At 37.6% G+C, this 219,672-nt stretch overlaps 4 protein-coding genes across 17 annotated transcripts; 1 reads left to right on the forward strand and 3 right to left on the reverse strand.

Annotated features, from left to right (window-relative positions):
- Positions 1 to 717: 717 nt before the first annotated feature.
- Positions 718 to 17,245, reverse strand: OCIAD1 (OCIA domain containing 1). 3 transcript variants are annotated; one of them, XM_064511171.1, is made up of 9 exons: positions 17,079 to 17,244; positions 16,309 to 16,393; positions 12,541 to 12,594; positions 12,068 to 12,115; positions 10,349 to 10,402; positions 7,958 to 8,087; positions 5,576 to 5,784; positions 4,025 to 4,174; positions 718 to 1,166 (listed from the first exon to the last, which is right to left on the reverse strand). In XM_064511171.1, exons 1-9 carry the CDS (start codon positions 17,127 to 17,129, stop codon positions 1,129 to 1,131), a joined length of 819 nt encoding a protein of 272 aa, XP_064367241.1. In that variant the 5' UTR covers positions 17,130 to 17,244; the 3' UTR covers positions 718 to 1,128. The 3 variants fall into 3 exon arrangements, 2 of the variants coding, with proteins under 2 accessions (XP_064367241.1, XP_064367242.1); XR_010389073.1 differs by lacking the exon at positions 718 to 1,166 and adding an exon at positions 4,865 to 5,025 and having other exon boundaries at positions 4,046 to 4,174; positions 17,079 to 17,245; XM_064511172.1 differs by lacking the exon at positions 10,349 to 10,402 and having other exon boundaries at positions 17,079 to 17,243.
- A 5,110-nt stretch (positions 17,246 to 22,355) lies between these two features.
- Positions 22,356 to 205,760, forward strand: FRYL (FRY like transcription coactivator). Of its 12 annotated transcripts, XM_064511175.1 has the most exons (65): positions 22,356 to 22,647; positions 34,606 to 34,811; positions 89,163 to 89,226; positions 97,604 to 97,803; positions 105,305 to 105,358; positions 112,057 to 112,196; positions 112,721 to 112,817; positions 115,817 to 115,896; positions 116,377 to 116,457; positions 116,937 to 117,105; positions 118,168 to 118,260; positions 120,074 to 120,172; positions 121,717 to 121,818; positions 124,735 to 124,779; positions 128,084 to 128,187; positions 128,841 to 128,949; positions 131,416 to 131,502; positions 132,106 to 132,277; positions 132,982 to 133,114; positions 133,377 to 133,484; positions 134,972 to 135,209; positions 135,838 to 136,023; positions 136,120 to 136,206; positions 138,072 to 138,340; positions 138,747 to 138,942; positions 141,358 to 141,482; positions 144,331 to 144,388; positions 145,352 to 145,443; positions 147,078 to 147,250; positions 147,721 to 147,881; positions 148,418 to 148,528; positions 149,443 to 149,597; positions 149,803 to 149,902; positions 150,836 to 151,004; positions 152,322 to 152,581; positions 153,433 to 153,573; positions 155,173 to 155,341; positions 156,666 to 156,750; positions 158,477 to 158,589; positions 159,830 to 159,980; positions 160,316 to 160,419; positions 161,167 to 161,352; positions 163,032 to 163,236; positions 164,148 to 164,269; positions 164,730 to 164,920; positions 165,781 to 165,875; positions 166,852 to 167,459; positions 168,111 to 168,208; positions 170,459 to 170,629; positions 171,675 to 171,815; positions 174,181 to 174,378; positions 175,611 to 175,772; positions 176,065 to 176,139; positions 177,674 to 177,850; positions 180,529 to 180,732; positions 181,657 to 181,827; positions 183,980 to 184,233; positions 186,363 to 186,570; positions 188,575 to 188,724; positions 192,075 to 192,173; positions 197,270 to 197,338; positions 200,658 to 200,675; positions 201,591 to 201,701; positions 203,109 to 203,305; positions 203,676 to 205,760. In XM_064511175.1, exons 3-65 carry the CDS (start codon positions 89,208 to 89,210, stop codon positions 203,932 to 203,934), a joined length of 9,204 nt encoding a protein of 3,067 aa, XP_064367245.1. In that variant the 5' UTR covers positions 22,356 to 22,647; positions 34,606 to 34,811; positions 89,163 to 89,207; the 3' UTR covers positions 203,935 to 205,760. The 12 variants fall into 12 exon arrangements, with proteins under 12 accessions (XP_064367245.1, XP_064367246.1, XP_025949514.2 ...); XM_064511176.1 differs by lacking the exon at positions 89,163 to 89,226; XM_064511173.1 differs by lacking the exons at positions 22,356 to 22,647; positions 34,606 to 34,811 and adding an exon at positions 57,845 to 58,021.
- Positions 205,761 to 210,749: 4,989 nt separating this feature from the next.
- Positions 210,750 to 212,367, reverse strand: ZAR1 (zygote arrest 1). Its single transcript, XM_064511183.1, has 4 exons — positions 211,419 to 212,367; positions 211,251 to 211,343; positions 211,088 to 211,162; positions 210,750 to 211,019 (listed from the first exon to the last, which is right to left on the reverse strand). The coding sequence occupies exons 1-4, from the start codon at positions 212,247 to 212,249 to the stop codon at positions 210,876 to 210,878; spliced, it is 1,143 nt and encodes a 380-aa protein (XP_064367253.1). The 5' UTR covers positions 212,250 to 212,367; the 3' UTR covers positions 210,750 to 210,875.
- A 25-nt stretch (positions 212,368 to 212,392) lies between these two features.
- SLC10A4 (solute carrier family 10 member 4) lies at positions 212,393 to 215,192 on the reverse strand. Its single transcript, XM_064511184.1, has 3 exons — positions 214,690 to 215,192; positions 214,202 to 214,412; positions 212,393 to 213,367 (listed from the first exon to the last, which is right to left on the reverse strand). The coding sequence occupies exons 1-3, from the start codon at positions 215,055 to 215,057 to the stop codon at positions 212,852 to 212,854; spliced, it is 1,095 nt and encodes a 364-aa protein (XP_064367254.1). The 5' UTR covers positions 215,058 to 215,192; the 3' UTR covers positions 212,393 to 212,851.
- Between the last annotated feature and the right edge of the window lie 4,480 nt (positions 215,193 to 219,672).

Below are 219,672 nucleotides of genomic sequence, written 5' to 3' on the forward strand. Positions count from 1 at the left end.
ATCAATATGATCTGCAAGAATTTTCTTCTTGGTAGATTAAGTTATTTTTCATCTCTAATAAAGATGCTATTAACTTCCATCATTTTTCACTCACTTATAGCCAAAAAGCCAAAATAAATACAATGCTGTGAGATCAAACAGCAGCTCAGAATTTTAGCTGGAAGATTAGAATACCTCTGTATTAACGGAAGAAAATACAGTATTATTTTGATCAGGATAGATTATGCAAACATTATAAAAACTTCAGTACAATGTTGCCAATGTAACTCTTTTCTGATAAGCAAACCTAATGCAATATTCCATTGACCAGGATCTTCTCCCACAGAAACAGTCTCAAACCCATCTTTTTTGTCATGACATGCACAAACTGAGAAATAAGGCTAATCCCACAATGATTAAGTCAAGATGCCAAAGTCTTGTCAAAGTTTGACAGGCTTAACCTTCTGCGCTTAAATGGATGTATTTTAAATATGTGCTTTTTCATGAATTCAATTAGTTTCTTCTTAAATGACTGTCTTAGGAGATCCAGTGCAGGCAAGTCAGAATATTCATCTAAAAATATAGCTGCCACCCTGAAACATTTCCACTTATGTGTTTTGCTAGGTTCCTCAACCCTTTTGCCCTGAGTAAATTCAATACTATTCCAAATTTTACTAACTATAATATTCCAAATTGAGATTTCCAACACATCACTTTCAGACAAAACAAAGTGAGAGATTAGTTCTACAGGTAACTTTTAATGCAAGCCTTGAAAATTTGAGAAGATTCTGATATTTTCCCTCCCTAGTACATCTCTGGTTGCATTTATTTACATACATTTTATCTTTCTCTATACAATTATAACATTAGTTATTGCTAGTTACCCTTCTCATTCTTCTTAAGCAACAGCACAAACAGTTTAAAACCATGACACTTCACATTAGCCTGGCTTCCCCCTTATGCAAAATTACACAATATTAAACCTAAATACATCTTTTTTAATCTTCCAACAAGTCAGGATTTTCTTCTCATTTATTAAAACTGTAACTGTGTTTGGCAGAACACACCAGAAGTGCAGATATTTGGGACTAACATAGATGAAGCTCAAGTTAGCTGACAGATGATTTTCTTCAGTTCTTTGTTCAGTTCTTACTCATCCCAGGTATCTCCATATTTATTTACTTTAACTAGAGAAAAGAAAAAACAGCAGTTGCAGATGAAATAGTTTAAATGCAAAAGTTTTTTTTTAATACAGCACTGAAAACTACAATGAAATGCATTATCATTTAAAGCAGCAAGTGGGGAGACTGTCAGTCACAGCACAATACACATCTAATTAAAGCTACTTTCAATAAATGGGGAATGGAATGAGCTTGTTATTCATTATTCTTTATTGAATTAGTATTCACTCAAAAGGCCTACAGTGCTAATTCCTGCCCTACAGAATTTGTAATTACTTTGAAATAAACGCAACACGTGGATGAAACAGACAATTGGAGGAAACAGGCAAAGAATGTTACGATAAATATGTGACTACATAATCTAGTTACGTGCACAATTGGATGGATTCAGAATAGTTAAAAACGCATTCAAACACAAACAAAAAAATCAGTAGTCCCTACAAGGAAACTTCTCAGCCACTATTATTTGGCAGCTTCCTTTAGTATAGGAGTGAGTCAGAGAAGAAAAAAACAGGGTATTGGTCTTATTGACTTATTCAGAAGCATGTCACATTTAATTCAACAATGACCAGACAGTGAAAAGATGCTTACTTGAAAGTGAAATGGAAAGTAGACTATAAGTGACTGCCATCCCTAACAGTAGAGAATGGATCTGTATGACACAGCAAAAATGCTTGCACTAGTCAGCCACCCTTTTACAAATCTAATTGCAGTTTAAATTATTAATAAACCCAACTCTTCATTATCTACCTACAGCAGAACCAGTGGAATGGAACAGAATGTATGGTTCTTGTTTCAGTGAGATGTCAACAAACTCAGCTTAATGCACTGAAGAATCTATTTTAAGCTGGTTGATGTTGCAGTGAAGCACCATGAGAAGCTCTCTCAAAGTATGACTTGACTTGCATTTCCATCAACAGTGGCAGCTTAGCAGGCTGTACTACCTGCAGTCATTCCCTGAGAAATGGTTATGTTTTGGAAATTCCAGTTCACTATGCAGATGCACAAACTTGTACTGTCACAATGGAGGGAATCAGGCATGTGCAGCTAGAAGTCAGGGACTGCTTAAAACTGGCTTAAACAGTTAGATTGGGTTAGTTCTCCCTTACTCCCTTGCAATGGAGGACAGAAACCACCATCTCCTATTTGCTAGTCATGTTCCTACGACAGACAGATGAAGGGTGAACAAAGAGGTAAGGATTCATTTTCTGTGTACAGGTTTATAAAAGCTATCATGTCCAATATGGACAGGAAGCTAGATTAGAAATTATCAGGCAGCATCAGTAGAATCCCTTAACTGCAAATTTAAAAAAATGCATTTCTGAATTATTGTATTCCATTGTTCTTTTTCTCCTAAAAGTAAAACCAACTACTCTTAAAAATTCGTTTTACAAAACTCAGTGCACTATTTAATACACTTTTATCTTCAAAGTCTGACTAGAACCAAACAGCACACAGGAACATAATAGAGAGAATGTAACATTTAATTATATTTACTATAAAAGACTTCAAATATCTAAAAATTAAATAATGAATGCATGCTCTCATTTCATAGCCACAACATTTGCCATGGAATTTGGCAAGGAATGCAGAATGATGCTTTAGAGTAAGATTTCTGTGTTTGGTTTTCAAGTAGCATTTCTAGGCTTTCTATTTGTGAAGACATATTCAAAAAGAAAATGCTGTGCAAATTAATGAAGCATCAGCTGACTGAATCTAGAAACAACCTGAAGCTACAGCTTCAATAATTTCTGAATGTCTCATTTACTATACTGACACAATAGAAAAGAAAGTCTTCTATTCTTGAAAAAACAGATTTAAGTCATTACCCAAAAATTGCTCATACTTTTTATTTCAAGACCATGTAGATGTGTCCAAAGACAGATGATCCAGAAGAAGTATTTCTCAGGGATGGAATAGATTTGCATTCGTAAGCAACGCTGTTCCAAAGTTCACCACTGCTGCTTCAGACCTTTTTGTTTTTTATATAATTGTTTATATTAACATGTCTAATAGAAAACCTCATCTATTGCTATAAATCTTGTTGCATTGTGAGTAGATCGGGCACTAAATACAAACCCCAACAATTCAACTGACTAGTCCAGTAGTGTGTCAAACAGTAATACAGTCCTCTTAATAGTAAGTTTTTCATAGGTGTCACACTAAATACAACAGTTCTAGAAAAAATAATTATGAATTGCTATTAGGACTTCTTTTTAAGCACTTTTTCAAAAAGGTGGCTGAATGGCACCTTATTCTTCAGAACAGTGCATTCTTATTTTGCTGTGCAAAGTTTTGTTTTTCCATTGTAAAAACAAATCTCCATATTACTGCCAATCCTGTTTCCTTCCTTCGAGTTTTAATGTAGGATAATGAACTTCTGCAAACAATGCCACTATAGAAATCCCCTAATTCCACATGAAACAATTCTTAAGAATAAATAACGCCCCTTTCAAAACCATCAACTATGTATTCTATTTTGAGAGAACAATGCTATCTAAAACATACAGCCCCTTCCACAGCTAAAACTCTTCAGGAGAGCTCTGAGCTCAGAGTTCTTTGTTAGAAGAGGTTGCTCGGTATATTCACAAATTAAGAATCATGAGATTTTTAGAGTTTGGCACCGAGCTATGTGGCTGTAGAAGAGGAACTGTAATTTACTACCAGAAGATCAATGTTTCTGAAAAAGAAAATTAATTTGAAATATGAAACTATAAACCATATCGCATATCAGCTACTTGCTGATGCCATAACGATAAACTGGCTAAAGGGTAAGCAAGATCAAGTGTAAGAGTTATAATCTATTTTTAGCATTACTACTAATATTTGAATTTACTATATATTGCAGTAAATCAGCACATTACCTTCCTTAACTGGCTTTTCCTGTGAAAACTTGCTTGGAGTTTCTGCCTTTGGTGGTAACATTACCTCATATGTCTCTCTGTGTTTATTTCTTAATTCTTCATATGAGATGCCCTTTTTTTTACGGTTTTCTTCTGGAATTGGAGCAGGATCTGAAAACAAAAAATACACTAAGATACCAGAAAGGGCATCACACACCAAAACTTGATTATAACATCAGGTTGCCATACTTTTTCTAGAATGTCAATTAATTATAGCTCAATGCAAAAAAAAAAAAAAAAAAAAAAGGAGCACGACAGACACACGCCTAAATAGCAACTGAGAATGTATGTGGCTTTTAATTCGTCCACCCCTTTCATCCTTCTCATTTTGTCAAACTGCTTTAGAAGATGAGCAGTGAAATCCTTTTCCTGATTTCACCCAGTAGGGAGTCTAACAATAACATGGTAGTAACTGCTGGATAAAATAGTTCTGGGTATTTGAGTAAAATTAGTGACACATACATTTGATATATTTATAATTTCTGAAAAGAAATTTACCTAAATCTCAAGGGTCTGCATGCAAGCTGTAAGTTCTGCAATCAGAGAACAATTAGGACTACATCTGTCATGTGATAAACATTTATGCTTCTATTTGAGTTGATAACGCAGAATCTTCATTCTATAATTAAGGCTGTACCAACTATTGTGATGAAGCATAACCACACTTTCCTTGACACATTTTTATCTGATACTTTAAACAACTAAAAACAAGTTGAGTGAATAGGCTTTTTTTGAAATTAAAATGCTTTCCACAGAGGAGTTAAAAAAAAAAAAAGATCAAACAAATCCAAAATACGTAACTCTGCATTTAACAGTAACTTCCTCCTTTGGGTACCATACAAGATCTGAATTCAGGATCAAGTGTTTCCACTGTAATAGCTGAAGATAGAGTTCATATGGGAGTGGAACAGCTGCACAGAACAGTACTTTAAAAACAGTTCAGTTCTCAGTGAGATAATCAGCTGTTGCAGGAGAGAACACAATATACATTCAGTTCTCAGAAGATGTAAACATTTGTTATGTTATAAAAAAACATTTAATGTCATTGAATTAAAGTAGCATACAGTTACAGCATCACCACTGGTAAAAATGAAATAATCTCTGAAATGATAGTAGACAAAAAATAGAGACTATGGTTTATTTAGTAGTGAGAAGGATGACCTATTCACCTTCATTTCAAACAAAAAGAACTTGAAGTCAAGGTGAATTCTTTTGTAGGTTTAATTTCAAAACAGATTAAACCTTGCTAATTTATAATCTTTACTTGCAATTAGAGCTACAAAAACAAGAGAGAAAAAATGCATTTAATTTAGGCGTTAGAACAGAAAATAATGCAGACATTTACCTTCTGTGTCAATACAGTTCTGGGAACTTCGAGTGTTTCATTCCAAACAACTATAGTGTACAAAGCTTGTTTGCAAGGGTTGCAAATATGTATTTTAAAGAGATGCATCTGAGAAAAAGGCAAGAATTACTACACTACAAACTGCTAAATATTAAGCCAAACCACACCTTGAACAGTGTAATCAGTAATTCCTGTAGGTGAAGATTCATTCAGGGAAGCACTGAATGGAACAGGTTCATAACTAGAGAGAGCTCTATCTGTTGAACTGTAATCATCTGAATAGCTAGAAGAAAGTGGAGACCCAGGTCTTTGAGAAGAAGATTCAGTAAATGACTGAGAAGGTATGTCTGAAAACTCAGATTTCCGACTAGAACGGCTGAAAAAAGAAAAAACATAAAATATTAAATATAGAAATACTAAAGTTAAACATGGAACTATAAGAATAGTATCGTGTCCAGTTCAAGAATGTATTCTTTTTAACAGTTTAATTCTATTAGTTTCCAACAATATGAATTGACTTTTTTACATTGCAGAGATTTGTATAGTACCTTCCCCAGAACTCTTTCCTTCCTCCCAAAAGCTTAACTCATACCTGAAAACCTCCAGGACAAAAGACAAAGTATTTTGCACATTACAAGACAAAAATGACAATCCCCTCCCCCAGGGATTCTTCACATAGACAAAACACACCAGATAAATAGTACAGGGTGTGTCCATATAACTACTGGTAGCACGAAAAATTTTTCTGAAGGCCTTCTAATGAAGGGTTATAAATTGCAACTTCTTCCAAAGAAGCTGCTGTGACTGATCAACACCAAAACAGGAGGGAAGGAGAGAGAGAGCAAAGACCTATACTAAGGAAATTAAATTATGAACGTTTCTTGAGCTGTTGAATTACTTTTTCCATCAGAAACATTAATGAGTTTTCTCTTGAGAGAGAAAGATAAGATCATACAAAGAATACTATGGAAACAGATAAAACAATCACTACATACTTGGAAGGGCCCTGCAAACTACTACATAAGAAAATGTCTGTCTCTTAATCAGCCCCAAGAATGCTATCCACTTAGTGCCTTTGGAATGCCTCTAGCATCTTTTTTCATTTTTCACTTTAAATTTCTGCTTCCCTGTACTTTATTTAGCTTTGTAAGAAAAACATTTGGCATTACTCTTTAGTTTTATCTGTTTTAATGTACTCAATAAATAAGCCATTTTGTTGCCTCAATTATATTTTTAAAGTACATGCAAACATATTTTTAATGACTATCTAATCCTTTAGCTCCCTATTTTCAACTGCAAACCAGAGTTACCAAAACATATTAATTAGCAGGTGTATAATGATCATGAAAATGTAACGACTTCTATTGCTGGCTTAAAAGGGTAGCACATATGGACAATAATGCAATTTGAACAAATTTGAATTAATCAGTCAACCAGAACAAAAAACAATGTCATTTAGAAAATAAAATATATTTTGCAGATACAAAAGAATGAGCCATCAAAACTTGGAGGGACTTAATGGTGTAGCAGATGATTGCATTTAAATAGGTTATCACCTAAAGTCAACACAGGTAATGATCACAAGAAGTTCTTACTAAAAACTGAGGGGAGGGAGAGACATGTCCACCTTCAAATCCACTGAGTTTATACACTAAGCATATAAAGTAGTAGTTATTAAAATTGTTTGGCGCTATAAAAATTCAAATATTGTAGTATAAAGGTGAACCTGCATACAGAACTTTTTTAAGTCCCAATTTATAAAGTAATGAAGAATGTAATCAAGTTCTGCATAAATATTTAATAAATTTTAGCACATATACAGCAGGACTACTACTCAGTACCCAAAGACTATTCTACCAGTTGTGAATCAAGGGTTTAAGTCAGAGATATTCCAAAGTAATTCACAATTAAAAACCACTCCTAAGTAGAAAACATTCTGGAACAAAACAGGAAATAGTTTTAAGAACTTGATGAGTTTCTCATATGTACAGCATAATGCCATTACAGATGTAAAGGATTTAAACAAACAGCAGTAAGTTTGACCACCATGCTTCTTCCTGCACTGATATTGTTTACTGAGTTCTTTCCTTTGATAAACACTGAAATCATTTCCACCCTCTTCCTACTGCAATCAAACAAAGCTATGGGAAAAACTTCCAGAAAGTAACTCTATTTTATTTCAGTTAACTTAGTTTACTTTTAAACTGAAGAGGCTACCTCTGATGTCACATTATTGTAAGCACATTCCACATGAAATTAACATCTTAATTTACACGTGACACATTTTCGTGAGTAAAATGCTTCTTGTTCTACTCAACAAAATAAACAGTTGTATGTAAAGAGCTCAAGATATGTATTTTGTAGCCAGTCAATTGATAAAGACAAGACACCTTCTGAAAGTGGTATGTCTGGGGGAGGTAGGGGGAAGCGGGAAGGGGCAGCTCTCAAGACCTTTGAAAGCTGCATATGTAGCCTTGATCTCTGTTAGTGTCTTTAAAATGTCTTATTCTAGAAGTTTTTTCAAATTTAAAAGAGGATTAAATTCTTACTTATGCGAACTATGTCTCTGAGCTTGTCGTAGAACATCTCCTATTGGGGAATCTTTCAGTTTCTTAAATTTCTCACTACAGATTGGCAAGTAGGATATCTTTCCAGCCAGGTATCCACACGTTCCAGCAACTTTTTTAAAAGAAAGAAAAGATTATTTTATATGCTGCATCGTAACATTCAACATAGTTTTAAAATCATAACTTTAAATATATTATATAATATCGTGAACAAAAGAAAAAATCAGTTTAAAACAAAAATGCAGCAATGTTCTCTTTGCTGCTTTTGCTCACAAAGGGTACTAAGAATAAATGTAACAGTTGAAGAAGACATACTGCAGTGATTTAGACATGACATGAGCATCATATGATATCAACTATTACTTGATGAACCAAAAGTGACAAAAAAATTCCAACTAATTTCCCCCAAGATCCAGAAATAATGAACAATTTACTATCAGAGAAGATAAAATGGTTGGGAATAAACATAGGATGGAAATTCTGAGATACTAATTCATCAGAATAGTCAGATTCTGAAAAGGCTTTCACTAGTGGGAAGAGAAGCCTAAATAATTTTAAGATTAGGCCCAGTATCTTCTGAGAATATATGATATGATATGTGATATGATATGGCTGTCTGTTCAACTGAATTTGCTCAACCCCTGCAGTCTTAAGTGCTTTCAATTAGTGGATGAAATATTTTGGTCTGCTAGGCAGGACATTAAACTAAATGGGTTCTTTCTGCACTTAAAGCTGATGATGTCCATCACTTGGCTCCTTAATTTTTTAATGGGCCTAACTGAGTATGAAGGAGCACAAAGGATTCAATGGCAATCAACAGAAGTTTTGTTGTTGACTTTATAGGAAAAAGAACTTGATCCTTATTCCACATGCAAGGAGTATTTTTTAAAAATAAAGATTCTCAATCATTTTTTAGCCAGGAAAGAGTTAGTTACCACTAACATTAATTCTCTGAGATCTTCACACTGTAGATGGCATCATGGACCACTGTACCAATGAGACTGATACTGGAATAGTGATTCCTGTTCTAACATCCTTATTTTCAAAAGGATGTTAAAAATCCTTTTCCAAGGGAAAGGAAAAGAACAGCGACAAGTTTAGAAGTGAGAAATGTAAGGGTATAGTTGTTTAGTAGATCAAAAAAATTGAGATACCTTGGAGTGTATAAACACCTGCAGATAGAAAAACTATACACCCCTGAAAGGCTAAAGAGAAAAAAAGCCCAACAAGAATTCAAATGACATATCTAGCAAAAAAGTTAAGCAGTGAAGGTCATAACCATTGGTATAAATCACAAAGAGAAGGTCTCCTTCTCTTGAGATCTCCCAGTCAAGACATGTGGAAGCATCTCTCTGGAAGATGTTTGAAGATGTTTCAACCAAAGTAAGCACTAAGCAGTTATTGACTAAATTACTTGGTTTCCCTTATTACGGAAGTAACAGCCAGGTAACACAAATTTTCCAGGTTAGTATGGTAAATTATGGTATCATTGCTTTCATCTTCTGTATTTACTGTGGTAAGACTTTAGAGAAACTAATGAGAGGGAGACAAAGGAGGCTAACATAAAGTAGGCCATACAGATCTTATGCTTCTTTGGCAAGATGGATGGAGATCCAACAGCTCAATTGCTATGTTGAACGGGATGCCATCAGCATAGTAAATCATTCACAGGCTAACTAGAGGTTCTGTCAGTGCCTAGGAGACTATGGAGAAAAAGTCATTAATAATTTCAACAGGCACAAGAACACCCTGGAACCTGAAAACTACCCAGAAAATGAACCACCTGCCAACTTCTTCCAGATATAGCCAAAAGGGGAAAAGTAGAGAAAGATGCAAGATAGAGACTATAAAAACAAAAACACCAACAAAACCTGACTCAGCTACAGTTGTTAGATATAAAAGACCTATCACTGTAATCGGGCATGGATATTATTCAGAATAAGTGCATCTGCCAACACCAAGAGACACACGCCATTATCAAAGGCAGACTATTGTAATCGATGGATGCAGCAGAAATATGCTCAGATCAGTGACACCAGAAAAGCAAGAACTGACTCAAAAATAAGACTTCTGTTCTTGTTTAACATTATCTAAGTATGAACTTGCAGCAGTACCTGGAACTGGATATGCTCTTCTTTCAGAACTTCGCGGGGGGCAGGGTGCGTGGGGAAATGCCCTTCCTTTAAAAGCACACTTTCCCGCAGCGGGAATGTGCGATTAAATTATGAGACATGATTTGGACCTGTAAACTATGCTCCTGACAATACTTTTCAGGAAGATACTTCAGACAGTCACTGCATCTGACCTAAACAATATGAGGATGAAACTAAAACTGCTTAACTCAGGTCTTTTAGACTCCATTTTAAAACTTACGTCCCAGAAAAATTCCAGTATTGAAATGGTTCATAAATAACATGAAGTTACCTACTGAAAAAGAACCAAAACAAAAACACTTTAGGGAAAGCTCTTTTAGTACAAAATCAAAGTCCAGATGCCCACCAGTATACATTGAAAGAGTGAAACCAGAAGTGATTGGGATTATACTGTTTATAACCCTAACATCAAGAATAGTGTGTCTCATCCAATTGGCAATTATTTTTTCCCTTGGTTTCAAAACGTAGTTGTATTAAGTAGGGGCAATGTGGCCCTTAAATAGAAATGCGCAGATGTGAAAGAAATAGCAATTCTATTACTTATTATAATGTTTTCTGTGATAATATTGTTCTGTGTTCAAAAAGAAAAAAAACAAGTAGAATTTACCATAAACGAAAGGCAGTCTTAGCCTCTCTCATTCATTTATCTGCTTAAACAGTACTTCCTTCACCACAAATCATGCATTTTGCCCTCCTCCCACTGAAGCAAACTGTAACAGTAATTGGCTCCATCTGCACAGATTGGCAAGATGGCAACTTCCCGTTTTACTATCATGTATTACATTGGACAGGTTAATTTATTAATTTGTTTTTTTGATTACACTGAATCCAAAATCCTTCACATGAAATTACAGTTTTCCTATAATTGTGCATGCACAGTATCCAGGAAAAAAAAAAGATATTAAAATAGCCTGAATGGGACAAGACACATGAATAATGACCTTCAAATTAGGAAGGGAGGGGTGGGTGTACTCTGGCAAAGTCCTTTAGGCAGACTTCACTGCAGCAGCAGTATGCTGTTCTAGTATTTTAGGAGATATCATTTAGACTTACGAACTTTTAAAGAACATTGAGTAATTATATAAGCCAGACCAAGCAGAAATATTAAACAGATATTACCAACTGAAAAATATAATCACTTTCAAAGAAAAGTTAGTTTCAGACAGCAGCATCACAAGTCACTAATGTTTATAGTTCAGGAACTACTGAGAAAAAAAGAAAACATCATAATAAGTGTTTGTTTCTTCCCTCCTACAGCACAAGTTTTACACAGCAGAGGATAATAGAGAAGATATATTAAAGAAGCATTTTCCTTTACCCATTTTCAGTTATAACGAACTGAGGAAATGCTTTAATACCAATAGGTTACAACATTCCTAATGAGTGTGATTTTATTTCTGACAATGCTTAGTTTCACCTTTAAGCTCTGTCACACAGAAACAGTTATCCCTGACAGACTGTTACGAAATGGAAAAAAAATTAAAGCAAACTTTCACAGTACCTATTTATAATGCTCTTATCGTAAATACCTACGTTATGGTTGTCGAGAGTATTTCAAATCTTACAATTTTATACAAAGCCTACGAACAAAACTTGTGCAAAATCTCCTGCAAAATTTGAAGATAAATAACATGCTCTACCTCTTGATATCGCGTAAGTTCTTGCAATATGAGATGTGGTAGTTAATACTCATAGATAAAGAAGAAGTTGCTGACTATCAGAGTTAATCCTATTTAGAGAGAATCAACATCAGGAAGCTGAAATTTATTCTGAATATATCAGATCATACAGTTCTACCTTCAAGTACAGTTGCAGCAATATAAGGATATGTGATCCCAGTGTTATTAGCCAATTAGTTTCATGGGAATTATATCTGTGTAATAGATTCCACAGCCTAAATCATAAATGCAAGATGAACTAATACATAGCTTTTACTTACATGCAACTTTAGTAAGAGAACCAAATCTTGAATTATCTCTTAGAACACCTGAAAATGAGGAATCAAAGTAATTAGTAGTAAGTTATTAACAATGAAGCTGAAAGAACATTAACTTTTCATATGAATGTCAGTTATTTTTTGCAAAACACTGAGGTAATAGCTTACTGTTTTACACTTTACAGCAAATTCAAGAAAACTGATCATCTAAATTTTTCTAATTTTATGGGAAAATTAAGGATTACTAAGATCTTTAGTCATGTAAGATCTTTAATCATAACACACAGTATGAATATCACATACTGTAGAATAATTGTTTCATAATCTCTGAGATATTGTATTTGTCAAATAATATAAAATGACCAAGAATTTCAATTTTAAGTTAAAGTTTTACTCTTCCCTTAGTTTCAGGAATTACAAAGTCAGGTAAATGAAGTCTGAATTTCCAAATAAACCCAAGTATGTTTACACTTTACCTTTCCTAATTAAGAGACTAGTGGCAAGCATGCTCACTGCAGCCAAAGGAAAAGCTGTGAAGAAGAAAAAAAAAGTAGCTTAAAAATAAAATTTTCAGTATTTTCAACTCTATTTAACTAAACACAAAATTAAATTTGAGAGTTGCTAGGTCTTATGAAGACCATTTGTACAAGTATGCGTATGTATAATAAGCTGCATAAATTATGAAACACTCTCAATTTCAGCTTTTGAGATCTACTATGCATTACGCAGTACTGGCTGACGAGTCTTCCAGTCTTCATTAGACTTCATGCTTCCTAGAATAGGAAAGCCAACAGCAGACGAGATAAAGCTCTACCAATAAGATTCCGGGTGAAGTTGACTTCTAGCTACAACTACTACAGCATAAAGATAAAGAACATCAAACCTGAGAATCATACACATTTATTCAGGACAGAAGATGCTAATGTAGAAGACAGATTAAAACAAAATCAAGCCTTTTGTTTATCAAAAATTTTTAGAGTCACTAAGAACTTTTGAATCATTCTAAGTCTTAAAAAGATAATAAATAAATTGATTAAAATTAGGTAACCTGATCAGCTTTATCTACCAGTGAAATACAGAGCAGGGCAGGTTTTTCTATAGCTTATGGACCAAACTGTACAAATTGGGGGGTAAGGAATTGGGAGGAAAATACAAGCATGAACAAAGTTACTGCCTATCACAATTTGCTTAACTGTTTGGGTCAATTTTTATCATATTGAATGACTTCAGATGGCAGGAAACATTTGAAAAGACAGCAGGAAGCATATGGGATGCTTACTTCAAGCAATGGTAATTATGGTATCAGGAAGATTAACTTTCTTTGAAACTATTCATAAGACTACCATGCCTATATGAGATAAGGAAACTGCAGTAAAGAACATGACAGTAGACTAAAATTAAAGACTTAAACATGTCATAATTAAATTACTTTTTAAGCAGGACTGAAAACGTATATTTTACAAAAAGGCTCAATGACTTTATTAACTTTACTTATGGAGAACATTTTGTGAACAGCACTAGATGCTTATAGTGTTTTGATGCCCATGATCTGCTAGATTAAGTCCATATTTTAGGCCAAATGGTATTTTTAGAATTTCTGCAACACACAGTATTAAAATATACTTCACAAACTAACAAGCTAGTTTTTTTCTTCCACAAATTCTGATGGGACTAAACCAGATTAGGAGTCCAGCTGCTGCATATTAAGGCAAACATGACTGCATGCTACTTTCAAGAAAAAGTATTGGCTCCTCAGTTCATAACCAAGATCACAGTAATTCTTCAAAATAGCTTCCAATCTATTAAAGACTAAAACCTAGATAGGTTTAGGGATTCTAGACCTAGATTTTCTGAGATACGGAATGGCACTGTTTAGATTCAAATACACAGTGCCATTCCGTATCTCAGAAAGTGTAAGCTATTCCAAAAACATCCCAAATAACTTACTGCAGAGGACTTCAAACTTTACACTGCAAGTTACATGCAAGCAATAACATTAATATTCTCTTCTAAAACCTCTGAGGTTAAAAATGATTTATAGGCCCAGCATAAATATTCTGGACATCCAAGACAGGTTACACACTGTAGTGGAAACAGATGATACAATGTGGGCATAAGAGTTACATTAAATGGTAATTAGAAATTAAAAAAAGCAATAGGAAAATGAAGATTGATCACTATAAATAATTATGAAGCATAGAAAATGGACAAAAGCACCTTAAGAAATCAGGGAATATTAATGCTTTCACTGCTACAGGTGAAAGGGACATTTGCTGCTTTAGGAAAAATAATGGAAGGCTCATAATTAAGGATTGGAATGTAATTAATTCTAGCTAACATGGTTTTATGGGGAAAAAGTCATACCAGTGCAACTTGATTTTACTTGCTAATGAGATTACAAGTGTGATAAAATTAAATTAAGTGTAACTCATGTTTTTAAGGTATTAGAATTTACATTATACAATAATGTGCTTAAAAATAGCAATACCAATAAAGCATATATTAAAATCAATTATGAAACAACTAGCCAGAATTTCTGAAATGAGAGTTGTCAATAGAAAGCCATCACAAAACAGCGAGGGTTTGCAAGAACAAATTGGCAACAACCTGAAATTTGAATAAACAAGCTGAAAACACACAAAATTGTAATAATACCTGTGAATAACAAAAATTGGCACAGTAAGAACTAGTGGTGTCAGGGCAGCCACACAGGGAGCCTATAGTGCTTTGGAAGAAGAGTTTAAACGATATGTATTTAATACAGCTAATACAACAGTATAGGTGCACGTAATGCAAAACCACGGAACAAAGACAGGAGGCCTAGAAAGCAGTGAAGGGCCTTAGGCTCTATCAGTGAGATAACAGCATAGTGAGATAACAGTACAGTACACAGCTCTTGGAAAAAAAAAAATCTTGTTGTAGCTCCCTAAAATGAAATTCGAGTGAAATTACTGAGGAAACTAATTTGGGGCTTCTAAACAAGAATACTTTCATGGTGTTTCTTCAGTCTCTGTACAAAGATGAACACCACAGTAAGTTTCCTTGGCGATCAAGGATTCACAGCAAAACACCTCAAGAAAAACAAACAACTCCCTCTTCCTGTCCTCTGTAAAGGAGATTACTCTTAAACCATAACCAATTGTAGTCTTACTGTTAACAATCCTGATTCTCTTCACTTCAGAAAATGAGGAACACAGCTAGATTTTGCCAAACAAGCTAAAGGCTTCCAAGTATTCCAGAATAAAAGTGGCAGAGAACGCAGTAGTAGAAAAGGTCAAAGATAAAGCAGACACTGGCCAACTTTGAACTGTTAGCTCAAAATCACAATGCCTTAAAAGTTGCCTCATAAACTACTGGTTGCCAGTAGAAATCAGAGTCCCCTTGTGCTAAATTTAGCAAATGAGCTGCCAAATTCTTCATCTGTTCCAAATTCTGCTGAGCCACCTATCAGCATCAGGAATAATCTACCAGCACGTGCTAAAATAGTGGATAGCAATCACATCAGAAAGCTTGAACAAGCCTTGCAACCAGGTGTATACAGAACATACATGTCTTGAACTTTTCGATTACGGAAACAAATAGTGTAATCAATTCTCAACATTTTGTACAAAAGACTATAATCTTGATATTTAAAATAAATGAAGCTGAGACACACAATATGCTATAAAAACAATTCATGTTTATTATCCTTGTATATTTAGCTGTAGTACAGAAATCATTACTGACTGCAGAATCATGTCTGGAGGATCTTGTCTGTTATTTAGAACAAAATCCCAAATGTCTGGCTATTCATGGATGCATAGATTTTCCTCTAAAAGGTGAGCTGAGTGAGTACCTGATACAGTGTTCCCTTCACAAGTTTCCAGAAATAAAGGAAACCAAATGTTAAGATATAGTAAATAATTACATTGTTAAATTATGTTATTATAACTACATTAATTATACCTATTTTCAGCTTGTTAGTAAACACAGTAGTTCAAAACATGAAGGGGTCTTGCTATAAAGCATAAGCCTTACAAAACACACTGTACTTTTTACACGATTCACATCCTGCAAACTTACAATAAACATAAATTCAACATAGATCAACAAGTAGTGGGATGCAACTTAAGAGACCATGTGATGCTCCTTAATGAACTGTCCTGATACATTGACCTGGGCCTGCCTTCTTCAATCCCTCAGATAACAACAAAAAGTAAGGGTAGAAGAAAGGCAAAATAAGTTTACCAGCAAACCAAACTTACCTCTATAGCGGGCACTCTCTTCGCCACATTCCTTGAGGAGTCGTCTTTCCTCCTCTGTTGGCACATAGGGCTTAGGTACTGAATTCTTTTATCAGGGAAATCAATAAAAAAAGAATGAGGAAAGGGAAGGTTTGGGGGGATTTTTCAATGACAAGCTTACAACTTTTGCACATCATAGTGCCTGAAGTTTCACACAGTTATATTTAAAAAGAATGGTGCCTTTTTGCCTCTAAATGTCACATGAAACACGTTGTTAGGAAAAAACTAACACTTTTTCAAAACCAACAAAAGGAGGAGAGTGGAAAAGATATCTCAAGTAAGCACAGATTCCGACTCACTCCTCTCCCCTTTCCTCAGGGAAGCCTGATGTGGGCCTTGCAACCTGCCTCCAAAAATTAACTAACTCCGACAGCTCATTAAATCCCTAGGTATTAAAGCTGCTTCCCGGTTTTAACGACGCTAAATGCTTTGTCCAGTGCTGCCCCGCCACCCCAGGAGACGCTACCGCCGGGGCGCCCGACCCCCCTACACAGCGCAGGGGAGCGTCGCGGCGATGCTACCAAATCGCCGCCCGCGGCGCCGGCCCCGAGAGGGCCCCTAGCAACGGGAAAGACCGCTCCTGCCGGAGCGCCAGGCCGAGCGCGGCAGCGAGGCCCCAAGGGCCCCGGGGCGAGGGGAGCGGAGCGGAGCGGAGCGGGCCGGGCTTCGGCCTCCCCCTCGGCAGCAACGACGCGACTTGCGCGGGCGGTGCCGCCAGCGGGCGACAGTACCTCGGCCGGGTCGCCGACCTCCCTGCCGCCGGGGCCCTGCCCGGCCTCCATGGCGGGGGCGGCAAAGCCGGGGCCGCGCCGCTCGCCGCGGCTCACCAGGACACCGGAACCTCCCGCGCCACCTTGGCCCGCCGACCCGGAAGGAGACGCGCGCCGTGCGCATGCGCGGAGCCGGCGGGGCGCTGCCGGGGGGTGAGGAGCCGCAGGGGGGGAGGGGCCACGCGAGGGGGAAATGGCGGTTGTGGCGCGGCCTCCCTTTGGCGGGATGCTGTGTGGCGTCGGCGCCACCCCTGCGCACACAGCCCCAAGCAGCCCTTCGGGTGCCAGTCCGTGCTCCTCGGCGGTGAAACGCTGCTGCCGGCGCAGCCGGCGCTGGGGCTGAGGGCTGGGTTTGCCCGTTTCCAGCCGTTTCAGCGGCCTCGCTGTTCCCTGGGTGCGAAAGTCAGACGAGGGCAATGCGACTGGCTCGAGTTAGCAGTCGGGATTCAGGGCATTAATTTCGGTAGAGAGAGTTTCCTTCCTGTGCTTTATCTGGTTTCCTGCCTACTCAAAGAGTGCCGCCCTCTAACAAGGTTGCAAGCAGGCACAGCCTTGAGCTGGGGAATCCTTCAGAGGTCATTTCTGCGTGTTTCTCTGCAAAATATTAGTAGCTGTGTTTTTGGTAACGGGTTCTTAGCGTTGTAGCAGACTCGCAATAGGGTATCACTGAGACCCTAATGTTTTTTTGTAGGTGGTAAGAAAAAGGTTTTATTTCTCCCTTGTGTAGCTTGAGCACTAGGTGTGTTACTAATAAACACCTGGGTGTTAAAGGTACATTGCCAGGATTGACCGAAGAGAAACGATGCCTATTACCCAGGCACAAATCTTAAAAGAGTTTATTTAAATTAAGAGCAAGCGAGACCCTGGGAAGCAACGCGACGAGCCTGGAAACGATGACGATTTGGTGCCTAGGATTGTGTTGGAGTGCAAGCTCCAACGCCTCCGGCTAACGCTGTTGAAATGGCAATGTTAGTGGATGACTACAGTTCATCAGAGATCAGGAAAGTCTGAGGAAAGATGTTTTTGGTTGTGTGTTGTGTGCTGCAGAGCTGTGCTGTAGGCATGCAGTGCTGCTGCTCGAGTTCAGCACACCCTGCTCTGCCTGGGCTTGCCTGGAACGCTCCGCTCCCTGACAGCTGCTCCTGCCGCAGGCTGCTGCCTCCTCACGCTGCCGTTCGTGTGAAGAGACTTAAATTGCTACTGTCTGATGACTGTACAGAAGCCTGTGCCTGAAGATAGGAAATGAAAGGTTTTAGAGGTTGAAGGTGTCTGAAATTAGTGGAGAGTGTGCCTGTGAAATGAGCACTGGGAGCACACGACGAACCTAGGGCTAAGGAGTGTGTGTGAATGAATAGGTTTGGCCGCCTAGATGGTTGGGATGCACCAGCAAGAAAGCTGTAGAGGAGTGGTGTTTTTGCATATTGGATTCTTGAAAGGAGCAGGGAGGATAGAATCAGAAATTATGTTTTTAGGGTTGAGATTTCATGTCTTTCATCGTATGATAAAAAGTAAATTTCTGATTTGCGTGAGATCACTCTGCCTTATAACACAAATTACTTCCAACCTTCATCCCTGCCTATCACCCAGACCTACCCTAGTGGATCACTCTCCAATGCCTGAACATCAGTTATGCATCTTTTTAATAACATAACTGAAGATACTGGCCTCATCAACTAGCCATAGTTATTCATGTGACCATAGCACACTTATTTAAGCCAATTAATATCATGCTTCTTCTCAGTTGTCTTTCAGTATGTTCTAGGCGAAGATGTACAATGTTTTTTTAAAACCCGACTTTTTGTAGGGGAGGACATTTTTATGAACTCTGCACATTCCGTAAACCTGGAACTTAAGTGAAACAGGTGTCAGCCTCTCTTATTACAGAAAGTAATGATACTGAGCGATTGTTTTGCCTCTTCTCTATTCTAAAATATGCATTATGCATTAATTTTTCCTACTTCACTACCCTCAAAGCCCTTTAAACTTCTGACGGGGAAAAATAATTCAAAACACGCACCAAACAGGTGAGTTCACCTTCCTTTTAAAAATCTTACTTAGTATAGTCTGCTTCTGAGATACTTAGAGGTACTTAAAGCTTCTCTTGTTTACATATGACCATTTTTGGATAAGGACTGTAGTTGCAGGACCATATTCAGCATAGATGATAGAGCATATCAACGTCTTTGACACTTCGTTCTCTGTCTTCAAGGCTTTTTGAAGTTCACATACAGAAATAAATTTTAACAAGGACCGCTTTTCAACACCTGGTCTATTAGTACCACTTCTTTAATACTCCCTTCATCCTTCTTGCAACTGTTCAGAACTTCAGTTTAGAATTGTTCATGGCAAGGTCCTCCTCATGCATTACATAAAATCTTATCCTTGGGCAAACTTTAAGGCTAGCTTTATAACTCCTCTCTATAAATCTAATCTCTTATTGTATATTTTGTATCTCCCCACCTTTTGCTTTCACAGTAATTCCGGGTGCCATTATCCAAGAAGTTGGTAGGTGTGAAAATCAGATGTTCTCATTCACAGTCCTTTGTGAAACAAAGTGAGTGGTGAGCATTCAGAGTGCTTGAAGCTCAGGACAGTCTATGGAGAACTCACCCTATTAATTCGAGTGGTTTAAAAAATCATCTCTCAGATAAATTCTGCTCCATCACCTTGTTCAAGAGTTAGTGACAGGCTTCATACAGATCTTTCGCAAAAGACAGAATTGGCTTAACAAATAACTTTATTTTAAGAATATTACATAAGACATAACTGAAACAAGTAGATGTGTGAGAGACTTGGACTATATGCTGATCTGGTAAGGAAAGGTGGCAAAACAAGTAGTGGAAGCTTATGTGCTCTAGTACATAGCTGGAATGGTGTGGGCTTTCGGCAGGGAGGTTGTTTGTTTGTTTTTGGCCCTCTGGACAAAAGAGTAAAATATCTTTTATCTGAGCTTCTGATTCCTCAGTTGCTACCAAGAGTTAACAGGACTGCATTTGGAAAAATCACTGTCTCCCTGATGGAGGAATAACAGCGCTTCATACAAAAAAAGAGCATTGTTATAACTACTATAACTGGTGGCAAACAAACAATCAGCTATTTGCTAGAGGCATTATGGCACATCAGCAAGAACCAAGAGTGGGTGTCTTTGTAGAGCTGATAGTCAAAGCCTCAGTTAGTGAGGACTTTACCCACATTGATAACAATTGCTATTAACAATAACTGGCACTGTAATGTATTTTGTAAAGTACTTTACATACTAACTGATCCTCAGGGCTATTTTCTAAAGCAAGCAGGTAACAGTGAGGAGGAGACTCTGTTTTCCAAAGATGGTATGACTATGCATCCTGTAAGGCTCTGGTACTCAAGGTTATACCACAGCAATGGTTAGATTTTTGTTGGCAGTGAGGTTCAGCAGCTTTCATTTCAATTAAGTTTATGTACGTACATTTATTGGGAAGATCAAGCTGAGCTCCTGACTTTGAATAACTTCAAAGTCAGAAGCAACTTCTGGCATACTTTGGTGCAACAAATTGCCTAAAATTCTGTGCAAAATGTCAGTAGCAATGAATCCTACTATTCTTGTTCTATTGCCTAAGCGTTCAGAGTGTAATATAATTGTTGTAATAGAATTCACCAAATTTTTAAATCTGAAACCTCAGTTCACCGAATTTTTAATTCTACAGGAAAGAGTTAACCTGAAATATTCCTTTCAGCTACCAGTATTTCATTGTGTTCCTTTCCTGCTTTCCTGTTCCTACCAGTTTCTGCAAGTCGATGTACATTATTTATCTCAAGGGTGTGGAAACTGCAGAACACGTGAACACCAGTAGCTGGGCATGAAGGACCTTCCACCCTGCGTAATTAGGCCAGGATCGTGCGAAGGGTGTGACAGAATCTGAGCTCCTCCTAGCAGATGTTGGCGACTGCTGCACAGCACATTTGTTGCTTGCAGAAAGCGTACTACTTAATCCCGTCTGTTGTTGGATATGTTCATTATAGCACAGTACTTGCAAGACAGGCCTATATCATTTGACAGTGGAAAAAGATGATGACTTTAGGGTGATAATGGTTTGTAGTTTTTCTGTTATTTTACCATGCTTGACATGGATTTTCTTTTTAACCCTGCAGGCTCGAGGCCCTTCAGCAAAAAGTGTAGTCACTATTTTCTAGCTGCTTAAAAGTGTTAACGTTGGTACTACTTCTGTTTATGAAACTTTTGAGTTTTTATAAATACATTGTTACATTCTGCCACCTGGCCTATCACAATATCCGCGGAATTATCGGAGGTGATTATTGTGAACTCTCTCACTACCTTGCCTTTCAGGCCACGTCCCTTTTCTTATGAGAGCTCTCGTGGATTTGTGACTGTGAGAACTATGTGAAATAGAAAGTTAACTTCCAGTGGGAAAAGCAGCCAAACTGTTTGGTCTTTTCTGCGGTTGCTGGGGCAGAAGCAGAGATAGGAACCTCGCTGCGGGCCCCGTGCCCGTCCCTGTGGCGCCTGTCGGAGCCAGGGCAGCTCTGTGCAGGAAGTCCAGCGGTTTGCTTTGGTGAAACAATGTGAATAATTTCTGGCAGAAAGACAGTATGTGTGCATTTGACATGAAGCTGGCCAAGACACAAATATTTGCCCTTATTCCTTTAGGGAAAGGAAATATTTTCTGATTTTTTTCCTGTGGGTGAAATTGACACTCTAAGCAACGTCTAATTTGTTGCTTTGCAGAAATGGGGATTGCACAGCATGTTACCGCGACTTTTGCACGGTTTTAATCTTCTCAGCCTCCGTGCACCTTTCTCGGTGCTCCCCAGTCATAGCTCTGCACGGCCAGGACGTAATTTCGTTAGTTTTTGTCTTGGTGACACCGGCATTTTATTGCCTTTAAAGACAGAAATCGCTTCCCGGGGGCGGTGGGGGGCCCAGCCGCTTGCGGGCGGCGCGCCCCCGGCAGTACGTGCGCGCTCCCGGCCACTGCCAGCGCCTTAAAGCGGCAGGCGCCTCTTCTGCCCCCAGCGGCCGGCGCGGCGCGGCCCGCGGGACCTCGAGGCGCCCCGGCTGACGGGCTGGTCGCGCCGCGGAACTGGCTCCCGCCCGCCCGGGCCTATCCGTGCCGCAGGAAGCCCGCGAGCCCAGCCAATCGGGGGCTCGCGCCCCTCCTTTGCGCTCTGATTGGTGGCGGCGTGAGGCGGCCCCAGGGGCGGGGCGGGGCGGGGCCGGCAGCGCGGAGCCAACGGCGGCGCGGCGGCGGGGCGGGCGCGCGTGAGTGCCGCGGCTGAGCCCCAGTGAGCGCCAGCCGCTGCCGGGGAGCCGCGTGCCAATGGGGAGGCGGCGGGGGCGGGCGGAGCCAGCCGCACCGTCGAGTGCTCGGGGGGGCAGAGGCGCGACCGGGATAAAGCCGGAGGGGAATGTCCGCGGCTGCCTGAGTCCTTAACCGGTCCTGAGCGGCGCCGGCTGGAGGGGGCCGCGGCGGCAGTATCAGAACAGCGCGGGGAGCCCGCGGCGGCGGCAGGAGCGGCTTCGCGGTTGGGATAGGTGAGTCGGCGGGGGCGGGTCACGTTCCTCGCCGGGGGGGAGGGGAGGGGGCCGCCCGCCGCCGCTTCCCTCCCCCACCCCCCTCCCAACGGAAGCGGGGCGCCGGGGGCGGTTGCGGCCTGGCCCTGGCCCGCGCCGCTTTGTTTACAGTGGGGGGGGGGGGGCGGCAGCGCGGGCAGGTGGGGTGTGTGTCCCCCTCCCGCCCGGCTCCCCGGCCCCGCCGGGCGCGGCGCCCCCGGCCTGCCCCGGCCTCCGCGTGAGGCAGGGCGCCCTGCCTCCTCCCTTCCTTCTTCCGCCCCTTCCTCCGCTTCCCCCCGCCCGAGCGGATCCGGCCCGCTGGCCGCGACAGCGGGTCTTCCCCGCCCCGGCCGGCCCCACTCGGCGCCGGCGGCGGCCCCGCGCTGCCCCTCGCAGGCCGAGCGGGAAGCGGGCACCGGCGGGCGCCTCCCGCCCCCAGCCGTCCCGGGGCAGTGGCGGCGGGCGGCCGCCGGGGTGCCGTGTTCACCCCTCGGGAGCCGCTCTGCCCGCCGCGGCTGGTGCCGGGCTGCCCGGGGGGGGGCGGCGCGGCGCGGGCTTTGTTCGTGGCCCCGCCCCGCCGCGGCCGCTGCGCACGCACGGGGCTTCCGCGGGCTGCGCGGCCGCGGAGCGGGGCGGCCTGAGCGCGGGCAGCGCCGTTGCGCGCTGCTCCTGATGCAATCGCTGTCACGGCGGGGGCGGCAGCAGCAGCTCCGTCGGGGAGAGACCCATGCTACAGCCGCGGGGACGCGGGCGGCGCAGCTGGGTGTCGCCGAGCTCGTTACCCTCCGCTCGCACCGGCGCGGCTCGGCCCGCGCGTGCGCATCTAAATGGAGCTCGGTTCGAGGTCTTGGTGTGCAGGATAGGTATACGCTGCTCATGTAGTGCGTGGTGCTTCTTCACAGAAGTCACTTTAAAGTGCTGTCAGCACTGAACTTGAGTGTTTTACTTTGTGACATTCACTTTTACGGTCTGCCATAGATGCTACCAATGGGGCTATAACTGTTCTAGGTGACTTATTATTACTTTCCTGCGCAACTTGCAAACATTTCTTATTTTTTTGGTTACTTGATAAGTTTATCGACTGTAGTAGCTCTCAGCTACTCAGTGAACAATTGAATTTGTATGCTAGCCAGAAATCACTGGTCCAATGAGCAGGATAGCTTGAGCTAAAACCTCCTGAAGGTTCAGAGGGAGAAGATAATTTACTAATTGTAAGTTGAGCAAAAAGTGAAATTAACTATAGCTATTTAAGAAGTATTTCCCTAATATGCTGTTTCCTCAGTATACTGTTTTGATGCGTTTGCTTCTGTGTGATTGCTGTAGTACTGAGGATATGTCCTGAATACTGCAGAATATCTGTGGAAGATGGTTGAGCAAGCACTAGGAAACCACACGCTGATTCTTATCTTGTGACACTATCACAGGAAGGAAACAAACCACTTGGTAAAAATTGCATTGCAGGTTTAGTAAGTGAAGTATTTAAAGATGAGAGCAAGGTTTCTCTTTGCCAAGTTTCCTTTATCTGTGGCTTATAGAGACCAATAGTTAGTGGTACTTGATGGCTGCTGTTTTCAGTAGACAAGTGACTACCCTGGGCAAATTGCTACTATGAATGGCTTCCTTTTTTATACTCCAAAATAGATTTGGTTAAAGTCTGTACTGATTTCTGGCTGGAAGTGGTTTCCTTGGAGCAGAGTAGTGGTATGTTGCAGAAAACTGTTGCTGGGCTTAATTTTGGAGGAAAAATTGTATAATTTTTGTGTAGGATTAATCTAACATAAAAGTGAAATATTAAGCTGGTTTTATCAGCACTTCGTTTGACCAAGCTGAACCAAAGCATAGTGATAGCTGATTATCCATGTAGTACAGTATCTTTGAGGAGGGAAGTTTGAGGGTTGTAGGGCTGTCAGGTAATGCTTGAAATTGTCTTGCCCCTAGTTTTTCATGTTATTGTACTAGCATTTTCCAGTGTCATCCTCCTAGGCCTAAACACCCCAACAGTGGTTCCCAAATGTTTTTCCACTGTGTTTTTAACCTTTTGGGGGTAAAATTAATTGATATGCTGAAAGCTTTTGCTAATACAATTGAGAACTCATTGTCTGTATTTATTCTTTCTAAGAACTGAGGAAGATTATAATTAACCCCCCTTTCCCCCCAGGAGCAGGGGTTTAATTATATTATTTTCTTTCTTCAAGGAAAACGACTTGGAAAACAGGATATTCCACACTAGGAAATACTTATTTTATTTGTAGTTATATATTTCAGGGAGTTCTTATCTTGGCCTTTTTGTCTAATCACAGATATTTCATTATTGCATGGACTAAATGACTTCCCCCCCCCCCCCCCCCCCCCCAAAGTTGCTCAAGAGGCATGCAGGCAAACTTCACACTTCAGTGGGCTTGTATAATGCAGATCATGGGTATAATGTGCTTTCTCTGGCTTAGAAAACCAAAAGCTTTTTAGCAATTCCTGTCTATTTTTAAGCCGTATTCTAACAGAAACCATAGGTGTAATGCTCAAGCAATATTGTGAGAGAAAGGTAGGAAAGTATATGGGCGCATGAGTTATGTGAATTACTGTGGGATAAATTAGGTTAATAGTTTATGGTCTGTGACTACATAACTGTAGTTTTGGGCCTCTTACCAGTAGGAAATGCAAGATGGCTTATCCATCAATGGCAGAGCAGCTGACCCACTGCACGGTCTCACTGTGGTTTACCGCTTTGTCTACTTCTGCACACTTGCACTGAAACAACTTTGTGATCCTTTATGATTTTTGTATCTACAGTAATCCTCCCAAGAATAATTATGGGATGGAGAAGAGGAGTTGCAACATCTGGAATTTTTGGGTTTCACTGTTGTTCTTGTCCAGTCTCACTCCAAATCCCAGTGAATCCAAGTAATATATGTTAGCCAGATGTATTCATGTAGGGTTGGTTCTGCCTTTTTTTATTGATTAAAATGAGTTGTTCTTTCTTTCTAGTATTTAGCTCACTTACTGAAAAAATTAACTGACAAACATTAAAAATATCTATGTTGTATTATATAAACCAGCATCTTAAAAGACAGAACTATATGTTGTATTGTCCTGTCCTTCCCTTCCCTCCCCCAAATCTGTTATAATCCCTAATTCCCTCTGTCATGACCGCCTCCCAGCAAGAATGACAGAATGTGGTTTTAGGTAGATTCCAGTGACAGTGTTGGACACTTCCTGTCAAAAAGGAATAAAATAACTCAAACAAATCAAACAATAATATCTGTTCTTGATGTGGCTTGGTTTTGAGGGGACTTTTATATTCATCCCTACTTCTTGAAAATGATTTATTTTTTGCAGGCAAAAATGAAAGATGAACAAATATTTAAAAATGGATTTTAAGTTTGAGGTTTGCTTAAATGTCTAAATATTTGGTCTGATACAGTGGCCTAGTGCCCAGAAGCTCTTAGTGTAAGTTTCTGGGTTTTAATGACTTGTTCTTCCATAAGTATTCTTGCCCTTGTCAATATGAACAATGTAAGTTGCTTTTTACAGTTCATGATGATAGATAAAGTTAATCTCCTGCTTGGAATTTGCACAGATCTCCACTACTGGAGTATCTTTCTTCCAGCATTCCAGTGCCTTGACAGATGATCTGTAAGAATGTAAATGAACCATACTCTTTTTCGGAGCTGGGGCTAGATTAATCTCAAATAGTTGGCTTTTGGGTAGAATTTGTAGTAGGAGACTTCTTGAAACTTTTGACATGCACACTCTTGTGCTACTGCTGGCAGTCTTCGCTGTGGAGTCAGCACAGTGACCTGTTTTCTTCTTTCCTCTTCCCCTTCAGAAAATGGGAAAGGACTCTTGACTCAGTGTGTGTTCTTTCTCATGTAGTCTCTATTTTTATTTTTTACTGAAGTTTCGTGAGATGACAAGATACACGAAGCTTGTTTTGTTATCTTACTGTTGGAAGACTGCTTCAGACTAAAATTACTGTGATGCTTAGGAGTATTTGTAATTTTCAGATTGTATGTTAATAGCAGTTTGTGTCACTTGATATTACCAACATTATTCTTCAGCTTAAATAGTGATTCTTCTTCCTTTCTAGTGTTCGCTTATCCTCAATATATTTCTAGAGAATAATAATATGATTTTGGTAAACCAGACTCCCTTAGATGAGATGCTTTCTATTTCCTTGATCATCCTAGAGTGCCATCTTTGCCTTTTTTCTTATATGGACTAGTGTTTTTAGCATGTATGGCCAGAATTGTATTAAAGCATTCCAGAGACGGTTTCAGTGGGCTTTTCTGGAGGTCTGCTAATACTTTTAACAGAAATATTAACAGAAATATGATCCTAAGATATTTTCTTTTCCTCAGTCCTCCCAGAGTTTCTCAGGTCTGTCTTCATAAGCTGCAATTTATAACAAAAAATACTGCTTAAGTATGTTGCATCTAGTTAAATGGAACAAGAAGATACAGATCAAACACAGCATTATTTGCTGAATACAGCACCAGTGTTGCCACCAGTCCTTGTGCCTGCCAAGGTTTAGATTATGGGGGGAGAGGTGTTAGTGATATTCATGCAGAAAGTATTTGAGGAGCTAAAAGATTCTACTGGCAATGTGTGAATATGCAGGGGAGAAAAATGGAAAGCAAGATCAGACACCATTTTTTAGAGGCCAGACAGTACTAAAAAGATCTCTGTGAGAACCAGACAAGACCTGCTCTGCAATATTCAATCCCTCTTGTGTAGCCTTTCACAGGAGACTTACTGCTCTGTCTGTGTGTGTATTTTTTTTGCCACTCGTTTTTGTAGTAAGCAATGATTGTGTGCTTCTTGGGAGTCCTATTCAGTTAAGATTGTTTGGAGTAATGAAATATAATGTTGGGTATGTTTATAAAATAAGAGCTGGGGAGTGGTGAAAACTACAAATACAGATGGCTTGTTGTATTTGATTCAAAATATAGGGCTCTGGTGATTCAAGGTGCGAGATTGGAAATGAGTCCTAAAACAGAATAAAAGGAGCACAATTTTTAAAGAATTCGGTATGGGAATATTTACAGCATAAGGCTAGAGAATGTTAAGACAAAACCAGTCCTCTGGAACTTGTATTTGCAGTTGCTATTTAAATTATAATTTCATTTCTCCAGTAATGCTACACTGCAAAATGAAGAGACATCTATGTTTGTAAACACCATGCCTTAAAGGAGACTTGTGCTTAACAGTATACCTGTGCAGAGAGAGACTCACCAGACCTACCTTTTTGTGAAGAAGTTAACCATGAAAGATAGGGAGAAGTGTTCCCATTTATTTTTATCTGTCTTGCATAAGAATGGACCTTATCAACAACACTTCTGGTTTTGTGCTAAATCAAGAACTGTTATGATTCTGGCTATGACAGCTGAGCATATTAAGATCCTGCAAATTCTGTCCAATCTCAAACTAATGTAATCTTCTGGCCGACGCTGGTGAGGTTAATAGAGTGCTTTAAAACAAAAGTGGTAAGACTTCTGCCTCTGTAGGCATCATCCAAGAAAAGATGTCATCCAAAAAGCTTGAACTGCAGTTTTGTGCACCATGACTACTGCCTGGTTTATTCTCTTGAGTGGGCAGATGAGCTGGTCCTGCGATGGCCAGTGCTGTTGCAGTGACTCTCGGAGAACTTCTGGATACCCCAACTCATCCCTAGATGGAGATGGGAATGAGTCTCAGGAGAAGTGGCACTAAGGTAGAGCTTGCTGACATCTTTGCCCTGATATTGCAACTCTTCTCCTTCACTTACTGTATATGCAGAGGTCCTGCTACCCTTCTGCCTGTTCCTTCAGTTTCTGTGTACATATACCCCATGCTGATGATCCATTCATTCCACCTCTGCTTTCTCTTCTCTTTGCATATTACAGTTCTCATTTCTGCCTCCGCAGTATTTTTTTTTTCCATTTGAACCTACATGGTGGTGTCTCTTGCATATAAAACTAGAGGTAAAAGATCTTCGTTCAGATGGAGTTGATGTGTCTGTTTGGTATGTATATGCAGGTGTACGTGTGCCTACCTGCAGAATTAATAGATGAGTAACTATAGAATGAGCTGGTAAAGGTGAGAAGTAGTGGAAAGCAAGCCTGGGAACAGAAAGCTAGGTGGTTATAAGCACAGAATGAATAGAATTGACTTGGGGATGGAATTTGATAGTCTTAACCTACTGTTATGCAGATGTATTTAATTAGTGCTTTTGTATAATACTTTTGGACCTCTGCTTTGCCAGGAAAAAAAGAACCTTATTTTAAAACACTTGAGAACACTTTTCTTACTGTACCTCATGATCAAACTTTGGCATTATAGCATGTTATTCAAAATCTGTGAATGGGCCATCAGACAGGCACTGTTTATGCTTGTATTTTTGTGGTGGTAGGGCTAAATTTCAGGCCTCTTTGCCTGCACTGCACATTTATGAAAGTTCTTGATGGTTTTTTCATTGCTGAGACTTTTTTACTGTAGATGTGGTAAGTGATGATGTTTAGAGCAATGGCTGTGAGAGCTTTAGTAGGAGAGACTACGGTGTAAGAATCTAGGTGCATTATTTTAATGTTGTAGGTAGCAATACATCTGAGGGAGATGATGACTGCCATTGGTTATGGTCTGCCACTTCTCCCTAGTGCATACTAAATACAAAGAAAAAATGACCATAAATCTCAAGGTGGAGTAAGATTAGGCAAGTTGGAGTTGTACTTATTTCTTCCCTCTGAAATGTTGGTCTGTAAAGTTTATAAAGTAGTGCTGGCACGGACTTAATTTTAGGTTTTTTTCCCCCTGGGGAAGCAACAACTATTTGAGGTAGTCTTAGTATACAGGTTGCTTGTGACCTGTGGCACTAACAGAAGAGAGCTATAATTTCTCTTAATCTGTAATTCTGTGCAGATCACTTGCAGATTGGACAGTCTTGCTTTGCAGTTTCTTGAAAAACAGCCCAGAAATACTTGTTTTCCTTTGCAGAGATTTAGACCCAGTATTGTCTTAATGTCCCTTTGCAATAGCTGTTATAATGCAGCATAACTAAGGTCACTTTTTTTATTGGGCCCAAGATCAGTTCAATCTTCAGTTCTGTTACAACTGAAGAAACACTCTTCTAAACCCTGCCACCATTAGAAAAGAGGAGGGATAGGGATGGGAGGCAGAGTACATTAACACCAAGGGGAGGTATAGCTGAGAAAGTTCTGTATCACTCTGGTTTCTGAAGGCGCTGGTGTGGCATTAGTAAATTAAGTTTTTAAGAGGATTATTTGAGAGGCTTGAAGGCTCTTATGGCTTGTTGGAAATATCCACTATGCTATGACAAACACAATTTTGGTTTTCACACCTTTCTAATAGGCTGAAATGAGATTCCAAGAGAGAACAAGTTACCACCAGAATTTAAAGAATAGACAGGTTATTTGGTACTGTTCCAGCAGAGGTAATTCATGATTCACATACTTCTCATGGTCCCTTTTCCTGCTAACTAAGCAAAGGAAAGTGCAAGAATACTTATGTATTATATTTGAGTTATGGTCAAGTTACCATCAAAGCTGACTTCCAACCATCCTCTAAAGGTTTTTTTAAATCCCTCTCAACTACCAATTAGGATTATATCAGAGTCTTTTCAATTGAAGTCTGTAGGTTTATAAATGGAGAGCTATTTATAAGTCTCATGAAGGGAAATTGTTGGACCAGCATAACAAATGTTGTTCTCAGGTGCAGATGTTTGGCTGTGCTCTGAAGTGTTTGTATGACTGAGATGTATCCTTCCCTTCCTCCCCTCACCCCCAGTGGTTCACCTTAGATCTTCTTAATCCAAGATCTTCTGCCTTACTAGTGCTATATTTCATTTCCACATCTGTAATATACAAGCTGAACCTAACTCAATTTCTTGCCTCTGATCTATGTCATTTAACATCCTGTAGTTGCAGTGTCAGGTTTTAATGGAGGTTGGCAAAAAATAGGGCTTGCTCTTTTCAATGAGGGTGCTAGCTTCTCTTCTGTTTTGTGACTTCCATGCTAGACATAGTTAACTGACCTGCAGTCACCCAGCCTCACTGGTTGTGTGGGACCATGGAGCAGAAACAAAGCCGTGGCTCAGTAAGGATGTTGCAGGTGAAATCAAAAAAGTGTACTGCATGGCCTCAACTTAAATATGTGTGATCAGTAACTGTAAACTGGAACATCACCATGCACAGTTCTCGACAGCATTTAATAACATTCAGTTCATCATGTAACCATTTTTTGTTTGTGTTATAGCATATTGTTGTTATATATCTGTTAAATTATTAGTATACCTAAAACTGTTACAATGATCAAAAAGAACAAAAGACCCTTCTGTTAACTGTGTGCTGAGTTTTCATAAAGAAAGGAGACAGACCTGAATATTGGCAACCTGGAAAACTTCACTCTGGGAAGCTTCATTTCCCCCCTTCTTGTTCTTTTAAGGTCCAGTTTTATGGCATGACTAGCTTAGAATTGGTTTCTCAAATTCAAAATTGTTGTTCTTGGAGATGCCTCAAAGTTATTTTTTTTGTCACTACTAATATCCCTTGTTGGAAAGAAAAGCAATCACTGAGCTAGCTAGAATGTGGCCAAACATGCTATTGCAGAAGAAGGGGGTCGGAGGAATGGGGCAGCCCCTAAAAATAAGTAAATAAAAAAATAAAAAACCCCACAACTTTCAGTTTGTTGGTAGCATCCCTAATATAGGGGAAGAGTTGCTTACTTGATCTTGAATGTGGTCAATGTATTGTATGATAAAACTGGGGTGTGGCTATAGTGGGTTTTTGTCCCTTTTTTAAGGGATGGTAGTCACGAGCCTTGAGCTGGAATCTGGGTGTACCTTGCCCTGCTCTTCTGCCGTATAGCCTGATGGGTTTCTCCAGTGCATGGACTCTTACAGCATATACTGTAACTTCAGGGGTGGGGATGGGGGAGAAGTGACAGAGGACCAGGGATCACGAGGAGTAGTGTGTGATGTTAGGAGTGTAAGGATACTGAGTTATTCAGCCAAGCACTTCAGCAAAATGCTGAAGGTACAGGTCAGCCAAATATTTAAGCAACTATGAAGCCATTCTGTAAGTGTCTGCTGCTAAGCTGGTTGTTCAGTTATTTATCATTGTTTTTATTACTGTCTTTAAAAACTAGTATCATTCATTTTTGCCTTTCTTCTACTTCTCCAAAAGCAAATACAGTGTATTGAAGCTTGCATAGAGGCTAAAGCATGGAATACACTACTTCTAGCAATTGGGTAATAACATTAGTGTTTCTCTTATGAGGTATCATGCTGTTAAGTCTTTTGGATCTGTACCTATAAAAGACCCTGATTTGGTGTGTTATACATATCTTCTTATACCTAGGTATTGGCACTTTGTTTTTCTGTAATGTTGTTGTTAATCCCATTTCCTGAAGTTAGAGGAAATGGTCTTCTGTACTAACATCTCCTTGACTTAGCAGTGGCAAAACTGTGCTTTTGTGGGAAATCTAGCTGCTGCTCAAAAGGTAAAGTTCAGTTTTGCACTATAGCCAGCATTATACCACCAACTTGAAAATAACTTTGTGATAGAAGAAACTTGAGGCTTGTGTAAATTTTTTTTATTGTTCAACATAACAAAAATTGTGTATTATTTAACAGCTAGGGCAGGTTTGAGGTTAGCTGGACTTTTACCTGTTTTCCATATCTTTAAGAAGCAATTCTAGGATGTTAAAGCAATCTTGAATTTTTTAGGTATGAAACCTTGGGGCTAGCAGCACTGTCCTTTGAATTTTGTTAAACCTTATGATTGCTAGCCTCTTATACTTTGAACTGTAACTCTGTTATGTAGTTTTGTGGTATTCTTCACAGCTTTTCATAAATAAGCCTTTCATAGGGGTGAACCTCAAACACTTTCTCTTGAATGTTGCCTTTGACTTCCAAATCTGATAAAGAACAGTTACATTTTAACTTAGAAGTTGTAATCTCCATTTAGGAAATGAAGCCAAATGAACTTCCCTCTAGTGATATGCTGTAGTTACTGTAAGCTTCATTCACAATTGCTGGAGACTTTCAACCTTCCTGCTACCTTTACCAATGCCTTTTTTCCTTGGTTGGACTTTTCTGGACTGGTTCATTCTGTAGGAGACCTTATAGCTTCTAATCCTAATGATCAATGAAGTACTTGATGTAAAACTTCGTTTTGCTTTTGTCAGTAAGGACTTTTGCTGTGCCTGAAGTTCTAGACAGCACTTGCAATTTGATTATTGCTCCGTATGTACAGCAGAATAAACTTGAACACCAAGTGAGTTTTTGTATGCCTTTCTCTCTCCCCAGGTCTTTCCAAACATTCTGTCAACTGAACTGAAATTTCAGTGTCCTGTCCTAATGCTCTGACACATTTGCTTGCCTAGTTAGTTTTCAGTTCAATTTTTTTCTTCCATTGAGCAGCTGGGCTATTGGGTAGTGTGATGGAAAATATTGAATGAACAATGGTGAAGAATGAGGATGTGTGAGAAGCATAGGCTATTTCTGTATGCGTTTGCTCCAGACACAATGAGAAAAGAAATCTCTAGACTGGAAGAATGGAGGAGGTATCTATGAATGTACATTTTACTTGAGAAAGTGGACTAAAATATTGGCATAAGTCATGGTAAATGTCTGTTTGTTGCTTTTAATAAAACTGAAAGAATATTCATGCCACATTTCAATTTCCTTAAAATACTGTTCACCTGCTCATTTCCAGACTGGAGTGGATGTAAGCTTTTGCAAGAGTTGCATTAAATGTGTGAGGGTTTTTTGTCTTGTTCCCCATTTCTTCTTTTTTAAAGAACAGTGCAGTTTATTAATGTAGTCAGGATGAAAGGGCCATACATTTGTGCTGCATAGAAAACATGTTGCAGTATCTTGGCCTAATTTGTCTGAAGAAGAAAAGTGATGCTTATCTGATGCACCGTACTGTGGACTTAAACACTTTCATTAGACTTGGAATTTAGCATGTCTTTAAATGTTTTACTTTATAACTAGCTACCCCTTTAAAAATCTTGACTTCCACTTCCACAGAATTATATTGTATGTTACCAATATAGATAACCTGTCAGCTTGCTTCCAGTGTTACAAAACTTACCCCCCCCCCCCCCGAAAACTAGTACATTCTTGTTATGTCACAGCACTGATAGTCATGCTCTGTGTACAGGTCTGTTTGTGTCCGCAATCTTTCAGGCCATGATTTAAAGAAATATACATTTTCATAGAAGCTAAATGATCAAGTGTTGTGGATTGCTGCTTCACGTTGAGACTTGAATTGTTAAAAGCAGTTAAAAATGCTTGATCTGCCTCTGGGGTACAATTAAGAAAAATACTAAAGTGCTTTTGCTGTTGTTTGGTATAGGAGAACAAAAAGAAATTTCACAGCTTAGGCAAGTTGCGACAAGTATGCAACTTGCATACAAACTTCTGTTGTTGTAAAGGAATCTCCAGAAGCTCTGAGGCTGAAGTTTGGGGCTTTGTTAAGGAGGCACAGTTGAAGTACTGCTTGCTTCTTTTTCTGATCACATCCTAGTGCCAGCCGGGTAATTAAGTGTTGTTTTTGACAAAAATCAGAAAAGAAGGAAAAGGACTAACGTCAAGAATATTGATTCAGAGAGTTTTGTGTTTGGGAGAGATTGTATTTATGATTAACAAAGTATGTTCATAACTATAGTTAAAACCCTGTACATAAAGGATGAACGTACATAAAGTGCACAATATGCTTGTGAGAAGCTAGTTTCTACTTCATTGTCAATTCCAATCTCCTTTTCTTGAAGAAAACTTGAATTACTAACCTGAGTAAAATAACAATTTTGAAGACTTTATAATCTAATTTTTTATTGTTTATGTCTTCTCAATTAAAAGATTTAGAGTATTAAAATGGAAAATGTTGACTTTCCAGTGAGTATATGTTTAATGTTTGACTATGTTTTTCTCCTTTTTCCTTTCAGCCTTTTATACTTCACTCGTCAGTACCGTGTTTGGAGATCTTTTTCTGGTATTTGGCTCCATACCAACTGAATCGTAGCTGTTTACATCTTTGTCTACTCTCGCATCTCAAAGCACAAGTTGGACTCTGTGTGGAAAATGTCTTGATGGACCCATCCTAAGTGCAGTATGCTAACAGCTCATGGTGGTTAACAATGGCTTCTAAGTGGTAAGACTCTTAAGAATTTTTCAGAATAAAACAAATTATATTTTCATTTATTCAAGTGACTGTTTTTGCTTAGGTAACTTTCATCTGTAGTGTAGTGTTAACACGCATGCACTTTGGGACTACTTCTTCAGATATCCATTATCTGAATGGAAGTGAGTCTCTACTGTGTTAAATCAAATATTCTTATGTCTTTGTATAGTATCTGGAAGTGGCCAAAAGTGAATGCTTAAGAAAGAGCATAAGAATAGGGAAAGTGGTCTCCCAACTTCAGTCATGTGTGACTTGGGGTCTTTGCAAGCCAGATGCCATTCCTGTATGTTTAGTAATTCTCAAAGGATTTCTCTTCCATGAACTTGTGTGCTCAATGGAAATCAGACTTCTTCATGCTAATAGTGTTTTCTTACAATGCATGGGCAGGTGTCTGTGCTCTGTCCTCTTGTGGATGAAGCCAGGTACTGCAGCTAATTTTGCAAAGGCAGCACAGCTCCTTAGGCAGATTCCTTTTCTTTTATTGCCTTTCACATAAGGATTCTGTCTGAATCAGATTGAGCTGTATTGATGTCAAGCACAGGGAAATTGTTATGGATAAAGTACTTTTGATTTGAAGTGGATAGATCTAACTAATTCAATATCTAAACTCTCCTTTTAAAATAATGCAATGTATTGCTTTTCCCTGTAGTCAAGTAGTAAAACTGTTAGACTGTGTTTTCTTTTGTCCTTTGAGAACAGAAAGCATATTGGCATGACAGGAAAAAAAATCCTTGAAGTGCAGCTGTTTCTACAGTATTTGTTCAATGGACTTGCATATTCAGGCCATTAAATAGTCTATAATGTTTCTCAGCATCGCTCTCACTTCCTTTATTATACTGTTTTATGTATTATTTAGAAGAGAAGTATGAAATCTTGAATATATTGCCTTTTTGATGATCTCCAGTGTCACACCCCTGCTGCTTGCCTCTGTCACTCATTTGTTTCTAGTCAGATAATAACATGCCCACTTACTTCACTTTCTTCTGTTAGAATTTTGTACTGTAATTATTTCCGGAGCTACATCTTCCTCTTAAAAGATAACAAAGTTGTTGCTACAGAGATTAAATGAAGCCTATCTTGAGCATCTTTATCTTTGATGCTTAAGGAGGGCAAAAGTACACTTCTATTCATTGAAGCGGGAATTCCAGATCAGTCTTAAGTGTTCTTCTTAAAACAAACAAACAAAACCCCCAAAAAACCAAAGATGGGGTGGGGACTTGAGGACATTAGTATCATTTTTACTGTAACTTGTTCTCTGGTGGTATTTATCTTCGCTTGGAAAACTTGGATTAATTTTGATTTATCCTGGAGAAATTATTCATTTGTCTTATCTAAAGATTTATAAGGAAGATAATATAAGAAAAAGGCATTATGGGGAACTTATGGAAATTCCTTTAATACCAGTTATTCTCATTAAGCAAATGTGAACTGAGGTGCTGTGTCTTAGAACAACAGTTTTTTGAGCATGGATCTACAGTCTTTCAATGAGACAAATCTCAGGTTGTAGTACTCTGACCTTTTAGAAATTAACATCAGAAGGGTGTGAATTCTTCCTTAATAGTAAGTACTTAGAAAAAACATTGTTCTGGTGTAGAGCAGCAGAGAAGAGGGGTTGGTGAGTTTTATTTACCTGCCATGTTATGTTTACCACTTCCATTAAAAAGAGAAGCTTACTTTATTTAGCTCATGCTATTTTTGAATTAAGTACAAAGGTTATTACTTACATCATCTTTGAGACCAGCTTCACATATAGCACAATCTATATGACTTCCCTAAATGCCCTCATATTTAGATATATCTAAAGCATATCTTCTAGGGGAAAAATCATCTTGATGTAAAAAGAGTAACTTCTTCAGTTATTAAAATTACTGTCTGCTGCTAAAACTGAAAGGATATTCAGTATTACTTTAGCTGATGGGGCCATTCAGTTCTGGAATCACAAAGTAGTACACTTGCAACTTATTATGCTGATGTTTGACTAGGGTATTTGTACATGAGCAGGTAATTTCCCCCCTCCATAGCTATTCACTTGAACTGTATCACTTGTTAAGAGTTGAGTAGCAAAATTTTTAGACTATTTTTTTTAAGTAAACAGTTCTTTATTCCATTTTCTGTGGGTTTTTTTTTTTAAACAAAACATTCACATTTATTATCGACTGATATTCTTTGTTAGCAAGTTACTACATTTTAAAGAAGTTATGTTAGATGTGAAGAGTTTCGGCTTACTAGCTAAATAGAGCATCTGGAAACTATGTTTTAGTCCAGCATCCGCAGCAGGTACAGGCAGGCTAGTTTTAAACTACAGGAATGTTGACTTCAGTCTGGCCATGATGCTGTGAGGTTTCAGTTTGGGACTGGCAGTTAATCCAGGTAAGTATGCTTGGAGTGAGTCCTACTTTGTTAGCACATAATGGTGCAAAAGTTAGCTCGGATATGTGTATCTGAGCTGTGGTTGTCTTCTGGATTGTCAGATGGACAGAATTTATGATATGTTTTGAAGTATTAAATGTTTTAAAAGGCAGCATCTTTCCTGTGTTCTGTGGGGGTGAGGCTGCATTTCATAGGGCACAGCCAGTCTTGGCAGCGTGCTTCAGCTGCATCCAGGGCTGTGACTTGGAACTCCATCCTCAGGTCTTGTGAGGTGTTGACTGGGCTGCAAAGCTGTACCAGTCATATGCTTAGATGAATAGAGCAGTGCTCAGATTACTGTTTGTCAGCACTTACCTAATAGTACTCTTTGTAAGGTTATCACAAGACTTCTGGAAGTATAAGGTATGCCTGCACAAAAAACCTAAGCTACATTTAGCTATGCTGTCCATTTAATACTTTTCATTTGGTACTGTTAACTCAAGTTCTCATCTTTCTCAGATGCTTAAATTGTTTTTGACCTTAAAAATGGAGGAACTAAAACCATTAAAGTATGTTTCTGTCCTGCTGAATAGCATGGGAAAATATTCAGGACACAGATATGGTCCCAACTTTTTTTTTTTTTTTTTTTTTTTTTTATTCTAATGTGTTTTGGGTCTATTTTCAAAAAAGCAAAGTCTGTTACTTTTTATCATTTTGATACGTGGTTTCTGTAGAAATGTTAAGCTTGCAGTTCAGTTAGTTGTGCTGTATAGTGAGTTCAGATGATGTGCATGGGGAAAAAATAAAAAAACCTTTTAAAGAAAAAAAAAATTGTTGTGCTAGTTCAGATACACTAATCCAGAACTGAAGAATATTTTTTTGGTCTTCTGGTAAAGAAGTGTTTGAATTTTAATAATAAAGACTTTTTGCCTGAAACATTCTTTAACTCTCTTTATTCTGGATGTGTCAATTGGGTTGTGATTCCTATTCAGCCATGGCTGAACTGGGGTAGCTAATGAATATTGGGCTAATTGGAGTTAATTGGTGTGCTGAACATATGTACTTACACCTGTAATATGAAAAACATTAATGGTATATGTATGAATGGGTATTGGAGTATTATAAGTATAGAATCATAGGAAAATCCAGGTTGGAAGGGACCTTGAGAGGTTTCTAGTCCAACCCCAGCTCAAGCAGGGCCAGCTGTGAGATCAGACTGAGTTGCTCAGGACTCTATCCAGTCAGATCTTGAAAACCTCCAAGGATGACAGCTGCTCTAGGCAACCTGCTCCAGTACTTGACTGCCCTCATAGCAGGGAAGGGGGTTCCTCCCTTATATTCAGTTGGAACCTTTCTTGTTTCAATTTATGGCTATTGTCTCTTGTTCTTCCACCATGTGCCACTGTGAAGAGCCTATAGCTCTGTCATCTTTGTAACATCCTCATGGGTACTAGACCACTGCCATTTGATCCCCTGAAACTCTCTCTTCAAGCTGAAAAAACCTGGTTCTCTCAAGCTTCTCATAGGACAAGTACTCCAGCCCCTCACCATCTTAGTGGCTCTCTGGTCACCTGACTCCACTGATCAACAGCTTTATTGTATTTGGGGATTCCAAAACTGGATGCAATATTTTAGGTATGGTCTAATAAGTCCCTTGATAGTTTCTGCTGGCTATGCTCCTGTTAATACAGCCCAGGATGTCACTGATCTTGTTTGCTGCCAGGGTAACACTGCTGACTCATGTTCATCATTCTGTCTACCCAGTCCTTCATGTCTCTTTCAACAGAGCTGCTCCCAGGCCTTTATTATTGCAAGGGGTTCTTCCTTCCCAAGTACAGGACTTTGTATTTGGCCTTGTTGAATTTCATAAGGTTCCTATCAGTCCATTCCTCCAGCCTGTCTAGGTTCCTCTGGCAGTCAAGCCCTTGAGTGTATTGACTGATTCCCCCCATTCCCCAGTTTGTCATCTGAAAACTTCGCAAAAGTGCACTTAGTTGCTAATTCCAGATCACTGATAAATATGTTGTACTGGGCAGTTCCCAGTATGTATACCAGCCTACTCTATTTCTTTCCAGCCCCTAGGTAGAGCAGGACACATCAACCATTAAAGGCTACCCTGTGAACATAACCATCCAATCATTTTTTTTAATGCCGCCAGTGGTCTGCTTGTTCAGACTGTAATGTACTAATCTGCATACAAGAATATTGTGGGAGACAGTTTTGAAAGCCTTGCTAAAGGTGAGGTAAATAACATCCACTGTGTTCCTATTTTCTGCAAATCCAGTCATTTTTTTCCACAGAAAGCAATCAAATCCTGTCATCTTTTAAATCACCCTTAATTAACTCCCAATCACCTTCTCCTTCATATGCTCAGAAAGGTGTTTCAAGAGGACCCACTTTTTTTTGTTTTCCTGGGTACCAAAGTGAGGCTGACCAGCTTTTAGTTTACTGAATTGTCATTTGGGCCTTTTTCTTGAAGATGGGTACAACATTTGCATTTCTCCAGGTTTTGGGGAGCTCCCTTGGTCTCTATGACCTGTCAAAGATGATAGAGTGGCCTTGCAGTGTCATCAGCCAGCTCCATCAGCACCCTGTAACCCATCTGGTCCCAGCAATGTCTATGGGTCAGGTTGTCACAAGCAGTCCCTGACTCGATCTACATCCACTGCTGGTAGTTCTTCCACTCACTGAACCCTGTGTCTAAGCACGGAGGCCTGGGAGACAAAAAGGCCTGAGGTGAAGAGACCAAGTATCTTGGCCTTGTTCCTGTCTGCTGTCACTGAGTCACCAGCCTCATTCAGCAATAGGCCCACATTTTCCTTATTTGCCCCTTACTACTAATGTGGGAGTAGAAAGTGCGCCTCTTGCCCTTTTTGTTCCTTGCAAATGTCAACTTTAATTGTGCTTTGGTTTTCTGAACATCATCCCTACATGCCTGGGTAATGGTTCTAAATACTTCCTTTGTAGTCTGTCCCTGCTTCCATCTCCTGTACACCACCTTTTTACAGTGTGTATGTATATACCTATTTGCATATATGTATGATTCTAAATGCATGATCCAATCTGTGTTACATATCAATAGTATCTAGCTTACTCCAGTAGTATACAGTTTAGTTACACTTGGTTTAATCTAAATTAAATTGGCATCTATGCACAAAAAAAATGGTTTCCTTTTAACATGCTGGCTGTCATTTCCCAGCAACTGTGATCATTAGGAATGTTTTACCAAACTTCTTTCTTGGGCATTTGTCTTTCTGGCTGAGTGAACACTACACACTAGTCTGCAAATAGTGGTCAAGTAGAAGTTCCCACAACTTTCTCTGGTGCTAAGGCAACTATATTACATACATCTGTTCCATGTAGATGCACGTCGTCTAAACCCAACTGAGTAACGTAAATTTGCTTGCTTCTTGTGTACTATAACACTGTTAGAAATTAAAGAGGAAAGTCTGGTGAAATACTCCTGCCTTCTAAGCTAATAAGGTTTTTTTTTTTTTTTTTTTTTTTTTTTTGGACTTACTCTGTAGAAGAACTATTTTTATTTGTGTTAGTGTTCATTGTGGTACTACAAAATGACTGAGCTGTTTTGGAATGTTAATTTTTTGTATGTGTGTGGGTCTGAAACTATGTACTTGACTGAACTGGTGAGCAAAACAGTATGTAATATCTGAATAGGCTGATCACTTAGCTCTGAGATTTTTTTCAGAGCTAGATTTTATTAGAAATCTGAGCAGGACAGCTTATACTAAACTCAACCAGAGATCATGCAAAGATATTCTGGAATACACTTCTGGCCCAGCAACAGGACAAGAAGCAACGGGCACAAACTGAAACACAGGCAGTTCCATCTGAATATGAGGAAAAACTTATTTACTGTGAGGGTGACAGAGCACTGGAACAGGTTACCCAGAGAGGTTGTGGAGCCTCCTTCTCTGGAGATATTCACAGCCCGCCTGGATGTGATCCTGTGGAATGTGCTGTGCTCTAGGTGACCCTGCTTGAGCAGGGGGGTTGGACTAGATGGTCTCCAGAGGTCCCTTCCAACCTCAACCATTCTGTGATTCTGTGGAGTTACAGAACTGTTAAAAGATTGTCTGGAAAAAACCTAGGTTCTGAATTGACAAAAGGAGTCTTGAGACCCAAGGGTTTTCAGTGTATGTGATTGCAGTGATTACATGACTATGTCTTGGGATAAGAGGAAATCAGTAGTGACTAATAGAAAAACTATATCTTGTATTTTTTTAAGTGTGAGAACTATTCTGTTCTTTTCTGTGTTCTGTATATCAGTACTGTGGTCCTGAAAATCATGAATAAAAGATCTGGATGTAAATAACCCTTAATTTAAATAAATACTGTCTCTAATCTGAGAAGTGATTACTTAGAATAGGCTGCTGTGGTTTCATGATACTCTTTTTATCCCTGAACTGATTTCCTGGTGAAATGACAACAGAAGGTCTGCAAATGAACTTCCTCTCATTCCTCTAAAATTGTCTGGGACATCAGTTAGGACAAAAAGCCTATTCCTGTGTGTAAATGCTATTGCTAAGTATTATTCAGAACAATTAATGTACCTGTTTATGTATTAGAAGTGTTTTTGCAGATGTTACACTTAAGTTTGGCTAGACTTTTTTTTTTTTTTTCCTTTTTTCTTCTTCTGTTATAACTAAGGAAGTACAGGACCATCAAGATGAAGAAAAATTTAGAACAACGCTTGGTTTTGTAATGCTCTTCTCAACAATTTCATTAGTTGCGTCTATAAAATTTTAAGGTGCATATTGGGGAAACAAAAACATTTACATTCTATTTTATATTACAAAATTCTTGCTAAGATGTATTTTGTATTCGATGTGGTTTAGTGGTCTTCACCCACTTTTGCTTTTTTTGTTTGGGTTTTTTTTCCTCTTGCATTCAAGTATTAGTTCTTACTCTGCTGCCTCGCTACCGATACGTTTTTTTTTCCTGCTGCAGAGCTTTGTAGAACAGCTTACTTGCAATAACAAATGACTCTCAGAATGCCTAACACTTGATGCCTCATGTTGTTCAAATAATGTGGAACATCCGATTTGCATCTGCAAGAAAACAGAAGATGATAATGCTAATAGGGACACAGAAGAGCTGCTCAGTCTTCAGAGTGGGAAAGCTCTGTGTGTGCGTGTGTGGGACTAGAAAGAAAAACTGTCAAAACTGTCTCACAGCTTTGCAGTTCAACAGGATTCTGTGGTTTGGGGTTTTTTTTTGTGCTGCTGAGAAGACTAGAATGTTAGAGTTCTTCTGTAGCAGTATCCAAAAGTCATTCCCCATTTTCCAACTTTTTGTAAATCTTTTTCCTTTGGAATGTATTTTATGTCCTGGAGCTATGCATCTTTGTCATGAATGATGATTTTGGAGTTTCATAAAGATTTCTTTATGATGATATATTTGTTTAAATAATCCCCTTGCATATTAAATTAATAGTGTAGAACACTATCAGCAGTGTGTGTTAATACCGAAAATGAAATACATCTGGCTTTCAAAACTGCTTGAACAATTGTGGATTTCTTCTAGAGACAAGTCTGCTGGAAAGACTGCATCAGTGAGAAGATAGTGGAGAAAGAAGCTGTCTTCTAACTCTGTAGTCCTTGCAGCTCTGAAATTCATGCTACGTATCATATGCAGCTTAAAATCTTATTTTTAATACAAGTTTTGGTCAAATGATGATTTTGTTATTGGTTATGGAGATGCTGCTGTTCTTCTTATGAAGCCAGCAATTGTTCTTAAAAAGAGTTATCTTGGAGAGATGCTTAATTCAAAAGAAACAGTAACTTCTTTATCAGGAAGTAGGCTAACTGCTTAGTTTATAAGTTTTAAGGAAGAAGAACTTTGTTACAGTTAAAATCTTTGATAATGTGCATCTGTATAAAGGAAACAAAACAGAAATCTCCAGGGAACTGGAAAATGCCTATCCCTTGGCTAGTAGCCAACTCATACATATGGTATGCCTTTATACCAAACAAATACTTTACCCTGAAGACGGGGAGACAACGATAGACACTTTGTCAGAGGTTTGGGAAAAGCACAAGTGCTGCAGCTGCCTCTGATACTTCCTACTCAGTTGTATAGCTTTCCCGTGGAAACATTTGTTCTTCTCGGCTGTGCTCCTGCACAGCGTGGTGTGAAACATCTTGCCTTTCTTTGCCTAGAGGCACTTCACATTTACGGTGCACTGTTGGCCTTGGTGGAGTTCTCAGCTCTGCTATCTGCCTCAACTTTTTCTAGTTAATATTTCTGGCTTGGAAATGGCACCTTTTACCAAGTGCAGTAGCTCTGCCTCTGATGCAGGCAATACAGTAACAAACTGGGACATAGTGTCCCCTCACGTGATTCTTTGATTTGAGGCATGCTATAAAGGGCGCAGGGACTCGGGCTAAAATGTACAGCAGCATCACGGAAGGAATAACAGCTTTGCGAGAGAAAAGGGCCCCTTTGTGTTTATGGTTTACTTAGCTACTATTCATAACTTTAACCACCTTTAATCAGCTCTTCTGTGCAAATTGATGTAAGATAAATCCTAGCAGACAAAAGGACAGGCTTGACTTCTGTGTTTGTATCCATTTGTACATAGGCAGCTGACTTAAAACAGTCACTATACTACAAGCTGACCTGTGCATGTTTAAAAAAAAAAAAAAAAAAGTGTATATGTTGAACCATCTTTAGAGAATTTTGTTTAATGCAGCAGATTAATTTGAAAAGAATGGATATATTTGAAAATGAGCTATTAAGAAATGGAAGGCTGTAAATTTGTTTAGCAGTATCTTCCTTAAGAAGGAAATAATTCTTTTTTTTTTTTTTTAAAAGAGCCCTCCTGTCTTTCACTATGAAAATTGAAAGTCTTTTACTGTTATTCCATTTAGAAGGCTATGGGTAAGCAAAGAAAGCTGTTTTTCTTTATTTTTTCTACTCTAATCAGATGACTGGAATGTCAGTTTTCCTTTAAATAAAGGAATTGTAGCCTACTCTGATGATCGTGCTCAGCCGATATATCCTTTGAGTCAAATGTCTGCCTGTTTGCCTTTTTTCTGTTCTTCAGACTGATTTTTTATGCTTCCTGTAGAAACAGGCTTATTCTCACCTTCAGATAGGTGTAATAGACCAATTATCTTTCCAATCCAGAAAAAGAAAAATTTCCCAAATTCTTTCATAATATGAGCTAGTCTGATATATATATATATTTTTTTCTTGGTATTAGAAATGAGAATTCCCCTGCTGAATCTGAGGATGTGTTTTAGTTAAATGTACACTATCATTGTTATTATATAATCTTTTTTTTTTTTCCAAGTTGTCATCCATGATATGTCCATCTGTTCTAGAGATGTGTTTTGATTTGTGGTATGTGGAAAGAGCTAATATTTCGAGGTGCTCCCTGAGCCTTTCTGTTGCCCCTGGTCATTGCCAGAATGTCTGAGTAGTGGAGTTTCTGTGAAGGAGCAATACCTTTGCCTCAAAGGCTGCCTTTAAGGTCTGTTCACCCTGCTTCTGAGGCCACACAGTTAGTGTGTTGTGTATTGTTTCTTTATTATTATTATTCTTTTAACTTTTGCATGGTCCTATTTTTTATTGTCCTACAAATTTCTAAACTTTACTTTGATAATACAGCTGATTTTAGCAAACAAAACCTGCATGGCTATGCACTTAAATGTGCTGTATATGATAAAAATGGAAACTTTCTCTTGGGTGGCTCAAAAATTTGTTTTAGGTTCCTTCTTTTTTCCCCACATGTTTGTTTACTTAGTGACTTTAGTGTACTGAGGATATTCTAGCAGTGCTTTTAGCAACTGTATTTGTTTATTTGCTAGTAATCCAATATTGATAGATTTTTGTTAAGCTTCTCTTTTTCTTCCTGCCTATTAGAAACAATTTTAGACTGTAATTTAGTGCCTACGTTATAGCAGAATCTCTCTTCCTCTTAGTTCTCTGGTAGGTTTCCATATAGGCAAAGTAAATGAGATTTCACCCAACATATACTTCAAGTTAATATTTCATCCCCTGTACTCAAAACCTAAAACAAAACCTAACCAAATGAATCTATATTATATTTATTCTCATTCCTCTTCAGAAAATAGTGCAAATGCTTTGCTTTTTTTTTTTTTTTTTTTAAGAAATGAATACAGTCCCATAAACTACTTTAATGATATCTAAACATATATAGGATTCAAAGGATATCTATTTTCTCTTAAGCATGAATGACAGCTTACAGATGTTTATGTACTCAATTCAAAATATGGTGTTCCCATAAACTCACAGGGAGCTCTGCCGGGAGTGTCCTCTGATGCTGCATCTGGTGGTCTGATTTGGGTTTTTTTGTTTTGCTTTTCCTTCAAGATAGGAGACAATCAGATGTTAGTTTAAAAAAAATACAAGCCTTTAAGTGGAAGAATTACCATTAGCATTCTGTGTTTGCAGTACAGAAAAACCTTTACTTTCTTTTTGGGTTATAGCATTTATATTAAATACTTGCCATAAATTGATGACTGGTACTATAGTAAATTGTACTCAGATGACCTGTTATCTGATGAGTAGATTCCATATGTGTTTACTTTTCCACTGCCTTGATTTTCATATAATCTTTACATGTCTGTAATAGGTAAGGAAGGCATCTTGAACTGAGCAGTAATGCATTTGTATTCCCTTAATACAGGTGCCAGTCTGTCTTTAAGCCATGAAATGTCAGACTTCAGCCCAGCACACCTGTTGCAACTACATTCATTGTGGGCGGGGGAACACCTGAAATTGGGCTGTCTTCTATTTAAACCAAATTGCATAGTTCTGGTGGCAGTGTTTATTCCTTCTAGTTATGTTCAGGTTATCGAGTGAAAAGAATGGGTAAAGACTTCTATCTTTAGAGAATATGAGTTATATTTAGAGTATATAAGAACTAGAGAACAACTGCAAATGCTGTTGCTTTACACTGAAGGTAGTTTTTCATTTACGATTTGAAGAGGAAACTACTGCTATTTTAAAATCTAAGCTTGTTACAAGATTTTTTCCAGTGGAATTACATAACACTTTATAGGTGGTTATTTCCATCTTTCAGATAAAGGAGAGGAAAAGGGAAAAGCTTTGAAGTTATTGTCCCAAAATATTTGTGGGCAACCATATCGAAAAACTCATGTATTTTGGTTAACATTTTGTTAGGAGAACAGAAACTTAGCTACATTTATCATATGCCTAGGAGTAACCTTTTGAAGTCCCACAGGTAACAACTCTTTGAGAAATAACTTGTATACACAGACTTGGTTCAGGTACACTTATTGCTGAACAAAAAGTTCTGAAGACTTAAAGTGAAGTTCTAGAATTTCTCTGTGAATGTAATTTGAATATTCACATGTGGATCTTGATCTCCAGTTGTATATATTTTTCTGGTATGGTATGGTTTTAAAATTACATTTTTAAAAAAAACCCTAGGCTCTTGAGGACTTTATACTGCAGTGAAACATACCTTCTTATTTTCTGATCTGGCATGTCACATATAATCCCACTTTTTTTAACTATTTCTCTAATTATATTTTCTGGTTTCAATGTATTTGCTTCATTTTAATCTAACATTTTTTCCTTTTATTGCAATTCCATTTTCCTTTTACTGATCCTTCTTTCAGATACTTGCTTTTTAGCCAGAAAAAAATGAGTAGCTTCCCTTTTTTTTTTTTTTGGCTCCTAGAATAGGTGATTCACACATCATATTTTACACAGTTGATTTGCTTGGAAAAAGTTGTCATTTGGACTTCTCCAGTAGATGAACTTTCTAAGCATAGCTCCTATGTCTGAGATGGAGAGACTAGCTTGCTTGCTTGTTTGCCTTTTTAAAAATAGCTTTAGTGAAATAAAGGAATATGTTTGCTGTAGAGAACTATGTTATATATCATATTACCTTAACTATTTGCCTATAAGAAAATAGTATAATAGTTTAACCATTAATCAGTTCATTCAACAGAGATAAAACAGGTAAGTTAAAATCTTAAATAAGAGTTGGATGTCAATGTAATCCTTTCTTGAAAAGACCAGTGTAAATACCAACTTATTACTTTTGCATCTCTGATTACTAATCTATTTACAATTTTATAAAATGAAGTAATGCATGGTAGTCATGCTTTATTATATATTGTTCATAAAAGCTGCAATGGAAGGGAACACTCAGGTAGATAATTTTTGTTTTGAAGATCTTTGTATTAAAATGTTGAGCACTCCACTACTTGTGGAAGTAAATTGGAGCAGCTGGAGGTTGCATTTTGATATCAATTTATAGATTTTTTTTTATTAACCTTGACTCTTTGCTATGCGTACATAATTCCAGAGTATTTTCAGTGGCCAGACACATTGTATTTAAATTTCTCTGAAAAACACCTTTGTATTTCTTATCCTATTTATTTTTCTGTCATGAATAGTCAGCATTAGAATAAATGTGTGTCCAAAAGATTTGCATGGCAAACTTGCAGAGTGCGTTCAGTACGTCTAGCATCCTGAGCATAGCTGCAGTACTTGCTTAAAAACATATTATCAGCACGGTGTTGATAAATACCTACATATAGAGAACATTGCTTTATCAGCACAAAGATACAGATTTTTGCAGGTGAAAACTTGATTGGCAATGTTACTACAGCTCAATACCATTTATAAAGCTGTTCTTAACAGATGGCATACTGTAATCTGTAACTACAGTCATCAGCATAACATATCTTCCAGCTCTCTAAGTTTGAGGACAAGGTTGGAAAGAATTAATGGTTTATAATGGGAGATAGTTAAAAAAAAAAAAACAAAAAAAAAACAAAAAAACCCAGACAATTTTAGCAGTGTCAGATGTAGTGGAAATGTAGCAGAAAGTTTTATACTGGATATTTAAAAAACAAAATCAATATTGAACAATACAAATTCACACAAACTGAAGACTTGATACAAATAAGCTCTTTTCTTTGGGGCATTCCTCTTGTGTTTAATTACTTAGAATGGTGGGATTCTGGTTGAAAGCCAGAATTGCGTTAATACACAATTAATGTAGGCTTTGTTGTTAAAATATTTGGAGATAATAAGCTAAACTTTGGTTTAAAAAGTAATGTAGTTTTTGTAAAGAACAAGACTTAATCCAGATGCTGCTTTAAGAATAACTGAAACACAAGTCTTTTGTGTGAGGAATTTATTTTGAGCAGAGTCCAGAGGAGAGCAGTGAGAATTACCAGAGGTTTAGAAAAGATGAGTGATAAGAAAAGATTTAAAAAGTTGTTAGTGTGAAAGAGAGAAGACAAGAAAGGGAGGTAAGGTCAGTTTTCAAATATGCAGGAGACTGCTGAAATGAAGAAAGGCATCACTGGCTATCAATGTCTGTGCTCAATAGGGCAATAGCAAATGAGCTGAAATTACAGTGGGGAAAAAAAAAAAGGGTAAGATGTTAAGGAAGTGTTAACAGTAATGAAGCAAAAAATAGATTACCTGGAAAGACTGTGAAGTCTTCAGTGCTACTGGTGAAAATCTGTGAAACCTATGCATGTGAGTGACCTGCCCTTGCAGGGATGGGATGATGGACTGGATTGCCTCTTGAAATCCTTTCAGTACAGTATTTTTTTTTCATCCGTAATTAGATGTCCTTTTGCTGCTAGTACTTACTCTGATTGTTTAGCACAACTGAAAGACAATATAGATCATTAGACGCGTGATTGTAATGACTGAATGTAAGCTCTTTTAAATTTTATAAAGCATTCAAGCATTTATGTCCTGAATATTGATGTAGTTTCTAGCCTTTTCAAATTTTTTTGAGAGCTTTAGACACCTCCTCCCTTCAAATCTGTGTCCTCTTCTAAATGACACTCGTGTGTTTGTATGCCTTTGGCAAGACTGTGGCTTATCCTGACATGCAGTCTCCTTCTGCCTCCTACAGTAAATATGGTCACCAATCTCATCTGTCAACAGCAAAAGAAAGGGTAGTATGTGCTTTTTGGGGCTATGGGGTGAGTTATTGATTCCTCTGGGTTGCCATAATGTAATTAGTGCCCCCATCTCCATTCAGCCGCTAAGATTTTAGCGTGGTCATCTTACAACAAGTAGCTGTCCTTCTGTCTCACTTCAGTTGTGATTTTTGGCTGTATGTAGCCCCATCTGTAGCATTTTGATAGCTGGATTGTAAATTACTTATTTCTGATCTGCGAGTATGATCAGCAGCTAGCTTTGGAGAGGTGGATATAGTCTTAAAAGTACTGTATAATTTTTTATGAGAACAGAGATCATGTCCTGCATATTACAGAGTTATGAAAATCAGTGTCTGTACAAGGAGATTCTGCTCTATTCTGTACATAGGCTTCTTATATAGGAAGTGATATCCTTCTCCAAGCTTGCTTATTGCCTCAAAACCACACTTTTTTTACTTTTGTAATTTACTTCTGTAGCAATTTGCAGTAGGGGTACTTAGGAATGCTACACAATGCTACTGACTGCATAATGGTTTTTTAGTAAGCTGAACTATATATGTATATTATATCATAGGTATATACTTTTATTTCAAAGATTTGAATTTAAAGTCATTTAAGAACCAGTAGGGGGAGGGAGGACAAAAGAAAGTGAAGCTGTTGAGCTTTCCTAATTACCACGGGCTCAGGTATGCTATTGGAGACTAAAGGAGCACACTTGCGCTCGCACTCCAGAGAAGGGACTATTCCTTAACCAATAAGGATATTGAATGTGTTGCTTTATAGCTGGGTTTATGTTCAACTGAATGAACAAAAGCTCTTCATTGGACTGATATTTGTGTTTTTCTAAGCAATGAGTGGGGGTCGCCTTTAATTACCAATAGTAGTTTCCTTGCATTTTCTGAACAAGATCCCTTCTAAGACTCTCCCTATTGAGACTGTGATTTCCTCTCACCCTTTAAGTATACAGCTGAAGCAAACATGTTGATTCTCTAAACTATCTCCATCATCAGAAGTACAAAAAATATCCTTCTTCATTGCACTCATCTGCAAATTACTGGCTGAAGTGTGTTACTGTTTTTACCAATGTAATGACCTAATCAATAAGTAAATTCTCAACATGGCACCAATTCTCAAAAGATTGTGTTAGCAAACAATGTATCATGGCTGCAAGAATTGCCAAGAGGGAGGATGGGAACAGAAAGAAGACGACATAACAGCTTAAATCTAATGTTATAGACTTGTGGAACAGATCAAGAAAATTGGCAGATTTGTGCGATCACTAATGCTCTGGTCTGTGAAATGTTGGCTAGTTTGGGTAGATTTTCTCTCTTTCCGTGTATCTGTATGTTTCTGATTTCTAAGTTGACTGTATCAGCCCTCTCAAACTGGACTATTTACAGGCAAATGTACGTTACAACAGCATGTTGTAATATGAAATAGGAAAGGAGATAAATCTGGGAAATAGTCACTATCAAAATGTGAAACAAGCTGTGAAAGAATCTAGAACCACTTGTGTCTCTTGTTAAGGGATCTTGCATGAAAGAGTAATACAAAAGCATAAAGAAAAAATATTTGATTATAGGGATTAAATGGAAGGATATAAATACTTTTTTTTTTTTTAAACCTCATGTTTGAGTTCTGTTTATAGGGTCTCTGTAAGAGCACAGTGGAGGTGTACCTAAATTAGTAGAGAGTAAGCCAGTAATTCTGTGTGAATAGACTCATGAATTTACTCACTCTTTTTTTGGTAGGTTGGGTGTTAATTTTTACTCTGTTCTGCAGTGTAGATGTACTTTTTGTGACCTTGTTTCAAATATTCTGTCCATTTTCCATGTTCTTCAAAGAAAGAGATAAATTAGAAAAAGTGTATGAATGCTATGTAAATCAAGACAGAACCTATATTTTATCTAGATGTCTAGAAGACTTCCACTGGTATTGGAAACTGAGCTTGTCCTATACATAACTCTCTGAACTGAGTAAGCCTGCTCTAATTAAAGGACGCTATGAAGAAGAGTCACAGTGAGAAAAGGATAATGATAATTTGCAGAGGTCAGTAAGGTTTTAAACATGCCTTCCTTGTATAAAATTTTAAAAGTAAATTAAGATTAGGTCAGGTTTCTAAGGGAAGCAAGGTAATTGCACTGGTGTGGTACGCACCTTAGAGACTGGAATTAAGATTATTTTGAACAATAGATTCTTTCCCTAACCATTAGATTTTTGTTTTGGGCGTAATTTTGAAAGTCGGCTCTTTGAACAGGAGGGAACAGAGATGTTTATTTCATGCAGTGTTAGAAAAATTCTGATAGAAAAACAGTTATGATCGCAGTGCAAATGTGTGTGTAGAATACTTGTGTAAGAAATGTATGTTGCACCATTTTGATTTATACTCTTATACTTAATTAGGCTTTAATGTCAATTTGGAGATGTATAATAATATATATAAGTGCTCAGTCTCTGGCTTACTGCTTAACGTCTCTGTTCTGGCTTTTCTGTAGATAAACCTACATTAAAGGCTGGTAACCCTGTCCCTTGCATATTTCTGTTAAGCGTTTAAAAGTATTTCGGTAATGGTTTTCAGCTCTTAATTCCTCAGAGACCCGATTTCCTAGCAGCGTTGCCATGTTTGTTCCGAGCGGTTGCTTCATGGAACCTTTGTTTTTAAATGTTCTTTTTCTTACTGCCTTTGCATAGAAATATCAACATTATGCTTGTTGTCATTAATTTTGATTGATAGCATAAAAGAACATGGCTTCCCTTTCAGTGTTTTATAGAGAGAAAGATTTAGCCGCTTCTACTGTGTAATGGTTTAATGATATCTCTTTCTGGATGAAGTAGTGTGGTGTTCCTACTTGCATCCCAATACAATTCAGAGTATGTACTGTGCTGAGATTTGCTTTTAAAATCAAGTTCTTTGAAGAAACTCTGGCAGGGGAAGAAACGCATAGGCTTGGGAGATTCTGTACCGTGTCAGTACTTAAAACAAGGAGGAGGTTAGTGACAGGAAGCCTACAACATTATCCTGACTAAGGACTGCAGAAGCTGCAGAATAGACAAAAACCTTAAGCTTCTCAGGAATGTCTAATGAATTCAGGAAAACATTGTATTATTGCATGCAACTTCAAGATAAGAACAACTATTGCCCAATATATAAACATGAAAAATTTGGGGGCTTTTTTTATTAAGCAGGATATATTGTGTTCAGTAAATTACCATACAGTTATGTTCAGGTCCTAACTGATTTGTCTTTTCCAGATTTTTTTTTTTTTAACTTCTGGATGTATTCACTTCTTCCAATGCTGAGATATCAGCATTGTAGATGAGAATCACTGAGATGAGACAAATTCTAACAAATTAGGCTACTTTTCTGAGGTACCAGAAGGGAAAACTTCCAGTACTCCCTTTTTTGTTAAATAGATGGGTGCTATAGTAGTTGTGCTACTTCCTCAGCAGATTTACTCCCTCTTGAAGAAGTCAGGTTTGAGTTAACAAGTCAGGGAAAATAGTATGGGGCAAATAAGTATCATTACTAATGCTGTGATGCAATATGGGATCAAGAGTCCATAGTTAAAACCCTCCAGCTAAGTAAGGGATATTAATGCTCCCTGGAGACCTACAAGTGAAGCTGGAGACCATTGGGTATGTTCCACTTTGCACAAACTGGATGTGTTACTTTTTCAAGAGGCAGAAGGTACACTTTTTCTGTACTACAGCATCTTTGCTGGTAAAGCTGTTTTGGCATAACCTGCAGCATTAGTGTCCTAACAGAGGGGATTGTTTTGCTTTGGTTGCTCTCTTTTTTTCTTTTTTTTTCCTTTGTCCTGTCGACATAGCTCCGTTGCTGAGGAGCTGGGCTAAAGCAAGCCAGCGGGATTCTGAGTGCCCCAGAGATGTGCCAGCACTACAAGTGCCACCGTAGCAGTGCCTTTTAAAGGGAAGGGCATATTTTAATGGTACAGTATTTGCAGTATGTGCCTGCAACTTGCTGGCACAGGAGTGCCTCTCGGTATCTCACCTGCAGTTTTGGTTCTACTACTCAACCATTTTGCCAGCATAGTTAAGGCTAAGAGTTTGGAAAACCCTTTTACTGTCATGCCAACATAGCTACCTTGGACTGTTTGGTTTCTGCCTGAATGGGAGGGTCCTGTTAAGCCAGGACTGCTGCTGAAGGAGGCAGTCCTGCTTTCTCCTCGCCCTCGGACCATGTGCTGTTCCCTTCGTCCGTGTGGCAGGGCTGCTTGTGCAGGGACCTGAAGTGGCACATGCATCCAGGGTGAAACCAATTCCGTCTCCAAGTTAGCCGTTTCAGCCCACCAGGCTTAGTGCAGCTCGCGGTGCAGCTGTGCCAGAAGAGCCCGGGGCGGCACGTGAGTGTAGGGCATGACGGGGAGACCGCTCTGCCGTGCAGCGGGCCAGGGCCGCCGCCGCTGCCCCGCCCGGGGGCGCTGCTCGCCCGCGGGCCGGGGCCGGGGCCGGGGCCGGGGCCGGGGCCGGGGCCGGGGCCGAGGCGCCGCGCGGGGAGTCGCCTGTTCGTGTGATGCTGCCTCCGGAGCTACGAGGGGAAGGCCATCCAAGAGGGAACTTGTAGGCCTTTCAGACAAAGGAAAGATGGTTTTTGGTTGTGAGGCAGTTCTGCGTTTTCCTGCTTTGAAGCATGAGCTATTGCTGTGTCCTGCTGGTGTGGTTATTTCTGAGCTCTGATCTCATTCCCTTCAAGGTATTTTTTTCTTAAAAAGAAAAAAAAGTATATATATACACACACACACATGTTAATTATATAAATTTCCTACCACTACTCTTACCATACACAAAAAGGTAGTGCTGCTCCCTGAAACTTATATGCTCCTCATTGAACATATTAGAGTATCACTGATTTGCTTGTAAACTTGGTGCTTTATATGTGGTTTCATTCTGCACCTGAGGGCTTGCCTTGTTGAGGTCGAAGGACAGCACTTCCTCATCCCTGCCTCTGGGAAAAACAAGAACCTTTCTTGGCAGATTAAATGTTTGTTATAAAGGAAGTCCCGTGTCCTCTGAGACAGCAGCTAGGACTGTGATGGGATTGGTCTAGCTAGGTGGGGTAGTTTCAAAAACATCACCAGCTGTCCTTGCTGTAAACTAAAGGTGTATAATGCATGCTTAGCTGTAGAAAGAGACAGCAAACAGACTTGCTTGCATGTTTATGGTAGGCTATAGGCCATCTCTTCTGAAATTTTACTTCCCAGGATGTTGTCTATTTTATACTTGTCTTAAACTAAAAAGTTTTAGTAGCTCTTACTTTAGAGAATTTTCAGAATTGGCAATAACTATGTGAGTTTAAGATACTTGTAAGTAGCCTTGTCTTATACACATCTTCCTTTTGTTGTTCAGTGTCCTGTTTTCTCAGCGTTTCTCATTGTTAGTGTTCCTGCATCAGCGGGCCCACCAGCTCCAGCAGGACTCCTGTGTAGCTGCTCTTTCCCCCCACGTCCCATGCACCCCTGTCAATAGCTCTACTGTTTGGGTGCTGTGAAAGGTCTGATACAACTGGACAAGTGCTCCAAGAAATGTTACTGTTTCCTAATCGGTAACTAGTTCTTTAAGAGATGGTATTTCCGTACGTTTCAGGATCTGTTCTTACCCCTTCCTAATGCAAAGTCCTGTTGATGTGGGCTCCTTGTAGTGAGGGAAGCTAAGCTTGGATGCTATTTTCTCGCTGTTTTACCACTAGCGGTAGAAATGCTAGAGGTCAAGCCCAGTACTTGAGAGACCTCAGCAGACACATTGGTGCAAAACCAAAATCTTTTTTGAAAACAACAAATACATATATATGATACATATATAATACATACAGTAAGTCCTTTGATGTCTTCCTGTAATGCAAATAATAGTTCTATATAAACCTGAGTGTCTCATTCTTTCCTCAGATGTAGAGGTTCTAGAATAAGAAACTGCTAAAATTATCAAGTGAGGCTTTTTCTAGCCTATCTTGTTTGCTTGCAAAGATGAATTCGATTGGAACAACTGGAAGAATTGTTATGTATTTCCTCTAAGAATTCATAATTATTTGTAAAGCTTGCTGCTTGGAATGTATAAAAACCACAATTGTACATCGTGCTCTTGCCTTCTTTCTTAAACAGTAAGTGTGAGTAGGAGAGAGGAGTGTATGTGAACTGACATAGCCAGAAGCTTAAGCTTTCTCTCTTAGCTTTGTTATTTATAAAATGCTGCTTTAATGAAAGGTAATTAACTATCGATATAGATGTCCTAGAGTTAACCGCCATCCATACATAGCCATGTATGTATAGCCCCAACTGTCTTCTACAGACAACTTGTCAATGTTCTTTTCCTAAAAAGTTATACAAAAGCCATCTGAGTGAAAAACCAGCCATAAACGGTTAGCTACAACTGTGTTATATAATCTCATTAATTTATCAAGTTTAATCTTGAAACAAGATAGTGTATATGGTGGGGTCCTTTTTTCTTGTTCATGTTTTGTTTTTAAATCCTACTCCTTGGAAGACTGTTCTGTAAACTCCATTTTCTGGAGAAAAACTCTATTTCAACCCAAATTTTTTTGAATCCGTAGCCAATTCATGAACACCACATGGTATAGAAAGTCACACCATAAGTGTTTGCCTTAGGTGGTGCAGTGGGCACTTGCACTTAATCTTTCATCTCCGCCCAGTGTCCATGTACTTTATAAAATGTCCAGAGTGTGGTTTAGTGCACTTTGGTGTCCTGTTTAGGACCATAGCTAAGGAAACTTGGAGGGGGTAGTAAGGTTAGATACAGTTCAAAATATCTAAATATCCTTTTCTTTGCAAAGTGAAGTTTGGAAGGTGGGTGTTTGGGAGCATTCTCAGTCTAACAGAAGTGTCTGAATTTCTCTTTTATCCTGAAGTGCTAGAAACTGAAAATTATATTCACAGCATTATATTCTATAGAAATTCATTTTTGGCCTCTGGATTCTTGCTGTTATGAATAAAAGTATGTTTGAATTTGTAATGACTCCTGATGTTTCTCTACTCCTGTAAAAGAAAGTCGTAATCACAAATTAACTGTTCTGGAAACACATAAAACACTTCTGAAACATATTCTGCATAATTTTTTAATAAAAAAATATTGTAAATGAAATTGTTATAAAGACAATACTTTGTCATATATCCCACATCTTTCGCTACAGGAAACTGTATCCTAACAGTGTGCCCTTTATGATAAGAGCAGGCCTCTTAGAGTTTTATATTTGCTTACAAGGGAAATACAGATGAACTTGAATGTTTTGGGATTTTAATGGAAAGTTTAATACTAAAGGTATCACACATTTCCAGTCTATATAGAGTCTGAAAAATTGTCTTAGGTGGTAACTTTAATGAATTTGTGCTATACTTGTCAGGTTGTGGCCTTATTAATTGGATATAATACTCCCGAAGTGTGACAGCGTAGCTGGTCAGCAAAGGACTGATAGCTTAATCTAGTTGAGCCGTCCCTCATCAACATTGAAATACTGCATCTCTATGACCTGAAACAGACTACTCGTATGTATGTTTCAGAATTTTTGGAGTTTTCTGGGGTTTGTCTTGCTGTAGTGTTTGGTTTGTTTTGTTTTTTAGATAGGGCGATGAATTTGACATGAAATACCTTCTTTAAAGGAACACATGGTAGTGCAGTATACTTTACACTTAGCTTGGATAACTTTGTGTTGAACGTATTGAAAAATGGCTTGGATACTGAGCTTTTTTCACAGGAAATAATGCACAAAAGCGTGCAGGCTGCCACTAATAGATGTTCAGATTGAATATTTGTGGATTTCCCCTGGGTGACATGTATAATCTTAAGTGACAAATGAGATGAGAAAATCGCTTAGTAATATGTCTATGGAGATCCATCAAAAAAACTTTCTAATCTCTTTTTTTTCCTCTTCTGAGCATTCTGCTCCAACTGCAAGGCATCTTTTCGTAATGGCTTCTCTAAGTGAAATCTAGAACAATATTTAAACTTCCCCCAAATAAAAATGGAAAAACTCAGTTAAACCAAGCACTCAGTTCCGTATGGACAAGTAGCCCTGGGGATAAAATGAAAATTTGGACAAAATGAGACAGATTATTATTTTCAGTACTTGGGGTTCTTCTGGAAGGTATTTTTGGATTCTCAGTGGTAAACATAGTATCAGGACCTCTGTAAAACAGAACCTAACATTTGATAGATGTTAGTATAGTTACAACTGCGTGAGAATGCAAATAGTTGAAGTTCTGGTGGTGTTTGACACTTTGTTTATAAAGCTGGTGCATAGACTTTTAAATGATAAGTGTTATCTTTCAAATGCAGATGAACGCTTCTCTCCCCATGCACTTCATGAAAATTAAGAGCTATTGAACTGTCAGCTATGAGTTTGAAAATATGCTGTGCGTTTTATTAGCATTTCAAATCGTTGTGGTGCAAAGTGGCATTTTATATAAGAGCAGAGTTTAATGTGTATAGGTTAAAACAAAAGCTTGTTGTCGTTTGGTTTTCTTATCAGTCTGTACAGTTAGACGTCTTTAAAATCTGCCTTGGAGCAGCTGGCAGCTGACGTGCTGCTGCTGGCGCCACCCAGGTTTGATATGACATCACTAGGAGAAGGAGCGCGCCTAGTCCACCTCGGCGCTTGGGGAGGTTAGCGTGGGAGCCTGGCTCTCTAACGTGCACCTGAACTGCCAACTTTGGTACATGCTGAGAATACGGAAGAACGCAGAAGGCACGTAAAAATGGAATTCCTGAAAAAGATTGTCCCTACTGCCGTTTCTGGCGATGTGGTTCTGGATGTCGGAAGTGCTGCCCGTGAAAGCTCCCCGAGGCTACTAAAGATGAGACGCGTCAGCCTGCTTTCGTTAGGACAGACAATAGATGAAGACGAGGAGACACGTGTTTTACAGCCTATTTACAGTATGTATCCATGTTTCGTTAAAAAAAAGAAAGAAAAAGCTGATTTCTAAACTTTTTTGGGGGATCACAATTATTTTGATAAATTGACTTTCAATAATAAAAGGCTTTTTTTCAGAAAGTCGCTATGATAATGGTTTCTCTCATTTTAGAACTATTTTCTTGATGAGTGTGTTATGATCTAATGGAAAGCAACTCTCTAAAGCAGGTTTTCTCATGTGCTCCGTGTCTGTGCATGCCCACGTGATTTTTTTTTTTGAAATAAATATCTCTATTTCAAAACAAGTTTTAAAATCACAATGTTGCTATGATTAGGTACTAAATTATCTATACAGATCTGTGTGCTGCAGAGAGCTCTGTTGACTGCAGTGCAGAATTCAGGTTTTATGTCACCTTTTCTCTCCCTGTTTTCCCTTTGAAATCCCCAAAGTTTCCTAATGTGCTCCTTTGAAGAGGTTTTTCACTTCAAGAATGTTTATGCTTTACTTGTTCAGTGTTTGGAAGACTTGCAGAATTTTTACAAACATAATATGGAAAGTTGTCAAGTGAAAATACAACCATTGCATATAGTATATAGAATTTTCGACTTAAGACTTTGGGCAGTTTTGCTTGCCTTAAGCTATTTTTTCTTCCACCTGTTAATATACAAATATTACAGTACATTGTGTTACTAAAAACAGATGGAATGATTCAATGTTCCCTTTTCTGACAGTTTAGCTGGGTGGCAGTGGAAAATCCAGTTTTACTTTCTTTTGTCTTTGACTAAAATATTAACTTCTTGAGACTTTATGGTCTTGGCTCCTGATGGCTATCAAATGCACAGTTTTTCGTCTTTGCTAGGTGATGGCCATTTTCATCTATTGGTGTGTGACCTGGATTTTTTACCCTTAAGTGTCTAACTGCAAAGATGAGAAATGGCAGCATCCGCCTCATTGGGTGGTGGCCTTGTAGCCTTACCCATGGAATTAATTTTATGAGGGGAAGGGAAAGGGATTTCCACAGTGCGACTTTTGTTTAGCCTTTCTGGTTATAGTATAAAATACTGGAGTACAGGTTTAAAAAAATTTTTTTTTTTATTTTTTTTAAATATGTCAGGTTGCTTGGTAGTGGTAGTTGGGGAAAGCAGGGACAGTTCTGTTTTGTTAGCCAAATTGTTCCTGTGTACAACAAACTAGAACACGTTAATGTGGTAATGATGTTGGCTATTGAAGACTTGCAACTGTTTTGTTAAGAATATTATTGCCCACGTGTTTGAAAACTCTGGTCAGAAATCTGATCTTTCTGAATGGGTGATGCTCTTTTAGCCAGGTTTATGTCCTCATTTAACTGTGAATATTCTAGAGCCTGAAATTTATACTTGGGTATCACAGTGAAGTGCACAACTTCAGTGTCTTGATGGGCACATCTCATCAGTTTCTCTCTTAAGCTATGCTGTGCTTTTCTTTATAGCTCAAACTAACATTTTTAAACAACATTGTTTTTCAAATGCTATAACTTCAGAGTTACGGTTGAAGAACAAATAGCCTTACCTTTGTACCAAGAGAAAATGCTGCAATTTGGAGTTTATATTAAAAACAGAGACCTTCATTTAACCTTGTTTGATGATTTATAGATAGTTGAGCAGATGAGGATAATAGACATTAGAATACCCTGATCCTACTGTTGAAGATTAATTCTCCTTTTCACCCATTAAGTATTTGTCAAATGGTGAATATTACTTCTAATTTCCACAAATCAGTATTGCCTGACTAATATCACCTAATAATGTGAGGTCATCATTTACGAAATGCAGACTTAGGGTCTGTTCTGGGATCATGCTTTTACGATAGCAGATAGCAGCTGAATCCTCTTTAAATTATCTGCTTATTTCTATTTTTGTATCTTGGTAATGGAATGAACTGCTATTTTGGAGTAGAGCAAAGAACTACTGTGTTTACCGGTTGTACATGCTGTAGAAGGCAGGTGCCAACAAAACAGGTAATAAACCAATAGAATAATAAGAATTTTTGCAAATGTTTACTTAATGTCAGCAGATGCGGCATGTTATCAGAACTTAGTATAATGAAATTGTTCAAGGACTCAATTGCTTTGAAAGCTAAGGTTGTTTATCCTGTTGATACGCTTTTAGATATTTCTGGATTTGAAACTTTTTTTCCTTCTCATTTCTGGTCTTTAGGAAGATTTTTATATTAATGAGCATCTGGGTAAAATGTTGGGTCTGGCAACTGTTCCAAAGCATAAAAGTATTTTAGAAAGTATTAAAAAAATATTCAAAGCTTCTGAAGTGTAAAAGTATTTTTTTTTTTTGATAATACCAGTCTGAGTTTGCATATATCTAATCTAAATATTTTGTGTTAGGTTAACGGAATTTGAGTGATGAGATGTCCTTTTTTAGGATTAGAGCGTGTTTAACAGTATTGCCTTTCAAAATGTTAACCAAATTACTTTGTACTTTATTTTGAAACAGAAAAAAAGCCTTAGAAAAATATGTGGTGATATATATTAAATATATGTGGCATCCGTGGAAAATACTTTCCAAGAAAATTTTAGAAATCTTTCATAGCTGTCCTTAGATTTCTAAGGTTATTAGAACTCTAGAAGACACATTTCACTTGTTAGAAACGCAAATAGGCAGTTCTTTTAGATTTGTTACAGCATTTAAGAATTGAAACATTCTATCACAGCAGCCTGTCTCAAAAGAACTACAGTCAGAATCAAACAGATGAGTTGGAAAACCCAGAGAAGGTATTTTCAAATAGATAATTACAAAAAAAGTGTATACATCTATAAACTATTCTCGTTTCTTCTATTTGCAGTGTTAAAGAAGGTGAGTGCCAAGAGTGCTCTGTGTAAGCTTGCAAATTACAAAGTACCTGTAGTGTGCGAAATATGCACTTTTATTGGCAGATCTATGCTTAAGTTATGTTGTAAGGTGGGGTAATTAATATTATGGAACAGTCTTAATGGAAAATGTATAAATCAAATCTGCGATAACTGTACGAGAGGCTTTAAATTTATCAGCAATGTGAGTATTCTCATTACTCATCATGTGCACGTTATTTCTCTGCATGGAAAATGTCTCCTTTCGTGAGCATTAATAGCATTTCCCTTCAAGTGCCTCTGCTGGGAGAGCAGAAATAAGCTGCCACAAATGTGTGCTTTGGTGCTAAGGCACCGAGTTGTAGAACTGGAGTTGCCTCAGGTGGCTGGCAGCAGGGTCTGGACATACGTTAAGTGCCCCTGAGCACGGAGCCCCTGTGACACCAGGAGCTCTGCAGGTCATGTTCATCTCTGCCCCCATCATAGCCTTGCGCGGCAGGGGGGTCTGGGAGGCCCCGCATCCGTCCACAGTAAAAGCCAGACTCCTACCCAAGTTCTGAATTGCAGTTAGAGAAGACTGATGGGACTAGCGGGCAAGTAAATACCATTGATATTTTCCCCCTGGACTCTTGTTTGCTGCTTGTTTACATCCAGAGACTGTTCTGTAATACTCTTTGGGATCCAGAAAGCTATTTGCATAAAAATCTCCAAGCCTCTTTCCTGTTTTCTTATCACAGTAGATAGCATTGTTTCGCGTGAGTAATACCTCAGCAAATTCTTCCACCTATATTTTCCATAGGAAGTAATAAGGAGTCTTTCTTAAGTGCCTTTGAAACCTGTTCTTGAAGGTACTTGTGAGAGAAGATGGGGGAAGGGGATTTTGTATGGATTTCTGAGGGTGCAGTGTTACCAGCTGAGCAGGCTGATCTAACAGTTTGCTGCTGCTGAAAAGGGCCATCTCCCTCCCAGCTGTGCAGCCCTGCTCCTCTCTGGTGCTTGTGCGACCTTTCACAGAGCTGATTCATTTCACCAAACCAGCAGAAAACTCCCACCCCAAAAACATGAGAACGTTTTCTGCTGAATTGGTGAGGTGAATCAACTCATTGAGAGGGCCTTTTTGGTTGGTAGTGAAGCAGCATTAGATGACTTACCGTCACCAAAAGTAGCGGTCACCTTCTGGATATCCACTGTTCCAAAGGTATTGATTTGTGGAAAAAGAACTCTTTAATATTTTAGATAAATGGAAACATAAGCATCTCTCCAGAGTTTTACTTTAAGTGCAGTGATGATATGTTTTTTCATTACTGCTTATAAGCAGATACAAATTACTCCATAATTCTGACTATAGGATAAATGTTTTTGTAAGACATTTACGTAAGATAAAGTCAATAATGAACTGAAATGAATTCCAGGTTTATACAGCAAGTCTTTTAAAAAGTAAGTGCAAGTGCAAAGGGAATACGTTTTTAGCTGACTTGTTCATTTTGCCATTAATATGGAAAATCTAGTACTGTTGATATATTTGTTTAAAAAAAAAAGGTACTATGACTAAGTTCTGGGGGGCAATATCTCAAATATGATTTTTAGTCCTATTTTTCAGGCCTCATTTTCATCTTATCACATACTTGGCTGTGTGCCTAATACACTTTTACTGTAATAATCTGAGGCTTTCACCTAAAGAATAAGCATGAATAGATTCACAACAGATACTTTCCTCTTTTACTTTGTTTGTGATAGTGGTCATGGTGTTATTTTTATTTTTTCCCTTGAACTTACCGAATTCTGTATATCATCCCAAAGAGTGGCAAAGTAATTGTGACTTAGCGCTTCTTTCAAAGCGAGAGTGTCAGTACAACAAAAAAGTACAGCTAGAAGGGCCTTTTCTCCATATGCTACAGCTACTCTCATCTGTTTCATGAGGAGGTAACTTGCTAGTTTTCTCTGAGATACAGTGAACAGAGAGCTTCCAAGTCTTTCTTGTTTTATGCTATTATTCACTTAATAGTTCTGCATCAGACTTACTGTTCACAAATATAAATAAAAAATACTTTGCACTGACTTAATATATTGTCTTCTGGTCTATAAGCACTTAAAGGGTTTCCTGAGGCTTAAATAGCTTAGTATAATGGCTCGCTGCTAAGAAAAGGTGATAGTGTCCCTTCACCTGGTACAGTCTTGTTGTATATTCATCTGTGCTTGTCTTGGTGCCAGTCTGTTTCTCTTGGTGGGACAGTTCAACATGCTAAAGCAAAAGGAAGCTCCCCCACCCTCCCGGCGCCAGTCGGTGGGCACTGGATTGGAACGCTGCGAGAATGACTCAACAGCAAATTTGGAAAGTGAATGCCACTAATCCTGGTGCTTTCTGCTCTGTCCTGCAGATCGTAACTTTTTAAGCTGAAAAGTCAGACGTAATGAGAATACTTGTCTGATAAAGTGGAGACTGGAGGTGAAATCAGGCCGTGCCGAGCTGCAAATATTCTTTAAAACATTCTCTTTAGACTAATTCTTCAAGATAATGCAGTTCAAAGCTTGAGGGGGGGGTAAATAAAGCAAATATCTTTCCCTGCCAAATCCAATGCTACCTTTCAATAAGATAGCTGGAAAAAGGATGAAAATATGTATATACACATAGGATATGGTTTTATATATTATATACATGCACATTATTATATGTTTATATATATTTATACGTGTGCATGTATATGTGTGTATATATATGAAATATACAGCAATCTGTAGTCCAGGGCAGAGTGTGTAACAGGATGGACAGCATATGAAATCAAAATCTTAGCTTATTTTTAAGGAGCTATCTTCTTTTATATATAAAGCTGTTTTCCTTTAAAACAGCCTCAAATCAATTGCTAGGCCAAAAAGTCCAAAACAACAGCCCACAACTCCAAATAAGTGTTTTTAAGACCAATAATATATTTACCAGCAGGGTTAAATCAGCAGTTGCATATAAAGGTGCTCTAGTGACTTCGGTTATTAAGATTTAAGCTAGACAAATACTACACTTTGAAGAGTTTTTTGAACATATAATTCTTCAGTTTTTAGTTAAAGGAAAAAAGTCTGTTTTTAATGCAAAAGTTTTAGTTGATGGATAATTTAACATGTTTTAATCCCGTCTAAGGGTTTTTTTCAGTTTCTAATGAAAATGTGATTTATAAATGGAAGATACAGATATAATGTTTTTCAGTAATTCGTGATACTTCTGATGGCTTTTGGCTGTACTTCTATTAGCTGTTTTATGTCTCGGTTTGTAGACTTCCACATTTCTAGTTTCTTTTAAGATGTTAAATAAGAAAGTGCTTCTAGTGCTTCTTATCCTGTGAGTGCTAACTTAATATATATTCCTTCTGAGAGGTATTAGATGGATCCAAACCGAGGGGAAAAACTATATTCACCTATTTCATCTTAATAAGGGACAGCTTTGGAAAGACTTTCCTTTGTTTATAAATGGCATTCTTTTATGTATGACTTAGCACTGGATACCCTTTCGTTTCCCTTCCAGCACGAAAATGCTGCATCGCTTTCAGTTGGGAATATGTTTTTTTTAAGTACTAAGCGTTGTTGAAGAACACCTGTGATTTGGGAAGTAGTGTTTGTCGTCTCAGCTGTTATACTCAAAATGCATCTTCTTGCCAACCAGCCAAGCTCTAAGGAGTCTTTTAACCAGCGGCCCTTCCCTAGCAGAGAATTCCCAGACTCCTGTCGTGGGTTCACTTGATCTTATTCTAAGGCTTTTAGTGTTCACCTTTATTTATAAAGGAAAGATACTGTAAAGACAAGTCTGAACTACTGATTTGAAAACAGAGGGATGAAACTTTTAGAAAGGCAGATCACTTTAGCAATGGTACCCTCTAAAGCGATTGAGTTCCTGTCTGTAGCAGTTGTTCATAAGACACTGTAAATGTTCAGGACTCAAAATACCCTCATTTTATAAGATATGGGATACTCCTTATAGAGGTACTATGTGAATAATCAGTATTCTTTAGTTGTACCATTTAGGTCTGTACTGGCATGCGCCTGGGCTGCACCCTGGCTGCCTGGGAGGCCCTTCTAGTGCTCATTGACAAAACCAGTATGGCAATTTTAGCCTAAGAAACTTTGTTTTCACTGTCGCTTTGCTGATGCATGGTTGTATCAGATACTGACGCCAAACTGTTTCTGATGTCTCATTAAGGCTCACTGGGGTGAGCCTCTTCTCAGTTTTTTCTTTGCGAAGGTGACTGGATGAGGGAAGAATTTTTTAATTTTTAAAAATATTTTATAACTTGAAAACAGGAGAAACAGGAAGTAAAGCACATAAAAGTAGCTCACATCTTGTATTAAAATACTATATTTCTTTAGCGTGTTATTTTCTGTTGATTAGAGATAGTTTAAAAATATTTTTCTCATTCTTTGAGGTTTCCATAGAGCTGTTATTTTGTGAGAGGAGGAATGTAGAATTGATTAGCTTAATTCTCCCAGTACTTGATAAAGTTATATGAGATATGTTTATAGGTAGATTGTACATTTGGAAAGTTAACATGTGCTTGTTAATTACTGAGAGAAATAAACAGTATTCTAGTGCTCTGTCAAGAAATAACCTGACTGGCAAAGAAGAACAGAATGAATAGAAGAAGCCTAAGCATATTCTCCATTTTACCTGAAAACATTCCTACTACGTAATTTCAGTTCCGCGTTTTTCTTTAGTTAGTAGATACTGCAGTGGAGTGATCTTTTCCCTTTTCCTTTGGTCTGCTGTGCCAGAGGCAGGTGAGTGAGCAGGGGGCACAGAGCCCCAGCTGAGGTGGTGCAGCTCGGGGGTCTCGCCCAGCCCTGGGCACAGCTGCAAGACACACCTGCTTACAGAGGCTGTGTTTTAGCCTGCCAGCTGGGGCCTTTCAGAGGACTTTGTGCTATGGCCTCTATGTAGATCACAACCTGAGAGCTCCCAGATAAATGCAGCCTTTGTTGTAAACTTCTGGTGTTTGCTGAGTGTTTAGTCTCCAACTGTTGCATTCGGTTACTTTTGGGTTTGTCAGTTTTCCCCATTTTCTCTATTTCTAATTTTTGTATTGCTTTTTCTCACTTTTTTCTTCAATGCAGCAGCACACTTGCTAAGGATAAAGGTTCAGAAGTGATACCTTATACAAATTCTCTTAAATCTGATTCGCAAATCAATGTATATGTATACAATGTATATGTATACGTTATTTTAGCTAAAAAACATTTCTGTCTTTTACTCCTGCACCCAATTCCTACAAGACTATCTGTTTCAGAGATGAGAATGTTGAATTTTACAACATTAAAAGCACTTAATTGTTTAAATCCTGGTAAAAGAAACACACTGTAATTATACGGTGGTGCTGGCTACAGAGTGAGGAAATATGCCAGTTTAGTTCAACGAAGAAGAATGCCATGTTAGTGTCATTATTTATATTGGGCAATAGAGTGCCTTGTGCTCCTGCTGTGTGCGATTGAAACATCAGGCAGGGTGACTGCAGGCGGTGGGAACCTTAAGGGAAAATTACCTGTCCATGCTTTGCTCCTGCTGGCTCTCCCTCTCCTCCCTGTAACTACAGCTTTCACAGTCCTTATACTGCAAATAAAGAGATTCTAAGACTGTTCTGCCAGCTACACACACCATAGCGATTTCAGCTACAGTGAAATAAGTGAGCTGTGCTTGTTAGTAGGTTTAGCTGGGACAGCTGAGCTTCTTCCCATTTGCCACTGTTACTGTGATTCCCCATCCCCCTGCCCGACAGTGCTGCTGTTGTAGAGACGGCTGAACCAGACATGTGTCTGCATTACACTGGGCTGTAAAGTGCATTAATATATAAACAGAAATTGGCTGCGCTTGGTAAACTGCAGTGACTCGGGAGCAAACGTTCAGCCCTCTCTACAGCCGAGGAAGAAGGCAGAAATCTGTCTTCTGGTGTGCAGGGCAAGGCAGTTGTGTGTGTCTGCTGCTAAGTCTAATGACAGTCTGCATCTGAGACCATTTTGCACCCAAGTACTATTGCACTCATGGGGCTTAATAGACTTGAACTTCTGTACTGAGTTTACCCCTGTAGCTAGTTCACCTTCGCTATTTTAAAGCTCCCCTGGATAAGCCTTACATTTCTGGTATCTTTTTCAATACTCAGTAGGACTAGATCCTCACATAATGCAAATATGATGTTTCCCATAAAAATGGCACAGACATTTAGCAGCTTGGGAGGAATGACAAAAATAGAAACATAACTGGTTTGCAACAGTCATCTTAATGCCTTGTAGGGTAACAAAGTTAAGCCTTTCCTTACTCTATCCATTTAAATGTTCTGCAACTAAGCTGGGATTTTCAGCATAGCTACATAACTGTTTTCAGGTTCCATTCAAAATGTTGATGAAAACTGAAATGCTAGCTTTCTAAAAACAATATGTTGATATATTATTGCTGAAGCACAATAATGACACTGCCATGTTGCAGAATCCAGCAGCTCTTAGGGCAGTTATTTCAAGTTGTTTGACACAGATAGGGCCATAGTAACTGGAGTTACTTCCTATCTTTAAGTCTTATTTGCAGACATGAAAGCTTGAAATGGAGTATTTGAGAGGGAGCAAACCACTGGTGTTGTGTAGAATTTAACTATTGGGGTGCCTATGCAAATCAAAATAGTCAGATTTATCAGGCTCACAAAATATGGTAACAGCCCTGGTTTTGAATATTGCTTTACTTTATTTCCTTTTTGAAAGAGATTGGTCAGGTCATCTGAGAACTTCCTGCTAGGCTGTTTGAAAAGTTTCATCTTGTATTACTGATTAGTTTCCTTGTGATCCAGGGCTGTTTGCTGTTCTGGAAAGCTGGGTTTTCAGGAAAGGCCAGACTGAAATCTACTTAATGTAAATCTTGATAAAGTTAGTAAGTTGTTCTGTGTTAGTTAAGCTGCCTTGAAAGCTATTTGATTTTTAGGGATTTTGTTAATTCTTTTAGTTTTTTTTCTTTTTTCTTTTCTTTTTTTTTTTTTTTTTTTTTTTTTGAGATAGGATTACTGTTCCATCAAGATAACGCTAATTTACTGGAAAAGTTAAATATTAACAGTATCCTCCTCTTTGATCTTATTCAAAGACCATGTTCCATAAGAAGGCTGTGTATCTTCAGTGTCCTTTCAATACTAGTTGGAAAGTTCATAGTTATGTTTGGCCTGAAATGGGAAGTATTACTTGCAGTTCTTTGCCTGAATGCATTTTTTTTGTCAATTTGTGTCATCCTGAAGATGAATGTAGCAAGGCTGGAAACCTCATGGGAACTTTTGAAAGTAACAGTGACTGCAAATATACTACGTAGCTTAAAAGGATGGCTTTAATTGTGTGGGTTTTAAAATGGAATATTTATGCTGGAATGGCTAACACATTATTTTTTATAAGGTGGATGAGACAAAGAGGTAGAAAATTGTATTCTCTTATCTCAGCTGTTGCAGTAGAAAATGGCAAGAACTGTATTATGAGGGGGGGGGAAAAAGTAATATATGATATGATATACTTCTAGAGAAATAAAACTATTTAAAAATAAGCCTGGAATTAACACTTCAAGTAAAAAGAAAATGGAGACATTCTTAAGGCTAAAATCTGAAATGCAGTCTGTGAAACATAAATGACAAATATTATTTCTTTTTGTCATTCAAAAGCAAACATTGAAAAGTTAAATAATGTCTATTCATTTATTTCTTTTAAGATAACTTATTCAGGACTATCTTTAGGCATGGAAATGCCATTAGAAAAGGAAGATCCCACAACCTTTCCAACCTTGCAGGGCTGGCACTGAAACATCACTGTGTAAACCACATTATTTATTTATTTATTTATTTACTTACTTACTTATTTATTTATTTTTGATCTCCTGACTTAGTCCTTGCTGAAGCAGAGGCCAGAGGTCTGACAGTTACAGAAACAGCAGTTGTTTTACACTGTGCTTGTTTTCTGTACAATGTTCAAAGTATTGCTACTAATGTTTCTGGGCAGCTCAGACAAAATGGCATAATACTGTTTATTATAGAAAAGCCTTATAAACAACTATTGCATATTCATTTGTAGCAAATGAATTGATCCTAGTAAGTATATTGACCCTTTTAGAAATGTTTTCACTAAATTGTGAATTAAAAAAATACATAAAGAAATGGAGAGTTCAGTGTAATCTACTTCAGTGCAACAGTGCGTAGTCTTTCAAATTGCTTGGGCCCTATAGCTTCTTCTAGCATCCAGCACAGCTCTTCCCTATCTGTCATATGACTGAGCTTACTGTACAGGTACTGTTTTGTTGATCTGAATGCCAGAGCTGTAATGTATACATTCTTGAAGTGATGAATTGACTTTGCTTTATAGGTCAAGTGTGCTACGTGTGACTAGTACCATGAATGAACCTTCTAATACTTCCTAGCTGGGCTCACTGTGCATGGATCTTGTAACGCAGAGGTCTAGTTCCAGCCTGATGTTGCTGCAGGCTTATGTTGCTGAAGCAACTCAAGTTGCTTGTAGCCATCCTCCTCCTTAAAAGGGGTTCATATCTGGGCAGAAAGCAAGGTGTGAACTGGACGCTTGCATTAATTATTCTAGTAGACCGCAAACAGCCTGTGGTTGCTGACTGGGCACTTCTGCTTTAGCACATCTACAGTCTTGCCTTGTTCTTTTCCACGCTGTCGGTATCACTGTGCTCGTTCACTGGCATGCCTCACCTTGACTCTTGAGAAAGCAGCCAAAACCTTCCTTGACCTTATAGCGGTCTGCCCTCTTTAATAATGAAATATGTAACCTGTATCCAAAGGCTTGTGAATGCTGGAATTGGTATATAAACTACATATTTCTTGGAACTGTGTGAGTTGTTGCCTTGTGAAGAACTACTTTTCTAAGTCCAGTCAAGTAATACACATATGTACAAATTCTCATTTTGTTGAGGTTTTTTGGTTTGTTTTTCTTGCATAAAACAAAGCTCTAGTTCAAAACTATTGACTTATAGTTAAATGTAAGTGCTTTCTTTTCCATCTTCTCTCTAGGTAATAAGACAGTGCACCAAGTATCTTATGAAAGATTTCCCATATATATTCTCCAAAGTGTTATGTATTTTTAGACTCTTTCATGGTGGACATACTTGTTGTTTTTAATTTTAAACATCATGTACTTTCTTCACCAGAAGTCTGTTTCATTTTTCCTCTCTGAAAATGAGTAACTTAGAAGAATCCTTGCTATAAATTACATTTATCATACACAGTTTTAGAAATACATGATGATGTCTTTTAGCTGCTCCAGACTGAGTTTTGCTGGGCTCTGCTTAGTGAATTAGCCTGCTCTGCACTTGGCAACGTTCAGAGGCGTGTAATGCATGTTTTTTCTTTCCTGCTTCTACTGTTTCTGTTTTTGTTAAAAATAAAATGTTACATTATAAACATTGTGGTTTATCCTCAAATCTTCTGTTATCCTGGTATCTAGTAGCATGTTAACTCAATGAATTATCAAAACAAAGCCAAAAAACCTCCAAATTTGCAATAATTGTCATCTCTACATCTTTGACTATAAAAGCATGTATGTTAGATTTGTGAGGAAAAAGAAATGTTAGAAGACTTGCACACAGTCATATAAGATAATGCTTTGTCCATTGAATCAGACTTCCTGTGTGTGCATATCTATATATGAAAATACACTTCTTATGTATATGTATATTCATATGATATTAAAAGAAGATTTTTATCTTCTTCAAAATAGTTTCTTCCTAATATAAGTATTCCTAGTGTTCAGTATTTCTACTGAAATCTCAGCTGGGAAAAGCTTGTACTGTTTTGTACAGTTCTCAAAATATTCTTAACGTCTTAGAAGTTCTTAATGGACTGATATTGTCTATTCAGCTAACTGCATCCAAAAGTAATCGTTTGTTTGGTTGAAGAAGCCTGCCAAAGGTGATTGATTGTTAATATTATGAACAAATAATACTGCAGCACACTTTCAGATGCCATGGGGAAAGCCATGTAACTTTGGCCAAACACATCATTATCGGAAGTAAATAACAGTTTTAAAAAATATTTCCTAACATTCATTAACCTTTAAAACATTGATATAAATAAATATTGGCAGTTCCTCCATTTGTTGAAACTCTTCTTAATGTGACTTCAGGAGATTAGTACTTCTGTGTTCCTGGGGTTTTTGACTGATTGTTTTTAATAAGTTTCTGGCTCTAATGGTTTAAAGAGTAAAAGGGGGGGGGGGGGAGAGGGAAGGGCAGCTACAAAGAACCCAAAGTGTATTTTAAAAAGTCATTATTTGGAGGTGCTGGGAGAGCTGGCTCATGATTTTGGAATGCGTGCCCTTAACAAGGATCCCTTTGAAGAACTCTCTGTAGCCCAGTGTTAAAGGCAGTCAGAGACCAACCATAATTAATACAGTCTTTCAAATTAGTGCTGAAATTCATCAGCCAGCTCTAAAATCTGACCCTTATATCTGCTTATAACAAAATACAATCTCTGTTTTTTCTTACTTAGTAAAAGGGAAAAAAAAAGTCTTGAAATATAACTTTGAATGTGTTAATATACAAAGTGACAAAACCATGAGTATGAGGTAATTGGAGGCATTCATATACAATGTTACCTGAAACAGGCTTATGAAAGAAAATGAGATGCAATATCCCAAAGAGTTATTCAGTGTGTACACAGGTCCTTTTCCCTGTCTGAGTAGAAAAATAGCTAGGCTGATATACATAGCAATTTCATATAGTATTGTAGGAAAATACTTTTGCACAAGGAAATTATTGTTTTAATTATTTTTAATGCATGACAACTGAGGTATGATAACACTACAGTCTTTTTTTTTTTCTTTTTTTTTTTTAAGAAAGCTGTTTATCTCCTGTTTGGATGTCAGACAGCAACTTGTCTTCATGGTTGAATAGGCTAGATCAGCAGCACTCTTTTCTCCCACTCTTTTTTCTGCAGTATTCTTCTATTTATATCTTGAAACTATTGTTTAGATCTGTCTAGTTGGACACTGACAGGTCTGTGTTATCCCTCTTGTTAAATGGACCTGCAGTGATATTTATTTTTTTTCTCTCTCTTGTTAAATACTTGATGATGTAAATATAAATCCTATGTATGTGAATCCTGTAAATGAATTAGCTGGACTGTTTATCTGAGAGAGAGAGACATCTCTCTCAGATAACATCTATGCCATCCCCCTCATGGCTGGTTTATTCCTAGCACAGCATGAGGGGCAGTTCTGAAACTAAGTGTGTGTAGATTTTATATACTTTAGGTCAGATTAAGTTAATCAGTACATCTTGGACCCACACGAATCATGGTGTAGTTAAAGTTGCAGTTGTAAATCCATCTAATTAAACGAGTGTTAGCAGCTGGTGTTCCAGTAATCTCAGTATCCAGTGGAGTAGCCTCTCAATTTTCTATATTTGACCCAAGTTTAATATTATTTCTTATGCGGGGTTTGATGGCAGTTATATAAACAAACATTATCTTTCCGTATCATTTGAGCTGTCAGTACTGGGAAACTTTTCTGAATTTTTCTTCTACATTTAGATTTGTTCATTAAAATCTTGGGATGTTTTCCAGTGTGTTCTTGTGGTTGGTTTGGTTTTGGGCTAGGTAAAGGTAACAGCTCAAGCTGGCAGGAGGGTTATCAGCATTGGTAGTAGCTGATAATGTGGGCAGAGTGAAAGAGGTTTATCTTGAACTGCTTTGCCCTGTACTGAAATGGACCGAGAATATTCATGTAGTAACTCCCTTTATCCCAGATGAATGGTGGTAAATGCTGAGCTTTATCTATGTTGGACTGCAGCCGTAGGAATCCAGAAACTTCAAATCTAAGTTAATAAAAGCTAGTTTCCATCATGGCCTCTGAGATGACAGTAAATGTTCCCACTAAGTAATCATTAGAAATGTCAAAATTAAGTGGAGTTACATACTTTAGAAGATTAGAAATCTTACTTTTTTTCCTAATTTTTCTCATTTTGAAATTGAACTACAAATATCGACAAGTGTGTAAGCTGAAGGACCAATAATACTGTTTTTGTCTTCCACTCTTGGCATACTGTTTAGTATGTTGCTGCCTTCCAAAGTCAGACTAACTGTTTTTCATGGTGCGGATTTTTTTCTTTCATTTTGTGTATCTGTATTGCAAAACAATTGCCATGCTTTTGGCACTGTACAAAATAATACTGGGCAGTTTAATTTACTATAAGTTTAGCAGTTCAACTGGAAGTTTATTTGAAAACCAGCAAATTGTAAACAGGTCTTTATGGTCCATCTTGTTTATAATTGTAAGTATTTGTATTTGTGTGCAAATGGCTCTCCCATATTCTTAATCGGAAAGTCTCTCAAAACACCTCGCAGCGTTAGTCCTTTAAAGAATTGCAAAGAATTCTGGTGCCAAGAATGTTGCAAACCATTTTTTTTAAGATCTCTTTTTCAAGTTGCTTTTCAAGCCTGGACTTAGAGCATCAGCTTTTGCCTTGTTCTTCATTAACTAAGTAACTTTAAGTCAATTTTATCTGTTTTGAAAATCGAGAAATAAATGACAAAATAATGCTTCATTTATGTTGTTGCTTTAAATAAGAGTACAGAGAATATAAAGCTATTAAAAATTGAAGCATTTTTCTTCAAGTAAAGTTTTTAACACGAAGTATTCCTGGAGCTGCCTCTAGCTGCGTCCTTATCGCTGTGAAGCACTTGCAGTCCAGAGTACCTCCAGTTTCGCAAAAGCCTTTTTGTGCGTTTTTATTGCTCGTCTCTGGTTATTGGAGGCTGTAGACTTTATTTGGTAGATGAATGGATTTTTGTTTGTTTGTATCGTTCCGCATCTACTGGGAAAATTATGGCAACAGGGAAAGGAAAAAAAAAGAAAAAGGCCCAGTGCTCCGGAGCCCTTTGCCTGCGCCTCTGCTTGCTTCCAAGGCCCCGCTCGGTCGCAGCGCGGCTCCCTTCCGGCGCGGGCTCCGCGTTAGGCAGTGCGGCGTTAGGCATCCTCGCTCGAAAGGCAGGAAGAAACTTCGCAGCTCTGGCGAGCGGAGCGGCGCCCCGGCCCCGGCCCCAGGCCCCGCGGCGGCTCTCGAGCGCGGCGAGCGGGGGGGCTGCGGGGCCGGGCGCGGGCGCGGCGCGGCGCGGCCGGGGGAGGTGGGGGGAGCGCGGGGCGGCGGGCACCGCTCCCCCGCCCGCCGGCCCCGCTCCGCCCCGCCCCGCCCCGCGCCCTGCGGCACCGGGAGGCCGCGCGGCGGCGGCGCGGGCAGCGGCACGGCGGGGCCGCCCGGGCGCAGCGCTGTCCCCCGGCGGCGGCGGCGGCGGCGGCGCGGCGCGATGCTCAGCCTGCAGGATTCCGTGTTCTTCGAAATCAACATAAAGTCCCTGCTGAAGTCCTGGAGCGGCAGCTGTAAGTATGTCGCTTTCGCCCGGAGCTACCGCGTCCTAGCGGGGTGGGTTTGTGCGTGCTGCTGCGTAAAATTACGCTTTATAGACAGGATTTCTTTAGTCACCCTGCTTGTTGGTACAACTTGGTGTATGCAGTGTGAGCGACAAGCAAAGTGCGCTACCGCTTCCCAGTTCTCCCGTAAGAAATAATAAGCGTTTATATGTTTTCTTGGGTTGTAGTTGTTTCACTCTGATAAAGTTGTGTGCACGCTTTGCTGGCTGCCTGAGAGAGATGGCAAGCAGCTGCCAGTCCCTGCAGTGGTGTCTGACGCTGCAAAGCACAAAATGTCCCTTTGAAGCAAAAGCAATTATCTGCAGACTGAGTGTTTTAGAGTGGGAATTATTTTTGTACCTTAAGTGCATCAGTGCAAACCCATTATTTTATCTGAAAATGGTGTCCTCTTTGATCTTCTAAATGGCCCAAACATAGGATTTCTGTTAGGGTTTCTTGTTTGAACTGAAGCAACGAAAGCGAGGATGCTCTTCCTCGTAAAGACAGCCCCTGTGTCCTCACATCACCCCCTCGCACATGCTTCAGTGCAGGGTCTCGGCCCGGGAGCTGCCCTGCGCTGCGTGGCAGGCTCTGCTCCTGGGAGCACAGCAGATTAATGAGAGGATGTCAGGCGATGCCAGAGCTGATGTAGTTGTACATCAACTAAGATCCTACATATTTTATGCATTGTAAGTGTTTTATATTCATAAAGATTAAAAAACCTTAAGTAGGAGGAGGTATCTGGCATCTCAGCTTCAAGTTACATTTCATTAATTGTTTGAGGTGTACTGAGATGCACAGTTTCCCTCACCAAACACTTCATCAAGATACCTCTGTTGGGATTTTTACCCTGATCTAGCATTTTTTGTGTGATGATTCACATGTTTCTGGTTTGAGATAATTAGTAATGCGTTATGGCACAATGTGTTTATTAATCAGTGGTAGAGAGTAATCAGTAGGAGAGTATGCAGAGTAGATACTGAGCGTGCCTTAATAGCTTATTCAGACATAAGGGTTTTTTTCTTTGCATTAATTGCTTTAATTCATGTTTTGGACTAGTAACTTTTAGACTTCTGATTTTAATTTAAAGTAATGGATGTCTCTAACAGGCATATTTATAGGTTTTGCTTTTCTTTTTTTTGGTGTTTTAGAATTTAACTGTAGCTGTTCCAAATGATACTGTGTATTAGTACTTTATAGTTGCTAATGTTCTTGCTGAAATAAAAGTAATCAAAAGGGAATTTTAAAAAATATTTTGCAGTAAAAGGTTCAGGTGCCTCATAAAAATGATTAAGAATCCTTAAAGTTGGTTTTATTAACGTATATTGTTTCCAAACTGAAATAAACTGTAGGACATATTCAGATAAATTCAGTATACAGTTAGATAAAGTAAATGCTGTATAAATAAGATGAATTGCAGAGCCTAGATTAGGTGATTGTGTGTCAGCTATAATAAAATAAGGGCTAATAAAAAGACTAAAATAAGGAGTATCTGAGAAAAGGTTCTGTATGATGCTATGTCTTCTCCTTTATGTCCTCAGTTATGTAAGCACAACGGGGAAAGATGTTTCTGCCTCTTTCTTAACCAAGTGGTACTTAGGTTCTGGATGATCTGTTAACGAACGAGTTTTTTTCTATTAACTAATTAGATTTCTATTTTACCTTTTCCCCAGTTTTCACTTTTGGGGGATTTGGCGTCTTTTTGATATAACTGCATGCCTAGTCTTTCAGGGTATGCAAGTCACAGTCTGATGTGTCTCTACTGTGCAGAGCAGCTATGAGCAGCCCTTTAGATGAAGTTGTAATGCTTGCATTGAAGTACTGTAATTCGTGCTGATAGCTTAGTGAGCTGAGTTGAGTGGGTGAGCTAGTCACTTTTCTTTTAATACGTTTTCTAGGCAAGTGATGCAGTATGTGCCGAATAAAGAATTATGCAATATATACATTGATGTTTGAAAGTTCCATAAACTCGCATATGCTGAGAAATTGCATAAGATTTTTTTCTCCTGTGTTTCTATGCAATTTTTACATGTGTATGCTACTTTTTTATGGGCTACTAGATAGACTTAGAATTTTGTATACTAAAGAGCATTGAAAGAGGAGTGCATATACTTCTGTGCATTTGTATATACATAAAAATAGACATCTGTAAAGAATGTTTGAATGTGTAACAGAAACTCAGCAGAGCTCCATGGGTCTGGTTTAAGGGCTTGCTTAGCTGGCATAATGTTGTTGCAGTGCTGGCTAAGGTTTTATTATAGTTGATCTTTTTTCTTTCAGTAACAACAATGGAGTGACATTTGTATAGCCTAGTTTCAAAATGCTGTCTCTGTGCCAACAATTTTAGGCATTACTTCTTTTAAAGTAGTCGGGAATGTTCTCTTTAACCAACTGTGCAGTAAGGATGTTTAAGAATGGCTTTGCTTACTGAACTTATGGATGTAATGGAGCTTTTGTGTTGGCTGTTTTCTAGGTTGCACAGTTCCATAGTATGTGAGGAATCTTAGACATGATGATGAAACTCAGTTCTAAAGAAAAAAAAAAGCATATCCTTAAAGCTGTCTATTCTGGTGTTTAGTTCAGTGTGATTTGAATATGAGGTCTATTTAATGATTCTTCTGAAGTTTTTGGTTTTGTAGCAAAATATCTGTTTTAACTGTTGTTTATGTCAGTGTAAGAAAGCTGTCAGTTTTTGTAAACAATAACTTTGATAAAAGGAGCTCTAGATGCCATCAAAATTATATATTAGTAATACAATTTACGTGCTCAAAAACCAAGTGTGGTGCGTCTTACAGAGAAAAGCATTATGTAGTGGAAACCTTTCTTTAAGATATAACATGTATTTTAAGGAAAACTATGCATGGGTTTTTTTTGAGGCTTATGGTCTGTAGGCAAGAATCAACTGCTTTTCAGTAAACAGGACTATGACCTGTTGCTGCCTTTTAAAAGGCCTTCTGTGTTTCTAATACTGACTGTATTAGTCATCTTGTCAAGTTAAGAAAAAAACTATTTCTTGAGAGTAAAAGAAAGGATCAAAAAAGCTATTGTCTTTCTAATAACTCTTAATAAGCTTCCTATTGCTATGCTGAGTTTTGGCGTGTGTATTTGATCAAGATTTGTTAAATAGTATACCTGTCCTTTGTGTATTTATGTCTGTCTTTAAGCTCATCTGTGGCTTATTATGGTACCTCTGTATTGGAGGTAATTCATGAGATTTTTGTATCAATTTGCTCGGTTTGATTCACAAGTCACTCTCATGCTTTAAGAACTTTGTCAACTCACACAGTTGAAGAGAATGGCACTGTTCTTCAAGTTATGTCTGCCAAAGCTGAACTGAGGCTGTTGTCCTTAAATTTTTTTGGTGAAGGGTGTGTTAACAATGATTTTGGAAGGATTAGCTTGATTGGAGATTTCTTTCTCTTTTACAAATCAAAAATGAAATGTTGGTTTTCTTAAGAGAGGTTCTGCTCTGATAATACACTGTGTTAAGTTTTGAAAATGCTACTAAATCCCGGTGTGACTTTTGGGGTTGAGTGCCCTGGGAGGACAGGGAGGGCTTTTCATTTTTTTCTTTCTGTTTGCTCAGATGTATTTAAGTGTACTTCAGAGTAGTAAATTTAATTGCAGGTCTCTTCCTAGTACTGCTGAAGCAGTAAGTTTGTTTGCTGTAGGAGGAATAGTGTCCTCATAGTGACCTCTGCATAGCCTGATAGTTGTTATTTTAAAAGTATTTGCCAGTAGTTACCACTGAATAAAATGTGAATGTATCAGGGGTTTTTGTATTTTGAGTAAGAAGGGATTATGGAGTGTAACCTCCATAGTTGGCTCTATTGTCAACTTAGGTCTCCTTTAATGCATTTCCTAGTATCTGGTATGTTGGCGTACATTCAGTTAAATGAAATGCCAGTAACATGTTCTATGTAGTAAAATCTTATCTAAAGGCAAAATAGCTATTTAGAGAAATTTATTTTTAGATATGGTCGAGTGGTTGTTCAAGAAGGTCTACAAATGGATCTAGGCTGGAAGGAGACAACTGTGCTGTAAGTAGGTTCTCCAAACCTGTCAAACTGTACCATTGTAAAGCTGAAGAATGCCCAGAATGCATAACTGAATCTTTTGAAGTTGTCAGACTTTTTCAGTCCCACTCTGTTAGTCTGAGTTGAATGAATAGGATGAAGATGAAGTTTTATGAGGTGACAAACTGTTCACTTTGGCAAAAGGGGCAGCCTTGCCCACCACTGTACAGTCTTATCCCCTTTTCACCTGCCAGCTCTGGTACTTGTCTCATCCCATGGTGAGCTGATTTAGGTTGTTAAATCAGCAGAAATTTTTCTGGAAAGGTGATGGAAAAATGTTTTTTGTTTGGTTAGCAAACCAAGTCATCCTAAGTCAAAGGACAGTGGACATGAGGGCCGGTGTAAGAAAAGGGTGAGGACAGCTGCCTGCAAGTGAGAGGCTGGCAGCCTCTCTTGGCAGCCCTGAGTGGACATCTCAGCTCAGCTGGATCACTTGCTCTCATGTGTATTGCGCAGAAGCCTGCTTTATGTTTGCTCATTTCTCCTCTGCATGACTGATGCGCTGTGATTTTTGGATGGTCTAGCTTTCGCTGTTGCTAACCACACATGCCTATATATGTATTTTTTCCCCTTTTTTTTGCCTAATCTGTTTGATGCCCTCTATAAAGTTTAGCTGAAGATCCTCTTTTTGTTTTTTGTTGTTGTTTTTGTTTTGGAAATAATGTTTCTTACTTTTCAGTGCATTTTACTGTGTACTTGCATGGAAATTTTGTGTAGATTGGGCATATGGGCATGAATGCTCATTAAGGAAGTGTATGTGACTAGATTTTTACAAATCAAAAGTGATGTTTTGGGCCTTACTTTGGACTTTTCTGCATGTTAATGCAGAAAACATATTGTGGGTTTTTTTTTGAAAGAATGTGTCATCTTTGAGGTTCTGTACGCTTAGCTTCTAATAAAGATGCAGGAGTAGTAGTAAATACAGTATGTGTTAAGATACACGTTATTTAATTTCATCAGGCATAAATATACCAGAATGAGCTTTCCTTTGGTGTGTTCTCTCTATTAAAACAATAACCTTTTTGCTAAATCCATAAGTAGGTTTTGTAATGATTTAAATTGCGGATAAGAATGCTTTTGAAAGGAGAAAGTGGCCAGAATGCAAACCATTCTGTCAGCTACTGTTGCTAGAATAAACTGCATGCTCTGCATGGACTTCAGGAAAGCTCCAGATAAACCAATTGCAACAACCCATATCAAATACCTCATTTCTGCTGATTTTTTTTTTCTTCCGTTTTAAACTCTAGCTCTGGCGCTTTTGTATTTGAAGGGGAAAGGTTCAGACACTAGAGATTTAATAGCATTTAAGAGATCACTGACAAAACAGTATTTATTTAGAAAAGTGGTTGACAACTTTAAACTGCTGTATGAAGCAAAACTGTTGTTTGTTATATTATATCCTGTTTTCATGGAGTTCCAGTTTTCCTTTCTATGGAAAAAAATATTCTTCCTCATTCCTCTAGAAAGAATGATGATGCTAGTCAGGGTGAACTTTTAATTCTGTTAGATAAATTGCAAAATAGAGGGTGAATGTATACTTTAAGAAGAAAAAGTACTTTTAAATGGTAAGAGGTACTTGTAATCTGAAAGATACTGTACCATGCTACTGTATATGCAGAAGTTAATTGTTTTGACTCTGTTCCCAGTTGCCTGTGCTAAGGTCACAAGCAAAGCTTTATATTACTAAGTCTGGTGGAAAATGCTTTCTGTGAGAAATTTCAAGTGGAGTTTACTGGAACATTATTTGGATATTAGGTTGACAAGCTACAATAACATACCAAAATGAAATGTTAAGGTATAGAATTATGTATTTTTTAGTTTTAATGACTTTAATATTAGAATATATATTACTGAAATATTAAAGTATAGAAAGAAATGAACTTTTTATCATCGGCTTTGCATTGGAAGTGTCTCGTGGTTGTAGTCATTCAAAAAGTATTTTAAGTATGGTGATGATCAAAAAGCTAGCTTATTTAGAGATGGAGAATGTTTCAATACAGTTACAGAATTAAGTTTTTTATGACTATATCAGTGGATGTAAGTGAAGCGAACAAGCAAAGTGTGCTTAAAAAAGGGGTGGATGGACAAATAAGATAATTTTTTACCTTTTTCCATTCTTCTTTTAAGAATGAAGAAGAATTTTAAAATCCAAAGTGAAGAAAGTATTTTTTTCACATTTATGTAGCCCCAGTAGACTGCCAAGAGTTTAAAACAAACAAGCAAACTACCCTTTGGAGCTTATAAAATAAAAATGTATATGAACAATGGTTTCTTGCTTCAAGAATTAATTGAGGTAATTACTTTTAGAAGTAATTAATTTCTCAAAGAGGTCAGTGGAGAACACAGAATGGAAATATAAATGACTGCTCTGGCTCTGCCCGCCTGGCACGGCTGGCCGATGGTTCTGTGACAGTTTCAACTTTCTTGTTTGCAGCTTCCCTTCTCGCTTACCGCCACAGCTGGACTAGAAAGGTATAGTAGTGCCTTAAACCCTGACAAATCAGTAGTAACTCATGGATAATGTAAAGAAACATATTCACAATGCTACTAAAGCAGCCTAAGCAGCCTTATGACTCTTTTATTCATCATTCCTATTTGTTTCCTTTGCTGAACTAGAACATAAATTCTCCAGAGCAAGAACTTTTGTCCTTGCGTAGGTGCTGGTATGTTTGGGTCACTGTTCAGTAAAAACTCAGCTGGTCATTGTACAACTGATGTTAGGTTTAGAAAATTCAGTGTTTGACATCTCAGTGGAAACCTGCCTCCTTTATCTCTCTAACATCTTTTTTGTGCCAGCTGTCAGCAGGACAAAGCAGTTGGGCCAAGTATCACCAGACTTTTACTGTTCTTTCAGCTACAAATGAGGTCTTGTCCTGGAAAAAGGCAAGCTAGCACTTCAGTTCATTTTTATGATGACAAAGCAAAGACAGAAGGAAGCTAACCCAGAGATACTGAGTTTTGGCTGCGAAATCCATAGAGTTTTGGATAGCTAGTTTAATAGTATCTGGACTTTCTTGGCATTTCAGGCTGCTACTGTTTTTACCAGGGTCAGTTACTTCGCTCCTCTGATATGCTCTTACTTATCTGTGGTACAAGTGAGTTGCTGCTTGGCAGCATTTGGTGCATCTCCTCTGCTCTTTCCATCTATTTCTTTTGGTTCAGAGGCTTCAGTGTTCAGCTAGCCATGGTAATTCTTCTGACATCAGGGGCTCCTGCTCCTTGTAGTTTGAAGGGACTTTCTTACACTTAGCAAAAAGGAAGTGAATTAGTGTTGAAATAAGAAAGAAAAAAAATCCAAAGACCTAATTTTGCCCAGTTAAAGCTTTAAAAGGGTAGAGGCTGGTTTTTATGTATGTTTATCTGTGTTGATCAAATTACTTCCCCCCCCCGGTGGAGGAATAAAACTTTACTCTCTGTCTTTTGTGGGTCTAGTGAACTCCTAGTCAGCTCAGTAGTGACGCAGATTTTTTTACAGCATGATGAAAACAGCTTTTTTGATGTTATCGATATGTGACCTTACAAACGTAAATATCACATCAGTGGGGGAAGAGATTGGTGATGAGGTCTGGATGTGAATCTTGAATTTCTAGGTCACCAACTTGTATGTAACTCAACAGTGGCCAAAGCTTGTGATCATTTCATGGTTTTGCATTTGGTCTCACTCCAGGTGTTAGCATTAGATAACTCACTGTTTTCAGTTCTGTGGTAAATCCTGAGGCCCTGTTCCCTGACGGAGGCCTCTCGTCACTGCTGCAGCCCAAATAGCAATGGTGGCAAGTGCCGTGTGACCGTTTTCCTTGCTCTTTGCTGCTGTCTGTCCCCCATTCCCCCGTTTGTTCAGTTGTTCATCTGGCTTTATTAATAAAGACTGTAGGCTATTGATTAGAAGAAGGTTAATGAAGTAATATGTTTTCTTAAAATAGGTACAGATTTTGCCTAACTCATATATTGCTGGAGATGAAGCTGAGGTCCAAAACCTTGACCAGAGAAACTGAGATTTCCAGGGCTGAGTGGGAACAGTAGGGCAAAAGATAAAAAACTATTTTCTTAACAGTATACCCGAGCAGGAATGAAGCAAGGTATACCGATAATGTATTTTTAAAATGAGGCAATATTTATATATTACAATGTAAGAGATAGCTGCATTGGCTGCCTATCCATGCTAATCCTGGTTAGTAGCCTAAGTGACTTTTTTTTCTCTTCATGTAGCAGTAGTAAGGGGAGTTATGATTTAGATGAGCATTTTTGTGATATCCTCCACTAGAAAATTTTGCTCTCTGTTCCTGAAGAGGACCAGACATTGGTGAAGTTTTAAAACAGGATCTTAGTAGTTACTTACCTTTCTTCCAGTATATTTCCTCCCCTCCTTTTTTCTTTTTTCATTTGTGGTAAAGTATTTCAAAGCCATCTCCTAAAAGCCATGCAAATTCTGCTGCTGTTGCTGATGGCCGAGCCATCATTGGTGTCAGTGCATACAGTTAGATGCTTAGTGACTTTTCCAGCCCGAGAATCTCATAGTATTCAAATCATTACAGTTCTGGATGTAGCTGTTATACAATTGTCCCACCTCTTTATAGGCTGCCTTCTTTAAAATGCAGATTTTATTATAAACATTTTTTTCCTGACCATCAGTATGGAAGACCTCAGAACAGATTTTACCATATTTTGTTTTGTAGGTCAATGCCTCAGTTGTTTGCTGTTTTGCTTATAGACTGGATATTTTCTATAATTTTGTGTCTTCCTGCAAAAATACCAATAATTCTAATACACAATTTGTATTCTAAAATCTGAAAGCAGTGTAGGAAATACTGCTACAACACTATAGGCAAGGTAGCAGATGTAAATGTGAGACCTTATAGGAAAAGAAGGTTTTGTTTGTTTGTTTGCTTGGTTTTTTTGTAATTAAAACTGAAATAAAACAGGTTTTGCTCACTGTCTCGTACTTGCCAGTCCCAGAATGTGTGTGAATGTTCAAGAAGTCCATACAGCAGCTGGACAGGGCTGTTCAGAGCGTTGGTTCAGCAGTAAGGCCCCACAATGCTTGTGTCTAGCTGTCGGGTCCAGGATCCATTTCCAGGACCCAGCAGACAATGATGCCAGCTGTCAAGCTCTCCTTGGGTCTGCTGAGTGGTTCTTAGGCTGCCAACCATATGCAGGTTTTGGATATGCCTTTTTGTACCCTTTTGGAGCTGACAGCTACCTGCATCTCCATCCTGTCCCACCTCTGAGTCATTAGGAGCCATCGGGGTTCTGCATGCTTGGCGAAACCGCAGGTGGATGTGCTGGGGTCTCGGTGGCCTGCTGCCCCGAAGCTGTGCTGAGAGCCCCTTCGCCCTGCCACGTGCTCCTTCTGGGGCCTCGTGCCCAGACCTTCCCATGCCTGCTGGTCTGAGCCGCTCTGCAACAAACGCTGCAATGCTTATTAGAGTTTGTAGAAACGTATGTAATGAAATCAGATAAATGTTTTTACTTTGGAGAAAGCAGACTACTTTCTAATGTAAATTAAAATCAGATAAAAAAAATGAAAGTTGAGGAAGCTTGGAGAAAAAAACTTTATTTCCAGTAAAGTACAGCTCAATCTTTTAAATGACTTATTTAGCCATGCATTTGGGGGTTTCATGGACACGTGTATGAGAACCTATTTTTATTTCAGATGTGACTTGTCCCCTCCCTTGGAGTTGGCAAAGAAGCCGTTGACTCTGAAAGCTTGATATATTTACAGTGGCTAAGAATAGCGCTGCATGACACTTAGTATTGTTTTCTTACATAGGTCCAATATGGCTCTGGTTATGTCTGCATGCTATGTGAGGATTTTGAGGCAGCCTTGTGCTATGCCCTTAGGCTTTTACTTTCTCTGAAGACTTAAAGCTCTGAAGGGTGTTCTCTGTTTTTCTAAGAAGATGGCTAAACTTCAGATTCTTGTTAGTTTTATTTACTTTTATGTGCAATTAGCATAGACACATTTCTACAGAAAATGCAGTTAGAAATTTAAGTGCTTCATGCTTAGGTTTCTTTTTTTTCTTTCTTTTCAATATGGTTAACTAGGGCTTCATATAAGCTCAGTGCTACCTTATGCTGTTGTGTGAATACTTAAAAGTGCAAAAGAACCTCGAAACACAGTTCCCTCTTGTTAGCTGTAGCAGCAAAATAAATGCAAGTAACCTGGATATCAGTCCTGCATCTTCTAAATATGTGCTGATTTTTATATTCATCAAACTTTTTCACAAAAAAAATTGAAAATAGACATCCCAGGTGCTCACTGGTTTAGCACCTGACATGGCTGTTGTGCCCTTGAGTTGGATGTGTTGAAAGGACTGGTCTCAGAAGAGTGCTTTTGGTAAATAGGAGAACACAATGGAGACTACAGCTAATTTGAAGAACTTTTTTAAGACTTTGCAACAATGTAACTAATTTCTCAATAGTTAGTTGCTTCTGAAATGAACTTAATTGTAGCAGATTTGCAGAAAAGATTTTTTTGAAAAGATTTTTTATGTGCCATTGCAGTCTCTCCTGTATGCGCTAGCTTTGGTTAGAGTTGTATTAGGAACTGAAACCTATCAGAGCACAGTTTTCAGGAGTGTTGATCCCTCTCAGTGCAGGGCAAAAGAACTTTTACAGAGTTACTTCAGAGTATCATTATTTGGGGGACAATTAAAGTTAGGCAGTTACCTTGATGTGCAGAAAGCTTTTTTTTTTTTTTTTTTTTTTTTAAATTCTCAAGGAACTTACAAGTAAGAATGTCCTTTTGAAAACGTTGGATTTTTTTTTTTCTTTTCTTCTTGGCATGTTTGTGTTAAGATTTGACAGGTTAAGTTAGTCTTCAGAGATTTATTTTCCTCTTCAGCGTGTATGCAGGATTACAGTACTAGCCAAAACTGACAGAATCGGAATGTAGATCAATTGTTCTTTCCTGAAATTGGTACTTAATACGTGAGACTTATTTTAAACCTGATTTGTAGCTTAAGCGTATTCAAATTCTCAAATGTATTTGTTTATTCTTTCTCTTTTATTCTTGTGTATACCTCTTACACTTTAATTTTCAAACCATAATCAAATATCAGAAATACCATTAAAATGCTTCTGGATACTTCACTAGGCAGTTTTTTAAAAAGATGTGAAAATGCTTTTTAAATGGATCTGGTCTGGCTAAATGTAATACATTTTTGAGCTTTAACTTGTAGAAGTATTTTTCATCTGAAATATTAATATGTTAAGAAATTTATTTGATTTCTTTATAGATTTTGTTTAATAGGATTTTTACCATATGTGATTTGAAATAGTCGTTCATTTTACAACTGATGCTTCAAAGTTTTTTTTCCAGAGTCAGGAAAGGTGTCAGTTTGACATTAATGAGGATAAAAGTCTTTTCCTCATTCTGTTGTGAGATGGAATTGCCTTCTCGCAAGGAAAGAGTTGAGGAAAAGGAGGGATTATACACAAGCTACCTTGGATTGGGCAGGGCAAGGTAACCCTTTGCAAAAGCTTCTGGCTTCTGAGACTATCTTCTTTTGAAATAAAACCAAAAGTAAATTTTTGAATATTTTGTCACTATTTTCTCTTTCAGTACAACCTAATAATAGGGTTTTTTTTAATACATGCTCATAGATTATTTTGGTAGAGTGCTTTTTATATTCTTAATTCTTCAAAGGGAGGATGGGGAAGTTTGTTTTTTCCTAAGAAATCTGTGGGTTAGGAAAGATGGAAAAAGACATTTAAGTTTCTTTTTCTGTTTGCTGGTTAACAAAGGCATGTCTATAATCACTTTGACCTTGTCGTTTGTTCTTTGTAGCGTATGTGTGCGTATTTCTATGTTAAAAGGAAACAAAACTTCCACCAGATACAATATGGTTGTAATGACAAGCATAGAGCTGGGTTAAAATTATCTGTGCAACCAGTTATCACTGTATCTGTATTCCTTCTATACTATAGCCTTGCCTTTTAGTTTTTTAGGTACTGTTTCTTAAAGGTTCCAGTTCAGGGTTTAGGTCTGCTTTCCTTCCTATTCATGCAGTCAGCATACCGTAAATGTAAAGTAATTATTCACAGTAAGTTCACTCTCGTTGTTGTCGTGAAATGCTGTGTCTTTAACTTGTAATACAGCGTATGTGGAAATTTGGAATAAACATTTGTAAAAATAGTTCTTTTTCTTTCCCTTTCTGCTCTTCTGGTCCTCTGACCTGACTGGCTTATCTTCCTAATGCTACCTTTGCTTCCCTTGTACCTTTTAATTTAACATTGCTTAGCCAAGCATTGATCTCTCTTTTTTTTTTTTCTTTTTTTTTTGCCTGTGTTAGATCATGCTTAGCACAGAACTAAGAGGCTTCTTCAGGGACACAGCATCAATACAGCCTTCAGGGTCCAGGAAAGAAGAAAGGAAGAATAGATTTCTTTGCTAGCAATAAATGTTCTATATGTTTTTTTCATCCATGGGTTGAGCAGCTTGCTTGCTTTCTTCTTCTTCTTTTTTTTGGGGGGGGCGTGTGTGTGTGTGTCACCATGAAAAATAGTAGTATATGGGTGTTCACCTGCAAACTTACCTGTCCCTTGAGTTGTTAGAAGGCCGTCTCTCAGAGCTGACCATCAGTCAGTCATTCTGTAGTTCTCAAAGTGCAGTCCATAGGCCATGAAAGGTAATTGAGAGAAACCAAAGTCAGCTAACAGGCTTATAAATTTGCTCAATAGGAAACTGCATCTCCCTTGAACTCCCCCCTACCCCGAATGTCTTCTAAGAGCAAAGGCTGGAAAACATGGATACAGGCAGTAGGATTATGCGTATGTTAGGTTCAAATGGATACATTATTTTGGGAGTCTTACTGGTGAAGCTGGGTAGATGCTGCAGCTGGGTTGGGAATCCAGCACTGAGTAATGGGAAGGTATCAAAATTTACCTCGTCAGAGAAAGCTCTAACAGCTTATGTTTGTAAAGAAAAATTTGATGGCACGAGTCCTTGGAATTGATGCCAGATAACTGGATATCTGAACTCAGCTCCTTCCAGTTGTCCTTTTGACTCCAGGAATTAGATCTGAGGAAAAGAGAAAACGTGTGCAGAGCTTTTACAAGTTATGGCCTCTCTGCTATCAAGTGAACGCACAGTACTATCTAAAAGCAAAAGCCATGATTAATATGGTGATGAGCCAGAGTGAACAGGCCTTGTTGAAAGTCAGGGAATGCTACTAGCTCAAGCTTAGTGCTAGCTTGGTTTCCATTTGCCTGCGGGCAGGTGGATCAGAAGAGCTAACAGGACATGCCAAAGTTATGTTATTCTATCCTTGCTTTCAATATTTAAATAAAAGTAGTCATCTTTACTCCCATTGCAGTAATAATTTTATGTAAAAAAAACCCAATAGATATTGCTCTTTAAAATGAGTATTGTAAGGGTTTTTTTTGCCATTTAATCATGTAGGAATAGAATTATTTCTTTGCTTGCACCATTACTGAAGGTATGATTTCTAATACTGTAGAAGCCCAATATTGAGATGTAGGAAGTTAAGAAACAAATTGAGGGCTTTTATTCTTAATTTATTATTATTTTGAGAGAATATAAAATTTGTAGATGTGTGAAACTTAATCAGTTAAATATTCTCAGTTATACGATAATGTTTCAAAGGAAATGGAGATATCAGGATATGTACCTCTATTACTTGACAACACAGCACTAATACTTTGCTTGTGCTGTGTGAAGTACTTTGACAGTAGGTCACGCTAGGTCTTCACAATCAGTCTACTGTGAAAGAAGATGCTAGATAAAAGGTAATTGCTGTGGTATCTTTTCTCTCTCTCTGAGGAGTTTGCAGCTGGATTACAGAGGTGTTTTCCAGAAGAAATACATATATTAAATCTAACTTGTATTATTATTTATACAGTTTTAAGTTGAGTTGAAAGTTATAGTTGTATAAAACTTCAGTACAGCAAATGCATTTCTGAAGATCAGCCCTGAGAATTTAACTGATAGCATTGATCCTTTATATTCTTGCAGTTATGTGATGGTTTGCGTTCTAGGTTACGGACAGCTGAAACAGATGAGAGAAATTAATTTATCCTTTATATTTCTTTAATCCGATCATGTATCTGCATGGAAATGGCTTTCTGATAGTGAAGCAAGACGCATTAAAACATTTGTAATTTTGATGTGTGCAATGAAATAATTCTGATGTCTTTCCAAGAGAAGGATTTTTTTGAAATTCAAAAAATATATATTTTTTTTAATTAAAGCTGTTTATCTGAAGAGGTGGTTTATTCTTTGCTGGCAATTGTTCTAGAAAGGGAATTATTTAAACAATGCAGTTTTAATGGCTTGACACTTTAATGGTCAGGATTTCCTGATCCAATGCCATAATCAAGAATGACTGGGCAGGACTTGAGACAATTTAGTTCAAAACCAATTTCCTTTTCCTTTTTTTTATTTTTTAATTTTTTTCCCCTCCCCTTCTTTCTTCCCAGCCCCCAAACCTTTGTGCTTTGTCATGTTGCTTTCCAACTGCATGTGTATGCTTTGCTCTCTTGGCATCTTGTGCTGTCCAACTTATTCATGAGTTTCTCCTTTTTTCTTTTCTCCTCTCTCTCTTGTAATAATCTGTGTGTATGGTCTATCTTTGAAGGCTCTGTAAATCGATTCACATAATATGAATGATAATTTTTCTTCTTGCACATGATCTTAGCAATTTCAGCCAGTATTTCCCATCTATGTCCCAGCTCTTGTGTTGTTAAGGAATTTTTTATGTATAAATGTCAAATTGGTCTTACCTAAACTTTAGTGACTTTCTTTCTTTTTTTTTTTTTTGTTTAGTTTGTTTGTTTCATTTTCAATTTCTTATTTGTAAAGGTGGTTACTTGCTCCATAGGTGGTGCATTCTTCCCTGCTGTCTCATAGTGAGCAGATTAGAGTTATGCGGCCTGGGAGATCAGGTGAGCTTTCAGTAACTATTTTTGTGGTTGTAGCTTGTAGCTGCTTTTGCAGCTCTGGAGTCTGATGTTCTCAGTGGACAGAACAAGCCCGGCAGCCACTGGTAGTCTAGTTCTGACTGGCTGCCCTAGATCTCCTGACACTTCCTTGAATGTCAGATCTGACCTCTTTTTCAACCATTATATTTCTTAAGAAGAGTATCTGTGTTTTCTACCTTCCATAGGTATAAAATACCTGCACATCTGACTTAGATACTTGTACAGATAACATGTGGCTGCTGTTCTTCCTGTTGAATCACTATCCTATAGAGTAGCAGGTTCTCTACAGACAGTGTCAGGATAGTGTGTTACTACCTTTCTACCTATTTTTTAACGATTTCAGTGCTTTTTTTTCTTTTCGAACCTGAAGGAAAACTTTGCCAAGGGATAAATACTTTAACTGGTGTTCTGAAAGTCAGTAGTGGGTGCTCCTTTCCACATATGAGAGAAGTTTAGAGAGAAGCTTTTGGTGGCTTGCTACTTCTCACCTACCTATAAAGGTAAGAGGAATGACTAGAATAGTCTTTTTTAAGAAAGCCAGCATGATTTACTTGGTGAAATTCCTAGCTCAATTTTTCTCTTCTTGTGTATCTGACTTTAAGTGAAAGACATACTTAAAATATTTTTCCTGATTTTTTTTATCTTTGTGATTTTGGTTGGGGTTAATTTTTATCCTTCACGGGGCTAGACTGTTCTGTCTGCTCTAGATTTTTTGAGAAGTAGTAACATACCTGTTTTATTTTGAGGCTTCTCAGAATAAGGTGGGGAAGAGGCTGCCAGATACGAAGTCTAGTGTGGGAATCAGAACATTTGCCAGTTAGACTTTGCTCAGCCGTTAACGCAGCTAGGTCAGAAGAATTTCTTGTTTTCTTTAGAATACTTCTCCAAAGAGTCTCTCAAAATTAATACTAAAAAGAGAAAGGTGAGTATGGGACAGAGAATGTAGTAACAAGTCTCCAGAAGATTTGCGGGTAGGGGGAGCTTAAAAGAGGGAGGAAGGTCTTCCAAGGACCTGTGTGTGTGACACACAGAAGACTGATTTACTATATCTGCAGACCATAATCATAGGTTTGGAAAGGATGGGGGAGAAATTTACTTCAAAGGTATATTGATTTTTATAAAGATAAACAGCACTTTGAAGTAGTATTACCAAAGAAACTTTCTCTTCTCATTTTTCCCCTATAGGATACAGTCTGGTTAGATTTTTAGAAAGTGTGCCAAGTGAGAATCTAAAATTACAATGTCAGAATCAAATTGCCTGAGGATTAAGCAGTGGGGAAAAAGACTACTGAATCTTTGGAAAGGCAAGACTACTTAATTGTGAGGAAGAAGTTCAAATTTGAGGATGATCAGTAGCAACAAAGACTGTATCTGCTGGGTCGGCTGGGGTTCAGTACAGCTAAAGCTAGTACAGCAATAAAGCCAGCTTATGAATGGACTCCATGAAGAACCACTAGTGGTACACAGTCTGGGCAAAGCAGTGTAAAATAGCTTGCTGTTCTCATGTTGTCATATGCTGCTGCAACCCAGCTAAACTGACTGGATCAACGAATAGTGACTGCACCTCCCCTCGCCACTCTGAAAGCAAAGTCAAGTGATTTAAGTGAAAACATGACTGAAAAAAATAGATCACTTTAGAGTAATTTTAAGGTGTGTATTTCAGATACCTTTTTCATTAGTGTTATTTTTAGAGTCTCCCTAGAAGAAAACAGCATGGTGTGGTGGTTTTTGTGTGTGTTTTTTTTTTTTTTTTTTTTAAACCTTTTGCTTATTGAGTTCTGGAATAACACTTTCATTGGAGGTGCATTATGGTTCTTGTGTTTGGAGATTTTTGATGGTTGTTTTTATAATGGCTCTTTCTTTGTTTTCGATACAAAGGCTGGAAGCTAAGATACGGAATGTGCATCTGTCATTAGAGAAGTAAATGTCAACCTTTTGACCAGTAAATGTCAATCATAAAGATTTTCACCATTTCCCTCATTCAAATAATCAGACATGTCCATGGAATGAGATTTTTCACTAGTGTGAGTACAGAGACTTTGGAAAGAATAGAAACAGGATAGTATATAGCAGTCCCACAATGACAATAACACTGTTACTGAAGAAGTTGTCTGCTCTAAAAAACAGAGCTCTGGTCTGGGAGGCAGGAAACCTAGATTTATCTTTTTGGCTCTGCTTGTAATTTGTTGGGATGATATTGGTCAGGTTGAGTCAACTCTTTGAGCATCAGCTTCTTTATTAGGAAAAAACAATGGTTTCTTCAGTAAGATACCTGAAGATTTGTTGCTAGAAAGCACGCTAACAGTTGTTATAGATATTTTCCCATATATATTAAAATCACTCCTGTGGGGTAGGATGAAATGTTCTAGGGTTTATCAGAGTAGGAGACAAGGAGCTTAATTAAATTTCCATTAAGTAATTATGTAGATAATATTTTAAAATTTTCATACTCTCAGTTGGATATTCAAACACTATTCTGCAACAGCTATCATAGGAAGCTTAAAGTAGCTGTGATACTATCTCTGCTGCAAAAATAATAATAAAAAAGCTTAACCATTTAATGTAGGCTGTGTAAAATGATTTACTACCTTAGAGATGGGCTTAACAAAAATTCTATTTGGTGAAAACTATGGTGAATAAGTGTGTTGAGTATCCTTATTTTGTAGTTGGATAATGTATTTAAAATACATTGGAGTATTCTAGATACATTTTCAGCTGTCTCGGAAGAGAGGAGATATCTGATGGAAGTTCTGCTTCAGTCTGACCATTCAAACTTCCTGAGAAACAGTAGGAACTAAAATAGAGCAAATTTCAGTTAAAGGAAAATACATGAAAAACTTTGAGAGGACCATTTAAAGCAAATGTGAACACTTCATTAAATGTAGAATAGTATTTTTTTAAAAAGTATATGAAAGCTAAAATTAATTGCTTCACATTAGCCATCAAGTGAGATGCGCTCACCCACTGTCACAGACTGATGTGGAGCAGCTGGTTACCTGTCGTTTCCTGCTTTGTATGTTTGAATCCCAGAGAGCTCCATTCGCTTAAATGGGACACTATTACTGTGCTCAAGTACTTGCTGCATTTGAGCAATATGTAGAGAAGCAGAATGATGAAAATACCATTCTTTAATATCAATTTACGTATAAATAAACTGTCGTAGTTCTGGACATTTTTTGTGTTTAACCTGAAACAATTTTGTCTCTAATTTAACGTACATCAGTGCGTATTGCTTTTCGACCTGGGGTATACTGGCTGCCTCATTATTCTCTGTATTGTTTCCCTGTTCCCTGAAACTGTCCAAACAATTCGGTGTGTCCCTAGCAACCAAACAATGCTGTTTAACAGATATTTCCTACAGCTCTACAAGGGCACTTGCTGCCAGATTTCCTGCATAGCACCAGCTCCCATCAGAACAAACACACGAGATATTTGTTTCAAGTGAATAACATTTAGTGTTTTCAAGAGATTTGTGCATGTAGTGTGTAGTGTCAATGTGTTGTTTTTGAACTGTTGTAACTGGTATGATTTTTGGTTCCAGATTTCATCCTGTAGTAAAAAAACCAAAACAAACAACAACAACAAAAAAATGCTCTTGATATAACAAGTTTTCATTTCAAAAAAAATAAAGCCCTGCAAAAGAGATTATCGTATTATTGACATTTAACATTTCTCTAAGAAATTTAACTGTAGGAAAAGAGTAAAAAACTGTTGGTGGAGCAGAAAGAAAAGAAAAACTAGTAGTAGTTTGTGCTGTGTTCCTTAAATTATTTTGGGGAGAATACAGAACAATTTCTTCAAAGAGACAAAACCTACTTCTCTTTTTTTAGAAACAAAATGAGTCAGTGTTGTATTGTTCTGAAGAGTGTTCCATATTTTGTATGTTCCTATGCTCAAAACTTGTATTTTCTCGGGCAGGTAAAAGCCCCAAATAGTTTATGCTCTGTCAGCTTTGGTGGCAAAGAATTATAGAAAGAAATTATTTAATCCTGCCCCATAATGAGACTTTCCATTAAGCATGCTGTTTAAAATCCATGTAGTGGTGGATTTTTATAGTGTTATCAGTTTCAAGTTCATGAGTAAATGAATCCCACTGAGCATAATTATACCAGATAATAATGTTGTTTGACTAAGTTAAGAAATCTGATGCTAGATTTTGGCTTTCCTTTAAGGAACTATTGTACAACTTCTTATTAAATAGACAATTTAGCACTCTCTCCCTTTGCCCTCCCATATATTTTTTCTTTCCTCTGTGTGTGTGTTTTTTTTTTTTTTTACTAACTTACTAGCTTTACATAGCAGATAGAACACAAATCCTGTTATATATGAGATAAGAATCACTATTATGAACTGTTAACACTGTCATGAATTACATAGTCCTCAGTAAGTTACTGCACAGTTGAAAGTAAATCCTAGTCTTTTATTCCGCCGTAGGAATATGCTGGCATTTCAACAAAGATATTTGTAGTCTTTTCATGGCAGTGTTTAAAATTGCTTCAGTTTGACATTATTCTCTTGTTTTGGGGGGGTACATTATGAACTGAAGAATTTGTGTGTGTGAACCTATAAGTTAGTAATATGTTTTACTGTAGATTCACCTTACCTCTACATTGCTGTTGAAAGAAATGAAAGGCAATTTGCTCTCCCAGTGTCCCTTTCTTCCTTGTGCTTGCACAAGCGTAGAGGTGGTTGTGTGGTGAGCTGAAAGGGGAACCAATTAGGTTAAAATTAACTTGGGGAAACAAAGAATACGTATGCTGCTTTTCCAATTCAGTTCACTACAAAGCTGCACACTTGCTTATGTTTGCACAGAAAGAGAATGGTACAGAGAGTATAAGTGGGAATGAGTCTTTTGACAATACTGTTGCATATAGCATCTGAAGAGGGTGTGTGTAAAATTACAACCTAGGAGTGTGGGGTTCATGGCATTGTAGACTGATCTAAGGCTGTCACGGTACCACATTTCCCTGGCTTCACAATCATGCTTTCTGCCTTGCACTGAAATTTCTGCAGCAGTCCAGGAAACTGAACTGGCTGTAATCTAATTGCTTCTTTTTCCCTTCTAGGGTTAGGTTTTTGTCCAGTTTTCCCATGCTGAGCTGATTCACTAAGTTGTCACGTGGGCAGCAATGCAGGTGTGAGGCAGACAGCCTGTGGGTTGGTTTGTCTGCAGTATGCCTAGTTTTCAACTTAAACTGCCTTGGAACTTCATCCTCAGCAAGAGAAGCTTTTTTTTTTTTTTAGCTTTAAAAGTAAACACAGACAAATTTCATGTTGAGAATTATTTGACTGCTGTCCAATGCAAAATAAAGATAGTATGTTCAATATGATCAGCTCTTGACGTTCTCATGATTCTTAAGTTGCAGGGGCTTTTCAAGGGAATCTTTTAAAAACTGCAGAGAGAACTCTCTTGTGTAAATGCATTATTAAGACTTGCCTATGTAGGGCAAATCTTGATGTCCATGGGTGTGAATCCAGAATGTTAGGTCTAGTTTAGGGAACACGCTAGTCCTGCTCAGTTGATGTACAGAGAGACAAGAGCTGGTCAAGTACCAGTTTCTCATCATTTAAGAGTATTAGCTGGACAGAAGCTGTGGCATGTTCCAGGAAGTCCTCAGCCTGGATGATATGGGCATCATGGCACACTGCGGTAGGTAAGTCTAGAAGAAGCCAAAGCAGCTGCTTGAGAAATGTTCTTCTGACCAGACACAGCTAGTAAAGTTCAAGAAGAGGTTTAAACATCTCTAATTTCTTGACAGTGAGATGTCCCTTAGCTTCAATTTGTGTGACTTAAAATAATGGAAAACTTCATATTTAGGATAGAAGCAACTTTAATTAGAAATGTGTAGCATCTGTTAGAGCCCTTAGGCACCTGATTTTTTTTTTTTTTTTAATTCATCTGCAGGTGAGTATACAAGGAGAGTCGTTCAAAATCTGTATGTGTTGCACCGTTTTTGTTTTGTAAATCTCATACTGCGGTGTTTCTTGTTGCTACCTGCTGTGGTCAGGAGGGATGTGTTCGTTCTCTCCCCTTTTTCTCTCCTCACGCTTCTGTGCTTTTTTTCTTGAAATGTAATGTCTCTCTTTTCCTTTGCTGCCTTTGAAAGCATCAAAATTTGAAAACAACAGGAGCAGCATGGATGTTGGAGGATGTGCAGAGCGATTGTAATGAAATTAAATTTTTTTTGAAGTGCCTAATGTGTGCGTGCTTCTATACTGAGGGATAAACAATCATCACATTTGGGATAGGGAAGGAATTTTCTTTCAAGTCAGATGTTTTGGGTTGTTTTCCTTTGCAGCATGCACTTTGGTCTGCTTCCTAAAACCTTTGCGCACTTTCATCTAGGAAATTCCCACAGTGAGGATCTAGAACCTGGCAGTATGTTTGATCTCGCTGCCTGTGCTGTGTGGCACGTGCTTTTTGGTGTCTTTTAGGACTGCTGTTGCCAAGATCAAGATCAAAGTGTTGTAGGCTGTTCAGAACTGCTTTGTGGCATGTGATATGCGTGCAGAGAATAGGCGGGTGGTTCTGGCACATCAAGTGGTGCTGCCTCCAATTGCAGGGAAGTCGCTGTGTGACCTTGGCAATTGCTGCCAGCCCATAGGGAGATAGACTGCAATTTAAATACAGATCCAGGAGAAAATAGTATCTTACTGGAGCTATGCTGGTTATCTTTTTCTAACAGTGATGTTTTGATAGAGCAGCAAGTTTGTATGAGAAATACTGAGAGGGAAAATGTAGTTCATGTGTTTTAATCACAAGCTTAAGTGAGGTAAACTTCCTTTTTGATTAAAGGCTAAGGTAGTGATGACCATTCAGTTTTCACTTGTGCTGAATTAACTTCAGCAATGCATAATTTAATGCTTTTTTTGAAGAAATATGCATTATGTATAATATAACTTTCTCAAGTTATAGAAAAAGTTACGAATGGCATAGATTGAAATGGAGGAAGATTTTAAGTGAAGTATCAAAAGGTTTGGTCTCTGTTTTCATGAATAAATTGAATAATGCAAAAATGTTTTAGTAAAAAGTATGGATAATATTGGTTAATAGGAATTTTGCATATACAAATTGAAAACAAATCAAAATTTTGAAAATTAAGCAAAACTGGCCAAGTGCATCTAACCAAATTCTAACTGCAGATAGCCTAAAGAAGCCTACTTGAACAAGCTGCAGTATCTAAGACAGTAAAATAGACTGAGAATAAAAGACAGTAAAATAGACTGAGAATAAACTCCCCATACAACCATTGAGGGGGCAGGATGGGGAAATCTTGGTATCAAAAGCTAACACTTCTTAATATCAGTTCTTAATATCAATAAAAAACCTGCTGTCATGGAATATGCTACAGAAATATCGAACCTTTCTGGGTAGATAGGTTGCATCAGTAGAGACACCAATAATTCTGTTGTGTGCAAGACAAGAATTGTGATCATTTACTTGATGTGTATGTGTTAAATATAAATAAGTACTGATATCTGATTTTCAGTACTGCAGTTCACATTGGACAATGGTTGTAATAATAAATAAATATGTTTTTATTGGGTGCTCAGGGAGAAAACTAAAATTAAAGTTTGATAAATACAATGTAAACTTAGTAAATGATAGTTTCAGTGTAAGAGTGAAAGCTCTAATCCTCAGAGGAGACTAATATATGCAGTGTTTTTTGTATTGACTGATGGATTGATATGTTTTCCTGACAGGGAGCAAGTGTTCCAGATTTGTGACTTGAAAGTGGAGAAAAATAATGAGCTTAAAATATCTAGAAAAGGTTTGGATTTTTGTTAGGAAGATCAGTTTAATAACGCAAAGTGCCAAGAGAGGCCAAGGAAATATTTTCGCTGAAGATACTCTGACACCAGGTAGAATCTTAAACTTCATGGATAATTTATAAAAAATCAGGGCAAATAGATGCTTCTCCCAATTTAGCGAGATAGCCCAGAAGTCCTTTTAAATTGTACCTTTTGCTTTTTAGTAATGTCATATTTGAACTGAGGATACGGGATATTAAGGGCTCTAAACTCCTTCATGATCAAAATCCAGTTGCCTTCAGAATGAGGTTGTTTATACATCTCAAGACAATTTTGCATTTTATCAATAATAAAAATACGTTACATTGTCTCTACTTTCTTATGCAACCTAGCTTTAGTGTGCAATTTCCCCTCTAAAATAAAATTAAAAAATTGTTTTGGGTATTATAACTAGGAATTTTCTACTTCTGGTTTTCAGAATTTACTGTGTGAATAGCTGTATGTGGTGGAAGGGAAGGTGAAGAAGTGGCAGATATTGTGTTTAGAAGTTGTGGTCCTTTATAGCTCTTTAATTTTCTTTTTTCCATAGCCTCCACACCACCCAGCAGAGTAAATAAACGCAGAATTTCTCCAAGTGTCATTTCCACCTGGGAAAAGAGAGGTGTCATCATGTCCAACATTACTATTGATCCAGATGTCAAACCTGGCGAGTATGTTATCAAAAGCCTCTTTGCTGAATTTGCTGTTCAAGCTGAAAAGAAAATTGAAGTTGTAATGGCTGAACCTTTGGTGAGTCCTTTTTTCATAGTATCCGTTGAAGTGGTCTTGCTTTTTATCATATGTATGTTTACTGGCAAAAAAAAAAAAGATATCGTTGACTTTTCTCTTACTTCGAGAATAAATAGCCCTCTGCAAACAGGGTTGCTACCTGTTTTATTGTCAGTGTTTTATTGACTTCTGCCAAAATTGTTATGAATGATTACTGGAAATGAGATCTATTCCTGGGTTCTCTAGAGTTACAAATGGAAATGGTGACATAAAATATGTTCCAACATTAATGATACTAAGCAAGATACCTCGTGATGTTTCTGTGAAATAATATTTCAAAAATGAATTTTAAAGAGAAGATGTATTTAGTTTGTTTTCCCAGGTAGTGTTAGCACTAACACTAACACTTTGCAGAACATAGTAGTCAGTGTGCGTTACAGATAAGCTAAAATGCAAAATTCTGTTGGTAATTGAGACCTCATGATCTTGAAATATATGGATTTTTTTTTAACTTGGAAATTTTATTCAATTGTGGTTTTTGATTTCTTTGAGAGTCAAAAGCTATGACTTTAATATTAGTAACCTGTAAATGTTTTTGATATACAGAAGTGATTTACCATCCTAACGTTAAATGGGAAGTGCAAGCGTACTCTCCAGTCTCCAAGTATGACCTGTAAAGAAGTGCATTGCCACTGTGATCTGATCAGAGCTTTTTCTTAAACGATACTACTTTTTGAAGTATAACTTAATAATGTACAAATGATGTCTTCCATATCATAATGTAACTTCCATATCATAATGTTCAGTTCCTCGACATTCTTGGCACTGTGCTTTTCCTCCTCCTATTCTTCTGTTAGTTCTCTTAATAAATTTACTCTGATGGCATTTTGTAGTGCAATTTTTTTTCAGTCTTTTTAAATCAGGGATACACATGGCCTGTACGGGAAAAGAACTCTCATGGGCCACTTAGTATTTCACTTTATTGGTGAAGATTGATGAAGTACTTGGCATTTAGGTAAACAAAATATTACTTTACAAAAATGCACATTTACTGGATATAATTGCAAGCATTTTACATTTAAAATATTAATAAGTTCATAACTTTGTATACCTGTAGGTATTTAACATATCTCCATAGAGTTAGCATGTCTTGATGGTTTTTGTTCACTGTTTTGCAGACTACCCTCTGTCTTAGACAGTGGGCCATGATCGTGACCCTACTGTGTAGAGGGTATGGTATCAAGGAGAGTAAATCTTTTTTTTTAGGTGCCCAGTTCCTGTGAATAGCTTTAAATATCTATAACAATAAGATTATCCTTCCCCTACTTCCATGCCTCATTTTCTACATCTCTCTCAAATTTTGTACAAAATGCAGCAGATGCACACCTTAGTTACAGTTACAGATCAGTGTAGTCACATAGTCATTCTGCATACTGAAAATGACATAATCATGTAAGAGCAGTATATGGTTATATAGAATGAGATTTCCAATAAGCTATATGCATAATCATGTTGAATTGAGCGTACAGTGGCAGACCTTAATTCAGATATTTCTACTGTTCATAACTGTTATACTTGAGCAACTTTCTAAAAGGGTATATTTATTTTTAGTCCCTCTGAAAAGCAAATTCTCTCACGTAGAGCCATGCTGAAGGAAGTGGTAACCTGTGGATCCCCAGCCGAGGCTTCTGACCCTGCAGCTCATGGAGTGCGTGTAGTGATAATAGGCAGTTGGCCCACAAAGGGTTCACAGTAGTGAGATGGATTTCTTGGGTATTCACTCACCACACAGTGGTGCTGAGAGAGTTCAGTTCTCGGACTGGGAAAAGGCATGTGCTTGATTGGTTTTATCTCTTTGATTCTCCTTCTTGTGCTGACTCCTGTTTCCATTCCAATGTATGCCGGGTCTTGTCAGAATCTCTTGCTCCTCCTGCTGTCCTCTTCCTAATTTTACCTACCTGTTTTTGAATAGGGGTCTTCTTTTTATTCATTTCTTCAAATCATCTGAAAGTAACAGTACAGGACAGAGTTGCTGATTTCCGAACTGCCAGAAACCCTTGCCAGTTAAAGCATTAGTAGAATCTTGTCTAGTTCCTTCAACCAGGAACACTTCCTGCAACATGCGTTTAATTTTTCTTTGTATGTAGACGCTTCAGCTATTTTATTTGAATGCGATTTACTTTTTTTATTAGTTCCTTATAGATATGAAGGGAGGTGTAATCTTTGGCAAAATAGTTCAGGGACAGAAAATAGATTTGGTATTCAATGCATCTGACTTTTGAAACCTTAAGAGCTTCTTGTCACAGGCAAAGAAATAAAATAATTTGAAATAATAACTAAAAAGTTGACTAATTAAAAGGCTTTTGCTAATAACTGTTTCTTGGAGAAGCATATCTTATTACTGTGAATGATCCTATATAGAAAAAGGGACATGTGAGCATCTAGACCTCAAATTTAACACTTCATGAAAAACTCTGTAAGAAATTCTCTAAAAGTACAGAAAAAAGGGACTTAAATATGTATTGTGGTGTCACTGATTGACACATCTTCAAATAAAACCGTAAGTAGGTTGAAGGCTGAAGAAAAGGAAACATTGCACACCTACTTAGGTATACATTGTATGTATGTATGTACTAGGCAAACCTACAGTTTAAACTTTACTTGACCATTTCCTTGTAGACATCATAAACAGATAGGTATTGAGGAGAGTTTGATAAGAAAGTTCAGAAATGTTTGTGGGAAAACAGGCATGAAAACAGTCAAGGCTGACATCACCAAGAAATGAGAGGAGAAATGCAGGGGTCATGACACTGTAGCTGAAAAGATTACTATATTGAATAGCATTCAAATACTTACGTGAATGCTACTCTTTTGGTGCCCCCTTTTTCTATTCTTCTGTTAAACATACCAAGGAGGACAGCTTTGGTCAGAATGACAAAGACTGTACCATCTTTAATTCAAATGGGCTGAAGAGGGCTTTTCCCGTAATCATAGCTGGTTTGGATCCCCTAACTCAAATACTGATAACAACTTAAATATAGTAGCCTTGGAGTTCACCAGTGCTGCAAAACTTGTCCATAGACTGGATTAAATACTCTGACAGCAAACCCAGGCTCTGTCCATTTGCTACACTGTTAACCGGTATTTAAACATATTTTTACATATATTATTCACGTAAAATAAAAATATCCTAACAGATTAATGATTAGCAAATTATGTAAGTAATGAAATAATACACTTTTCCAAGATGACCAATACAAAGATGAACAGGCCAGCAGCAGAGCAAAACTGCATAGGAAGTGGTAGCTTCTTCAGATCAAGATGGTGATTATTATTATTATTATTTTTTTTTTGGTAAGGTAGTATTTCTGCTGAATGTGTTGCTTTCATATGGGAGCAACTGATTTGTGGTCTTAAAAAAGTAATTAAGTGGTTTCTCTGGCTGTAAATTTACTTAAGATATTTGGTGAGTAACAAAGTAGTTTCCTTTCATTCATTCAATTAAGAATTCTCTGCTTGCAAAATTTTAGTACAGACACACCTCAGACTTTCCAAAGGAAAAAGCTTACTGCAATGCAGTAATTTCGAATACATGATTTAAGTAGCAGGCATAACCACTGGAGTGAGCATCATCTGTTTAGTTAGCAATCTGACATTGTTAAAAACACCTTTATTAGTGTGTGGGGTTTTTTTTGTTAGTTTGTTTGTTTTAATCAATTGCCCTAAGTCTTTTGTAGTAGTAGTATATCATTTTAAAGGAGAAAGAGCTCAGGCACAATTTGAGTTATGGTAGCTTAAGATACCATCCATCAGCTGAGCAAGTGCGATTGTGCGCTTGATTTCGGCCTTCCCCAAATGTGAAACAAAACCTGTGAGTGAAAAGGATTAGTGATGAATTCTGTTACCTTGTATTTTGTCAGGCTGAATGTAAAGGAAGTCAGTTGCTGGCAGTGGTTAACTTGGTAAGCTGCTAATTTAGTAAATTGTAGTCAGTCACATGTGCAAGTCAAAACCAGCAAGAGTATTTAAGCCTGATGCAGGTACTAGCAAACTTGCCCTTTTGTGGAGAAACTAAGCACTAATGCTGCTAAAACTAGCACTGGATGCTTATGGAAGTCTTGCCTGGGTGCTTTCAAAAGCTTGTCTAAAACTTATAAAATTTAATGTGTTACCTCTCTGTTTATTATACACCACTCAGACCAAAAGTGGGGAACGCAGGCTCTGCTCAGTGCTTGGGCTGCAGGAGACAAGGGAAGAGGTGCCTGCGGGACCGTGTTGCTTGTCTTGTTACTTGTAGCTTTTTGAAGTGACAGCAGGCAGAAAGGAGTAGGTTAGTTTTGCTGTGCTCACCTGAACAGCTCTAGCACACCGAGGTGCAGCAGCTCCCAGAGGATGGCAGTGATGGATGCTGGAGGTGGGCCAAGGGGTGGTGCCACTTTCCGCTGCTGCAGTTGTTTGCATAGCGCACATACGTCTGCGTCCTGCTCTCCGCTGCCCAGCATATGTTGGCGTTTCTGCTTTATACAATGGATGCAAGCTGCTCTTTGTTTAATTTGATAGTATTTTTTCATTTAACTTGTAGAAGGTAGATGTAGAACTATTATTTCCATCTCTCTCTCAACTTGCAGGAAGCCAGGAAAATAAATCTTAAATTATTAATTCAGTGAAAGTTTCCAGACCTCTACTTCATGCTGTTGGATAGGTTATTGTAAATCGTATGAGACAACTGGGACAATGACAAAGCAGTGTTAGAAAAATGTATCCAATGCAAATAAATTTTAAAGCCATACAAATAGTTCAGAGGCCTCGATAAACCTGTGACTGGGTTGAAGAATATTGTTTGGTAGGCATTGTATTAACTATGGCGATATTTACCTTTTAGCAGTGGGATTTTACTGCTGTGGAAAAATACACAGTTTTATAGACTTGTAAGGTCTTCATTCTTCCCAATATTAAAGATCTTACCAATTGCGTCTTCATTGGCTGCGCTAACAGGTCTCCACTGGTATAGAATGTGAAGAAGTACAATAAGCCAAGCTTCCAGAACTTTCTTGCAAATGGTTGTGTTTGCTCTCTGGCTTTAATGGCTTTCAACTTCTTTATGTATAAACTCCTGAATTATTTCACTTTTCTGTGATTCGTTAGCCTCCTTTTGTTTAGGTGCTTCTGGTTTTAGACCCAGACAATGGATATAGTAAAACACTGCTTTTACTGATTTATTCACTTATATAATAATTCTGTAGAACCATGGCGAAAAAATGGATTGTCAAGGTGCTGTATCATAAGGGTGTTTAAGGACTCTCCCCTTTACTGCTTTGTCTTACAGGAAAGCTGCTTGTATCTCTTCTAGGAAATAATTTTCTAGTTGATTTTTCTTCACGTTGTTCAGCAATTTACAATGTTTATATAGGGCGGACCATTTCTCATGTTTCTCCGCTGGAGATAAGATTGTGATTATTTGTGCAGTTTATCTAAAAGCACGGTGCAGATGACATGAATTCACCGATAGTAAAATGTTCCGTGAAGCAGAAAAGGAGGGAATTGTAATTTGCAAGTACTTTTTGAAACTTTTAGTATCTGCTGCAAAATGTAACATTTCATAACAATATCCTGAACAGACTAAAAACATCAAATTATATGAATTTTTAAGACTCAGAAACCTGTTTACTTGCCAGTACCTGAAACCTTTCCTTCCCTTGCTTTTGAGCGCAGTGAAAGAAAACTAGCTGATGTGTGTTGATGAACAAATGACGCTATTTTGGAGTATTTAATGCATTTTCCTGAGACTTCTTTTTTTTAATTTAAATATTCTGAAAGTGTAAGTAAAAGCATTTTGTTTCTTTGGATTACAGAAAGTGAAAATGGTCCGAATTGTGACTTGGTACCCAAATTTTTTCATGTTATGCTTTTTCATGTAACTCAGTGTAGAGTAGAATAAGCCACTGCTTTTTGCCTGGAGAATGCTGAATTTGAGTTCTCAGAGTTCTCAAATGAGTTGAGTCCTTAAATACAGCTGCACTCATGGCAAAAGGTGCCGGAAACTGTCCCTTGCTTTTAAGATGACGATTAGAACATGCTTAAAATAAGCTGCCAACTTGAATCTTGGACTTTGTACACCCAGTTGCAGTATGTGCCTGGTTAATGTGCAGTCTGTCTGTTTCCAAGTCTTGCAAGTGTTAAATGCCAAGCCATACCGACTTTTAAAATTTCCATCAACAACAGGACAAAGTGGGTGTTGTCTAATGCTAAACTACTGAGCAGTTACTTTGTGTTAACTGAGACAGTCTATGGAGATTGTACTGGCTATCTGCTATCAGCACAACATACCACTTTTTACATCTTAGACTAAGCAAGTTGACAGCTCTTCCAGCTCACTACATAACTCAACTTGCTGCATAAGAGCTCTGTGTTTGCTTACTGCAATGTAGTGTGAGCTGTTAGCTCCTTAGCTTGAGTACTCTTTCTGCTCTCATTGTCAAAGGGAGCATTTTTTAATTTATTTATAATTAAGTGAAAAGTAGTTTAATGCATCTTTAACTAGCAGGAAAGGTTCATCCCATGTTTTTATGTCTTACTGCTTTTTAGTATGTATTTAAAGCTGTAATTATGGCACTTAACTTATGATTTAGCAAGTTGACTTGTAAATCACTGGCCGTTGGAGCCGGTACATGGGATTTTTTGTCTTTTTTACTTTACAGGATACCCTAGCAAGAGACTTAAAAATTGTATTCTTGAAGCTGTATAATTTGGTACTTCCGACAGCAACTAATAAGAATTACCAATTACAGTTCATGAATGCTTTATTTTCTTAATGTTTCTCGCTAGATCATTTTGTCATGAACACAACTGATTTTTGCTCTTAAGATAGGAGTATGTTTTATGGTAGTGATGACAATGAAAAACTGTAATAATGTAACTTTTCATAATATCAAATCTTCTCTGTACCTTATGAAGTTATTTTTAATGTAAAACAAGCTGTTATTGACGTTTTCCTTTTATTGCACTTAGTTTTCTAGTTAATTTTCCTTTGCAGTTCAGGGAAAGAGCAGACTGGAAATGGATTGAGCATTTTTCTTTGCCATCGTGGAAGCATTTTTAAATCTCCTTCTTGTAGCTTACTATGTAACTGCCTGAACATGAGCACACTTGTTCAGTCTAATAGGAAATGGTTTTCCTTCTACATTCAGTTTGGCACACGTCGCCAGCTATCTCTGTTGAGCCACAGTATATATTGCTTTGGGCCCTAATGTTTGGGAAAAGTGTTTCAGTTTTTCTATTTGACAGACTTAGTATTTTTACTGGTAAGCTACCAAATTAATTTTAGGTCTGTTTTCTTCTTTTTTGTGAGTATATTTCACTTCTTCAGAAATGGTTTTAGCTGGAAAATAATGTATGTATTCACATTAAGCATTATTTCTTTATGATTTGTAATATAACTGGAAAAGAAGGAGTCTATCTTTGTTAGATAACAGTTGTTTGCAAACAAAATTCATCTTTCTTTTTTTTTTTTTTTTTTTTCCAGGAAAAGCTCCTGTCCAGATCCCTTCAAAGAGGTGAAGATCTTCAGTTTGATCAGGTAGGAGACACGTAGTTGAAGGCAGTTTTTACTGGATTAAGGTCGCCTCTGTTTTTGCAGGACAGTGGTTCCACCATTGTGATGACTTAAAATGTCTCATTCTACTTTAGAAGATTCAGACCTTGAATGTTAATTACCAGAGTTGTAACAAAATTGGGCCTTATTTTCCATTGAAAAATGTCGTAGTACTATTAGGTTAGGCTGTTTATTTGAAGGTGGCAGTGAAAGCTCCTGGGAGGAAAGATGTTGAAATACGATAAGGAAGAAGAAGATTCATTTTCTCCATTTCTGTTCTTGTTACAGGCTTTGTGTAACTTTGGTCTATATCATTTAAGATTTCAGTGTTTCTGGGTTCCCTTTTTATAAGGAAATAGTGTTAATTTCAGTAACAATGTTTACTGAGAGCTTTTTGATCTGCCGGTAGAAAGCATAAGGTTGATTTCAAATGTTACTTTGTACTTTGCTTACTGTGTAGTCTCAATGTGAAGCTATTACATTTCACTTACTGCACCTGAAATACAGCTGGAATTACTCTGTGCTCAATTTATTCATGCTTATTTCTTTATTATTTCTAATTCTGTCATAATACAGGTAGGTTTTTGTGCCGTAACCACTTCCTTGCAAGGATGTGGCAGCATTCAGATGAAGCCCCATTGACTGCCTGGCTCTATTCTTAACTCTTGTTGGATAACATCTTATTGTATGAGGCTTAGTATTCTTAGTATTCTGTAATTTGATTTTCGTTTCATGCTGCACATTATTCCTCTGATATAGATACTAGACATTGCAGTGAAATCTGTGGACCTGCCCATCCTTTATAATTAAGAGCCATCCGCGTACCTTTTTCTTTCCCTTCCTGCCAAAAGAGAAACAAAAAATAGCAAATAGTATTTGATGCAGAATTCCACCCCCTTTTCCCCTACCAACCCAGACTCCACAATCTTTTGGGGATTTATCTTGCCTGCTGTAAGGACAGTATCTCCCAAAGGAAAGTTTACTGTCAAACAAGGAAGACGGGTTGGGCGGGATGTGACATAAATTCTTTGACAGCTATAGAATTTTCTTTTACAGCTGACCAAAGGCAAAATAATATGGATGATCTAAGGAAAGCTGTAAATCAGTAATATTACTGATTTTTCTACTAAAAACATCTCTTGCTAATTGTTTCCCAGTTAAAGATGTTTTTATTAATCACCAGTATTCATCTATTAAGCTACATATAGGTTCCACAAATATGCTGAGTGAAAAAAAATAAAGCCTCTAACTTCTGAAATTCTGCAATATTGAAATAAACTATTTTTTTAAAAATGTGGTACTTTAATAATAATAAATTTTAGTCGCATATATGTGTGAATTCTTAGGTTTTTTTGTTTGTTTGTTTGGTAATCTAATTTGGGTTCATCAAGATCTGAATTTTAATGGTCCTGAAAGCCTGCTTTAGGGAGCCAGAGCTGGATGGCTTCCTTGGGGTGATAGGGATTGTGAATTTTGATACAAATTTTTGATTTTAGTTTGGCAATAGAATTATGATTGTTTCTCTCTGTTCGTTGCTGGGTGTCTGAAAGCCATGTTAAGATACTCTAGCAGTGCAGAAGATTGAAAAATAAAGAGAGATGAGCAAAACACAAGAGAGTTGAGGATCCAGAATGCAGGGCTGTAGCACCCAAGGTCACACAGCAGAGAAGCTAGAGCTGTTGCTGAGCCAGCTGTGTTCATCCAGAGATCTTTGTGTATAGGCAGGATTTTAGGAGCCTAAAAAGAGGCTTTAGCTGTACCGGTGTGGTGTCTGAGCTAGTAAGTGTACTGTGTGAATAAGAAATGAATGTTTGAAACACAACAGGGACTCTGAGCAAGATGATATCTAATGACAGTTGTTCCCTCAGCTTAGTGAGGGAGAAGGAGGAAGGGGATGGAGAAGGAAGGTGCATAGTGTTGTCTGAATCCATTGTGAAAAAATATAACAGCTGTTTAAAGGGAGCCTAATACCTATGTGTTTGAAGCATAACTAGACCAAGAGGATCATTTCAGATTCCAGTGTAGAAAATAAATAGTTTTAAATTTTCAAATATTATTATTCTTTTATTTGTCATTGAGGTTTTAATTGGAACAAAAAATGTAATTTTACCTAAGACATGAAACTTAGGAAAACAAGAGGAAAAATTTTATGTTGATGCATTTCTAAACTGTTAGAAATGGTAACGTTTTCATGCCAACATTTTCCCTTTATCATTCCCAGAGAATCAAGAAGCTACTGGAGAGGAATTTTTGTAAAGCATATATTGCATTCCTTAAAATATTTATTTTTCTTCTTTGGTTTGTTGTCGGATCCTAATTAGCAATTTCCTACTCTTGTCCTAAGGCACCAAAAACTTTATGATCATACAGAAGCATATCTTAGCCATCTTGTAAACTTCACTGAAAACAGGTGTGTCTGTAGGGTTCAGGCATGCTCATGATTAGATACGATTTTAATGCAGGATCAGGATTTTGGATGTAGCTGGAATTTGAGTTCTAGCATCTTATGATAATTCTGCTTCTCTCTCTGCTTTCCTTCTTTCATCTTAATGTACTGTTCGATATGTTAAGCGCTGCTATTAGCAACGTGTTATGGCCTTGAAAAGATTGGAGCACATCTTGCCATTTCATTCTGAAGAAAGTAAGCACATGTCACAGTGACTTGTCCTGTCCTGTCCTCTTTGGGATTATGGTATCTGTCTTTATTTCTCTAGATTGCTGCTTTCAACTTAGGTGTGATTTAACCCTAAAATAAATTGTTTTTTCCCTACGATTTTTATATAGGATACAATATTAAATTTAGTATGCAAACAATGTGATGATTGTTTTAAATAAAAAGAATAAGCATATAGCTCATTATCTGCAGTTGTATTTCTGCAAAGTAATGTTCTTAAAAGTTAGCAGCTATAGCATATGAACAAAGATTTCATCTTCATGCTATTTGCTATATCATATGAACAAAGATTTCATCTTCATGCTATTTGCGGTGCCTTTTCATTAAAATGTTAAAGATGCAAAAACTTGTCAGGAAATAAATAATTCTAACATAAAACTGATTTTTAATTTTGAGAATAAAATGCTTTATAATGCCAGTAGTTTCCTGTTTTACTGTTTTAGCAATAGCAGGGTTTTTTTGCGTATGATGCAACTTGTTTTTATGGAAGGTGATGTGCACAGGATAGTAAATTGTGTAACTGTTGAAACTTTTATGAGTGGTAGTAGCATTAATACAATGTATAAACTTGTAGGAAAACCTAAGGAAGCAGTTTAGTAAAGCTTAAAAAGTAGCTCTCTTTTTCTTCTACTGATAAACCCATTGGTTCAGAAAGAGGGCAGAGGTGTAGAAATGCTTTGTGGGGGAATTTTACACTGACAACACAGGTGGCTACAGGGTAGTTTACATGGTCACTTAATCTGTGCCAATCCTACTATGTGTGTAGGTGCTATGTGAAGTACTGAGCATAGCTCTGTGCAAATTAGTTAATATATCCTTGCTATTTTTAGGTATTTCTGAAAGAGTAATTAATGCATTCCCCCAGAAGTTAGGTTATTTGGTGGTATGGAGATTAAGAGTCAATTTTGAAGGAAAAAGATGTTTTGGATTATCATAGCTGATGTTACATGTATATGTTATATATACCTCTTGCTGAGAAAGTGCTTATCTTTAGCTCTCATTCTAAGGATTACCAATTGTATTGACTGTTTGATGCTGAGTTTAACGTCTTCAGTTTAATATCTCATGTGGAGGGTGCTTTTCTTCTGTTTTCTGAATCATTTTCTTCCAAAAGGTATTAGTACTTATAAGTTGTGGTTTCTGCTCATGGTTGAAGAATGATAGTGAAGTCAACATAGATTTTCGAATACCCCAAGCTGTTTGCAAGCAACAGGCGTTTCTTGCTAATGAAATCTCAGTGGAGAGCTTCCTGTAGGTTTGACGTTTAATTATTCTGACAATTACAATGCTTGCAAAGAAAATTCATATGAATGGCTTTCATTGTACCTGTTAGAAAGAAAATATATACTGAAGAATTTTTTGGTGGCTGTCTAGGTGTTTTGGTAGTTATTCTGTTTTAGGAAGGATCTTCAGCCATGCCGGTCAAACCTTATTTGTTTCAGTTTTCTCACAGTGACCTTTCTCTATTGGTAGCATCTGAGGGTTCTTTTTCCATTTGTAAGTCTGTATAAGCTTGCATACCATAATATAAGTCTTACTGCAAATTAGTATGAATTTTTTGGCCTATTAGCCCATAATTTAGCACATTTATGTTTTTAAAGAAACCCTACTATTGAGTTGAATTGTAACTTTAAATGGAGATAGTTACTTAAATTGTATGTTGTTGTTGATATTAAAAAAAATACAGTAAAGCATTTAAAGTAGTCAGTAGAATGTCAAAATAAACTCAACGGTATTTTAAGCCTACTTGAGTTTAAAATCAAAATAGTTGGAATATCTAAAACTGACGTTTTTCACCTGTCTTCAAAATAGTATGATATGTATGAGTTGTGAAGAAGTAAATCTCTGTACTCATTATTTCATTGATTTGTGTGATCTTCATTAATCACAGTGATTCCGAAGCCAAATGTAAGAACTGATTTAAAAAGGGGCTAGGCGTGGCCACTTTGAGAACTAGACATAAAATTAGATGCCTGATTCAAGAGTAAGGATTCACATATCCTGGCTTGGTCATCAGTTACTAAGTGCAATGTATGGGTTAGTTGCTTCAGAATGGGCCCAGCCAGGTTTCTGAGCAGGAAATTGCTTAACTGTAGGGGGTCAAGAATGCACCCCAGCATTTTGTTGCTTGCAGATGAGCCTTCTCAGTTTACCATTGTTCGGTGCAAGTCATTTCTGTCTTTGTTCTGTGGCGCCAGCAGTTTAGCAAACACGCTCAGCTGAAATGTGAATGCTCATAGCTGTCTTTTAAGCATATCCTTCAGAATATTTGAAGAGCGTAGGGTACTTTCAAAATGGTCTGGTGTCCTGGTTTGCATTTTTACAATGGTCTTGGGTAAGGGGCACCTTAAGCACACTGTAAAGATAGGTTAAGATAAAATACAAACAAATTTATGTGTTCACAATATCCAAACTACACAATATAATAACAAATACTTGTAAGTATTTGCTGTGCAAAAATGAGCGTAAACCCACCTTGATCTAAGTGAATTAAAGCTAAATCAGAAATGCTTGTCTTTTATCAGATGATGTGAATCCTGAGAGAGAAGACTTTTCAGTGAAAAAAGATTTTCTCAGGGGAGAGAATCATAGCTTCTGCTTCCAGAAGCTCTTTATATGGTTTACATAAGTGAATTACTGAATAAATGCCCATACAGTGGGAACAGGAATTCAGGATTCCCAGTGCACAAACCAATAGGTTCTTGTGTGAATAGCGCTGTCTACACTCTCACCTCTTCCTTTATCTAATCTCATTCTAATCAAAATGTTTTAATGAAACCTAGTTCCTCTTCAGATTTCGAATGTATGTAGATTGTACTGTACACTAGGATGTAATGCTTTATAAACTTTACAAGCTTTTCTTTATAAGAATATGATTTTACTTATTTTCAGAAAATTTTTCCACTTGTTTGCTTAATTCATGGATTTTTCATATGGTCAAAATGCTACTTAATTCTTGGATGGCTAATTGGTTAACAAGTTGACTGAAGTATTACAATTGAAAGAGACCCTTTTGAGGTTTTATTGTGGTTGAAAAAAAACCTCTGTGCCCTAACCCACCCAAAATGAAACGCCTCAAGTGAGGACAAAGAAATAATGACATTGACTTTATCTTTGGTTTTTGGAGTGGTGAGTAGTGCATAACAGATACATTCTGCTTTGAGGATGCCTTCCGTTGAAACCTTGTTCTTGAAAGATGCAAGAGGTAATGTGTAGCATCTCTGAGCAGTGTGGTAACTCTCCTTTCCTAGCCAGTGCTTTGGGGAGTGATTAGCTACCTACTGCCTTCTGGCACAGAGTTTATAGCTGCTTCGTGCTGGCTTTCTCTAGCCATTCTTCTCTTCTCCAAGCTTGTTGAAAGCTTAAGTTAAAGGAAACGTAGAGAATTAATACCATATTAAGGTTGCGCTTTTATTATGGTTTCTACTGACACTGTTGCACTGGTATGTTTATGACTCCTATCACTTTTCTGAAAAAAAGCATTATATAGAGGAGTTATGTTGAAAATAAATATAGCTTGAGAGTTAGAAGGTCAGAAGTATTAAATGTAGAGTAAAATACCAAAAAAAAATCCGTTTTTGTTTGTAATATAACCAAGAAGCATGCTTAGGAGGGTTACATACTTGCTCAGTTTAGGAGGGTTATCACTTGTCTGTCATCTGTAATGTAAAGGTACGTATACTTCAACGATACATACGGCAACATTCAGGGACATCCTAAAACACCTATTGTCTTCTCAATGGTTTTATGCAATTTGCCTGTATGAATTTGGGATTTTGTCAACCCCCATGAGCTTCAAAACACTGTCTGGTTAAATTTGTTGTAATAATTGAATATCATATTTACAATAATTCTCCTAGACGAACGTGATGTGTTAGGTTGCTACTTTGTAAAATAATGTAATACATGATTCTTAAAATAATGTTAAAACTGATCTTAAAGAGTGATTAAAAGTATAGGATTTTTAGATTGATTTATCACAATAAACTATTTCTCTTAATTTTTGCAGTTGATAAGCTCTATGAGCTCCGTAGCAGAGCACTGTCTCCCCTCCTTATTACGCACCTTGTTTGACTGGTACAGGCGTCAAAATGGAACAGAAGATGAATCTTATGAATATAGACCTCGTTCTAGCACAAAATCAAAGGGGTAAGAGGTTTTCCTTGCAGAAGTCTGCTTGATTTTATGTGATTTCTGTAAGAAAATGTAAGTGTGCTTTGTGCTTTTTAGATAAGTGTTTTGTATTTTGGTTTGTCATTTCCTAAATCTGTGGAGGAAGAAGATGCGTTTTTCCTGAGATCTTGCATTTAACTTTCATGAAAGACGTGTGTGGGGCAGACTTAATGACTTTGTGGTTGATATAAAGGGGAAAGTTGGACCCTGATAATTCCAAGTTAGTTTGTTCCGTTTTGGAATTGTTTTGGTTGTTGGTAGGTCTTTTCAAGAGGGGGCAAGATGTCAACCCAGTAAAGAAAAAAATGGAGAATATTGCCTGTTTCTTTGAGAAGAATGTAGAAAAACATACTGTTCCACACCAAACCCAAAAGTTTTTCTAACCATGCATTTGGATATATGTACAACTATGCTTGCAGGAAAGATATGTATAATCCTTCTCTGTAGTATTTGTATTCAGTCTTATGTACGATATGTGTGTTTTTGATTTCTTATTTTAGGGACGACCAACAACGTGAAAGAGATTATCTACTTGAAAGGAGGGACTTAGCTGTAGATTTCATTTTTTGTTTAGTTTTAATAGAGGTTCTAAAACAGGTAAGATCTTTTGCTTTGGCTTTTTTTTAAGAACTTTTGTATTTAAATACTAGTTTCAGTCATTACCGTTAAATTTGTATATGCAAAACTGGAATCTATATATCACGAGCACATGCAAAGCTGTAGTTATTCTCACAATGCGTAAGGCCTTTGGCCTATCTTTTGTTTACATGCCTATCTCCTATACACTCTCAGTTCACATATCTTGGATCCACTAAGCCAAAGCTGCTGATTTAATGCAAAAAGCAGAACTGTATAAAATAATACCTCATTTATGATAAGACCTTTTGTCTGATTAAACTTTTATTGGAGTGCAATATAAAATCTTTGAATGATGAGATTAAAATGTCACTTTTTAATTAGAAAGGGTTTGGAATTTTGTTTTGCCTTTTGATAATGTGGTGTTAGTTGAAGTCTGTGAATGCACATGTGCAATTTCTATTAATATAAAATTTGCATTAATATATGCACAAGAGGACAGAGTTTAGCTTCCAAGCAACAGTATTTTTGTTGCATTTTTTGAGAGGAGAAAAATCCTAATCTTAAAAAAGGAAGACTTAAGTATTTGAAACATGAAGCTTGCTTAAATATTTTTTAACTTTTATATATAGGTATATGAAAATTAAATATTTTCCTGTATTAAGTTAAGAAAGGAGTATAGTTTAGTTTGCAAGTAATTTGTATGAAGTTAATGATTATGTAGTTGTTTATGGTATGATCTATCATGGGGAAAATGAAAATAGTAAAACATACTCCAGAGTTCCTTATTCTTCTCGCAGACACCAACCAGACATCCAAAGTGATACTTCCTAAACCACAAGTACAGCGATGCAGAAAATAGTATGAGGAACATCAAACTGTTATGTGTTAGTCTTTTATAGAAAATGTTTAGTTATTGTCTTTCCCTGCCTAAATTTGCAGTTAGTGCTGAGGAAAAAGGGAAATGGAATAGGATTAGGATTGCAGGGTTGTGCGTGTAGGTTCTGTGTTTTGAACTGGTACCAGTTCTTCTAATGAATAGAGTACATGCTGCCAACGGTACAGATTTCAGGAGAGATGCCAAAGTTTTGGCCTGAAAAGAGCCTGGGAAATGTCTGCTGTGGTGACTCCTCAGTGAGCCTGTCATGCTTGTACTCCAGACAAGATAATTCTTTTTCTGGAGTTCACCTCGTTGGTTCTTATTCTATCTTTTGAAAGAGTGGTGAAGATAGTAAATAGAAACTCTGATGCATTTTGACTCCTTTTCTTTTAGTAGGGATTCTCTGCATCTGGTCTTAAATTTCTAAATGTGGAACTGCCTCTTGATTTAGGCCGTATTTGTCCTTTTGAAGAAATTATTTGTTTCTCTAAATCCCCTTCCTTGTCATCAGTAGAAATCCAGCAATCAGGCATATCTGTATGGCTGATGGGCTAGATTCACCTCAGTATGTGTTGCTAGATCTGTAAATTCCACAGAAGTTCTTAGATACAGACTATCTTTGAGAACTAGAGAACACCATCCTCTTGTTTCATTCATTTTAAATGCATTCTTCAGTCATATCTAGTATCTTCCTCTGGCTGTGATATACTGTGTTTGTACCCATCTTGCCCTAGTTTGATTTCCTAAGGGCCTTAGTAAGGATATTTTCCTCTGGTAGAGACCTTCAGTCGGCCAGTCAAACTAGATATATCACTTGGGAGAATCCTTCAATTAATTTAGTTATCTAAAAAATGGATTTGTGTGTTTTGCCTATATTGTATATCTGCATTTAAGCAATCAAACAAAGCAGAGAAAGGATTGCTGTTTATCAATAAGTGTTCAAGATATGTTGTTTATGTTTACATTCACATTACATCTATCTTCCAGTCTTCCTGGGTACTCCATCATTGTTTAATTCTTAGGAATTGGTTTGAGAGTGTTCAAAGGTATCACCCGCCTTTTTTGTAACATGCACTGGAGCATCTGGAGAGAGGTCATCCTAAACATGAGCTGTGTAGGACCAAAAATCTTTTGCTTAAATGACTATAGAAATATGCATTGTATGAATATGCATGTGAACAGCCTGTTCCAGTAACCGTAAGCTCTTGGGTAAAGAGCTTTCTTGTCACAGCACAGGATTATGAAATTCCCAAGCATAAGTGCTTCATTCTCTGTAGCCAAACCATGAATCTTTTCTTCTAAAATATTTTAATGAAAATCTTAATCACTCTTAACCATTTATGTTTAGTAGAGCTATCCTAGCTCCTTCCTAAATTACTTTGAAAATTTAATGGTATTATGACTTCATAGTAATATATGATGGGCTTTTTTTAATGATGTATTTGATTCTTAAGCAAATCTTTTCATTTAAACCTAAGAAAAGTGGTGGTACTAAAGAGAACGTCAGTTTAAAAAAAAAAGAAAGAAAGTAGAAAAAAAGTAAAAATGGGCTTCTAAATGATGTTCACTTTTAGTTTCTCAAAAAATTGTTACTTATTGTTACCAAGTGGTTGATATTTTTATGGCTGCTTCCATTTGCAGAAGGTCTAAAATGGAGAAAGTCACCTCATCTACATTCTTGGTTTTTTCGTTTTGTCTTCCTCTATACTGTGATGCATTATACTGAGGTTAAATCCGAAATAGTAAGACCACACAACGTAGAAAGTCTGGAAAAATGCATAGTTAACCTAGTCTGATAAATTTTGATAGCAACTTCATAATGATTAGATTACTGTTTATTTTATTTTATTGTGAATTTTATTGTGAATTTATCCCTTCAAACCAGTCCACAAAATGATTTTTAAAAATGTCAATACATATAAATGAAGCTAATATTTTTGGCATTGCGTAACATTGTTAAAATTTTTGGATCTTCGGTCTGTGTAAATGTTCATACCTTACAGAATTAAATTGATAACTTAAGTGAACAAAGGATTTGTTCTTTTGTGGGGGATATTTCTACAGGGCATATCATAGTACTATTTATGTACTTTGTACATATATATATGTATATATATATAAAAGATAATTTGTATTCCAGATACCTGTTCACCCCGTGCCAGATCCTTTAGTACATGAAGTTCTAAACTTGGCTTTTAAGCACTTTAAACATAAGGAAGGGTAAGTTTCACTTGTATACTTTAAAGTATATGATATGTATTATCAGCCTGTGATGATGTTTCTCCTTTGATTGCCTCACATGCAACATATTGGTGATAATATTGTAAATGAATAGTGATTAATATCTTTAAACTGAAAACACATATCCCGAACAACACATCTGTGTTGAGTATGATACCGAGTTTATTTTGCTTAGTGTGTAGAGGATGATTTGCATAGTCAGCCAGAGTAAGAAGAGATGTCTGAGATTAGATAAATGAAGTAAACTTTCTATGCAGAATGTCTCTTAAGTCTGCTGAACAGAACTACACCAGTTTAAATGTCACTGGTGCATTTTTGTTCATTTCTGTTGTCTTTAAGATTACATTCCTCCTTGTTATGGAATGTCGTCTTTTTGTTTGTAGCTGACCATGCACTTGGAATGTAGCAGAATAAAGATGTATTTAACACACCCCCTCCCCACCCTTTTTTTTCCTTTAGGTATTCAGGAACCAACACTGGGAATGTGCATATTATTGCAGACTTGTATGCAGAAGTGACAGGGGTTCTTGCTCAATCAAAGTAAGCTCAATCTCTAATCTTTTTCTTGTATTTGAGGGGAAAAAAAGCAACTCCAAATTTAAGGACTATTTAATATTCATTTATTAATGGCCTCAGCAACTAATCTTGTGTCAAGTGTAGTGTGACACATCCCCCTTATGTTCCAGCACAATAATTTGAAGAAATAAAGTTCAAAGTTCTCCTTTATTTAAAACATAATCTTTAGTACAAAACTCTGAAATTCCTGCAGGGATGCAGGAAAAGGAGGCTTGATATTCTTCAATAATTGCTGTTCTGTTAACAAGTATATTCTAATGTGCTATTCAGTATAGACCCTCCTAAATGCCTAGATTCTAGGTATTAGAATCCACCTTATTTGTGTTTCTTGTACTGTAGTTGCTGTTAACATTGACAGAAAAAATAAATCAGTTTAAAATCATAGAAACCACAGAAAAGTAAATAATAAATGCTAAAATTTGCTATCTATATCCCTTATTCAGATTTCAAGCTGTTAGGAAGAAGTTTGTCACTGAATTAAAGGAACTGCGACAAAAGGAACAGAGTCCTCATGTGGTACAAAGTATCATCAGTTTGATTATGGGAATGAAGTTTTTTCGAGTAAAAATGTATCCTGTGGAGGATTTTGAAGCATCGTTTCAGTTCATGCAGGTAAATGAATATTATAATGAACTCAAAATAAGCATCATTCTGATTGTTTAACTCATGAAACTACAATGACACTTGGCTGCAATCAGTTGCTCACTCTACTTGTGTGTCACCCTTCTTCTTCAGCCTTTTCTATTTAGCTCATAAATTCTCAGAGGTAGGAAGCATTTGTTCCTCTGCATTCCTGCAAGTACTTTGCACAACAAGAACTCATTCTTAGTTGTCCCAGTCATATGCTAAAACTGTAATACGCAAAATTATGTGAGACTAAATGAAGATGTGTAGCAATCAACAATTTTTCTCATTTTATGAAAGTTACTTTATGTAACTTTTTAAAATGGTTGAGATGCCAAAAATTTTGCTTAAAAAACACTTCAATTAATTTTCAGAGATACATAAAATGTCTTTGAAGTTTCCTCCTATTCATTGTGGTTTAAAAAAATTGTCCTAACGAATAACTATGCCTCAGCTGATTCACAGTAACCTACATTACTGTAACTTGGTCATAAATCCTGTTAGACACTTTTAACAGCCATTTACATTGATCTAGATCTTGAAAAATTTATCATGTACATTGATGCTTTAGATTTTTTCCAGAGTGGTCACGTTGGGGAAGTGGAGTGTTCATCCACGTTTGTGGTATTCATTTCTCTCTAAAATGTTCTTTGCAAGCTAATTTTAAAAAGCCACCTTGAAAAGGAAAATGAGTATATAAACACTTAAAATATTATTTTCTAGTAGTTTCAATATAAGATAAATATTTTTGGAGAATTCAGAATAATCTGAATAGGAATATGTATCTTTTTCCTCTTTATATTCTGAGCAGAAAATAAATAGATACCTGATATTGCTAATGTTCTCCTCTGAATTTCTTTTTAATTGCAGATGAAACAATTTAAAGTTTTTAATCTTTTGTAGTGATGTTATTGTCAAGGAATGTAAGTCACTAACCTAAACACATTGTATTTAATGTGATACTGCTGGCAGTATTTATATTGCATAGTGACATTTCTTAATCTTTCTTCTTTTTTTCTAAATCATTTTTTTAAATGCTTCATCACAAAGGAATGTGCTCAGTACTTCCTGGAAGTAAAAGATAAAGATATAAAACATGCACTTGCTGGTTTGTTTGTGGAAATCCTCATCCCTGTGGCTGCTGTAAGTTCTTCCCCTCTTTCTCCCTGCCTTTTAATTAAGCTCTCATTGTTGGAATTGCTTCTGTTAATCCTCATTATACTGCATTTTTACAGTCTCAAAATGACTATTAAATAAATTACAAGCACCTACATGAACCTATTGAAGTGAATGTGTCAGTATGCTTTACTTGTTAGCTGGTTTCCCACCTATTTCCAGAGCCTTTTCTCATTTTTTATTTTCTAGAACCTTTTATCACCAGAGCACTGTGTTTTATAGTTGCTCTAAAAAACTACATTTTCCAGTGTGTTTTTCTTTTTTTAATATATATTTGTTCATTCAAAGGTCCCACTGACTTTCCTCCATCAGCAGAAATCTCTAAGTACTTTCTAGAATAAACTGAGATACATAACATTTTTAAACTCAGGTAGGGAGAGTGTGAACTCCTATGCAAGAAGGAAGAATGTTTTTTTTAGCTGATTAAATAAAAATTATTCAGTGTTGTGTGTCTGCTAGACATGATCCTTTAAGTGGAATAGGGATACCATTTAAGCAAGCTAGTAGGAAAAGGAAGAGGAATATCTCTGAACTCCACTTTCCCTTTAAAAATATCAGTTGTATGTTGAGCTGCCACAATATGTTTATCTCTCCTTAGTATTCTTAACCTTGGAACTCTTGAAAAATTAAAAAGGAGATGATCTCTTTCTTAAGACATGACCATAGAGAGGTGCTGTTAGTAGCAACTGTTTATTGACTGAAATCTTGGTCTTAGCTGGACATACTTCTACTCTTTCCTGGTGAAGGAGTCTTTTTAAAAAGTAAATTCTTTTATCATTTTGAATTCCAAAGTTTTTTTGGCATTTGGAGAGGGGGTGAATAGTGAAAGCACTTAGCATTTAGGTAAGTATAGTATTAGTTTACAAAATCATAATTTAAATAGTAAAAACTGCACATGTTCTGATTAGGCAGTGGTGCATTTGGGAATTGGAACTATTTGGTAGTAACCACTGAGTCCTGCATGTTGCCTGTGCAGAATATATGCGTTCGTGTACATGAATTAAATATTTTTTGCTATTGTTTTGTGATTGACTTTCTACATGTATAGTTTGAGTCAGCACTTTAAACAGTTGGCTAGTGAGTCCCGATCTTTCTTTTTGATTCATTGAACCTGTAATCATTTCATAAAAATGGAGTTTCTTAAATAGAAAATGAGAACCCCATCAGAGATTGAAATAGTTGAGAGGTTTAGTCATTCTCTTGGAAGACACGAGATGCAAGTTTGAATCTTCTTGAAGTAGATGAAGGAAGTGCATCTAGATTTTCTACATTTTGGATGAGTGCGTTAGTAACTAAGGTATTGGGTTTCAACATTGTGACCTCTTTACTGTCATTCTCCTGCTTAGTCATTGAATCATTCATGTGTAAAAATATGACCAAACTTGGACCCTGCAAGTATGATGGGTGATAAAATATTTCACAAATCCAAGTGGAAGTTAAGGCTGACCTATAAGCCCAGTGTTATATCCAAAAGCAAGAACAGGGTGGTGTTGGCAACAGCCGACTAATTCCTCATTTGCAGCTAGGGTACCAATCAACTTATGGCTTGAGAGTAGAAAAATAGGACTGATTTGGGGGCATCTAGGAGGTGACTGAAAATATAATTACTAAGTTTCAAGGGGGGCGGTTGTATGTGCTACCGAGATACTAAAATAGTTAGTTATTTATCTAATGTGAGATTTAAATACTGAATTCTTGAATTCCTGGGCTGCTTAATGTATATGTTAACTGCCTTCTGTACAAAGCTTTAAACTCATATATTTGGTTTTTTTTTTAATAGGCTGTTAAAAATGAAGTGAATGTGCCATGTTTGAAAAATTTTGTGGAGATGCTTTATCAGACTACCTTTGAATTGAGTTCAAGAAAGAAGCACTCACTGGTATTTTAAAGAAATATTACAACTCTCACCCATTTTGCTCATTTTAGGCTTTTAAGCTAGTGCCTTATCTAAGAAAAGCTAGCATAAGTATAAATTTAAACCTTGACTTCTCAGTTCAATTAGAATTAAATTCACACTGTGTATATTGCATTTGCTCTAATTTTGATCTGTGTCTTTGTGCAAGATTTGTGCTCTCTGTTATCTCACTTGGGAAATTGTGCTAAAATCCACTAAAATAAGTAAAAACAAGCATCAGTTTCAAGACAGTTACTTAAACTAATGTCACTTCTAATAAGTACTTACATTCAGGGAGTCTGTATGTTTAATTTATGTTTAATTCTAAGATAGAAGTGGCAGACAGAAGACCTTTTCAGCAAAATAGTAACCCCTTAATGGCCCTGCTATGCCAGTTTTCTCCTCTGCCCATATATTTTGTTTTTTTTCCAACATCTTTTATTATCTCCTTTAGAGTCTAAGGATTTTTTTTCCCATCAGACTGCATCTTAGTATGGATTTAATTCTCTTATTAATGCAGTATTTGGTAGTTCTTTGTTACCACAGCACCCATGTTTCAAGTTGATACACTTCACTTTGCCAAAAATACAGAGCTAAATTTTGCATTACAATTGGCATATTCAATAAATGCAAGTTAATTTAAAATCATTTCTTTTCACTTTTATATTTAGGACTCTGATAGAGGCATGAGCTCTGTTTTCTGGTCATCTGAGAATATAAAGTCTATGTTACTGTACATGCTTAAATGCTATATAACAAGAATGTAAAGCAGCTGATGCCAGTTTTCACATTGTGCTTTTATTTACTAAGTCAGAAACTTTGTTATATTATGACTATCATTTACCCATTTGTCCTCATTCTTAAATTTTGTTCTGTAACAAAATAATCTGAAATCAAATTTTGTATTACTCAGCATTATGTGTTCTGTTGAAAAGGGGGCAGTATTTGAACAAATGTTATGGTATAAGAGCAAAGAAAAGTCAGTGTAGTTTGCATATTTTTTTGCACAGATATTGTTAAATTGTGCTTCATTACAAATTAAAAGTAAACCTTGCGGAAAAGTAACATTTCTGACAACCTAGAGCCTTCCTCAGTTTTTACTGAGTTGATTATGTTGTTCCTGAATATTCTTCTTAAAGGCAGTTCCCTCTCCCAGTATGTAAGACTCCATGAACTGAATTATGTGACTGCAGGTAAAGAGCAAGTATTGTAAGAGGAGTGAGATCTTCTAGTGGTCTTCGTTTGAGATCAGGGCTTGCTACGACATGAACTCTGGGCTATGCCATAGTACCGTTGCCCTGGTCTTATACCACGAGCTCTTACAATACACATTGTACCAGCCAGTTGTGCCTGGTGTGCATGTGCTAGTGCAGGAGCAGCTACAGGCTGCAGTGCTAAAGCTGGTGAACAGACCCAGCTGCTGTGAGAGTGGGAGACGAGAACCAGCCGTGCGTCTCGTTCTCGATGTGGGAGACTTGGGCAGGCTGCAAAGAGGAATTTGATCAATTCTTTTTCCCCCCTGCTCATAGGCTTTGTATCCATTGATCACCTGCCTGTTGTGTGTCAGTCAGAAACAGTTTTTTTTAAATAACTGGCACGTTTTCCTGCAGAACTGTTTGTCACATCTAAAGGTAAGAATCCTTTTCAATTCAGGAACTGTCGCAAATCGATAGCATTTAATCTGCTATGTTCTCAGCATTCCAGTGCCAAATGAACAACAAATATTTGGCTGTTTAAAAGGACACTGTGAAATACATTTTTTCTATATTTAAATGTCATAAGTCTGCATTGTCTCATATAAGTTTTTCTCATGCTCTGTAATGCTGGAAATAGGTATGGCTCTCTTGGAGGCGGGGATTTGTTTTAATTCTAAAATGAATTGTTTCATCAGTTTTGTTGAGTAAAATCTGTAGAAGTATCTTCTAATAAGTGCTATTTTATGCCAGTCAGAGAAAGTACAAGCTGTAATTCTTCACATGAAAATGATTTTTGAGAAAATGAATGGATTTTGTACTTTTAAAATTTATATCTTTTGTTGGTTTATTAAAGGAAAAGAAAGTGAATCAGTAGACCAGAAAAGAAATAATGTCTACGACTGTTGTTTTGTAGCCTCTGAAACAATTTTTTTCAAATAAACTTTACAGTGTCCCTTTAACTCTTGGCTTCAGTTGATAACATGAGCTGATTCAGTAGTAAATGTGAGCTGACTGATAAAATGCAGAGATCGTGACACTTGGAAATTATGGATTTTTTAGTGAATTTCTTGTAGTATTTACTGTTGAACACTTTCATTAATTTTGATTAACATATTTCATGATCTTGTCTAATGTATTGATTTTGATATTTTAAATAAATTCTTTGATCCACCTTCACAATGTTCATTCCAGTTAGGTATGTGTGACAATTTCAAAGCTTCTTAGTAAAATACGTAAGCCAGTTTGAAGTTAAAAGGAAGCAGGTTTAGCTGCTTGAATTGTTTGTTTTTTTTTTTTAAGGGTCATTTTGTTTCCGTGACATCTTTCAAACTTTTCTGTTGCTTGTTGGGGTTTTATATATTTTTCATCTAACATTTGCAGTTCTTTTGCAATATCTGCCTTGATTTTTGTTCTCATTTTTATTTTGCTAAGCTAAAAGGTTTCTTTTGCTTTTGTTTTTAGAGCTTTTTTTTAATTCTTACATTCTAGAAGTTGCTTTTTTTTCTGGCATAATATCCATTGCTGATAATGGATGTATTAAAACTATAAATGCCTGTGAGTTTAACTGGTAGTTGCTCAGCATGCATTTTATATTTTATGTAGTTTTGTTAACCACTAACAGCTTAACACGTTTACCTTAAGGCTCTATTCAGCAGAAATTGTATATTCGAATTTCTGCAACTAAAATTTGCAGTGTTTTGATGCTGTGCCATCAATGAGTTATTTAGGCTATTTTATGAATTGGTTTAATTTGGCCCACCAAATATTACTGGGTTTTTTTGAGTGTTTAGCTTGTTCAGAAACTTTGAGGTTAATCTTTAAAACTACATCCCAGCTGTCCACCTATTTCTTGTGAATGAATGTGTTCCTTTGTGTCTGTTGGTGCTAATTAAAATGCATGTACTCTATAATAAGTAATCTTGTGAATTTATAAATCTGAATTTCCCAGGAGGTTAGTCTATTAGATTTTCTTTTCCTCATTTTCTCCTGGTTATCTAATTACAAAAATTATTTGCACTTATTCAAGTATGTAAAATTTAATCAGAATTCCAAATCCATTCTCTCTAGTGTCCCTGATGTTCTTTAATAAAGTAATTTTGAGAATTATTGGGAATTATTTTAGAGTAAATCTAAAACGTTTCACCCACCCTCTTGTATGGAGGGAAAACTAAACACAGATTAAAATAATAACAGCATTTAGAGTCTGTCACAGGAATATGCTATGAAGAATGTTTTCTGAAGAGTAGAGGGACACTAGCAAGTTGCCAAGGAGGGAAGCTAGATCATAGTGCTCGGTTTCTTCTGTGATGGCTGCCAAGTGCCTACTCTTACCTAGCAATGAATGCCACGTAGAGAAATAAATTTTCCCATTTGCCGGGTGTGAGAGCCTGCACCTTGGCAGTTACTGCGTGGTGGCTGATGCATAGTACGTTCATATCCTATCTTACAGTGCAGTATTTCAGTGCGATGTTTCATTTAACAACTGTAGCTATGTTACACTTGGTGATGCTCCTGAGAGTGCTCTGAATCCCAGACCCAGTGCTAGCAATATTTATTTTCCTTGTAAACTGTTTGTACTTGGTATCAGTGCACACAGGCATATTTCATGTAGAAAACATCCTAGCCTTCCTGAAAAGAAGCAGCTTAGTTTTCTTTTTCTTTCCTGTTATTACTGCTGTGAGGAGGGACTAGATAGCTCTGCATCTAGATCAGTTCATATAGCAGATAAATGAGGTGTAAGAGTTGCTCTAGGCCTGGAGTGTACCAAAGGCAGTCTTTTGGGATGCGTGTAGCTGACCTTGACCTTGCATGGTGTTTGGGTGGCTATTTCAGCTTTGAGCCCACCAGGACATTGCTTTATACACTGTTGTGTGGGCAAAATTCTGAATTTGCTCAGCAGGCTATAACAGTGGTCAGTTTTTGCAAAACATTTTGTTTATTTTTTTGATCAGTATTTTGGTAGACTAATCTTAGCAGATACCTGAGAAAACTGATAGATTCTTGAACGAAGCTGAGTTACCTTGAACCCATACCACCTCTTATAGGGGGGAGAGGAAGGAACATTTAAGAAATCTGCCAAAATGAGAAGGAGAAGTATCTAGCTTTCTGCACCACTGTTTGGTGAAAGATAAGAATGTTTTTACTTTTATAGTTTAACATTAGTATCTGTTACCATGAAACCTTCAAAGTTGGGGGAACGTTTTCTGCTATTATAGGAAAAACTGTATTTCTACTGAATAGAGTCCTTACTATACAGCTATCCATTGTTTTTGTGCTTTTTTTCACCTAACATGCATGTGCCTCCCATTCTCATGTTTGTTATGTTTTGCTGTCTCACATTGCTTTATTTAGATGCCATCTAACAACAGTATCAGAAAACAAATAGAAACATTGCAGGTGAGTTAATATGTTGTTATAACTCAGTGAAATGTTGCTTTGTCTAATGTAAATGCTGTATTTTGTTTTTGTGTTAATTGTGGTATTTTGTGCTTTCCTTGCTCTGTAAAATTGCTGTTAGTACTGTGAAGATGCAACAGGACAAGGAACAGTTAATCTTTCAAAGATCTTTTTTTCTGCCAGGGAGTAATGGAAAAAGTTCAGATAATTATCTAGTATCAGGTTTTTTGAGGGTGAAAATGTGGCCTGGTGAGATTGAATATCAATATCACAACTGGTTTCCTTGAGCAACAGTGCATGTTTCCCCTGGGAAGTAAAATGTCTACTCAGATGTATGGTTATTTCTGTTAATTCATTTTAAACAAAAGTGAGCAAATTTTGCATGTAAGCAAACATGAAAACATTCACAATAAAAATGTGGAACTTATTTACTGTAACAACTTGCAGTGCACTAACTTGAAAGACTTTTACACTGTTGGTTTTGCAGGTTTTAAAAAGTAGAAATTGTTTTAGTTCAGAACAGAAGAAAAGTTTAACATCAGTGTTAAAAAGTACTTTCTTCAGTAAGTGATTACATTTGACTAACACGCAAAAAATACTGTTTTGTTTCTTGCCTTCATTGAGATATGTTTCATTGATTTGTCTCATTGTGCCTTGTAAGACCACTGTTGATTTGCCCTTACTTTTTTGTTTTGTAATAGAGATACAGTTTTGACAGCTTATTCCATAGTCTGCTTATAGTTTACCTGTGATAAAAGTTTCAGGATACAGAACTATATTTGAAACAAAAATCCAAGAAAAATGCTTTAAAGCCTGACATGCATCAGCTAAAAGACTGAAATTCAGCCAGGATGGTGAATTAAATAGGCTACTAGATACTGTATTCTAGATGCAGTAATTTCAAAGAGAAGAGGAAATACTGACATACTGACACTGAGCTTAGAATAAATGTGGCATAGTTATATATATATATAAAAGACATTTTCTTCTAGCATATTTGTTCAGTTATTAGTTATAGGAAAAATGTAATGAAATTTTCCAATGCGTAAGAAATTAAAAGTGCTGCTGTATTTATAATCATGTAACCTTTTTAAAATGTGAATGCCTCCTCATTCTTTCTGCTTTTTGACAAGGAAGTGAACTGTGTTGTAACTGATCAGAAATAGCTGTATTGAAAGATAAAGCTCCTCAAATGTGGAGGAATGTGGTTGACTGAAGCATAAATATCCGCTGCCTATACTGGCTTTGTGATTAGATCATTGAAAGCAATAGTAGATTTTTGTTTTATATTTTGGTTTTCTTTTGGACTTCTAAATTAATCTCCCCTTTGGAATATCAGATACAGGAAAACCAAAGCATTGCTGAAGTGTGTTACAATTAATGAGAAAATTCTAGACAATGCATTTCAGATAGACGGTGGTAATGTGTCTACCAGTGAATTCACAAACCTACTTTGACCTTGAAGATGTGTTGACCTGTAGGCTAGATGTAGTAACATCATAGTTTCTTGGCAGTTTAAGTTCATTAAAATCACCGTTATCACAGTCTCGGCCTCTCATGCAGTTGTGAGTGTTTGCCTCTTCCTTGCAACAACTGCTGGTAAATTCACTGGACAGTAGGATGGTTCAAGCAGTTCATCTGTTTGAATGCTAACCAGGGATGGGCATGACTTTTTGCTTTCTATATTTTGTCCAGAGCACCTTCCTAAATTTACCCTGGCCACATTCCATGTGTGCTAATTCAAGGTGATGATAGGAACACATTGATTAAGCATGAAAGGAAGGGTAGAATGGCATTATCCCTGACTTAGACTGGTTTAAGCTATTGTGGAACAGCATCCTAAATGCACACTGAGACTATTGAAGTAGTGAATTTGCTTAACTTCCCTCTGGTGTTCTGATAGACAGCCATATATGTTATCTGTCTATGAAGTACCATGACTATTTTAGCATCTGTGTTTTCCTGATATTGTTTTAGCCTTCCTTAAAGTAATCTGCTACCAAATATAATGGTCCTGACCCATCCATGTTAAAGCCACCCATATTATTCTCCTTCTTGTATTCTACTGGACATACATAGTTATGAAGTTATTTGGATCAGCTTACTGATATGACTTGGACTTTCATATTGTTAGAGTTGATGCGAAAAGAGCAGTGAAGGGAACAAAAGATGAGAGCATCTCTTTTCTTAATGGTACTGGCATAGATCCATTTAAACGCTTTATAAAATTGCACTCTATTTGTCCTGGGAGGACAAAGTAACATTGTTATTCTGACTGGCTTATGATAGGAGCCACAATAAGTGAAGTTCATTAGGTTCAAGCCATCGTACAGAAATTTTGTGTCTTGAAACAGAAAGACTTCACCGGAGATGGGGAAGAATTTTTTTTTTTTTTTTACTGAGTGAATGCCTAAAAAGATGACACCTTGGAGTTGTCTATTCTATTTATAAGCTAATACTAATGGCCAGTTTCAAGAGTAGCATTGGATGCTCCAGGGTTATATATACACAGAGAATCCTCAGCTGGATGCCCGAAGTTGGTTTGGAGAATGTGAATATAGAATTGTTACTCACTGTTTTATACAGTATAAGAGCTAGGAGTTCAACTGAACTAAAAATCAGTAGCTTTGAGACAAAAAGAATTATTTTTCATACGGTACATAATTTAAACTGAATTACACCACAGGATTTTAGATTAATTCAGGCAGCTAGATTAATTGTTAAAATAAAAATCCATTAGAAGTAAGTAAAAACTAGTATCACCCTCAGCCAGCCCCCAAGTTGCTGGAAGCCTGGAGGGCATACTGAGAGAAGTATCCTGTATGCCTGTCCTTTTTCTATGCTCTCTCCTTCCACACCTGCTACTGACTGCTGTTATAAACTGAATATTGAACTTAGCTGTACTTTGTGTTTGACTCAAAACAGCTACTCCAGTGTTGTTAGGCATGAACTATAAATTAGTTTCCTATAAAGCAGGTATCCATTCCCAGTAGCTTTCTGAGAAGAGTTATTTGAGGCAATACACTCTTGGTGTTCATCTCAAGAGGAGTATCTGCTTGTTAGTTACTCCTCTGCTCTTGAGTAAAAGACACGTATAAAATAATCTGAAATTACTAGTTCAATATTTAAATAGTATTGTAAATATGTAATACAGGAATGTTTTTATGAAAACATATTCAAACTTTTTGTCAGAGTATTAAAAACATCAACTTTCGTTGTTCAAAAAATATATTCTCAAAAGTTAAAAGAATAGAAGTTTTGTGTCACACGGGCAACAGTAACTGCATTTAAATTTATTTTACAGAATAAAGATCCAAAAATGTCCCGAGTTGCACTGGAATCTTTGTATAGATTATTGTGGGTTTATGTTATTAGAATAAAATGTGAAAGCAACACTGTAACTCAAAGGTAAGTTTGTTGTGCAATGCATTTTAAATTATTATTATTATTATTATTATTATTATTTTCCCCTAATGATATCTACACAGATTTTGGAGCCAGCACAAAGATGGGCTAGTAGGGTGAACAGAGGAACAGAGACTTAATCTTAAGAGAGGGTGGAAAAAAAGAACTTGATTAGTTTGGCCAGTAGAATGAAGAAAGTCTATGATTGCTTTTAAATATATGCAATGACAGAAGTGGTTGGAGAGGTAAGAAGCAGGAAACTTACTTAAGCTAAAAGACACTAATGGTACCATAATAAATAGGGTGTAAGGTGGCCATCATTAAATGTAGGCCATGAATGAAAAAAATGAAAAGATTTTTCTAAATATTAGCATAGCGAGAATATGGAATAGTCATTCAGATTTTCCTCCTCCTGACCAACTACTTTAAAAGATCTTGATCAGTTTATAAATTAATATATGATACTGTTGCCTGTGACAGCAGATGGTTATACTTTACATAGGAGGTCCTGCCTGTCATATGTTTCTGTATTATGTGTGGTAGTAATCACATACAACCAGCCACATTTGCATTGTAACATTTATGCTATTATAAAAAGTTATTTCTTAAAAAAAATTCTGGATTTGTTTATAATATTCGTTTCTAAATTCCTGTAGCCGTCTCATGAGCATTGTATCAGCACTTTTTCCAAAAGGATCACGTAGTGTGGTCCCTCGAGACACACCCCTGAATATATTTGTGAAGATTATTCAGTTCATTGCTCAGGTAAGACCCTTCTAGACTATTTCTAGGTAGAGATATGAGAAGCGTGAGCATTATTTGGAAGAAATGTAATGTTAAGGTTGATTTTTGAAATATTTGTACTGAACTAATGGCATTATATCTTGAATAACAATTTCCCAAATCTGTATAGTGAATGAAATTCTACTTCTACTAGTGACAAGATAGGGAAGGTAGAATTATTTCCCAGTAACTTCAATAACTATTGTGTGTGAACATTGTGATGGTTAGTATTAGTATTGTATTTATATTGCACAGTTGTATGCATATTTATTATATATGTAAAAATTTGGTAGTATTATTAGTATATTTCATTATAATACACTTATATGGCACTAAGCATCTGTAAGTTATATCCTCTTATTTTTAGACTCAGACCTTTGAATAGAGGAAAAATATGCAATGTGTGCATTATTGTATATGGTATTGTATTGTGCTTTGTGTTATTTTAGGTGCTTCTGTTGTCCTATTACCAAAATGCAACATATAACTTCACAAGATACAGCACTAGTCCATCAATAACCTTATAAATTAAAGACTTATGTTTTCCTGTCTTACAGATAGCTTGTCTATGCTTCAGTTTCTAAGATGATTTGCTTCTGGTCGCGCAGGGATTAAGTGGGAGACAAAATCCTTCACTGTTCTTTTTTCACCTTTTAGGATTCCTGTATTTATAGCTGATTTTTAGTTATTTAAAACTTTGAGCTTTTACAATTCAGCTCATTTGCAGACCTGCTTAGGAATTGTTTTCAAGAGAAATGTTTCAACCATTTCAGGGGACAAGCTGAAGAAAATATTTGACTTTTTTTTTTTTTTTTTTAAGTTCTTAGAACATCTGTTAAGTTTGTGCTTTGACATAGGGAATTAAAATTTGGGAAATATATTGCTATGGTTATTCATTCCTGTGGAAAAACAGCCACTTTGACAACCCTTAAGTTCTTGAAAAATATAATTAAAAGCTCTCAGTAAAGACTAGGGTTTTGCGATTTAAATTTTGAGTTTCCATCTGCAATGTGTTCTGGGTACTTACTTGTTCCAGAGCTGAACAAAACTCTTTCCTGAAATTGCTGTTCCTGGTTACTGTCAGCCATGTTAATGTGAATCACAACAGCTGACAGCAAGAAAGACTGTGTTCTGTTTCCTTGCTGTATCTTTTGCAACATTTTCTTTCTGCTGCAATAAACATATTCTTTCTACTGACTTAAACATAAAAAAGAAAAACATGAACTGGAGTTGGAGAGAGATATTTGGTTAAAGATTTGGAAAAGCAAATAGGGACAAGAAGCTGATGGATGGGAATGCCTAGACAGATAAGCTGTTGTTAAGTTCTGGAATCAATGGGTGTATGTCTGGACTGGAATGAGAAGCAGACATGGGAATGGGCTGAGTAGAAAATGAGATTGCAATGGATTATTGGGAAAGGCCAGATGCAGACCTGAGAAAATTAGAGGGAACCCAGAAAGTGAAATAGTTCACATTTAATGAGTAGCTATTCACTATTTTAGCCTCGCTGTTTAATATGGTGCCTATGCTTTATTTGCTTTATTCTTTTCAATGCATGTTCTGAATACTTAGTTCCCTAGTGAGTTTTTCTATTGCCTCTGTCATCCTCATTTCTGAATACTTCTTAAATATTCAGTATGTTTTTACAACCTGTTCTCTCACCAGAGAATAAATCCTAAAGTTTCTATTCTTTGGTGCATGTTTCTTCCAGAGTATATAAAATTGTATAATACCAAAGAATGGTTTCTGGTTTAGCAGTTCCGCAAATGACTGAAACCAGACATTCTCAGAATGAAGTAGATGTAATCGATAACCTATTATGAAAACTTTATTTAACTCAACTGTCATCATGTATAAGGACTCTGAAAGAAGCAGAAGTAATTTGTTTTTCAAGGGAGTGTCCAATTGTCTCATAAATCAGATTGGTTTGTTTAATTTTTCTTTCTGGATCATTTACTGCATGTTTTTGACTGCAAGAATTGAGCCACAGTCATAAAGAAACACCATTTGCTATGCAATTTGATCTAATTTCTTTGAGTTACTGTAGCATCTCTTTCAGTAACTGAAATTGAAGTCCTGTGGGTTATGCACATATCATAATGTGACCGTATGAATAAAACCTGTACCATGCTGCAAAAGGGGGGTAATCTGAGATTGCAAAAACAGCCTTGATTCATGCATTTCCTAATTTGTATGTGTGTTTTACTATTTTAGCAATATTATCTTAATGTATTTTGGTTTTTGTTTTACTGTAGAGAATGTTAAGTTTTATTACATTAAATAAACAAGAATGTTAATTCATGGGAGTAATTAGCAAAGAGAATTTTTTTTAAAACTGCAAATAATAGGATAGTAAGACATGACATCCAGCACCTATGCAAAGCCAAGAGATTTCACTATGCATATTAACAGAAAATGGAGTTCATATCAATCTGTTTTCCTTCGTAGGAACGTTTGGATTTTGCAATGAAAGAAATAATATTTGATCTTCTTAGTGTTGGAAAATCACCTAAAACCTTCACTATTAATCCGGAGGTAAAATAGGCTCATTACTTACGTGTGGAGAAGAGGTGTTGTGGGAGAAAATTTGGGGTAAAGTGCTTAACTATTTTTGAGCTGGGATGAAAGCAGGTTAATGTGTATCAAAGGAGGTTGTCCTGATTAAACTAAAGTAGCGGCTGTGTTTGTGCACAATTGCTGCTTCATTTTTGGTGAGGAAGCTAGCAACAATACTACAGTTTGGACTCATTTCAACAACAAATTCAGTGGGTATGTGTGAATACTTGTTATAATACAACTGTAAAGCCTTTTTCAGGGAAGTCCTACCTAGCTCTTACGGTTCAAGATCCAATCTAATAGATGAGAAACTTGAAGCAATATCTGCTTCAGTATGTCATTTTCAAGATTCATATCAAGTCCTTTAGTGCTCTGTCCTGTAAAAACATTAAGTACATTAGTCTGTGCCAGTTCAGTTAACTAGAATCAGAGTTGTGGGGAGGCACTGAAGGCTTGAACTTTATTACTTTCATTACCCTAAAATGTAATATTTAAATAATGCCTATCCTCATCTATGTTACTTTAATGTTGTAATTCCTTTTGTTTCCTGCTTCCTTTTTCTTCCCTTTGTTGCTATTGCAGAGGATGAATATAGGCCTCAGAGTCTTCCTTGTGATAGCAGATAGTTTGCAGCAGAAAGATGGTGAACCACCAATGCCAACAACAGGAGTTGTTCTTCCCTCAGGAAATACTCTGCGTGTGAAGAAGATTTTTCTTAATAAAACCCTGACAGATGAGGAAGCAAAAGTTATAGGTATGTTGTATTCTTTTGTAAGTTGACATTTCCTATATATATGTGTGTCTTCAATTATTCTCAAGTGGTACGCTTGTGTAGACTTTTTCTTTTTCTTTTAAATTGTACTAGGCATCTAATGATAATATGTTTTAAGAAAATTGCTCTGCTTCTGTAGAGAGGGCTGCTACAGAATATTGAACTTCTGATGTCCAAAACCAGATCCGTAACTTATTAAAAACTGTTTTGCATTGCTGAATTAGCACAAGAAAGCCTGAAAACTACTAGTGTGGCAACTTTTGTTCTGTTGATGTCACTCTAGGATGTCCCAAACCCCAGCTGAGGTGGAGTGAGAAATTTTTAGTCCCCATGCTGTATTGATCTTCTGCTGATGAAGTAGTCTCTAAAGGACTGTTTCAAATGTATAATTTCAACTGGAACTAAAATGTTCAGAATTGAGAAAACAGAAAAGGAACTAAGAACTACTTCCTTGTTTACATTCTTCCTGACAGAAACTTCTACTTTCACCTCCTATTGTTAACACTTAACAACACCTACTACATGTTCAGCATGCATTTTTTTTCTTGCAACACTTAAAGTGTGTTTAATATCATCTTACTGTACAAAAGATATTTGTCCTGAGCTGAATAAATGGAAAATAAGGTGAAAATAAAATGAGAACATGGAATAGTAAAAGAAATGATCTGAATTCTTTGTCTTTTCAGGAATGTCAATATACTATCCTCAAGTCAGAAAAGCACTAGATAGCATTCTTAGGCATTTGGACAAAGAAGTTGGAAGACCAATGTGCATGACTAGTGTGCAGATGTCCAATAAAGAACCTGAAGACATGATAACGTATGTATTAAATTAAAATATTTTCACTGTCAGGGTCATGTTATATTATTTTTATGCTGTAATATGTTTCAGATACAATCATTAATGCACTAAAATGTTATCTTTTTATTTTAATATTAAATTAAGGCTAATTTCACTAATGTGTAGATTGAGGGTGATAATTCGTGTTAGCCTCTGTAGTTTTGACATAAATTTGAAAAAATTTATGATGTACTGAAGTCACTTTCCCTCTTGTTTTGTGGGATATAAACTGTTTTCATAGGGGTGAAAGAAAACCTAAGATAGATTTGTTCAGAACTTGTATTGCTGCTATCCCAAGACTGATTCCAGATGGCATGAGCAGGACTGACCTCATTGAATTGCTTGCAAGGTAAGGAAAATGAAATTTTGCTCTTACTGAATGTTCTTTTTTAAAAGCTGTTTGTGTAATCAAGAGTTTTTCAGTGCACTGTCTATGTAGTATGAGTCCACTGCATACAAGGATCCATTCCCCCTCTTCCTGCTTACCTTCTGTACCTGGTCAAGTGTTACTTGATCTTCTAGGGTAGTAGCAGGAGGTCTTAATGTCTTAATATGTCTTAAAAGAGAAGATTTTGAACTTACATGGATTTTTAGAGAGAAATTTTAGAAAACTAGGAATTTGTTTCTGCTGCTTTGTTTTTGCACTTTTGATCTTTTTGTTACTATCATGTGCCCCCCCCCCCCCCCCCCCCAAATTCTTTTTGACATTATCAAAATGTGAAACAAGCACTTACGGGAGACTTCTTGCTCTCTACTTACTCTACTTCTTTTTTCCGTGCTTTGATACAACACCACACATATTCTTCTGTCTCTTATCTCAGTTTAAATTGATTTTGCCTTATCAGTTCTGATAAGTGACTGGTGGGAGACAGCTGATGGGTAATCTGAGCATTCAGTGAGAATAGATAGTTGAGATAAATGCAAGCCATCTTTACTTATTAACTAAAGCAATAAACCTTCCTCATTGATTTGTTCCCCCCCCAACCCCTTTTACTCGAAAGAAGGAAGAAGATAAAAACAGATTTAGATTAAATACACTGAAACATATAAAATTGGGCAAATGAACTCGCTCTTTTAGGAGAGCTTGGGAAGAAGGGAGAGGTTTGGAGAGAGAGAGTATAGTTTTAAAATAAGAATGATCTTGGTGCAGGAATCGCGGTCAGTTTGTAGTTCTGAAATACAAGTGTATTTGCATATAGTATGTTGACTTATTAAAAAAAACTGTTAGTAGTATAAAAGAAGGGTTTTTTTTAACACTTTCTTCAGAGTTTGGAATGCGTGAATGGAATAAATGGAATAAAAATGGAATAAAATATGTAAATTATTAAATAGTAATACAGTAGTAGATAAATTTCTTCTAACAAGCTGAGACATTTTTAACTATATGTGCTAAGGTTAGTTTGTGGGGGGGTTTTCTCATGTCCAGAGTAAACCTGCTTTATCTGTAGAAATAATATGTTCTTTTAGATTTTAGTTTGAAGAAAATAGCCTGCACACCACTGGGTGCCCACTGAGCTCCAAAGTTGCTCAGATGCATGCGAATATGGGCCCATATGAAAGGCTCGAACATTGCTCTTGAAAATGATTTGTTTATACTTAGCTTTGTGAAGTGTTTTGCATTATTTTGCTATAATTGTGAAGCCTTCTGTTAATAGCCTGTTTCAGATGTATTCAGTGCAGAAAATGCATCTCTCTGGAAGTTTTCTGTGTTTAAAAAAAAAAAAAGAAAAAAGAAAAGAAAGCAAAGAAGAAGAGTTAACACCAAATTTTGATTTGTGAAGGCTGGTTTAGAATGTGCAAATTTGGGGTAATCATATTGCTGTTTATTCTAAACAGGCTGACAATTCATATGGATGAAGAACTGCGTGCCTTGGCTTTCAATACACTCCAAGCATTAATGCTTGATTTTCCAGATTGGCGGGAAGACGTTCTTTCAGGATTTGTTTATTTTATTGTGCGTGAAGTAACTGATGTCCACCCAACGCTTCTTGACAATGCAGTAAAAATGTTAGTGCAGCTCATAAATCAGTGGAAACAAGCAGCCCAAATGCACAATAAAACCCAAGATTCTCAGGTATTTCCTGATAATATTCTTTGATATTAAAATACATTTTTGATCTACATACATTTTTGTTAGCATGCTTTATTGTTTTAGTTAAGTAACATATATTTAACTTATTTTCTTGCAGTGCTGGAAGATTCTTAGACCTATTATTTTAAAGAAAAATTTCTGCCAGAAATGTATTTTAATATCATTAAGTATTCTCTAAAAACTAATTTATGGCACATTTTTGTTTACGTCAAAAGTCATCATGTGTAGTTGGAAGTATATTTAATAGCAGTGCTTAAACAGTGGAATTAAAACAAAGAACTATTTTTTACTAACAAATAGAAAAGATTTAAATCATTTAGTTTATATATACTCTTAAATGTGAGAGTTAATGACTTATTTTTTATTTTACCCTTGCTAAAGTGAAATAAGAAAGACTTGTTTGTGATATTTATTTGGACTGAATTTAGAGATATGATAAAAATGCAAAGGAGCTGATACAATACAATTCTCATAATGTAAAAGTTTGACTAGCAACCAAGCAAGATCCAAGTATCTTACAATAATTATACCATCACTAATAATAGAACTGTATCTTGGTATGTTTACTTTGTTCTTAATTTTTGTTTATCTTGTATTATCCTTTCCTTAGCGTGGTGTATCCAATGGAGCTGCACATACCCTTCCTCTGGAGAGGACCCTTTATTCCAGTGTGTTTCATGTAGTAGAAGGCTTTGCTTTGGTTATTCTTTGCAGCACAAGGCCTGCAACCAGAAGATTAGCTGTCAGTGTTCTTAGAGAAATAAGAGCCTTGTTCACACTTTTAGAAATTTCCAAGGTAAGAGTCAATGACCCATTCATGTAACTGCTCACTGAAAGGGTACTGCTTTTCTTGACTTTGAGCTTATTATGTTTTGTATTTTGTCTTTTGTAGAGTGATGATGATTTGGCTATAGATGTGATGGACAGACTAAGTGCTTCTATCCTAGAGAGTTTCATACATCTCACTGGGGCTGATCAGGTAGGAGTGGAGTTTTTTTTTTATTTATTTATTCTTTATGTTAAATTGGATGTAAGATGAGGTAAAATATTTGCCCCACATGAATTGTATATATTTTAAATTACAGTGTCATTACATTGCTTTTACATTAGGCTTGAGGAAAGAATGAGCATTTAATGTTTTCCCCCTTATTATATTCTTTTGTCTTTTACCAAATGAGATGGACTGCATAGACTTGTCATTGTAACTCTGTGCTGTTGGGATAATAAATATATAAGAAATAGCAGGGATAAAACTTCCTTCTAATTTTATAGCTGACTTGGATTATGTAAATAGTTTTCTGACACACAGTTGTTTTGGTTGTAGAAAACATTTCAGAAATCCAGATGGTCCTATCTCAATTTTGTATGCCTATTAAAGCAGATGGTTTTCTGCACTGTGTGCGCAAAATTGTAATGCTAATGCTGTATTGTGTATATATATATATATATATTTACATATATATAATGCAGTAATAATATAATACTTTTATAAATAATGTAACACTATTAGTAATACTGCTGTTAATTGGAGGAAGTTGATTTGCATAATTTAACATTGGGTGACTCTGTTATAGTACTGGGATTGAACTAAGCCTATAGATTAAGGGGAAATACACCTGTGAAAAAATATACTTCAGCTCTGATTCTATGTGGTGATAGTTTCATAGAAGTATTAGTGTTGTTTTTAAATTAAATCAGATTTCCTCTATAGCTCTTCACATCTGTGCAAAATCAGCATTCTGTGTACTGGTCACTAAAAAATACAGTCTTTCCTAATTATTCACACAGCTAACTCTAATCACATAATCTAGCAGTTAGTATAACATCCTTTTCTCTTGGTTGGATAAATGCAGTTTTTGTCTGTTTCATGTCTATCCAGACTTCCACTACAAGGATGATTTTATAGTGCCCTCTTTGCATCCACTCACTGAATTCCAATGTGTCAAACATTTTCATAATTTTTTCACACACAAGGCTCTTCCTTTGCAGTAGTCTACCATGTTTACTTTCCTATAGATTTCTGAGTTTTTTTCCACCTTGGTTGATAATAGCAACTTCATCAGCAATTTGTTGCCTTTAAGATTGAAAAAAACAAAAACAACACTCCTGGTCGACAAAACCTTCCTCTCCGAAATACTCTGCTTTTGTCTATACTTAATCAACTGTTTTGGATTTCCCCATAAACACCTGCAAAACCACTTCATTTTTCACCTTCCAGTCCCTACCTAATGACAATAAAATTTGAGGAATGTTCTGAGGCTGCCAAGACCATTGTATTTATTGTTAACAATATTGTGTCAGTATGTCCTCCATATATATATATATTCCTCATCTTGCTCATAAGATTACAAGTTCTTTGAAGAAGAGACTACTACCTTCTTCTATGGCTATACAGCATCTAACAATCAGGGTGCCTTTTTCCATGATGAAAGCTGTAATAAATATCAATAAATAGCAGCTAAATTCTTTAATATATGCTTATTATTAACTTGTAAGTATCAAGGAGGAACTCTTCTGATATTACTTTTAGGAAATGAAATGGAATTCAGGAGTAAGATTTTAAGAATCTGGAACCTTTAGGGACAATAAGTCATCAGAAATGAAAGGGCTTTTTACAGTTTACTATTTCCTAATATCCAATTTCTTTCCAAATAGCATGTTTATATAACTGCCCATATTAGGAACTTCTATTAAACAGCACAAATTAAGTAAAAATAATGTGTTAATCTATTTGCTAGATGTGCTTTTGACACTGATACTTCATTAGACATATAGCAGTGCAAAGACATTGTTACTCAATATATATGAGTATTAAATGTTTCCTTGTTCTGTTTACACACACAGACTACTTTACTGTACTGCCCCAGTTCAATAGATTTACAAACTTTGGCTGACTGGAGTTCCTCCCCAATCAGCCACCAGTTTGATGTGATCAGTCCATCGCACATATGGATATTTGCACATGTGACCCAAGGCCAAGATCCATGGATTATAAGCCTCTCAAGTTTTATGAAACAAGAAAATCTCCCAAAACACTGCCCAACAGCTGTAAGTTATGCTTGGACATTTGCTTATACCAGACTCCAGCTGCTGTCCCCACAGGTGGATATAAAGTAAGTTCATTTCTTAAGTAAATACAATATAATATACTAAATATTCCTCTGAGATTTATCATCATTGTAATGCCATTATGTTTCAGTAAGGTGAAATGTGCACTATTATTATTTTCTATGGGTATAATTCAACTTTATATAATAAAATGTTAAAGCAGTTCCACTGGGAAGGGAAATCATCTGGCTTAATTAATTCATGCCTTTCAGCCATATTGTAGTTCAACAGATTTGTCTATAAAAACATACATTATTGCTGTACAAGTCTATTCTGATAATTTGCTCAGACTTTACCATGTTAACAATTGCAGAAGTGAGGGCATATACATAATTTAAAAATAAATTCAATGGGAAAAGCTAAATCTGGTAAGCTTTATTTTCTACATTGAGTTTTTTATTTTTTTTATAGCAGCCCTATCAATGCCAAGAAAGTAAATACTACTACAAGCAGTGACTCCTATATTGGGCTCTGGAGAAACTACCTGATTCTATGCTGCAGTGCAGCTTCTTCTTCAAACTCCTCCACCTCCACAGGCTCTGTGAGATGTTCCCCTCCTGAGACGCTGGCGTCTACTCCTGACAGTGGTTATAGCATTGATTCAAGAGTAGGTTCTTCTATTGCTTACTATAGATAGCTCTAATTATATATTATTAAAAGCAGAAACAATTAAGGCTTATAATAAATATCCCGGTTCTCAGATGCTTCTGTAATTTCTGTGAAAAATGGTATAGTATACACTTACCTTGCTTTTGTTTAGGATAGTGTTTCAGTTCACTTTTCCCACTCTATGTTGCAGAAGTTTTTCTGCTTATGTTCTTTCATGCAAAAAACAATCATGTCACGAAAATGTTAATGCGATCTCAAAGTCTTTTCTGATGATAATGGGGAAGTGTTTTACTTTTTCTTTTTCTTTTTCTTTTTTTTTTTTCTGTCAGCAGCCTTCTGTAATTCCAATTTCAGTATCTGAGGCAATTGCCTATTCAGGCATTATGTTTCTTGTATTTTTCCCAACAGTGGGCAGTTTTTTGTCTGCCTTACTTCATATCACCTGCAGACTTGTTTTTGTTTACTACTTCACTTTGGTAGCTTTGTGTGGAAGATACAGTGGTGCCGAAGGTGAGTGATGGACCGTGCAGCAGATTTCTATGAGAAGCCGCTTATTCCAGTTGTGTTGTTACGAAGTTTCTCTCCCTACATCTGAGAAATTACGGACTGAAAATTTGTTCTCTTTGAGCAATGCAATGGAGTCGAAGAGACAGAGACACCAGAAGTCTGTTCTCTCTTTCTAAGGAGAGCGGATACACTAAAACATATAAAGCATAAAGCATCCTTCCTTCAACAGGTCGTGCCCCGCCCCCCCAAAAACCCAAACCCCTCCTATACTTGCCTTGAAGACATTCTGGCTGGAGAAGAGCCTTGGAAACGTCTATAAAAACATGTTCTCCAAAGCTGGACATCTACCCTATAGGGCTCTATATAAGTATTTCATTTTTAATCTCCCAGAGATGACTCTACTGTGGAGTAACACAAAGGTATCCGCTGCTGTGCTTCTCAGCAGGCTGTGAAGGTTTTGTCTAACTGCCTCCCCAGCACCTCTTGGAGAAGAATTGACTTATATATTTCTTAATATATAACTTAATATATTTCAACTACATCATATAAAAATTCTCAGTAGATCGCAAACTACTACTGATGGGAAGAGATACTCCCCCAAAGTTTTCGAACTGAGAAAAAACAGCAAAGACTAAGGCAGTTAACTTCTGATTTTTCTGAGGCATTCACAGTTACCTTCAGTCCTCTGTGGGAGGATGTATTTTTAGGGAAATTTCCTACTGTTTTCTGTGGAAATAGGCTGCTGTTACGATTGTTAAAATTTGGATACAAGTTGTGCAATCCTAGTATGTGGATGAAAGAAAAAAAGAAGAACCTGGGTGTAGGGGACCATTTGGTGTTAATTTAATTTTCAGATAAGCAAGTAATGTCTGTCTAATTAGTTATTTCAGGAGAGAAATATACAGAATAATGGTACTCCAAAGGAGTCGTCTTACATGATTTTTGACACTACATTTAATTTTATACATTTTATATTTACATATTAATATACATTTAAATTTTAACATGTATTATTACCAGGATATATTAACATGTGCATGTGATTAATATGCATGCATAATATTGATACATAGAGAATGCAATTTCTGTGATACTACATGTAATCATAATATTTCTAGCATAAATGTATCTTTCTGAATTCTGATAGGAGCACTGATGCTTCAGTGGAAGTGGAAGGATATTGAGAAAATGCAATGCTTTTGTAGTTGTCATTTGGTTTTGGTAATACTTGTGCCTCATCCAGTCAAGTAGGAATTATTTTTGCCAGAAAATGTTTGTTAGGTCCAATCTTCTCTGTGGCCACTATCAAAGCCAAGCATGTAAGGGTAGAGTAACCACAAAATTCCTCAATTCCATCTCATTAATCTTATTGCAAGTTAAAATTCAAAATTGGAAAGTCAGAACTTTCATTCCTGCTGTGTTGTATGTAATTGTAAATAAATAATTAATTTGCAGTCATTTCTGATGATAATTTAAAGTAGTCACTTGTTTAGTGTTTCCTGACTCTTTCAGTATTTTTCCTTTGCCTGTAAGATCTTCATGATCCATAACCATGACCAGGTCCATAAGTTGTAATGGAACTCTACTGTCCTGGCTTTTATAATTGCCCTTTGTGCAAGGGATTAGCTTCTCTCCATTTTAAATTTCACATCTGTTTATTGTATTGAGACATTCATTGTGATCTGAAGATGGAAATTCAATACAGAAAATGAAGAAGAAGAAAATACTGATTTACTATTGCAGAAAAAGGTTTTCTTGTCAAAGATCAAAAACTTCATTTTTATTACGAGTGTTTCAAGTTACTGTTCATTGTGTAAAGGCTGCAAAATTAGAGAAAATGCTTTAATGTCACTACCTCAGTGTTATGTAAGTACTTCATTCTGTTTTATTCTGGTTTTATTGTTAGATCATTGGCATTCCATCCCCTTCTTCCTTGTTTAAGCACATAGTCCCAATGATGCGCTCTGAGAGCATGGAAATTACAGAATCCCTTGTGCTGGGACTTGGCAGGACCAACCCAGGAGCATTTAGGTAATTGTTGCATTTCATCTGTTTTTTATGCTAGTTGATTATGAAGTTGGGGAACCAGAGCTCAGGAAAAGGTTTTTAATTTTTTTTTTAAGCATTAAAAAAATAAAGCAGTGAAAACTGTCTACTATTGTCTTTTCTAGCATTTAATTTTGTGACAAAGATTATTAGAGGTCAAAATAATTTTATGTAGAGGTTATGTCTGTATAAGCAGAACAAGGGGGAAGTGTCATAGTTAGTATGCAAGTAAGAAAGAAAAAAATGTTAGTTCAAATGCTAAACAGCTGGCTTTTATTGATATTAAAGGCTGTCTTATATGAAAGAGCAGACTGTGGAGTATTAACATTTGAAATGTTAATTATAATCATATTTCTAAAGTTACTAAGCCCTTCTTATTGCTATCACCAACAAACATACATTACTAAGCATGTGGTGGGTATGAGATTCATGATAATTTACTCTAAAAAGAGATTTCAGATAAAAAATACTAGTTACAACTGTTTCCTGACCAGTACTGAAGCCACTGAAGTTCTTGGCTCTATTTCATTTTTCTGAATAAGGTTCCTAATGCTCTGTAACTAATGCATCTTTCTCATACGTTGCATAGGTGACAAGTCCATATGGATTATTTTGGGTGCTGGTAACTGACCTATTGTAGAATTAAATCTATGCCAAATCACCTGTCCTGACTGTCAATTTAATTTCATAGATCCTATTCAGTGTATTTGGATTTGGCTCTTAATTCAAACTTTTGATTGCCTTATTGTGATGAGCATTTATATAAATGCAGAATTGAAAATGATCTGTCTAGTCTTCATGGCATCCCTGCCTCAACTGAAGTGTGCTTTTCTTCAGATCTTAACATACTGTGCTATCAAGGCGTGTTACAAATGCCCTGATGTGAAAAAGTGGCTCAGTGCTTCTGTGCCAGGGAGCCATGAGTTTCCAAGGGCATACTCTGCCACTGTCCTGAGCTCACCGCTCCCTCCCTATGGAGGAGGAGGCAGGACAATATCTGAGGGGAAGAAAATCTGCTGGAAGGGCCAGTGCTCCGTATCAGCTGTTCTCTGACAGTGACCAACCTCTTACACTGGAGAGTTACGAAGTTGTGATTTTAGCTGCGTGTTATAGTGCTGAAGTGCAATCAGTTCTGCTTCTGCAAGGAGAATCTGGGAATCACTAGCACTCTGAGTTTTGAATCAGATATTTCTTTTCTGCAGTCACTGTTCTCCCACATTATTGCAAGCGAAGAGTCAAAGATGTGTTTGAAACTGTTTTTGTGCGAGGCCTCAGTTAGTGTTTTATTTTACTCCTTTGGTAATCTTTCTATTGTATATCACACCTGACTTTATTCTCACGCCAGGAGTCAAGCCACGCTTTGTCCCATGACCCCAAAGATTTGCTGAACAGTTTAAATCATAATTGTGCTGTACAAAGCTAGAATCGAGAAAGGATTTCACCAGAAATCCTTGTTCTCTGAATTAGAAACAATTCATTCAGCAATAATAAAAAAAAAAAAGTAGATATGATTGTCATTAGTCTTCTAAATCTGTTATTCTGAATTCCATGCTTCATTTCAGATGACCTGCTTTTTTCTCTCAGTCCAGTGTACACACTCGCACCGGAGCCTTTCCAAACGCATTGAAGTTCTCTGCTGTTTCCCCACCACCACCACCATTCCTCCCCATTTTGTATGCGTTACTTGGGAGTTACTTTCATTATGGATTATTTGCAGTACATTTAAACTGTTGCTAGAATATTCATTTTCTTCTGTCATTCCCGGGTACTGATCACATCAGCGCTCTTCTTTGAAAGCTGACCCGTTACTATGCTTTCTTTAAAAAAAAAAAAAAAAAAAAAAAAAAAAAAAAAAAGCTTCTTCCAAATTCTTTTCTACCTTGATTTTGAAAAGAAGTATAAACTGATCCACAATGATGCATACCTGTCTTGTAACTGAGTATACAGCAAAAGTTTATGAAACTTCATAATCACCTTAAGCCATTTTCTGAAAGAGCACCTTTGAAGGGGATAGCAGAGGAGTCAGCCATTTGCTGGAAAAACTGTTCAAGTGGTTGTGTGTTTATGCTTTTTATACATCTATATTAGAACAGTGCAGGAGGTAGAAAAACACCTGGGTCATACTCCAGCAAAGCTAAAGTGGAGGAGCTAGTTACTTGGCTAACAAATACTGAAGTAAAAATAGTATGTTTTTACCTTACCATCTTGTCTGCATAGATTCACACTACTACTGTTCTCTTGCCCCTGCCCCCTTTTTGGAATTATAAAACATTCCCAATTTAGTAGAAGGAACTGAGTAATAATAAAGAATGTGGGAGCTTCAGAGCAAGTTGGGAATGTGTCCACAGCTTCAAAGCATGTTGCTTTTCAGTTTTCATTCAGACTAATCTAACTGCTGTTGGCATATTATTATTGGCCTTAAAAAAACAATGTTTATTAACAACTATAAATGCATCATGACAGCTCAAAGAATGTAACATGATAAATTGCCAACATCCCTTTTTTCTAATGAAATCTATTTGCACCGTAAGGCTTTGCTAAACCCTGAATATGAAAATAAACAGTATTTCTGATACAAATATGCCATAATACTTGATAAATGGCAATTTAATGGTAATTATTGAGGCATCCAGTCTTTAAATTAGGAAAATCACTTACTAGGAAGCATCTTCTTGTAAATGCTGGTCTATTTCACAAAGCTACTGTCAAAGAAGAAAAAACAGAGGGTGTTTAAGTTATAACACTAGTTGCTGTGAAACATCTTTCAATTGAGACATTATTTAGTGATTGTTTTTTATCCTTTTTATTTGTTTGTTTATTTATATTTTTTCAGGGAACTAATAGAAGAATTACATCCTATAATTAAGGAAGCACTTGAAAGAAGGCCAGAGGTAATTAGATGTTTTTGCTATATTCAATACCCTATTTTAACTCTTTTCACAAATGGTAATAAAGAAATGTTAATTATATTGTTCTTTAATTTTGCACCTAAAAATTGTCAGTGTAGCAGATAAAAAAGTAATATTCCACAATTTTTTAAATTATCATGAAGTGTTTACATTAGAAGAGTGTTGTTTTGTGTGAGCTCTGCTTAATGTTCCTTTCTCAAAGTGGTTTTAAGTGATTAAAAAATTACTATAACCTTTCTCAGTTTAGTAACATGCCCACAATTACTATTACATAAGACATAATGATCTCTGTTACAGAGTCAACAAATTCATTAATTTATTTTAAATGGAAATGTCTGTGTGAACCCTAAGCTCACCTGGCTATAGTCACACTCTAAAAACTTTATGATAGAGAGTGTAGGTTTTATAGTAGAGTTTAGAAACCTCAGTAGATATCCATAGAAACAGTATCTGAACAAACACAAATTAAAGGATGATTAGCCAGTATTTTTTTGAAGTAACTGTCACGTTTTTGTTAGTAGTAAATTTGTAATTAAGTACAGATGATGGAAATATCACGTTCATTTCAAAATGTGGCTGGGCTATAGTGTGTTTTGTCAGTCTTGCATGCACATTTGTGGAAAGATTGACATGTGTACTTGAGTTTATCAGCTTATATGTCATACTTTGCCATAGACAAGCATGATAAAGTAGAAAGTATATTATTTTAATAATATATGTAATAGCAAGCCTAATATATCTTGGAGTTACAGCAGGGATTAATTTTTTTTCACTCTGTGATCTGTTAAAATTGATATGTAATTTTGGTAACTGCTTTAAAATTTGGACATCCTGATAATTGATGCCAGTTGTAGCACAGATATAGTAACGCTTCTATATGCTATGCTGTTTTTACAGTTAGTTTTTCCTCTGCTTCATTTCATTTTGTTTCTTCTTGTTGACTAGAACATGAAGCGGCGCAGGCGTCGAGATATTTTGCGAGTACAGCTAGTACGAATATTTGAACTGCTGGCAGATGCTGGTGTCATTAGTCACAGGTGGGGCAGCACTGAAGAGAAGACATTTTTTATACTTCTGAATTAAGTTACTGGTATTCTTAGGACCCAATGAAAAAAGCGTGCAAAATTCTTCGTCAAGTTTCAGTATACAAAGATACAGAAATAGACAGTTTTATAAAACTCAGAATTTATGTTTGCTAGCTTTCTAATCCCTCACTCCCCCATCCACTTTGCTGCTATAGTCTACGTTTTATTTAAAATGCTAATATTTGCTGGGATGCTGCTTTGAACAGGCAGTGTGTCATCTTCCTTTTTGTGTGTGCTTCAGCATAGCACCATTTATCTGAATCACTAACAAATGCAGGTTACAACTGGTCTTACAACAGAGAGCCTATGCTGGAAATATATAATGTATCTGGAACTCTTTGTCACCTGGTGTCCTGATGCTAGTTGCTGTCTCCTATGCAAAGAAGTTTACTGCTCATTAATATTGGACTTCTTCCTTTTTGAGGGAGGTAGAATGTTAACTGTGTTGGGTTTTATCTCAATTTATCTAACTTATGTAGTGATTGTTTAAAAGAAGACTTAAAATTTTACAAATCTTGCAAATTTTTTTTATATGTGAGTGGAATTGTAAAAGAGCAAACATGCTAGGAGATGATGAGGCTTGCTTCTCTCATTCTGTTAGACAATGACACTTAAACATCATTTGTCAACTTCATTGATATAATCAATGTGAAGTTCTCAATCTTTAAGCAAGCTACTACAAAATGTTAGAGTGCTGTATCGGAAACATTGACTGCTTGAATGCATATCAGATCTGTTGTCCTTTCTGCATGCTGATTTTTCAGAGTCCAACAGTTAAAATTGGATTCTTGCTTCTTAGCTTTTAAGGTACTCACTGGTGTTTATTTAGCATATATAAAATATCTCTTAACCGCAGTCTGCGCTCTAGAACTTTGATGACCTTGCTTCTCTTCTCAGCTGGTGACTGCTCTCTGAGGCTAGCCTAGCTCTGTGGCAGCAGCTAACCTGCAATTAAGGGCTGCCATAAACCCCCTCATCTTCCATTTGTTGTGCCAGGCATGCTTTCCAGTTGTCTGGGATACAATTGTGGAAGAAGGGTGGAGGGTGCTGAGGAGAAAGGATTCGCTCTTCTAACAGTTGTTTTTCAAATGAGGGCAGGTCTGAATCACATGCAGACTTTAAGCTCCATATTTTGTTTAGTATTGACATCTATTCAGATGCCTAAGCAATGAAAATGGGAAATGATCGCACACAAAATGAATAAATTGCTGTCCTCTGTTTCTAGGCAATAGTATGTCATGACACACTGAATATCTTGCCTGACTTCTAAGAGTCAATGCATAATATAGATGTTCATAGTCGAGTAGTATTAATCATTTTTTGTGGTTTACAAATTTTCTTTCTGTAACACTTGACCCCAATATAAGAAACTAATTCTGTGGAAGGATGAGTGATAGTATGAGGCTTGATTATTAGTTTTGCTTTTACTGGAGCTTTCTATTTAACAAGGGAACAGAAATTGGGTCAAGAAATGACTCCTAATTAAATATTTGCAATTATACAGTTTTTTTTTTTAATGAAAAATAAACATTGCTTTTAAAAACTATAGTATGTATTGATATACTATTGGAATTTTTATTTTTAAGTGCAAGTGGTGGCCTTGATAATGAAACACATTCCCTCAACAACACTTTACTGGAGTATGTTGATCTAACAAGACAACTCCTAGAAGCAGAGAATGAAAAGGATTCTGATACACTGAAAGATATCCGGTGCCATTTTAGTGCCTTAGTGGCAAATATCATTCAGAATGTTCCAGGTATGTGAAAGAACAAAACAAAACAAAAAATCCTTCAATAATCTCTGAAGACTTGCTTTATTATGCAGTAAATGAAAAAGAAAAAAAAACTTCAAGCACTTTTTTCTCTGAAGTTTCAGCATACTTTCATAAAAATAGCTTATACCATCAGTTTTGAATACAAGTTTAGCAATGTGAGTTTTTCAGAGGGTTTTTAGTACTATCATGCAAGTATTTTTCTTGTTTCACAGAAGTCTTGTTGATTAGCAGTGCGTTTAAATTTGGTAGACTAATAAATACTGTGTTGGTATAACTTGTTCTTGTATAGCAGTGGCATTAAGTGGGACTATAGTAAGCACATATCCAGCTATTATTTTGTCTTTACATTAACTTTTTCTTTTATATTCATTTTTTGTCTGTTTCTGTTTTATGTACTTCATTTACAAAAAATACAAGAAAAGTGGGTCTAACTGTGTGTACTCTCCTTACAGTACACCAGAGAAGAAGTGTCTTTCCGCAGCAGAGTCTACGCCACAGTCTATTTATGTTGTTCAGTCATTGGGCAGGTCCTTTTAGTATCATGTTTACTCCCCTGGACAGATACAGTGATAGGAACATGCAAATAAACAGACACCAATACTGTGCATTGAAGGTATTTTAGCACTTTATGAATTTTGGAAGTAGATTCTTATACTGACTTTTCTAATGAAGATTTAACATACGGACTTCTTGGGGGTGGTTTTCACATCCTTGTTGTCATTCATGACTTAGTTCTTTTTCTGTTCTACCTACATGCCTATTTTTGACATTTTGGCCTTTTCTATAATGTGACCTATTGCACTTCTTACAGGAATTTCTTAAAATTACAACTAAGTATTCACTTCCCGTGACTTTACTCATCATTTGCCTAAGGAGATTGCCTTTCATGTAAAAGTGCATTAACAACCAAATTGTCATGCCACCTCTTACTGTTACTTTTCCATATAGACAATTTCTTGTGTGGGGGAGTTCAGAACAATAGGATTTGATTACTTCATTTCTTGAATAAGATATGAAACAGAGAGTTTTTTAGCCTTGCTCTTCCTCCCTTGTCTGAATAGAAGTTTTTGATATTTTAATGGGCTTGATCAAATACAATTGCCATACCTGAATTATTAAAATGTGGTGTTTTTCAATTGCTTTCTGAAGGCTATGTCTGCTGTACTGTGTTGTGGCCCTGTTGCAGATAATGTGGGGCTCTCATCTGATGGCTATTTATACAAATGGCTGGATAATATTTTGGATTCCCAGGATAAAAAGGTAATACAGACAACGTCAACATTGGTTTACAGCTGTCAGTGTCTTCAATATATGCTGTAATGAGATGTGAGGTCAAATTGGCCCAAATGCCGTAGACTGAATTAAGCTCAAAGCTGTTTTAGCCTAAAGCATGTCTTTGTACTGTCTTTGATACGTGCATTAACCACATGAGGGAGGCAGTTCCTAATCACAGTCTAAGAGCAGACAGAACAAAATTTAAGAGGGAAGGACAAGGAGTTAGACAAACTGTATACTATTTCTAGGCTAATCAGCTAGGTTAAGTAGCAGTAATAAGTAGGCTTTTTAGAAGGTTAAAGGAGTCAAGATTTTGAACATGAACTCTGTGAGACTGTAGGGTCTGTTGGAAGTTCTATGGAACTGTGAAGACCAGCCTTTACCATCTAAATTGTAAGGTAAGCTTTACATCTGAAAGATAAGGCCTCCATTGTACTAACGCTATGACTGCACAGAAATACTTGATTGCTGCTCCAGAGGGCTATGAAGATTCAAGGGAGCATGCAAGTTTCTACATAGCTCTGTTGCTTGTATGCCATTGTAATTCTTCTATATATTTAAATGTTTTTCTATATCTAGTGCTTTCAGGTCAGTGTTCAGGTTACAGCAAGACCAGTTAAAATAGTAAATAATAGCAAGGTAGACTTGGAAATGAGAATAAAATTAGTAGTGCTATGTAGGTATTTGCTTTGATAATTTGAGACTGTGTGTACGACTTGAATATTAAGCAATTTAATAGAATTATCTGCTTTTCTTTGAAACCGTGGTCTAATTATTTTTAGTTAAAAACAAATTTTGTATGTTGCCTGTTTTTTGCTTTAAAATATCAGTGTTTTCTTTGTTTTATGCCATTTTTGTAAGTTATCCTTTACTTTTTACTTTTCATTTCTGAAATACAGGTTCATCAGTTAGGTTGTGAGGCAGTTATGCTGCTCTTGGAGCTCAACCCTGACCAGAGTAACCTCATGTACTGGGCTGTAGACCGGTGTTACACAGGTTCCAAGAGGGTAGCAGCTGGCTGTTTTAAAGCCATAGCCAGTGTGTTTCAAAACAGGTACTACAGAGGCTTCTGAAACTTTCGTTTTAAGTGTTTGTTTTCAAAGTCACCCCTGTTTGTGTGTATGTGTTACTACAGAAACTTTTCAGAAGGTTGCTATGTTATTCCATATCGTATCCCCTATGAATTAAACTTCACTGAATACCTTCATATTTTAAAAAGTCGAATGTAATTTTATTTAACACTTGCAATTTTTCCCTAGGGATTACCAGTGTGATACAGTGACCCTCCTTAATCTGATACTGTTTAAAGCAGCTGATTCTACTAGGGCTATCTATGAAGTTGCTATGCAACTATTACAGGTTTGTAAGCTAACTTTGATTTTAAAATACTTTATATCTTGAAAAAGAATTTTCCCTGTGTATTTAAGAAAGCTATTTCTGGTATTATTTTGGCTATCCTTTCAGTAATTAAATGCAATGTATTTTTTCCTTTATTTTTAATAAATACTTTAGGCCAGATCCTTGCCTGGCATAACTTGACTTCAGTGGAAGTATGTCTGTTTTCATGGACTGAGCATTCAAGACTTGTATTTTCAGATTATCTGCATTTTCAGGATGTAATACTGAAATGAAGATTTTTCTAATTTGGCAGAGTGTATATAACAGAGTGCCACGTAGCTCTGCCTTTCCAAGAGCACCTCAAGGAGAGGCAAGGTCCTTGTCAGCTAAATTCAAGAATAAAGCTTCCATTGAAGACATGCCTCTATTGATGTCTGCACTGACATCACCCCCCCTTTCAGTCCCACCTTTCTTCTCAAGTGAACACCACTGCTGAAGATGGACCAAAAACTAATTTAAACAATGTTGAAATGCTTTCACCTCTTGCTGTGTCTTTGCCGCATCCAAGATTACATTGCTTCTATCCATGTTTATGAGGAAAAATTAGTATTGTTTGGAAATGCAAGTGTTCAATAGTGTTTTAAACTTTGTTATAGAAAAATGTACCTTTCATACAGTATTATGAAAAAGATTTCTGAAAATGATCACTAGAGACTTGCTTGTCAAATGGAACAAGTCTTAGCTAGGCTTCTATGGAATTACACACTATATGTGAATATGATAGATGTATGGATATTTATCTAGATAAGCATTAAATGATAGTAGATATATGGATATAATATTTAAAAAGCAATTTCATATAAAGTTTTCTATTAAAACTCTAAAGTAATTTTGTATAAAAACTTCCATTAAAGCTCTGTAAGTAATTTCAAATTCTGAACAATATTGTTGTAGATCTTGGAACCAAAGATGTTCCGTTATGCTCACAAACTGGAAGTTCAGAGGACGGATGGGGTTTTGGGTCAGCCTTCTCCTTTACCGCATCTATATTCTGTATCGTATTATCAGCTGTCAGAAGAATTAGCAAGGACTTATCCAGAACTAACTCTTGCTATCTTCTCAGGTATGGTAAAAAAGTTCATCATGACAAAAGCATTTAAAAAATCTGTAGTTCTTGTTTTTCAAAAATTTATTTGTATGTAATTCACTGAAATCAGAACCACAATATTACGTCTTCATAATGGGTGGAGAAAACTCAATTTCTGCCTGACAGTCTTTGTTTGCTCATATTTGAAATACAACATATTCAAGAAGAAACAGAAGTGAATAAAGTTAGTTTTACAGTCTTGTTAAGAGCCATGAAAAACCATGTATTAGAGAAATAACTTACAATTGCTTTTCAAAATTCTTTCTTCTGCTGTTGTTTCTAGTGTTTTCTTATATTACTCTATACTGCTTAGAAAGTGTTATTCTCTAGCATTTTAAGCAGTCACAGAATAATAACCTCTCATTATCAATTAGAGGAAATACTAGGGCTAATGTAAGGAAGAGAATTTTTAAAGTTCTTTTTTTCCACGGTTTTTGTGCCAAAATTGCTACACACATACAAAATTAAAGCTCAGATTCTATATTTTCAGTTCACTCTTAAGTGGTATCTCAAGTAGAGGAATTTCGCTCTAGATGTTTAAACTTCCTGTTCACAAAAGAGCTTCACAAAAGAGCATTTTACCAAGTATTTTTCCCACATGGTGATTTCCCACTTGCTGATTATATGACATTTGCTAGTGAAGGAGCATATAGGCAGTGCTGTAACCATGCTCATCAACCTGGTTTGCCATGGTAATCACTGCAAGATTGTAGCATGCAATGCGTGATAACTTCCTCATGGTCCTTTTCTTGCACTGAAAGCACTTCTTGCACCCTTCTCTCCACAGAAGTGATACTGGCAAATATTACTTGGATTTTATTTTCTATTTTCAATGGAAAGCTCCCAATAGAAGAATACAAGCTTGTGTTTCACAAGAATTGTTTGATATGAGACAAATGTAAAATGGAGGGACATTATGTCAAGTTTACTTGATCAGAAATTTCAGCAATTCACAATTAACAGAATAATTAGAATCTGAAGCGTTCACCTTTGTGTGTTGGTGTGCACAATGTTGTACGTGTTTGTGTATATCTGTATTGGTATATATGTGTATATACTAATTTTGTTTCTTCAATATATTGTTTGTCAGCAAAAAGTCTTTAATTATCTCTACTGAAGACCACAGATCGTCATTATGAAATGGCACTAGTCAGTCAAAAAAAAGAATTGTCAGTAACAGCATTACTGTATATTAGTATGATATACTGGATTTGTGGTTGTTGTTACTGTTGTTATTATTACCATACTTATTGATTTGCATTTTTATGTATGTACCTAATTTTTGAATGGCAGAAGTAAGCCAGAGGATCCAAACAGCTCACCCGGCCGGGAGACAGGTGATGCTGCATTATCTGCTACCATGGATGAACAATATTGAGTTGGTAGACTTGAAACCTTTGCCAACCATTCGTCGGCAAGATGAAGATGAAGAAGATTCTTTGAAAGATAGGGAAATAATGGTGAACAGTAGACGCTGGCTACGAGGGGAAGGCTGGGGATCACCACAAGCTACTGCTATGGTTTTGAACAATCTGATGTATATGACTGCAAAGGTAAAACTAATTACTTAATATTCCCTGTTGCAGTGGATTTTTCTGTTTAGGATGGAAGGAAGTACTGTTCAGAGATACTGTGTTACCAAATAGCAAACTTTTATTAATAGTTATTCGATTTTGTTGGCTTGCTTATATATACCCAAACCGTACTGGATAGTTCTGTGGGTAATATTAAGACAAATACATAATATGTTAGATAAATGTTACAGTAAGGGTTAACTTGAATAAATCTCGTGAAGACTCAAAACTTTTGCTTTATGATGTAGATGTCTAGCTGAATAGATAATACCCACTCTCCTCTGTAACTATAATCTCAAAAAGTTGAAGTGGAGTTTTAGAACAAATCTTTTTACTTTTGGGTGATTGACAATTTGTCCTTTCTGTCATAGCAACTTCCAACAGACAAACAGTATTGGTCACTTGCCGTGCTCCTACCGCTTCTTTATATCTTTGAATCATACTGATGAGAGATCATCTTTTAAGCTGCACATTAAAGCCTCTTGGCAGCCTGTGGTCCATGGAATTTTATTCAAGATTGCTAGCAACTGGGAGATACTGTCTCTGCTAAATATAGATAGCACATATATATACATATATATGTACACACACACATGCACACGCTTCCTGCTTATAGTATATCATTCTGATAATAATTACTTCCTTCTAGAATGTGTTTATGAAAATGACCGTATGTGAAAGCTTCATTCCAGAATGTTAAAACATAACAGCTTCCTATGGGATTTATGTCTCCTTTTCTAGTCCCTGTTCCACTTGGTCAATACAAACCATTTTCAAATACAGCGTTTTCTATTGGATCTTTCAGGAGAGATATTAATTTTGTTTTCTAGTATGGTGATGAAGTGGCTTGGTCAGAGATAGAAAATGTTTGGACTACTTTGGCAGACAGCTGGCCAAAAAATCTGAAAATAATTTTGCACTTCTTGATCAGTATCTGTGGAGTGAACAGTGAACCCAGTCTTTTGCCTTATGTAAGTATCTGATGTGACTCTTCTCAGTGATATCCATATTTGAAAAATTAGTTGTGTCTAGTAGTGAAGATCACTAAATAAACAAAAATATCACATAGGATTTCTGATATCAAAATCTCCTACGGCATAATAGTGTCATCCCATAGTTTATGATGACTGAATGCTATGAACAAATCAAATTCAGTTTTTCCCATTTGAGTTGCTTTGGACATCCATGCTCCATATGTTAATATGCTTTCAGTTTTCTCTTTGTGCTTGTGTTTTTTTAATCTGTTATGAACTTCCTTCTCTAGAAATGCCTGGTGATTTTTAATATGCTACTTTTTCCATGTCATATCTTAGCCTTTTCTCTTCGTGACCGAGATATACCACTACATTAGTGAGTCAATCCTAGACGTAGACTTACATGATTAGATGGACTCTAGGTGTCTTTGGAAAGAAAACATTTTGCTATTTCAATAAAAAGCCCAGGAGGTAGGGAATACCTCTCAATATATTAAATACAGATTATACTAAAATAATTCAAGGTCAACCTGTAAAACCTGTGAAATTACGGAAACCTTCCATGAGTCAGGTGAATGTAAAAAGTATTTCTAAAAAGAATTGAAAGATAACAAAGATTGTGAGAGGAGAACAACCTCCTGAATGTTCATGGACTTCATGAAGATAGCACCATGAGAAACTGCAGAAAGAGAAACTGAGACATGGTTAACACAGGGCAATTTTTTCATTTGCTTGTTTTTTTGGTTTTTAGACTGTGGAGGATACCCATATCCATCAATCTGAGTGAAGAGAGGCTAACAATTAGTGAAAGAGTGGAACAATGTGTTGGGCAACTTTTATATATATGGTTTACCTTCAGCTTAATCTGATAATGATAGGCTTCTTATTTTTCATACTTATTTTTTATTTCATATTTTTACACAATGCATATTTTAGAAATTGTTATCTTCTGAGTTTTGGTCCTCTATTTCATATCACTTTTACTTGCTCCTTGTTTCTGCTTGATAGTCCTGCATCTTTTACTGGGTTGAAAGTTTGTTATCTTCCTGTCCGGATGGATGCCCAGCTTTGGTTTACCTGTGGGTATTACTCAGATGGAGTTAGCATTGAAGTAACAGTATTTGGCTCTGGCCTGTGCAATAATTTCTTCCTGAATCAAAGCCTCAAAAGGAAAAATGATTTAATTGTTAAGTGCAAAGTTTTGCTTACAGAAACGAGATCTGTTTCAGTTAAACACATCATCTATTGAAGGTGCCTGAGAAAGGAAACCAGAAAGGAGATAGCATTTTAAAGATAGCTTAGTCTTCCTATACTTAAAACAGACTATTTTTTTTTTTTTGAATTGTTGCCATCAAAATAAAAAGACTTATTTGCAATGCTTGCTTCTGTTGACAGCTGTGGAAGTAATTTTGTTTGCTTTTTGTGCTAGAGTAAGTTGTGCGTATGATCACTACCAATATAGATAGATACTGATTCTAAAGAGTTGCAGTATAAAAATCTCCTGTTATTTTTCCTTTTTTATCCAATCACTACAAACGAGAATTTTTGTACATACACACACACGTGTATATATGTATGTTTTTTTCTTCATGGCAGGTAAAGAAAGTTATTGTTTACTTGGGTAGAGACAAAACAATGCAACTCTTGGAAGAGCTGGTGAGTGAACTTCAGCTTACAGATCCAGTCAGTTCAGGAGTCACTCATATGGATAATCCACCATATTACCGCATTACGTCCAGTTACAAAATCCCTTCTGTCACTTCAGGTGAGAGTTTAATTAACTTGAAGTACTATCATTTTCAATGATAAACATGTTATTATCAATCAGTTACAATATTGGAATTAAGCTGTAAGTAATTAGGAGTACAATTTAAAAAATACATATTTATGTATGTATATATTTATATTTTTTGTATAAAGTCTGTTTTACCAGATTGCAGTTTGTAGTGTATCTAAAGTTCTCATTAATGAATACTTTATAGGCTCACAAAGAAGAGGCTTGTATCAATGTATATGTTAGATTATGTCTGCTTTGAGATCTTTCCCTGTTTATCCTCCTCAAATCACTTATATAGCAATTCACTTAAACAACTGGGACAATTTATGCCAGTTTAAATCCATGTAAATTGTTATATTTTAAGTTATGGTACTGACACAAGCTGCATCCATAGAAATTTATTCAAGAAGATTTAAGTGAACTTGTTCAGGAGAATTTGTTTAGAAATAGCTAGCAATTAACGATAGATAAATCTTCCAAAAAATACCTGAGAAGGTAAAAAGTATGTCCTGCCTCATTCTTCAATCTGAGAACGTGCTGAGAAATGTGGGGGAAAGCTATTTTTGGTGAAACACCTTGCACACTGAGCCACAGAGAGGTGGATTGGGAGGGTGTCTAAGTGAAGACTTACCTTTTGTACTGCAAAGCTGTCAGTGTTATGAGACAGGCTGGACCTATCATCAAAGAATTGTTTGGATGTGAATTGGCACTTGTTCATGAAAGTGTTTAAACAATATTGAAAAAAAATTGAGGCACTTTTACACTTAAGTTTGTATTGAGATTGTGAGGGATGCTAAATTATTTCCCAATATGGTCATCTTGTGCGTGATGCTTTCAAGTTTCTCTTAAAAGAAATCTATACAAGCTTCACTACAGACTTTTGCATTTTATTTCTTGATCTGTGGGCATTTTAAACTAACTGTACACAAAGGCCCACCGACGTTTTACAGATGTGTAAAGTATAACATACAGGAAAGAAAGAAATAAGTATCTAAATCCTGTTTAGAAAGAAGCCTTTCTACCCAATTTACATTAAAGATTCAAACAGAGATTCCTAGAATGATTTTTTTCAAATTTTTTCCAGTTACTGAAATCACTGTAGCAGCTCAGACTCTTTCAAGCAAAACAATATTTTTTTCCCCGCATGAAAATAATTGTCTGTGTCTTAGTTTGTATTTGTGCCAGTTGTAACAGTGTGTAACTGTTTAGGCTTCTTGGGATGGGTAAATAAATTAAGGTTATTATACATCACAAGTTTTTTTTTTAATTCAGTTAGCAATCTTTTTTTTCCCCCCCCCCCCCTTATTCACAGGTACCACTTCTAGTAGCAATACAATGGTAGCTCCCACAGATGGTAATCCTGACAGTAAACACATAAGAGACAGTATTGAAGAGAAGTAAGTATCTCTCCCAAAAGCAGTGATTAGTTAAATTAAATTACAAGAATTACTGGTAGCTACTATAAGTAATTGCGTCATGATGGCTCCAGGTATGTCTATGCTGCAGGAAAGGCATGACTGTAAGTTGTATTAACTAGTACAATATAATTTTAAGTAATAAAACTGGAATACTATTTGGGATTAACAGTAGCAACCTCAGTCTTAATTTGGACTCCAAAACCTGTGTAGGCAGCTGAATAAATAAGGGTACCAGTCCAGGTCAGGCTTTGTTTTGCTACAGCTATGCTGTTATCAATAGCTAAATTAGCTACTATTACACTAGATTGTGTATGTTTACTTAAAAGAGATTATGCTGCAGATGGATGCATTGAGGGCAAAAGTTGTCAGTTTAGTGATGTAGCCAATCTGCCGGTCCCTTTCCTACTTCATGAGAAATCAACACTACCCATGTCTTGATAGCTAATTTATTCTCCTGTTTAGGGTATTTGGATGCCCCCTGTACGTGGCAAGATCTTTTGCAGCTGTAACACAGATGCTGGCCTCCCTCTTTAGTTTTTGAGGTTCTTCAAGGGCATATCTTTTTTGAGAAATTTATTGGCTGGTGGTACTGGTGTGGGGGGTGGGGGGAAGCAAATGGTTGACATGGAGGTAGGGTGTGAACTCAGAGCATGGCAACAATTCAGCAGTGACTGACTGTGTGCATGCTCTCATTTTGTGTTAAATATGAGATAGCTAACCCTTCAATGAAAGGGGAAGTAAGTATTCTTATAAATAGCATGGGAAAAACAAAAATGTGCACACAGGCCATTACTGTAGAATAGCTGATATGCAATAAGTTCACAAATATTTTACTTTATGATGATTTGTTTGTGAGCCTTAATAATTATATTTCTATAGGAAGTATGAAAGTAATCATACTTCTGTAATTATACCAATATAATTTTCCATTTGGACATTTTTTTTCTTCCTCAGGATAATCATGTCAGTATAATTAGGTTAGTAAATATATCAGTACAGACATGCACAATACTTCAATTAAAATAAATTAATTTTTGGTGAAGATAAATCATACAAGATTATGAAATCTGAGGTATCATTCAGAATTCAGCCTAGCAAGTTAGAGGCAATAAAGAATTTGGCTGCCTTGGGGGCTGGAGCTGAAGAGGCTTGTAGAGTCTGGGTAAGCTTTGGCATCTGCTGTAGCATTGTTCAAAACCTCCCTAGGGTATGTACATTTTGATACAATATACCCTGTGTATCTTAGGCTCGCAAGGAAGTGGGGATTTTATAAATCATCTAGAAACAATTTGGAAATTGTGCATTTAGCACTCATTGCTCCAACTTCTTTCTAGTTTGTCAGGTTGGTGAGGCTAGGAGGATCTTGGACAGTGCCACATCAATTAGGAGCTGTATTATTTTGCTGAAGAGTAAGAAGAACTTGTGTATAACAGTAACAAATGTTTTAATGTATTTAAATGTTAATGAAAATGTTCTAATTGAAATACAGTTTGTAGTGGATTACCTCCTTGAATCTGCATATGTACCATTACTACAGGAGATGTACTGAGATGCTTAGGCATTATATTATGTAGTTGTCCTTGTAAGTTAAAATATTTTTGTCTAATACATGGTTTTGTTGATATACAGTTTTACTGAGAGACCGATTGACTAATTCTAATACAGAATGTATCAGTTATTAGCACTGCTCTATTTGTTTCTGCAGTTATGTACATCTAGACATTTACAGTGGGTTGAACAGTAACTTGAACCGACAGCACCACAGACTAGAATCTCGCTACAGCAGCAGCTCTGGAGGATCATATGAAGAAGAAAAAAGTAATATTTTTGTTTAGAAGTATTTCTATGGGTAGAAAATATATTTTTCAGTTAATACCTTTACTGAAGGTTGTAGAACGTGAGGAAGCAGGCATTATCAGTGACAAATGAGGCTTTTTCATGCACCTAATTTAAAAAAAAACCTTTTTTTTTTAATTTCCCCAAGCTTAATACTGCTTTTGAAACCTAGCATACATTTGATTACAGTAGAATGTGTAAGGAAGATAATATGCCTTATTTCCTATGCTTATTTTCTAGAATGAACATAGTCATTTCATCTTTGTTAGGTATTTATGCTAACGAGACTGAGTACACTGAAGCAGATGATAATGTACATGTGCCATTAGCATAGCTCAGTTAGAAGTTTCACTTCAGCCGAGAAGGTGGTAATGAGCTGTTGTGTGAGTTAACTTGTGAAACTTCAGCCACTGTCCTTCCAAAAGGACAACGGGTAGAATCACTGAAACAGTGAACTGTTCAGGCAGTCGTCTTGAATATTTCTCGCCGTAACTAAGCCAGGACGTGTCATTTAAAAACAGAAAAACATTTTGAATGTGTAACACAGTATGCTATTATACAAAATAGCTCATGTGCCTCTTCCAGTGACTGCTGAAGTTTGCTTGATCAGACACTAAATGACTTTCTGTGTCTTCTTGAAGAACGTATTGATTTCTGAGCCAGTGACTTTTGTCAGGCACTGGTATTGGGCTTTGCTGCTGGAAAAATGGCAAATGCCAAGTGACCCCATATATCAGACCTGTGTTATCTGACATCTAGATGTAGTAGATTTTTGCTAGGGTGATCTACAAAGAGATGTTTTTGAAAAACACTTCCTTAGCCCGTAATAAAATGTGACTCTTTGAGATGAGGTCAGTATTATCCTCAGACTCACCCTTAACTCCATCTAACACAAGCTTTGAATTTCAAGGAAATTCTATTAGATCACATTTCCTTTTGTTCCTTATGTGCATTCATTTCATTTATGAACTTATTCAACAGAATCTGACTCTATATATGCAAGTTATATTATGATTTCTGTAAAATCATTCTTATGCTAAAATAGGTAACCACTTTTTTAACTTTAGCCAACTACTGTTTTACAGCTATCTTCCCTTCCCCACCCCCAGACCTTCAAGAATTTAAAAATATTTCTTTGGAATATGTAGTAGAAAATTGTATTTTATATTTTTATGGAGTACATTTATTTTTATTTCCCTGGTTTAATTATCTACTGTGTTAGGTGATTCAATGCCTCTGTATTCAAACTGGCGATTGAAAGTGATGGAGCACAATCAAGGAGAGCCTCTACCTTTTCCACCTACTGGAGGTTGCTGGTCACCACTGGTAGATTATTTGCCTGAAACTTCTCCTCCAGGCGTGTCACTTCACAGGTAATTTTTTAGCGGTGCTGATAGCAATTCAGTTCATCTTAGTTTGTGCTGCACAATTATAGTAATCTAAAGATAGCAGATTTTATGTGCATTTGTTTTATTTTATGCAGTTTTACTCACAGGTGTAGCATATAAGATTTCTGAGCCTTTTCATCTGTAGGACTAAAGATTTTGTATTTCATTGTGAACATGCATATTTTCCCATAATATAGCTTTGTGGTTATTTAGAGACTTAGGAAAGAATACTGCTTAGCAGCCTAGTAAGCTTTTCACAGGTCTTCATAAAGTTCGGTTGTGTTGTGTTCTTCTAACAAACTATTTTTTTTTACTTTTAGGTGCAACATAGCAGTGATCCTTTTAACTGACTTGATAGTTGACCACAGTGTAAAGGTGGAATGGGGAGGATACTTGCATCTTTTGCTTCATGCAATCTTTATAGGTGAATAAATCCTTACAGAAATATTTATAGTAACTTAAGAACTGTAACTATTTACACAGCTATTCTCCACATTTAAATTAGTGCTTGCCATTGGATTTTAGTTTTGTTAATATTCACAAATACAACTTTAGCACGAAGCATAGCAAGGACCATTGTTTTATTAAATAGTACAGATATGTATACAGCTTTGAGAGCCTGAATATTTGAAAGCTCACTTGCAGAAAACAAAAATGGCATTCTTCCTTGATTTGAACAGAAATTCACCTAAATCTTTCGGCTTGATTTATGAATACAGTTAAGAGGTTTTTGGAGTCCTTTGAAAGCTCTGTCTGTTGGAACCACTTTTCCCTCTTTCTGCTTTAAGTATTGAAGAAACTGAAGTACACAGTGTCCTTGGTGCTACCTTTGCTGCTGTTTTTTTTCGTTTGTTTCTCTGTGTAGTGATTTTCCTGCAAAGCACGGATTAATTACATACTTCTATGTAAGCAACAGGAGGCTATATTCATATTTGTTGAACTGTATGTTTTTGTTTTTAATATTTAAACACTTGAAAAACAGTCTAACCAAAGGTAGAAGAAATATCTTGTGTAGCCTCCAGGAATCCAATATTTGGTTATTGGGTGGATTATGTATCTGTTTCTTGGTAAAGTGTAACATAGAACAGTGTGAATACTGCTAGTTTTTAATAATTGAATTAAACATGTCCTTTTAATTTAATAAAACGTTAACGTTTTCCTTTTGTGTTAGGTTTTGACCACTGTCACCCTGAAGTCTATGAGCATTGTAAACGGCTGCTTTTGCATCTGCTGATAGTGATGGGCTCCAGCAGTAATGTCCAGTCTGTTGCTTCTGTCCTACTCAGGAACAGAGAGTTCAATGAGTCCAGGGTGCTTACTGTCAAGCAAACTACCCACTTAGATTATACTTTGACAGGTATCCTTAGATTTATAAAGTGCTGCTTGTTAAAATGATACAGAAAGTTATCTTTTCTTCTAGTCATTATTAAAATTTCTGTTATTTGTAATATTATTCTGAGCTCTCAGAAATAAAATGTATTTTACTTCAGCTCTATCTGGTTAAAATGTATTTCTTCAGATTTTAATTAAGTCAAAATGAATACAGTTCACAATAGCACTTTGTGCCAGTCAGTGACGTTGAGAGCACGGTTGAATAATGAAATACTAGCAGAAAACACAGAAGTAGCTCTAGGTTTTGGATCTGTAATAGAGCAGTTTTTATGAGAGCCTTGAAAGTAAAAAGAAGGAACATTTCTTCTGTGTTTATAGTAAACTTACATTTTTGACTTAGCCAATTGTCATTGTACTGTTCAGTAGGATATCAGAAGACTCTTTTGAGATCTTACCTTTTAATATTCGCCTTAATGTAACAAGATTATAAATATATGGTAAATCTGTATATTTTATATGTAACTCCTTATGAAAGTAACATTTTCATGGTTTGAGCCTATGGTTTCTAAAGAAATGTGGAAAAGAATTCGTTTTGTTGAAACCTAGTATTTTACATTATTTCAGTAGGTGGCAGCATATTGCTACAAAATCTGTTCATTCCATTTTGTTCACATCAGTGGCTTTGTCGCTAACCAAAAATATTTTGTCAATTTGATATTCACGGCAATGAGCGATTATCATTAGGAAGTGGGCACAGTTGAGCAATTCTTTCATATAAACCTGTTTGTGGAACTTTATTGGTGCCTCTGTATGGTGACCTATTCAATCGTTCTGTTCCTAATCTTTGCAATTTTGTGTAAAATTGGTTAAATATAACACAATATTTTGCTATTATTAAGAGAAAAATATCTGCTAGAAACTAGAATGAGATCAACATCAAACATCTCCAGCTTTGGCTGTACTGAGAATTAAGATAAAGTGATTACAGGTGTGCAGCATGCTTAGCGCAAGTTCAGGCAAGCTGATTTAAAACTTTCTTTGAAGCAGCTAATGTCTCAATCCATATCTTGTGGCTCTGTAGATTAATCTATGGCAGATGCCAGTGAGTCTCAGGTTTATTTATAACCATTACTAAGATTCATGACCCTCTTTTCCCTGTTAGTTTACTTTGTCCAGCACCTCGTAAGTATAGGCGTAATGTGAGGAGTTACTGCAGTTGTATTTTATCGTTACATGATTATACGGATAGAAAAACTTCCAGGAACTAGATTAAGCTGACTTCGGAAAAGTTCTGTGTAGCCAGAAAGACCCTAAATAGAAATAATTAGCATTGATTCACTAGTTAATACTTAGTCTTCACTGATTTAAATCAGTCAGTGGACTGAGTTTTGACAACAACAAAAAAGTATTATTAAGATGAGATGCCTTAGAGACTGAGAAGGTGCCATTTCACCATATTACTGATGCAAAATCGAGCAAAATACAGTGATTGTGAGGAAAGACCTGGCTGTTCCTTATTAAGGGTCCAGTTATGCAAAGATTTTGCGTGTACAGGACTTGCTGTTGATTTCATTGTAATTACTGCATCTATGAAATTACTGCATTTGCTAAAATATTAGTTGTTAGAGGGATAATTATTATTTTTATATATTTAATATGAAACCATAAATTTAAGAGCTCATAATAATCTTGTTTTTATTTCAGCAGGTGTTAACGATTTTATACCTGATTACCAGCCCTCCCCAATGACAGACTCAGGGCTTAGTTCAAGTTCTACCTCTTCTAGCATCAGTTTAGGAAATACAAGTGCTGCCATTTCTCATCTGCATACCACCATCCTCAATGAAGTTGACATTTCAGTAGAGCAAGATGAAAAAGTGAAAACTCTCATAGAATTTATTACCTCAAGGTAAAATTTTAATTTTGATTATTGTCAGGACCTGTATTTTATAGAAACCTGGCAAAATTCTTATTATTTAGCATGATGTTGTCTAACTTTTCTCTTTGCTTTATTCCCAGTAAGAGACTGAGTGTAGTCCTGAAATGTTTTTATAGGATACAGCCTTTAAACAACTCTAATTTTCCAACAGTTTTGCCCTCTCTCTTGTCCTGAGAGTTTAAAAGTCTATTGGCATATTCTACACAGATCTGTTGTTTCTGCTTGCCATGCACTTTGTAGAATTTCTTTTACATCCTGGCAGAAAAGTACTGAAGGATTAGGGATCTAATACATCATGACGGTTAGGGAGCTACAAGATCTGTGTGGAGTGTACTGATTAGTAATACTATAGAGTTGGCTATTTGAAAGACAGGAATTAGTGGTGAAGAACAAATGTAAAACAAACAACGCTTATGCAATTCATATGATAGTTTATATAAACTTTCAAGATCATGTAAATATGAAATACCTGTTAATTAGTCAAAAACTTTCTGAAAACCATGCTAACAAAAAAAAGACTTTTTAATGGGCCCTAAAATTGAAATAATGTGGTGCGTTGATGGGAAGGAAGAAGGCTGTTTTAAGGAGTATAAATACAATGAGTCCATTTTAAATGATTGTCTGTTAGAATAACTAAAAGTTTACCCTTCCTAAATGTATGCTATTATTTCAGTTAGATTCAATCTACTGCTTTTCACCTTGTCTTAACTTCTGTATTGTTGTATAGTATTGACAGTTGTCACACTTCTTCCCGATTTGTGTCTGCAATTTTAAATGGTTTCGTTTATGTGGTAGGTAGTAGATTCTTCTGCAGTTACTTAAGGTGAAAATAACATTTAAATAATATTAATATCATACTTGTTTCTGTTTTATATTTTTAGGAAAAGAGGGCCACTTTGGAATCACGAAGATGTTTCAGCTAAGAACCCTAATATAAAGAGTGCTGAACAGTTAACTGTGTTTTTAAAGCATGTGGTATCTATATTTAAACAGGCAAGCTCAGGTATGTTAGAAAACGGTCAAGACATCCTAGAATGTAAGTCTGAACTAAATGAATTTTTTCAAATGCGTGCAGGTTTAAAGGTGACCTATAAATCCACTCTTGGTGATAGCTTCCTGCTTCTGGTAATAGAAGTTTCTTGTGTGTATTACACAATTCACTTCATGTTTCTGTTGACATCTGATTTAAATGCAGTGTTTTAGGGATGAGATTAAATAACTTATTAATTTATTGTGGGCGTTGAATATTCAAAAGATAAATGTTTTATTCTCTCCAAGTCTATGGAGTTCATAGGGCTGCAAAGATTTTTGGGAGGAATACCTCTAGAGAAAAAAGATGAAAGTCTTAGACAAGCGTATTTTAAAATTAGAAAAGACTTTGACCATTTTACTGTTTATAAAATTCAAGTTTATTTGTTTGTTATAATGCACTGTGTTAGTCGAATGTTTATTTGCTCTTGTAGGAGGGTTTCAGTTGGAGCACCGTCTTAGCGAAGTTGCTTTGCAAACTGCTCTTTCCTGCTCCTCTCGACATTATGCTGGGAGGTCCTTTCAGATTTTCAGGGCTCTGAAGCAGCCTCTTACCGCATCTACGCTTTCTGATGTTCTCTCCAGATTAGTAGAAACTGTTGGAGATGCAGGAGAAGAAGCTCAGGTATTTGGGCATTTGATTCCCTCTCCCCCCATTTTATTAAAAAGTTAAGCAAGTTTAAATGACATACTAATTTTAATATTTTAATGCCAGTAAAATTTCGAAGCATTTTTGATTTGAAACATTTTTGATTTGAAACATTTTTGATTGATTGATAAAGCTTTTTATTTTTAAATAAAGATATCCTGAATATTAAAACAGTTTTAATCATGACACTTTCTGAATTTTCACCTAATAAAACTAGAAAAAATGTTGCTTGACTTGTGCACATTTTCCTTTACAGCAACAGGAATTTTCAAAGAATTTGATACATCTGTTTCCTGAAAATACCATGTCTCTCATAGTTTGAGGGTCATGAGATCAGATATAAAAAAAATAATTTAGGTGTTCTTATATTAAAAACTTAACCTGATTAACTCTTACAGCCATCCAACTTACTAGGTGTTATTGTATGTCTGAAGAGTTGGATCCGACCTTTTAAAAGTGCAAAATGAGAGTCTAAATCCTGAAGGATACATGCATCCTTAAAAATAATGCAAATCTAAATGAATTTTCTGAGTATTTAGAAATAAATTAAAGGCTTTGTTGTATTACTTTTTTTTTTCTGTCTTGAAGAGGTAGCACTAATTTGAGTTCTCTCATCAAAGTTATGCTCTAATTGAATAATGAAAATAATTAATAGTGCTGCTTTTTATATTTTTATGTCACTACTTAGTAGATTTTCTGTGATCTTTACTGGTTTATGTGAGTTATAATTTAAATATGATTATGTATACTATATATAGTAAATATTTTATAATTATTCATGTGAATTTATTATCTAAATTATTGTTTAATTTATAAAGAACTGTGGCTCTTTCCAGGGTTTTGTCATAGAACTGCTTCTGACTCTAGAATCTGCTATTGATACATTGGCTGAAACCATGAAGCATTATGATCTGCTTTCTGCCCTTTCTCAGTAAGTTCTTACAGTAGTACAGTAGTATACTAGTCCATGGTATATTTTAATTATTAAAAGTCTGATTTACTTGAGATAATCAAGTCATCTTTGCAGAACACTTATATCCTAAAACCAAAATTGCATGCTCTTTTGTGATGTTCTTCAGTGGCCTTATTTTTTTTTATACATATAGTGAAGCTAATGGCACCAATTTTTAGAACATGATTTAAGCTTTGTAGATGAAAACTTCTGTACTGCAGTAAATACTTGTACTGTAATTTTAACATAGATTAAATTTTTTTTAGTTACAACAAATGCTAATCTTTCTTAGGCCCCGGATTTGTGGTTTATGTTTGAAAGAAGTGTAACTGAAAAGCCAAGAGTTGTTTGTATGTCTCATTGGAGTGTGAGTGGTTAGCTCCATGACTTTTTTTCAAACAGGAAAAAAAAAACCCTAAACATACATACAATCCCATTTGTTTCATTTCATAGGAAAGTTTTTCAGAAATGTTGAGATTTCTAGGAAGTTCTTCTATTTCTCACGGTTTTAAGTGTGAGAACCAGTAGGTGTTGATTCCTCTAGGTCAGCTACTTCAGGGAAAAATAAGGTAACAAGTAAGCAATTTCATTTACTCCCTCATTTCTCTACCCTTACCACATCTGTAAGGAAGTAAGTTGGAATACTAGATATATCCATATCTAGGGATTTTTTACATGCTTTAAGCTAATATTCCTAATTTTACTAAATTGCCTTGACATTATTCTGCTCTATTGGGATTGTAATGAATATATTTTTTAACAGTGGTAACAGGATGCCTCAGTCGTGTCTTATGCCACAGTTATAATACTCTTCCAGTGATGCTGCAGAGTATCCCCTGAGTGTGTACGTGTGTGATTAGTATCAAATGTCTTTTTCCTTTCCTTCTAGTTTCAAGCTGTGTGTTATTAAAAGTATTTTTCATGGAATAAAATTTAATATTGCTTTTTATTTTAGAACCTCATACCATGATTCGGTAATGGGAAACAAGTATGCAGCTAACAGGAAAAGCACTGGACAGATAAATCTAAGCACAAGTCCCATTAATAGTGGCAGTTGTTTGGGATACTACAGCAATACAAGGAGTAATTCTTTGAGACTGAATTTAATCAGTGAGCGGAGAGGTGACCGTCGACGGAGCAACACACTGGATATAATGGATGGAAGGATAAATCATGGTGGAAGTTTGGCAAGGACTAGAAGCCTTTCCTCCCTGAGAGAGGGAGGGATGTATGATGTGCAGCCCACTACTGATCCTGTCAATCTGTTGGCTACCATATTTTGGATTGCAGCTTCATTGCTGGAGTCAGATTACGAATATGAATACCTTTTGGCTCTCAAACTACTCAACAAACTGCTCATTCACTTGCCTCTGGATAAGTCAGAGAGTCGGGAAAAGATAGAAAAGGTGCAGAATAAACTGAAATGGAATAACTTTCCAGGCCTTCAGCAGCTTTTCCTAAAAGGCTTTACTTCAGCATCTACACAAGAAATGACAGTTCACCTCCTCAGTAAACTCATCACAATTTCCAGGCATGCTTTGGTGGACCCCTCTCAGTTAGCAGGTATCTTCAGTAAATGTATAGATAATGATAATGTATTTTGCATTAAATGGAGCATAATCAAAATTAATAGTGATTATGCATTTGCCTTAAAAAAACACCCCTCAGTTAAATGCTTTCTGCATTTGTCGATACTGCAGTGCTAGATAGTTGGAGTACATTACAGATGATGATTATCTGCCAAGAAATACTGCATGAAAACTTTATCTAGCAGAATGTTGACTACTAACTTTAAACTTGTTACAAGTTAAGAGCATGTGTATTAATTTTCATGATTTTGTGCTAAACAGCTCAATTACCTAGTGACCACAAATCATAATGTGACCTTGTGACTTAGTACTATTTGTAACATTTACACATTTTAGAAACAGTATCACTGTACTGCTGGAAGATACTGAGTTTCTCAATTGTTTTGCTTAATGGCCATGTGATGATTTTATTTTCATTTTATTCGTGTTTATACACACACATTATACATATATACACATACATATATCTGTGTGTATATATAATGTATTTATGTATGTGTATGTATGTAGGTCATGCTATAAAGGTTCTTAAATACTAGAAAGCTGTTGAATGTTCACATCATTCCACATTAAATGATGTCTTATTAAAATCATTAGGGATCATATAACTATATTTTGTTTGCAGGGTTTCCCCTAAACATCTTGTGCTTACTTCCTCATCTGATCCAACATTTTGATAACCCAACTCAGTTCTGTAAAGAAACAGCTGACAGGATAGCAAAGGTATGTAAATATAATGTTTGGGGAGTATTCGGAAGTTTACTTTTATTACCAGTGTTGTTTCTTTATTTTCCACTCCATTATGTAATACTTTTCTGTATGGCTAATAGAATCATGTAAAAAAATTATATTTTAAGGAGCTGATCCAGCCCTCATTTATATAATTGGTCTTCATATCAACCCCTGAGTTTCCCTTTGTGAATGAGAAAGCACGTTTAGCTTAGTCTGGAAACTTTAGAAGTAAAGAACAAATGTACTTATTAATGATGTGTTACTTTTTCTAATTTCTCTGAGTTAGCAGCTTGTAATTTTAAACATAAATTCAATCAATTCTTAAGCACACTTCCTAATTTACTTGTCATAAGGAAGTGAACCTTACCTTTCAGACTGGTAAGTAGAGAAGAAAAGGTATTCTGTTCTTTCTATTATTTGTAAATAGTGATTAACTTTCAGAGCTTTTGAATACTTTCCAAACTGTGGTGTCTGTTAAAGCAGTAGAGGATGCCTACCAACAATCCCCAGCCAGATTGGTGGCATGTTGGTCTGGCAGCATGCATTTTAAGGAAGAATGTGGAAAAGGGAATAAGAAAGTGCTGTCTGTTATAGGCAAAGCAGTCATAGGTCACTGGCTTCCCAAACCTGTGGTATGTAAACTACGTGACAGGGTGCAGGTTATCTCAAAGTAATACATGGCCTGAATCCAAGAGTTACTGCTGTCCCAGAAATACCCGTGCAGCTAGCTGGGGACACTTGCCTCTACCACCAATGCTGGTGATGATAACAGCACAAGATTTTGAATTCTTGAGCTGGTTAATACAGGATGGGAATAAGACCAGGGAAACTTGTCTTTTATTCCAGGCTGTCTCACTGGCCTGCCGGGTACCCATTTCAAGTTGCTTGTTTTGCCACACTTGCTTTTGTAGCTTGGAAAACCAAGAAACCTTGATTCTGGCCTCCCTTTTTAAAATGCTTGGAGATCTACTGATAAAACATTTTATAAGAAATAGGTATTATTATTATTATAGGAGGAGAAGAAGAAACAAAACTGTCCTCAGGCACCGGAACCTACAATGTGAATGGAACTGCCAGCCACCAAAGGGAGGGGAAAGTCCAGAGGAGAAGGGGACAAGGCAGCTAGACAGTATGTCCAGAGAAACAGATAGAGAAAAGGAGAAGGTGGAAAATATATATATACACATATATATGTATCACCTATAGGAAATAGGTGACAGACAAAACAGAAATGCTTGAAGAGGTCTGTGTCTCGTTTACTTTTGTGGGGGGAACGGTTATGCCACTTAAGACTTCAGTGTTAGAGAAGTGTTCATTTTTATAATCTATAGTCTTTGAGCAAGCTTTGTAGTTGCCACTGAAATTGCTACTGGGCTTTATTCAGCTACTGTGGTGAGTAGGAGGTCGCCTGTGCAGTAAGAAATGGAAGGGAACCAGTCATTGACTCCATATGTCCACTGAGATATGATCTATACTGTCAGATTTCAGAAACCCTTAATGATATTCTTTGATTTTAAAAAAAGAAAAATGTCAAGCTTAAGTGTACACACAAGGCATTATATGAATATGAATCTTTATAGATTCTAGTACCCCTTGAAGACACAGATTCCCCAAAATAGGGTATTATAAGTAAAGAATTCAGAAGGTGTTTCTAGTCATGAGATACAGGAACTATCTCAAAAGGTTTATTCTATTTGTGGTGCTCTTTTAGGAATCTCTTAGTTGTCAGAACTTGTACTGACTTCTTTTGACTTCTCTTTTGACTCTCTTCATGTGAGAGTATGATTTAACCCCTAAAAGACTGTGGACGCATGCCACAGTACAACTGTTGCAGATACTACTGGCTTCCTAAAGCTCTGATAAATGCAAGGCTAGGAGAAAAGAGTTGGCCTAGGTTTGAAAGAAGAAAGATGAACAGCCATGCTAGAGAGAGGTCAAGCCTTATGAATGAATGCCCAGTGAGTGCAGCTGTTACCATGCTCTTTCGGTATTTAAAGTTTTAATAGCCGGTACACTCCCCCCACCTTTTTTTTTTGGAAAGCAATTTTAAGTATCTTAAGTAATTATTTCTACCTTTTTTTTTTTTTAAGTAAGTTGTCAGCAGAAACTGTAGATGTTTGTAGTTTGTTTTCAGTTGTTGGAAAATACAGTGAAACCTGGGGAAAATAAATAAAGACTTGTAAATACTTAGGTTAAAAATGGTCGACTCTAATATAATTATATCTGCTTTTTGCTTTTCAGGTTTGTGCAGAGGAGAAATCACCAACTCTTGCCAATTTGGCTCATATGATGAGCTTATACAGTACACACAGTTATTCCAGAGACTGTTCTAACTGGATTAATGTAGTGTGCAGATATTTGCATGACTCCTTCTCAGATACCACATTTAACCTTGTAACTTATCTTGCAGAGGTAAATTTTACTGAAAGTGTATCTCATTTTGACAGTATGTGATAAAGGTTATATTTACTCACTGCCAATTTATTTTTCATGATTCTGAATGTTGGAAAAAGGGCACATCTTCCATAATGGAGAATAATAAAAAAATATTCTAGTATATGGCAAAAGGATGACTAGTTCACAAAAGGACAAAACCTTGAGTTTACCTCGAAATAGTAATCCCTCTAATGAAAGATCCCTTTTCATGGCAGTAGTGTTCTGTAAGAGATATTTATTATCTGTGCCACATGAATAAAATATACACACACTGTCTTGGCTTTAACAAAATATACTTAGTGTAAATCATAAAAGAACTCTTTTTTTTAGCCAAATATCCATTTAAAGTTGCCCTTAGCACAACTGAAAAACTAATTTCAAAATTCAATTGTAAATATTGCATAGTATATACTCAAACAGGAATTAAATTACAAAATTCAGTATATGATTATATGCAAAACTGTTGTTATCTTTAAAAAAAAAAAAGTACCTTGTGTGAAGAGCTTTTAGAGTCTGGTCCTTGAGCTACATCACTTCAAACCGATAATGTCAACTATATTACTTCAAACTGATAATGATAACTTTTTAATTATTTGTTTTTTCTCATGTATGAATTTATATGTACTTAAGATTGTATATGCCAGACTGCTATAAGACTTGGATGTAATTATTTTTCATGCAGCTTTGGAATTTTGAATTTATAAGAACTCTTTAACTTAGTGAGAAGTATTTTATTATTAGGTGCTTTAGGTCTATGCTTACAGCTATTGTCAAAATTCTGTGATCTAAATGAAGAAAATTAGTATGAGTAAAACTGAATTAGGATAGATAACGTAGTTCTTTTGCATTGCATTTTCTTTTTAAGCTAAAACAAAGTTGAAAAACATGAAGTGGTACACTGAATTTTCTTGAAAGGAAAAATAAGTATGTGGGGGAGTTAACTAAATTTTAATGTTCATTTTCACTGCTGGCTACTATTAAGCACTCTAATTAAATTCTGTGGTTTTTTAAACTTTTTTAGCTATTAGAGAAAGGGTTGTCCAGTATGCAACAGTCCTTACTGCAGATCATTTACAGTCTTCTGAGTCATATTGACCTGTCCACAGCACCAGTGAAACAGTTTAATTTGGAGATCATAAAAGTTATTGGTAAATATGTTCAGGTAGGTACTGTGAAAAGCTATAAAATATGCTTTCTGCTTATCAAAATGGTAGTGAAATTACACTTAAGCTTTTTTTTGAGTGTGGTGAAGTAATTTATTGTGGTTTTAAAAATAGTTGTTCAAAGTCAAATTCCATAGTACTTTAGTTTCTGACCTATGTATTTAATTCATTACACACATATTCTTTCTCTAATTTGACTTACATCTTGTGGGACAAGTTACCTGAGTGAATGTGCACCTGTTTACAGATGTAGGCTACTCTGTATATGTAGTCATAGAAGATGATCCTTCAACTGTTAAAATATAACTCTTTAAATAAGGAAACATGCCTACTGCTGAATACTGTAGGTAGAAATTCCTTATTTAAGTATATATTTTTTGAAAGGAAGCTTTTCACTTAAATACATATTTGAATCACTTTCACCGGTGTATCTGTCCATGAGAGAAACATTAAGTTCCACCTTCATGAGTTCAAGTGCATTTTTTTGTTAAAATACAGTCTCCAAAAGACAAACAACAGTATTTTGCCTCAAGTAATTTGCTCTTTCGTATTTGGAACATAATTTACTGAAAACCCTGGAAGAAAGTCTAGCATTTTGCTGAAAGATTTTATAAAAATGCCTGGAGCATACAACCATTTCACTCTACAACATTTTCATTTTTTTTCCTCCCCTTCTTTATCCCTGAATTCCATTATTGCTAAATGTAGACCAGTCAAATGGTTTAATCATAGTTGCCTGGGAAAAGTAGTGTTCCCCGGACATTTTGTTGTCAATAGATACGTACTTCAGACACTGCTTCTGTCAGAGTGCATTAGGCAAAATGGAATGATTAGTGCAGCTGTATTTTTTATGGCCTGATGTCTGCTCACTTCACCTCTAACCTTTATCTGAGCTTTCTCTCCAACCCTATACCACCATGGAATATAATCTTAATTAGAAGATATTAGCTGTCAAAATACTGGTAGTAATGAAAGAATATTCCAGAGAAGCATATGCATTTTTGATAGGATAAAATGTATTAATTTAGATAACAAAATAAAAGATTATGAATGAACATGTTGTGTTTAAATATGATGCTACTAAACAGATTTTAAGTATACTGTAGTCAGAATGCCTTTAACAAATTTAAGTTGCTAAGGGATGGTTCAAGTTTGGGACTACTCTTTTTTTATACTTACAATGCACAGGAGGTTGTTGAAGGCTATCATTACCTGCAAAGAAGTGTGTACTGCTTATAGCCTTGAAAGTGGTGTTTATTTTTTTAATGCACTAAAGAAAAAATATTATAACAAATGTAGTGTCCTGATAAAAAGATGTTTTGCATGTAATTTCAGAAACTGGAATAGTTAAGTTGCAGGTAGAGTTCTAACATTTCAGCAGTGTAAAGCTTAACCCTCCCAAGGTGCATGTCTCTTTTCTTCGCCACTCTGTAATCTCTGCAGCTGGGAGTGCTGAGTTATTTACTCTACCTTCATGATCTTCTTAAGGAGAGTACATTTAGCTCAAGCTCTGCCTTTTATATTCTCACACTTTTTTAAGTGCTACATCAGTTTTATGCTATATAAAAACCTTATAAATGCTTTTGATTTGTTTGAGATCTTTGAAATGCATGAGGAAATACAAAATGCAAAATATTTGTATATATTTCAAATTCAGTTTACTCTGAATTAAGTAACAAGTATAAAATAATAATAAGAGAAGCCAGGAGGTAGAAGTTGTTTTGCTTTCAAAATGCTATCAACTTTATTTTCTGGGGCATGAAGAGCTGATACTTGAAATAATGGTAAAAAATATGGAGATCTCATGTGCCTGGCATTGTGAACTGGATCTAGTAAGCCTGGCTAGACCTAACTATCTGCCCTCAAATGACCTGGGTGCCTGGCTGCTGCCTTTCTGGCACTTCAAGTTCTGAAGCTTTCCTTGTGTGCTAAAGCCTTTCAGTCCAAAGTAGAATATTAGAACTTTGGGGTTTGGGAATTTTAAAATCATTTTTAAAAGTTCATCTCTCTATCAGATACAAAATGTCACATAAGTGTCTCTATCATACTGTATTCAGACCACAAACATTTTTGAGCCATCTCATGCCTTAATGCTTGAATATAATGGTTACTGTGCATTCATTTGTTGTTAATTACTCAGTGCCTGGATAGAGTGACTTGCATTTTGTTTGTGTTTTGCTTTGTGTTTTGTAGACTTAGAAATGTGTGATAATGAAGGCCAATATTTAAAGATGTGAGCTTATCTGAAAATGATCTATAATTAGGATATTTGCATCTGATATCAAGTGCAAAATCCAACTGTACATTAAAAATTGTTGTATTTTTTGAAGTAATTGTTTTGTGATTTACGTACATTCTCTTTAGAGTCCATATTGGAAGGAAGCCCTTAATATTTTGAAACTAGTGGTGTCTCGATCAGCAAGCCTTGTTGTACCTAATGATATTCCAAAGTCTTATGGAGGTGACATAGGTTCTCCTGAAATCTCTTTCACAAAAATTTTTAATAATGTCTCCAAGGAGCTACCTGGGAAGACCTTAGATTTTCATTTTGATATATCAGAGGTAATTATAGTATTTTAAGCTACAATACAGTAATGACTTTCTGTTGCAAACTCAGATTTGTTTTCTCTTAGTCTTCTGTGTTTATATGTACTAAAATAAATATAATCAAATTTTACATACTTGAAACATAATTAGAGTCATACTGAAAAATAAACTTTGTATTCTCTTATGTTGCATTTTTGCTATTTTCCCTCTTTGAATATCTTTATAGAGTTAATTATTTAAAGTCAATAGGATTGTTTGTAAAGGTATTTCAGCTCAGTCAAAGAGCCAACCTAATGCAGCTGGTTGTTTTTTGTATCTGAACGTTCCTGGCCTTTACCATATGAAGGGTTGTACTTTCAAGGCCTGAGAGGATTAAAATCCTGTATTCCAGTTTTGACCTAACTTTAAAAGGGGGAAAAAAATTGAGGAGAGAAGAGGATAGAGAATATAGAAAAGTAAGTGTGGGATGGATGCAATTTGAGACAAATTCCTGTGGTTAAAAAAGAAAAGAAAATTAGGATATGTTAGAACTGGCAGTAATATATTAGTACAGCTGATACTCTTTGTATGTCTGAAGAGGAGGGCATAGCCAAATGACTGCGGTGTAATGTAGGGATGTGAAAACTGTAGAAACTTTAGAAAGAATCAAAAAGAAGGGCTGATGGTTGAATCTGATCCTAGATAATGCATGTCTTAGCCGTAATTAAATTGGTAGAGTCCTCTCTTCAGGAGAATTCCTTACTGAAAACTTCAGTGCATGCAGATAAATGAGAGACGAGATGATTTCCTGCAGAATTTATTGGAGTAGCATTTGCTATCAAAAAGGCTGCATGTGATCCTTGTTTTTTAAAGGGGTTTGTGTTTTAGTGAAGTTGCGGGAGTGTGGAAATAACTTGTTAATGTTTATGAATGCATCCATAGAAAAGCTTTACATCTTGTAAACTTAGAACATAGTTATTTTTAAAGTGTGTCTTAAAATGTGCCTAGATTCCCAGTAGGAAACTTGTCTGTTTCAGAAAATACAAAAGGGCAGAATGGTAGTCTTTTGGGTAGGGGAGAAGTATTCAGCCTTGTGTTTCTCAGTGTACCAGTGTTGCGTGGGTGCTCAGCGTCGGTGTGCTAGGCAGAGAGTTCTAAATTCTAACAAACCCCTTGTATTTTATGTAATATTAATATTTCTAAAATTAAATACATAGTCTTTATTAAAACAGATTTGAATTCTAAGCAAATATTTGTCTTCGTGATAGACACCAATTATTGGGAATAAATATGGTGATCAACACAGCGCAGCTGGTAGAAATGGGAAGCCAAAAGTCATTGCTGTCACCCGGAGCACTTCTTCAACTTCATCAGGCTCCAATTCAAATGCATTAGTTCCTGTCAGCTGGAAGAGACCACAGCTATCTCAGGTACATTGTGTGTCTTGGGCATAGTAAGCAAATAATGTAGGTAGTGTTTATGAATGTGTAATAAAAAAATATATGTAGAAATTTAATTTGAAATATACATTGGGTCTTAGCAAAACAGTAAACTGGTACACCATAAGCTAAAAGTTAGTATTAGTGAAGAGAAAAACCTATAAAATTAGTTTTAGAGAACCTCTGCATGTGAGATGACAACTTGAAAATCCAGACATTTTATATTTTTACTTGGATCTCTAAAAGATGCTTTGCTGTATGTTATTTATTGTGTATTTTTCAGAGAAGAACGAGGGAGAAGCTAATGAATGTGCTTTCTCTGTGTGGACCAGAATTGGGGCTTCCCAAGAATCCTTCAGTAAGTGGTGGTGGTGTTTTATTTTGTTTTCTAAATCCCAGTAATGAGAATGCCATTGTATTCAGGTATTGGTGAAGATATGAGAAAAGAGGTTTTGACGTTCTGGTTTTGGTTCGTTAATTCACAAATCCAGCTAAATTAGAGAGAGATAGAATCATGAATAATAAATTACTTTTATTCCTCAAGAAGTCCAGTGGGCACCATTCTTCACTAGACTGGATTCAGAACTATACTTTTCAGACAAAACCAAAGTACCTGCCTCCGTGAATTTATGTCAGTCTTTCAGGAGGAGAAGACTATATGTTGTAAAGCAAGGATACATTCATAGGGTTGATTCTTATTTTTATGTTAGGTGGGTAGGGAAAACAAGACTTTTAAAAATTCTTTGGATTGGAACTCAAATCTCCTCTCCTCCAACTGAATTAGCTGACCTCCTGTCAGCTCCTTGGATCTTGCTGGTCAGAATAATCTTGAAAACTTTTTCTCAAAATTTTACATCTTCACAGGAGGGCAAGATTGCACTGCTGCTCCAGAATAGTGTGTTGTGTCTTTTATGCTGCACATATGAATTTTTATTATTTTGCTGAGAACAGGGCATTGAATTATGTCTCCCATGTTCTGAGCAAATTTCTAAGCCATTATAAATAAGACGTCTGGCTGTGTTTTAGAGAAAAGTGGCTGGAATGGCTAAGGATTGTAAGGATGTTGATACTGTATTGGAAATGCTATTGAATATGACTGGTGGATCACATGCCTTCAGACTAACATGGGTGTTAGTAGGAATGTCTAACTATTGACTAAAAATGGGGAGATGGCATTACTTCTGTATAAGGTACTGGAAAGACCACCATTAGCATACTAAGCTTAATTGCGGTGATGGTATTTTAAGGGCTTTTAAAATAATATGAACAGTCTGCTTATCATCCAGAATATTGTTTTCATTGTGACATAAAAGTTCCTAGCTGGGGAAAAGTTTTAATGGGAGATGGACTTTTAATCTATCAGAGGAACATAGAATAAAATAAGATGCCTGAAAGCTGAAGCTAAACAAATTTAACAAATCTCAGATGGAAAAAAAGAGCAAATCATAATTTGTGAGGATGATTAAACCTCAGAATATTTACCAGTGGAAGGCATCACTGGGTGGATTTTTAAAAGGTACACAGTACTTCCACAGAGATTGCTAGGTGAAAATGATATGGCTGCGTCATGCGGATGAGATTATGATGGATTTTCTGATCTTAACATTGTGGTTATGCAAATGAAAGTTCAGGAGTATAGTTTTCTGAATCTATTTGTACTTTTGCACCTCTCAACTGCATTAAGGAGAGAATGATATCACTAGTTTACAGATGTAGTCTGAAGTCCATCTAGCCTTGAAATAAGTTGCAGAGTGTGCCTGCCCTTGTATCATCACTATATTTGTACATTCTAGGCTGCCACTATTGCCATGAAACTGTGGGAAGCGGAATGGCTGGCTTTTGGAGATGCAGAAGTTGGAAGTTTTTATTTCTGTTTTTGCCCTTATCTGCAGGTTGTATTTTCTTCTAATGAAGACTTGGAAGTTGGAGACCAACAAACTAGTCTTATTTCAACTACAGAAGAAGTGATTCAAGAGGAGGAAGTGGCCGTAGAAGACAATACCAGTGAACAACAATTTGGAGTTTTTAAAGACTTTGACTTTTTAGATGTTGAATTGGAAGATGCAGAGGTGAGACCTTGGGATTTCTTCTGTGTACTTCCATTTGAAAATGTTCTAAAAATTAGGTTATGTTGGTGCAACTCTAAGGAATTGGCAGCTCTTCTAACTAATCCAGTGGGGAAGAATTTATAACATGATTGGAGTTAACTTGCATGATAAAAAAAAAAAAAATCCTTATCAAAAACTTTGCAATGTTAAAGAGAAGTTGTTGCAAATGGTTGGGTTTTTTTGATTCAGGGACTTAATCTGAAAGTGATACCACAGTATAAGCCAGTGTCAGGATGACCACCTGGGTACATTGTAGTAGAAAAGTTAATTATGGAACAATAAGAAAATGGCATAATCTTTGTTCCTGATATGTTTCTACATTTCTAACACATGAATAGTTATAAACTGTATGATGCATTATCTAATTATATTAGATTATTTCACTCAGTCATCATAATTGCTTGCATTGTGACTTTTGCATTATATCTGGTTTGTCATAGTTGTTATGTTTCCTCTGCTTCTCCTCTTGTCAAAAAAGAGGGGAGGTAAAAGAAAGAAAAGAAAGAAAGAAATTAAGTATCAAGAAATATTAAATATTCCATTAACAATTATTATTTATTTTGGATAAGGAAGAGGCTTCAGACTGGAATTTGAGAGAGCTTAAAAATATGACTGGGGAGAAGCAGGAAAAGCTGAATACTCAGTAGTTTCTTTCACTTTTTGTTAGTCTATACAAAATACCAAATTAGTCATGGAGACCTTTGTTGGTCATGAGTCAACAGACTACCAAAAAGAGTATCAGCCTATCTAAACTCTAAAATCTTTATCCTTCTCCTGATTTATCTAGCTCTTTCTACAGAATCTTGCTTTCTTCCATAATACTTTAGTTTTATCTCCCTTACTTCATGCTTCCTGTGTATTGCTTCACTTCTGCTAATATTTGCATCTTCTAGGAAAATTACAGGCTCATTTTGGTCTATTGCATACATGTGACTTCACCCTAAACAGATACAATTTCCTATGTTAAATGTAAGTAGACAAACAGTTCAGAATCATCAAGACTCAATAGTAAAGCATTATTTTAATACCTAGGTGGGGCTTTACAGGTAGGATGTCAAAAGCTGAAAACTTTGCCAAGTGAATTTTTACCTTCATTTTCCTTATTATTTTAATAGCAAGTCAGAATGAGCACAATTTCTTTCTTGCCTATATGCGACATGAAGTGCTAAACTTGCAAAATAGAAAAAAATTTTTAAAAAGCCCACAGAATCTACAAATTTAGGGCATCACTTTTAAATTGTGTGCTTGATGTAAATATCTAGTTTCTCATCAGAAATATAGAATGTTCTTTGTTGCTAATTGTTAAATGTTAGCAGTATGAACTGTAGGAACTGTGGCTTTTAAATTACAATCTGAGTAATATTCAGATTAAACTTAACTACCGTAAGTGCTTTTGCCTCACAGAAGTAGTACTTTGTTAGTGGTGGTTTTTTGCTTTGGCATAATTTTACCCCTTTTCCGGAGCAAAACAAATCACTGAGAGGGAAGAGAAACCACAAAAAGTTTTGTTTGCTTTGCATAATTAAAGCATAAGGCTAACCTAAGTCACTGCAGGAGACAATCTGTTAGAGCAGTTTTGGAACCCAATACTTGCAAGTTTGGGACTAGATGTGGTATTGCAGTAACTGCTGTAGACTGGCAAAGTGAACCGATTAGGTTTTCAGTCTTACTGGGTGTATCATTGAAGGCTGGCAAAGCACCTCAAAGATTGTTGTTGTATTCATTTTACAAATGGTGATTTAAGACACAGATTTTACTCGGATTCCAAATATCCATCATACTAAGTATTCCAGCACTGAAGTGTGGAAAGAGACGATCCAGTCATTGATATGTAGGGTGATTTTCATAAAACTGACACAAAATACCTGGTAGAACAGTAAATGAAGACATCAGTTTTTCCGCAACCTGAATAAAATTAATGTTGATGATGCTTTGTCAGTTGGATGTGGTCACTTTAGATTCATGTATGTTGTTGAAGAATTTCACTGATGTTTGTTAAAACAGTTTCTTTATGTGTTACACTAAAGAAAATGTACCATAAGCATGCTGGTTTCGGTGTTTTGTCATCAGTTTTATTTATTTATTTTAAATAATCGATCTCCCATGAGAAAGGGAAGGTATATTAAATATTAGCTTTTTTGACTAAAGCATTTTTTCAGAGCTTGAATCAGTCTTTTACTGCTGGCAAATCCTATGTAATAAAACATTTTTCCCTGGTTCTAGAGTATCTTTAAGTGTTTGTCCTCGTTCTTTCTAATTATATGTGTTTTCCTTTTTGCTAACCAGGAGCTGCAGGTAAGTTGCAGCCTGGTGCAATGGCTTGTTCATCTGTTGTTGTCTGTGGTGTGTTTGTACTTTCTAGTCAAATATATAAAAATTATACTATAAGATTATATAGACTATATATTGAGTTACTTCCCAAGAAGATAATCAAAAGAATTATACTTCATTTGCCATATATTTTAATTTTTCTAAAAACATCATTTACCAAGGTGTTTAAAATTTTAATAAAATTAAAGGGCTGATTGAAACTCTGTTCATAATGTATTCGGCACTTGTCTTCTGTGTTGCATTTGTGTATTAATTTTATTACATTTAAATTCATACATATATATGTGTGTAAACTTTTTTTGTTACAGGGTGAAAGCATGGACAACTTCAACTGGGGGGTTCGCAGGCGCTCTCTTGACAGTATTGACAAAGGAGACACGCCATCCCTTCAAGAATGTCAGTACTCTGGTAGCACACCCAGCTTGAACTTGACTAACCAGGAAGATACTGATGAGTCTTCAGAAGAAGAAGCAGCACTGACTGCAAGTCAGATACTCTCTCGTTCACAGATGGTAAGTCATTTTTCTGTGAAAGGATCTGAGACTTCCACCTGCATTTTTAATGGCTAAGTATGGCTTGCATCTTTCATCCAGAGGAACAGAGGCCTGGAATAAAACTAATTAACCTAATTAAGTGTAACCACTAATGTGATTATGCTGCTTTCTCACAGTCACATCAATGAAAGGAAAGAGTTACTCTACCAGGAGTACATTACAGATTTATACTTCTAGTACAATGTTCATCTTTTTAGAATGTTGTATTAAAATTGGAATACTTGCTATTTTTGCTTAAATATAAACTTAAAATAGCATGTGTACATATAAAGTATGTGTCTTTGTAGATTCTTATCTTCCAAAAACCTTAAAATAGTAAACACGTGAGCAGAAAGTGATCCCATGGGAGCCTCAGTCATTTTTTAGCATTGAAATTGCTAATTTAATTACGCATTTTGAAGCATTTATACATACGAATGAGGAAAATCAAGAAAGTTGCCTATTCAGAAGTCTCCTTATATTACAAAAATGGAATTGGGAGAAAAAGTGACTAAGGGGAGAAGACAGGAAGCAATAGAGATTGTACGCCCCTTTTAAGACTTGAGGCAAAGTTTGTATTAACATTGCCCATAAGAAAGAGCTGTGTTGTTCAGTGTTTTCAGTCAAGCATTTTGCCAGTGCCAAGACCTTTGAAAACAAGAGAGGAGATAATTTTCTGTTTATCAGGGATAACCTCAAACTTTGAAGAGAAGTTACATGTTACAGAAATGGATTATGTTGCTTGTAATGTTTTTGTATAAAGTTGTTAAACTTGATATGTAAATAAATTCAAATAGCTAACTGTACTGAGACAACCTTTTTTAAAACTAGTATGTTTTTCCCTATAATTTATACATTCAATGAACTATTATGAGTGTCACCTTTCTTTCTTTTCTGTCTTAGTTAAACAGCGATTCTGCTATAGATGAAACAATATCTGATCATGCTGGTTTATCACTTCAGTCTCAAGATTCCACTAGCAGTATGGGAACAGAAGAGGTGCTTCAAATCAGAACCGAGACCCCAAGTTTGGAGGCTTCTCCTCTAGATAACTCTAGCAACCAGCTGCCTGAGGTGGGGAGAAATGTGGGCTGGTGCTTGGCTGATTTGGGCTCCTTCTAGTGTTTTGTAGCAGCTTTTGCTTTCTTTTCGTCTGAATTTTCATCTGTTACACTGATTATTTGATTTGCTTTTAATATTTCTAACCTGTTGAAGTGTTCTTACAAAATGTTTCCTCAGGATGAAAACTACTTGTCATGGACTGAGGGAACTCACTGCAGGTTAAAAATATTCTTGAAGGGCTGATAATGAGCATTTTATGGTGCAGAATGAAATAGGCTAATATTCAAGATGCTTTTCCTTGATATGGTTAAAATCCTTCTTGAGCAATGTTTTCTTTCAAATACTTTTTTATTTCCTTTTTTGCTTTCTTTGGGTTGATATGATTGGTGCTATGTGGGAATAAAACCTCAGGCCAGCTGTGTTAGCAGTTGGTTCAATCAAATAATCCTTTAAAAAGGACCATAGAAGCTAGTGGTATATTTTTTTGGAAAGGCCTGTGTGGAGTGAGACAGATTTCAAGCTAATGGCCGCCTGGAAATCTGTGAGTACTTCAATTTCTTGGTTAATATTTTTAAAATCCTTGAATAATTTAAAATAGCAAAATTTAAAATGAAACTATCTAATCTGTTACAGTTCCTACAATATTTAACAGTTACAGATAAAAAACTCACTGTGTTGTTTTGTTCTTGAATTTGAAGTGACTTGTTTTAGGTGGACTTTTTATCCCTTTTTTGTTGTCTGCTCCTGGTAAAGTCTCAGCTATAACTCATTTTTGCATTTTCTTATTTCTTTCTGAGGCTGCCTTTATACTTAGATTCATTGTACTTTTGTACCCCCTTTATGAGATCACTATACTTCTCATAACCCAAGTGAAAACATTCACCAAAAAATGCTCTAATATTTTATTTAAAATCTTGAACAGAATATGGAGTTTAAACTGGGCTGTAAAATAATTTTCTGATTCAGCAGCATCCAGTAAAAAGCATTATATCAGAAGCAACAGCTGATAAATTAATGAGATTTTCTTTTATCCGTAGAATGAAAAGACTATGTTGCCACTACAGTTAAAAGTCAATATATTTTTTAAGTAAATTCATGGAAATGGATGTATGGGCTTGGTGGTGCAGAAGTCCACCTGTATCATTCAAGATACTGGACTGTAGCTTAAGACTTTATTGCAGTTTAGTTACATTATTAATGCTTGTCCTACAGACCACAGAATGGAAATACAGTGAATTGATATTGATATACTACATAATATAAAAGTAACACTGCATATTTACTTTAGAGTGTATATCTTGTCAGTTCATGTAGTCCTCTAAACTAATCTATTGACAGAATAACCACCATTAAAAACTGAATGACGGTAGCATAGTGTTTAGTATATAGCATGTATGAGTCTGGAAGTTTTTTTGCAAACTCACTTTATTTATAGTGCTTCACAGTGAACTTTTAAGCCAATTATCTCTTTAAAGTCTCAATGACAAATTCATCATTTTTACATGATATTTTAAATTTTAAGTCTTACTTTTCTAAAGTGCTAGATTTCACAAGGAAAAAAAAATTCTCATGTAGTGTCTTGAGTTTGTCCTTGAGACCTTATATGGTTTGTATTCTTTGAAGAATTTTAGACCTAAAAATCAAAAGACTGGCTCCTTGTAGCTGTGTGGAACTCTTATCAGGCTGTGGAGCATTGTCTGGGAAAGGGTTCAGCTGTACAGACTGATGGCAAAACTGGAGCAATGCAGAAATGACAATAGAATGCAAATGCATATAAAAGCAATCTCTAACTGTGACGTGTTCCAAGTTTTTGTGCCTGTTAGAATATGGGATTCTCTCAAAAATATATCTTTTCCTCTGTTATGTTGTTACTCACTTATGCTGGAGAAACTTTTTTAAATGGAGATTAAAAAGATGACAAAATATTCTGTAGTGGTTCCAGACCTCAGAGGCAAGCATGAAGAAGTTATTTTGGTCCATCCCTGGAAAAGTAAAATGTGAAGGTCTAGATTGTGTTCGTTTTGATCTAAAGTTGCTGAATGATTAAAGTATAATTGGGTATTTGCAAACAATTTTTTATAGATCTGTTAGTCTACCTTAATAAAAACTGATAAGACTATATAAGCTCCTGCAATAAAAGTAATAAAGTATGCTTGATTTACAGGAAGGCAGTCCAGCAGTAAGGGATGAACAGGTTAGCACTGCTAGTGAAGACACAGGGTCATATGTACTACAAGAACAACAAGACTCTCTGATCTGTCATGAATCTCTTGAGTTGGAAGAGACTCCAGAAATGGCAGAGCCAGCAGCTCCTGAGAGCTATTGTGAATCTATCTGTGAAGAGGAAGTCACTCTTGCTTTGAAAGAGCTAGATGAGAGATGTGAAGAAGAAGAAGCTGACTTCTCTGGTTTGTCGAGGTAAAATTAATATCAGTTCTAACTAACAGAAATTTTATGTTATCTATGTGTGAATCAAACAAAGTAGGCTTTCTTTTGGTGTGTTTCTTAATCTAACAATACAGATCTCTAAAATAATATTTGCACATCTGAAATAATGTTTGATTGTTTTTGCCTATTTAGCAAATAAGCTCAGTACTTTGCTCAGCACTTGTTTCTGGTACAGGAAAAGCAGCTGTGCAGGAAAAGATGAGAATCCTTGAAGAAAAGAAACCTAGTGCATTCCTACACCATCAATAGAATAGAAACGTGAAAAGAAGTTAGAGGGAATTCTGGAACACTTCCTTGGCAGCCACCAGCTGCAAGCAGTATAACATGGAAAAGCCTTTGAACTGTTCTGAGTTATGGCAGGAACTATTTTGGCACCCAGATAGCCCAGGACAGGAGAAAACGGTGATGTTTTCCCTGATCAAAACTGCTATAGGATTCAGGCCAGAATCTGTTTGTTGTTGAATTTGTCCAAGATCTGTTTTCATTGTTCAGGTTAATCAGTCTCTGGTATACTTCTAAGACATTTCAAGTTGAACATGTTTTCTTTTTTGAATATGGAAAGAAAAAATAACTATGGAGAGCCAAAGACCTAACTAGTCCTAGCTTGTTGAGTTGAATTCAAAACGGAACGCTAAGTATTTGAAGGTAACAGTCTAAGAGGGAGGGAGAACAACAACAACAAAAAAACTATTTCATCCAAATAACATGATTGTTCATAGGCTTGTTCATAGTTAAAATTTGTTCAGAAATTTGGATTGAATAATACAGGAACATAGGCTTACTGTATATTCTATCAGAGAGATCATTTAAGAAATCCTTTACAGAAAAGAGCACAACAGGAGCTGTAGATGAACAAGCAGGTAGGAATGGAGAATTTGAAAATGAGGAGGTTCTACTGGGACAGGAATGAGGAAGTTGAATCTTGTAATCCCATACAAAATATACGGTAATACGCCCTGCAAGAATTAAAGGCTGGTACCAATTAATAGTGGTTATCTCCTATCATGCAGCTTAAAATCCCTTGCACTTTTATTTACACTAAACAAGGAATTAAAAAACTCCTTAGCTCTAGCTTTGAGAGTGACATAGGTGACTGATTATAGGGTTAGTGCAATAAGTAGAAAGTATCCAAAAATGTTTCTGAAGCTTTGCCTACAGATATTATGCAAAAAGGTTTGTGTCCTAGATTTTATGAGCATTGTGTTACTAAATGAATGTACCCAAAACCAGCATCCCCAGGATAGTGTTATGAATGACTCTTTGGCTGAGACATGTTTAAGTCTTGTTGGAGACATACTTAGTGTCTCTGTGAATGAGAAGTGGTTGTTACAGAGAAAAATAATATGTGGTTAAAAATATTTTAATAAATATCTATACTTGAAACCTCCTCCCACATATTTTTGCTCCACAAACAATTAGAAGGAGAATTGTCAAAATGTATCATTGCTTGTAATACAGAAAATTTTAACAATTAAGTTAATGGTTGTAAGTAGTAGTATTGATAAGTGACTGTAGAATGCTCTTTGAACAAAGGCCTGTTTAAATTGATTTCCCATAAAAATGGAATCCAATCTATCTCCGTTCACTTATGGATATTAATTAAGGCAGTTTTAGAATACTGTTGCACTGCAAAAGAGCACTTGCCTTTCTCTTAAGGAAAGCTGGAATTTGTTACTCAAACTGAATTCTTATTAATCTAAACACACAATCCACTAATATCAAAGAATTGAATTTAATTCAATTATTTGGGGCAATAAAAATGTCAGTTTCTGAATGGTATGCATATATAGCGCTTTATATAACTGTATATGTGTGTGTATATATATGTAAAACATACAGATAGTACTTTGTAAATAGGCATACAAATAACATGTTTTAAGAAACATTGGGGATGTTCGAGGATATGAGTAACTTTTTATATTGTAGTAGCAAGTCTTCGATTTTTTTACTCTATTCTTGGTTCATAGTTACTTTAGTTGATTATTTATCTATTTTACAAAACACAGTTCTATCTGGTTTCTTATTTTTTTTTGTTACCAAAGCTAATTTTTTTCTTAAAATTTACTGATAAGCTAATTTCTGTTGCTTCTTATTTATAGCCAAGACGAGGAAGAACAGGATGGTTTCCCAGAAATACAGACCTCCCCACCTCCTTCACCATTTCTTTCTGCCATATTGGCAGCTTTCCAGCCAGTGCCATATGATGATGAAGAGGAAGCTTGGCGTTGCCATGTCAATCAAATGCTATCAGATACAGATGGATCTTGTGCTGTTTATACTTTTCATGTTTTCTCAAGATTGTTTCAGGTCAGTGAGTTGCCAATGCCTGGTTGTCTGAAATCCTTTCCTCCTGCTTTCAAAACTATTCTTCCTCTCTATAATTGCAAAATCTGTAAGACTACAGTAGCAAGAATCCTTTGAAAGTAAATCAGAAGCAGACAAAAAAAACTCCATTGTTCAAAGAACCTTATATCATCATACATGATTTTTCTACAGAGTATCTGTTGTATTCATTGTCTAGGAGAAATTCTGCTCAGAAAATAAATTAGCTTTTCACTATTTCTTACAACATCTTAGTTCAGGTTGTGCCTCTTCTTTTATTTTCGGAACATCATCCAAACTCTGTGCTGATTACAGAATTAATGATTTTCTCCTGGACTTTTTTGTGAGATTCATTATTACTGGATCACAGCATGACAAATGTTAATGAATTTCTCTTACATCTCTTTGTGAGAAAAGGAGGTTTTTGTGCAGAGAAGGAATTGAAACCCCAGGAGATCCATTAAAACCAGAAGTTACAAATGGGCTCTCTTGATTTATATTTACCTCAGAGATCTAGTATCCAACATGGAATACCTATGGCTTGTATTTTCTGACTCCCTCTCCCTTATATTTAGGGGATTTTTTGTGTGTGTTTAGCCTTTTCTATGTTCAAAGTGGTACCACTCAGACGTACGTTATTCTTTACAACTTCTTATGGGGTAGGAGAAGTACAATTATTCCATTTTATGTACAGGCAGCCTGCTTTGGAAAGAGACAAACAGCCAGGTGAGCTAATAGCAGATTCAGTACTACAAACCAAGACCTTCTGACTCCAGTCCTTTCTTATTCTTCCAATATTAATTTTGCTTAATGTTTCATATACCATAATATAATTTTCACCTCAGTGAAAGACTTGCTTCATGTTCTACCAGACTATCACACACTTTAGCCCATATGTATGGGAAGATTTAGGGTTAGTACCATGAAGTAGCTGATGTGTGAAAAATTAGTACCCTAGGATATGCCCAGAAGAGCCTGCTTTTGCATCTATACCCAATTTTTTAGTTAAATTAAGTATTTTGCCACCGTTCTGTGAATTCCTGTTGCTGCAAATTTTTGTCTTTTCACTTCCTGGGTTTTGTTTCTCTGCATTATGCCAAAGCTTAACTTCAATTGCTTTTTACACATTCATTCATTTTCTGAAGGTGGTGAAAAGGGAATATTGCAGAGATAGCGGTTCATATTCTCTTGTGTTCGTTAAATAGGGAGCTAATAAGGTAAAAGCTTTTATGGCTTGACAGGATAGCCCTCAGTCTGCTGGAAAAGGTGGATAGTGTGGTAAAAGGGTATAGCGATCCAGGGTTCATGTCTGCAGGCAAAGGTGCATTCTGCTGAGTTGCTACTGGGTGCAGAGCTGGATTTAAATGATTTGAGCCACAGTGAGACTCTGAAGCCCTTGTCTGACCGGAACCTTTTTAGTCTGCCCTCTGGCTTCACATTGTATGTTTAACTTTGCAACCTTAAATATCATTTTTATATAGTCTTATTCTATAGGTAACATTCTAGGATTATATAGCAATGTAAAGCGTAGCATTAGATTAAGCATACAGTCTACATAATCAAACATGATGTATATAGGATTGATATTTGAAGAAGGTGAAAAACCCTGCAGTTGGTAGTTCTGGAGGCAAATTGTTTCACAGATCTTATCCTGACTTGTAAAATTTTGAATGTATAATTCTCTGAAATACAAACACTTTAAAATGAATGGAACTACTGTCTATTTGGCATAAAGTTATGTAGTCAATAAGATATCCTGATGCTAAAGGCTGAGATGTGAAAGAAATAACTTTCTTCATACTTGTGTGTTTTGTTTTGTTTTCTGAGCTAGCTGTTTGTAAATGTGTATAATAAAATATGTATTAATTTACATTTCTGTAATTTAAGGATAGAAGTATATGTTGTCATGATGGTATGTTGCCCAGAAATCCTTAATCTGAAAGGAGGGGTTGTAATGTAAAATAAATGTTTCTGATTTTTGCATTCTAGACCATTCAAAGAAAGTTTGTGGCCATAACAAATGATTCAGTCAGCTTTCTTGGTGAGAGTCTACAGCGAATCAGAACAAAATTTAAAAGTTCACTGGAAGTTATGATGTTATGTTCAGAATGTCCAACGGTCTTTGTGGATGCGGAAACGGTAAAAATCTCATTAATTTAATGCTGAAACATCTGTTTAGTTAAATATTTGTATGTAAAATACAAGATAATATTTTAATATTTGGTAAACAATGCTGAGGAAGATTTTCAAAGATCTGAATAAAATATGTTAGTTATATTTTTGCCTTTTAAAAGGTTGCTGTCTAACTTGTCACTAACTGAAACATTATCTAAATAATTTTTGGATTTAAAAAAAGATGTTTTGTATAAACAAAACCAGAAAGAAATTTAAACAGTAGGTTACCACTATCAAGTATAAACATTCAAGAACACAAGTATGAAATGTATTTTCTCCAGAAATAATCTTCAGATGTTACAGTGAATATTTATGTTTGTGTGTGTGTGTGCGCGCGTGTGTGTGTGCATATATATTTATATTTTTTTTTATACGGACAAAATGCTTAAAAAAGGAAGACTACTTATCTAAGAGTAACTTTGCCTTTTTTTCCTTGTGTTGCCCATGTACATATTCCATGATGTGTGAGAAAAGCATTCTATCTCTAAATATACAGTGAAGGTTTTGAATTGATAAACGTTGATGTGAGAATGTCGGCTCAGTGCTTTTTAGTGCCAGTCAAAAAAAGCAATGTTAGAGTAATTAAGGAAAGATACAACAAACCAGAAAATACCATTAAGCTAATGTACTTGATACACCTACCTTCTGAATTTTGTGGGCAATTCTGGTCCCCCTCTCTCAAAGAAAATATAGTTGAACTGCAAAGTGTTCCAAGAAAATTCACAAATATTATGAGATATTTTGAATGGCTTCCATGTAAGAAATGACTGTATAGACTAGGTTTTCTTCAGCCATTTGGGAGAGAAATATGATAGATGTCTATAAATGACTCAAGTACCATGGAAAAGAGATAGGAATTATTGTTTTGCTGTCTTACTTGATGCTAGAGGGGATCAAATTAAGCTAGTGGTTAATAAAACATAGAAAACCAAAGCTAGGTGATGCTTCATATGATACATACTTAAGCTGTGAAACTCCATCCTGTTTATACAGAGTGTGTTCAGCAGCTGAACAAATCCATGAAAGAAATAGCCCTGAATAGATTTTTGTATGTGCAGAACAACATGTTTAGAGAGGCTAAGAAAGTGTTCTGGAGTAAATGCATCACTATACGCTTGCCCTGTTTTGTCTTTCCTTAGGCAAATGCTATTAGATGTTGTCGGATGGGAGATTCAGATAGATGGATCTTTGGTCTAACCCAGTGTGAGACTATTCTTCTGACTTGCCTTTTTCTCATGTTGCTAAGGGGCAACTGTTCTTTGTGTGCTCACTTTGGAATATAGGAACTAAAAAAGCTTGATACGGACAACATATTTCAAGGGAACCACGTATAATTTTTTTGTTTAACTTATGCCACTTGAAAAGCAGTGTAAACTAACTAGAAAAAGAAATTTCCTTGGGAATAAGAAGCCACAGGAAGAGTTATACCAATGACCAATGTAGCTAGAACACTATTTGCATAGAACACTATATATATATTCACACATATATATCCGCACACACATACTGCACACACAACTGCAGTTATATTGGCAAATATTGTTGTAGATAAATCTTTCCTCTACAAATAATTTAACTGAAATAGACCTACTTGTTTATCAGATTAGTTCTCATTAAGTAGGAATGGCTAACCTGGAATAACGTCGGTGCACAAATCTTTAGTTTTGTGATGTTTGCTCAGACATGCAAGATTTTCACTATCTGCTTTAGGATGAAAATAGGAATTTTCACATGCCTGTCCAGTTTGGGCAAATGAACTAATCTAGATGAAAAACTTTGAAACTTGGGAATTTTTCTTCTATCATGTGTTTATAGTACCACTTAGCAGCCCTGTTCAACACTACTGAATGATTTTCATGATATCATATCATTTGTGTATATTAGTACGCAACGGCAGACAGGTCTGCAGCAAAGAATTACAGAAGTGAGGGACCTCTAGAAGTCTCCAGTCCAACCTTCTGCTCAAAGCAGGACAGTCAACCACAATAGTTCAAATCAGTTATGGCTCTGTCTAGCTGAGTCTTAAAAGCCTCCAAGGATGCCTCCAAGGATGATGCAAAAATAATTTGGGGTAGCAGGGTTGTTTTTGTTACAGGTTTAAGTAAAAAGCGTGTGGGTTTGGAGGGTAAGGAGGATGAGAAAGGTGAAACACACCTACTATGAGAAGAAAATATTTTGTTCTGGTGTTGGGCATTAGATTTACTGAGATAGTAGCTTTCAGCAGAATGATGTGCCCTCATGTCACACCAATGGCTTGCAGTTGGCTGGCAGTGGATCATGGCCTGCTGATATAAGATACCTATCAACTTTGCACTTTTATGTTATTGCATATTTTGGGTGTGGAGTGGAATCATGTCCCATAATCTGCCTCTCGGTTCACGTGGACATAGAGGTTGGGAGTGGCAGTGTCATGACTCCATTGCTTCTGCCTTATGGTGGTAGAATAGTTATCATGATGCACTTGGAAAAACAGATCACCATCATTCCCACCGGAGCCTGAGGAATGTGGGATATTGTGACTCCCGATGTCACAATTTATTTATCTTTGCGTTGCACTTAGAAGCTGAGCAAGAGGTACCAGGTAATGAGGATTAGAGATGAAGAAGGAGCTCTTAATCTGTGCATAGGGTGACCATGTAAGGGCAGGAAATATCATGTTAGAGACATAATTATGATAGGAAATGAAGGTAGAAAGATTAATAAGAAAAAGCTATGCAAAGTGAAATTATACTACAGGGAGAAAAGGTGTGGAACAATGCTGAAGAAGTGGATCCCCAAGGGAAAGAGGCATTTTGAAACTATATCTGAGAAAGTTCATTAATGTTAGGATATTCTTTAAATATCCAGAAGTTCCTGCTTTGACAGTTCCTGGTTCTTACAGACCGAAGCCTCTGCTGGTGGTATAGTTTGCAGATTGAGAAGGGGAAGTGACCTTGGCTTGGACGCTCCTTAGGTTGCTGCAGGAGCAGTCCAGCAACATCTTTTTTCCTGATGCAGGCTGTTCTATTTACCCTAGCTGTGTGTACATCACGTAATATTCTTCTTTCTGAAATCTCTCATTCAAATATTCAGTAGGTACTGCCCTTCTTTCTTTGAAATCAAATCTGTTCTCTGCTTGAGCTGATGTAGCTGCAAGTATTAGTGTCAACTTAAAGGTGTCATAAATGGTAGATACACAGGTAGTTTCCATGTGATTTTTTTCCCCAAATGTGGCCGTGGAGTTTCCTCTAATAATTTATTTAGATATCAGACTATAAGGATTATAGTCAAATTAATTATATCTGACCGTAGCGGTGATTGTTTTTATCTTTCAGCTAATGTCTTGTGGCCTGCTAGAAACGCTGAAGTTCAGTGTTCTAGAGCTCCAAGAACACTTGGATACCTATAATGTCAAAAGAGAAGCAGCAGAACAGGTGAGTCTGATTAATATTTTCAAATGGAAATATTAGAACCTATTCGTCAAGAAAATGTTAAAGGTCTTTATCTCTCAACACAGGTATCTACAAATAAACTGTAAAAAGAAAAACAAACAAGTGAAATAAAATCTTGTTTCCTTTTCTTACTCCTATTCTGTGTGTATAATTGGAGCCTGAGTTTTTCTGTTACGTGTAATTCATTTTTGTTGCACATATTTCTGGAATTGTCTTTGAAATATAACATATAAATGTATTAGAATTGGGAAGAAGATTAATTTTTAACATGAATATCAGATCATGGTGAGTTTGCTTTTTCTTTATGAAAGTACTGGCTTTTCTGTGCTGACATGATTACACTGGAAGGGTGGCATTCAGCTTCAGATTAAGACACGTGCAGATACATACCTACACGTGAATTAAGTGCCTTAACACCCATAATAATCAAAAATCAAGTCGATATAGTAAAAGAACCTAAGAAAGCTATTCATTGTATCCTATAGATATTTGCTTGTTGGTCAGCTGAACAGCTCTTTACATTCCTTTGTATTGACTAGATCTCCACTGACTGTAACTGGAGCTTGAACAGCTACCTCATATGTAGATGCCTGAATTTACTTTTCTTATCCTAGAACTGTATCCCATCTAGAGTTACACTTATATATTTAGAATAATATAGCTTAGTTCTCAAAGTACATGTTAGTGGTATATCTTTTTTGCAAAAAAGCACAAAGTTTAAAAATTGAAACTTTCTGTAGCGAGGGTATGTATATTTCTTTTTGTGAACCTTTGTGTGAAGTTTAGGAAGGAAGATACTAACTTCAGAAAACTGAAACAGATGAGAGTTCTGTTTCAAGAACCAAAAGAAGACATGGATCTACAATCAGCTTTGCCAGGTACAGGGAGAGAAAGAATTTATGGGCTTTTGCAGTAGAGAAAATGTGGTCTCTAGGAAAGTTAGGGATGATACTGTGGTACTACTGCTGCTCTTTTCAGAGGCACCTTTTGTAAGGTGTTTGGAAAACGTTGTGTGAGTTTTAAAGAAGCCCATTAGAAATTTAATAAGAGAGTGCAAAGCAAGCTGTCTGTTGGTGGCCTACAAACACCGGCAAAATCCTAAAAAGTTAATTGAAATTATTTGCTGTGACTTTTCTAACTTCTGTGTGCAGGTGTAAATTGTATTAGCTATATGTTTGGACAGTCTCCTGATAGACTTGCATTGGCATCAGAAGGGTGAGAAATACCACATTAAAGAATGCAATAAATTTAAATATGCATTTGAAAGAACTTATTACTGTCCTCAGCAGCCTATGAGGCAATGACAATGGCCGTATAGGCAAGTTCAAGTGGAGTGAAAAAAAGCCAGAATTCAAGCTGTGACATTTCAGCAGAGCTGTATTCTGAAGGACAGTGGCTCCCTGTTTCCTGATCGCATTGAGTTTATGAGGAACTGATGGCCTCTGCCTTGCAGAGACAGGATGCAACTGGTCAATTCACCTGTCTCTTAGAAAGGTAGTCTATTCAGTTTGAACTAACAAGTAAAATATTTCCCCTCATCAAGGAAAATCTGGCACACTATTCACTACCATTAAAAGTTAGCTAACTGCTGATCTGTTGAATAGAATAGACACACTTGCACTTTTTGTGGAAAGGATTGTAAAAGAAATGCAGTTTTCTCAAAACAAAGGCTAAAGTATCCTACACAGTACTGCATGATGTTTTTAGGATCCAAACTAGTACCTGTGCAGAAGTGCACTTTGCGCTATGCTTTGTAGCAGTAACGATTTATTTGGAAACTGCCTCATGAGGTTTGATATTAATGAGCTACATTTTGCCATTTATGCTTAATCAGAAAAAAGTGCTCATTTAGTGACTGAGATTATCTTACTATATGAAATATTTAATGCCTGACTGTCTCTAATGTGTAATGCTGTCATCACTCCTATGAGAAAATAATGTATTTTTTCTCATTTTAGCAAAACTGAGGCACAGAGGGCTAACTGATTTGTCCCAGGGTCAGGCAGAAAAATTGAGACAGAATAGAGAGAAACTCAGATTTGTGTGTATACTTTCAATGTGGATTATTACCAAACAGTATGGAGAAATTCTCCTTATATAAATTCCTTCTCATTTAGCCTGCAGTTTATCTTAACAATATGAAATGATATCATTCGGCAGATTTTTCAGTGTGATGAGTTAAAATTGTATCAATTTTAGATGGCCATGAATTCATCTAATGTATTTTCAGCTAATTTTGTTCTGCCATGTGCCATACAGATATAAATCTATGCTGCATATTGTGAGCTTGTTTGCATTTTATTTTACCTCATAAAGAAATCTGGATATGACTTCAATGGCTTCTGTTGTTATAGCACAGTGAAAGAACACTTTTTTTTGTAGTGAAGCTGTCAAAAGGATGCCCAAGAACACGTTTCTGTGGCCAGCCTGTCTTCTACCACAGTATTTATGAATGATTGCAGCAGGAATAAGGTTTCACTGGATCACAGGAATTGTTCCAAAATAACAGTTGACTATTTTTTATTTAATCATTTATAAACAGAAAGAAGCAGTACCAAGAAGGAGGAAGTTTATAGCTTGGACCAATCATTTATGACTGTCAAAAGCATACCATTTAGTTAATGTAATCTGTTATTTTATTATTTATTTACTATACTAATTTAGAAGTAGTGGCTAAAAATCTCTGAAGCTAATATATTTTCTTTTTCTAAATTTTTAAAACAAAAATTATTTCTTCAGCTTTTAGTTCTTTTTTGTGTGTATATTATACAGTATATGTAGATTAAGAATCTTCCAAAGCTAATTTTCAGGTATTTATCCTGTTAAACAGAATAGAGAGAATGATTGAAAAAGACTTCCTCAGGTCAAATCAGGGTTTCTGTCATTGCAGGCAATTACATCATGTATCCCATTTAATCTGAAAGAAGTATTAAGGCAGAACATGTAACAAGTTTCCTCCACCACCTCACTTTTTTCATAGAAGCATGCAGGAAGTGACCAAACTAATCTGCTTGGGATATAGTCTAATTAAGTGAATATAAATTAACAAATATTTAAATAAACATCATTTGCATTTTAATCTTATATCCTCTAGACTCAACCACTAGAAAATTCTGTGCATTAACTTCTTTTAATTAAAGGTTATTATTTAAAATTTACCCTAATAGATGTTGTTTGTCACTATCAGTGCTGTGTACTGCACTGGCATTCCCATTCATATGACTCAGAATTTAAACTAATAAGAGGCCTGGGCTGCAGTTGCTTGAAATTCTTATCCATGGACTGAGATAAGAAAGAGAAAGAAAGGTACCTACACTATAGGAGGGTTTTGACATCTCCGTCCTCGGGGCAATCTGAGAAACCAATGTATGCTGTGAATAAGAACAATGACGGACTTCCCTAGCTTATGCTTTCAGTAAGGAGATACCTTGGGAAGAAATAAGTTGATGTAAAGCAAACATATCAAGAAGATTATTTTGTCACACAATCTACTGCTGTTTCTGAAGAGTAACTTTAGATCCTTTCTGCAGCGCTGAATATATGTTCTGTGCCAAATTTTTAGCAAATCAATTTTGTCACCTTTTTGGAGTTACTGTTCTGTTCCCTCGAACAAAGCTGCTTTTGACTTCATATATATGTTAAAGACAAAGATACTGAATCAGATAAATGTAATAGAAAATATAAGGTTATATGTATATCATATAAAATTCTAGGCATACCCTTTTTTCAGACTGGTGTTAAGATTTTAAAAGATCTTAGAACAGCAGTGTGTGAAAATAAATACTAGCTTCCCAATTTCTGATACTGTTTGTTCCATTGCAAACGTATTCCATTATTATTGATGAATGCTGTCAGATAAAAAGAAAAATGAGATTTGCAGCGTACAGTGGTATCCATGTCACTAATTGAAACTGACAGCACAGTGTTTAGAAAATTCCATTTCTCCTCTTGATAGGCACAGAGGCCTAGTTAATTCACTAAGTAACCTTTATTAAATTGAGCAGATGGGAAATCACATTTTTCTTTTTCTTGCATCAGACAAAGGTTAGAAAAAGGTCACTAAGATTTCCTGTGAGATTCATGATATAAAGCACACAGTATGCTAAATTATACTTCCTTGGATGTATAGAGCCTGTGCTTCATTTCAGAAGATAATCTGCACTTATCTCAACATGATGCATTACTGTTTGTCATACCCAAATTACCACAGCGTTGCTGCTTTTTTCATTGTACAGAAGAATGTGCTGGGCACTGCATAAATGAGATGACCAGATTGTACTGTATGACAAAAGCATATTTGATTTTCTGTGCTTTGTATTAACTCCTTTAAATTTGCAAGGCTGTTTAAAGCTAGAAAAAGAGATTGCCCACAGAAACCAATAGATTTGTTGTGTGCTATAGGAACTGAGGGTAAATGCAGTCCTGTGTTCATGGAAGAGAGTGGAATCTGCATGACTGCATTGTGTAATGTGAGAATGCTTCATCACCCTGGCTTGTATGAACCAGAGGTGATGCTGAACTCCCATTACAGAAGTTATTTTTTTCTTTCTATGCAGTAAATCTGCACTTGCATCTAGTTATACAGGACAAATGTATTTGCTGTTGTTACTGAAGTACTCCCAAGAAACGTAGCAGGCTTACTCTTTACTCTGTAATTGGAATTAATGCTGTATTTAAGATGCTGAGAAATTATGCTGGTGTGAACCTTGTGGTGCAAGTAAAGAGAAAATATTAACTCATTCAATGAAGGTGATTTTTCTGTCCCCTCCACAAGACATTTCCATATAACAATACCCCAGTTCGGATCAGACTTTACACCAAAGTGTACTATCCCATCTGGGGCAACCAAGGCCACATGAAATTCACAACAGAAGGGATGCCCTAAACACTGCCAGGAGGTTCCATCAGAGTGGCAATCCTTAGTGGAAACAACACTGGTAAGAAACTGTGATAAGAAATCCGTTGTTTGCATAATCTGAGAATGTGCAAGATACTATTGAAGTATCTTAGGCAATTTTATCAGTCTTCAGTTATGTTCTGTTTCAGAAGGTTCAATCTTGTTTGTATTTGCTTTGCAGTGGCTAGATGACTGCAAAAGAACATTTGGTACTGATGATGGTATTCATGGCACTAACACAGATGCTCAGGTAGGTGCATCTCATTTATGAGTCTCTGGATATGAGATTTTGTGCAATAGATACATGTTTTTAAAACTCCAATATTTGAAGAGAGATTAAAAAGGTATGACAAGCTTTTCATTTCAGTTATCATGCTATCTTTTGGAAACTGGGACTTTTATGAAGTAGTGATCTAATACAAAGGGCTTCCTTTAATAAAAGTAAGCAACCAGTCTTGGGTTCTAAGCTTAATAACACCGAGTAGATAAGCAGAATAGATACCATCTGTATACCAGCAAGTCTGCTTTTATGCAGCTGTTTCTAGAAGGAAAAAGATTAGCATTCTGCTTATATGCTCAGATAAGCTGTCTAGCCAAAAACCTCTACTGGATTTAATATAATTAGTACCATATAAATATACATGACCTTTCTGGAGTCATTATTTGGGCGGGAAGGAGTAGGGAGCTAGGTAGCAGTATGGCAGAAATCTCATGAAACACTTCTGTCAGATAACATCAAACATAAAGCAACATATCCATGTTATTTCAATATTTTGTATGTATTTGCATGACAGTCATCCATGTTTTAATATTGCTAATTGCTGTAGCAAGCTTTTTCCCCAAGTGGACAAGGATTTTTTTTTTAAACAATAACTGCATAATATTGTCACTGTAGAAAGAAAAAGCAGATCCAAGCACTATCCACAGTTGATACAGGGAAGTGAATCTGCTATCTAAAGTCTTATAATAGGAACTGTGAAAGATGTAAGACAGTAGAATCGCAGAGAGCAGACTAATGCACATTTTCACAATGACATTTTGAGAAGAGCATTTAAAAAGAAAAATAAAAAGTATTTTGTATCTCTCTATTTCTGAGACTCATGCACAAAGGGCTTAAAGTTTGATTCTGGCTATTCTTTGGTAAATACAATACACCTTGATACTACTGAACACAGAAGCCGTATCTCCAAAACACTGAAGTAAGATGTGTTGTGTTAAGTAGAACAGACCTGAGTCCTGAGAATCAAAAGACCACATCCCAAACCCAAGCTGAAAAAGGGGGAATTTTATTCCTTTTATTCAGTCAAACTTTATTCATTGATGCACTTGGTCGTGCTTTTACTGCTGAAAATGTGGTGTTCAGCAACAGAAATTTCCATTGTGTGCACAGACTATTTCTTTTTTTATGTGGTTTTCATTTGGTCTCACATATCTTTTTTTTTAAAAAACTCAAATATCAAATGCATCTATGCATTTTTTAGAGTAATCAAATGGCTGGTAAGACACTAGTGATTTTTAAATTGCATTTAAAAATATTTTATGTGGCCAAGAATGAGTAATATAGCAAAATAATTATTCACAAACTAGATACCATTTGCAATGATTTTTGCTTTGCCTATGAACACATTTGGTGTATTTTACGCTTGCTGTACGTCTTCATATACTGACTGGCACACGTTTAGAAATACAAAGCATTTACTATTGCAATATAGTAAATATGCTACGTATTAATAAAACAATATTTATGTATTTGTCTGTATTCACAATGTTGTTTATATACACAAAGAAACCACTGTAACATAACTATGAAGGTAAATATTACTATTCCCGTAGTATAGCTAGATAAACTGAGAAATGAAGGGAAAGCCACATTCAGCCTTTCAATTAACTTGCATAGACAGCGCGAGGCTGGCAAAGGAGAATGCAGGATTCAGGCAGTTCTGTCTATTCCTCCACAATTCTGCAGAGTTTGAAGATAGCCTCTAGAAAGGAGTTATGTGACCTGTTCACATTGATTATTTGAGAGGACCAGCTCTCACTTTAGTTGTCAATCCTGGCCTGCAAGGCTATCCAGTACTGGCAAATTTTTCTTAATGTGAAACTTGTATTGCAGATTCAGTTAAAATCATTTTAATGTATACTACCTATTCATTCAGGAAACAGTCTTGTTATCCTGCTTCATAAATATACACATTTTACAGAAGTTCTGAATTTATTTGAAGAGAGTTATAGTGGCTTGTAGGAGAATTAGAAGTTACCAAGTATAAGACTGTTGTTTCAGAATTCCTTGGAAATGAAGTGCGGGGCTGATAAGCCTATTCAGTCAACCAGTTAACACTTAAAATTTGTAAGTGATGTTTTGCTCAGAAAAACGGGGCTGCTCCATTCAACAGATATTCTTCATTCACTAACACAAATAAGATTTTCTTACTAATTTTTAGCACTGCAGTCAACATAGCTAAGGAATAGTGAGATTCTATTCTGGCTCATGCATCACCAGCAGACTTGCAAGTAAATCTAATTATTGGATTTTTACTATTAGTGGTAACATGCAAGCCTGAAAGAATGCATCTGGACTCTCTGGCTAGGCTCTGTGTACAGCACTGGCAGTTGGAAAAATCAGATTATTTTTGAAGTGAGCAAATATTATGTGGAAGTCACTGAAGCTGCACAAAAACATTTTTAAAGGAAAACCTCTCTTGAATATTTGGAAATAACTATCCTAAAAGTGTGATTTTTTTTTTCTTTTTTTGCTTATAGTAATAATGAGACTTGGGTTAAAGAACACTGGGACTCATATACTCTGTTATTCCTCAAAGTCTCGATTCAGTGCTCCATTGATATCTGTCATAAAATTCTCATTGACTTTGGCAGTTCAAGATCTTATCTCTTCGAAATGTTCTGTACATCAGATGTAACTACTTATTTGATAGTTGTGCTATGTATAGGATAGCAAAATTATGCATTGTTTATAGTCTATTAAGCACACAGTCTATGACTATGAGCTTAATAAAGCTTAACTGCTTTTGTCTGTTGGAATCAGACATTGACTGTCATTCTTCATATGCTTATTATGACTTTTGTACTTGCTTGAATGCCATCAGTATGTTCAGCACTGTAAAAAACACAAAAGTTAAGTTCCTGCCCCAAGAATATAAAGCAAATTTTTGCTTAAACTGAAATGGTACAGAATAAACGAGAAGCATTTTACAGATATTGACTGAACAGTCTTTTTTTTTTTTCTTAAATTTGCATAACTTTTAATTAAGACTGTGTATTTAATTAAGAATGTGTACAGACCAGGAAGGGTTGTAAGGTGAAGTACGTTACTTGTGCTGTGGGACAGCAAAGCTGATGTTATCTGTTGTTAGTTATAGCAGGAAGTGCATAGTAATTTCACTTCAAATTCAATCTGTTACTTGTTTCCACTCTTTGGAGCATGTTACTTGTATTTCTTACTCCCTTTTACCTGGGACATCTTTTACCCTAATTCAAATGATTTCCTAAACTAATTCTTGGTCTTTTTTTCTTCCTTTGTATTTTTGTGACCTGCTCATCTGCTTGCTTAGCAAATGGAAATTCTAGCAGTAAGTGATGGTTCTTAATTTATCAAATACTTAACCATGCTAGTCAACAAACTGGTCTCCACCTGTCTCTTGGCCATTTGTGACATAATAGACTATTACAACAATATTGTGTGCTTCAGTTTTGCATAATCTATTGAACTGTTGGTACTTGTAGCTAATAGGATCCTATACTTAGAAGTTTATAGAAGATTATTCCATTCGCATTAGCTTTTATGTCTGTATGTAAAGCAGTATTAACACTGTCTCCACTTTGACTAGTTTTACATGCATAAAAACGCAAGCAAGACATTTCATAAGTTAATATTGCTGTTTCATTCCTTTAAGAGTATATCATGTGGTATTTTCTAAAATAAAATCACAGCTAGCTTTCATAAAGGAAGCATTATTCTTATGCCCAAGAATAGAATTGTTCTCCTCTTATTCTATCAGACAGTTGCAAGCTAAAGGCCAGGTTATATGTACTGTGCTTACTAATTTGTATTAATAGTTATGAAAGATTCTATACTTATACACCTCAGCTGCTTATGTTGGGTATCAGATCTTGAATTAAAAACACTAAAATATCAAAAATAAGAATAATAATCTCATATTCTGGCTTAGAACATGACATTTTAAAATGTCATTTGAATCATTTTTTCCTTGCTGGAAATGTAACTTATTAAAAGTAAACATTTAACCTGTGAGAGAGTAAGGCTACTTATAAATCAAGAACTGTAAGAAGCTTTCATCTGCTTTTCTGTAGCTTCTTGCTATATTAGCTTGTAAATCTTTTCAGCCTTTTCGTCAGTAAGAAATAACTACTATTAATTTTGTGCATTCTATACTGAACCAAACTGTCTACAATTTATTGTCTCTGGTCATGGATAGTAGATGTTTTGCATTTCCTGAACATAATATTGCTGTTTACATTTGTAGGAGCTGGAGTTGTGTCGGAGGCTATACAAATTGCACTTCCAGTTGCTGCTTCTGTTCCAAGCCTATTGCAAACTTATCAGCCAAGTAAACACAATCAGAAAAGAAGCAGAGGTAAAGAAAATCATGCGGTTTAGCTACTTATTGTTGACATTTTAAAGCAAAACTATTTAAAATACGTTTTGGTAACGTTTTAATCAGTGGGACATCTTTTTAGAACCTGAAGGAGGGTATTGGCTATTTTTGTAGCCAATTAATAAAAGATTTAGGTAGAACTTGCAAGAATTTTCTCAGACATTTAATTATCTGTGTTGATTCTTGTACTACCTGAAAGCTCTTAAGTAGACAGGAATGCAGGAGTCCAGTGATGAGAATTTTAAATATTTCAGCAGGACTCTTGGTGTAGTCTAATCAAGCTACAATCGAGGTGCATCAGCTCTAATCAGCAGAGCTCTGTGATGAATCCCCTTTATGGAAACACTCCCCAGTGTTTCCTATTATGAACAGAGTAGCTTGCTACAAACTGATTATACAACTATAAATCATTTCATCCGCCATTCAATTAGACTGCCACCTTAGCCCCCAATTTTAGTTAGTAATGCATCCTAGACATCTTGTGCCTGATTTTTAGTTGTACTGACTTTATTAACAAAAAGAAAGTGTCATTCAGCTATGCACACGTAGCACATATATGATGTCAATAAAGTCAATCTGAATGAGCTAAGCTATTAATGTCGTCTGAAAATTCTCCTCTAGGACTGTAAGGCAGTGTCTAGAGGCAGCAGAAGAATGCATGCCTTGTCTTGCTTGACATAGTAGGGAGAAAAACAAAAAAGAGGGGAGGCAGTCTTTGATTTTTGAGTAACTTAGAAAAAAAATGATGCACGTTCCTCACTTAGATCATCAGATATTTGTAGAAGCTGCAAATAAGCTAATTTCTGTATGGAGAATGTTGTGGAAGGTGGTAAGCATCACACCAGTCCCGTTTCTTGCCTAAGTCACCATGTCAGCTGTAGAATCATACTCTGAGTGATGGCCTTGTCACTCATACACTGTAGCTGAAGCAGAAGACAGTATTGTATACACAGACTGCACAGCAGTTATTCTGCTGGGTTACTATACTTGTGTTCCAGATTTTTTTCTTCATATTTAGACTGTGCTTGTAATAGCACCATTTTTGTTTTATTTTCTTAAGTGTTTAACTCTTCTTGTTGATTTTATCATCACAAGTGATATGGGGAGAAAATAATTGTGGTTTTTTGAAACAAATTTTAAAAGAACTGACTAGGAGGGACTGAGTGAAACTTCATCAGAGGAAAGCCCAAATACTTAGCGTACATACATGGGCCATTAAATTATCTGTGTACTTTAGCAGCTGAAGCATGAACTTCAATGTACTTTTTCTGTGTCTCATTTATGATTGCAGGAAGAAGGAATAATGTTAAGTGTCTATTCTGCTAAAAGTTAAGTTGGCCAAAGATGGATTTAACTAGAGAAGCTCATTCTTACTATTTGTTTTAGGTTATAAATATGTCTGAAGAACTTGCTGTTTTGGAGAATTGTCTGAAAGAAGCTGAGTCTGCCTCTGACAGCGGTATCGAAGAAATTGAGATTGCAGAGGCCTCCCAAGCTAGCACAGAAACAGCTATTCACTCTCTCATTGAAACCCTGAGAAGCAAAGAGTTTGTGTCAGCTGTAGCACAGGTCAAGGCTTTCAGGTAAATGTGTAAGGATTATGCTTTCAGATCTGAACTCAGTTTGTTAATGGGCCTTTTTAATTTAAGGATGGGCATGATTCCAGATTTTTTTTTTTTTGAACTCTTGCTAGATGTCCTTATTGAAAAGGACAAGCACAATTACTTCATTACTGCTTTTTCATATGCATTTTGCAATTAAAAAAATGCAATTCCAGTAATGTTTATTTTTTAGAATTTATCTTTGAGAAAATGATACTGATAACCATCAGGACTCTACAGAAGAAAAACTTCTCTGGCATTTTTCCTGTCTTCTGCTCAAATGTCTGTTTAAAGAACAAGAATATTGAAAAAAAAATTTTTAAGTGTTTAAATCAAAATTATGTGCTTACAGGTCTATTTGGCCCAATGACATCTTTGGCAGTTCTGAAGATGACCCAGTTCAAACACTGCTGCACATATATTTCCGTCATCAGACGCTTGGTCAGACTGGGAGCTTTGCTGTAGTAGGCTCCAACCAAGATATGTCTGAGGCCAGCTCAAAGCTGATGGAACTTAATCTAGAAATTCGAGAGTCTCTACGCATGGTGCAATCCTATCAGCTTCTAGGGAAAATCAAACCAGGAGTAAATCTTGTGAGCACTGGATTCTGAACAGCTGTCATTTAGAGAAGAACTGATGTTGAAGACACTTCAGACTGTCATTGAGCACCTTTCATTTAAAAAAAAAGGGGGGGGGGGGGAGAACCCTCTAGCAACCCCGATGACCAACACATGGTTTCATCACAGCAAGAAATTATTTCATCAGAAGCAGAGATCTGAAAATTGAAGTTAACATCTTACGTGACTGCTCTTTCTACACAGTAGCTGTACAGGCAGTAGTGTTTCTCTTTTTTCATTTGAATATATGTATAAAAACTACACGAAAGGAAAAGGGCTTAAACATAATGCATACATTTGCATTATTTTCTGTTGTAACAGAACTGTAAATGGTGTTTGCAGTAACAGCCTCTAAAGGTTGAATCAATATAAAGCAGGTGAGATGAGGCTAAAATCAAGGCTGCTTTATTTTGGCTGAAGACCTGCAAGGCTTCCTGGCTTTCCAGCAGTAGTAGATATAATCAACTAATACCTAATGACACACTTTGAAATGTCATGAAGAATGTGCGGTCAAACATGAGTAGAATCACTTATGACTGCGAAAACCATTGACTTCTCAATGTTTTATTTGCTTTCTTTTGTCTGTAATGAGGAAATGATGTATGTGAGTTAGAATGTATGGCTATGTGACAGTTGCTTTTTGATGGTATGGATGATTGTTAAATAAGGCATCAGAGCATGCTTAAAAGAGCTGCAAGATTATTTTTGAAGAAATTTTATTTTATTAGATCTAATCCTCATAGTGTGTAAATGTTAGGACATTTAATAATATTTTAAACTGGGATTTCCCAGTGTTTGTAAAAGAAATAATATATCTGTTAACTTTATTGGAATGCTGCTCAGTTCTCTGATCAGTGCTTATGTTACAAATATTGATAACAACTAACCAAAAAGTAGCTGCCTGCAGAGACTTTAAAATGTATATTAAAGATATATGCTGCCCATCAGCAATTCTCATTAGAAGAAAGAAGTTAACTTATTTTATTCTGTACATATTCTAGAAACTGTATAGTGCAAAACCAGTATTTTTCTTGTACATTTGTGCAATGCACTGTTATGAGAGTAGGTGTATAAAGCTATGAGGGAAGGGGGAATCTCCCTATTGGTAGTCACATACATGACTTGCAGCCTGAGTGGTCTGCAGGGTTCAAGCGAAGAGTTTGAATGCACAAACATGCATCTTCATGACTCAAGTTAAGCCTAAGGAATTGGGACTATATAGAAAAATGACTACCAAAACATGCAAACAGGCAATATACTCATAGCTCAGTGTCAAAGTCTGTAGCATAAAAATGAACTGGATTCTGTTGAAACCAATAACATTTTGTATTAAAAAAAGAAAAAGAAAAAAAATAGAATGTAGTCCCATGATTCCTGTGATTTGAAAGGAACACCCAGTATTTTTATATACATCTCTTACCCACTGTGATTTTTTTAAATGGGCTCTAATTCCAGAGTTTAGAATGTAGAATTGAAATTCTTAGCTCTGCCTTTTTGGGGGATTTGGACCCCACTAGAAATGTAATTATGCTGAAATGCATTAATTGAAGGCACTGTGCACGCTGTTGGACTGCTGACAGTAGTTATGTTATCTTAACAAGCTCTGTAACTGGTCAAGGCACATCCATAATCACTGTATTTTTTTTCCTGACCCCGATAAAATTGAATTATTTTGATGGTTTGTGGTACTGTAGATGGTGTTCTTAATTATTTAATAAGTATTTACTGGGGATAAGTAGTTTTATTTAGTGGTGCATTACACTTTTATTTACATCATCTTTTATCACTTTTTTTGTAAAAATAAAAGACATTGTATCTGTCATCTTGTGTATTTTACAAGCTATGAGTATATATAGTATATTTTAAGCATTTAAATAATTTAGTATGTTCAGCTAAGCACTGACAATCATGAACTGGCAGATCTTAATTGATGGTTTTTTCTATATCCTGGCAATGCAGTGGCATTTTCCTAGACATCTTCTGAAGGTGTTAAAGGATTTGCCCTGTAACTCTCAAACCTAAATCTATATACTTCACTCTTTATTAATTATGCATCTTCCTCCATTTATAATGAGTAGTAGAGACTGGGACCTGCCCTATGTTAGCTTACTGTCTTCCTACTTCTGCTTACCTCAGCTTCTGTGAAGGAACTATTTCACACTGTATACAGCTTGTTCTGTCTTAAAAGAGCCCTCTCCTTCGCTACTAACTACTCACAAGCCTCTTTAACAAGAAAGCATTAAGCCTGTTTGATTGCAGTTCTTTCTGCTGATTGGCCCTGTATCCACTTCTCAACAACAATTACTACACAGGCTGTTGGATGATAGGTACATGCCAAACCTAAAGCTATGGTAAAGGATACATCTAAAAAAATGAAAATCAGACCTGTTATGTAAGATGTACTACTGCATACAATATTGACTAAGCTAACAAAAAAAGTCAAGAGAAAGCAGTAAAGGGCAAGTTCACAAGAACTTTGAAGAAAGGGCAGCATAGAGACTCTGTTCGTTTCTGCTTAGCGTAATCCCACATGCCTTGGTGAGCTTTCCTTCTTTCTGCTGCAGCTAGGAACCCGTGCCTCTGACACACACTGTATGCTGTCAAGGACATGACAGAGCAGTAAAGTGGAAAAGGATACAGAATCGTACTTCGGCATTGAGCAGTAAATGTCCGGAATGTGTTTACATAAGAGGAGTGACAGGTAGAGCTACTGCCGAACTGTGGAAGGCAGAGGGCTGCCCCTCAAACAGCCCCATTCATGTGGCTAAGACCCCGTATCTGCTCCAGATGCAAAACTCCTCACAGGACAGCTCTCTCGGCAGCACACACTGTCTGTTAGCAGCCCCTTTCCAGACCAACTCCTGCGATGCCTCTAGGCTTTCTCCTTCTCCCAACCCTAACCCTAAGTCATTTCTCGAGCCAACGCTGGGACTGTGAGGACTGTTTCTGTCCCATGAGAAACACCTCACAGGACAGCTCTCTTGGCAGCACACACCGTCCTTACACATCCCCTTTCTGGACCCACTCTGGAAGCACCTGCATGCTTTTTCTTTCTCCCAACCTTAACTCTGAACTATATCTTACGCCAATGCCGGAATTGAGATGCCAATTTCTGCCCTAGACACGAAACTCCTCCCAGGACAGGGCTCTGGGCAGCACACACCTTCCTTTGGCTGCCCCTTTCCAGACCCACTCCAACAGTGCCTCCAGGCTTTCTCTTTCTCCCAACTCTAACCTGAACCTGGACCTTGAGCCATTTCTCAGGCCAGTGCTGGGACTGTGACCCCCATTTTTGCTCCAGACAAACTCCTCACAGGACAGCTCTCTCTGCAGCGCACACATCCCTTGGGCAGCCCCTTTCCAGACCTGCTCCTGGCACCTCCAGGCTTGCTTTCTCCCAACCCTACTCCTAACCAATTTCTCAGGCCAGTGCTGGGACTGTGACCCCCATTTCTGCTCCAGATGAGAAACTCCTCACAGAACAGCTCTCTTGGCAGCACACACCTTCCTTTCGCAGGCCCTTTCAAGACCCACTCCAGTGGCACCTCCAGGCTTTCTCTTTCTCCTAACCTGAACCCTGCCCCTACCCCTACACCATTTCTCAGGCCAATGCTGGGACTGTGACCCCCATTTCTGCTCCAGACAAACTCCTCACAGGACAGCGCTCTCAGCAGCACACACCTTCCTTGGGCAGCTCCTCTCCAGATCCACTCCAGTGGCACCTCCAGGCTGTCTCTTTCTCCCATTCCTGCCCCAAACCTTAAACCCACCCCTAAACCATTTCTCAGGCCAATGCTGAGAGTATGACCCGCATTTCTGCTCCAGACACAAAACTCCTCACAGGGCAGCTCTGTTGGCAGCACACACAGCCCTTGGGCAGCCCCTTTCCCAACCTGCTCCCACAGCACCTCTAGGCTTTCCCTCTCTTCTAACCCTAACACTAAACCTCATGCTAACCCTGAACCATTTCTCAGGCCAATACTGGGACTGGACTCAATTAATACTCCAGACAAGAAACTGGAGCAAAAATGCCTCACAGGGTGTCCATCCTAGCACTGGCCTGAGGAAGGGTGTAGGGTTAGGAGAAAGAGAAAGCCTGGAGGCACCACTGCAGTGGATCTGGAAAGGGGCTGCCAAAGGCAGGCATATGGTGCCAAGAGACCTATCCTGTGAGGAGTTTGTCCTCAGGAACACCAGTGGGTGTCTTAGTCCCAGCATTAGCCTAAAATGTGGTTTAGGGGTAGGGTTAGGGATAGGAAAAAGAAAAAGCACAGAGATGCTGCTGAAGTGGGTGTGGAAAGGAGCTGCCACAGGAAGGCATGTGCTGCTAAAAGAGCTGTCCTGTGAGGAATTTCTTGTGTGGGGCAGAAATGGGGTTCTTATTCCCAGCATTGGTCAAAAATATGGTTTAGGGTTAGCAGACAGAGAAAGCCTAGAGGCACCACTGTAGTGGGTCTGGACAGGGGCTGCCAAAGGAAGCCACATGCTGCCTAGAGACTCATCCTTTGATGAGTTTAATATGCAAACTGCACTCCCACTGTCCCCACCTCAAGGACACTGCAGTAGCTGAAGGAGGTGCTGATGGCTCCTAGCTCCTGACAGCCACTTGAAACCTTAATCAACTGCTTAGACCAGTTGCTGTCAAAGTGCACCATACAGTTCAGGTCAGCTAGGCCCCTTTCTTGCTGCTGTGATACACATTGATGTAACAGAAGCAGCAGTTGCTCTGACCATAGTTGGTGCAGAAGACTATTCTAAGCCATACTAAATTTCACTGTAGGCTATTACCAATAGTAATTGCCAGAGGATCAGTGTATTCATAGTGTATTTCCCCCAAAGCATTGCTTTAAGGCTACCTGTACCAAATCAAAGCGGTCAACTGCACCTATTTTTTTACTAGTTGCCACAGGACTTCATACTGCTATGTCAAAGCCCAAGTTCTTCTCAAACTCATTACAAAGGTGAGCAGACTGATCTCAACTGCTTCCCCAACTGCTTCAGAAGACTACAAATTTTGGAATCTGGAAGGCAAAACTTAAGTGAATGACAGAGACCAAAACATCCTTATAGTGAATATGCTGAGAAGCAAGGGGGGCACCCAGGGGAAGGAAAGACTGTACCTATGCTTTTCAAGTCAAGCACAGTAAGGATGAAACTTACTGTGAGAGTCTTTGCTTTGAGTGAGCTGGTAAAGCTAGGAATTTTCCTTTTACTCTGATACAGAAGGAAAAAACAAAAACAAAACACACACACCTTTGAGTGGCAGCATGGAAGAAAACAATTCCTATGCTCTGAGGATATTGGGTCTGCTGCTTGTTCCCAGAATACATCATGCTGCTATAGTGATTAGTAGAGCAACAATAACTAAACTTATTTAGCAATAAATTGGTGTTAAAGCATTAAACCTTAATTACTGCAGCAATATCAAAAGGCATGTTGAAGCAGGAATCCACAGCATGACAAGTTATGTATCAGCCATAGAATTAACACTTACTAGCCCCTCTAAATGGCCACTTCTTGATAGGAAGGACAGCATTTGCCTGCTCTGCTGTACAATAGCTTCCATTTACAGAGAAGAAAGTCACCAGGTAGTGAGCTATGTTTTACTAAGATAAAGGGGAAGCAGTTTGATTTCATGCTGTGTTTAGCTATTCTACTTAACATAGTGGTCTCAAGCAAGCTAGGTACAGGCATAAGTTTGTTATAGATGGAGATAAATCTGTCCTTCCTAAGGGAAGTTAGCTTAAGGAGTTCTCCAAAAAGCTTAGTGCAGTATAATACTCAATTTCAAAATTAACAGCTTTATTAACATCCTCAGAAAAGTATGTTTTTCATAAGTTTACCAAACTCTTCTTAGCTACAAGGTAGCCTAGTGGGATGTAGGTTTTACAAACTACAGAATCTTTTGTTTGGCAATTCTGTAGTCCCAGAGTCAGCTTGTAACAGTTTGCCAATATTTGCTAGTCCCTACACAGAACAATAGTTTACAGCAACAAGAGCTTTTGGACAGCATCATTGGGGATTAACAATGCTGGTTCTGCCATTACTGCAGAACACAAGAAAAATCCTAGTAGCAAATCCAATCTCAGAAGAGCATCTAAATTTGATTCTTCCCCTATGACTAGCTGCAGAGCTAGACCACACTAGACCAAGCTCCTCCAGTGTGAGCAACATGAACTGTAGCTCTTTGTGCATTACCTGCAGCTAAGAGGAAGCAGGGCAGATGCAAGATCATACCTGTAATTGTTTGTAACGTCACTTCTCTCAATAACCTAGTGGAAGTAAGATCCATTTACCAAAAACCATCACATCAGTGTCTCCCTTCCCCACAGTCTGTGATAACTCCCTAAAGATGCAGAGACAGCCACAAACTTTCAGCTCTAGCCTACAAAACAAGAATACTACCACAGCGAAGTGCAGACTAGCTGTACCAGTAGAAGTGACCTAGTTCTATATGGTGCCTCTCAATCATATTACTGTGATGAAGAGCAGGTGAAGAAAACTTCCTAAATGCAATATCAATGTGCACAGTAAGTGAATATTATTAGATGTTTTGTTCAAGAATGATGTTCTACTTCATACCGTAGAAGTCAGCTGAAAGTTCAAGGGGCTGAATTTCAAGTATGTGATTAGTTCAAGGGCAGGAGGAGTGAAAGATGTCCTTTCCCATCTGAGATGCTACAAGGTCCCAAGTCAACTGCTGCCGAGACCATCACTAATTTGAGAAACATTATTCGTAGGTTCTTCCTTACGGAAGTTATAACATGCACCCTCTGACTTGGGCATAAACCCACCCGATCATTTGGGAGTGCTTTGCAATACCTTTATTTACATGTTTTCTAGCTACACCTCACTACGTACCTTCAAACAACAACAACAAAAAAATCTGCTCTGCTTGCAGTTTTGTAGCAGAGCCCTAAACAAAAATATCCCACTCAGATAATGTATTTGAAACTGAAGGTGCTATCGCAGGAGAGGCGTTTGCCTTTGCACCTCCCGCAGAGATCCTGGCGATGGGGCCTCTTGGGATCCACGTGGCGCATCTTCACGGGGCAGGTGCACCTCGTCTGCTTGCAGCTCTGCGGGAGAAGGGCAGGGCGCTAGCGGCGTGCGGGGCCCCGCCGCGGCGGGCCGCGGGCGGCCTTACCTGGCAGGTGATGTCCTCGACGCGGTAGGGGTTGTAGGACTTCTGGCACGTCCGGCAGAACTGCCGGAAATAGACCTGCGGGGCAGCGCCGCCGTCAGCGCCGCGCCGGGGGCCGCTCCGCGCCGGGCCGGGGGCGCCGCTCGGCGCCGCGGGGGCCGCTCACCTTGTTGGTGCCCTGCACGCACCACACGTAGGCGCTCTCCCAGCGGATGTTGCAGTCCTTGCAGTGGTAGTAGCCGTACTTCTGCTCCAGGAACTGCCGGGACAACCGTTACTCGGCGCGGGAAGGGGCAGGGGGCAGCCCGGCCCCGCTCCCCCCGCCGCCCCTCACCTGGAAGCGCAGGCGGGTCTTGCCCTGCGCCGGCTCCCGCTTCGGGGCAGCGGCGGCGGCCGCCGGCTCTGCCCCTGCCGCGCCGCCCCCCGGCGCCGCCGCCTCCTCCTCCTCCCGGGCCCCCTCGGGCGCCGCCGCCGCGGGCACCGGCGCGGCGGCGGGCGCGGGCGGGCGCTGCCCCAGCGGCTCCGCGCCGCCCTCGGCGGGGGGCTGCTCCCAGCTCGCCCGCACGGCGGCCGCCTCCGCCTCGCGCTGCTCCCTCAGCGCCGCCGCCGCCTCCTCCTCGACGGCCGCGGGCGGCTCGTCCTGCGGCCGCCGCTCGGGCTCCGCGTCCGGCTCCTCGAGGAAGGTGGTGAGCCTGCGGGAGGCCATGGGCGAGTAGACGGCGATGGTGCGCGGGAAGCGCACGGCGCGGGTGCTGGTGGTGGCGGGGCTGCCCTGCTCCTGCTCCGGTTCCGGCGGCAGCGGCGCGGCGGCGGGGCCGGGCCCGGGGCGCCGCCGCAGGAGCGTGCGGGGCCCCAGGGAGCACTGCACCGAGGCGTCCTGCCGCGGGTTGACCTGGACGCCCACCTCCTTGGTGTTGGCCTTGCGCAGCCGCGGCGTCAGGTTGGGGTTGACCTGCGAGAGGATCGCCTTCAGCTGCGCCCGCTGGTAGTTGTCGAAGTACTCGGCCGCCGCGGCCGCCGCCGCCGTGTCCCCGTAGCCCGAGAAGTAGCCGCCCCGCGGCCGCCAGCCGCCCGCCGCGCCGCCCTTGCCCTTGGGCGGCGGGTAGCGGTAGGAGTAGGGGTGGTAGGCGGCGTACAGGTAGCTCTCCATCGCCTCCTCCGCCATGGCGCCGGCCCGGGCAGCCCCCGGGGGCGGCGTTAAATACTCCCGGGACGGGACGGGGCGGGACGGGCCTCCCCGCCCGGGCGGCGCCCTCCCCCGGCGGCGCCGCACGGTGCCCCCGCGCCCCCCATGAACCACACGGCTCCTCGCTCGGCTTCTAATCTTTAATTGCGCCGGGGGTTAATCAGCGGGGATACAGGGGGCGTCGGCGTCGCCACGTATGCGCGGGGAGGGCGGTAAGCGGGTGCCGCGGGGCCGCCCCGGCTGGCACCGAGGTTGGCGTCGCGTGGGCCTCTCCTCCGCAGGCGCTCCTCTCCTGCTGCTGCCCGTCCCTGGCTGCTCGGGCTGGCAGCAGCCTGCTCGCGGGAAGGCGTACGGTTAGGGGTCGCGTCGCAACGATGCTTCTTCCTTTTTTCTTGCTTCTTCTTCTGTTCACACATGTTGTTGACGAAGCGCAGCCGGCGCGGCAGTGAGCACACACCACTGGTACGATGGGAGCAGCTGGACAACGGGCGGCCGGGCAGCACCACGGCCTGCTCGCGGCGCCCTGAGCGCGGCCCCGGGGCTGCCACCACGTGCCCCTGGGTGCCGCCTCGTTACCGTGCCTAAAGCGCGGTCTGCGCCGGCTCCGCCTGAGCAGAGCCGCGCTCCTCCGCGCTCACTGTGCCATACGAGGTGTCGGCCACCTCCTCCTCTTTCAGTTTCTTGTAGGAGATATCGGTGTCTTCCTCCTCACCCAGGGGCTCTTGTTTGTAGCTCTCCCTCCCGTACATCTTGTACGCCAGCACGAAGAGTCCCGCTTCGGCCGACTGGAAGAGCGCGTAAAGCAGGGGGAACATGTACATGCTGCCGATGAGCTGCGGCGGGAAGGTGAGCTTCAGGATGGCGGTGCAGAGCTGCACGTTCTGGCAGCCCGTTTCCAGCGACACTGTCCGGCGGCAGTGCGGCGGCAGGGCGAAGGCCATGGCTAAGCCGTAGCCCAGGGCGTACCCCGCCAGGGGCATCAGCACCGCTATGGCGTAGACGGACGCGGGAATGTGCGCCAGCAGGTCTGGCCCCAGCATGGTCCCCGTCAGGATGAACAGGATCACCAGCGTCACCAGCAGGGACCACAGGGAAACCTGGCAACGGACAGAGGGAGGCATGGGCAAAAGCACGTCAACCACAGCGAGCAGAGGCTTGACAGCAAGTTCAAATTGCAAAGCCTGGCTGTGCTGCCCTTCCCGGTGTGCTTGCGGGACTTGGGTGGCATCTGATCATACGCCAGGAACGGAGGGGCTGAAACCGCCCCTGGACACCTCGGCGGGGGTGACTTGCTGGGAAGCTAAGTGCACTAGGGCTCGCCCCTCGCTTTTACTTTTGCAATTAAGCTAATACATTGGCATGTTTTAAGGCAGTGCCATCTCGCCTGGGGGCTGGCTTTGCTAGCCCTGGGTCCCAGCGGGAAGCGGGGAGGCCGGGGGAAGGCTCGTCCCCTGGCCGGGCATCCCGCACCTCGGCACTCCCGCGTCCCACTGGGCGCTGGGGTGCTACCTCGGTGTCTCCCCTGTTTTAAGTCTGCATCTCTCGCGTTTGTTTCAGGGGTCTGAGTCCTCCTGACGTAGCACAGCGTAGCCGCAGGAAGGCTGCGGGCGGCGGGAGCAGAGGCTGCTGCGTGCCCACCCCGTTCGCCCCGTCCCGGCATGGCCGCACGCACCCGGGCACCGCGCCGGAGCACAAGGCACAGGGGGCTACGGCCGGCCGCCCCGCGCCCCCCCCCCCCCCCGGGTTTATCGCAGCGGGTAAACCCATGCAGATCATTCCTTAACACCTGCATTTTTTAAAACCTAAACGAATAGGAAGTAACGCGCTGCCGGGGTACCCTCGGCGGTACCGCTCCGGCGGCGGCTCGGCGCGGCGCTGTCGCGATGCTGCCGCCCGCCCGGGGGCCGCCCCGTCCACCCCGTCGCGCCTACCTTAACGAGGAGGTCGGCGGCGCGGGGGCGCTTGTAGCGGACGAGCACCCCCAGCGCGATGGGCAGCAGGGTGCTGCCCAGCGTCAGGCTCACCGCCCCCAGCGGCAGCAGCTGCACCAGGGTCGTGTTGATCCAGTGGCGGCTGTAGACCCAGAGGCACAGGGGCATCAGGAACAGCGCCAGCACGGTGGAGGCGGCCGTCATGATAATGCTGGGGGGGAGGCGAGAGGCACCGGTCACCGCGGGGCAGCCGGCCGGGGGGCGCCGCGAGCGCGCGGGGACCTGCGACCTGCTCCGGCCGCGGCGCTCGTCGCCGCGCGGGTTTTCAGGGAAGGGGCTGCCGGGGGCCGCCCGAAACCGGCCTGCCCGGGCGCGGGGGTCGCGGGGCCCCCGAGGAAAGCGGCGCGCAGGGCGGCCTGGCTGGACGCGCCCCCCCGGCGCGGTGCGGAGGTGCCGGACCAACACGGCGCCGGAGCCGCGGCGCCTACCTGAGGTTCATGTCCCCGTCGACGAGCAGCGACATGAGGTTGGAGAGGTTGCCGCCGGGGCAGGAGCCGCACAGCAGCACGGCCACGGCCGCCACCTCGTCCAGGGCGAAGAGGAGCGCCAGGAGGAAGGCGAGCAGCGGCATGGCCACGAACTGCCCCAGCAGCGCCAGCAGCACCCCCACGGGCCGCCGCAGCTGCTGCCCGAGCTGCCCCAGCTCCACGGCGCAGCCCAGCCCCAGCATGGTCACGCACAGCGCCAGCCCCACCAGCACGCTCAAGCCCTGGCTCAGCGCGCTGTCCCCGAGGCCGCCGCCCGCCCGCTCACCGCCGTCGGGGCCGCCGCCCGCCGCCTGCGCGGAGCTGGCCATGGGCGCGCTGGGGGCCGCGCAGCGCCCGGCGGCCGCGGGCGGTCAGTGCGCGGCGGCCCGCGGACGCCGCATCCCGGCTCGGCGCTGCCGTCTGTGGCTGCGCGCGGCGGCTGCGCGCGTCCCCGCCGCCCCGCGTGGGCTGCGCCAGCGCGCTGCGGGGCGGGGGCGGGGGCGGGGGCCGGGGCGGGGGGGCCGGGGCGGGGGGGCTGCGCTCCGCGGGGCTGGTCGGGAGCCGGAGCGCTCGGCGTTTGCGTGGAGCGCGGCCTGGGAGGCGTCGCCGCGCTTCCTCCCTTCGCCCGAGGGCTTGCGGCCGCCCGGCAGCACTCGCCGTCCCGCGGGGGCTGCGGCTGTGCGCTGCGGAGCATCGGGTCGCGGCGCAGAGCGGCCTCCGGGGGCCTCCGGGCCCGGCTGCCCAGCTCGCCTCCGGCACCCTCTGGTAGCGAGTTCCTCAGTAATTTCGTAGAGTGAACTGTTAGGCTTTACCCATATTCCAGTAGGAATTGTTAGTGACTCGATAGAAAAAAGATAGGATGCCTGTTTGCTGCAACTGTTACTCAGAACCCAGGTGAACACGGGGAATACAAGTAGTACTTAGTGTTGTAACTTTGCCAAAATGATACCGTGTTTAGCTTTGTTCTGTTTTTGTTTCCTTGTCATTAGCTTAAGGAGAGCACAGGGAGGATGAGTCATCCGAGCTGAGCAGGTCAATGCTTCAGGTCATTCATATCGCCGGGCGGCGTGTGCTCGTAGGCGAGGCGGTGGTGCTCATAGAGGAGGTGGTGGTGCTCGTAGGCGAGGCGGTGGTGCTCATAGAGGAGGTGGTGGTGCTCGTAGGCGAGGCGGTGGTGCAGGGCAGCGTTTGGTTGGCTTTCCGAGTTGGGACAGTTCTGGGACTTAATTTTCAGATGTGTGTGTACAGAAGAACATCTACGGTGTATTCATTATGCTTGTTACAGGATTACCACTACCGTGTGTTATCTCACTCTTCACATAGCCAAGACTCTGCTTCGAAACACGCGGTTCCCTTGCTTATCGCGCAGGCCCTGCTTTGTGCGCCGTGACGGCACAGCTGCCCCGCTGCTGGCACCGAGGAGGTGCCGCAGGCTGCGAAGCTGGAGCCGGCCGCTGCGCACAAAAGTGGGCTGCTTATCGCGCAGGGGTGGCGGGGCGAGGAGGGCGCCCGCCTTATCTGTCGGCATCACTCCCGGGCTGCCCCTTGGAACAGCTCTGTTCCTAGGAAGATATTTTTACGTCATAACGTACGACATATGTCGTGCAGTCGAGGAGGAGCTCGGCAAATCTAGTTGCAGTGAAACTATTACCGATGAAACGGCTGTGCCCTGTTTCAGAGCCCAGACCAGGCTCCCTTATCATCAACTTCACTTTCAAGGGACATTTAACTATACCATTTCTGGTAGGAAAATAAAGTGAATGCATTGTAACAAATCTAGTCCTCATAAGATTTTCCTTAAAATTTATCAGCTACTGGAAGAACTGAAATTCAAGATTAACTCTTGGTTTAAACAAGAGCAGTATCATTGACTTCAGGGAAATGGCACCAGTTTACTTCAGATTTACACATTATTTCAGATAATGCCAACTCTAAATCTGGCAGTGGTGCTTCACTGTCTCTCCAGGAAGCACTCTCACCACCGTGGGCAACTAACATATTTTCACATCTGGAGTGTACAATAGAAGGCGGCCATATCTGCTCCTGAGCATGGTTGTTGTCCGTTCAAGCTGCTTCAGGCTTTTGTGATATGTCATCGTTAAAGTGCAGTATGGAGTTCAGTCTGGAGTGGTATGAGGTAGTTCTGCAACATCTGGCTGAAGGCAGTGGGCTCGCACGGAGCAGACGCTGCAGTAAATCTGATTTGAGGGATTGTCACTTCTCTGCTTGCTTTTGTGGAGAGAAGGGGAAAATGTATCCACTACCCTCGTATTACAGGACATAACAAATTGACTATTGGAGTATAAAAAGACTTTGCAAATAAAACTTTGGGCATATGTCGTTCCTAAATTATACCTCAAAAATGAAACAAATCCCCATCCTCTATTAGAACTGTGTGATAGAAGATAAAAGATAGTGAGGGCAAGAGGAGGGAAGGAAAGCAGTCCTTGAAATACAAGCTTCTTGTAGGTTATAGCTTTTGAAAATAATATTGCTTACATTACTCTTTAAAGGGGTTTGATTTCCACAGAAGAACATACGTGCCGTAAACCAATTTGGAAGAGCAGAAGTCCTTTGAACACCAGGAATTTTGTTTGCTTGTTTATAACAAGAATTTTTATGCCTTCCCTTTACTTAACTGGAAGCAAAGGTAAAACAGAAAGGATAGTTTCTAATGATTTCCTACAGTACTGTGAATACACCAGCGCGTTGCATGGAGATGGTGTTTGAGTTGCTTGCCGGTTTGTGAGTTGCAGATATGTTATGAATGAGATAGGTACAAGGATGCTCAGCAAAACCGAGGTAGTGGCATCTTCTGGTGTGTGTCCTAATTTTACAGCCCTCAGCTTCGGTGTGTTTAGTTTCTTGGTGACCGAGGCAACTTGGTGGCATTTTGTAAATTGTAGTCTTGGACTTACTAAATCCTGACCGCGTGTCTGCCTGGGTGCGTACATTCACCCACTCCATGAGTGGAATGAGAAATCAAAGGATATCCACCCTCTCTTTTCCTGCTCTTCCCATTTCACATTGGTATCCAGGATATATTAAATAGTGGAAATGGAGGAGAAAATGGTGCTGTTGCTGTCCTGTGTTCCCCTTTGCTCCCACTCCAGTTTGTCACATATTTTGTAACAATATTTCTGTGGGAAATGGTGAAGCTCAACTGCTGTCGGATGTCGTCATCGGCCCCTAAGTCATTCTTTACCTCTGTGTATGTCAGTACGGGCTGATTTGTAGAGTTGTGCCAGGGGTTTGCAGAGGAAGAGAAGCCTCTGGAGGATAATCCTGGAGGACGGTGAGCTTTCAGTCAGCTCCTGTAAGTGGTGATGCTGTTAAAAAGGTGGGGACCAAATACTGTTGTGAAACTGAGACCTAGCTGTGGTAGTTTCTGATTTCCATGGGACATATAACGCCCTGTTTCTACTGTAATTGCTATGCAGATAGGTTATGGATAGAAATAAAATAAATAGAATTTAAGGCTCAGTAGAATGGTAATCACGTGCCCTGGAAAAAAGAAGTCTTTGTGGTGGTTCCTCCATCTTTGTGCTACTAAGGATGTGTTAGCTGGTGCTTTGATGAAGGAGGTGCCTCTCTGGTTCGTAGCTCCTGCCCTCTCATGAAGGGCAGCAGTGAAGATCAGTTCACAGTTTTTATTACCACCTGCGCCACCTTCCCTGAGCCAAGCGAGTGTCAGATCTTAGCAGGATTGTGTTTGCGAGCTAGCTTAAAGAAACAGTCAAGAAAATATGTTCTTGAGATAAGATGAAGAGCTGAGATCTGTGCCAGTAAGTTGTTCGTAAGCAACCTTCCTACCCAGGCGCATACAGAAAACGCCTTGGTCTGGTGCGCAGACTGACTGGCGTTGCTCCTGCCCCAAACCATTTCTATTTCACATGAAGGCAGAGTGAGAGGGAAAGTACCCAAGAGCCGTGGGTTCCCCGTCCGTTTATTAACAGCCTGTCCGCAATGGCCTGTCGTGCTGACCACCTGCAACAGGCCCGCTTTTCTCCCGGTCTCCCAAGTTTCCCTGCTGCTCTTCAACACGACATCTGGCATCTCTGTCCCCATCACAACCCTCTCACGCCTTGCCCTGAGCTTACTTTTCTTAAACTCTGTCCTTAGTGCAATGCTGCAGCTCAGTCCTGCTAGCTGTGTCTCTAAATCCCACGGTCAGTGTCCCCAGCCAGGCCCAGCAGCAGGGTTTGGCTTTCTTTCATGCTGCTCCTTTCCTCTCCTCCCCCAGGAGCCTTCTACATCTCCTCTTTCATGGTACCATCTCGATTTCTCCATCCATGGGAGTGTAGTCCCCTGCTTCCTTGGTTTCTGCTTTCAAATTACGCCTATTTCTGTGCGGCTCTACTCCCTCCTCGGTATTTATCCCTCCCTTGAGAGTGCTCCAGAATTCACCACCTCTCGCATTTTGTTAAACTGAAGAGCTGTGGAAGGGATGAATTCCTGGCACAACCTGAACGTAACAGCTCAAGCTTCATTACTCAGCTGCAGCATCTCCTCTTCTGTGTGCGCATTACCTGTTCGGTCTCTTCTGCGTGGCGGGGAGTGGGTGCTTTCAGCAAAGCACGCGCCGTTCCGTTGTGTCCATGTAGTGACAGAGGGCAGAAATCATGAAAATAAAACCCTGCTCCTGTACTTGGTGTTCCCCCATGTTTATTTAAAAAGTGTCTTAAGATCATTAATCAACGAATTAGGACATCATTATTCAGGTCACGACGTTTCAGTAATTCATAATTAGACCTGAGTGTTTAAAGCTGCCTGATCTTCCTTTTAAAAATGAGATGAGGAGGTCTCTTGCCAACCATCACATTATAGAAAAGGCTCTGGTCCATGAGTGGGGGGGAAGTCAGGGGTTCACGGAGGAATAACCTTACAATTTGGCTGTAGAAGGTCATTTGTTGAGGCAGTTGTACCCTGTGAAACGCTTGCTAG

Source organism: Dromaius novaehollandiae, chromosome 4 (assembly GCF_036370855.1).
Source record: "Dromaius novaehollandiae isolate bDroNov1 chromosome 4, bDroNov1.hap1, whole genome shotgun sequence".
NCBI classification, from domain to species: domain Eukaryota; kingdom Metazoa; phylum Chordata; class Aves; order Casuariiformes; family Dromaiidae; genus Dromaius; species Dromaius novaehollandiae.

Coding starts and splice junctions, on each gene's coding strand:
- SLC10A4 (XM_064511184.1), bottom strand. CDS start 215,057: ATGGCCAGCTCCGCGCAGGCGGCGGGCGGCGGCCCCGACGGCGGTGAG. Junction 214,413..214,689: donor GACGGGGACATGAACCTCAG/GTAGGCGCCGCG, acceptor CCTCCCCCCCAG/CATTATCATGACGGCCGCCT. Junction 213,368..214,201: donor CCGCCGACCTCCTCGTTAAG/GTAGGCGCGACG, acceptor GTCCGTTGCCAG/GTTTCCCTGTGGTCCCTGCT.
- FRYL (XM_026093726.2), top strand. CDS start 57,844: ATGGAATTCCTGAAAAAGATTGTCCCTACTGCCGTTTCTGGCGATGTG. Junction 167,460..168,110: donor GGACCCCTCTCAGTTAGCAG/GTATCTTCAGTA, acceptor TTTTGTTTGCAG/GGTTTCCCCTAAACATCTTG. Junction 181,828..183,979: donor CTAGCAACCAGCTGCCTGAG/GTGGGGAGAAAT, acceptor CTTGATTTACAG/GAAGGCAGTCCAGCAGTAAG.
- ZAR1 (XM_064511183.1), bottom strand. CDS start 212,249: ATGGCGGAGGAGGCGATGGAGAGCTACCTGTACGCCGCCTACCACCCC. Junction 211,344..211,418: donor AGACCCGCCTGCGCTTCCAG/GTGAGGGGCGGC, acceptor TTGTCCCGGCAG/TTCCTGGAGCAGAAGTACGG. Junction 211,163..211,250: donor GCGTGCAGGGCACCAACAAG/GTGAGCGGCCCC, acceptor GCTGCCCCGCAG/GTCTATTTCCGGCAGTTCTG.
- OCIAD1 (XM_064511171.1), bottom strand. CDS start 17,129: ATGGAGGCCGGGCAGGGCCCCGGCGGCAGGGAGGTCGGCGACCCGGCC. Junction 4,175..5,575: donor TACTGATTACACTGTTCAAG/GTGTGGTTTGGC, acceptor TTTTGTTTTCAG/ATCCTGCTCCAATTCCAGAA. Junction 1,167..4,024: donor GGAAAAGCCAGTTAAGGAAG/GTAATGTGCTGA, acceptor TCTTTTCTCTAG/TTAAAGTAAATAAATATGGA.